The following is a 285,859-nucleotide window of genomic DNA, read 5'->3' on the forward strand; positions in this document are numbered from 1 at the left end:
CAACCCCTTGTGTTAACAAATGCACTTGCTATTCTTAGTGTTAAGCAAAGCCCCTTGGTTGAACTAAGCATTCAGTTGGCACTCTCGTGCCTTAGTTTCCTCACACACTCTTTTTGGATGAAGGAAGATATTAAGTTGCAAGAGGACACAAGTGCTTAAACTTGTTTCTTGTATTGAACTTTTAACTTGGAATGTACAAATGAGCCTTGGAGTCTATTTATAGAACTCCATCCTACTTGTAACGTTTCTCAAGATTCTTCCTAACCTCTTCAAATGGAGAATTCTAGACTATAGCTGTCTAAAGTGTTCCCACATCCAAAGGAACATATGTAATGAAGGTTTATACACACATCCTCCCTAAAATGTACAATAGAGCCCTAAAACACTATACAATATAATAACACATATGTACATACATAGAACTTCACAGAGACATTCTACCATGTACAAGACTTCCCTTGAATATTCCAAAGTCATTCTCTCTAGAAAATTCTTACAAAAGAACCTCACAGAGTTGTCCAAAACCTTCTAGAAGCACCCCACGTTTTTCGGACTCCTTGTTGTTATAACTTGTATTCCGATACCTCTTTTAGGAAAGCCGACACTTTCATGACGTTCCTTCACCGAAAATACAATTATTCCTAAATTTGGGCTCAAATGACCCATTATTGTGTTGTTCTCAAGTGAATGTTCACTTACGAGACAAATACAGAATAAAGTACTATATGGGGAAAGCGTGCTGCCAAGCACCAAGGGCAAGCCCCCTAACCACGATTATGCCTTGTTTGCTTAGTGACGGCCCCGTGACGCCCATCCTTGCTTCCTTGGTGTGGGAGATGAGCCGTGACATTGGGCTCAACACAACTTTGTATCATCTACTAATTCTACTTTACTCAGCCATCAACCATTTATGAACAGTCAAGCCCAATATACCTACCATCGACGAAGGCCTTGTTTGGTAAAGAGTTTTTTGGAAAGCTTTTAGCTTATTGATCACTATTAGAGGTTTGACTATTTTAAAAAGCTAATTTGGGTGTTTGGTAAGTAGCTTATTAAAAAAGCTTTTGGGTCCAAAAAGCTCTTTTTTGAAAAAGCTCATTTTAAGAGCTTTTTGCAAATAGCTTATTGAAAAATTAGCTTTTTGGGTAGTTAATAAACTGAATCAGCTAATAATAAACAGCTATTTACCAAACACTTTTATATAATCAGTTATTTACAACTAGCTAGTCAAATAAGCTAATATAAAGAGCTAGTCAAACAAGCTAATACCAATCAGCTATATCAATCAGCTAAAAGCTAATTACCAAACAGGGCCGAAATCTCCCTCGATTTCCCCAAATTTTTAATTTTTGCTTGGGCTACAATCTCCTTGACTTGATCTGCAACAAGGTCGTTGCTATCAGCAGTTTTTTCACCAAATTTCTCCCCAAATTCGAAGGATTCTCAATTTCTTCAATAACAATGAAGTTGCAACTTTAGCTCAATTTTACTTGTAATTTTGAAGGGAAAAAAAAATGTCGAAACCCCAACAAAGAATCATCAAAACTCTTCTCAAATTAAACTTCAATGTAATTCACAATCAAACCCAGATTTCTTCTTCAATCACAAAACCCTCAATTCATCATAATGTACGTAGGTTTTCAACTAATTTATCAAATGGGTTTGCAAATTCAGCTGCTAAATCTTCCAAAACCCTCCTAAATCCTGGTTTTCCATCTTCAATTTCAAGACCCATTTCTTCAAATGGTGTTTTATGCCCAAAAATTGGTTATTTCAAGTCATTTTTGGGAGTTTATTGTAGGAATTACTCAGCTGCAAATGCAAAATTGAATGGAATTTCTGCAAAAACATTGGGTTTTCAGAAATTGGTGTTTAACCCACTTAATATTAGGCAGTTTTCTACTAAGATTTCAGGTTTTGGGAGTAAGCTTAATGCTGGTAAATTGAACAAAAATGCTGCTAAAAAAGTGGTTGAGAAGCCTTTATCAGCTATTAGCTCGACGTTTTCGCGGTATAAGAGTGTGATTGGGCTGCAAATTGAGGGGTTTTGGAAGAGGAATTTCTTGTTCATGATGGGGGCAGGAGGTGTATTTGTTTGCATTGTGCTGTGGAGGATTATGTTTGGGATTGCCAATACTTTTGTTGGGTTGTCTGAGGGGATGGCTAAGTATGGATTCCTTGCTCTTTCCAGTGCCATGGTTGCTTTTGCTGTAAGCCCTTTGCATATTCTGCAGTTAAATTTGAACATTATATTTCTTGTCTCGGTTTCGTATGATTAGTTTGCCTTTTTCTATGCTGTTTTAGTGTTGGATTGCTTGTAGCACCTATTATAGTAATGTGTTTTGAACTTGGTTATGCAGAATTTTGCTCCATTTTGTGTGGTACCCTTTTGTGCATTATGTTCACTTTGCTCATTCCCAATGCTTTTGTTTTGCTGGATTTATTGTTCTCTTGATCTCTTCATAGTTGTATCGAATTATTCCATGTATACTAGTATGTGTCTGTGATTAGCAAACAGTTCTTACTGAGGGGCTTGACTTGCTTTTAGTTATTGCTTGTTTCCGGTTTCTATTTCATCTGATTGATTATAAAGATAAGGATCTAGCAGAAATATTAGCCTATTTTGTGGGCTTCGCAAAGGCGAGTACTCAGATTAGGGAGCTGCTAGAAAATTTTATACAGTGATTTGCCTTGTTTAACTATAATCTTTTCTTGAGAGCATTTGGCAAATTATTTGCAGTTAGAAATGACAATCATTTTATTTGATCGATTTGCATTTCTGGAAGGTGTTTTGTATTTTACAGTAGTTAATTACTGTTGCCTCCGTCATGTTACTTTGTTACACTTGTATTGTATTTTAGGAGTATACCTGTGATTTTCCGTTGAGTCTCTTGAGGGTGACTCAGACTTCATCTCAATAAGATGCAGTTGCTGGTGATTGTTTGTTTATATCTTTATCAGAAGTTTGTATTCTAACAGTGAATTTATTGACTCTTGCTTGAGTATTTATTGTCCTGGGTCCAGAATTCTTTAAAGCCAGGGTGGTTTGGATTCTGAACAATGCACTTTATGAGCTCGCAGATACCTCAATACAATTAACAATTGCACTTGAAGTTTTTAGCTTCTTTGATCAATATCCCTACTCATGGATCGTGAAAGTCACGTGACTCGTGACAAGCTACTAGAGAGGGGGCAGGGGGCTGCTAGGCTATGTACATCTAGACCTCCCAAAACCTTGCAGCTGTAGGATTGCATCGGGGTTTTTGTATTAACTCAGAACATGATTGGGAGCAGCAAGCTGATAGGATTTTTTTACATTTAAGTGGTGTCAAAACTAAAAATATGTTGTGCTGTCAGGTTGTCTGTATGATGAATAGAAAAAAGATAGTGGTTTGAAGATTTGATTCTAATTGTGCGTTTATCATATTTTGTTGATCAAACTTTCTTTTTGCTTGGAAAGAACATGGCATAAAGGTTAGATATTAGTTTATGGGTTTACCATAAATAGTTGGTCACTCTTGAAAATGGTTTTGCTGTTCAACTAGCTTCCCTTTTCATACAGTATGTTCATATTGGGTCTTAGATCTTCACATTACTGGTTTGTTGTTATGATGCCATTCATGTTACTGTAAAATTCTTTCCACCTATCTTCTTTTTGTCAGAAAATAGATAACAGAATATATATATATATATATATATATATATATATATATATATATATATATATATATATATATATATATATATATATATATATATACGTGTACTTCAGATACTTTAGGGCTCCATCTCCCTTGTTTAATTCTTATCTGAAGAAGTGGTACGAAGATATTCAGACCACACGATTTCTGACTAACTAGCTGTCAATTGCTAACCAAAAACTGCTAAAAAGCCTACTCCTTGTCCTAATTCTTCAACTGATAGTATTCAAGATTTTCTCACTATAAAAATCCTTAATTTTTCAAATGGGTTTTCTTCCTCCCTAGTATTCTACTATGGGGATAACAGTTGTAATTTGGATGAAGCTTGATATAAATGGGAAGTTTTTGAATGTGAATAAGACAAGTTGAAGCTCCTGACCTTGTGAATTTCAAACCAGTCTCTCATTTTTATGGGAGAGGGGGTAGGGCGTTCTAAATGATGATTTTTTTGTTAAAAAGCTTTTCTCTAAAATAAGCTCTATTTGTCTCTGGAATGTGTTAGACATGAGAAAGTACTTAGTTTCTTCAGGTTCAGAATTCTGCTGTTCGTGTCCAATTTTTTGTTGTTTCCTTCTTATAACAATATGTGATGAGCTGAAACTTATAGTATATAGGCCGTAAACCATGTAAACCTAGTTTGAGCCTTTTCAAGTAGATTTTATATGCTATATGATGGAAGGAATCTATGGGACAGATTCTACCTAGTGGCTTGCTTAAGGTGTGGTTTGTCTTGATTTTGGAATCCATTGAAAGCAAAAGAAGTCAATTGATGGATTGAGCGTTCAACTTCAGAATTCAGATTGTTATTCTGTAGATATAAACGAGTCCAAGGTTAATGTAAGCTTAATTTAAAGTAGAGACATGTTGTCAAACTCTCAAATGGTTAATAAGGCTAGATTTTAATAGTTGTCTTCAGGTTGATTGCATCATAGGTTTGTGCTGTGGTTGGCCAGTTTTTCAGTTCAATATCTCATTTATCATGAGGTATGCTCTATAATCAATATCATGCCTTCATTTTTTAGCTTTGGTGTAAAATTAGTTTATAGGGTTCCTGTTCAGCTTAATTTTGCCTCCTGGCTACTTATATAGAAGAGTTGGTTGTAGTGGTCTTTGTAAGGACGTTATGTTATGTATAGATCCCTTTGTTTATGACGTAAATCTCTACTCAGTTCTTGAGCATTTCTATTGGTTTGCTTTATGGGATATATTGTGGCTAAGAACAGGTTGAGCCTGGTTTAGGAATTCCAACCTAGCTCCTTTTTTAACATAAGAGTGGAACTATGAACCTTAAAATTTAGAGACTTTAGGTTCTGCTGAATGCTTCTTGTATTGTTACATTTTTAGTTATTTTGTCAGTGTACACTGATTTATACTTAGTATGCAATTAAATTTGGCTATCTTATCCTAAATTAATTGACTTTTATCTATCTATATTGGTGTCTGTTTGTATAACACCTTGATAGGGAAACTAAAGGAGAAGAGTAGTACTTCCTATTGCTACTTATCTTCATCGTCAATGAGTGGTTTGGTGAGGTTATACTGACCAGTAATCACCTTATCCTAAGAGCTAACTTCTAAAAACTGTATAACAACTTCCTATCTATGTTGACTCTTACTATAGTATTTATTAGTGGCTATGTTGTTGGACTGTGCTAACAGTTTTAAAACCCATCCAATATATAGATTTTTCCAGTTGAATACTTTGGACTAGATAGTTTCTTTGGTACCGTTTGTCAGCTCTTAAGAGTATGTTCTGCTATTTAATCCTTGTAAAACACCTCTGTTTCGAACATGGTACACCAAAAAGGATAATATGGGAATGGGGAAATATGGTTTGGCCGGGTCACTTATTTTATGGAATGCAGAGCCGTAATTCTAATAATTTTGTAATTAATTATTTATCCAAAAATAAACTTCACTCTTTCCCTTATTTTTTTAATAAAACTTCATACTTCTTTTTGTTTGATCTTCTCTATCTTATCAATCATTTTTTCTTTCTTTTCCAACACCTTCTAGCGTTTTGTTTTCTCTCTTTACCCACTTTAAATATCTTTATTCTATGTTCACTTTTTTTATTCTCCTTGTTGAACCCAAATGTAAAGATCATTTTGGGATGGAGCATTAACCAGTTAAGCTCATATTACTGTTTAGGAAAATTGTTTATCTTACCTGACAGTAGAGTATAAGCAAGGTTATTGAAACTTGTTATAAAATTATTGAACATTTATCCCTTGTCTTCTCATGAAACTATTGAGATGGTTTGTAAGCTATAAAATTTGCAGTATTTGCTCTTGCTCCTGATTAGGATTGTGTTTTAATAATCTGATTGATGATTCAATCTGGAATTCACTCACTGATAACTGAGTTCTGACAACCTTCTTTTTTTTCCTTCCGTATACCACAGTTAGATCTTGCATCTGTATTTTCCTCATTTTTGTCTTCTTTAAAAGTATTTGCTGATTATTGAACATAAGCAGTCTTCTCTCCTACTTGGCTTTGTTTGCTGGCATTATCATTTCAATTTTGTGGGTGGGAGGGTTGGTGGAGAATTATATTCTTAGATCAGTAGATTGTCACTTGTGTTAATTTAGTAACCTCCCAAGATATCAAAGGTGTTGTTAACATGTGTTGTGTAGCTAAAGCTAAATTGCCTAAACTGATTAATTTTTTACCCCTAATTTATTTTCGGCATTAGATCGTAAGGGATGGAAGAGGAAGATTTTTGTGGATGACTATACAGAATAACCATTTTTGCTTCATGTAGCCAACCCCACTTATGAGATTGATTGATTGATTGAATTTATCTTCGTTTTATTTCCTTTAGGGCCTTTATCTCCGTTCAAGGTATAATATCAACCCAGATAAAGTTTATAGGATGGCCATGAAGGAGCTCAATACATCTGCCAGCATTCTTGAAGTTTTGGGTGCCCCTCTTGCTGGAACTGACTTGAGAGCATATGTGATGTCAGGAGGTGGGCTTACAATGTCCAAACTCAAACCCAGGCTGAGGAGCAAGCGTTGTTTTCTTATCTTCCCTATACGGGGTTCTGAAAGGAAAGGGTTAGTGAGTGTTCAGGTCAAGAAGAAAGAAGGCAAGGTATGTTTCTATTATCTATGCTAGCTATCTACTCATCCCTTAATTCTAGAGGTTAGAAATATGCTTATCATAGTTGCTTGTTCATTCAGTTACGCTTAGTCATTGTCATACACAAACAGAATGGGGATCTAAAGACGTTAGTACATAACAAACTCTGGTTTGTCAGTGTTCCCTGCTAGATGATTATGAAACTAGGTCATTTTCATGTATTGCATGCATAGTATGTGTACTACAAACTGGCTGCTCTGGGATTTTTGTTAACGTGTGTATTTTTCTTGATGACTGCCTGCTTCAAGTTCCTGAAGCTGGTAGCCTGCCTTTGTGTCTTGAAGATTTGAGTATTTATCAGTGTTTTTTGTATGGTTTGAGTTTGGAACAATTTAGTTTCCTCTTTTAGGTATGTGAAGTCTTCATTGCAACTTCTTATTAGCTGCATTTTGCTGCGAGGAAGATAATTTGCAAACTTTTTCCTTAGATTACTTATATTTTCTTCTAATAACTTGGTTTTTTATTCTACGAAGTATATATTTGTATGAGGTATGGGTTTTAGCAAATTGAGGTTGAGGAGTGTTGAGCGAGTAAATCAATATGCAGTCTTGTGGAGATATGGAAGTCATAACCTCTTGAAGAAAATATTTTATTTTGGAAGTATTCATGCTGCTTGATGCATATAAGCAAATTACAGCGATGGAGAGAACCATCCCTGTGGATTTGCAGGGTTCAATCGATATAAAATCAATCTATTTTGCGATGTTTTTAGTGGAAAATTTTCTTGTATTCTCTTAATCAACACCTTTGATCAATGTTTCTAAGCTCGTTCTTCTATTATTTTCGTCCATGATTGACCCAGTCAGCTGTGATTCAAATATACTATTTCGGTTGGTATGAGCCAAAAGATATTTACTTGTTAAGACAAGAACATTTTGGTGGAATCTAAGCTGATGACTAAAAAGTGGGAGTTTATTCATTTGGCAGTATGATGTGAAATTACTAGCTGTGGATATTCCAATGGCATCAGGACCCGATCAACGCTTATTCTTGATAGGGGATGAAGAAGAGTACAGAATTGGCGGAGGACTGATCGGAGAGCTAAGAGATCCTGTAGTTAGAGCAATGGCTGCATCCAAAGAGTTGGAAGAGAGAGACGACATTGAGGCAGAAGAAGATGAAGAAAGAGAACTACAGGAGGCAGAGAGGAAGCACCAGGAACAGGTTGAGAAGCTTGAAAGAGATAGAACCCGGTGAATGTCAGTCAATCATACTATAGTTCTTCACTCCTATATTCAAAGGTTTCCTTTGCGTTTTTCGCTTTTTTAGGAAGATTCCCAAGCTGTTCAACATGGGTGTCCCTTGCACTTGTGCATAACTGAGTTGGGGAATGATTTCATGGCTTTTTTGGTTTGTAAGGAAGACCATTTTCTAGCAGCCATAAAACTCAGGTGTATACAACTGAGACAAAAGAGAGGTGGGGTTGAAGTGTAGCTTTTCACCTACTTGTTTGAATGGAGCACATAAATTTGGATTTTTTGATATGCTCCTTCATTGAAGATAAGAAATAAACAATTGTTTATATTTTGTTCAATATCTCACAAAAATATGATGTGGTTTTTTCCCATAAAATCCATCGCGATAATTGTATCAATACCTCTTCTTCTTGTTCAAGCAAAGTGGGTTACGATAACTATAAAATATTAAGGGCTTGTTTGGCACTGTTTTTTGTTTTTAGTTTTCTGTTTTTTTGAAAACCAAAAACCAAAAACAGGAAACAAGAAAGCTGTTTTCACTTTTTTGTTGTCAGTTTTCAAAATTATAATGATTTTGATAAGTTGACTAATTTTTAAATCATTGTATAACATATATCATACGGAGTATGATTTTGAAAAACAAAAAACCAAAAAACAGACAACCATAAGCAATGCCAAACGAACCCTAATATTTTCATTTTTTGTTGTAATAAAAGATCAATTCGGATAACACACGTTCAAAGTTGGGATTACCCCCAAACTTATTCAACATGTTCTTGGTAGTATACAAATCATTTACAACTTTCTTTCAAAAAAAAAAAAAAATCATTTACAACTTATCATTACTTTCTTATTAATTAACAAACACGTGAAAGTACGTAGTACAAATACATTATTTCATTATTTCAACATTTCTCATACATTATGAAAACTTACACAAATACGTAGTACAAATGACAATCGTATAATATCAGAAATATGTACTAATAATTTTGAAAGGATTCTAAGACAATAAACTAATCATTGTTGTGTTATTGTAATTAATCAAGATATATCATAAATGTGTTTTAAAAAAAAAATACTGGATTTTGAATTTTTGATATTGTTCTTTTGGAAGCAAGGGCTTTTGATATTGTTATTTCAACAATTTTCACACATTATAAAATTTTACTTACCAAAAAAAAGAGAAAAAAAAAAGAAAAAAAGAAAAAAAAAGGGTATATCAAAACTATTTAAGCACGAGCTCACGAGTAAGGGTCTGTTCTTTTCAGATTATTTTCAGTTCAATTCAATTCCAATAAGTTCAGTTCAGTTCTTTATTTCCTTCTCTCATATTCAGTTCATCTTCAATAAATTCAATTCAGTTCATTACAGCTCAATTTAGTCAATCAGAACAGGCTCCTAATTTTTTTTTTTTATTACGGAGGATTATTATAAATTCGTTTAAAATAATACTCCATAATAAGTGTGTCGATTATTACGAAACGGAGGGAGTAATTTAACATCGGCTGCGGGTTTAAAAGCAAAACGGAAAAGTAAAAAAGGAGTTAAAAGATTAGCCGCTTCGCGAAGGGTCCTTTTCTGCAACATTAACAACAACAACTCACTCTCCCATTTATAACTTCCCACATTCCCCATTTTTTCCCCCACTCACTTTCAGTTTTCATCTTCTTCTTCTTCCTCCATTTTCTCTCTCCTTAAACCTTCATCTTCCTTCATCAATGGCGGCCGTCGAACCCCCACCACCCCCAACCCCAACACCCGAACCCAACATGAACCTTCGAGAAGACCACCTCAACCCCACTCCTCTCTACACCCGCATCCGTCTCGCCACCCCTTCCGACGTCCCTTTCATCCACAAACTCATCCATCAAATGGCAATCTTCGAGAAACTCACCCATCTTTTCCAAGCCACTGAATCTTCTCTCTCTTCCACCCTCTTCAACTCCCCTCCTTTCCAATCCTTCACCGTCTTCCTTCTCGAAGTTTCCTCCACCCCTCTCTCTCTTCACCACTCTCCTACTCTCTCTCTCTTCCAACCCATTCACAAAACCCTTCAAATCCCACCTTCTAACTCCATCTCCGACCCCGAAGAGCTTCTGTTTCGCACCGATGAAGGCGCTACCATTGCTGGGTTCGTCCTCTTCTTCCCCAACTACTCGACTTTTCTCGCCAAACCCGGGTTTTACATCGAGGATGTGTTCGTCAGAGAGTGTTACAGAAGAAGGGGTTTGGGTGGGTTTTTGATGAGGGCGGTTGCGAATCAGGCGGTCAAATTGGGGTATGGAAGAGTTGAGTGGTGTGTGCTTGATTGGAATGTTAATGCGATTAACTTTTACAAGAAGATTGGTGCTGATGTTATGCAGGAATGGCGGATTTGTCGACTTACTGGCGACTCTCTACTTTCTTATGGTCAGCCTAATTACTGATTCTAATGATGATTATAATAACGATTTAATCTTATGCTATGTTATGGAAGTATATGCTAATCAAAGTTCAATGTTGATCGGATTTCATAACTGCAAACTTTTGTTTTGATTTGGGTTGTAATTTGATGTATCTGTTCTAACTCAATCAGGTTGGAAAAGTTGTAGTTATGTGAGATTGAATTGAATTGAATTGAATGTTCTTAATTCTGGGATTTTGCTGAAAGATTTTGCATGTATTGCTTGCTAGTATTTAGATGTGTTACATATCAATTGTGATTTGATATTTGTTTCATGGTGTATTTATTTTTGTTCGATTGAATTCGATTGTGGCGGTTGATTAGGTTTTGTTGTTCTTATATGGCTAATATAGTATGATACTATGATAGAACTACAGGATTTTTTTGAAGAGGTTATGGTTTTGTACCTAGGATTATACCGTGCTCGAGTAGGGTTTTGTTTTTTGTATCTAGGGTGTAATGCAGATGTTTGTGTGAAGTATTTACGATGAGTGAAGTATTAAGAGTCGCGACTAGGGATGAAAGCATAAAACGCCTCCGAGTGGTTGTTTTTGGTAGTGTGAGAGTAATTAGCTCAAGCATTTGTGTGAGGGAGCAAGATCCCTTTGATTCAATTTTGTTGTTCCCTTTGTCTTTGGTAAAATGTGAGGCGACTATGTTATGTCTGTGGCGTGTGCAACATTGTTTGAACTTTGAAGGGTGGGTTGGATTTGAGGTTTATGAGGAGTGAACTATGCTAGCAGGGATTTGCTGTGATGATATGTATTAGTAGGTGAGGATGTCGCAGCTTAAGATTTCCGGCAAATCTATTATCAATCTTTCTAAATGAAGTAGTAGATGTGAATTTCACTGTGTTACACAAACTCATCATCAGATTCAGGTCCGGGTATATATTCTGATGCCAGGTTTGGTTAGTTTTAGGAAAACTTTGTATGTCTTTTGGCTTGGAAAAGTGCATTCTAAGTCCATATCTACATTGGACTTTTGAATGCCTTACTCGGGAAATTAGGTGAGTTATATTGTTGTAAAAGAGTCTTGAGTAACATGATTTTCTGCCTAGAGAGTGACTGAGCCCTTCAGTCATGTGAATGCAGGGCCTTGTGCTTGGCACTAATCTTCAGTGAGACAAACATTGTTACTTTTAGTTCTGACTCCAGAAAGATTCGAAGAATAGATTATTCCAGACTTTGGTTTTTATTAGAGGCATCGTGTATTGTAGGCATGCTTATTGCATTTATTAGATTGTTCATTGTTGATGAGAATAGCTCTGATATCTGATCAGTATCCTATATATTTAATCATTAAGTAATAGTTGATGTCTGGTTGAATCATTAAGTAATAGTTGATGTCTGGTTGAGAGGTTGGCTTGATGATCTTGAATCTTGTCACAACCATTTTGTCGTGAATGAATTACACCATGAGTGGGGGATGTTATACACCAGTATAGCGTGGATCTCTGTATGTAGTTGCCTCTTAGAATAATTCACCTCCTAGTGGATATACTTGAATGAAACTGGTTAAAGTATTTGTCTATGATCTCATTCATTCAATCAATATCTTTGTGCTCTCTTCGGGAAATTTTAGGGAAGCTTGGGTGTGTGCTTCAATTATTGTGTTGTTAAGAGCTTATATAGAATTTGAGGCATTTAAAGAGTAGGTTGTGTAGAGTGTTGACAATGACAGGGCTTTAATGTGATTTGGTACTTGGTAGTTTTAGTCTTATAGATGAAGTTAAAGCAGCTTAAGATAAGATGATTAGTTGGATACTACTCCGTATTGAAGATACGCATTGGGCATGGGTTTCATATTCAAGTGTAAATACATGGTTCATTTATGAAATTTTGCATGATTTCATCCGGATCGGAGTGTTCTGAGCTCATACTGGCGGTGGAGTAGTGAAGATCTGACTCAGGGACTTGGCTGGATTCAAGAGTCAAAGTATGGAGTAGGATACATACATCAATGATTCAATACTATTATCTGCTTAGAGTGTTACTCACCCTTCATTTTATTTGTTTATGTTGGGGGCAGGTGATTGTTAGTTAAAGCTGAGTAAGTTTTTAAATCATAGAACTTTGCAAGGATAATGGGAATTTGTATGTGAAGTAACTGTGAAGCAAAGGCTTAAAGCAGCTTATTGATTATCGTGATTGAATCCGTCTAAAACCTTTTTCTTAGTCTGAGCATAGGGTGTTTTGTTTTTGTTCATTTTTATAATGTATCTTTAAGAAATTACTTATTCGACTGAACAGCGAGTGATAGGGCCTTTACCCCAACCCATGGTGCATAGGACTCGACACCTTAATTTTCTATGTATTGGGTAGCCCTCCATTTCATTCATTCATTCATTTCCTAGGCATTGTTTGGGTGCATGGGGTGGAAGAAGTAGCTGCGATAATTTGTTGCTTTCTATGTTGTGCATAGTTGAGCATCTACTATTCGGAATTGTTAAGCGATTCTATTGACTGAAAGTAAGGGTGCCCAAAGTTCGTAGTGAGCTTCAATGGAAGCTCCTCCATTTTCATTAGTACGATTGTATCAAAAAGTAAAAATGGCTTACCAATTAGCAGTATCTGTTGGTGAAGTAAAACATTTTAATTAGCCATATCTGTTGGCTTACCAATCATTATTTCGTAACTTGCTCTTGATTAATTGATTTTACTTTTTAGGCCATGGGATTAAGAAAGTTAATAAGTTGAAGAAGTTTGGGCTTCATTTGATAAGTTGAAGAAGTTTGGGCTTCATTTGGGTTAGTAGGTCCATGATGCAGAGCAAAGTAGCCTCAACATTTAAGCAAAATTCAAATGGATTAAGGTCCATCAAGCAGAGGCAAAGTCTGCTTGCTAGACCTCATGAGGATCTTGTTTTTTTTTTTTTTTTTTTTTTTTTTTTCCTCCAGAAATTAGTCTTGATGTTGAGGGTCTGTTCTCTTCAACTTAAGTTCAATTCAATTCTCAATTTCCTCCTTTTTAAAATTTTCAGTTTAATTCAACTCAAATTAGTTTAGTTCAGCTCAGTACAGTAAATCAGAATAGGCCCTGAATATCGTCATTTGATAACATCAATAAATGAGATTGTTGAAGTTAGGATTATATAATATCTTAAAGATTAGTTTGGCTGAAGAAATTGTAATTCATCTTTGAGATGAGGCTATCGTGGGTTAAACCAAAACCTTTGCATATTGGATATAAAGCTAAAATTGTATCACTTAAAGGTGCTTTTGAGCTACTAAATCTATGATTATATGAGCATTTCTCATACTAAGAACGAAATTTGGTTTTTCTCGAGTCCTACTTAAACTTTGTCTTGTACAAATTTGGAGGAATAAAGCTCAAAACAACAAGGAACGTCCAAACTCATCCAATAATGCATTTATGCTGAAATAGATTGTGATAAAATGTTGTCCTATTAATGTTGTTTTATCAAGGATGGTGACACTAGACATTTTAGGAAGCTAGCATGCACGACTTAGTTGGATTGTGTGGAGAAAAGGAAGTAGCATGCGACAGGGAGGTTTTCTAGTCCCTTTCAATAGTAGCATTGTCAACTTAAGTATCCACAATCAAGGTTTGTGTTATCGACTTATAATGTCACATTGTCATGATTTACGAAACTTTCTCGTCTATACGTTTAAAAATACGTACAATAAAGATAAATTGCTTCAATTCCTTCCTTGCCACATTGTGACTAGGGGTCCTTATTTTGGTGATTTCTAGCTATCAATACAACCTCAATGTTAGCCGCCTCAAATCCTCAATATAGGGCTTAATGTAATCTAGTTAAATTATAGTCAAACCTGATACTTGCTTAGCCCATGAGCTATATATTGTAGTTCATAGAAGGAAATAAATGGATCTTGTGGTGTTTTCAGAGTTTCACACACTCGCATACAATAGTAATCATTGTGGTTCTTATCTGTTAGTTACGCTTGGTATCTTTTTATGAGAGAAAAATGATCAAAGCGTAACCAACAAAAAGGAACAAATGGAGTGTTATGTAAGAAAATTGAGAAGTTGGGTTATAAGATCCATCGAAGTGGGTAGCCTTAACCGGATGTGTAACAGGAAAGCCCGAAGGCGATTCCCGTCCCTGTCAGGGGAGATGCCAACCATCTCTCCTTTCTACTCAAAAGGAAGTATAACAAGATTTACGTGATTGTACTAATATTTTAACAAGAGTATATGTATAAAACATACACTGCTTGAAAATTGAAACCCTTTTAGCGTTTAAAACCAAGCTCAATATTTTGTTGACTTGTTGCCAAATTGCCATGATGTTCAATTCAATCCACATGGTCACCAAAACCAACAATTCAATAATCATAGTGATGATAGTCAGACAGAAATTCAAATCCATCATAATTACATCTTTTAATATCTTTTTTCTTATCAATTCATCTAAATCAAAAGGCCAGGTAAGGTTTAATAATCATACTAGTGCTAAAAGATTCAAAGTTGTGATCATTTTAGCCATAGAATCTAGGATTTTCTAATCTGTAAGCTGTAACCATTTTTTTGTGTATGACAATTGCCCGTAAACAATTACTCACTCCGTTTTTAAACACTTGCTCCATTTCTCCATGCGCGGAATTTTATGAGAAGTTGGAGAAAGTAATAAAAATATGGAGGTAGTGGGGTTGGTGGAAGAATAAAAATAATGTAAAAAATAAAAGTAGTGGAGAGAATTAGAGGAGAGAGAGTATATGTTGGGTCCACTAGGTGAGAGAAAGGAATTAAATATTGTAAAAGCTTTCCAAATAAGGAAATGGAGCAAGTATTTAAAAACAGCCGGAAAAGGAAAATGAAGCAAGTATTTAAAAACGGAGGGAGTAGCTGCTAGTAAGCTTTAAATTTTATTTTGACTATAACAAAATTGTTTTTATTTGATACAAGGTATATATAGATTAGGAACGTCTTCCTCTCACAAGATCGTACCCTAATTTAGTTATAGTTACAAGAAGGTAGATTACACTTCAATTGCGTGAAAGTCATTTTGAAACACTTAACGAATATAACTTATACTCCGTATTAGTGTGTTTTGTTGTGTTTGGCCAAGCTATATCGTGCCTTATCGTACACTTGTTTTCCAAAATAAAAGTAACTTAAGTGCAATCCATTGTGCCTATCTTCTGCTTGTGTCATGTTAATATGTTATGCATCTTTTATACTAAATTGGGTCATGTTATGGGCCAACCCGACTTAATGTCATTTTAGGTGTATTGACAAACACATACATGACGAGTAAAGTTGCAAAATTAGCAATAATTGAGATAAACAAAATTAAGGATTTGTAAGAATTTGAACCGTATTTGCTACAGCCCAAAATCAATTCCAAGATATCCTGAAATCGAGGATAAAACTCTAACCACTTGAGATATTCCTCATTCTCTTGTTATTGATTATAGTGGTTAATAATTTAATATCCCAATAACATTCGAATTCCAGACAATGAAGAAGTATTTAATTAATGTATGGAATTGGAAGCTGAGATCATGTTCTGCTAGTGAACCCTGACTAGTGACGTTAGATGGAGTACTGTGAAAATGTGAGTCAGTCCATTCCACAGTCAAGTATTAGTCAAAGGAAGGGACAATTGATAGCGTAACCTCAACGGCAAATTATCCTTATTACGCTTCCTTGAGTTTTTACTACTGGACTACCTCCAAGAAATATTCTTTACTAAGGTTTTATTTTAATGGTTAGATCCTATTATACTGGATTTCAATAGTTTATTAAGAATAATTAAGGTATTTTTCTAAAGCTCTACTTATATTGGTCGTATGTAAATGTCATTCTATTTGACCAAGTAACATCTTTGTATTCCACATGATTAAGGGCCTGTTCATATTTACTAAACTGAGCTGAACTGAACTGATTGAAGCTGAACTGAACTGAACTGATTGGAACTGAACTGAACTGAATTGAGCTGAAATGAATATTTTATGTGAGAGGGAAATTAAGAGCTGAACTGAACTGAACTGATTGGAACTGAACTGAACTGAACTGATTGGAGCTGAACTGAACTGAACTGAACTGAAATTAAGTAAATGTGAACAGGCCCTAAGTGGAATCTAGGTCTATTTTTGTCTATTGTATAGACACAATAATTTAATATGACTCAACTTTGAAATAGACTTAGTCCGATCCAATCACACCGAAAGCGATCTAATCACTCGAATTGATACCTTTAATAGTGAATACAATTACGAATTTAAAATAGAGTAAAGTAGTGAATTGGATATGTACTTTTAATATGTTACTCGTACTTGGTATATTATTTGATTAATTGTACTTCAATTTTTCTCAAACTCTTTTAATTTGTTTTTATAAAAGGACATTCTTAAAATCTTGATGAGTAATAAAATAACCGTTAATAAAACAAGTACACCTCCGTAAAAGAAGATTCCTTGAAGCAAATAACGGTTAATAGCATCTCGAGGTTAGTCCATAAAAAAACAAGTAAAACCCACAAAGTGAACAAACATCGCAACAAAACCGCAATTGTTTCCCCATTTCTGCACTAACACATGACACAACACTCCATTTCTCCTCTCCTCACCACTTTGCTCATCCCTATACCTCCCTAACTTCACTACCACTATACTCGTAGTTCTTTATCCCTCTCGGGCTAACTTCACTACCACTATACTCGTAGTTCTTTATCCCTCTCGGGTTTTTTTTAAGTGCATCACTTTTCTAAATCGACCGTATCTTATAATAAAGCGAGTCCAGTCCTATACAAAACTTCACTCTACTGAACTGTATCACACTCACTATTTCCTTTTTTTTTTTTTTTTTTCTCTCTCTCTTCTTTTTTCTACCAAAAACTTTTGTTCTGGGTCCATCACAAAATTCCCTCTTTTTCTTGCTTTTTCTATCTCTATTAATCACTCAATTTCAGTAACTCATTTTTTGTAGTTGAGGGTCTTCAAATAGAAGCTCTCACTTAATGCCAAATATCCTCTTATTACATACAAATTACAAAAGCGTCGTAAAAATTGGGTTTACCAACGCTTTTTTCCGTCGTTTTCTTCTGAAATGAGTGGATTTCAAAATTGCTAAGAAAATCTCACTCATTTCACTGTAATTTCATCTGGGTTTTCTTCTACATTGGTGGATTTCTCTGCATTTTTGGCTCCCCTGTTTTTTCCTCGAGGTTTTTTTCTCTCTTTTCTTAATTTTTTTTGTTCATTTTTACTATTTTTAGTAATTTTGGTTTCTGGGTTTTGCTTATTTTACAGTTACATGAATGTCATTTATTTATTTTTGCATAATTTTGAAAATTTGTGGGCTTAGTTGGGGATTAGATGGAGAACGAAACAAATCACATTGCAAAATTGGTTGATTTTATGTTATGTGTTGTATGCTTGAAATTATGAATAATGGACAATTTCTGCATATTTTCGTTTTTTAAAAAGAATTTTTTTTTTTTTAACTTGCATTTATTGTTCTCAAAAAAAAAAAAAAAAAAACACTAACGGCTAGTCTTGTTACGGTTAGATCACACGATAATTTGCTCATATACCGTGTACTATGATTAATGTTTGATTTGATATAAATTAGCTATGTAGGTGTTTAAATTAATTGTTTTAAGTGTTACTAGTGAAATGTTATATTAGCAGTTGTATAATTTTTATTTATTTTTTTATTTATTTATTTTTATTTTTTTTAACTTTTTTTGGAAAGCTAGCAGTTGTATAAAATAGTTGTTGTATATTACCTCCGTTCCAAAATACAAGTAGACAAGTATTGTTAGTATATCGAAATTAAAACTAGACCCGAGCATTCGACCATTAATGTTGTATATTATCGATGCAAAATCTTGTATGAGGCGGACTTTGTAAGTGGAGTGGCTAATTTTGCCTTTAAGGGTAACTCATTACTATTTCAAGAATAGTTGATAAAAGAAGTTATTATAAGTCCGTCTCACCTAAAACTTGTTATAAATCGAATAGTAGGCCAAATAATGGAAAATGAGGCAACTTTCTTTTTCTTTCTTTTATTTGTATCTTTATTCCTCTTTCTTGTCGCATTATAGTCCAAAGTTGTTTCTGCATTCTATATTTTTTTGTCGGAGGATGCCAAATGACAGTTGGAGCATTAAGCTTCTGTGGTAAAATAATTAAATAACCGAACCGAACCGAACTGAATTTCAACGTAAGAGAACAGGCCCTTAGCTTAGTGAACTTGATAGGTAATTAGGGAGTAATAACTGGATAAAGGAGCTTAGTGGATGTCTTTTCCAATCCATTATTTGCGCTACGTGTTCAACTAAGAAAAAGGAGCAAGTATTACTTTTAGAATATGCCTTGAATTGGTTTGCCCCATAAGAATGACCCAACGAGTTGGGGTTTGGGGTGCAATGTGCCCTATGGTGTTGCCCTGAAGTTGGTGATATTTGTTATATTGAGCTATGGCTTATAGTTGAGCTTAATTTCAGGGCCTATTACGTTTCTAATTTGGGATAGTATTTAAACAATCGTAATTTAGTAATCTAATATATATTTTTTGTGGACATTGCTAACACATTGTTAGTGAAACACACAAATTTCTTTATTCTTTTATTGTTGTTCCTTGCTAATCTTAATCTTTATCGCATTTTTTTACAACAGTTAGGAACATGTACTTTAAACTTTTGGTCAATAGCACTCCATTAGTAGTTAAGTATTCCCTTTGTCCAAATTTGATAGTCACATTGACCATTTAATAACTAAATAATTAAGGGTTTGTTATGATTTTGCTAAAATCTTCTTAATGTCGCCGAGTTTTAAAGTAAAACGCCGTATTTGCATCCTCTATTCATTATTTGATTTAAGCAAGGGGTATGCATAGGGTTTAACGCATAATCTTTTTTTTTTTATTTTTTATGTTTTTTTTTTTTAAGAATTGTAAGTTTGTAACACATGTTTTTTAACGTTCCAAAATAGTATAAATGACTATTGATTTCAGGTGGATGGAGAGAGTAATGACTTTAAAGAAAGATTGAACATCAATTATCAAGGGTAGTGTTTGGAGCTTGTCTAGAGAAGATGTGTCTTTTTTGAGGAAAAGCATATCAAACTTTTTAATTTTAAATTTTTTTTGCATGGCAAAGTATGGTTTTTACTTTTGCTTTTTTGCTTATAATGGGCATTGGATTCTTTCTAATCTTTCTTTTCTTTAGAGGACTGCTTTTAAACTTTACAGTATATTATAAATTTAGGATCTTTCAATATATAGATAATAGTAGTATATATTCCTGAAATGCAGTTTTTTAACCTTTAAATCTTAAAATGTTATATAATTCCCTCTAAGTTATCTGAATATGATACTTTTTGTGTGTGTTTGCTTGAAAAGAGGGTACAAAGGTTGGATAAAAATTGACCCTTGACCTCTCACTCTGAAGCAATACTCTAAAGAATAGGAGCATACTTTGATTCTTGTTTATTTGAAATTATGAAGAAGTTATGATTGTAGCTAAGACTACTAACGTACAATGTATTAATTTTTATTGCAAGATGTTGATTTTCATAACGTGAAAAGTAGGTAGCCCTTCTAAATTGATTACTTAATTAATAAGTATATATTCCTTTTTTGCATGATAGAATCATTGAGAGGACATTAGCACCTAAAATAATAAAGGAAAAGCTAGAAGAGATTAAAAGAATTGGTGGTCCTCATTGTGGAATCATCGAAAGTACGAAATATTGTAGACTAAAAAATTGCAAATCATTTTTAATGTCCTTTGACCTCTTTTCATTTAAGTTTGTATGTATGTATGTATTTGCTTACTGTATTCATTGTTGTCGGTGCCTTGATCATCATTACAGGAAATCTCATTCTATAGCAAAATGTAAAAATTGTATGGGTTGATTAGATTCATACTATTAGTAAAGATGGTAAACAATACGAGCAATGCAGAATTTCTATATATAGTTTTATTAGATACTCAGACTCCCAGTGAAGTGCATTTTGTGTTGAGTTAATCCCCCTTTTTTTTTTATCACCTCGATAAATTAATTGGTGATCAGAATAGGAAGCGAGATATATGAAGTGAGCAATGGGAATGGTTATGTTCTCTCAGATGGTGAATATATATAACCGATGTCATGAAAAATAGTATTAGTGAAGATAACTGTCAGTAGTCAAAACTGTATCCTGGTTTTTATGTAATGCATATGCATATTGATTGAGTTTTATATCTTTATTGCTTATGATGTTCATATTCTAATAATTTGTTTTTGCATTTGATGATGCAGTGTTCCTGTCAACCTCTCCCTTCAGATGCAATATCAGTCATAAAGGTTTTTCTTATTGAGACAGAATATTGAAACCACAGCACCGCCTCATGGTTTTATTCTGCATCTAGCATCTTAATATAGCTTCAACAGAAAATCCACCATGAAGCGTCAATCCTCCTTGCTAGAACTTTCTGTCATTCTTATCCAAGTTGCTATCCTTCCTCTCATTTGTGCTGACTTAAATTCAGACAGGAAAGCTCTTCTTAACTTTATTGCTAATGTACCACATGGCCGAAAGCTTAACTGGGATTTTGCTTCCCCAATATGCACCACTTGGGCTGGTATTACTTGCAATACTGAAGGAACCCGTGTAGTTGCTGTTCATCTCCCAGGAATTGGCCTTGTTGGCTCTATACCATCCGGCACCATTGGGAAACTAGACGCGCTTGAAATCCTAAGTCTAAGATCAAACAGCCTAAATGGAAAAATTCCTACTGATGTTGCTTCTTTACCAGCACTGCAATCTTTATTCCTCCAATCAAATAATTTCTCTGGTAGCATTCCCGAAACACTTTCTCCTAGACTTATGTTGGTGGATTTAAGTTTTAATTCCTTAACAGGAAAAATTCCACCAACTATCAATAATTTGACTAGGCTTATGGTGTTAGATCTCCAAGATAATATGCTTTCAGGTCCTATCCCTGATATTAAACCTCCGAGGCTCAAGGTTTTAAACATAAGCTACAACAAGTTAAATGGTGAAATCCCAAATTCACTTAAGAAGTTCCCTAGTTCATCATTTTTGGGGAACTCCTTATGTGGGCCGCCTCTGGACAATTGCTCCTCTAGTAGCCCATCACCTGCTCCAGCTTCCTTGGCATCTCCGTCAACACTCCCTATGAAAAGCAAAACTGGCAATCGCAGGAAATTGAGTATAGGTGCCATCATTGCTATAGTAATAAGCAGCACTTTTGTGTTGTTTCTTGCCATAGTGATTTGCTTATTATGCTGTTTGAAGAGAAGAAGTGTAGAAGATAGTGCAATTGACAAAGGAAAAGAAGCGAACGCCAAGAAGGGTAAAAACCAGTTGCCAAAGGAAGACTTTGGGAGTGGTGTGCAAATAGCCGAGAAGAACAAATTGGTCTTCTTTGAAGGCTGCTCGTATAACTTTGATCTTGAGGACTTGCTTAGGGCTTCAGCGGAGGTTCTTGGGAAAGGGAGCTATGGGACAGCATACAAAGCAATTTTGGATGAGGGAATTGTGGTGGTGGTGAAACGGCTGAAGGAGGTGGGAATTGGAAAGAGGGAATTTGAGCAACAAATGGAAATGGTTAGCAAGATTGGTCAACATCCAAATCTTGTGCCTCTTCGGGCTTACTATTTCTCCAAGGATGAAAAACTTCTAGTGTACGATTACATGCCCGGTGGTAGCTTAAGTGCCGTCTTGCATGGTATGCATACCTTAACCCTTTATTCTCACTGTTTTACATGCATCTATATCCCTTAGCTAAAGTTTTCTCAAAAAAAAAAAAATGTCCCTTAGCTAAAGTAGTAACTAAATGTTTTTCATGCTATTTTACATGTATACTGTGAAAATTTTGAAACTGCTTCAAATTTGCTAATTTTCTGAAATTATGTTGCTAGCATTTTCTTGATGCATCCTTCTGCTGACTTTTCAGGCTATGGTTACAATGGAAAGACTCCCCTAGATTGGAACTCTAGAATTTCAATTGCACTAGGAGCTGCACGAGGAATACTCCACGTCCACTCTGAAGCCGGTGGAAAATTCATCCACGGAAACATCAAGTCCTCTAATGTCCTCCTTACACAAGACCATGAAGGCTGCATCTCTGATTTTGGGTTACCTCTATTGATGAACTTCCAAGGCATCACCTCGAGGAGCATAGGGTACCATGCACCAGAAGTGGTTGAAGCAAGAAAAGCCAACCAAAAATCAGATGTTTACAGCTTTGGAGTACTTCTTTTAGAGATGCTCACCGGGAAAGCCCCTCTAAAGACTAGTCACGGACAGTGTGATGTGATTGATCTCCCTCGATGGGTGCAGTCTGTAGTAAGAGAAGAATGGACTTCTGAGGTGTTTGATGTAGAGCTGCTTAGGTGTCCAAACGCGGAAGAGGAAATGGTGCAGATGTTGCAGATAGCACTGGCTTGTGTTGCAAGAGTTCCTGATATGAGGCCTAGAATGGAAGATGTTGTTAGGATGATCGAGGAAATTAGACCATCCGAGTCAGAAGAGAGACCATCTTCAGACGAGAACAAGTCTAAGGACTCTAACGCGGGTACTCCAACCCCCTAACTCTTCTCAATCCCTTCGCATTGGAGCTAAGTTCTCTGATTGGTCATCGGAGAATGATCTGTGATACTCTGATAGCCATATCGTAAAGGTGATAATGCTTATTCCTAATTTATGCATTTTTTTTTTCTAGGCTTGTGCAACTGTTTGTTGAGCAGATAAAACTTCTAGACTGGAGTAATGTCAAAAAGCACCTTTGTAAAAAAAAATACGTTTGATTATAAGCAATGCATGAATTGTGCTTTGGTCTTTGGGAACATCTTCTGTCGCTATATTTTTGTTGTTGTTGTGATCATCGAGTTAATTAAAATCTATAACCATCATCATCCAACTCGGACACGAACATCTAGGACATGCCTCCAACTTTGACAAGATTGTTCCATTTGCTAGTGGTTTCCCATCTTCACATAGACAAATAAAATTTGAGAGTGAGCGATAGTTCGAATGGTTAGAGCTTCCCTCCTGGTTTCAGGAGATCATGGGATTAATTTTCACCCCGTAAAAAAAACATAGTCATAAATTTGCTAAAACAAATAATTACTGGCAAATTAAAAGAAGATACAAAACAACAGTAAATTTACTGGGAGGGAAAAAACAAAGAGTGTACATGCCTATATTATTGTCTTTTATATTTATCCCCACACACATACACACACAAAAAGGCCTTTTAACAGGCTTGGTGTTATTGGCCTAGATGCACAGCCTGGTAGGTGAGCCTTAATTTCAAACACTTTGTAGATTTAAAAACACAACATATGAATGCTCTCATGCTCCATTGAGCCAGTGTATCAAATATTGAGCTGTAGAGGAACACTCCGCAACGCAAGAGCCTCAACGGTGGTGAGTCCTGGACCAAATCCAACCACTACACACCATTCACATCCAAAACGGGTTGTCGTCTTTCCTTCTAGAATTGACCTCTTTCTCATTTCATGATTTCATCCATCATAAAACAACACACCAACGCTAGTCATGTTACCATACTCCCTTAGGACATGCCATGAGGCCTTGAGCTTTTCTACATCAAGCTTGAGCTCGATTGAATGCCATTTAACAAGATCTCACATGACTACTTTATCTTAAAATAAAATCATAAAAATGAAATCAAAGCAAGTTATGTGAATAGTGCACAAAGTCAAACTATGACATTTAATTCAAAACGGAGGAAGTACATGACAATTCTATGTACCGAGGGGTCAAGTTTGAGAGCCTAAGCAAGCTCATAGTCCTCCCCTTGCATAATTAAGTGGGTGATCTTTGGAGAAATTACATAAAATCACATTAGCTTTTTATTATTTAGAAGTTTAAGCAATTGAAAATTACTTTTACACCATAATATAATGCTCACGAAACACACACTACACACACACACACACACAACAATGGTACACAAACCATCCATAATAAGCAAGCTTAATTATTACTTAAGTGGTCATTAATTAACCCCCTATTTTCAGATTAGAAGAAGGATGAAGAGTCGGAATAACAAGCAAGTGATTTTTCCTCTTCATTGTCAATCCAAAGGACTCATCCATGTCTAGATCTTGTGGTCGCATTCCATCTGGTAACTTCCAATCGAAATGATAGAGCAACATAGCTAGTGGTAGCTCAACCATTGCTACACCTAATGCCATGCCCGGGCACCCTCTCCTACCCGCGCCAAAGGGAAGCAACTCGTAGTTGCTTCCCTTGTAATCTATCAATGAATCTTCAAACCTTTCAGGATAAAACTTCTCAGGCTCAGGCCAATACTCGGGATCCCTTCCAATAGCCCATACATTAATAATGACACGTGTTTTTGCTGAAATGTCATACGGATATATTTGGCATCTCTCCATCGATTCTCTTGGAGCTAAAAGAGGAACCGGAGGATGTAGTCGTAAGGACTCTTTGATTACATGTTTTAAGTACGTAAGTTGGTTTAACCTCGACTCATCAACAGCCCCTTGTATGTCTTTGTATACTCGTCGTACCTCAGCTTGTGCCTTCTCCAAAGTTGTTGGGTTTCTTAGGAGTTCCGACATTGTCCACTCAATCATTGACGATGAATTTTCAGTTCCTCCCCCAAGTAGCTCCTATAAATTAAACATGCGAATAAACGTTATGAATTTCGACGTGAAGTTAAATCCAATCAATTAAGGTAATAAACATGAAATTAATGAACTTATTGGCTTGTATATATACACACTATAACACTAACCTCTAGTTGTTTAGAATAAATAATACAGTCAAACTTTGTATATATACATTATACATGTAACATGTCGATGCAATATTTTAACTTTATTTTTATATAATTAAATGTTAATGAAAATTAATAATAATAAAAAAAAGTTTTATTATGAAGCTTTATATCAATATGTGTCTAACTTAGAATAAATAATACAAAACTTTATACACATGCTATATATGCAATATTTTGACTTTAATTTTATATAATTACTAGGTTAAATCCCGTGCCATGCACGGTAATTTTTAATACTTAATACTTATCATAAGTTTAACACTATTATTTAATAAATAAAATATTATTCTACCTAATTGCAAAATACGATGAAAGTTCTTACAAAAAAATTTAAAAAAATTTATCACACTAAAAAAAACAGAGTGAATAATATATGCACGACTAATAAAAATAACTATGAATTACATTACAAAGTTAAAGATAGAAAACTATTATTGCATAATATTGTATAAAAAGAATAATATCTTTGCTTGAATGTGTACAAATGGAATATACTTATTAAATTAGAAGTGAAATATTATTGTATAGTTTGTATTAAAAACTTCTCTAAGAAGCTTTGGCCAAAAAAATAAAAATAAAAATAAAATAAATAAAAAAAACTTTTGGAGGGAAAATTTTTAACCATGAGATGATATGTGTCATTCCTGGTTTCGCCTTTAGTATAAAGTTATAGATATATTAATGGAAATTATATGTATACAAAAAGGTTATTATGAAGTTTATATCAAAATTTGTGTAACAACATATTTTTTGTCCGAAAAAAAAAACCCAACATATTTTATGATAGAACATGTTTTTATATGATATTAGGGCCTGTTCTCTTCAAATTATTTTCAGTTCAGTTTAGCTCCAATAAGTTAAGTTCAGTCCAGCTCATTGAAGTTCCTAATTTCCTTCTCTCATAAAATATTCAGTTCATTTCAATTCAGTTCAATTCAGTTCATCTCAACTCAGTTTAGGGATGGAGGGAGTAACATTTTGTCTTTCACAATTGTTTTGTATATTTACAATTTTGTACGTTTATTATCTCCCCTTTTATTTACAAATTTGAATGTGATTATCTCCACTTAATTATTTGAAAAGAACAATGTATAATAATGGGTTGATATTCTATATAAAATACATTAATTAGTTAGATGAATAAAATAATTTTTTTTTTCAAAAAAAAAAAAAAAAAAAACGAATAAATTACGATCGATGAACAAAGAAAATTAACGATTAGTTGTACTTACCATTATAACTCCTTTTATATTATCAGTAGTCATAGAAAAATGATCGGGATTATTGATATTATCAACATGATGTCTTAAAAGAACATCAACCAAATCTTCATCCTTTGGATCTAATGTTTTATTAGATTTATGTTCCTCAATAATAGGATCAAATATCCTATTTGTTTCTTGAGTAATTATTTGAAATTTTCTTTTCATTCCACTGATTCTGTGAAGAAATGGTATTGACGGATAAAGGTCTGCAATACAGAAACCCGTACAATGCTCCGTAACGCTTGATAATAATTTTCTGAATGGCATTTGCTCGTTGCCTTTCGTTCTGAAAGCTGACCTATGATATATGAATTGAAATAAATGATTAGTTGAGTTATTGTATATGATAGATATTATATTTAGGATAATATTTGTCGCAGATTAGGATATAATAAATGTATATTTTTGTATGTTTATCGTATCTAGGATTCCTAATGTAATTAGGCCTAGCGTTGTAAACTCTATATATTTGATCAATGGTACACACTCCAGATTGAGGAGTTTTCCCGAAATCTAACATGGTATCACAGCCAAGGTTTTAGATCTCAATTTTTTATTTTTATTTTTTTCTCCAACTTTATTGGTTTTTTTTTTTTTTTTTATTGGGACCTAGCCTTCGTCACACTTCCGCAATTCTTCCAGATTTCTCACCTATTTTACTTTAGCAATTAATTTGAAGCTTTCATGGCCAAGGAAGATGAAACCCCCCACCACCGCCACCTCCTCCATCTAATGAGTTCCATCCGGCACTCACCGTCTCTAACATCAAAAACTCGATCCCTTTGACTCTCGACTACGAGAAGGTTCAATACTCTAATTGGGTAGAATTGTTTGAAAATCACGTTTGTGCATACAACGTCCTTGATCACATCGATTCAACCGTATCTCGTCCTACAGATATTTCGGATGCCTTATGGGTTCGTTTAGATGCCATTGTCAAGCAATGGATATACGGCACAATTTCGGTTGACCTCCTACAAACAATCCTCAAACCAAAGTCCACTGCAAGGCAGACTTGGGATCGACTTCGGGAAATATTTCAAGATAACAAAACCACGAGGGCAGTGTATCTTGAAACCCAGTTGAATGAGCTTCATCTTGACAGCTTCCCGAACGTCACAGCATACTGTCAACAAATTAAGAATCTTGCTGATCAACTTGCCAATGTCGATCAACCGATCTCCGATCAAAAGCTTGTTCTCCGACTTGTTGCGGGTCTAAACAAAACGGACTTTGACACCGTCGCAACTATGATTGCACAGACCAATCCTTTACCGTCCTTCCATACGGCTCGTTCTCGTCTTTTACTTGAAGAAACTCGCCGCAACAGTGCTTCCGGAAAGACTTCGTCATCGTTTGTTGCACAAGCTCCACAATCCGACCCCTCACCTCAACAACCACCAGCCGGCGGCAGGGGAACAGGCGGAAATAGCGGCCGTGGCCGAGGCGGCAACAAACAGAGGCGCGGAAAGGGACGCGGCCGGGGAGGACAAGGTCGTGGCGCCAACCAGCCATCACAACCAAACCCGCAACAACAACAGCAGACTTGGCAACAACAACCCGCCTCTAATGGGCAAAATTGGGCCCAGCAGCCTCCTTGGCCCAATCCAATTCAGCAATTCTGGCAGCCTCAAGGTTGGGCCGTCCCACCAGCACCTTTCCCCACTAATGGGGCCTATCAGGCTCGGCCCAATGCTGGTCCAGGACGTGGCTTGTACTCTCAGCAGGCCTACACTATCGGACAACCCCAATACGGCCCACCTATGACACCCACGGAGCTCGGGAGTGCATATTCTTCAATGGGTCTTTCAAGTCCGGATAATGGATGGTACATGGACTCGGGTGCTACATCTCACATGACCAATAATGCCGGTACACTTCTTCCCCTTTTTAATTTAAGCACTAATAATCATATTTTAGTAGGCAATGGTCATCGCATTCCAATTACTGGTTATGGTCACACCACCCTCCCAAATAATTCACTAACCCTTAAAAATGTTCTACTTGCACCACAAATTATTAAGAATCTTATTTCTGTTCGTAAATTTACTTCTGATAATTCGGTGTCTATAGAATTTGACCCTAATGGTTTTACTGTGAAGGATCTTCGCACGGGGAGGGTAGTAACGAGATGCAATAGTACCGGGGAGCTTTATCCAGTTACCTCCAATTCACCGAGCACTTGCCTAGCCACTACTCTCACTGCAGCTACCCCATGGCATGATCGTCTAGGACATCCCGGGCCTTCATCTTTGAGTTTTCTTAGGAGCAACGATTTTATTTCTTGTAATAAAGAGCATGACTCTAATTTTTGCAATTCATGTCAAATAGGGAAACATGTTAGACTTCCTTTTTATGATTCAAATAATATTACTTTTTCTGCTTTTGATATTATTCATGCCGATTTATGGACATCTCCTATTAGAAGTATTAATGGTCATAAATACTATTTAGTGCTCTTGATGATTTTACTCATTATGTGTGGGCCATTCCTCTAGCCTCTAAATCTCAAGCCTACCAATCTTTCCTTCACTTTAGACAATATGTGCAAACACAATTTGAACGTCCTATCAAATCTTTCCAAAGCGACCACGGTCGTGAGTTTGACAATGACCCATTCAAAAAGTTTTGCCTTGACAATGGTATGGTCTTTAGATTTTCATGTCCCCACACGTCCTCACAAAACGGCAAAGCCGAACGCATGATTCGAACCTTAAATAATATCAAACGCACTCTCTTATTTCATGCCTCATTGCCCCCCTCATATTGGTCACATGCTCTAGAGACAGCTACATATCTTCTTAATATCTTGCCCACTAAATCTCTTAAGAACATGACCCCGGCTCAGGCTTTGTTTCATAAAAATCCTTCCTATGACCACTTACGGGTTTTCGGTTGTCTTTGTTTCCCTAATTTGTCTGCTACAGCTCCTCACAAGCTTGCTCCTAGATCCACTCCTTGTGTTTTTTTGGGATACCCTTCTAATCACCGTGGTTATAAGTGTCTTGACTTAGCAACCCGCAAAGTCATAATCTCTCGCCACGTCACCTTTGATGAGTTAACATTCCCTTTTAAAAGCTTGGAACAATACACCTTAAAGGAGTATGACTTTTTGGGTTTTGATGAGAGTTCCCCTCTTCTGACTCATCAATTTATGCGCCTTCAATCTTCTCAAGCCCAAGTGCAACCAAGCCCAATCCCAAATGGCCATCAAGCCCACACGCCACCTACCTCACCTATTCACAATTACGCCCAACAGCATACTCCGCAAGGTGGCACCTCTTCTCCACCCACCTTGCGGACCCCACTGTCCCAGTCAGCCCGGCCCAGTCAGACCGGTCCAGTCAGCCCGATCCAGTCATCCACCACATACACTCCGCCACCTATGCGTGGCATACCACCTCTACAGCCTACCCGTCCACCTCCCCCATCCCCCCCATTACTAGAAGCCAAAGAGGCATTTTCAAGCCTAACCCGAAATATAACCAAACCGCTATGGTAACCTCGGGTCCTCCTCTTCACAAATCACCTCTTCCAAAATCATATAAACAAGCTTTAAATGACCAAAATTGGAATGCGGCGATGAATGATGAGTATAGTGCTTTAATTAAAACAGGGACATGGGAGTTGGTGCCTAGGCCTACGGGGGTGAATATTGTTAATTGTATGTGGCTATTTAAGCATAAATACAAGTCTAATGGTGACCTTGAGAGGCACAAAGCTCGTCTTGTATGTGATGGCAGGTCGCAGGAAATTGGTGTGGATTGTGATGAGACTTTCAGTCCGGTAGTTAAACCGGCCACTATTCGTACTGTTCTCAGTTTAGCTTTGGCTAAAAAGTGGTCGATACATCAACTAGATGTCAAAAATGCCTTTTTACATGGTGATTTGCAGGAAAATGTTTATATGCATCAACCTCCGGGTTTTGTTGATCGGAGGGCTCCTACTCATGTTTGTCGGCTCCGCAGGGCTCTCTATGGTTTGAAACAAGCTCCCAGAGCTTGGTACCAACGCTTTGCAAATTTTCTTGTCAAATTGGGTTTTGTCATTTCCAAGAGTGACAACTCTCTTTTTACTTTCCGGCAGGGTGATGATATGGCATATTTGCTCTTATATGTTGATGATATTATTTTAGCTACCTCATCTGACAGGTTGCGTACAGGAATTATTTGTCAATTGCAAACTGAGTTCCCTATGACTGACTTGGGTTCTTTGAGTTATTTTTTGGGGATTGCGGTGACCCGCAAACCCTCTTATATGCTACTTTCACAGGAAAAGTATGCATAGGAGATTTTAGAGCGTGCAGGTATGGCCTCTTGTAAGCCTGCAGCTACTCCAGTTGACACTAAGTCCAAACTTAGTGCTGATGCAGGACCACCTTTTCGGGATCCTACTCTGTATCGCAGTTTAGCAGGTGCTCTTCAGTATCTCACATTCACCAGGCCAGATATTTCCTATGCGGTACAACAGGTGTGTCTATTTATGCATGATCCCCGGGAACCTCATTATGAGGCATTGAAACGCATTCTGCGTTATGTTCAGGGTACCATTGATCACGGCTTACATTTATATCCTATTGTTTCTCATCGATTGATTACGTACACCGACGCTGACTGGGGAGGCTGTCCCGATACCCGGCGTTCTACTTCGGGCTATTGTTGTTTCCTTGGGGACAACCTCGTGTCTTGGTCATCTAAGCGTCAACATACTTTGTCTAAGTCAAGTGCAGAAGCAGAATATCGAGGCGTCGCAAATGTTGTCTCTGAGGCGTGTTGGCTTCGTAATTTATTACTCGAGTTATATTGTCCTCTACGGCAGGCTACTATAGTTTATTGTGATAATGTCAGTGCTATCTACCTTTCTGGCAACCCGATACAACACCAACGCACCAAACATGTGGAGATGGATATTCATTTTGTTCGAGAAAAGGTTGCTTTGGGGGAAGTACGGGTTCTACATGTTCCTACTAGATATCAGTTTGCGGACATTTTCACTAAAGGCCTACCACGAGAATTATTTTTGGAATTTAGGTCCAGTCTTAGCGTACGACCTCCTCCCGCTACGACTGCGGGGGTGTGATAGATATTATATTTAGGATAATATTTGTCGCAGATTAGGATATAATAAATGTATATTTTTGTATGTTTATCGTATCTAGGATTCCTAATGTAATTAGGCCTAGCGTTGTAAACTCTATATATTTGATCAATGGTACACACTCCAGATTGAGGAGTTTTCCCGAAATCTAACAGTATACTCATATTCGGATATATGAATTGAAATAACGGATTAGCTGTATTATTGTATACTCGTATTTGGATATGTGCAGTATGCATGGACCCTCCTCATAACCATCTATCCCTAAAAAATAAAAATAAATAAATAATAAAAACAGAAATATATACTACCTCTGTTTTATATTTTGTGACTCCTAGACAAAATATGTTTGTGAGTGTTGAAAGGAGAGAAAAAGCTAATGATTTTTTTTTTTTTTTAATGATGCATGTGATGAGGGTGGTAATATAGATAAATGACTACTTAAAAAGGAAAGAAAATATTTGTTGCACATAATATTATGTAACAATCATTTTTAGTAAATGTTGCATATAATATAAAATAGAGGTTTGTTCTATTTTAGTTGACCTGTTTCATACAAAACTTTATTTATCAATAGTTTATTGTAATAATTTAACAAGATATATTATATAAATATGTAATTTACAAAATAGAGTAATGAGGTGATGGATCCCTCCATCTTCCCCCAAGTGATGGGGGTTCGATTCCTTACAATAGTCTTTTATTCCTGTGTACATGGTGAGGGGTCCCTCGGTCCTCCCTGTACGTAATTTATCGTTTAAAGAAAATGTAATTACAAAAGACAGTCAAATGAGGAGTAGTAAATATATATTGTAAAAGTCAAAGCGAATCAAGTAATAAAAATAAAATAACAGAGGAAGAATATGTACACAAACCTTGTTAATGTATCACAAGAAAGTATAAATGCTTTCCTGGTGAGATTAACAACACGGCCTTGTTCAGAGGCTAAGGAGTTGATGAAATTAGTAACCTCTTCGACTCGAATGGGCTGAAACGACTGAACTCGCTTGGAGGTAAAGAGCTCGAGCACGGAGATCTTACGTACGTTCCGCCAGTACTCACCGTAGGGAGCCAACCCGATATCGGTACAATCGTAAAACACTTCTTTGGCAATCATAATAACAGGACGATTACAGAACACAGAGTCATGAGTTTTCATAACTTCCTTAGCCATATCGGCGGAAGACACAATGATGGTCGGCACTTGGCCTAGTTGAAGCTGCATCACCCTCCCGTATCGCTTCGCTAGCTCGGCAAAGCGGCGATGCGGGAGTGTGTGTTTGGATGCAACTTGGTGGAGGTTGCCTAGCAAGGGGAGCTTTGGAGGGGATGGAGGTGATTTTGGTGATGTTTTTGTCATGGATTTTATCATATGATACATGAATATTATTATTGCTATTAATATAACAAACATTTGATTCTCCATGTTTATAATTAATAAGAGATTGTTTTTCAAATTTTTTTTTAGGAAATTGATTGCTGAAAATAGCTATGTTGTGTGATCTATTAATGGAATTTCCTGTCTTGTTTTATAGCTGAATTGGAGCAAGTGGGTCACATAATCGCATTAGTCTAAGTGAAGTGGGTGTAATGGGGTTTACTGTTTAGTACAAAAGTATACAATTATTGTTATTTTTTTAATTATTATTCTTTATAAATTATTACTACGAGCTATATTTTATTTTTATTTTTCTTTATAACTTTATTTCCAGCTGTATTTTTAGTATTTTTATTATGTCACGTATTCACATGAATCACATCATGTATAGAAATGGTAACGGATTGGATTCAGGTCGGATGTGACTAAATCCAAATCCGATTCGTTTAATAAACAGACCCTAGACTCGGATTTGAATCTGAGTCCGAAAAGTCTGAATCCGAGTCCAAATCCGACTCCTAATTTTCGGTTCCGAATCCAATATAATCCGTTTATTCGGACCTCCGAATTGATCCGAATTTTTTTTTTAAATGTATGATATTCCTATAATTGTTTGTATAGTCATACCGAGTAAAGTATAAACATAACATATTTAATTTATGAACTAAGTTACATAATAAATTTTTGCTATAAAATAAACAAGCAATTGTCCCAAGTTATTATAAAGCATATACTCATGCTCTTGGAATCAGAGTTGAATCTAACTCAATCGAACTTTGCATAGGATCCAGTCCGTCCGCCTCCCATTCAAATTCGGATCTAATTAATCATAATCGGATTCGGACTAATTTTAAACGGATTTGGATCGAATTTTTTTTTTTCTTCGAATTATTAGATCTAATTCAAATCAAACTCGGATTGAATTGCCATCCCTATCCCTAATCATGCATAGGTGCATTTATGGTTTTTCAATTTATATTTTAATAAATGAGAAGTTCACATGTTTTTTTTTTTGTTAAAAAAAATAAGGTTACACGGTTACGCATGCACATAACTTTATGTAAATATATAGAGTATATTTTGTAAACTAGATGAAGCCCGTGCGATGCACGGTTTGTTTGAAAAATTTTAAATAGTTTTTTTAATATATTAGATTTATATATTTGTATATATATATTAGATTTTTTTTTTGAAGGCATTTGTAAATATTATACTCTATTTGTCTATTTGAAAAAGAGAAGGAGACATGCATACACCTAAGTGACTCAATAATGTGTAGATACTCTATATAAAATAAAATAAAATAAAAAAATACTACATCCGTTTCATATTTTTTTGCAACTTGGATTATTATTCGTGTGTGATATAAAATATTCTTAAGTTGCAAAAATATAAAACGGGATAATAAATAGTTTTTTTTAATTTTTTGAAACACTCTCCATTCACCCCCCAAAAAAAAATCTTAAATAATTGAAGACATGAAAAAATCCATAGAAGTGAGTTTATGACGATGGTTAGGGTGGATTTGACGAGATCGTGTGTCGGGTATAATTCTACAATTATTTGATTAGAAATTACATGGGGTATTTCGTATTTCTAAGTTTAGATTTAACAAGGAAAATTTGCAAATTACAGCCATTTAAGGTTCGTATTTTGCAATTTGCAGCCATTTAAAAAAAAATGCAAATTACAGCCCAAAAGTTCGTATAAATTGTAATTTGCAGCCCGATTCAACTTTTTAATCGGTTTACATGTCGAAAATCTTTGGTTAAGGTTATAAGGGTCATTTTAGTCTTTAGGGTTTTGAATTGAGCTTGAAATTAGCAAAAAAAAAAAAAAAAAAAAAAAAGGTTAGTGCGTGGCTCATTTTCCATAACAAAAATGTATCAATTTGTTATTTATTATTATTATTTTTTTTCTAATTCATCCCTCACCAAAAAGTTTGACATATGTTTAAAAAAAAAAAAAATTTGACATAAATAAGAAATAAGGTGCACTGTCTCCTCCTTAATTTACCATCAATTTCACGAGGGATTTGTAGTTAACACAAATATATTGAAATAATTTTCTCCTATCAATCAATCCTTCCAAAATGCGTCGGATTTTCTTATGATACCCATAAATTTTTTTTTTATGATCTGGATTTTGTTGACGGCCATTCCTTGGTGAACAAATCCTTCAAGGTATCCTGTTATTTTATATTTTTATTTTTTATTTCACTAATTTACCATTCATTTGGTTTATGATTGTCATCAATTTGAAATTGAAATGAATGAATATGGTTAAAAATTTTGGTGGCACCTATTTTATCATCAATCAAAACTCTTGTTGCATAAAAATTGAAGGTGTTAAGCTTACAAAGATTTAATTTTTAGCTTTAAAATAAGTGATTAAATTTTAATTAAGATGAGAAGGAAAGAAGGAATTTTGGGGCCGAAATGTTGGGTTTTTTTTTTTTTTTTTTTTGGGTGCAAAAATTGATTTTATTTTCACTTTATAGGTTGTTTGATAGAGGCCAAGTCAAATAATCATGTAAATAATTAAGAAAACTTGACACTTTCAACATTTCAAGGAGCTCTTCAGTCTAAGCCTAAGATATCATTGGCACATAAGGAGTATAGAGTTTGATCCCTAATTCCTCTTGAAGTGCAAAATGGGATTTATTGGGTGTGTATGTGTTTGCACACGCGCTTATTTATTTAAGGTTTAGCGTTATATATACTTGTATACTCCTTTTGTCTCTTAAAGATTACCCTTAGGAATAAATTTATTTTTAAGAGCAAGACGATAATGCTATAGCATTTGGATATGTGAGAGACAAAATTAGTGAGACCTCCAATTAGTTAAGTTTGTGGTCCTCTATACCCATTTATGGTATGGGTCAAATTCTACAAGACATTAAAAAATGGGAATCGGAGCACAACCTTTGAGGTACAGAGGGAGTATTTCGTAAATTCAAACACTAAAAGCATTTACAAGGAGCTCTTTCGCCTTGTGTTAGATAAAGATAGCTTAGACATTTGAAGTCTTGAGATTAGTCATATACTCATATATTTGGACATCCTTGTGCATATGGAAGCTTGAATAATTGAACCAATTCATTAGTTTGATAGATTTATATATCCTTTTTGGTATCCATCGCGAACACCTCCAATTCTTTGTGCTGTGGAATATTTAGGAGTCAAACAATAGCATTAGAACCTAATGTTATTGTACGTCTATGATGTTGCAATGTCGCTTGATAACTGAGATGCACCCGTACACGGTCTAAAATAGCCAAATAGGGCTTATGTATTGAATACGAGGTGTTAGTGGATACTGAGGAGATGATTTGTTATTCAGGAGTTAGATTAGGATGGCTCTATGGTGCTGCATTGTGTATTAATTAACTAAGTATATGAAGTTATTATTCTACTAGCATGTACAACTCCTTTGAACCCGAACAGAAAGCATTCACATCTATTAGATTTAGTTTCCAAAATGACTGAAGTTTTGTTTCTAGCTGTATAATTAAGGAATGCCTTGAGGAGTGTTTTTGAGACTATTAATTTCGTAGCAAATTAGACTAGCTTCCTTACTCAAGAATGGATTATTGTGTGCAAAAGTAAATGAGGCGTTAAGGACTTAAGGGGCGAGGCTCATGGAGAGTGCTCTGATGCTTCTTTAGTGTAAAAGCCACACCTCTGCCTTAGAGAGCTTATCTAACTGAATGACTGATAAAGTTTCTTAGTTACAGTAATGGAAATTGTGAACATTTGTGTTTATGTGTGTGTGTGCGCGTGCACCTTAATATTATGTTGCTTGATACTGCATCTGAATATTGAACTCTGTACTGAATATTTGGTGAGTTGGTCTCATATACACTTCTTGTCTCCATCATACATTTTTCTCCTGTTCAGTGTTTGACTTCGCCTTCATTCCTTTCTTACAGGGGATTGCTTTAATTGTAAGAAGGCTGGCTTCCCACACTTAATGGGACAGTGCTGGTCCTGCTGTAGCAGGGTAAATTTCTTATTATGGATTCTTCATTGTATTGCTGATTAGTCTTCCCAGCATAATAATTGTGATTACTAGCTACATTATTGCCTTCTAATTTTTTTTCTTTGTGATATCTCTTCTGTAATCATGTCTTCTTATAGTAAAATATATAACTCGTAGTATAATGTAACTTATTGTTGTTTTTTTGGCATGAACATTAAGTAGTGACTCTGGCTATATATTATCGATTCACAAACGTTAAGGATTGCAAAGGGTCTTTTTTTTTTTTTATTCTCCTTTATTCGCCTTCCTTAAATTAGAACACGTATGCAAAAGGGAAATGAAACTTGTAATTTTTATCTTTAGCAGATTTTATCATGTCTTGTATGTTTATAAATGGAATTTATTTGCAAGTTCCTGAGTCATTTTTTCTTGTTTAACTTGTCCTTCGTGCATTGTGAACTCTAGCTGTAGAACCAGGCCCGGTTATGGCCCTGTGCAAAGAGACCAACAGCACAGGGCCCCCAAACTCAAAGGGCCCAATTTTCGGTTGCAGCCAGTTTTTTACTTTGTTTGTAGCATAATGTAGGCTATAGGATGTTACTCTTGTGTCGTATACTCACTTCTTGGGTGTAGTAAAATCTACTACAGTAATTATTTTGTCCTATTCATACTTTTCAATTTCCACATGTTCTTCAGTAATGCACTAATGCCTAGGAACTAGGAAGTAGGAAATTCAAGAGTTTCCAAATTTTTCTATGTTGTCATATTTCATTTACTTTCTTTTTATTTTAATTTTTTCTTTTTATGGGACATTTCCTAACTCTCTTGTTTTACCCAATTATAATTATCTATTTATCTTATCAATTTACCATCCTCTTACCTCTTTTAATTTTCAGCTAACATATATTGTGATGTGTCAATAATATTCATTGTAAATAATATTTTCACAATCCTTCAATAATCTTCAATATAATAGCACTTTTAAGATTTCATACTTAACAATTACATCTCTTGATTTCCGGCTATCATCAAATTCACTTCTTATAAATTTTTAATCAATTTAATTGTTTTTATCAACATCTAACTACTCAAAACGATTTAAAGTTAAACTATACATGGTATAATTTTCAGTATACATTCTCGTTTATTGTAGGTGAAATTTTGAATTTCAATTTAAATATATATTGTAGTAGGAGCCAATTTTATTTATTTATCTATTTCTTTTTTTTTTTGTTGAGGGCCCTTTTTAACGATTAGAACAGGGCCCCGTAATGGAATGGGACGGCCCTGTGTAGAACATACTTTGTATAATATTAAGTAGTTCATTTCATTGTGATTAAGGCAAAAGTTCCTGAAATTGTACATACAATGGCTTTGTTTCTGTTTAGCAGTTCTTGTTCTTTTTTATTATGCATCAACTCATTAACTATGGATTATAAATGTATACCTTTTCATGAAAAATACTTAATTTTGATAGTTATGCAATTGCAAAGGAAATCATAAACTACGCCAAACTGGTGGAAAGGTTCAACATATAACCGAAGAAGAGAGTTGGGAAGAAAAAATAGCAGAGGCAAGGCGAAATGATAAAATTGTAAGTTAATTACTTTTCATCCTTCTTTTAGTTTTTAAATCATCCTTGGAAAGCAATAAATAAGTTTGCTCACTAGACTTGCTGCTATCTATCTTCTACAAATTTGGCGCTGTTGGATAACCTTTTCCAATTCGCACTCAAACATTTTGTAGCAGTCTCTTCCTTGAGCTCTTCACATTACTCTTAACTACAATACTCTTGGCTTTACTCAATGTGCTCTTACTGCTTTATTTACCTTTGTGGAACCTGTCACTTTCTATTTCAGTAATGTCATTAGCCGATTGAGTGAAAATATAAAGAAGCGTGATGACATATAGTTATGTAACTTATGTTCACCTTATGATATGAGTACTAGCATCTTACAAAGAGAAAACTCTTCTGAACTTTTCTTTGTATTGAGTTCCTAAGAAGTGTGGTATATATATGTGTGTTAATCACTATTATTGCCGTCAATGTGAGAAGTTGAATAACATAAAATGAATGCAACTCTTGCCTAGCCTTCAATAGTTTAAATTTGTGGCTAAGTTGTTTCTCTTCCTCACTTATCTAGTATATATACATAACTTAATACACCCTTAATTTCCTTTTTCTACAGGTTGTGGTTAAATTTTCTGCAACTTGGTGCAAGAACTGTAAAGAGATAGCATCAACCTATCGCGATCTAGCTGACAAGTATCCTTCTTTAGTTTATCTCTCTGTAGATGTTGATGAGATGACAGTAAGTATGCCTTTCATCTTATTTTCTCGAACCTTAAAGATATACTATAAAAAAAAAAAAAAAAAAAAAAAAAACCCCTTGTCATCATACAACTATTTGGTTACTACTGTTATTTTCTTGCATATAACTGAGTTGTTAATTCAGTAAAAATTGCTACTGTGTTTTTCATGCAGGAATTTTGTACATCTTTTGATATTAAAGCCACCCCAACCTTCTATTTCCTTAGATCAGGTCAGCCAATGGATAAATTAGTAGGAGCCAACAAAGTTGAACTTCGAAGGAAGCTTGCTACCATTGCTGAATTATCAGCGAGGATGTGAATTTCAGACTCCCTTCAGAAGTTTTCCTGTAAACGATGACTTGTAATTGCATAAGTTATGGTTTGGCTTGCTTTCTTGTGCTATAGAAGTCGTCTTTCCTATAATGGTGGGAATGTGGCTTGCTTTCTTGTTGCTATAAAATTGAAGTCGTTCCTGTAATTTTAAAAGCTCTTGTACATGCTTATTTTTATCAATCAGCAGAGAAGTAAAGCTCGACGGACTTAACAGAAATTGATCTGATATCAATATATGTCTACTTTGTCAATAATAATATGAATGTAATAGGTGTTGATCTTTAGAGCATTCAAAATGATGAATGATAGAACTTTGAAAACTAGACAAATAATTATTTGTTTTGTAGTAGTTTGAACAAAATCAATGGTAAAATTTTATTGTATACATACTACTTATATACGGAAAAGTAATAATTTTGGCCATGTTTGGTAAATGGCATTTGAGTAGTTTTTTGGTTGGCTTTTGACTTTCTTATGTAGTCTAACAACCAAAAAGTATGTTTGGTTAATGACTATTAATTGTGAAAGTGAATTTTAAGAGAGATTTGAGATAAGGAAAGAACAAGAGGATTCAATTAGTGAAAGGAATTTTCTTCAAAAAAAAAAAAAAAAAATTAGTGAAAGGAACTCAACATTGTTAGTTTCTAATTTTCCATCATTAATTTGAACATACTGGGTAAATAACTCAAACCTTGAGGTACTTCAAGGAGTTCAAGCTTTTTCAAAAAACACAAGGGTATTTTGAAATTTTTTTCAAATGCGACGATGTGAGGGGTCCGTTAAAATAATTCCCTTAATAATAATAATAATAATTAATATAGCTCACTGTTTAACCAATCGTTGGCTTTGCCAAACGCATTTCTAAATAGCCAATAGTCAAATAGCTAGCACATATAGCCAATACAAACATTCAGTCAATTCAGTTAAGTTAAACAACTAACAACCAATTGTCAAACAAGACCTTTATATTAATCAACTCAATTTCTACCAATAAAACAAAGCTTTATAGTATTTTCATTTATTTATTTTCTAGGATCCTCTCCTATATCATTGAAGTCCAAAAAGCAGCAAGTGGTCATTAGTGATTTAGTTCAACAAGATAACAAGTAAACATAATCTAAGCGATATAAAGTACTATAGCCTTGTTTATATGGACTAAAGTAATGATGGCACTGGGCCGACCCATCATGGAAAGAAGCACGACATGGCACGACACGGTATGATGTGTGAGGGTCGTAGCCTCGTAGGCTGCCTTTATTTGGGAGAAGCACAATAAGGCACGATACGGCCAGTCTCGACACGACAAAGCATGCTAAAATCAATGCAATTTTGTTTAGGCACGCAAGCCCGATACAATGGCACGTGGACCTGAGCCATGCACGGGCCAACCAAAAAAAGGCCTAAGTCCACGATGATCTAAACCAAAACCTAAAGCCCATTACAAACATTAGCGTTCATCCTTAAATTCCGAATTAAAACCCTACAACTTCATCTTTCGAACAAATTTTTTCGATTTCGTAAACAGTTCTATACAAAAAAGAAAAAGAACTTAGAAATTGAATTAAATCTATTTGTCGAAAATTTGTAAGTTTTTATTTTTTGTTTTTAGATATTCAATCATTCAATGTGTTATCACTATTGCTATTGTTATTTCGAATAATAAAATTCTGCATTGAAGTTTCGTTAAAAAAAACAAATTGTAATGAAATTTGTGTCAATGTCAAAATTTATTGACCATTTTGTTTATTTTCAGGCATTCGATTGTTTTAATTAATTTACCTTTTTCTTGTTTCGCAGCTAAAATGGCGTCAGAAGACACTAACATTGATATTCCTGAGGTTTGTGTTCTTGTTCTTATTTAACCCTTAATTTTCTTTTTTATGAATTAAAGTTTAGTAGTATTGAATTATTGATATGCGATTATTAATGTTTAAACAATCAAAATGTTACAATTTTTTTGGTAGAAAGAACTGACATTGATTTAAACAATTTTGTAATTTTTTTAAATTTTTTTTTATTTTATTGCTGCAAATTTGTTCGAGTTTTGGGGTGTGCGGAACAATATCATTATGCTTATCAAAGCTCCCAAATTGTAAAAAGTTGTATAAATGGGTGTATCATGCAATATGTTAACTTTTATGTGATTTGAAGTGACTACGCTTATATGAAGATTTGTTTTCTTACGAAATAAGAAAATACTAATTAATATTGTGTAATAAGTTAACTTTTTGTGTGATTTGAATTGACTAAGCTTATTGATACGCTCTAAATTAATATTTTGTATCTTGCGATATGTTAACTTTTGTGTGATTTGAAGTGACTGAGTTTATTGATACGCTCTTTGACATACTCCTTTTTACGGGTACATGAGTATCCATATAAAGATTTGTGTTATTACCTTTTGAACGAAAGGAAAAAAAAAATTATATTGTGTGAAAACCTAATTTCGATTTGAGATGGCTCACATGGAATCGGTTTTCATATATGCTACTTAGTGTTTATAGCTAGGCTTTGTTTCACTGTAGTTCAGTTAAGTAGTTGTATTTTTCTTAGATTCGTTGTGGTGTAAATTTTTTTTTTTTTTTTTTAATTTTTTTTTTTATATATTTTTTCAGTTAGCTTCATTTGATCCAACAAAGAAAAAGAAGAAGAAGAAAGTTACCAATGAAAATGTGGAACCCTTGGCTGATACAATGGAGAACATGACAGGTATAACCTGAATTACATTTGATTCATGTGTCCCATGTATTCTTGAATATTTTCTTGGGTTTCCAATTTGGGATTGCTGAAAATTGTGTTTATTTTCTTAAAAGACATACAATTAAATGACATACAATTAGAGTTGTCAGTTTCTGACCCGAACCGTTAAACCCAACTATTTCGAACCGATCCGAAAAGGAACTGAACTGCTTAAAACCCGTTTTTTGGAAACCGAAAACTGACCCGACCCAATTTTTTCCAACCCGAAACTGAACTAAATCGAATTTGTGCGAATCGTTACTAACCCGACCCGGTATCAAGCCAAACCGTTACAACCCGAAACTGAAAGCAACCCAAACCGATTACGCCTAAACCCGATAGTAACCCGACCCATTTTAAACCGAAAACCGTTAAAACCCGATAAAAATCCGATAAACCTGAATCGTTTCAACCCATAACCCGTTGTGACCGAACTGGTTATAATCCGTAACCCGTTGTGACCGAACCGTTTACGACCTGTAACCCGTTGAGACCAAACCGTTTAAAACCTGTAACCCGTTATTACAACCTGTTACGCAATACGTTTATGATCTAATCCGTTTCAACCCACTACTCGATAAACCCAACTTATTTATGACTTGACTTGATTATAACATGACCCGTTCCTACCCGTTATCTGACTAATTCGACTCGATAATCATCCGACTCAATTTTAACCCGATATGATTTGATTAGAAACCCGCATCAAATTGGGTAAACTCGTTTTCAAACCAACCAAGTTCAATCTAAACCGATTATAACCTGAAACGATAATGATTGGACCCAATTTTACCCGATCTGTTTTGAACCGAAACCCATTTTCGAACCGACCCAGTTTAACCCAAACTGATTATGACCCGAACCAATTACGACCCATCCTGATTAAGACCCGAACTGTTTTTAACCGATACCCAAATTAAACGGGCTAAACCCGTTTTCAAACCGACCCGATTCAACCCAAATTGATTATGACCCGAACCGACTAGAACCCGACCCGATAAGGACCCGATCCGAATAGAAACTGCAATTACAAAAACCAAACCGAACTGACTCGATAATTTTCAAAACCGACCCAAAACCGACCCGCTAATTATTTCAACCCGTTATAAACCGACCCGTTATAACCCGAAACTGATAAACCCAACCCAAACCCGAACTGTTTACCCGAATTGACACCCCTACATACAATGTAAGAAAATGAGCATGATTAGTGTTAAATAACAGTTTTCAGCATGTTAAATGATGCGGGTCCAGCAATACTGACTTTTACATTGTGCAGTTTCTGATGGAGCTGATACATCATTTGCTGGTTTGAAGAAGAAAAAAAAGAAGCCGGTAAGTTGCTCTCTAGGTTCTTGTTATCATTCATGATCCTCTGATCTATTGTATTTTTTTGAGCTGCAAAAGTTTTTTAGCTTGTAGTTGTTATTTTCAGGTTGACCCAAATTTGTTTGATGATGATGTTGGTGAAGGAGGAGAAGTGAATGATGGTAAGTGCATTTTTCCTGTTGGTCTCAACTTGCCTTAAACTAGTCCGTATACATTCGTTCAGATTCTTATTGAATGTTGTTCTATAATTTAGGAGACATTGGAGAAGATGGACATGGTGATGAATGTGATGAGGTGCAACTACCTGAGTTTCTTTGGAAGGGGACTGACAGAAATTATGTTTACGAGGAAGTAAGTTTCATGACTTACTATTACTGAGCTTCAGAGTAGTTAATATGCCACTGCTAATCCATAGTATAGTCTATCTGATAGCCTAGGATGCAGTGTCTATTGTAGTCTAGCCCCTTTAGCTGCAAAGAGGTTGCTTAGTGAAACCCTTGGTTGTTGGTCCAAGAGGTTGCTAACCAGTCCATAATAAAGAAAGACAATTTCAAATTTGGTTAAGGCGATGTTCTTCTCACCTTATATTTCATTTATTACAAGTCTAATGAGTTTAGATAAGTTCTTATAATTATAATATAAGGTTAGGGTTAATATGTTTAATAAGATAACTTTAGTATTACAAATACAATATATGTAAGTTGAGGAATCATATTTAACAAGAGTTTTGAAAAGCCAAGTTTAGGGCTAAATAAGTATAGTTTTCTATTCTTCACACATTCTTTTCACTAATTTTAGATCTAATAAGTTTGAAATAATACTATTTTTGGGTCGGTAAGTTTAGGGGTGATATCTTCAAATGAGATAAGTGAAATATTTTAGTGAAGAGTACCACCTTGATATGTTATAGTCCATAATTGTCCCTAACTCCTCATACAGGCTCTTTTTCATATTTGTTGACAATGGATAATGACCTGTATCTTATTTCATATTTGTTGCGGTGTAATATTAGTTTCATTTTATATCAATTGCCTATTATTTTTGAAGTCCCCTTATATTAATTATTATTTTGGCCCTTAATACCATTTACTTTTGCTCTCATATTGGGATATTGCAGCTTCTAGGAAGGGTGTTCAACATTCTCCGTGAAAATAATCCTGAATTAGCTGGAGACAGGCGCAGGACAGTCATGAGGCCCCCACAAGTCATGCGGGAAGGAACCAAAAAGACTGTTTTTTCGAATTTTACAGACCTTTGTAAGATGTGAGTTTCTTGGATTTTTCTGTATGCAATTGCTTCATTTTTTCCTTTATTATTCTTAGCAGATTATATTCCTTCCAGTGATTCACCGTATATTGTCAAATTATTATCATCACTCTTCTAAGAAAACCAAGAATATGAAATCTACTTTACACTTGCTGCTTTTTTGGGCATAAGTTACTTTTCTTTAATAAACAGTCCCATTGAATATTTTTGGTATCTATAATTATGATTTTTGTACAGGTTGGTTGATGAATGTTGTGCTAGCTAATAGCTTATTCTTTGTTCTTTGTTATTGTCTCCCTTCACTCTGCTGAACCAGTGATATTCTTTAGTGCGTTCATATAATTTACTCTATTCATTTTTTCTTTTGTGATCATGCTATCTGTCACATGTGTCTTGTCTTGTTGTAATTTTTTTGATTCCATGGAGTATCATGTTCTAACTTCAACCCCTTTCCAGGATGCATAGGCAACCAGATCATGTGATGAGCTTTTTCCTATCGGAGTTGTCAACAACTGGTTCCTTAGATGGACAACAACGTTTGGTGGTAAAGGTAAGATTTGCCCCAAAGAATTTTGAAAGGATATTAAGAAGTTATGCCAGTAAGTACTGTTTATTTACTTCTTAATAAACACTATACATATGTTTGGCTGAATGGGTATATAATTACGTTAACTTTGGTAGTTGGTTTTTTTGTATACGAATATTATTTCGTACACAAAGCATCTTCAAATCTTCTTAATTTCCTGCAGAAATTTTCTAATTCTGAAAAAAACTATTCTTTAGAAAGATTACCCTGAAAAGGCATTTACCTTGCTGCATTATGAGTCATATAGGAGTATATTGTTATAATTATCTGTTTCCTTATAATTAAACTCCACACTGTCTAGAGGCTTTTATCTGTTTGTTGGCTTTACTATTGCAATTCCCTACTGTTAATTTTTTTTTTCTTTCTCCTGTAGATGAATATGTTATTTGTATGGGCTGCAAGAGTTCGGATACCATTCTTTGCAAGGAAAACCGTCTATGCTTCCTTAGATGTGAACAGGTAAATTTTTGTTAATTTATGCTTTTATTCTTCTTTGTATTATAATAGTTTGTTTTTCCATAGTTGCTTTTTATGTTATAATTTATTTAGTTTGTGCTTTCTTGTTTTCCACTCTAACTATTGAGTATGGTTTTATTTCCAAGTCAATATCTGACTAGTCTTCTCTACTTATATTCTTTGATTTAACAAACTTGTGAAAATTCTGTGTCATTTAAGCCATTCTACTCAGCTGCAAATATATTTTCTTTTACCCAGTGTACTTTTGCAGTCTAGGAAGCCATCGACAACTTGAGATTATTATTTGTTTATAATTATGATATGATTACATTGATGCCAGTGATTATCTGGATAAATGGTGACCTAAACCATATGAATATATCATGATAAATTGACTTTGTTCAACGCCTTGTTATCTATGCTGCACAAATCAATAATTAATCTGTGTTTTTGAGGTTTGGATCAATTACTGTTCTGTTAGAGATATTTTATTGGGACTGTTGGTTAAAATGAAACTCATTTAGATGATCTTTCCAAGAGAAGGGGCCTGTGATGATCATTCAAAATTTGCCTACATTGTCTGATATAACAATGATAAAGCTACATTTGTGTCTGAGGCCTTAATTTGTCACATTTATTGGTTTGCCTTCTTTCTATCTGCTATTTCTTTTACATGTTACACCCTTCTCAGTAGAAAATAACTAGGAATAGAGGATTTTGTATGTAGATGAAATTTTTTTATTTGCTAAAACCGCATTTGAATAGTTATCAAATACTGCTTGCATCTTAAATTAAAAAAGTATCCATTTATATCATGAGCCTCAACTGGAGACTAAACTTTACCGCACTTATGAAATTAAGGCTTTGATTGATTGATATCATGAGCCTCAATTCTCATGGTGGGCAAACTATAGGGTAGATGAAGTATTTTAAAGGCCTGTGATGATATTTAAATAATTGCCTACATTGTATGATTTTACAATGATAAAGAAATTTCTGGGTCTGAGGCCTTGCCATGACATTTATCTTGATGTCAACATGTTTAATCAGATATGAAAGTCATTTTGGTGAGAGCATGAATTTGACAAGTCCTTAGGTTGTCTTGTAATTTTAAGTTATTGGAATATGTCGGGGTACTGGTGTTAACCTTTTTGAACAATTTTCTCGTTTTCTATTCTACCTACCCCATCTGCTTTTAAAAAACAAAAATTCAAAAGAATCAGAAAAAGAATAAAAGATTGTGCATGCAAGGAATGTCTTTAAATGGTTTAGTATACTGTTAAAACTTAAATTACTGGGGTGGTTACAAGTGAAAGTTTGATGTTTGTCTAAGAAAGGGGCCTGTGAAGATCTTTCAAAATTTTTGCCTACATTGTCTGATGATACAATGATTAAACTATTTGTGTGTCTGAGGCCCTAATCTATTGCTTATCTTGGCTCACCTTAATTCGAGTTCATATTATTATACTTCGTAATTTTGTTGAAGACAAATGTCATTTTTTTTTTCAAAAAACTTAATTAATGCGCTGATTGGTGTCTCCAATTTCTCTCTTCAGTTTACAACTTGAGTTTTTAGAATCTAATAAATTCTTCTTTTCGATGCCCAAGTTCAGTCAAATCTTTATGAAATTTAAAGAAAGAATGCTGGACTTGAGTGTCAACATGAAGATTTAGATGGACTCGTCTAATTTAAAAATTCAAAAATCAAAGATAGTTTGGGGACTCCAATTGGCGCTTTAATCAAGTTTTTTGATTGAAAGAATACGATTGTCTGATGATACGATGAGTCGACGATAAAGATATATTTTTGAGTTTCATGCCTTAATTTATCACTTATCTTGTCGCACCTTCTTTCTCCTCACTAACTCCCCAATAAAGCCATAAGGTCAATATTTGCAGCGATCATGACAAAAACGTGGATTTAGGATTTTGATGATTATTGCTTTATAGATCTTGATCAATTGCAGCAGCTATCACTTTTGAATTTTATTAAATTCTGCTTGCGTCCCTAGAAAGGCCAAAAACTGTCAGTTAATGTTTATCAAATATCTTGGTCCGCCATCTCTTTCATAACCAAGGACATTCTACTTGCATCCCTAATATAGTGTCGTTGAAATTTAGTCTCAAGGCTGACAAGCTTTCTTTTACTGAGAATTTTAGTTAAGAGTACTACATTACTACAATGGCCTTTTTAACAATTTGCCTACATTGCTGTGTCTTTTTACTTTTTAATCCCTCAATCCTTGATTAATCTTTTATAATTTAACGAGTATAATAAGATAAATAGAATAAGTTCTAGTTAATTCCCACACTTTAAATTTATATGACTATATTTGAAATATATGGCTACTTGTAATTTATTTTTTGAACTTAGTACCTTAAATGCTGTCACATTGTAGATGAGGCCTGTGATGATCTTTCCAAATATGTCTACATTGTTTGATTTCTCAGTGATTAGAAATATGAAGTCTGAGGCCTTGGTAATTTGGTATACATGGTTGTGTAATTTCAGTTGAGAGGGACTGTGATGACCTTACAAATAATTTGCTTATATTGAGTTGGACTGAAGACGTGAATGTTGCTTGAAGAGTCTTTGTTTTTATGGTTATATTCGTTTTAACTCCCCTGATCCCAATAATATTTCCTATTTTAAGAAGATAAAAATAAAAAAATCAATAGAGTAAGTTTTAGTTAAATATTTGGCACCCACTTGAATCCATCCAAATATATGAGTTATATGCTTTCATTGTATTTATGCTTTTTTTTTTCCACAAATACCCTTGAGTTTCAACTTTACTCATCAAAAACCCATAAAAATTTTCAATTTCATCATAAACCATTTAATTTCTTGAAAATGTTACATGTCCTTAATGACTAACACCCTCAACTTTGTTATTCATTAAGGTTAGTTGTGCCATGTGTTAGCTTCTGATAGGTTTTAAATTATTTTTAAATTGATTAAGAACCAATTAGAGCCTGACATATGGCACTATTAACCCTTAATGACTATCAAAATTACGGAAAAAGGCATGTACTGACATTTTTGTGAAACTTATGCATATATATAGTGAATTTGAAAATTTTGATGGGTATATGGTTAATGAAGTTAAATTCAAAGGTATTTCGCGAAAAAGTTGTTTTTATTTATTTATTTTTAAGTTATGGTTAATTGGCTACTTTGAAATTTGTGATTTCATTGTTATGTCACATTGTTGATGAGGCCTGTGATGATCTTCTGAAATATGTCTACATTGTTTGACTTAACAGTGATAAGAAAATATAGTCTGAGGCCTTCTTGTTATATACTTCATTGTTCATTCTTTTTTTATTTGAAATAGTTTGATTTTTGAGCTACTCACAATCATCTGCTTTGAATGTCTTTTGTGATTTTTATGTAAGAAAAAACAAATAGTCATGTGAGATCTTGTTAATTATCTGATTGAGAATTTAAGTTATTGATGGTTAAGTTTTGGTAAAAATCAATCTGTAGTAACTGCATGACATATTTTTCTTTTGATGCAGTGTGGCTCTGCACGGTCTGTAGCTCCTTTTAATCGTGGGTTTGTTGCTCGTGTTGGTCGCCGTAGTGCTCAGTGATGGAGGATGGTATTATTCTCTGTATAGTTTATAAAGTGCTCGTTTTGGTCTTCTGGGTTTCACTTCAAATAAATTTTTGGCAATAGTAGTGTGGTGGTGGTGGTTTGTTGGTCAGTTGGTCGGTACAACGTAATAGATAGATTACTCACAAAATTAGAATATCTTGTAATTACCAGTACAAGATCATAAGTGGATTACTTTTGATTTGATACCATGTATATACATTTGAAATCACAGGTATTCAGTATAAAATTAGCTTCTAATTTGCATATTTTCATTTTATTTGTTTTATTGTCTGAAAATCGCTGCAATTGACAGCAATTGAACCAACCGCCCTTTCATCGATTCTAAGCATACTTTTCCCGTCCACCTTGAGCTCAATTGAGAACTCTCACAGTGCAAAATTCCTGATCTGATAACGAAAAGTGTAAATGTTATGATCTGTTTCAAACCAGACATAAGATCAAGTATTTGTGCAACAAAACTTGAAAGGATATGGTGAATAGCTTTATTTTATTTATCCGAAATTTTGGGTCACAGATTTCAAATTCAACATTTATTTACACTTCTCAATTCTCTCTATGAGAGCTTCATGAAGTGATCTCAAAGAAAGTCACCAAATTCTTTGAAGAGATTTTCATTCTCCTCCTTCGACCTTGGACTAGTAGCCGGCGAATCAACCAAAGACATTTTGGTCCATTCCTCTGCAATATTGAGAACACACTCTTTCCCACCAACAACTGGTTTAAAGCTTGGTTGAATTTGTTTGTTTTCTAACTTCTTCCAATTGATGCACTTGAACCATTTATGGCTTCTTATCTCATCTTCCCCTTGAGGTCCACTTCCCAGCCGCTTGCTCGGTTCTTTTGTTAGCAGCTGCATCACATAGAACTTGAAATGAGAACTTTTGAAATGCATTATAAACTGAAGTTTTTACTGAAGTCGTTACAAAATCTTACCCCTTTTATTAGAGAATGTGCTTCACTTGATAAAAAAGTAGGTAACTTGATCTTGTCTTTGATTATTTTCTGCTGTAATTTGAATCTGTTTCCACCACTGAAGGGTAGCTGTTACAGCGGAAAAACACGAAACGATTAGCTGAATGCTTCAGTGAACTGATAAGTACATATGATTAAGTGAATAAGGGTGGAAAATATGGTAAACCTTTCCAATGAGCATCTCATATAAGAGAATCCCTACGCTCCACCAATCCGCAGCCTTATTATGCCCTTTGCCAAGTATAATTTCAGGAGCCATGTACTCAGTTGTTCCGCACAAAGAATTTGATCTTGTTGTGTCGTCGAATTGTTTTGCTAGACCAAAGTCAGTCAACATTATCTGATCAAGGATGGAAATGAAAGAAATTAGTGCCTACACTTTCTTGTTTGAATGGAAATGTAAAGGGGTTATAATTTAAGAAAAGGACATACATGGCCATCCGCGCCTAATAGAATGTTCTCTGGCTTAAGATCCCTATGCATGATGCCATTATCATGTAAGTATGCAACTGCAGAGACTATCTCAGCTGCATAAACTCGAGCCAAATCCTCCCTGAAATACAAAAGTATAAACACATCAAGCTAACAAGCATTACATGTTCTCCAAACTCTGTACATGCATTAACCTTCCCTAAAGTTTCAGCATATGAAAAATCTTGTTACACTTTTTAAAAAAGTACGATTAATAACTGTGATTACTAACATGTTTCGACTAAAATAAAAGTGACTAGGACACGATAGAAATAACTAAAGCTAAGGGTGCTGTTGTAAAATTATGTCATATCCTTAAGTAAGGTTCTGAATTATATATTTCATTTTCTTATCTTAGACAAAAAGGTTATTATATACAATCATGTTTGTATAAGACCACTATACAAAGTACAAGTATTGTATATTCCTAAAGACTAAGCACTAGCCAAAGTGACAAACTGCATTATTTCATACACTAGTGGAAATTTTGCACTCTGAGTCACATAAAATTACCTGAATAAGCCATGTTGAAGGAGCTGAAAGAACAGCTGACCGCCATTGACAAAATCTAGCACAAAATACAGCCTATATTTCGTCTACATAACATAATGAAAGAAAATCAGTAGTTAGAGATATATGTAATGTTGTGATTAACAAGTCGCGTTACATAATGAAAAAGTCCTAATCCTGTACCTGAAATGTGTAGTTCAGCTTAACAATAAAAGGATGATCAATCTTCATTAGTATCTCCCTCTCAGATTTGATGTATTCAACATGATTCTTTTCGATTATCTTGTCCTTTGCAATCACCTTCATCGCGTAAATCTCATCAGATGATCTCTTCCTAACTTGATAAACTTTCCCAAAAGAGCCCTTGCCCACAACTCTAAGCACTTCAAAATCCTTAACCCCAACAACACATACTGATTTTTTGTCAAGATCCAAAGACGAAAGCTCATATATTCCATTATCTATTTGAGGGTAATTCGAGTCCTTGGAATCGCGAAAATAAGGATCAATTGAGGGTTGCACTGATATTGGACCAAAAACATCAGCAAAGTTCTGAATCCCAACACAATCTGATGCTAATACCACCATTTTTTTGGGTTAAAAATTGTGAAACAAGGGCTTTGATGGGTTGTTTAGTGTTTACAGTCTTGTTTCGAGTTCGAGTTAAGGGAAGTTAAGGAATGGAATGAGAGTGCCTGAGAAACTTGGAAGTGAACAAACAACCAAAACCCAGAAAAAGCAACTGTTCTTGTTTCCCTGTTTGTGGGAAACAATTGATCTTGAACCACTTCTTGAATTCATCAACTTTACTATGAATATTTGATCAAATCTGTAATCATTCGAAACAATTATATTGAAATCATCAATATATAATTATAAAAACAATTTTATGACATAAAAAAACAAAAACAATTAAATCCCTTTTAAACAGAATTCATAATTGAAACATATACAAGTATAAAAATCAACCGTCCAACAATTACTTCCAAATTTAAAAAGATCAAAACTTTCAATCATTCAAAAATAATATTTTAAAAAATTAAGTAAAACGAAGTAAATTCCCGGAAAAATCAATCAAGAATTTAAAATTGTGAATATACCCGCCCAATTAATAATTATAAGGAAATCTATGACTATTTTATAGAAATAAATCAATGGAACTTTAATTGGTACGAGTAGCAGAAATAAAATTCAATTAATAATTGAAAAAAAATTTAGCAAAAAATAGTTGATCAAAGACAAAAAAATACACACGCAACTATAAAAAAGAAAAATTCAAGTTGAAGATGATCAATCATATGAAAACAAACAATTAATCCAATATAATTCGAATTATGATTCGGGTTGTTTGCTTGGTTTTCTTTCCTAAACCAAAATTCGCCGTGATCGGGCGAATTCGATAAATTCGTAAAGTAACAAATTAATAAAATTCAGAGTGACGAATAAAAAAAAAAATCATACCTTTGATAATGGCGCGGCGAAGTGGGGATGTTTGGAATTGGGATGAGAGTAAATAAAAACAGAGAGGATGCGTAAGCGTTACGCTGCTTAAGAAAAAGGGCACGTAACTGAATTAACGGAATTTATTGCCCACGTGTTGGGTTATGATTGGTTGTTTTTTTTTTGTAGGTACTTCCTCCGTTCTTTATTACTTGACCTATATTCCTTTTTGGGAAGTTTCTTTTTACTTGACCTGTTTCCTTTTATGGCAAATACAAAATTATACTTTTACTTATTTACCCTCATGACCATTTCAACCATAATAGAACACTTTACTTTTTAACCTTTTATATCTTCCTCTCTTACCTCAGTCAACACTCCCCCCTCATTCCTCCTCCACCACCATCACATCCTCCCTCTTTTCTCTACTGTATCCATGGCAGCCACCACAAACCACCAACTCACTTTTTTTTTTTGAAACACCACCACAAGTCCACAACATTTATAGCCTATGAAACAGAACCGAGTTCGGGCACAATTTCTCGGTCCGATTCGCTGCCGCCTTTTCGAAATCGATTCTTATCCTCCCAAAGCTTCTTTCTCAAATGAAATGCAGTAATTGCAGATTTATGCAACCCAAATTCTTCCGCAAAGTTTACCAAGAGCCCAAAACCGAGGCTAAGATGGTTGAATTTGGCCGCCAATTCTAGATCTAAAACAAAAACAACCAAATTCAACCTTCATAGCCTTAATTTTGGATCTCAATTTCTTAAATGTTGTTCGGATGACGGTGATCGGATTATGGGTATTTTCTTTCTCTTTCTCTTTTGTTGCCTTTATTTCGGTGGTGGTATGTACAAAGGGTACGATCTATAACCACCACAACCAAATCGAGTTTCAATCTTTCAATTTCTTTAAACTTACTCATGTATGTGATGGTGGGGTACTGGGGTATGGTGGTGGCGGCCTGAACGGGGGTGGTGAAGGGTAGTGTTTGTGGTAAAGTGGTGGTTGTGGTGTGGTGTAGGCGGTTTTGGTGGTGAAGGGAGCTTTGTGGTGACTGTTGAGATGTACTCCGTAGTACTGTATGTGTGGGTGGAGGGGAAGGGTGGGATTGGAGGGGTAATTTGGTCCTTTAACCTTTATTCTTACTCTGCCTTAAAACTTGTGCCTATTTACAATAGGTCAAGTAATAAAAAACAGAGGAAGTAGTTTTTATCTTTTTATTTGGAAGGTGGGTTGCTACAAAGGGATTGTTATTAATATTTTTTTTTGGTACAAGTAAAAGGGATTATTATTTAGAATATTTTTGTTCGTTTAAATAAACATATTTTTTATAAAAAATTATATTTTGGTTTTTATTTTAATTTATCTTTAATTTGGGGATTGGGGGTGGATTTGTTGGGATGATAAGATTTGATGAAATGATTAGCTGTCTTGGTTTGAAGAAATGAAAGTAGCAAGTGTTTTCATGTAGGTTGCCTACTCATCTTCCTGCCAAACCCTTAAAGGGAAGGGAAGGTCAACTTGTAGTATCTTATGGAAGATGGAACAATACAACTATACAAGTATACTACTAGGAATATAATCAATGATAATAGGCCAAATTTATAAACATTTTTATAATATAGGTATCAAAAAATATGGTCATATGAGATTTAGTGTTCTTGTTGCATCCGTATCAATGTGTAGGTCATCGTGAGTGCTGAAAGAATGATTTCCCTTAATTTAGTGCCAATTACTCTAAGTCCAGATTGGGGAAACTTGTGTTTAGGATAAGTCGTTGATTTTAGTTTGATATCTAAGATCGCATAATTAATTGCACTTCAGCTACTCTCGGAGGTTGCTCGAGATAATTTTTGCTTATTGTAAATTAAGTGAAGGTCTATATATGTTTCATATATGTTGCTTCGGGTGTAAAACAATAATCTTTGATAATATGATGAAGATGGGCCGATGGGGGTTCAGATAACTTTGTTGTGATTGTGTTTGAATTAAATGGCTATACAATTAACATGTAAGCTAGCCTCGGGAGTTTATCCAAGAAACCCCTATAATGCTAGTTAGCGTGTGAACAAGGTCGTGACACAGGTCCAATCTTATAGTGTAACTGTGCAAGTGCTAGAGTGTCAAGTGAAGGGATATTTGTGTGTTAGCTAGCCACACACAAAACCTGCTGGAATTGATCGCGAATACCTTGGGATCTCCAAGTGACGCCTATGCTATTTATAATCATCTACTTGTATTAGATTAAGGCATTAAGCAACTGGGTTTTACCTGCGTTGGGCCTTGGATGAGAAATGGAAATAAGAATAAGATGCTTTTTTCATCCTAGATTGGGCTTTAGTAGTTTTAGGCCCGAATTGAGTGTCATTTTAGTGCCCTGTAAAAAAAATACTTAAGTGCTTTCAAAATAATTGTTTTATACCTTTATAACTCATTTTTACAATTTTTACTTATGAAAAATTAAAGATCTTAATGGTAAAGTTATGCATGGACAAATATGGTAAATTTTTTTTTTTTTTTTTTGACAGAGGACAAATATGGTAAATATAACAATAGATCAACCTAGAAGATGGTAAAATATTTGATTTTGGTTCAAAAAAATGCTTGTTTAGTACTCATACTGTGAGAAGCTAAGACTTCATTCCCTTATACTTTCTCCGTTTCTTTAGTCACATAAAATATAAACCGTTGATATTTTGAAAATATATATCGTAAAGCTAAGTATCTAATATATCCCTCATGACTTTATTTTTCATTATGTATAAAACACAAAACACGGTCAAAGAGAAATGTGTGAATAATGCTAATATTCACAAAGTTTTATATATGGATGACCATATCGTGTGGTCTGGGTTACTTATTTAGGGGTTATTTGGTCAGACCACACTCACAGTAAACGTGCTAAAAGTCAAAACGAGTCCGTAAAAAAAGGTATGACCGGTAAATTAAAGTAACCTACCGTCCTCATGCTAGCTTAGGATTCTTCTTCGATAGACTAATCAATTATATATGACGTAGCATCAACTTAGCAGCTTTTCTTTTTTTGACAAGAACTTACAAGTCAAATTTGCATAATTGCAGTTCCAGCACATTAGCTAATCTTGACATGATTACTTAATTTAGTATTTATACTTTGTATATATTTCCTGTTCTACTTATACAATTTCGACTCTTCTCTTATTTCTTTAATCGTCATATGCTATTCATGATGCATGTGAACTTCCTTTTTGATCGATATAGTATTTGTAACTAATTTTCAAATAGATAATATAATCATAGTTGCTATTTTCGTAATCAAATATTTTTTATTTATTATACATGTACTTATATAACAGGTTAAATAATTGTACTACAAGTTTTAACATTGCGAAGTTTTGAGCATTTCTTCATCACTAATCTTTCCTTAATCGGTATCCTAGCTTGTACAACCTCCGTTTTTTTAGTTAACACGTATTCCTTTTTAAAAAGTTTCATTTTAGTTGACACATTTCTATTTTAGGTAAGGTTTGTATTGTTAAATAACAATTTTTCTCACACCCTTTTTTCTCCCAAAAAAGACCCCACTCTCTTTTCTCTCTCCTCTAGAATAAAATTAGCACACCTTCCGTCTCTCCTCTAGATTATTTCACTAGTTCAAATTTTTTTTCTTTTCCAAAATTATCAAACACCATTATCAATTGATGAACTGCTAGAGCTAGTCATTTTTTAGTACTAGATTGATTGTTGTTCTGCCTTATCATGAATCACAATGTTTAGGAGTGCACTAGAAAACAATTTCTTATGCAAGACTAGATTCACTTTTAAGGACCTCACTCAGATCGTAGAAGAATGAGGTTCAGATTGTATGTGGTATAAGATAATTTGAACCGACAATATTATGAGGTGCAGTGGGTCAAGGATCCCATTACCTCTTTCTCCCACACTTTCGAGTACATACCTGACCCTGACCAAAAAAATCGTAAGGGTTAGCTTTAATCAGGGTTTTTATATGTGCTTTATAAAGACTCTTAAAGGTAATAATTACCTGAAATGTATGTTCATAATATTGAGGATTTGAGGATGAAATTGCTCATATGAACCCCCAGCAGGGACATACAAGCCTTTTGATGATGACAACAAGAACACGATCCCCTTGATCGATTTCAAGGGGATCGAGGACAAAGATGGAGGTGGACGTGAGGAGGTAATAGAGCAAGTGAAAATAACATGTGAAAATTATGGCTTCTTTCAAGTCGTCAACCACGGTACTCCTCTTGAAGTACTAGATGAGATGCTAAAGGGCATACGTAAGTTTCATGAACAAGAATGTTGAAGCTAAGAAAGAGTATTATTCGAGGGATTATGACACCAATCATTTTTTGTACAATAGTAATTTTAATTTACTCCAAGTCAAGGTGGCTGCTAGGAGAGATACCATGACTTTTATTCGTGGATCTACTCCTCCCAATCCTCAACAATTACCCCTACTGTGCAGGTAAAATATATAATAATACTTTCTTTATTACTACTTCCTCCGTCCCCAAAAGTTCGACCCTTTTGGCCTAATTTAGTCCTAAAATAATTGACCCATTTGCATTAAAATAACAACCAATTTACAACTATGTTTGTGCAAAATTAGCTTTTCATATAAAATTTTGTTTTTTCATGTATTTTTATAGCTTTCTTTCTACTTGTTTACAAACCCTATATAAATTCATCTTTTCAATATACTTTTACTTCTTTTTATTATTTAACTTTCTTAATACTTGTGAAATCAATCTAAAAGGATCGTTCTTTCGGGGACGGAGGGAGTAATATACTAGTATATATAGTTGATCAAAATCTACCCGGCCCGCTAACCCGAACAAATTTGGGCGGGTTCGGACAGATTTTTCTAGCCCAATTTTTTGAATATTTGACAGATTTGGAATGTCTTTTTATGCAAGTTTAGTTAATTTTTTTTGGCCTGCCCTAAAAACCCCACACAACCTGGCCATTTTGGACGGGTTTGAGAACGTGCTTTTCGGATCAAAGCTTGGCTTGACCCGAAAAACGAGCTGGTTTTTTGGACTCTGGCTAATGACCACCTCTTTAAATATAACTTCATATATATTTATCACAAATGCAGGGATATATTGATCCATTACATTAATGAGGTGATGCAATTAGGTGAGACAATCTATGAGCTACTATCTCAAGCTCTTGGACTTGAATCAAGTTATCTTAAGAACATAGGGTGCAACGATGGCATATTTGCTCCATGCAATTACTAATTTACTACCCTGCTTGGCCCGAGCCAGAATTGACCATTGGCTCGGCTACTCATGCCGATAGTGGCTTCATAACTATACTCCTCGCTAACCACATCCCTGGCTTACAAGTTCTCTATCAAGGTCATCCAGTGGCGGATCTAGCCTTGGTCCTGCTAGGTCACTTTTTTTTTTTTTTAAATGGCACCTATTGGAAAATAAGATATAACCATTATTTTTGGTTATAAGTTAGCAATACAATCTTGTAGCTTAGTGGTTGGAGGGATTGGGACAAAGCCCAATTAGCAAGGCCCTAGCCACACAAGTCTTGAGTTCGAGCCTTATTACTTGTAATTTTTGTATTCCTTTTGTTTTTTTGTTTTTGTTTTTTTTTTTTTTTGGAATTCCTTTTATCTTTTTGTTTTTATGTTTTTTTTTTTTTTCCTTCCTATGTTATGGTTATGTGATTTATTGATTTTCATGTGATTATTTCAATTTTTTCCTTCTTTTTTTATTTAATTCATTGTAGTAGCATTAGCTAGAAATAGAATTTTTTTTTTTTTTTTTGGTTTTCCTTTTGAAATGATAATGAACTTATGATATATGATTATCATGTGATTAATTTGATTATCCTTCAATGTTGTTATGTTTTGTGTTGTTGAGACATTACATTAAGTGGTTTTTCTAATTTGTGTTGTATATATTATGTTTGTATAATTAAATTGGGTATTGTGACTTAATTGGCTATAATATTCTAAAACCACTTGGGTAGAATAGATAAGTTGCAAAAAGATTGAATTAATCTATTTTTGACAATATTGGATTTTGTAATTAAATTGAAATTGTGACTTAATTTTCATAAAAAACATATGATATAACAAATTTCTTTAGTCCCAAGCATCCTCCTCCACAAACTCATCGTCTATCACAAAATTCATCCACCTCCGGTATGCGGTCGATGAGTGATGATCGATATAGGTGACAGTGACCCAGCACCTTAAAAATCCTGGATCCGCCACTGAGGTCATCAGTGGCTCGACATCGTCCCTATTCCTGGTTCACTAGTCGTCCCTATTGATCCATTTGTTTTCTAATTCATTTTCATTCAATTTACCAAGTTTTTCAAGTGTTCTACATGATTGAAGGAAAAAAAAAAAAAAAAAAAAACCAACTCTACTAAAAAGTTTAGCTGAAATGTGGATGAGATTTTAAATTTATGTTATAAACGTCTTGTCACGTTGACTTTTAAAGCCATGTTAAATGACTAAATCAACCAAAAGCATTGAATCCTAAAATCAACTTCATTACATTCAAAACAGCAGCAGAAGTCTTAGTTTCCGAAAGAAAGATAATGTCAATGTTACACCACTTTCATTTACAACTTTGAATTCATTACATTGTCTCTTACTTTCGATACAGTAGCGATATACTAGCATTATGGCATATGAACATCAACAATTTTACACGTATAAAATCAACTAAAATATGACCAACTGACAGTTTTTTTTTTTTTTTTTCTTTTTTCTTTTTTTTTCTTCTTCCGTTGTACACACTTTTAGAGGTGTTAGTTGAAAATGAGATATTTAGATGTTTATATTAATATTAAAACTATAAAATATGTGCAATTTAAATATTGCTTCCGTTTCATATTATTTGTAACAATTTGTCATAAAGTAGAGAAAAAAATGTCTAATCGTTTCAAATAATATGAAATGCCACTACAAGAAATAAGATCAAAGAGGGCAACTTTAATCACCCTCTTAGAGCCAAATTTCGCCTTCTTAGGCAAAGAGGGCGACTTTTAAATCGCCCTAAAGTTGCCCTCTTAGCATCGTTGTATTAGCTTCGGAGGGCAATTTAGATGTTTCGCCCTCTTTGTATGAGATTAAAGAGGGCAAAAAATTTCGCCCTCTTTGAATGAGATCAGAGAGGGCAAAATTTTTTGCCCTCTTTAACTCCGTAGTGTTTAGATTAGATTAAATCCATATGGAGGTAGTATTTTCCTTTGGGTGATTAGATTAAATATAATATATCATATCGGTATTAGAATATTATGATTATCTTATTAGATTCCATAAGATGTCAGGTTTGTAAGTTTGTAACTTTATAAATAGCGTCAAAAATCATCATATGAACAAGTGTTACTGTACAATGTATTTCTCTTAAAACTTAACAAAAGCTAACAGTTTATGCATGTAACTTGCGGTTGATTACCAACAACAAATTTGTGAGTGCATTGCGCAGGGTAGTAGCAAGCAATTAAGGGCCAAGGGTTTCAAAGGCATGCATTTTTAGAACTCACTTTTATCCACAGAATTCCGCACGACTTTATAAACCAATCGAGGAGCTTTTATTTCCAGAAAATCCTCCAATTTATCGTGCTGTAACTGTTAAGGAAATCATCTCAAACAAACATTCAACTAATCCTGGAAGGATTGGCAATGCTCTTGACAAATTTAAGCTTTGATATTGGTCATCGTCATTTACTTTACTCGATCATATATGAATCGGAGATGATGTTCTTAATTTGAATCAGAGGGGAAAACCATATAACCCCTTAAGTATGGGGTACTCATTTAGACACTTTCATAACCTAATCGTGTGGGATCTTATTTTAAAATCAAAAATTCATATTGTGAAAGTGATATAAACAATTTAATCCTGGTAATTTAATCTCCTACCTTGTATTTTTGCCAAATGTATATATGAACGGGTAGTAAGCCTGTTCTAAGGATTAAAAACTATAGTTATAATTAGTATCGTATGATAAATACATAAATTAATCATGAGGTTCAACCATAAGCTTTGATTGAATTGATCCTTTGATGTGGTATCAGAGCTAATGTAATAAGAAAATGACAAGTTCAAAATAGATAAAGATCATCGAAAAGGTATGTTATGATAATATAAATGCTTTAATATCAATTTTGATCAATTCAATTCTCATCCCATCTATAAACTTGCAATCATTATTGTATTCGAGACACATACTACTCATATAAAACTTATCGATATCTTCTTTTACATGTGTTGTAATCAAAACCCTTAAAAGTTAATGGTAAAGTTAATGACTTTCAAACTTAGTAGCAACCTTAAGAAGTAAGCCAAAGAGATGATAGGGATTAGAGAACATTGGACAATGATCACTATCAATTTCATAAACATCAGACGGTGGCCATCTCTTGATCATCACATCTTGTTGCTCACGTGAGAACACTTTGTCATGCAATGTCTTGATGTAAACACGTGGCACCTTATCAGAGCCCTTATCTTCGGGAAACATGGCCCCACTAAGAGCTTTGATTGGGCATGGTCTCAATAGTATTTTTGCCAATGTACAATCCTGTGAAATATTTACACCACAATTTTAACCCTCTAATATAGTAATGAATGTGTTGCTGTTGGTTGATTAAGATAAAATTATGTAAGTTTACCTCTAGAGGACTCATTTGGTACAATATCTCACGATGAACTTCCTTTTTGAAAGTGGCACTACTTGGATGGTTGTTTGATCCCTGTCCATGGGTATAGTCAAATACTTCCATAGTTTTAGATACATCAGGCGATCCCTACAAGATCACAATTCACAATACAAAATTATACTTATTAAATATGATTGAGCTAAAAAACAACTTGATCAATTGCCAATCATTTGTAATAAATCAGTGTTTTTTTTCATTAAATTTTCGTTAAATAACATTTTAAGACAGGCCTAGGTGTCATGCAACACTTTTCTTGGTGTTTTATTCTAACTATCCACATAAAATTAAAATGTAACAACAACCCTTTGCACAAGATTTGACCAAAATGTAACGACTAATTTGCTTTAATTAGCCTTTTTGCTTTCTAGTTTACAAACAACATTTAACGACAAAGTATGTTTTGCTAACACATTAACAAGCTAGAAGCCTATCTACGTAAATTCATCAATTATGAAAAAACCAACAAGTAACTAACCCAACTTAAGCCTACTTTTAAGAAAAAACAATTAATACACTAGTTAATTACTAAAACCAATAAAAACGGATTTTAATTACTACCTCTGTTTTATATTTTTTGCAACTTTAGAATAATTTATAGCTCACAAACAACACCTCAAGGTTGCAAAAAACATGAAACGGAGGTAGTAATATTTTCTCAAGTACTTCTATAAAAATAATCTTGCAAAGTTAAGTTTTTAAAATATTCAAATGCATAAGAAAGGAAGAAAAAAAAGAACTTACATAATTTCTATCTTCTTCGGTTTGAAACCCATTTGGGAGCATAACAGCACCAACAAATACCCCGACTTGGATTTGCTCTGGAAAGTTTTGTATGGCCTTTGTAACACTCAATCCTCCCGCACTATGCCCTACCAATATCACCTTATTCCACAAAATTGATACAAATTAATTAAGTTCCGATCCTCTATAATATAGTACAATTCGATCTTAAGATGAAAATGTATAATGAGTTGTATTGATAGATTATATAAACTAATTCTGACATCATATTCTTTGTGTTCATTTTTATTCTTATTTGGAATGAGTTGTACAACAAAAAGGAAAGGCGAGGGAGTATAGCTATACAAAAGTACACAAAAAAAATGTGCAAACACATCCAAATTGCAAGTTCATGATTATTAATGTGTATTGCATGATTTGAATCGTATTTACATATGTAGTAGGAGTACAAATTAAAACATTTGGGACTATACTTTTAAATCTCGCTATCTTTCCTTTACCCCGTATTACTTTCTCAATTCTACTAGCGTCATTGATATAATAATATACTTTGTATTATTTTTTAACAAATTACTGGTATTTAAAAAAAAAATTAATTTTATGAGATTATGCGTTCAATATACTCAAATATAATTCTTTTGTTTTGTAATTGCACTATTTGAACTATTATATTATTTACAACCATATTTTGTATTTTATACGAAATTAATTTGATCTAGTTAAGATTCGTCTCAATATCTACTTTCCAAATATCAACTTTTTATAATTATCACTAAAATATAATTAAAGATATTATTGGTCAAAATAATGTAGGGTGAAGTCACAATGGCGTAATTAAAAAAAAAAAAAAAAACAAATAATCTATATTATAATTGTAGAGTCACTTTTCACCAGAAGCCTCCAAAACCCAAATGCTTGCCTGACATTCACTCCCGCTCAAATACACTAATCCCTCCAAAAAAAACTTACTTTCAAATTTAAAATTCTAAAAACAATTTAACTTATTAAAAAAAAAAAACTACCCACTACAAAGTACAAACTACCCACTAAAAAAAACTGAAGGCAAGTTTATTTAACAATTACACATTTAAAATAAATCCACTAAACAAATTCTTCTCTATTTCATAATATCAAGTAGTTCTTAAATCTCAATGCAATACTCCCAAATTAATTCATTTTGAAGGAAAGAACAAAAAATAAAAATATAAAAAAAAAAAATAAACACCTGAACCCAATAATGGGTAACACACAACAGCACAAGTTGAATGAGAATCTTAGTGGCTAGAGGATATAGAACACCATAGCTAACCCGAATCAGTTATCAGTGAAGAAGAAAGCCAAGAACACGAAGGAGAAGGTCGAGAAATCGGAGGAGGCAATTGACGGATTGAGTAAGCGACTTTCAGAATTGGGATTAAAGATCTTTCTTATTAGGGGATTCTGTTTTGTTAGACAGTGTTTGTTGCAGTTGAGTTACTTAGAATGGCAGTTGAAATTGTATGTATGACAATTGAATCTTCGTAAAGTAGATTTTTTTTTAGATCAATAACTTCCATTTAGATAAAAAATAAATAAATAAATAAATAAATCACTTTCAGTTTCACTTTCACTTTTACTACTGTATTTTACTACAATACAGTATATATCTCCATATATAATTGCACATTTTTTAAACAACATTCAACTACAAGCATATTTATACTTCATAATAAAAATAAATGCTCCAATTTCTTCATTATTGTAAGAGAAATAATTTCAGATAAGTTCAAATTCGAGCTAATTAGTTCAAATAAGTTTTGATAAGATATACGTAATAAGTTCATAAAAAAATAATAAAAAAAAATAAACAGAATCAACATAACTATATAGCTATATACTTTGATCAATATTAACAATGTGGTCTACATTGAATTTAAGTTGATTTGAAATTAGATCAGGTCAATAACATGTTAGGTTTAGTTCGAAATGGGTTAAGAACAATACGGGTTGAATTTGGTTCGATCAGATCAATAACAGGTCGTGTTGATTTAGGATCGGGTTAGTAACAGATCGGGTTGGGATAGTAATAGGCCGTGTAAAATTCGAGTCGGGTTAATAACAAATCGGTTTAAATTCGGGTCGGTTTAGTAATGGGTTACATTCGGGTTTGACGGGTTAAACAGGGTCAATTTCGATTCAGGTCGGGTTTGGTTCAGGTCAATAATTCACTGGTTATATTCAGCTCGTGTCATCTCCAGGTGAATTGATGTTCGGTTCGGGTCTCAAATTCTCGGATTCACTAGGGTCTAGAGTTGGTTTCGGGTTGGGTCATATCAGGTTCGGGTCACCATTTTTTTGGGTTAAAATGGATCGCTTAATGACTGGGTTCGGGTCGAGTCAGCTTTGATAGGTCTAGATACATCAATAATTTTATTAACATGTAGCATATTTATGGAATTTTGTTCTCTTCTTACATTATCCATGGAAATCACTCTTTAGTAACTAATAACTTGGTAATCACTTCTATATAAATATTGGAGTACTACTAACCAATTTTTTTTTTTTAATTTTTTTTTTTTGTTGTTGTTACTATTTTATGTTTTATTAAAGACTATCTGCATCTGTATATTGTATTTTATAATCCTATCTTTATGTTTTATGAGTTGTTTTTACAACTTTTGATGACAAGCCTCCAAACTCTAAATCCTTAAATCTTATTAACTTCTAGATTTTAAATTTTCTTTTTTTTTTTAAAAAAAAAAAAAGAAAAAAACTCCAAGTAACTACCACACGTCCAAATCAACAAATCCATAACTTTTATTTTTTAGAAAGAAAATATTAACTTTAACTTAACTATTTTTCTCCTAAATATACATATATCCTGTGCATTCGCACGGATCACAGCACTCCAAATTCCCATCCTTGCAATTCTAGCCCTTTTATTTTTTTTTTATTTTTTTTTGGAAAAAAAAAAACAATAACCACCTTTTTTACTCATAACTACCCGTATCAAAATCTAGCCCTCCATTTAAAAATAATAATAAAAAAAAAAATAAACACACAATAACCACCCATATCACTTTTACTAGTTTTGTTTCTCTTAAATATATATACTACATATATCCCGTGCATGAGCACGGGTACACTCTAGTAAATAATAAAGGAGGAGTTATATTTCTCAAACAATCACAATTAATATTTTCTCAAGCTCATCTGTTTATAATCTTAGTTATATTTCTCTCAATCACAATTAAATGATAAGAAAGATGAAGATCCTAGAATTATCTCCACTAATTAAAATGTCAATTAATGAACGGTGATCTTAATTAGTGGAGTAGTTGTTGAAATAACATTCTAGATTTATATCACTAATTTTCTCTTCACCTTAAAAAAATATATTCAGTAAAAATAAGTTCAGTTCAGTAAAAGTAAGTTCAGCTCAGTAAAAATAAGTTCAGTTAAGTAAAATTTAGGGTTCGTTTGACATTGCTGTGCTTTTCTGTTTTTTGGTTTTTTGTTGTATAAAAGTATATGATATATGTCATATAATAAATCAAAAATTATTTAAACTTATTAAAATCATAATAATTTTGAAAACTGACAACAAAAAAGTGAAAACACCTTTTTCTTGTTTCTTGTTTTTGGTTTTTAGTTTTCAAAAAAACTGGAAATTGAAAACAAAAAATGATGCCAAACAACCCCTTAGTTTTCTTAGAGAAGATTTATAATAAAAAAAAATCAGTAAAAATGATTTCAGTTCAGCAAAAATAATTTCAGTTCAGTATAATTAATTTAAGTTCAGTAAAAAATAATTAAGTTCAACAAATATAATTTTGTTTCAATAAAAATAATTTCAGTTAAGCAAAAATAAGGTGAAGAGAACGGGACTTTAGATTGAAAATCTTAATATCTTTCCACATCTTTGGAGAAATTTACTCACATAGTCACTTTCATAAACTAATCATGTGGGATCTTATTTTAAAATAAAAAATTCATATTGTGAAAGTAATATATAAACAATTAATTCCTGGTAATTTAATCTCATGCCTTGTTGTTTTTTTTTTTTTTAAAAAAAAAAAAAAAAAAAAAAAAAAAAAAAGAACCTCATGCCTTGTATTTTTGCCAAATGTATATATGAACGGTTAGTAAGTCCGGTCTAAGGATTATAAACTATAGTCATAAGGCCTTGTTTACTTCATCTTTAAAAAAATACGAAGTAATATTCAATAAAAATAATTTCAGTTCAGTAAAAATAAGTTAAGTTCAGCAAAAATAACTTTAATTCAGTAAAAAAATAATTTCAGTTCAATAAAAATCAGTTAATGTGAAGGAGATATATAATAGAGATTCAGAAAAAATAATTTTAGTTCAGCGAAAATAATTTTAATTTAGTAAAATTAATTTTAGTCCGGTAAAAATAATTTCAGCTCAGCAAAAATTATTTTAGTTCAGTAAAAATAATTTCAGTTCAGCAAAAATAAGGTGAAGTGAACGGAGTCTAACTAGTACCGTATGATAAAATATATAAATTAATCATGAGATTCAACCATCAGCTTAATTTTTTAATTGAATTGATCCTTTGACGCGGTATCAGAGCTAACGTGATAAGGAAATGACAAGTTCAAAATAGAGATCATAAAAAAGGTATATTATGATAATATAAATATTTTAATATCAATTCTGATCAATTTAATTTTCATTCCATCTATAAACTTGCAATCATTATTGTATAGGAGACACATACATACTCATATAAAACTTATATATATCTTCTTTTACATAAGTTGTAATCAAAACCCTTAAAGGTTAATGGTAAAGCTAATGACTTTCAAACTTAGTAGCAACCTTAAGAAGTAAGCCAAAGAGATGAGAGGGATTAGAGAACATAGGACAATGATCACTATCAATTTCATAAACATCAGACGGCGGCCATCTCTTGATCATCACATCTTGTTGCTCAAGTGAGTACACTTTGTCATGCAGTGTCTTGATATAAACACGTGGCACCTTATCAGAGTCCTTATTTTCGGGAAACATGGCCCCACTAAGAGCTTTGATTGGGCATGGTCTCAAAAGCATTTTTGCCAATGTACAATCCTGTGGAATATTTACACCACAATTTTAACCCTCTAATATTGTAATTAACGTGTTGTTGTAACTTGTAAGTTGATTAAATAAAATTATGTTTGTTACCTCTAAAGGACTCATTTGGTACAATATCTCACGATGAACTTCCTTTTTGAAAGTGGCACTACTTGGAGGATTATTTGATCCCTGTTCATAGGTTTTATAGTCAAATACTTCCATAATTTTAGATATATCAGGCGAACCCTACAATATCACAATTCACAATATAAATTTATACTTCGTAAAAATACTTATTAAATGTAATTCACTGTACAAGTATATTTTTTGAAAAACAATTGTTTCAAAGTTTCAATTAAGCCAACTCTTAAGAAAAACAATTGTTACAAATTTTCAATTAATATTTTCTCAAGCTCATCTGTTTATAATCTTACAAATTTTCAAATATTCAAATGCAAAATTAAGGAAGAAAAGAACTTACTAGTACACAATTTCTATCTTCTTCAGTTTGGAACCCATTTTGGAGCATAACAGCCCCAACAAATACTCCAACTTGGATTTTCTCTGGAAAGTTTTGTATGGCCTCTGTAACACTCAGTCCTCCTGCACTGTGCCCTACCAATATTACCTAATTCAACAAAATTTAACCAAATTTATAAAATTCCGATCCTCTATATAGTTCGATATGAAGATGAAAATCTTTAACGAGTTGTACATATGTAATTAAATATACTAATGGTCAAAGTAATGTACAAATGTACTGACAAGTAGGGGTGAATATGGTTTGGTTTGGTGCGGTTTGAGTCCAAACCAAACCAAACCGCAAAATACGGTTTGGTAGATTTTTCAAACCAAACCAGACCATATTAGTATTGAAACCAAACCAAATTAAACCATACCGTAATAATACGGTTTGGTGCGGTTTGGTTTGCGGTTTATGATGAGATGATGTTTTTTTTCCAAAATTTGTCAAATATTCTTCATTTTTTTTGTAATAAAGTTTAAATAAGTAGCCCAAACGGATTAAATTGTACTACAAAGTTACAATAAAAATATCAAGTGCTAACACATAATAAAAATAATACATAACAATAAAAAATATTCAATATGAGTACTACATTATAGTCATTAATTATAGAGTATAGACCATATAATTTTTATCTATTTTTCATGGTTTTTTATTTATTCTTTAATTTTTTATATATATAATAAAAAAAAATTATTTAAAAATTATATAAATATTAAAATACGGTTTTTTGGTTTACGGTTTGGTTTGGTTTTGCACCATACCAAACCATAAACCATATTTACAAAAAAATCGAGACCAAACCGTAATTTTACAAACCGTAAACCAAACCGCTAAAATGCGGTTTGGTCTGATTTGGTTATGGTCTAGACCAAACTGTGTACAGCCCTACTGACAAGTGTAAAATCACATTGGTGTAAACTAAAAGATGCCTTAGTGCTAGACGCGGGTGAACCAGCGAGGAATTATTATAACAATCACAATTAAATATGTTAATTTAAAAAAAATAGGTATAATAATTATAGTAAATATGTTAATTTAAAAAAAATAGGTGTAATAATTATAGTAAAAAGAAGAACAAGTATATATAAGCTTATTGCAAACCTTTTCACCTTCTGGTAGGCTTGCCAAAAGATCATCGAGGGGCTTATTAAACTCTTCAAAAGTAGAGATAGTTTTTGCATCAATGGGGTTAACCCCAGCGCTACTAAGGTCCGGGCAACTAACTTTTTGCCCGATACTTTTAAGTAGACATCGGATTTTGTACCAACACCAACCTCCATGGCTCGCGCCATGGACTAGGACAAAGTGCGCGGAAAAGGGTAAATTAGCCATTTTATATACTACCTCTGTTAATTGTTATGTGCAACTTTGGGGTATTATTTGTGAGATATAAAATATTCCAAAGTTGCACATAATATTTAACGGAGGTAGTATGTTCTTGTGTGTGAAGTTACTAGGATTATGAAGATGGGTGATCAAGCTATTTATAGAAGCTCAAGTGAATGTTTTTCAATTAAAGTGAAACGCAATTTGCTAAATAAATCAAATAAAAATGACAATATTTGAGACCCATATGTACTAATGTACTATGAACACATGATGGGAAAACTTGATGAAAATGATAAGAAAGATAAGAAATCTAGCAATTAAGACTAGAATTATTTCCACTAATTAAAATGCCAATTAATGAACGGTGATCTTAATTACGATTAGTAGTTGTTTGAGTAACATTCTAAAATTATGAGTATCATTATCTTTGATTGAAAACCTTTATCTACCTTTCCAGTTTCCACGTCTTTGGAGAAATTTCTTTGGTTGTATTATTTCCTTGATGTTTTAGTGTTTTACAACTTTACATGCACATGTTTGGTGTTGTGTGCTGTCCAGTTGTCCTATGTCATAAACTGTAGATATACACGAGTAACACGCACGACTATGGGGCTGTTCATATTTACTTAATTTCAGTTCAGTTCAGTTCAGTTCAGCTCCAATCAGTTCAGTTCAGTTCAGCTTTTAATTTCCCTCTCACATAAAATATTCATTTCAGCTCAATTCAGTTCAGTTCAGTTCCAATCAGTTCAGTTCACTTCAATTCAGTATATGTGAACAGGCCCTATATTAAATAATGAGCAATCTATATATTAGTCCAAATTTGAAATGTACTAGTAACTTTTACGTGTCGATATAAAACAAAAAAGTACATTCTGCTTTGTACTACCTCCGTTACAGACTTACAGGTTATGTACTTATGTGCAACATTTTCCAAAAAAAAATGCTACACATTATTTGCAACAAATAAAACTTTCCTCTTCTAGTACTACCTCCGTCCCAAAAAGAATGACCCATTTGGCCAAAACTTTGTTCCAAAAAGAATGACCCATTTTCATTAAAACACCCACCAATTTGCAACAATATTTGTGCAAAATTAGCTTCCCCATATGAAAATTTGATTTTCCATGTTATTTTATTAATTTCTCTCTCTATTTTTTTACAAACCCCATGTAAATTTATCTTTCCAATATACTTTTACTTCTTTTTACTTAACTTCCTTAATACCCGCGTAATCAACCCAAGTGGGTCGTTCTTTTTGGGACGGAGGGAGTAAATTTTTTTATTTGAAATTACCAACCTACCCTTATTTAACTTTGGTAAACTTATCAAATCATATGTTATTAACAAATTAATCAAAATTAATTCATCACTTATTAAACTTCTAATTCACATTCTCTCTCCTTACTCCCAATTCACAACCACATTCACCACCAACAGTCCAGCGCCACCATTTATCTCTCCTCCCTCTCAACCACCACCACTTTTCTCTCTCTTCTCTTTTCTATCTTCTCTAACAACCACCGCACCACCACCACCTTCCAGATCAGTCGCCGCCCCTCATCGTCTGAGTCGTCGCACTTTCTCCTCCCCCTCGTTACCGCTGTCGCCGCCTTCTGATCTTCACATGTTAAAGTTGTCACCATAAATTGAAGCCCTAGAAAATCAAATTTGAGATTAAGCTTGAAAACTCAGATCCAAAGTAAAAATGGTGGAAGATGGGATGATTCCAGAGAAGGAGCGGAGGTGGTTTGTAATCCCCCGTATTTTTAAATATTTTATAAATGAAAATTTATTTTATTTATAATATTTATTTGTTATTTTTCATAATTTAATTTCAAAAGTTTCAAATTATTAATCTGGGTCGAAAATTATTTGAACAAATTATTTTATGCACCTTTATTCTACAATTTATGTCCAATCATACAAGCCTAGCCCATTTGTTTACTTAATCGACCCATTATTTTTATGAGGCCCAATCTTTCTTTTTACCCTACAATAATTCTCTCCTATAAATATCCCATGAATCTCCAAAAATTTTCCACACAAAAAGGTTAGTCTTATTTTCATCCTCCTTTGTTTCATTATTTTGCTTAATGTTAATTTAATTGTTTTGGGTTTTGATTTTAGTATAAAGATTATATTTTTAGTATCAAATTATATTTTAATGGTATAAAGATTATAAATTTCAGATTATATTTATGTTATAAATTTCATATTTTATGAATTATAAACCTAGGGTTTCAATTTATTGAAAATCATGATTTTAGGGTTTTTATGAACAATTGATAAAGGGCTTTTATAGTAATGATGTTTTGAAATTTTGGTGATTATAACTACTGATTAGTTTAACTTAATTCTAGATTATTTTGAACACATAGATTCGTGTTTTAATTTTTAGATTTTCGTTCGTTAAAATTAATCCCGTTTTAATCCCGATCAGGCTCTAAACTCATCCTATTTTGACAAAAAAGTAGTGTTTTCCATGTGGAAACCACGTTTTAAGAAAGACTCACTACCTTTGGTAGTGAGCACCACCCTCTCGAGGCCAAATTAAGCCTCTAAATATGATTTTCGGGCAGTTTTTGATTTTAACGAAGTTTTTTTTCATACTTAAAATATTATCCTTGAGTTTGATTAATAAAATTAATTATGTTTAAAGTTAGTTAAGCATAAATATATGTTTTTATTGAAGTTTCAAGTGTTGGAAATAGTTTCTAAGTACTACTTTTGATGTTTTATAAAGAGGGTTTAATCACCCATTAAAAAGAGAGATTTTAGGGGTTTTTATATAATTTTCAGATTTTTGTTAGACTTTGAACTTGCTGTAATTTCATGTATAAGAGTGTATTTTAAGGTTTTTAAAAAGAAAAATTTAAAGAACTATATGTAAGCCTTTAATTTTAACAAAAGGGAAGGTTTTAAAGTGTTGTTTGATTTGGATTTTGAAGGTTTTAAAGTAAGTTAGTATTGCTGTAAATTTAATTGATTGGGTATTGATTGAGATGTTATTATTTGGCTTAGGAGAGGAGTTTATTGAAGGTGATTTCTAGTTAGTAAAGTGGCATACCAATTCGTTTGCTCAAGGTACGTACAAGTTACAAAACCTTGCTTTTAGGTGCATGTTTAAGGACGGATCGAGAACTTAGTATCATGTCTAGGGATGACTGGGTTAAATTGTTTGGTTATACATTGTGAATTTCCTTTGACGTGCACTATTCCTTATTGTAATTATTGGTTATGTTCTAATTATGCAAGGTGCGCTTAGAGTCAAAGGTATGTGATTGGTGAAATGACTTAATTATTACTCATTCATGATTTAATGAAATAGGATGAGTAAAGGAATGGTTCATGTCTTATAAGACAAGGTTAAGAGTTTGGGGTGCCTTATGCACTCAAGGTGTTTATACACCGAGGTAGTAAAGGAATAAATAATAAATGTTGCTTGCCACTAATAAATCAAGAATTGAAATTGGAAAGTTGCTTTACTTGATTGAATTATATTGGATTGATTGTATTGTTATACATATGAGTCATCACCAAGTCTAAACCTGTAAATCACGTAAAGTGCAAGATGGATGAGCAATAAAACTCTGGATTGGTGCACTTCTGGAGTAATGACAATCAGGGGTTGGGGTACATGGGGTATTAGCCGTGTACTTTTCTCGAGGCCGTCTGATCTACGAGTCTCTTATTTCAAATATTTTTCAAAACTAGGAGTTAGGTGAGATCTCATACTAACTACGGTCACGGAGTCGCGCCCGTGGTCGTTGGATGTTTATTGATGTTTCCGAAAGGAGGCATGGGGTTTTTCTTTTATTGATGTTCCAAATGGAGCATGGGTTGGACAACCTTGTCTATTGCGTAATCCAATGAATAAAAATAATGATTTACCTATTATTAATTAATGGAGTCTTAGTAATATAAATAGTTGAGTCGTGTGTTGAGTCTATAATTTAATGATGCATGATGATTGATTATTAGTAGCATGTTATGGAATTCTTAATTTATTTTGCAGCTTGTATGTACTCAGCTTTGCTGATTGCGTGCTTTGTGTGTCTTTCTTTGGTCATGGCCTTCGCCTTTCAATGACCCTGTGACGATCCAATTTTTACACTTGTAATATTGGGGAGCAGAATTACCACAGGTTCTTACACATGTAGCATTCATCAGGGTTGTGGGATCTTGAGTAGAGAGTTGGTTGTTTCATTCTATTTCTTTTGCAAGTTTGAATTTATTTTAATTCGATTTTATTCGACACTATTTCTTTTGGGTTTGAATTTATTTGAACACTGAATTTAATCACTTACTACTTTTATTGGGTTTTGAATAAGGGCATTAATGGTTCCAAGTTGTATGACTTAATTTGGTTTCATTCGTTGGTTTTGAAACTTATTTATAACTGATTTAGTTTTTCCGCTGCTATTTTCTGATAAAGCCTTAACGTTTGAACACGTGGCGGTAGCACGCCAGTAATTCTCTTGAATATTGTTCAGGGTCCTTAGAGGTTTAAAGAGAGAATTATTGGGGTGTTACATGGTTACGAGGTGAGTGTGGGTTTGGATTTCGGATCTTGGTGGTGGTGATAAGGTGGTTATGGCCGATTACGAGTAGATAAGAGGTGGGTTTTTGAATCTTGGTGGTAGTGGGGTGGGTTGGTATGGTGGTTTCGCTGGTTGATATGGTGATTAGGTGGGTTGGTGTGGTGGTTTCGCTGGTTGGTATGGTGATTTCGGTGGTTTTCGCTAGTTGGTATGGTGATTTCGATGGTTTGGTGGTTGGTACGATGGTTTTTTGTGGTGGCTGTTGCTGATGGTTGTCGTGGATGTTGCACGTAGGTGGTGGTGGTGGTAGTGTAGTGGGTGTTGTTCGTAGGTGGTGGTGGTGCAATGGGTGATAGTGATGGTGGGGGTGGAGCTTCTTAATTCTTCCTCCGTTACATATTACTCGCAACAAAATAATATTTTATATCTCACAAATAATACCCCTTTGTTGCGAGTAATTCGTAACGGAGGAAGTAAATTAATTATTCCATAATCACATAGGACACATACCCATGCTTTTTTTTTTCTTGGGAAGTGTGTAACCTCCTTAGTTGCACTTAACATGTAACAAAGGTAGTACTCCCTCCGTTCCCATTTGTTTTTTACGTTTCCATTTAGGGTGTTCCTTTTTATTCTTTACATTTAGGATATTTCCTTTTTAAGCCAATGATTTTAGACAAAATTACCCTTGCTTTACAATTTAAATACTCAATTGCCCTTTACTTTTCATGTGCAAATGTACTTTTTATAATATTTTAATGAGTTTTCAATACTCATTATTACTTTCTCTCTCATCTCTCTTCTACTTTTTGCCAACTTTTATTACTTTATCTCTCCCCTCTCCTTAACTTTCTTCACCCCACATACACTACATTGTTTTTTTCAATAAAATTGTACTTTCAATCATTGAAATATTCCAATATACCTCTACTTTACACAATTTCTTAATAACCGCGCATAATTCCAAACGTAAAAAACATTAGAAACGGAGGGAGTATATAATTTCTGATATTGATAAATAAAGGAAAAATATACATTTAGCCAATAAAGCCATTTTTTTTTAAAAGGGAAACCAATAAGCCAATATTGAGTTAGAAGTAGCAATTAAATATTGACTTAGTTTATTAGCAAATAAAGAGGGCATGATAGGTTACAACTGTAACCGTATAACGTAACCCTTTGATAGAGGATGTTTAAATCAATCATAGACTATCATTCATTAGTTTTGATTTTTTTGCTGAGTTGATCCTTTACAATGGTACCAGAGTCAATATAACAGTAAGGTCAGGTGTTCAAATTAAAGCTATAATATTTGGTTAAAGAAAATAAATGAATGATATATATAAACCAAGGGGATTTTTAGTTTTATAGGAAACAAACCGAGGAGAGAAGGTTTATAGTGGTAACATCATTATCAGGAGTGTTACATAGGCCTCACAACTGGATTTGGACCGGAATCAAGGTAAACGGTGGTGAAATATTTTTTTTTTTTTTTGAAAGGGAACGGTGGTGAAATATAATACTTCTATTATGGGTGCGTGGTATTTTAAAATTAAATTTAGGGAAATTATCAATGGTACACCCAAGATTCAGGCTTTTATCAATGGTACATCAACTTAGTTTTTGTTTATTAGCGGTACACCCTACTTTTCACACGATTATCAACTATACACTTAACGTTAAACAAACGTTAAGTAAAGGTTAAGTTAGGGTTTAATTCGATTTTTTTAACTTAATAAATTCCCTCCCTTTTATCCCCTCTTCATTTTTCCTCCTTTATGTACTCTACCCCACCCACCCCCTCTTCACTTTGACCACCAACTGAAACAAAGTCAGCACATTCATTTGTTCTCTGCATGAACTCATTAAATTCTCTTCTCAGAAGTTGAACACTTGTAGCTTCAGCTGTACTAGCCACTCTACTTGTTGTGTCGCTAACCATCTGATCCTCCTTCACCCACATGAAAAATTCACATAATCTGCACTTGTAATAGGGTCTTCTTGGGTTTGAAACAGAGCTTGAGAATATGATGTTAGCATATCTTGAGGGGTGACAATTGCAATTAATTGATTTGTACCATTGATAATTTCCCTTAAATTTAAAAGATCAAAAGTGGCATTTTGAGGTGGTAAAATGCAATTAAACATGATAATACATGATTAGTAATGCGAAATCTTATAAGATTAAATTTCATAATATTAATTTTTTATTGTATAATTTTAACCTATCAATAACTAATATTACCTCTGTTTTAATTTAGTTGACATCATTGATCATTCTCTTATCACGCTTGCCAATGCACTATTTTGATAATTTATATCACTAATTCTCGATATTGTAAAATTAAAAAAAGTGAATATTAATAAAATATACATTGAGACGATTCAAAGAAGATCCTACTTGACTATGTTTTTTTTTTTTTTTTGAAAGCTTAATTATGTTTTATCGTATCTATAAGTCACAAAAACTAGTCAAAGTATACTTTATGCATAGTGTAAAAGTCGAATGGTGTCGGTTAAAAAAACGGAGGAAGTAATAATTATAATTGAAATAATTTATTGACAACCATAAGATGAGAAAAGTGTTGCAATTTTTGTAAAAGGAAGAAAGTATAATACTTCGTATTTGTTAATTATCATTTTTTTACTTTCTCATTATTCGCATGGGTGTGACATAATCACAATAATAAATAGTTAAAACAAATATTTTTATGCATGTATCACGTACATATAAAGCTAGTTATATGTTATTGAAAAGCTGATATGGCATGGGAAGAAAGACTTAAATTAAAACAAGATTACGCTAATCTTAAGAGATCAAGGTTGAACCAGATAAACTGTAATCAATAAACAATGGCAAGATCATATCAGCCGCGTCTTCTCTAATGCATTGGTTAAACATGTTTTATCTCACCTAATGCCACTTAGTTGCAACCTTAACAAGTAACCCAAATAATTGATCAGGGTTGGAAATCATGGCACAATGATCACTATCAATATCATAAACTTCAGACGGTGGCCATATCTTGATAAACTCTTCATGTCTCTCAAGTGACATGAGATTGTCTTGCAACGTCCTTATGTAAACACGTGGCACCTTATCGGAGCCCTTACCGTCGGGAAATGCAGCGTTGCCGATAGCTCTGATCGGACTTGGTCTTAGAAGCATTCCTGCTAGTGTGCAATCCTGTACCATAAAACATTTTCTAATCTTATGTACAATATAAACGATACATGGTATGTATCATAGATTTTTAGCCAATCTAAATCTAAATCACATAAAAATTTTCGTTTATGAAGAAAGCTTTTAAGTGATTTTAAAGTTATTAAACATTTAAACCTATATATTGTACTCCGTAGAGTACAACATGCCTATTGCCTATACACGAAGTATACCTTTCGGTTTTCTTTTTTTATTTTTTAAGTGCAACAAGTTGACTTCACAAAATATTAAGAGTTTGAGTTATTTTGTTAAAATAATCGAGGGTTTTGAGAAATTATATTAACTATAGAAAACAAAAGGTGGGTAAGTAGTAAGCCATATGAGAGAAAGGAATTTTGGCCTGTTCTCTTAAGCTTAATTTTATTTCAATCAATTCAACTCCAATCAGCTCAGTTTATCAGTTCCTAATTTCCTTCTTTCATAAACAATTCATTTTAGCTTTATTCAGTTTAGTTCAGTTCAGCTCCAATTATTTCAGTTTAGTTCAGTTGCTTTCAGTAAATCAGATGAAGCCCTTAACCGATAAAAATTAAAAAAATTAAAAAATTTAGAAGTTTTTCATTTTTAGAATTTTTACATTTAAAAATAGAAAGGTCAATTATGAAAAGTGTGAAGCTTTGAAAAAATGGATGAAGTATACAAATATTTTGCCAATAACTGTACAAAAAAAAAAAAGTACCTCTAAAGGACTCATATTGTATAAATACTGACGCTGATATTTTTTCTTGAAAATGGCACTTGTAGGAGGTTTGTCAGGTCCTTCGCCATAAGTAATGTCAAATACTTCTTTCCCAGGCAAATTAAGCATCACCTACAAAATTATAACCACAAAACTATACAATTAAATTTAGAAATTGATATATCTGAGTACAATCTTTGTAAAAATGCTACTCGTATATCATAAGGATTTTGGCATCAATCAATAATAAACGTTTAATCTTAAGAGTATGCCAAGTAGGCAAGTACAGTGATTATTGATCCATTAAATAAGACTGAAATTAAACGTACCGTTAATCCATATTAATACGTACCTGATGGATACTCCGTTCGTAGTTAAATTCAATTTTAACCACCCTAGCTAGTATCGTAAAATATTATTCATATATGAAATGTGAGATTATAAATGGTTAATTATTAAGGGGGAAGGATGATAGATATGTAAACTTAGATAAAATGGCATGATCAAGATACAAGTATGCAGTATTTAAATATCAACAATACTAGATAAAAATTATAGGAAACTATTTAAGGATCAACTCAACCAAATTAAAACATTATTATACCTAGTATAAAGAAGTAGTGGAATCAAAGTAACTCAAATTAATAGGTCCAAAATTGAACAATGTTTATGTATGGTAGACAACTGATAGTGAATAAAGAGACTTTCGTGTGGGGTAAGGTCCATTCAAGTTCTGCTCACATCCTCCATCTGAAAATATCATTGGTCCCAATATGACATGGTCGAGTATGGGCCTGTTTTAATTTACTGAACTGAACTGAAATGAAATGTTTATGAGAAAAGGAAATTAGGAACTAAAATAAACTGAACTGAAATGAAGCTGAAGAGGAACACACATACGTTCAAGTCGGTAAATCAATATTAGGCCGAGATATATTTATACTTCCTCCGTTTTAAGTTAAGTGTAACATGCTTTTTTAATATGGAATTTGAGAATAAAAATTAAACGATGTAAATAAACAAATTAATAAAAATAATTTATACACGTAGTATCTAATCCTACTCTAATTTTGGTGTATAAAGCCGCTTGTTTACCTAGTCTTATAAACTCCTAAAAAAATGTGTCTATTGCATTTAAAAGAAAAATGAGAAAGTACTTTGTGTCATCTTATTAAACAAACATCTGAATATCGAATCATTTTGTATTTTATAAGATTTGAGTTGGGTTAAACCAAAAGAGTAATTAAGGCTCCGTTTGGTTTTATATAAAACATTTTCAATGAAAAATTAGTTTTCATAAAATTAAAGATTTTTTTTAAGGAAAACATCTATTACAAATTAGTTTTTCTTTGTTTAATTATTCTTTTTTTTTCTTATTATTATTCTTTTTTTTTTTGAAGGGTTCTTTGTTTGGTTACTTACAAAAAAAGTTATAGAAAAATAAAAGAGGTGAAAATGTCAGGAAGAATTAGACTTTAGAGGATAGTAAAAAGAAAATATAAGAAAGGAAAATGTGGCTTCCCTTATTTTGTAAATGAAAATATTAGCTACCATTATTTTTTTGAACGGGTATTTTCCACCATTATAAATGCATTGTTTCTACCATTAGAAAACTGATTTAAATCCGTAACACAAACCAAACAAAGGAAACAAAGAAAATTTATTTTACCGTTAAAAAAGTTATTTTTACCCCCGTCACAAACCAAACTAAAAAAATACTAGTAGAATAAAAATAAGAAAATTGTTTTCCGTTAACAGAAAAATTAATTTACATCCAATCAAACAGAGCCTAAATAAATCAAGTGGAAAAAAAAAAAAACAAAAAAACAAAAAAAAAAAAAAGCTTAGGAACGTACATATCTTCTATCTTGTTCAGTCTGGTATCCGTTAGGAAGCATTGCAGCCGCAACATATACCGCAGCTCGGATTTTATGAGGATAGCTTTGGAGAACCTCTGTTATATTGTTTCCTCCTATACTATGCCCCACCAAAATTACCTACAATAAAAAATAAAAATCGTTACTTGGTTAAAAATATGGAATAGTTAACAGACTTAACACACATGTCAATCTAACTCGGGTTTAACACGTGAACATGTAATCAAAATTTCAAGTATACTGTTTTTTTTATTATTTGTAACAATAAGTATATGTGACACAAAGAAAACTCATTTGTTGTAAATAATAAGATTCGGAGGTACGTAGTAGTAAATAGTACACTAACCTTTTCACCTTGTGGTAGATTGGCTATCATATCATGAAGGGGTTTGTTATATTCTTCAAAGGTAAATATAGTATTAGCATCCGCTGGATCAATCCCGGAGCTAGTTAGGTCCGGGCAGCTAACCTTATGTCCGATGCTTTCGAGTAAGCATCGGACTTTGTACCAACACCACCCTCCATGACTAGCACCATGGACTAGCACAAAGTGTGCGGGCGAGACTACGTTAACCAACACAAATTCTTCTTCCATTTTAATAGATCAGATTTGAAAATGAATGATGATAACTTGATAAGCCTACAAAGTACTACGAGTAAGTACTAACACCACTAAAGTTTATATTATTGAAAGGTTGGAGGCAGAGATAATAAATTCAAAAATATGTGTGGTCTTCCTTTGTTGTAGTGTCCAGGCCAAGATAAATTCAGTGCACCGCCTACACAAATTTTGCAAAAAATAACTTTTTTTTTTTCCGTATTATTTGCAACGAGTAGATATTTTTCCTATTTATTTTATGTCAAATTGTTGCAAATAATATAAAATGGAGGTAGTAGTTGACACATTTTAACTTTAACATTATATACTCACACACTTTCCTTTAATCGTGTTTTATGATTTATACATAATGGAAAATATAGTTTTAGGGCCTGTTCTTTTCACCTTAAAAAAATAATATTAAGTAAAAATAATTTCAGTTCAGTAAAAATAAATTCAGTTCAGTAAAATTAATTTCAGTTCAGTAAAAATAAGTTCAGTTCAGTAAAATTCAGTTTTCTTAAAGAAGAATTATAATAAAAAATCAGTAAAAATAATTTCAGTTCAGCAAAAATAATTTAATCAGTAAAAATAGTTTCAGTTCAGTAAAATTAAGTTAAGTTCAGTAAAAATAAATTAAACTAGTTAGCATTATAAACTAGATGGATCATCAAATGGATAATTTATTAAACGTAGATGATGGCCCAGAGTCAAGGCCCATACTTTAGAACGTGGTATCTATCCCATAAGTATTATTTGGAAAAGAGAAGTAATGACACCAAACCATTGGTTGGTTAAAAACGCATTCTCAAGGAAACAATAAGCAAGTATTCTCAAGGAATTTGTCTATAACTATAAACAAGCGAAACTTCACATAAAAAGACATAATCGATATAGATTAGATTTAGTTAGTATGATCAAAAGATTGTTCAATCATTCCAATTGTATGAACATGGAGGTAATCTTCTCCTCTAATATACCATTATAATCCTGACTTTGTCCTTTGTTAAATGAAAGACATTTGCATCCTTAACCTATATTTGTGTGTTTATTTCTTTAGTTGATTAAACTCTTGCTTAACTTCTTCAAGCGGTGAAATTTTATTCTTTTGTTGTAATTAAGTTAGCGAGGTTATCAGAGTATAATCCATAACACAAGGGGCAATCCCTCAATATCCTAGAACAACAATATAGGATACATGACTTGTTCGTAAGACACAATATTAACCTTAACAGTATCTTTAAAAATTTAGTAATCGAGTCAAGACTAAATTTGTGAATAATGGAACAGAATTATTGGTACATAACAATTAAAAAATATATAAACAATTGATAGACCATAAATGAATCTGAAAGATGAAAATATATATATATATATATATATATATATATATATATATATATATATATATATATATATATATATATATATATATATATATATATATATATATATATATATGAGGTCGAGTTTAATAAACTCTTAAATTATTACATAGTATATGTTCGTTATTAGAAAGCCGACGTGGCATAGGAAGAAAAAGTTAATACAAGACTGAAAAAAATCAAAGACATCTCCCCTTATTTATGCATTGGATAAACGCGTTTTATCTCATCTAATGCCACTTAGTTGCAACCTTAACAAGTAACCCAAATAATTGAGTAGGGTTGGAAAGCATGGCAGAATGATCACTAGCAATGTCATAAACTTCGGATGGTGGCCAGTTCTTGATCAAAGCTTCATGTTGCTCAAGTGAAAGGAGATTGTCATGCAATGTCCTGATGTAAACACGTGGGACCTTATCGGAGCCCTCGCCGTCAGAAAATGCGGCGTCCGCGATAGCTCTGACCGGACATGGTCTCAGAAGCATTCCCGCTAGTGTGTAATCCTGTACCATAAAAAATTTTCTAATCTTACACGCAATAGATTTAACTTATTAGCTAATTTAAATCACAAATAATACCCTTTGTTGCAAATAATAAAAAACGCAAGTAGTTAAAATCATTATTTATGAAAAAAGATTTTTTTAAAGTTATTAAACCTATTGTAAAATAAAACAGGGCTATTGCCTGATATACTCAAATGACTTTTTATATATCTTCAACTACTTGTTTCATATAGTACTTATTAATTATTTTTAATAAAATTACATTAGGTCACATCATATTAGTACTTTTGATTATCATTTACTTATTGCTAAATATCGTTAATTAATTATTATATAAATTATGAAAATTACATATTTGAAAAATACATGCTAATACAAAGCTATCAAGATTCAATTTGATAATGTTTTTCTTTAAAAATTAGTACTTCAAAATGAGGTCAAAGTTTAGTCAAATTAATAAGTCGGATTAGACCAAACTTGATAATAAAAATTTAGATCAAACCTTAAGAAAATCAGACAAGATATCCTTACTTCACAAAAAATTAGAAGTGTCACGAAATAAATTCCGTAAGAAGTTTGAGCAAATTTGTCCAAAATAATTGAGGTTTTGAAGAATTTACAATTATAGAAAACAAAATGTGTGTGAATAGTCTATTTAAAGTACGGAGTAAGTGATACTTTCTTTTAATGTTTAAAGAGCCACAAAGGCAGTAAAGAAACTCTAACAACTTAAGCTATCCGCCTATCCCTTACTCTCACGAAGTAAGTAATACTCTGTATGAAAGAAAGGATTTAACACTATTGGTACATGGATGAAGTATACAAATAATTTACCAATAACTGTAAAAGAGTACCTCTAAAGTACACATCGAGTACAAGGACGGACGCCGAACTTCTATCTTGTAAATGCCACTAGTAGGAGGTTTCCCCGGTCCTTCACCAAAAATATAGTCAAATACATCTGGCGCAGGCATATAAGGCATCACCTACAAGATTATAAACTCAAAAATTATATAAGTAAATTTAGAGACTACAATCTTTTTAAAACGTTACTCGTATTTATAAGGGAGGAACATGAAATGGAGGAAAGTTATGCATTTGTAAATGCATAACATTGATTAAAATATTTTAAAAACACATGGTAGAGAGAGAAAAGAGGAGCGAGATAGGAAGAGAGAGACTTGTAGGTGGGCCCCACCTATTTTTTGGTCGGATTGTATCACGTGATGGGGGACCACATGCTGATTGTTCCACTGAAAGTTTATATTGTACCATTGAATCCTCAGTATGGTACTATTTACGCATAAATTTAGTACAACTGAATGCATATATAATACCATTATGTGCATATATAGTATCACTGTATATTCAGTGGTACCATTTGATCATCCAATGATACCAGAATATTTATTCGTTTGTACATATGCATAATTACATGAATACCCCTTGTTATGCATTTCTAAATGCCTAACATTCCTCCCTTTAAAATTCCTCTTTATAAGGATTATTGCATCATCCAATAAAGTACTTTGTATATAATCTTAGAGTATGTCAAATACAAAAACTGATCCATTAAATAAGACCGAAATTAAATTATTAATCCATATTAATGTAGCTAATAATTGATAATAATAATAATGTCCAATCAGGTTCAATATATATCAATATGTTCAATCAGATCTAATAAGTTTCAATAAGCTCTAACACGTTTAATAAGGTGTAATAAGTTTAGATAAGTTCAGGTCTAATAAGGTGAAGAGAATACATGTCTAATTGTTGCAAGTATTAAAAACGGAGGTAATAAGAAGGAACGTACGGATTGCCTGTGTGTGTCAGTCCGGATTCCATGAGGAAGCATTGCAGCCGCAACATATATCGCAGCTTGAATTTTATGAGGATAGCTTTGGAGAACATCTGTTATATTGTTTCCTCCAATACTGTGTCCCACCAAAATTACCTTAATTATACAAAATCATTACATTAATTAGTTAAAAATACGAAATAAACATGTCACATGTGTATATGTAACCAAATGTTCAAGCACAAGTAATAATGTAATATAATTTGTGCACTAACCTTTTCACCTGGTGGTAGGTTGGCTATCATATCATGAAGGGGTTTGTTATACTCTTTAAAGGTAAATATAGTATTAGCATCCGCTGGATCAATCCCGGAGCTAGTTAGGTCCGGGCAGCTAACCTTATGTCCGATGCTTTCGAGTAAGCATCGGACTTTGTACCAACACCACCCTCCATGACTAGCACCATGGACTAGCACAAAGTGTGCGGGTGAGACTACATTCATCAATTCAAGTTTATCTTCCATTTTAGTTGTTAAAAATGAATGGAATGGTAAGATAAGTGACAAATGAATATGAGCCTACTAACAAAACTCAAGTTTGTATTTGTAGAGAAATGAATTCATAAATGTGTGGTCTTCTTGCACTGTAGTGCCCAAGATAAGATAAATTCATTGAGCGCACGTTTTACATAACATAACAAACAAATATATCAGGTTCGGTAGGCTAAAGGCTAAGATAACTTGACAATTCTAATTTGATTTTTTTTTATTTGGTCCAATTTTATGACATTTTTCATATTTTGATCGTTTTAGTTTGTCGAGGACACATAGGGCTTTTAATTGAAGGAAATTTTGTCAGGTTAAACCATTTATAACAACCTTTTTGTTGGAAAAAATCTTATAAAAATTTTTTGGCATGGAGAACCACATTGTAAAATATTTTTATTGAAGACAACCAAAAATTCTAATTACCCTTATTATACTCTAATTTTCCCTAATTAGCCTTTAACTTTCAATTAAATAATTATGTTAAGTAAAAAAAAAAACATAAAACACCCTACCTCACCTCAGCCACCCCCTCCCCTGCAGCAGCTGCGGCGGCCAGAAGCAGCGCCGCCCCTACCACCTGCCATCTACCTCCTCCTTCCCTACCCTGTGCCGGCGCCGATGCCGATGCCGCCCCTACCCCGAGTCGTTGGGAAGTTCCACCTTCCAAAAGAAATCGCAAATTTCGCTGGCAAGTTATCAAAACAAATCACACAAACTTCGGACCCTTTAAATCTCAATTTCGGAAGAGTTAAGCAATTCTAATGAATGCCAAGAATCCTAGATGACGAAGCCCCATTCCTGAAATGGGTCGTTGTTGATTGTGGCGGTGATGGTGGCCACTCATCTATTGGGTGAAATTTTTAGGTTAGGGTTTAGGAGGGTAGTCGCGACGAGGGTAAAGGGGAAAGGGAGGGGGTCAGTTCGGCGGTGGAGGTTGATCTGCGGGGGTGGGGGGTTCTACGCGGAGGCTAGGGATGGGAGAGGGGGTTGCTGCAATGGGAAGGGGAGAAGGAGAGTGGTGCCCGGTGATGGTGAGGAGTGGTTTTTGTTTTTTTTTTTAATTTATAAATTAATTTAATTATCAAATTGATTAGTGAGAATTATGGATAATTTGAAGAATTAAGGGGAAATTAGAGGTTAATTGAGTGATTAGAGATCACAGGTTGTCTTTTACACAATTATTTTACAATCTGGTTTCTCCATGTCAAAAAATTAAGGTTTTTTCCAACAAAAAAGTTGTATAAATGGTTTTTTCTGACAACATTATCTTATTTGAACGGTTGAATTGTTGTTTGGAGCTTTGGCTTAAATTATCTGGCATTGTATCTGAATAGGGACCTACGTTTTAGTGACTTCTACACCTTATTTCTCTCAATTGTTCTTGTTGTAGTTGGCCATGGTGGGGTTATATAAACCTTTCCTTTGGGTTTGTTTTACCCTTAATTATCAATAAGAGAAGTTTAGGGTGTACTCATCTACGGTCCTATGGCTATTACTCTTTATTATAGCGAAGGGGTTTTCCACGTATAAAAATCGTGTTAAATTGTTTGATATACTTTTCCGGCAGAATCTCCAATCTCCGGTGGCATTTATGACAATTTTTGCACCGAACTTAATACTTTGTGTTATAGAGAGTACACCCGGTAAAGGTTGTGTTATTCTTTGCATCCAACCTATGGTTGGTGTTATTGAGGCCAATTTTGCCAAATCAAGGAAAATTTATTAGTAAAAAGTATAAATAAGGAAATCTTAAGGGAAAAAAAGAGCACATAATTCTATTTGCTAGACTAAAAAGGTCAAAAAAAAACCGAGAAAGGATTTGATCTTATTCTTTGGGTATCAACCCTTAAAAACTTTAACAAACCAGATATATCATCCACAATGTGCTAGTAATGATGATTGTTGAAACGTTACAATATTTAATTTTATACCGAGTACTATAAATTGAATGAGGGCCCTATTTATTTTTAATCATATCGGGCCTCCAAATACTTTGGGACGACCCTGCTTGTACCAATTTCTTATTAGGAAATATGAGATCGAGCGGTATAAAACTATAAATTTATGAATTTATGACAAAGTAACATGTCGTTATAATTAATACTTGTAATTCTTACTTATAGAAATTCATTCAGTCACTAAGGGTCTGTTCACATTTACTGAACTGAACTGATTGGAACTGAACTGATCTGAACTGAGCTGAACTGAATACTTTATGAGAGAAGGAAATTAGGAGCTCAACTGAGCTGAACTGAACTAAACTGATTGATGGAGCTGAACTGAACTGAACTGAACTGAAATTAAGTATATGTGAACAGGTCCTAACTCACTATAGATTGTCTAACAAAGAGTCAAAGTACGTAGAAAAAACATTTAGAGATGGATGTAGTTATACCGTTAGTTCGAATAATACTTCCTCTGTTTTTATTTAGTTGGCACCTTTATATTTTCACGTTTGCAAACGCATGTTTTTAACGATTAATATCTCTAATTATCAACATTGTAAAATTATAAAAAGTGAATATTAATAAAATATACATTGAATTGATTCAAACAAGATCCCACATGAATATGTTTTATCGTATCTATAAACCACAAAAGCGAGTCAAAGCGTGTTGTGTGAATAGTGTAAAAGTCAAACAGTGTCAACTAAAAAAAATAGAGGAAGTATAAGCTAGTAGGATGGGCATGTTCTCATTGACTGAACTCGGCTGAACTGAACTGAACTGAACTGAACTGAACCGAACTCTGCTGAACTGAACTGAACTGAACTCAGCTGAACTGAACTGAAATGAATATTTTATAAGAGAAGGAAATTAGGAGCTGAACTGAACTGCACTGAACTAAACTGAACTGAACTCAGCTGAACTGAACTAAACTAAACTAAACTAAACTGAACTCAGCTGAACTGAACTGAACTGAACTGAATTTCAACGTAAGAGAACAGGCCCATAGTTTGTATAGTTGGGAAGATATACATACATTGGGGACAACCGGACAAGTATATCTTATGAGCGTATCCCTTGGATTGCTCCCCAAGGATACCAATATATGGCCATGAATGATGAATGGAGATATGAGTTTTGTTTGATTTAAAACAATTTTAAGGTTTATTGCCAATTAAAAGTGATTAAACATATAAATGAAGGTGAAATGATATATTTATTTAGCAACAAATATTTATAATGAGATGAGACTTTAATTTTATTTGGAGACGGATCAAATATCTATGTGTGAGCGAGTCATGTGACGTATATAAGTCTGTTCAAGACTTTCAAGTACATAAGTACTATTTATATACATATACGATAAACTATTATGATTGAAAGAACACGAAAATAGATTAAACCTTCGTTATCTTGACTAAGTAATAACATGTAACATATACAAGTATATACTTCCTATAAGATTGATTCGAAATTAAGAACAGCAATAGTTCCATAAATTATAAATTATACTAGTACATGATAAAGTGTTACAAGTGGAGAAAAAAAAAATAGTATTTAAATGTAAAAGTGAGGTAAATAGGTCTATAGAGAAGATGGTATGTATGAGATACATTGATATTTAAAGAAGTAAAGCAATCGATCAGAAATGATTAAGACAAATTATGTTTGTGCAGCGGTTATTACGAAACGAAGGTAGTACGTAAACACTTAATTACATTAACATGTTTCCCGTTAATGACGGTCTTAAAATAGATCATCACCACTATTCGCAGCAACTTTAAGAAGTAAGCCAAAGAGACGAGAAGGGTTGGAGAACATAGGACAATGATCACTATCAATTTCATAAACATTAGATGGTGGCCATCTCTTGATCATCACATCTTGCTGCTCACGTGATAGCACATTGTCATGCAACGTTTTGATGTAAACACGTGGCACCTTATCAGAGCCCTTACCTTCGGGAAACACGGCCCCACTAAGAGCTCTAACTGGGCATAGTCTTAGAAGCATTGCTGCTAATGTACAATCCTATAATAAAATTTTCCTCACGTTATATCTAGACTTTTATGTAATTTGAAGTGATTAAACTTACAAAATATATATATATATATATATATATATATATATATATATATATATATATATATATATATATATATATATATATATATATATATATATATATATATATATATATATATTTAGTTTCGCAATATTTGCATATAATAACTTAAAAAATTTACCTCTAGAGGGCTCATTTGATATAATATCTCACGTTGAAACTCTTTCTTGAAGATGACACTAGTTGGAGGATTGTCATGTCCTTGACCATATTCAGAGTCGTATATTTCCCCATATCTAGACAAGTCAGGTGCTCCCTACAACATCATACAAAAAATCAATAAATTACTTGAATCAAATTCAAATGTTTTAGGTTCAACATAATTTAAGCAATGCCTTATTCAACAAAGGTACATTTAATTAATGTTTAAAGCACGCCAAAACCCATGATTAAACATTTAAACGGAAATAGGAGTATATAAACTAATACTTCGTAGATAGAGTATATAAAACCAATCATAAGCTTAAACCATTAATTTAAATTTTCCGTTAAATTACATCAATTCTATCTTGTTCAGTTTGGAATCCGTTACGGAGCATTGTTGCGCCAACAAATACTGCTGCTTGAATTTTATCAGGATGATTTTGGACAGCCTCTGTTACGCTGTGTCCTCCTGCACTGTGCCCCACCAAAATCACCTAATTTAACAAAATCATACAAGTACATAGTTAAACTAATAAGTATTGTAAAATAAATTTTAAGAAAAAAAAAAGTGCTTGACCATAGTTTGTGATTGTTTATTTCAATGAGTACCAATGATATATATAATTATAATAATGATACGGACTTGAAAAAAAAAAAAAAAAAAACAAACAAACAAACACCACCCTATACCCGATAATCTTAAATAACAAACCTCACTTTCAAGTTCCAGCTATCACACAACAAAAAAGAAAAAATGAATTCAAATATGTTGTCTAATAACATACTCATCATAACCAAACTAAGTTTGATCCAGTGGGAAATATTGCACCTTTCAATCTTGAAGTTGGAGGTTCAATTCCCACGAAAAACATTTTCCTTTAATCTCACAACCCAAAAAATACCGGATAAAAAAACCATGATGGTTGTACGGAGCTACATTTAAGGCCGAATATAAACATTACTAACCTTTTCACCTGGTGGTAAGCTTGCTAAAATATCATCAACAGGCTTATTATAGTCTTGGAAAGTGAAAATAGTATTAGCATCCGATGGATCAATCCCGGAGCTACTAAGGTCCGGGCAGCTAACTTTCTGCCCGGCGCATTCAAGTAGACATCGGATTTTGTACCAGCTCCACCCGCCGTGGCACGCACCGTGAACTAGCACGAAGTGTGCATTCGATGGCACTCTAACCTTCTCACATCCATCTCCCATTTTTGTAACGTTTTTTGTAGGTGTATAACAAATTATAACTTTGATTAATACAAAGTATGCCGACTACCGAGTACATATAAATTATACGCATACATGATACAAAGAATATATTAAATTCTTAAAATTAAACGGAAATGATGGATCAAGCTAAAGGGTGACAGCACAATAACAGCGAGTTATTAGGTGTACTTCTCCTTTGTTTTATTTTGCCGCAATTACATTGTGGAAGTTTACGAAAGCTAAGGATGTTCTGTAATTTGCATAAACAATTAACGAGAATACAAGATAATGTAATTTGAGATTATTATATTAGATGACTTTTAACTAAGCTCTAAACATTTGAAAATAGTATAGTACATCCGGGTGCACCATGCGAACATTAGGTATATTTTAAAGAACATGGGGAAAAAAAAGAACATACTAGCATTGGAAAAAGAACATGCATTCTAGTGTTTGAAAAAGAACATCTTGTGTTTGGCAAAAGAATATGTTTGTGTTTGACAAACATACATACGTAGTATATATGTTTGATAACATGTTTTTTAACAATACAAAATATGTTCTTTTTGATTCGTATGTTCTTTGAATTTGGCTCGTATTTTTTATTATTATTATTTTTTATTTTTTATTTTTTTTGTTAAAAGGTGGCTCTTATGTTCTTTAAGGTAATGAGTTCTTTAACGTATGTTCTTTATCGTATATTCTTTAACTTATGTTCTTTAACTTATGTTCTTTAACGTATGTTCTTTAAATTAACTTATGTTTTTTTATGTTATTTTAAATTTTGAAATTTGAAATTTAATTTTTAAATGAAATCTTGAATTATTTTTAGTTGAAAATAATTTAGAGAGGGAAAAATAAAATTATTATGGAAAGTTAAATTTTTGGAGAGAGAAAAAACTATTTTTGGGAAACTGAAATCTTTGGTAGAGAATTTTTACGTTAATGTGTTATTTTTCATGAAATTTAATAAAGTTTTTATCATGTTCTTTGTGTAATGTCTTTATGTTCTTTAGTAATGCATGTTCTTTGTTAAAAACAAACATGTTCTTTTTCAAGAAACTAAATGTTCTTTTTCGTACACCTAATGTTCTTTCCGCCTTTTTTTTTAACCGGGTGCACCTTGCGCATGGTACACCCGGGTGCACCAACCATACATTACTAAACATTATACTTCCTCTATTCTTTTTTTACTTGATCTGTTTCTTTTATCACGCTTGCCAATGCAAAACTTTAATGATCAATAACTTTAATTCTCCATAAGTAAAAAATTGTAATATTTGTATATTATGATAGTACTTATTGAGGCGAATTCAAAAAAATTTACATGAATATTTTTACAACATATTATTCACAAAACACGGTCAAAGAAGGGGTGGTGAATAGTGTAAAAGTCAAAGCCAGTCAAGTAAAAAAGGACGGAGGAAGTAATATTTTAGCAATCAGAGATGGGTGTAGTTAGGGACTTCAATAGTTGTAGTTAGGGACTTATTTGCAATATTACATAATCTCTATCTACTAGCTTAACCATTGAAGCTAGAAAGTGTAATTTGCTTGAAAAAAAAACTTGCTAGAATAAAACAAATTAGAATAACTAAAATAAAATTTATCAACGGAAAGGTGTGGTCCATTTAAATAGTAAGATATTAGCTAACCATTAGAGCTAAAATAATAATTAACTTAGGGCCTGTTCACATTTACTTTATTTCACTTCCAATCAGTTCAGATTAGTTCCAATCAGTTCAGTTCAGTTTAGCTTCAATCAGTTCAGTTCAGTTCAGCTCCTAATTTTCCTCTCTCATAAATATTCACTTCAGCTCAGTTTTGTTTAGTTCATCAGTTCAATTTAGCTCCAATCAGTTCAGTTTAGCTCCAATCAGTTCAGTTCAGCTCAGCTCCGATCAATTCAGTAAATGTGAATAGATCCTTAAAAGCTTATGTGGCACAACAAGTTAATTTGACAATTAGCTTGTCATAGGAGTTGCTCTTATACCGCATGTAATAACCCCATTCTTATACGTGCAATTTTATGGAAAGTACTATTTCCACTCATCCAATTTTATCTTGACAACTATACAAATAATCTCTAGCTTTTTGTATACAAGACGGTCCAATCCACGGTGGAAAAGCTAGGGCCGGGAAATAAGTTTTTCAAAATCCTTTCAAGTGTGAAAAATTATTAGGTGGCTACTGGCCCATTTTAATTGTCACAACGTTTTAAAGGATCTAACTTAAATCTTCAATGAAAGATGCATAAAATTTTTGAATTTGGACTAGAGTGAACCACTAAGAAAGTGGTAATGGAAGACAATATTTTGATGGTTTCTCTAGTTTCTAGATAAGAGTTGACTCTATATATGATGATGGGTGTTATTGCATATTAACAGTAATAGCACATCCAAGATTATTGGTATTAGGTCATTTTTGGGTGCCTTCTCTTTACTTGGATCAACTATGTAATGTCTAATGAATTACTCCGATTATCATAATGATGTGACATATGATGATGAAGAATTAAGAAAATCGAGCTAGGGTGGTTGTTAGTGTAATTTCCTCTCGCTTATATTTCTATCCCGTTATTAAAGAGTTGATTATTATTGGCCTGTTTGATTAGCATACTAAAAAATTGTAAAATTGACAATTATATATCATGCTTTGAAGTGTCATGTTAGTTTGAATAGTCCAAAATACATTTTTTAGGCCAAAGCTTGGCTGCTTGGCATGGCCTTATAAGCCCACAATTCACTGCCCTATTTTAGAAACTTTAGAAATGTTTTTTTTTTTTCCTCATAAGCAGGCTAGACTCAGTCCCTTGGCACATATTAACCCACCTTCAAGCCAAAATCTGACACGATTTACTCTCTGATCACATTTATTCTCGAACACTTCAAGTACATCATTATTTTATATATGCATAAAGTTACTCTGATGTATGTATAATAATAGTCCGTAACTTAGGGCATGTTCTCTTCAACTTAATTTCACTTCAGTTCGTAATTTTCTTCTCTCATAAACAGTTCAGTTTAGTATAGCTCAGTGAATGAGAAATTGAGAACAGACTCTTAACTCAATTTTAGAATTGGTTATGTTGGTTTATTATTTCTAACTCCCTTCATTTCCAATTGTTTGCTCCATTTTTCTTTTGTAGTTGTCCCTAAAAGATTGTCCCATACTATTTTTGGCATCTTCCACTTGCACTCTCTCTATCTCTCTCGTCATTAATATTTGTGTCAACCCATGTGTACCATTTTTTCCCCAAAACCTTAATAAAGTGATTTTTTTGGTTGGGGCAAATAATTAGGGACTGAGGGAGTATGTAGTAATACGAATAGGGTTCAGTATTCTATTATTTTCTGGATATAGATTAAAAGACAATTTATTGTACAATGCAAATTTAATTATTACCCAATATATATTACAAATACATGATTATTATTTAAACTTACATGATCCAAAATAGACTTATTACATTTAAGTATATATATAGCTAGAGAGAGATTATTTAAACAATTACCAAAAAACAACCCATGTGAGAATTATGCTAAAGTAAAGTCCAATATATATAAGTCATTTACATAGGTAGATAGAGGTAGTACTCCTAAAAAGTAATTTTAGTAGTAGTAGTAGTAGCAACTTTAAGGAGCAAGCCAGCGAGCACAAGTGGGTTAGAGAAAAAAGGGCAATGGTCACTTTCAATCCCATAAACTTGTGTTGGTGGCCATCTCTTTATCATTGCATCTTGTTGCTCTGCCTTTATCACTCTATCCTCCAATGTCTTGATGTATATACGAGCTACTCTTTCTGAGTCTTTCCCTTCCTCCGATTGTGCTTTTGTTATGGCTAATGGGAATGGTCGTAAGAGCATCCCCGCTAGTGCACGATCCTATAATGTTTGTGTAACAAATGGTTACAAAAAACGTGTATACATAATGGGTGTACGTATTGAATATATGTAACGAACACTTGATCATGTCACATCAAATCACATATATTATAAGTTGTCTTGATAAATAATTGACTTATATGTGACCTGGTTGTACGTTTTGGATGATTAAGCTTCCTAAAACAACTTTACCCTTGTCTTCTCCTCAAGAAGATATGAAATTATTTCAATTGTCAATCATATCTTAAACTTCAATAATTTCTATAGTGTTTTTGGTGTCAACAAGGAGTTTCTTGTACGTCATTTACGCATTACACAAAAGTAAGAATTATTGACTTTGATGGAATTAAGTATGTTTGATGGTGCAATTCTTAGGATTATGTGGATCCCAACATGTGATGCACCTATATACTTGTATATCATAATATCAAAGGGACATGCTATGTTCACATTTTAAAAGAAAATAATGTGAATAAAATATTAAATACCTCAATAGTAGTCATTTGATACAAAATTTTCCGTTGCAATTCCTTTTTAATAATGGCACTTGTTGGAGGTTGATCCATTCCTAATCCAAAACTGAGATCATATGCTTCGCCATATTCTGACAAATCTGGAGCTCCCTATTATTAGTCAACCGGCAAAAATGTCATGCAATATACTTTTGAAGAGGTTATATTATTTCAAGAAAAAATAAATATATCAAAGAAATTATTGCTTCTTGTCCAAAGATCAACTCAGTCAAAACCTTTGTCGAAAAAAACAAAACAAAACCAGTCAAAACCAATTATGACTCTAAAGAGTAATGGTTAGTAGAATTTGAATATTGGTTTTATATTCTATCACGTCTCCTCCAATGAAACCATTTAGCCTTAGGATAAAGTGCGGTCCTTCTTATAACCAATGCCTAAATATTCAATAGAAAGGTGTGAATGAGACTTGATTTTGTAACTTATTTTTCTTGTCATGTTTGTTCTCATACCATGTCAAATAATTAACTTAATCAAAAGTGTTTGCCTCAATCAAGATTGGTTTTCTGTTTTATCACTTCTTAATGAACCATAGTATAAGAATTGATTGAATTTGTAAGTCAAGGTGATTTATTGACCACCATATTCAATTTACACAAGAGCTAGCTACTATATTCAAAGTTTAGACAAAAATAATAGTATTAAAAGACTAACATTGACAATATAAAGTATAAAAAGAATGGCTTTTACATTTTATTACCATAATTTGTAATTTTATATAAGAATATCTTTAGATAGGATAGTGTACATAATCAATGAAATATAAAAAGAATGACTTTTACACTTTTACTACCGTACATTTCTAATTAAGCTATTAATTTAGTCTAAGGAGACATATTAGTATATTACATTAACCCCTTGAACATTCTTATTATGAATACGTATAAAATTCTATTTAAAAGCAAAAATTAAAATGAAATTAAAGTTTTCACACTTTTGATAGTGTAGATAAAATCATGTCCATTTATAAAGGAAAAAAAGTAAAAGAGCATGAAATTAATTAATAGGTCAATTCGAACAAAGTGCTTTTTTCTCAAGTGAATAAAAAGGCAGAGATGCTTCTTTTTACAGTGATTGTACCTTCACTTCCAGCTAATCATTGGGGCTTGATTAGATTACGAAAATCTAGGCTATAGATTTTATACTTTTAACTCGAAAATTTTACAAAATCTTTGAACTCAATTTTTTTATTTTTGCAAGTAGTACTACTTGGTAATTTTTTTTGAGTAATTAAGACAGAATTAAGTCAATGAACCACCAATTTTACAGCTAGTCTTCTCTGTCTATGGAAAATTAAGCAAATTACCTAATTTCTGACATAATTTTGACTATTTTAATTAAACATAAGGAATTTAGGGTCTAAAATTATTATATTATAATGAAAATGAAATAATGACTTTTGGGGTAGATTTTTTAGGTTTGTTAGGATATGGTGTGGTCCACATCTAGTCCCACGATTGTGCATATATTTGTGCTTATATAATTGTATAGAATAAATGTTACATATTGTATTTTGTCATGTAATGAGATCTTGTACAAAACCTGTTTATTATCCATTATTACTTTATTAGTACTAATTTGTCACTATTTGTCTTTGTTTGAGTAGTTTATCTTTTAATTAAGGTTTGACCCCATGTGTACGAGGCTATAAACGGCAACTCAAAAGTAAAATTACTTTTTCGTACGTATATACTAATATAATCTGTATAAAATAAGAAAATAAGAGTCATTATATAGTAGTAAAAGACTCGATTATCCAAAACATTAACTAAGAATATTATGTATCAATGTATCATACCCTTTTAGCTAGGTTAGATCCATGCTCAGTTCAAACAAATATATTTGATATGTGTTGTTTATATTCGAATTCCAATTAGAATTATCGTGTACTTCATAAAATCCATAACCTTACATTACCGAACTATAAAAGTAAAAATATATCTAATCATAAAAGAAATATCATCACTCTTACTTTCTAATTAATCATCATAAGCTCCAGGTCAATTATGGAAACTCATTTATCATTTTTTTTTAAAGCGAAACTCATTTATCATTATTATACGATTAATAGTTATGAAATTATATCGTATTCATCAAAGCATAATATACTTCCTATAATGTTTTGCATATTAATTTAGTAATTTATAGCATGCAAATCAAAATTATTAATGTTTGAGGGATGCTAATTGTCCCAATATTTACTTTAACTTGAGCTTCAAAGCTCCTAAACGAGCCCTTTACATGCATCTCTTGTAGGGAAACAAATTAAATGGTACTGTATACAACTAATAGTCTAATACGGGAGAAAATCATCTGTCCCATATTTTGTGTCCCACTGGTGTTCCACTAAATATGATTGATTGGTTCTTAAAATATTTATTTGCCTTTTAAAATTTGAGAAGTGGGACCTTGTAATTATTACAACCAATAATATTAAGTGGAACACAAATGGAACATGAAAAATGGGACAGAGGATTTAAACTCGTCTAATACATATAATGATACTTGTACTCCGTATTTCATTACTCCGCTCCGCCGTATCAATTACGGAGTACTTAACTAACCTATTAAGTTAATAATTTTTCTGAATAGTATTAAGCTAATAATTAATGATAATATATAACACAAAGCATAATTAGGAACTCACATCTTTAACATCTTGATCAGAGTGAAAACCCAACTTAAGCATGGTAGCTCCAACATAAACAGCAGCTTCTATTTTTTCTGGAAACTTGTGTATGGCCTCTGTCACGCTAATTCCCCCCGCACTATGCCCTACCAATATCACCTGCAAAATTCATCCTTAACATATATTAAAATAATACCGCGTAATAATAATCCAATCCTTCGACTTAATTAATTAAAGATATTGATGTTTAAAAATACAATAGGTTGTAAATTAAAGAATATATAGACGCCTGAAAATTACTCGTCCTTTTAATTGTTATAGACGGATTACCTTTTTCTTTTTTCTTTTTTTTTTTTGAAACCTATGAACGGATTACCTTAAAACATACCATAAGTAAAATAAGAAATTAAGACAAAATTCAGCCCTGTTCTTTTGAGCTTCCGAGCATAGCAGAGTAGGTGTTGGCAGATTATTAATACTTAGCAGAGCAGAGCAGTCCACAACAACTCAGAAGAACAAGACCTTAGACATCATTCCATGTTATTAATGTTTAGTACTCTAAATTTTACTCTGTAGCTAGTATTAGTAGTAATGTTCATGAATCATGACTATTACGACTATAGTATTTTTCTTAATCAAGTAATTAATAATAAATATATTAATCAACTTAATTATTGTGGTTCCATTTATAGTAACAACTATAGATCAGATGCACTAGACCTTACCTATTAATTGAGCCACGAAAATGACTAGGAAACCAAAAAAAAAATGAAAATATAGTAAAAAGACTAATCTAACCTTTTCATGATTAGGGAGTGAAGTCAAGAGATCAACCAAAGGCTGGTTGTAGTCATGGAAGGAAACCACAAAGTTGGGGTCGGATGGTTCGATACCGGAACCTTTAAGGTCGATACACGTGACCGAGCAACCGGAACTCTCTAGGAGGGCTCGAACCTTGTACCAACACCAAGCACCATGGCTAACACCATGGACTAAGATAAAGTGTGGTGATAGTGATGATGTTGAGGAGGAGGATAATTTTGACATATTATTATCGAACACTTCTTCACCCATGGTTGGAAATAAAATGGAAATTACATTATATAAAATAATAAAGTTGATTTAATTTGGTTTGGTAAATAAGGAAAGACTGCTGAATGAGAAATGCTAGTTTGGGGTGGCTTTTACTGGTTATAAAAGTTGTGTATTTATAGGTAGGTGGCTACAAAACAAAAGGGTTTTATTTATATAGTGGAATCATTGAAAATAAATTATTAATTAAATAGATAGATTGGGGAGCAATTTACAATAAAATAAAATAAATAAATAAAATCGAAATATAAAAAGTTAATTGCCAGGCAGCCACAATTTTTTAAAAATACTGTCTGCCACCAATAAATTAGCTAGGCTACATTTGAAGATGCGATTGTACATTATTTACCTATTTGAGGAATTTTTTAAGGAGTTTTCACAAATTCTCAATAAGATTAGATCAAAATAATTACTCCGTAATAATAATGGGATAATAATACTCCGTATTATAGAAATGGGAAATGATAGTATGTAGGATTGTACTCCATATCATTTTAGGGTTATGGTCCTTATAGATTGATCCGTACAATTTACTTCATTTAATTTTGTTAGTGCACACAAAAATATTTAAAAAGAAAATACGGGTCGGAGTATGATTTTGTTATAAAATACAAATTATCAAATAAGAAATGGTTCGCATCAAAAAAATCAAATAAGAAATGGTTATTGTCCTAGGTATAATGGGGTTGGGCCATTGGGCTAATTAATTGGGTTTGAACTTGCATTGTTCTAACATGGAACATTATGCATAATTTTATTCTTCTTATCTACTTGGGTTTTTTTTTTTTTTTTAAATTTTTTATTTTTATTTGGTGATTTATCCTGTCCCATTTGTATTATTGCGGAATAAATTTAGTTTGGCTCAAATTTAATCATCAATGGTATATATGGATCTTATGGTGCCTTTACTTACCTTTTTATTGACTTATTAAATTTTTTTCTTCCCTTTTATTTTGTTTGATTCAACTTGGCTTATGTCTTGATATTTGATGAAATGACTCAACTCAAATGTCTTAATTCATCTTATTTGAGTATATTCCTCTTCATATGGAGGTAGGTTTAGGGAGATTTTTACCATATCTTAAAGTCAACTGAGAATCATTGCCCAAAGGGTCATTATATATTTATATGATATCATAGGTTATACCTTATACCTAATTCATCCAATACAAGTAACCATGAAATTTACATAGGTTATACCTTATACCTAATTCATTTAATACAAGTAACCATGAAGTTTTCTTGGAGGGGTGTAAAGTCAAAAGTCAACATGTAAAGTGTTAAATGGAAAATTGCCAAATTTTTGGGGTAAAAGAGATTCAAAATGAAGTTCCTGAATCCATCTTAGAGCAAAGAGCTTATATAATTATATTGATCTACAATACAATTATAAGTTTTTATTTAATTTAAATCATACGATAATTCACAACACAATATTGCTTCAAAAACAACTCCGAGTAACAAATTAAAAGCTTAATTCGATTTTCTCTATAGCTCATGACTTGGCCTGGTATCCCTAGGCCTAGGGAATTTGAGATGGGGGAGCGATGTCACTACTCCTCCAGTCCACCACCTCAATCTCGTATAAAACTATAAAATGAGCATTTCGTATTTGACTAAAACTCGTACCAAGTACGAAGCATACAAAAGCCCTTATTTACAGGAGAACTGCCATAGAATTTAGAGTCATGGAGATAGCTTGCTTAAAGAAATGATAGTGCTTAGGTATGTCTGTCGATTGTCGACGATACTTGAATTTTCAAGCATTGACATTGCAAGATTACAACTGTCCATTCTTTTTTACCAAATTAATTAATGGATTAAATTAACAATTTTCAAATCAGATTTTTGGGATTTTTTTGTTTGTATGTTTGTGACAGCAGGCTGATTAGCCCGACCATATTTCCAATTTTTAATAGCTGTTCTCAGCCATCTTTCTATACAATTTCTAGTGTTCTCCGGCTAATGTACAATGTATATTTTGGGAAGTCAATTTTATTAATGTAATATTTTCAATTGAATTGACGTTGATATTGTTGATAAATGGTAGATTATACGGTGTATTATGTTTTTTATATTTGAATTAATCTTATTTGAACTTATTAGAGTTGAATCGGCATGTTTATTTGACTTGTAGGATTAGTTGGTGTACAATTGTTTGTAAATTGTATGTTAGTTGAGACGAACTCTACAAGAGGGGGGGTGAATTGTAGATGAGTTTCTAGTGACTATTTTTCGAAATATAAAACATAACAAAACAGAATAAAACAGGAACTTGTAAAGCACACAGTATTTTACGAGGAAACCTTCTAGTGCCCAACTAGAAGTAAAACCTCGACCCTACCTTAGGGATTTCAAACACGAAATACTTCACTATAATAGGGCAAACACCAAGTTACAACCTACTATAATAAAGACTCTACTTTCAAGTTCCTAAAAGAACTCACTACAGAACAGCACTCTGTTCTACCCAGTCTAAGTACCACACTTAGACTCACTCGTACTCCCCAAGTACAAATCTTTCTCTTCTCACCAGAAGCTAACACAATAAACAAAGTTAATAAAATACTTTCTACCCAAATAACCCAAACCAAATACAAATAATAAACACCTAGTATATGATAGGTAAGCTATGCATGAAACCCGAAACTAATATGACAAGTTTATAAGCTTGGCAAACTTACACAATTTAAGCTCTGTAATTCTTCACGCATAAAACTCACAAAAAACTAAACTCAATTCGACCTCTACTATTTATACAAGTAAGACTCGTATAGAAAGTAGGTTTTGAAAAAGATAAATAAGTTAAACTTAACTTATCTTAGAATACGGTTTTAAGTAAATCTTTGTGAAGAAAATCTTTTCAGAAAATAAGATAGAAATATTTAGCATAATATCTTTTTAACATCGGATTTTAGAAAATAAGCTTTTAAGTTAAAAATCTTTTTCGAATTCTATCTTTTATATTTTCCGGAAATAATTAATTTGCCAAGCTATCTTGTCACGATTCTAATAAATTCCATGCATATCCTACTTAACATATTTGACAATAAATCTAGAAGATAAAATCTTAACTAAACTATTGCTGCACTGTGCTTTTGATCTGGTAGAATTACTTGGGCTTCACGTATTACTAAGTTCCTCCAAAGAACTTAGTCCTTCATCTTCAGGTTCCTGTTAGGGAACTTAGTTCCTGTGAGAGAACTCTTCTTCTTATTGAATAACTTTCTGAATAAAGAGCTTCTTCGAGGCTTCTTAGCATCAGCTACTTCTTTCATCTCCAAGATCAATTTCACCTAAGCTAAACAAACACTTGAGAAACCTTTATTAGATGAGTTTGCTTCAGTTTAAGTTCCTCATCATCAAAACCTTTATACATCAACATTGTACAAATTACTCCATAATTAATATTAGTAAGTTGATAACATTTGCTATACATGCAAGTATGAGTTTAGTATACTGGTATGGTGAGCCCATTTTCACTCATGGCTAGCAAATTCCCAATTTATATCTACAATTTTTCATTTTATTAGTGTACTACAGTAAATTAATACTAGTAGATGATTGTAACACAAAGTTATCTACTAGTATTAATACTACATAAATTAATACTTTTCCTTAAAAAAAAAATAATAAATAAATAAATAAATAGTACTCCGTAGATAATTTTGGATATTGATTTTAGCACGCCCCTTATTGATATTGGCACAACGTGTGAGGAGCATAAAAAACTGTGCTCTTACATAAGGTGTGCCAAAAACAACTAATGGCGTGTCAAAATCATTTCCCGATAACTTTGAGTTACAATCATGTTATTAGCTCGTAGCCCACTTGAATGAAATAGCTATATGACTATATCAATCAAATTGAATTTGTGTGTATATATTTGGACTTGTCTACAACGTTAGCTTAAACAATCAAATGGACTATGCTAAGACTTCCAAGTCACAAAATGGGGCCAAGCCCAGTAGCCCACACCAATCAAGTCCAAATAGAAGATTTCTTTTCTATAAACATGTTTCTTATAATCTAATCCTCCAATTGATGGATCGCAAATTATTACTCCCAAAAATTCATAAATTCTACACTGAGCCAATAAAATTTTCAAGTATCACTCAAACATATTGGAATGATATTTAAGTTTCACAAGCCCTCATTTAGGTATACTCAAATAGGTTAATATCAACAAACATCACTTTATAATTAAGGTTAAATCGAGGTAACATACACAGCGTTTTAAGTTGCAAATCATAAACAAATGACCTAGTTTATTTTGAAAACTATGGAGTATCAATTGTTTCATCCAGATAATATACTCCAATCTTTCAAATTATGATACACATTCATTTATATATACAATAGAATAGATAAAAATAGAAAGAACGAGATCCCCAAAAACAAAAAAAGGAAAAAGGAGAGAGATGTCCCGTCCTTTCTTTATGTGGAAGGGAAATAAAACGATAGAAGAAAACTTGTAACAATAATTATCGAATCCGAGGATCAAATTGAATCCATCCACTCCACTACAATCTCAATAATGAGGATTAATTTTTATTCTTTGATCAAATGCAAAAAGTAGATTGATCATAAACATAAACCCTATAATAGTAACCCCTGTTGGTCCAATTGACACCCCATTTTAAACTTTAATTTGCATTATTTTTCCCGCCTGACACAAAGAAAGCAACAAACCCATCATTTTCATGCAAAATGCTGGACTCATAATTACAAAAATACCCTTTGGAACTTAGCATTTGAATTTTGAAATGAAGGGTAAATTGGTCAATTTAATTGACATAAAAGGCGGCAAAACATGTGCCCTTAAAAACTGGGGCCCTCCCCCACACCTCTAAAACTCTCTTATTATTCACCTTTTTCTTGTTGTTCTTCACTTTACACCCTTTCTTTCACTTCTCTTTCTCTCTCCTCACAAATTCATTTCTCTCATTCTACCCAAAAAATATTGTTGGAAAGAAAAGGTAATCAACTTTTTTTTTTTTTGTTGAAATGAATTTTAATTTCTGTTCTTTAATTTGGGTTGTGGGTTCAAAATTGTAGTGGAAATTTTGATTTCTGTTCTTTAATCGGTTTTTTCTAGTCGATACGACTTAATAACCCCAAATCACATAAAAGTCTAGTTACAAAGTTAAATTATAGGATTGAAATTTTATATTTTTAGTTATTTAGTTTGGTTTTTTGGGTTCAATTCGTTCTGGTAGATGTTTGTGTTTAAATTATTTTGTTCACGAAACAATTAGTCACTCTAAATTAGCGAGTTACCTCAAATTATATAAAAGTCGCATCTTTGCTAAGCTATTGGAATATGTAGGAATTTTAACTCAAAATTTAGCCAAATCTTGCATTGTACAGAGTATTTTTGGGAATTAGAGGTTGAGAATTATTTTTGAATTTATTTATTTGAATTCAGGGAACAGTGTGCTACAAGTTCCGAAAAGATCATTGGGTTTTCCAATTCTAAAATGGGTTTTTGAATCTTATCCGATTGATTTCTTAGATCTTGAAATTTGTTGCTATTTAAAATTTTAAAGCAATTTATTTGAATTTGATTTTGGGTATATCCTTGCAACTCAAAATAACACCACATAATTTGGTGGGTATAAGTGATTTCATTTTGTAAGAAATATAAGCTCTTTCTCCTATAATTCTAGTTTCATGTTTGTATCATTTATGTCTGTAAATTTGTTACTTTGTAAGAAATTGTTGAATTAGTGCTTGCCTTAGTTGCCTGTGTACCGGTGTTCGGATAACTTGAAGATGAACTCCTTTAAGAATCATCATTCTGTAATTATGTTGTGAATTTGTGATTTTGTTATTTATGTCATTCATATGTATTGTTTTTGTTTAATCTCAATTAGTCATTCTTGTTTGTCAATATTGTCTTACACGGTTACACCCGTTTTATTGTGTCCTGTTTTGGCATCTTTGGAGGCTGGTTGTTCACTTATTTTCGAATTTGGAGCAACAGCTTTCTAGAAATTAGAATTTTGAATCCTCGGCATGTATTTGATAAGTATAATGTGCGCGATTTGCTGTCTGCAAGAGCAGCACTCAGTACATAACTTTACAATTACTAGTAGCATTAACATAGTACTTTCTACTTTGTATGATTGTATCACATAAGTAGTACAGCATTAACTTGCTTGAAAGCAGAAATTTTCGTGCCATGATACCATACGATTCACTGATTATATTGTAACTTTGAGTTGATGGCGTTCCTTTTCATTTATCTTGCTTGTAATTGATGTGTTATACAATGCTAAAGCTAAGGTATATTGATGAATGTTTTTAAAGTTCATTTGAGTTTGAAACTAAGTGATCTGAACTTCTGTTATTCATTGCAGTTGTGCTGTACAAAGGGATTAAACCACAGAATTGTTTGCGATGGCGGAAAATCAGTCTCCCAACTTGCAGTTGGATGGCCTTTCACCAGAAGATAACGGCCTTGCTAAAGTTGACAGTAAGCTACTTATTGCATCTCCTTCTGTCATAGTTAAAAACTGTATTCTTGTTATCATGGTTATAGCTCTCCTCCTGCTCGGTTTAGTCTATCATATACGAGTACTTTGTGATGAGTCTGCTACTATATCTGGCTTCATCCTATTGCAGACAAACCAGCAGAAGTGACTTCTGACATGCTTGGGTCTGATGTAGATAAAGAGTCCGCTTTCCAAACTCCGGAACAAAAGCCTGGTTCACAGAAATACAACACCCCTAATTACACTTCAGAGACATTTCTAAGCTCAGTTAGTGGAAGTTCTGACGTCTATACAAAAGAAAGTTCTGAAACAGCGTCTTCCCCATCATCATCGGATGCTGAATCTGCTACATATGACTTGCCTAAAAAGAACTATTTAGTCCAGCATGCCAATGGCGATGAGGCCCTTCAGCCTAAGGTTATTGATTTGGAGTTTGACACTAATGGTGTGGAAGAAAATCACCACATAGACATGGAAGAAGGCAAAGAAGGTATGCTCGAAGAGAAAGAAGTGCTCTACCAAGAATTGCTTGAAAAAGTGGCTAATTATGAGGTTGAGCTCAAGCTCACAAAGAAAAAGCTTGAATCTTCACAAGAAGAGATTTCTAAGTTGAAGTTTGAGAATTCGACTTTGGTTGAAGAGCTAGGAGGGGCTATAGAAAAGATTCGGGTTTCTGAGGTGAAAACAGAAGAAATGGAGAAAACACTCAGAATTGAACATGAAGAACATAGGAAACAGTTTCAAGTTCAGCTTGATTTGGCCAACAAAAGCATTGATCTCTTACAGACTGAGCTGGTTTCGGAGAGAAGGCTGGTTTCTGAATTGCAAGAGACAATTGAAAAGACCGCGAATGAATTAGAAATTTATGTTTGTGAAGTTGAGGAGCTCAAATTGGCCTTAAATGATGCCCAAGCAGATTTCTCCAAGGAGAGGTCAAAGCTCCAATACAGCATTACTTGTTTGAATGAGCAAAAGGATGCCTTAGAATCGAGAAACAAATCGTTGGAGGAGCAGATAAAGCAATACGAGGCTGAAAAGATTGAAGCAGGAAAGTTACAGGAAGCACGAGAATCAGATTTGTTGATTGAAATCAAACAGTTGAAAGAATCCCTTGATGCTAGTAAACTCAAGTATGACATGCTAATGGTAGACAAGGATGAAGCATTGGCTAAAGTGCAGAATCTAGTTGCTGAATTGAATGCTCGAGACACTAGTATGCTACAAATGGAGGACCGGATCAGCAAATTAACTGCAGAACATTCGAAACTGATTGATGAATCAGAGAAGACACAAGGGCTACTGGAGGAATTCAGGTTGAAAATAACAGATCAGGAAAAAGAGCTAGAGAAGCAAAGAGAGGTTATCAATGATAGAGCTGAGGAAAAACGAGAGGCAATACGACAGCTTTGTTTCTCATTGGAGTATTACAGGAATGGATATCAGGAACTCTGCCAAGCTTTTAAGTACAAGCGGCCTGCTGTATTGGCCGCGTAAGGAGAGTATTAAAACATGTTCGTTCTAGTATTATAACTGATTGATTTTGTTAGTGTTGCTTATTTTGTTCAATCTGTAATGTTGTTGTGTAAGGAATGTTGTTGTGATTCAGTCATAGGATAGGTAAAATTTCATTCATCATGTCTACCTTCTTGATTGTCATTCATGTATTACTATTCTTATATTATTGTGTTTGTTCTACAATAGCAAAAGGCGGTATCACAATGTTGTAACTCTTGTAAATACCTACTTCTTGAAGCCATTGTTAAGATTTCGTTGTCCTCTTTCTTTATGGTTTCCTCAACCGGAGCCTGTGATAAAGAGAGTGCTAAATGCAAGGACTTTTGATTAAGACTGTACTGTATAAGGTATGGTATCATTGAACTAAGATGAATTTGGCCCTCCTTACTCAAAGTGTTGCACTTCCTCTCTATTATTAGGTGTGTCACTTTCTATACATGGAAGTTTCAATTTAGATGATCACTTTTCCGTTTAGTCAATAAATTTTCTCTATATGTCTCATGTCACATGGGCCTTCATTATTTGTTTTTTTTATCTTTCTCACTCTACTCCAAAAATCGCCTAGGAATCAGTAATTTCAAAAGTAATGCATCTAATAAAAAAAACGGAGGAAGTAATTAATTAGAAATGGATGAAAAATGCAAATGTTGTGATTAATCTAAAATGGAAGAAGTAAATAGCTAAATACTGATTGAAGTAAAGTAAAATGTTTAACTTAAAATAAAAAATAAAAAAAAAAAGAAAAAAAAAAGAAAAAGAAAAAGAAAAAGAAGAGTAAAGTAAAATAAGTTGAATGTAACAAAATAGGAGTCTAGTGAAGCAAAATTGCAAAACTTAATCAAAATCAAATTAAATTCATCAAGTTTAGGTTAACAATGGATTGACATGAAAAATCTCAATTTTTAATACATTGTTACTTTTATAGCTTTAAGGCCTATTCTCATACGATTATTTTCAGTTCAGTTCAGTTCTTATCTTAATTTCCTTCTCTCAGAAAATTTTCAGTTCAGTTCAGCTCTAATAAGTTCAGTTTAGTTTAGTTCAGTTCAGTCGATGAGAACAGGCCCATAGACTAGTTTATCAACTTATTTTAGAGGGTATTCATGAATCATGATGTGTAAGTGTTGCATATAGACATATAGTGCTTTTGCTATCATGCAGGAAAATTCAATGTTCTCCCGTCGAAATCTTTATAATAAACCCAGCCTTTATATTTGATTTAATTTGATTATAAAGGTTCGATAACTATTACGCAAAATACCTTTGTTTTCACGTAAGATAATGGGAATGGAATTAATGGATTTCAAGGACGGTATCTTAGGCAATCTCTAATGTGTTGTTGTAGTACCTACAATTCACTTCGTTGCTTAGAAAAGTATTGATTTTATAATTAATACTTTGTACTTTTCATGTTCTTGATATGTATATATCACTATCTTATTCAATATGGTTCATGGTTTCAAGATTAGAGAGGTAAGGCAAATATGCGGAGTGCTTTTTTTTTTTAAATTTTTTTGTTAATCAATGAATCATATATTATCCATAATTACTCTTGTGCGTGTGTTTTGATGTCAAATTTTATCGGACCAGTTTGTTAGGTCCGATTCTCATCCTAGCATAACATGAAAATGGCGAGCGTATGAGTGTGAATTCATAATTGAACAAAATTCAAAAAACCTAAATAACTTTTGTAATCAATCATAATCAAACCTCTAATCATATAATCCTAAAAACTAAGCCCTATTTATAACTCTTAGGTGAACAAATATACAAAAAGTGAACCATTATGTCATGAATACGGCACCAATTTCGTCATCTAAGATTATGTAACCTTTTAATTTCTTCTTATCATTTCACTAATGGTCTTTGCTTACCCTTTAAACAAGGCAGGCGAGAAAATACGCAGGTCAAGTAATGGGCTTTGGGCCCACTTTTTACTTACCCCTGGGGCCCACTAATCTGGACCATAATCTCAGCAGTCAATTTTATTGGGGCCCACAATCCTATGGCTTGGACAATTTTCAAACAGTTGGCGCCACGTGGCATATGCTTTGTGGTTAAGGTGAGATTTAAATTCAACGACTATATTTTGTTGTTCTCACGTGGCAGTATTTTAATGGGGTTGACTTGATTAAAAATTTACACCCAACAAAGGGTTAAAAGACTCGTAAGAGTCAAGGTTTTAACTCTTTTATTTAAGTTCTTTCATACGACATGTCTTGTATTGTCAAATGATGTACTTCCTCCGTTTCTTTTTAGTGACACGTTTCTTTAGTCACGTTTGCCAATGCACTTATTCAATCATTAATATCTTTTATATAGATAAGCAAAAATTATGAAAAGTTGATACTTTGAAAGTATATAATGTGACGAATATAACAAGATCCCACATTACTATATTTTTCATTACATATAGAGCACAAAATACGGTCAAAGGGAGGTGGATGAATAGTGCTAAATTCAAAACGTGTCAACTAATAAGAAACGGAGGTAATATCATATCTATTCAAAAAAAATTAAAATAAATAAATAAATAAATGATACTAGTATATCATATGGTGTTTGCATGTCTTGCTTGATTTCATTATTCTAGAACAACGTTTGGTGAAGCCTATGTGGCAATGTTTAGGATAAGATATCATTTTTTTTTTTTTGACAAAGGATACAAACTACTACTCCCTCCGTCCCTAAATTACATTCCTCTTTCGCTCTATTATGTGAGGAATAAATGCTAGAAAGAGGAATGTAATTTAGGGACGGAGGGAGTACATATTAATACTAAAGCAAATAGAGTGAATCGCCGCTTCTCCTGCAATTTGATGAACTATGTGGACGCACTGACGGTCCGCCTTATGAATACTACAAACCTGGAAGAGCTTGCCAAGCTGAGAAATTCGCCGAATAAGCCATTTATAAGCGACGTTACTTTGTCCCGGCCTCCCCACGAAGCAAGGTAACAAGATTGTAAGAATCAGTAAAAACCGTTAGAGACGGAAACCCTCGATCAAGAGCCCATTGAAGCCCATACAAGCATGCCAACGCCTCTACGTGGATAAGATATATATCATTTTGATGCAAATTAAGTTAAATTCTACAGAATTTTTTATTTAGCTGACTTCACTTAAGTAAAAAATTAGTTTTAATAATTTTAATAAATATTACCAAATAAAGTTACTACATATTTTATTATAATTGGTTGAAGCAAATGATCATATGATTTAGTTTTATCACTTGCATTAATCGACTTGTTTTAAAGTTGACAATGTTCAATTTGAAATGTAGACTCGCCAATAAATATACACGTAAATGTGTGTATGTATATCTTCAATTGTAGCTGTATTGATAATTTTTGATTTTTTTTTTCTTTCTAATAAAAAGATGTATTATCAAACTTGACCTAATGGTAAAATGTTTGGGAATTTAGATCTCTTCAGTGTTTGAAAGTGTCGAATAACTATTATTATTTAATGAAATCACCCTTCCCTATTCCATTAAAAAAAAAAGTATTTGATTGATCACATTACAGTTTGAAGGTGATATTATTTTGTGATTGAATTTCACGTGGGGTTTAGGGATGATGATTCACTTATTTTATCTCTTTAATGTTAACGAATCTGACTTACAAAGTTAATTGCATTGACAATTCTCCTAGCTTTCAATGAGTCTAACAAACAAAGTTGGATTTCACTGATGTGAAAAAGATGCCAATTCAGTTTATGGAGTATTTGTAGTAGTCAATGTTACACTAAATCTATTGCAATACCTAATTTGGTTGACTTTGTTTGTTTCAATATTTCTATTAGAAAAGATAATGATTATTAGAAAATTACTACTAGTAGTTGTATAAACATATGCAAATTTGTTGTTGTCTCACTTCTTACAATCTGACATAGTCAGACAAGACCATATATTTTCTTATTTTGATAAAAAATTTAATTACAACAAATACTAGTACGGAGTACTGTATATTTTAGGAATGGAAGCTTCTATTATTTTCATCTCCCACGACATAATTTTTAAACGGTTCAGGATATTCCAGTATTTGCTTAGAATATTGCTGGTAGGCAACTAGGCATGATGAATTGATTTCCTCCAAAAAAAAAAAAAAAAAAGGCATGATGAATGGATAATTAATTAAAGGGTAAATTAGTACGTTACTATATGTCTATATTACCTTGGGAGTGAAGTTTGTGGAAGCATTGACTTTGAAATGTGTGTAATATGCACCAAATTGAATTATAAATTGATGATTTCTCCTAGTTGGTAGATTTTATCTAAGGTTATTAGTAAGGAATCTTATGATATACAAGTATTGAGTTCGACAAATTAATGGTATCCAATTGATAATTATTTTTTAATCAATACTTTGTGTTGTCATTTTGAAAATTCAGTGTTAACATGGTGCGTTTCTGTAGCTACTTATAAAAGAACAAAGTAACATCTAAAACACTGACCGAGTAATGCCTGTAATATTGACTAAGTAATCATGTAACATTAACGAAGTAGCCCCTATAATACTAACCAAGCAACCCTTATAACACTAACGAAAATCCCCGTGATGGTCGGGCATACGACATGACTAACCACATATAACAATTTGTGATTCTAATAAATGAAGTATTTCCACTTTCCAGCCATTCAAGGGGTGGGGTGGGGCCTAGCATCTTAATCCCTATATCTATCAAGATATATAAGAGAGAGGGCTTTTGGAGGCCTTATTCCATCTATTTATGTAGTATAACTAAATGCATCACTAATCACCTTAGTTTGAAAAAAAGATTTTCCTAACTTTATTTACTCTTTTTGGTGTGTCCTCTCTACTTTATTAGACTTGAACTTTTTTAAATCGAACTTATTTGAATTGAACCATCTAAACCTTAATCTATTAACTTTTTTTATTTTTTGGACACAACCTTAATCTATTAACCTAGCTTTTACTTAGGCCCTGTTCTTTTGAGCTTCTGGGTAGAGAAGAGCAGATTTCAGCAGAGCAGAGCAGATTTCAGCAGAGCAGAGCAGATTGAAGCAGAGCAGAGCAGAGCAAAGCAGAGCCGAGCAGAGCAGAGCAGATTTCATTAATATTAATATTATTATTATTACTAATATTATTATAATTACTAATATTATTATTACTATTATTATTATTATTATTATTATTATTATTATTATTATTACTATTATTATTATTATTATTTTTACTATTATTATTATTATTATTACTATTATTATTATTATTATTATTATTATTATTATTATTATTATTACTACAATTATTATTATTACTACTGCTGCTGCTACTACTACTACTACTACTACTACTACTACTACTACTACTATAATCATTAAATTTTATTATTAAATATTAATTATAATTAATAATATTTATATTATTAAATATTAATTATATTATTATTAATATTATTATTATTATCAAATATTAATCATGTTATTATTATTATTATTAAATATTAATTATATTATTATTAATATTATTATTATTTAATATTAATTATTATTATTATTATTATTAAATATTAATATTTAATTATATTATTATTATTAAATATTATATATTATTATTAAATATTAATTATATATTATTATTATTAAATATTAATTATATATTATTATTATTAAATATTTATTATTATTATTAAATATTATTTATATATTATTATTATTAAATATTAATTATATATTATTATTATTAAATATTTATTATTATTATTAAATATTATTTATATATTATTATTAAATATTAATTGTATATTATTATTAAATATTTATTATTATTATTAAATATTATTTATTTATTATTATTATTAAATATTAATTATTATTATCATTAAGTATTAATTATTTATTATTATTATTATTATAATAATTCAATATTAAGTATTAATTTTAAGCAGAGCAGAGCAGATTGAAGCAGAGCAGAGCAGATTTCAGCAGAGCAGAGCAGAGCAGAGCAAAGTAGAGCAAAGCAGAGCAGATCAGCTCTAAAGAACGGGGCCTTATTTGAACTTTTATTAAGGATCTGTTCTCTTCAACTTAATTTCAGTACAGTTAAGTTCATTTTCTAATTTCCCTCTCTCATAAACAATTTATTTCAGCTCTAATCAGTTCAGTTCAGTTCAGTTCAATTTAACTCCAATCAGTTTAGTTCAGTTCAACTCAATTCAGAAGACCCTAACTTATAATTAAAGCTTACTCGTATTTTACTCATAGTTGTAAATTTGTAATCGAACTCAAATAACCCTTATCAAAACTTTATTTTTCATGAACCGAAACGGTACAAGTAAAAAGTACTCCGAAGTCGACTCCGTATTGACACACTCCACCCTCCACGGGAACCCACAGACACGTCAGTGCTTCACAACGTCCCACTCCCCATTTATTTCTCCCTCACTTTCTCTCTCTTCAAGCCGCCAACTTTCAACGCTCTCTCTCTCTCTCTCTTTCTCTCTCCTCCTCTGTTTCTTCGACTCTTCTGCTGGTGTGAAACCAGAAAATTATTAAACACAAAAATTAAAAGATGGGTTTTACATTACAACAACAATTAAAAATTCCCAGGTGATTTTTTCATAATTTCCCACGAAAAATTTTCATTTAAAGAGTGGGTCAAAATTAAATAATAACCAGAAAAACCCTCAAATAAATATGGTTTATTTGGAATTTTAGAGGAAGCAGAAGAAAATTCTCTTGACTCTTTCAGCTTAATTTCCAGGAATTTTCATGTAAGTTTGTTTCTTCTTTTTTCTTCTAATTTCAAAGTTACAAAATAATGTGTTGATTTTTTAATCATATTTCCCCTGTTTTTCTTTATTTGAGCTGAAATTATAATTTCTTGACTGGGTTAATTCATCTTCTTCATTCAATCTTCAAGCTTGTTTTTGATGCGTAGTAAATGCGCCTACTACAGTATTACTGATAGGTATAGAGTATTTCATAATCGTAATGATAATAATATGCGTCGATCAGTGTTATTAATGTTTATTTGATTTCGAGTATTTCTACCGAATTTCTATTTTTATATTGAATTAAATTGCCTACTCGATCTGGGTTTATCCTTTATTTAATGCACACTGCTGAGTTGTTAGCATTACTATCTTGGAATTTGTGCAAATTCTTTTTCTTTTATCTTCGGCTGTTTTTTACTTTTGATTGATGTTGGTACAATCATTTTGAATTTTTTTGTACATTACCCTATTAATTTCAGTTAAAATTTTAGTTGAATTACTGTACATTCCATGAAACGGATGAAAACGGAAAGTGAATGATTATCGAGTAGGGTTTAATTGAAAAAAGTGAAATTAGCAAGGTTAGAAGCTAAAATGGAGGGACCAAAAAAATTGAAACTTGTTAAGTAGATATTTTTGCTTTTGCTTTAAAAAGGCTGTGAAATTACAACCCTTCTCCAACAACTCCCCAAAAAAGAAGGGATAACAAAAAGGGAAAGTCGGATTTATGTGGTATAGTACAAATAAAAGTTGGCTTTAATTCAAATATGCTGATTCTATATTACCTAATTTACAAATTTCTCTTGATTAACATTATTTGGTTTTGTGAGTTTGGAACTTATCCATAAAAAGTTGTGGATACTTCATTTTTGTGAATCATTATTGTGTCTCTCCTCCTATTGTGCTTCTATATGTACGCGTGTCAGAGTGTCATTACGGGTTTATATGAACATTTCCGATATTTTATAGGGGTAAGAATGCATACATTTGATCGTTTTGTATTGTTGTATCTAATCTATGTGCATGTTTTAGGATTTTTATTACAAAGTAGGATTTCCTAGTAAAATTGAAATTAATGTAGCTAATCTTTGATTAATTTTCCAATGCCTAGATTTTACAATTAATAATTTGCTTACATCATGAACCCCACTATTTGATGCATTTGAGCAATCATACTAATGAAAAGCAGCACCGAAATCTAGGGAGTATTTGCTGTCTTTTCTACCCTCTTTTGACTAAAAGAGATTATGAGCTACTTTTTCTATATGAGTAATTGCAAATGCTTAAGTTAAGCTATTCTTCTTTGAAATTTCTTAAACTTTGTACTGTATGAAATGTTAATCCTAGCTATTAGAGATTCTATGCTTGATGAAATGGAAGAACTTGTCCCTGATCATGTATGCTCATAACACGCTACGAATTAATCGAAGATTGAGCCTGAAATTTCATCACCATTTGCATCTTTCAGAAATCATGAACTGTGCTTTATATACATGTTACTGTCACCTGAGCTATTGAATGTGTCTTGCTCAGCGATGATGTTACAAGGCGGTTTTTCTTTTAATGGTGGCTCATATTTGAGATTGATTTGAATATGGAAAGTTGGGTGTTAAATTCAGCTCTTTTTCTTTGGTGCCAGATAGATCAGGAAAAGCATGACTAACAAACAGCAGTCCAAACTTCGATTAGTTAAATGTCCAAGATGTGCAAAGATCCTTCCTGAACCAGAACATGTTCCTTTATATGCATGTGGTGGATGTGGTACAACTCTCCAAGGTAATACATTTTGTTGACAATTCGGTTAGTTTTTGTTGTTTCTCTTAGGATGCTTAGTGATTACAATTCATACTCTCCGATTTTCCTTCCATGCCTCCTTTTGTTAATTTTGGGATTAAAGAGACAGAAAAAACCACCATGATTTGCCGAGTTTCCATTTTCACTTCATTTTAGCCCTGCATAAATGTTGTATCAATTTATTAGGGAACACCATCACATTCAGTGATTGTAATTTAAAAGAAATGCAAAGTTGTTATAATGCTTCAGAATTCATTAATTGAAGTAGTAAATCTCTTCTTGGAAGGTATCATTAGTTACAGATTTGTTTCTTCATTGTGTTGTTTTGTGTATTGTGATGGACCTAGCAAACCAAATGAAATTTTGTGGGCATAACTTTGTTCTTCTGTTTATTCCTAAAGCTTATAAAATTTCATAATTCAATGCAGCTAAAAACTACAGAGATTCCCGTAAAAACACAGCATTGAGTTCGCATGAACAAAATTTCAAAAAGAGTAATGGAATCATCCAAGATCATAATGGTGGAGAATCCAGCAGCTCAAGTCGAAGATCAAGTTCTGCTAGTGAACAATTATCAGTTCAAGAAAAAGGCAGGGATCAGGATACTGTTGAAAATTTAGGTGATTCTGAGCAGAATGGAGCTGCAGATTCCTCTGAGCATACATTATTGTCTAAAGAGTCTAGTTCTCTCAAGAAAAATGGACAAGCAGACAGCAAAATGGACCAATTTGTTTTAAAGGATCATAACGAAAGAAGGGATCGGGAAGCTGTTCAAAGTTCTGAGCAGAATGGAGCTGCTGCAAGTTCTGTCAATCATGTTGCAATCTCACAAGAGTCTAGTCTCATTGAGGATAAGGAAAATGGAGAAATAGACAGCAAGCTGGACGAAGTTGTTTTGAAAGATCAAAACGAAGGAAAGTATCAGGATTCTTTCAAAAGGTTCAGTAAATCTGAGCAAAATGGAACTGCAAACGCTGCACATCATTCAGCATTGTCAGAAGAGTCTCATTTCATGGAGAAGAAGAAAATGGGCCTATTGGATTCGAAGGATCAGGTTGCTAATAATTATCCTACTGTCCTCAAGAACAAAGAGCTGGAGCAACTTAACACGGGAAACTCAGCGTTAGAAGATGACAATGGTCAAGATGGACGGGGTGATGGCATTGTTGTTGAGAATCACCATGAGAAACAGATAGGAGACGTGTATCATGACAGAGACACATTTACACCAGAAGATTCTCAAGTCCTAGGAAACAAAGATGGTAAAAAAATAGCTGTGGTAAGAGATTCAATGGAAGATGAGAATGATCAACTTGATCAGAAGCAGGTTGGATATGTGAACTCTGCTAAAGACACTTCTAGCCTGATTGAGTCTCCAGCCATCCAGAATCCAGCAAAATACCAAGTTTCTGATCAGCAAATGTCTGAAGAAACCAGAAAGATGCACCTTGTAGGGAAATATTCTCACCAAGACCAACATAAGGAAAAGCTGATTGGATATGAGATCTCTGCCAAAGACACTTCTCCATTGAACGAGTCTCCAACAATCAAGAATCTGGAAGAACATGATGCTTCTGAATGCAAAGTGTCGAAAGACACCAGAACGATGCATGTTGCAGATGAAGATCTTCATGAAGATCAACATAAACTAAAGCAGGTTGGATATGTGAGCTCTGCCCAGGACACTTCTTCAATAACCGAGTCTTCAGCCCTCAAGAAGCCTATACAGTTAAATTCTGAAAACTCGGCAGATTATGATGGTTTTGATCGTGAACTGTCCAAAGAATTCCAAAAGGTTCACAATGTTGGGAAACTCTCTCATCAAGATGTAGCGGAAAATGAGATTACATGCCTTGAGGCAGAAAATTCTGAGGTACAAAAATCAGGCAAGGAATATGGAAATGGGACTGGTCCTAATGATTTTGTAGAGTGCATAGCAGAGCGACTTGAAATTGTAAAGCTTTCAAGTACACCTACACTTTCAGCTGAGATTAATCAGGGAGGAAATGCTGATTCGGTATCTGGGACTGAAGATGGCTTAGAAGCCTGTGGAAGTCATAGTGTTTATGTTCCTTCAAATGTTACAGATCAGAAAATTTCTCATGAGAAGAGTACTACCAAGGTTTCAAGAGATATTCATCACGAGAAAAAATCATTAGACAATACCAAAGGAATTTCAAAGAAGAAAATTAAGAACTTCAAGGATAGTGATGCTTATTCAGATGGTGAAATTGGGAGTTTGCTGAAAGAAATTCCAAGATCTCCCACCAAAAGGTCCCCTGCTTATGATGGTAGTGTCTCTTCCTTTGACGGAAATGATGATAAAGTCCCAGGACAACCTGTACTAATGGGTGAGCGAACATTGCCCACATTTAATGATGGTGCTAAAGATAGTCCTGAACGGGAAAACATTCTTTCAGAGAGAAAGATATACAGGAATTCAAGAGTACAAACTGAAGCGAGAAGTTCTTCAATGATGCTATCAGATCAAAAGTTGAAAAGCAGCATGGTAGAGGAAGATGGACCATCAGAAGAATTTGGAATTCCTCCAAGAAACAACTTTAGGCCTGATAGAGACAGCTTCCTGCCTAGGGTTCCTTACAGCAGGAGAAGTTGTGAATTGGTCATTGAAACGGGCAGCTCTTCCAGTTATGCACTACGTGATGAACCCCTAAGCCATCAAATGCATCATCATCCTTACAGAAGAAGAGTTCCTGAAGTGCCTGTTTATAGGGAAAAGGAGTTTACTCCCAAGTACTATAACTATGAAACATCAGGAGAAATTTATGACAGACCGAAGTATCAGCATGCTTATATTGACAGAAGAAGGCGATCTGAAAGTTGGTCTCAGAGCGGGACCCTCCCACGAATGCCATATTCTGGAGAGATCTTTGATGGAAGGTACCCTTACATGCATCGGTACCCAGATGATCAAAGATGGTCTGCACAATTACCCCCACCTGCTGTCTGTTGCCACCAAGGGGTATGCATGGGTCCCACATGGGAAAATAGGTGGGACCCATATGATTCATACCCATCAAGTCCACAGCGATTTGTGGAGTCAGAATCATCCTGTGGTTGGGGTCATGAGACTATGTATATGCCTGATGATCATAGGCAGAAAGATCAGATCATGAGGAGATTGTACTTGAGGGAGAAACGACAAGCAGTAAAAAGACGGTATCATCCAGTAGCAGGTGGAGCTCCATTCCTGACATGCTACTTCTGCCTCAATGTTCTACAACTTCCTGAAGGTTTTCTCCATTCCAGAAGAAGAAGAGGAAAGATAAATCACAAGCTGCAGTGTGGTGCTTGCTCTAGAATACTAGAAGTTTCCCTCGAAAATGAAGGTTGTATTGCTCCTTCTGAAGCTTATGTTGACAAAAATGTTAATCTAGCTGCACCTTCACATGTGAATCATTCTCGTCGGAGCAACTTAAATTCTGAAGATGGTAGAGATTTGCTTTCACGTGATACCTTTGGAGCTTCTGGTCGAGAAAAAAGAAAGGTTATTCCTGGAAGCTCGAGGAATGGAGAAAGAATGGAAGATTTAGACGATGCTGCACCTCGTGCTACTCGAGGAAGAGAGTCAAAGGTAACCTGGAAAATGCCTGCTAGGAGTAAGTCACCACTTCATAGGCTCATGGGCTACTCTTCACCCCAGGACTTATTAACTGGGCATGAAGATGAAGATGATGTAGAGTGATAGTCCGAGTTTGGAAAGTTAAACAATGAAAACCGTTCAATAGTCATAGAATTAGCAAGCTACGGATTGTAACAGATTCACTTTTCCTGATGCACTCTGGAGGTTGATAAGGTATCGTGACACATCTAATTATTAGTAATGATAGTAGATGGTTGAGGCCAGAATATATTTTCTTTAAAGTTGATATGCCTTGTTGTATACATAGAGTTGCCTAGTAACATATTTGATCTGTATAAATTATCTTGACTTGATTGTTTGAAAAATGTTCTCAGATATATAGAAAATTTCAAATTTTTTGAATCTGTCTTCTGTGTAATTATCTTGTAAACTCAATTTACCATTTCAGGCCGTGGTCAGATCATTGGAATACTGGGATCTTGCTAATTCTAAGCTTTACTGCACAGAAAATGCAAATGTTCCAAAACTTGTAAATTTTAATCCTTCACTACACAAGAATGGAAAACCTTCTAAATCTTAGTACACCATTCCAGCCTTCAATCCGTATTGTCCGTCATGCCCCATCAGTCCACCACTTTCAAGTTTCAACAACCATCACCCACCGACTCTCCACCAAACCACCATCCATGTCCACAAATCCTCATGCCGACTTGTCCTCCCATCCTCATGAATGTAGACAAGATTTAATTTATTTATGCTAGACCGAGTTCACATAGAATAGTTTGCAAAATTTATCCCCTTATTTAACACTAGAGAATGGTAACAAAGTGTATCCTACACTTGGGAGCATCATGCATTGAGCGCAACTGCGCATGTATGCCCCCTTTTCATAATCAAAATGATTGATTTGGACAAAACAACTATTAAGTACATGATACTTTATAAATTTATCATGGACAAGGATCATGTTCATGTTAATTAAAGTACAGATTGATTTTGAAGGTATCATACATTCATACGCATGGTGCTCCTGAGAGCATACCATATAATTATGTATATTCTTAGCTATGCTTCAGTATTGAGGAATTCTTGTTAATAACTATCTAGTTCTTTTGCCATTCTCCAACACCATCATAAACAACTCCATCTTCTATCCGACGACATTATCAGAGAATCAGTTGGCTTTTACATTGCTATGGTGATCTCAAGACATATGAAGCACAAAACTAACATTAATGAAGATTGTGAATTTCCTATAATCTTTACTGAGCTGAAGAAATTGAAATGATTGAAAAACAAAAGAGAATTCTTATCTTGCAAGAAAAGTATGTTTTAACACCTGCTCAAAAGGTTTGCAAATAAGTGATTAAAATTCATCAGCCAATTAAAGCAAAAAAGAAAATGTGGCAAGATGATGAAACTTTGTACAAAAGTCTTGTTGGCTTCTTGCTATATGTGACACAAAGAAGGCGATATTGTGATTACCTATAATGTTTAGGTTCATGAGGGCATAAGCTAAGTGAGGTTGTCATCTTGGTAGCAATTGGGTTGGTTTATCATTTAAGTTGTAGTTTGGTTGGATATGAGAATTAATATTTAGGGCCTGTTCTCATACGTTTATTTTCAGTTCAGTTCAGCTCCTAATTTCTTTCTCTTATAAAATATTCAGCTCAGTTCAGTTCAATCAACGAGAACAGGCCCTTAGAAGAAGTTTTTCCCATGTAGTTCCTAAACACTGTCATCTAGATATGTTTAACGTTGTTTGGTTGATCATAAGAAATTAGACGATCATAAGAAATTAGACCTGCTAAAGGAAAATCAGTTACTAATGGAGGCTAGGTAACACTTTCTATGAAGTTGTCAACTAAACAACTCACTATATTTCACTTTCCTCTTTAATCGTTTTATTTATTTATTAATTATTTTTTTTATTTTACTTATTTGTTATCCTTTTAAATGTCAATCAGACAAGCAATATACACTCATTTAAAATTCAAGAGGCATTTAGGCAAATAAAGGGACTTTAAAAAATGAAGAATTATTTCAGAGAACAAAATTTGTGGATTAAAGTGAATATTACATGCACAGTCAGATACTTTTCAACAGAAAGTCTGTATTTGCTTATTTTTTGAGGTAAGGTCTATGTTTGTTTATACATTGAATTTTAAAAATATTTTGTATAGTACAAAATTATACAAAAATTCTACTGAGAATTTTACAAGTCTACAACACAGCTATTCAAATATGTATGTTGCTATTCATGCATGCAACCCTTTCGTTTATATTTACATTTTAACAAAGAATTTCTCATTCAGATTATTACAGATCATATCATTGCTTCCCAGGACATATGCTTTTTCATCAAATCACCCGAACAAAAGCAGCTCGAGTGTGAGCTCAGAATCATATTGGGAGCCATAAGACGATATCCAAGTATATGAGAAATATAAGGATAGTGCACACTTCCTATTAGAATCTACCTCTATTGCTGCTAGCTCTTCGATTTGAGACAACAGTGACTCGCTGGTCTTGTAGCATGTTCATATTGGGAGCCAGCAAACGAGTGTATCGATCAAAGTACAGAAGTTGCTTCAACAGAAGGGCGAATTCCCGAGGGAATTTTAGTCCATACGACTCACTCACCCGTACCTGCAAATAACATTTAAACTTGCTAGTTATTATCCACTAATGCCAGAAAACCTAGTTTTCCAGTGAAAGAACTTAAAGTGCCAATAATTTGCACAAAATTATCTAGGAGTTCTTTTAGGCATTTCAAATCATAATAACACTAGATTAAAGGGCAAAATGTGTCCAGGTGATAAAAGCAAATTAATACGAAGTATATAAGGTGGTTATGTTACTTATATACCCTGAAACATGAAACATACTTTGTATATACTTCCAATTATAGTGATATATACCTGTTGTGTCGTGATTGAAATATTCAATGGTTACCCAAGTTCTTTTTGAAATTCAATAAAGTGAATAAGTAGAAAAACAGTTAGATTAAATGAGAGAAATATCAAAATATTCCAAAACACTTTATCAGAAATGGCCAGCAATGAAGTCGAACACTCATTAATAGCAAAATCAACAAAATTTAAGCAATAAAACACTTGGATTGAACAGCATAAAGATAAAATCCCCCACAAAGGAGAGAATATAAGTTTTGTAGAATAAAAGAAACCAACTTAACTGGCACAAATACTAAACCCATTAATGGCTAAAGCAAATGGCACAATACTAAAAATTTCATTACTCCTAAAAACCATTGGTCATCACTCAACTTTAGCAACCCAAACCAGCACTTGATCCCTCAAGATCACAATAAATCTCGTCCTAGAGCAAAACCTTAAAAAAAAAAAAAAAGGACTTACAAGATCAAGAAATAGTGCATTCATCTGCCTCTCGTCAACCACCACATTAGCAGCAACAGCAGTTGCATTTGTACTTGGCCCTCTTGCTGTTGCAACGACAATTTCTGTATCTAAATCCTGCAATTAGGAAATGGACAATAAATCATGTTTCTACACTGCAGCATGAATCTGATGAAGTTAGCATGGCTGCTGAACTATCCAAGACCATAGCCACAGACTTGCAGCAGGTAGCTAAACCCACTCAATTTATATTTTACAGCTCTACAAGTCTCAGTTATGTACATCTGTGCCCGTTGTAATTAGAATTTTTCCCTAAAGCACAAGTACACATGCATAACTCCCAATTAAAAGCAAAAGAAAGAAGAAGAATTGGATACACAATGATACCAAAAAAATTAGCCAAAAGCTAGACAAGGACATTGAATAGGCTTAAATATGTTGTCGAAGACTGGAAGTTGTTTGTGTAATAAACAAGCATTTTATAAAAGGAAATTTTTTGTACCACACTACCTTTTAGTTGTCAACTTCTGTGAAAAGCCACCTTTAAAGTTCATTTTTGTAAACAACCAACTTTAGTACCAGGACAAATTGAGGAAATCCGTCAAAAAGCTCTGATTTTGGAGCCCAAATTTCCCCTTCCCTCCATGTTCTCCATGCAAAATGACAAATCTATACTTATATATTAAAAAGCGTTCCTAAAAACGTTTATGTGACACATGTGCCACGTCACTACTTAATATCCTATGGCATCACGCCATATCACCACGCAATAATTCATGGAAATGTTAATTAAAAACGCATATAAAGAGGTTTGAACTCCTTACCTCATGGAGAAAACACCACATGTCTTACCATCTTAACTACCAATTATTTATGTTCTATTCTTCCACATAAATGTATTTAAATGCAGAATACAAAATTGCATCGATCCAAATTCAAAAACAAAGAGACACACATTATTCTTTGTATTCTCTTCAATATTCAATATTGCATTCCAAATTAGTTTATTTCAAACACTTTATTAGAAAAACGAAAAGAAATTACTCAAAGTAACATCCCGGGCAACGCCCGGGTGACACACTAGTTTATCTTAATTTAAAAGAAGGATTAGTACACCTGAATTGAAGACCCTTATGGAGAATTCAACATTTTCCCCAATTATAAGTAATTTACCTTGGGAAGTTTTTCTTAATTTTTATTTGCCTAAACCACAATCAAGAGATTATCAGGCATGATACAATTCATGTTGATAATTTAATTTGATGCATTGTAAGTTTGTAACCCCTTATTTATGACCTCGTGCAAGGAGTTGAACATTCCCCCAAAGTTAATAAGCCCTTAATTGAATTTTGAACCCAACAATTCATAGACCTAACGATCGAATTACTACGGATTTTTGCGAATTTTACATTTGATTCTTACAAAAGGCACAATATCAATTCTTTGCAGATCAATTGTCATTGTTGTGTTTTTATAACAGGGATGATGGTTGGATTGGTTGGTAAAACATAAAAAGAAATGCAGGGGGGAGTATAAAGTAGGCTCCACAAATGGAATCGTGTAACAGTTACCATCAAATGGTAGCCTGATAGGGGTACTCATCAATGTCACAATGTGCACATTTCCACTTTAAACAATTCAAGAAATGCAACAGTTAATGTCGGAAGCCAACAAAGTCCACCGGAAACTGAGGACATATTAGTATTACCAACCTGTATTGAGGAAAATATCTTTTCAAGATCTCTTGCAAAGGCATTAGTATCCACATTTTGGTTAGTCGCACCCATTTCAATCAAAGCTGATGCCATTGATTCATATTCTTCTGTTGCAATAGATTGAAGAAACACTTCCATGGCAGTCCATGTCTTTGGAGATATACGACCTACAATCCCTGCAAACAAACACATATGACATACGGAAGCATTTTGCATCAACAGAAAGGAGGCAGAATGCATGACACAGTAATTGATGTAATTGGAGAGGAAAGGCTTGCATATAAACAATATACATAAATAAATTCAAATTACACTAAAACATCTACACACTTCCAAACTGCCATTAAGGAGATACTAGCACAGTGTACCTTAGTCATTGGTGATAACTGAATGTTAACAAAACAGGTATTTTCACAGCATCTGATAGAAGGTAAATTATAACATTTAGTCACATAAATAAAGATTCTACAAGCATAATCAAAGGAGTAGCAGTTGGAACTTGGAAGTAATTTCTTTGTGGATTAATGGATCGTTGGATCATATATCTAAGACTATAAGAGTATTAGTTGATGCTTTTGTAAGTGGGTCTTAGGATTCCAAATTATTAAAGTCATACCATTATTGTTATCTAATCCCTCCTATCCTTTTTGCTCTGCCAGTTTCTTGATTAGGATTTCAGGAAGGTTCAAAAAGTTCTTCCCGAAATTTTCCATGTACTGTGAAAAATTCCCTTCAATTTTCCTTTATTTATTTGGAAAATGTGCCATAATTTCCTTATTCTGTTTTGATGTTTTCTATACAAATTTTTTTTTTTTTTTACACATTTTCCACTAATTGAATTTCCCAATATCAGATTTCAATTTTTATCATCATTTTCTCTCCCCAAACACCACATTAATACTTTTTTTTTTTTTTTTTCTTTTTCATTAATTTTTGGTGTGTTTTAAAAAGTGGCACTATTTAGTATAAAGTTATAATGTTCATTACATGTTATTGTTTCTCACTCATCAAGATTTATTTTTCTTAATTTACTCCCCAATTCCAAATAGGAGGAACAAAAAGGGTCGGAAGTAGTAATTGAGAACATGAAAATACAGAGTAGGGAATGTACCCTGCTTCCTAGTTGCTTATCTTTAACTTTTTAGTTTATGGACTAACTATCTGTCTTTGTGGTAGTACATTTACAAAATAAGATGAATTGACAGTATAAGTAGTCTTTTTTTTGTTATCTCTGCTATTTCACTTTATCCTTTTCTTTCACATTTTCCGAATCTAGCAGCAACAACTTTATTAATACATGATTGAGATGCCAAAGCTTCCAACAAAATGACAGTTGAAAAATCAAAATTATTTCCATACCAACCATCAATTTACTCCCAACTGAAGGAGAATGATAGACAAAATTATTTTGTTCAATATGAATAGCAACAAAATGTAGATGTTAACTTGGTAACTCCAGAAAAGATGCATACCAAAATCAAGAAATCCAATACGGCCATCACGTAACAGCCACAGATTACCAGCATGCACATCTGCATGAAAAGATTCGCATGAAAGCAAACTGCCAAACCTGCAAAAACATGAACAAAGTGAGTCTCAGAAATAGTCTTAGATCCTAAATGCAGAAAGTGGGGCTCACTCAAATTGTTAGAAATCTCACCAGACATTAAGAGCAGTTATTAGACTTGTCTCAGGACTAGAAACAAGGGAATTAATGGAGTCTAGGTCAGTAAGAGGAACTCCATAAAGCCTCTCCATTGTCAAAACTCGCTTGGTGCTACAGTGGTAGTATACTCTTGGAGCTGTAGCCTGCCTAGTGAGTCCCATAGTGTCCAGGTACCTTCTAAAGGCCTCTATATTTGCAGCCTCCTTACTGAAGTCAACTTCTTCAAGCATTGATTCTCTAATATCTTTAACTATACCAACCTAAGATAGGAGAGAAATGTACACAGTAAGCTCAGTCTACAGAAAGAAGAATTGCATGATATATAACGAAATTTTTTGATGAAGCATGGAGTTACTACTAATATTACATATCATAACATAGTCTAGTTACTAGTGCCTTTGATGCTTTGAGAGATGTTTCAACTATAACTATAAATATGTCATGGTAACATAAACTCGGTTAAGTAGTCCACAACGTGAACATTTGTAGATTATGCATACATATTTTCCACAAGTGACCAGGAATATGAGAAGAGAGCATACAAAGACAAGGAGCATGAGAAGTTGAGACGTGGTATACGAAAGGTAACAGCCAGATATTTCCATGCAGTCATTTGACAAAGGTCTAATATAGTCGTTATGGTTACCAAAAAAATTAGATCAAGTCAAAGAATCATAAAATATTTTCAGACACCTATTAACCACACCTTGTTATGCTTCACAAGTGTTTAGTTGTCTTTTTTTCTTTTTTTACATTAAATCATATTCTCTCTTAAATATTAGACTATTAGCAAAAAAAAACTACTGAAAGAGCAACCATTTAAAGCACCTCCAACTTAAATATGAGAACATAAGGAGAATTATGATGCTTTTACCAGGATCAACCTACATTTAGCCAAAGCCTCATATCATTAGGAGTTAGGACAACTTCAAAGAATTCTACTCTTTCATGATCAAATTGAGTTCATGGACTTTGTGGTGATGATATCGCAAGTAATAGTTTAGCTGTATTAATATATAGGATTATTTTCTCAATCATGTTCCAAGTAAGTGTAAGTCAAAAGCTGAAAAGTTACATAAATTTTGGAATTGAATAGAATCGTATAATTTTCAAAAAGTTGGATCTTTCTCGGCGTGATTTTCCATTGGATTCATTCATAGATTCAACAATGATACTCAGCAAAGTACAAATACTAGAATTGAAAGCTGCAAATGGTAGAAAACTGCTCTATGTATTACCAGTGAAGTGCGGCTGAATTCAGGGTTTAAAAACTCAAAAATGCGAGCCACAACGTAGACAAAATTCAGATCGGCTACTAATATATCTTCTATCCCAGGTTTCAAAACTTTTATGACCACGTCTTCTTGAGAGCCTTTTAGCCTGGCACCATGAACCTGGGGACATAATTCTGTACTTTTGTTACTTGTCTTTAGTCACATTAGCCTAGCAGAAGAAGAAGAGAAGAATAGAACCTGTGCAATTGAGGCTGATGCAAGGGGTGTTGGATCAATATATTCATAGACACTATCAATCGGCCTCTTTAGTTCTTCATTCAATATTGCTTTGATTTCTTCAAAAGGAATTGCAGGAGCTCGATCAAAACATTTTTGAAACTCCTCAACATACTCTGGAGGGAACAGTGTAGGTGCAGACGCTATGAACTAAACAATGACAAACTAAGCAAGATGAATATCATAGCTAGGGAAAAGGGCTAACTCACAGCACGGAGAAAAAAAGAGGTGCATTAAATAATCCTAATGAGCAGATAGAGAGTGACATGACGTATGAGAGAATATCCAGTAATATTCAGACCTACAGATGTAATATCCTTGCCATACCTGACCCAATTTGATATAGGTTGCCCCTAAGCGTTCAAACAATTTTCTCAGATAGAAGGGAGAAACCAATCCCAGCTGTAATTCGGCAGGTAAACCACCTGTATTTGTCCACTGCATTAAGTGAAATAGCATTAGTTTCCTGGATTATTGACAAGAATAATTCATAAAGACCAAGTGTAGTTTACAATAAACTTCAAAAAAAAAAATTAAATAAATAAAGGATGAACACAGCACACAGTAACAGTACCTTTGAGACATCTGCTAGCCACTCACCACCCACCCCAACAACTGCTTGGACTCCTTGAGCTAGTCTTAAGGCTCCACGAGGACCGGTATTTATGGATGTCTGGACTATATCCTCGACAAGTTTCGGCAGGTTTTGGATACGTTCTATAGAGAAATGGAAAACATGAAAACATAATAAAATCTAGGATAACATAATAAAATCTAGGATAACATAACAATTTGCAATTTTGCAATCAAGTACACAACTCTTCATGTGAGGGATAAACACCACATGCAACACTAACATTCTTACCTTACCCTGGCATCATATGTCAAACTCATATCTGGGTGCTAACAAAATTTACTTCTAATATTTGACAAATATCTCTAAGACTTCTTCCCAAAACTTTAAAACCTTCGTGCAAAGCAATGAAATATCTCTAAAAGCTATTACCAAATATCTCTAAGACTTCTTCACAAAACTTTACAAAGGTTTTAAAGTTTTGGGAAAAAGTCTTAGAGATATTTGGTAAGAGTCATAGAAACCCCAGATGGGAATTAATCCCCTTATACACTATGCCATATTTAATTTTTAAAAAAATTTTGAGACTATGGCTTTGTTGTTGTTGTTGTTGTTGTTGTATCTGCATAACCATATTCCTGCCTGCCTTTACCATCACCTCATTGTTTTCCACCACTCTCCCGCAGTTCTAGCCAAATGGAAACCATTTCTACCTACTAATAATAGAAACTTAAGAAAAAGAATATGATGAAACAGACCTCAATCCCCTGACCCCTTTAACCTTCCAGCTCTGCTAGCACTTCCATAGTTAATTATGCTACTTCCTGCAAATATCTGTCTTATTACACACAACAACCACAAAATCTATGCTTCTCCAATGCAGATATATCTTCTGCTTTAATTGTTTCCCCCACCCCTCCGGCCCTCCCCTCTTTGAGTTGGTCTTTATTGAAATGCTCCTTCTTACTCAGTGCCCGTTTTAACTCCGGGGTTGGAATATGACACATCTCCAAAAAAAAATCAATCTATTCTCCCTGTAATCTGATAATTTCATTTATTCGTTTTTAATCCTAGGCCTGGACAATGTCCTTAGCCAGAATTCAAAAGGCTCTATCAAAATTAAGGAGAATTATAATGTCTATCAAACAGTATTACAATGTGGGCATCAAAGTTTGACAGTAAGCATAACAGCACGTCAAAACAACTACAAGTTTATGGTGAATAACATTCACAAAAAGTGACAGGTTGTAAAACTAAGCAAAAGTGGATAACATGTTAGATATAGAGAAGGAAAGGTACCCTGAAGACGTGATGTAAAAAGATCTTGTGTCTGTGAATACTGTGAAAAAACTATCATGCGACGGGGGTGATAGGGGAGCTTTTTGGACCATGTGGAGACACATGTAGTAGTCAACTGCAGCCAAGATAGAGAATCAGAAAGTGGAATTTGATTGCAAAACAGGATAACAAATAACAGAAAGACAACCCATATAGCTTCAAGAAATCATTCTGATCACAAGTCTTCTATCAAAACGGCTATCCAAGTCAAGTTTATCTAAATTTATAATCTTTTTTCCTAAACTGCATACTTATTGGAAACAGAGGAAATCAAAACACAATGAGTTTAAGAACTTTTAATAATGTTATCCATGCTTAGGGTGACTATGAATGCATTGTTGATAAACCTAACCCAAAATTAATAAATCCAACAATTCACATACAATCCATGAACCTACATAGAATCATCAATTGGATAGACCGGTAGGATTTCAACATTTTAGGTCAATGTTCAGTTTATGATTGCTAATAGATATATGAAAGTTTTGAAACTCATTAGATTTACATATAAAATACTAGTATAATGACATTTAACATTATATAATCAAATAAGATGCTCTTATACTCTGCATAGTATCTTTACAAGTACTTGAAAACCATTTACAACCACAATTTTCTTCCTCTATTTTCTTTAGTTGCAATGCTTCTCATTTCATGTTTGCCAATGCGTAATTTCAATCACTTATATTTTTAATAATCAATATGTAAAAATATTTTAAAAACTAATTATGAAATTATAAATTGAGACGAATCTTACTAACATATAATAGATTCAAAGCACAAATTTCCCGAAGACTAATTGAAGTGTTGTAAACTCATATGACTTTTATAAATTCTCTTCAAAGGTTGACCCGAGCAAACTTTTATCAGCATACACTCAATGAATGTTGACCCGAGCAAATATTACTTGTATCTTATCTTAACGTCACAAATGAGTAATTCATGACAAATGTGGATTTCACAATCATATCTTTGAGTAGTTTGCAAGATCATACAATTTGATCCTAGGAGCACTTTACATTCGAAGCTAGTATCTCGATCACAAAGATAACAGATACATGTATATAAATTTAATAAGTTTCCACTCAAATGAACAAACAAGGAGGAACTTACAAGTACATTATCAATTCGATAGACAAGTATTGCACTCAACTCAACTTGATGTCAGCTTGCTATGGTGCAAATTCATAGTAATGTTAGTACATCCTACAGTAATTATGTCAATGATCCTAAACCCATACCCCTCGCCATTTCGCCAAAACTCATGCATCCTATAAAGCTTAAACTGAAAATTACATAATTCTATAATACAGTTCCAAAATTAACACATCATATAGCTCATTTCTGCACAAAACCACAATTTTAGCTTTCACACAATGATACAATCCATACAATTACCAGAAAAATTCTTCCTTGCTCTAAAATCCAATAATAAACCGACATCAACCAACCCCAAATCCCAATTTGATTTTTCTCATCAACCTAACACAAATCCCAATACTTAATTTTCATAATCCTAGTTACTACCTCAAATTACCCAGAAAGAATTTTTGAATTCAAGCACATACCCACAATACAAAGAAACAAGAAATGTATAATGTAAGTCTTGAATGTAAATAACATCAAAAACCCCATAAAATTAAGCTCACTAAAAACCCAAAATCATAGTACTTTGCATAGAAGTGAAGAAACCAATTATGAAAATAGAGAAGGAGAAACCTGAGGAGGAGAGAGAAAGAAAGGTAAGCGGCCATAAGAGCAGTAGGTTGATGTCTTGAAAGCCATAATCGCCATTAATTTAGCTGCAAATTCTTGCTGAAAGTTGGAAACTTTGAAGTTTGAAAATAAGGGTAAATAATTGTAGAGTGAAAGAGAAAGAATTTAGAAAATGGGTGGAATTTGTGGGGGAGAAGCTGAGATGATGATTGCAAAATTGACCTGATTACGCCATTTTTGTTTGGTTTTAAAAGAAATCTGTGTTTTCTGGTTCAAACTTGTAACACGAAGCTCAACCAGACAATCATACAGCCATACTACGAAGTACTTCTAAAGAATTACTCATAGTCCGTACTAATTAATCACTCAATTAACTAACTTCAATAACTTTATAACTCAATTAACTTGGTAAGCATTTCATAAATGATACTCGCAAATCCGCTAATAGCTCTTTAGGTTAATTATTTAGAAAAATTGATACTTTGTAATATTAATCTCAACTTTAGACCATTTACTTTTATTAATCTCAACTATAATCGTAATATTAGGGGCGTTTTCATCTATTAGGCCATAACCGATCAACAAAAGTCAACAACCTTTATAACAGGTTACTTGACACATGTCAACCCTGATTAGTCTAAAAATTTATATAAAATGAAAAAAAAAAAAAAACACCAGCCCCTACCCTCCTCCCCTTCCCCCGCCAGAATCAACTCCCATCGAAAACACCCCTCCCTTCTCCTCACCAAAACAACTCCCACTAGAAACACCCCTCCCCTTCCCCGCCTGCCGGAACCCAACCCCACCCTTCCTCGCCTATTGGAACCTGAAAAAATACCTGCTAATATGTCATATTAACAATCTTTGTTAATATAGGGGTACAGTGGTCTTTTTGATCTGTTTAGCAAGGCTAGTGGAGTAAATTCACTACCAAGAACAATACTACCTGATTGAACTAGATTGCATTGTTAACTCCGTCGGCCTATATCACCATATCCATGCACTTCTTTTTCACTCAAAATTAAACCATTAATGGAGAAATTAGCGGCTGCAATGGAAATCAAAGGTGATGGCAAATTTTTATCCTTTGAGGTTAATCATGCCCTTTGTTTCACTTTTTATCCTTAAGGTTTTCGTTTTAGTGGTGGCGGTGGATATGCTTGAGCATATTTAATGGTGGATGAAAGCTTGGGCATCTTCAATGGAGGATGAAAGCTTGAACTAGGCATTTCAATGGAGGATGAAAGCTTGAACTGGGCATTTCAATGGAAAATGAAAGCTTGAATTAGATAACGTCAATTAACTCCCACGTGACCAGCATAATAGAAAACTAATAAAATAATTGATTCCACTCCTCATATTTGCAAAATTACCACCATATCAACCTGCTTTGTTAATATGACATATTAACCGGCTCTTCTCTTGGAACCCCACCCCACCCTTGCCTTGTCCCCGCAAATCGCCAACTGGCATTCCCCCACCCTCGAACATGGAGAGTGAGCCCCACTAACGGAATTTTTAACGGCAAAATTACCATATGGAAACAAAAAGTATATTGGGGTTACAGGGTAGAAAGTCATATATGTTGGGGCACAACGTAAAAAATTAAAAAATAAAAACAGGGTTATATAAAAAACCCCTTTTTTTTATTTTCATGGTAACTAACAAACAAAATCATCAATTTACACAAAATCCCCGAGATAATTTTTCTCTGCTCCCCTGACTCATTCTTAACTCCCTCTGTTCAAGTATCACTCTAATTTACACAACCCATATCAAAGATCAATACTTTCTTTCAATTCCCATATTTCTGGGTTTCTACACTCAATTCATTCATCAAATTTCTGCAATGTTTGCTTGTTTTGATTGAATTTGGCAATTTATCAGATGGGTAGGGTTAAAAAGAAACCCCGGCGTTCTGTGAAATTTTTTGAGAATGGAAGCACAAGCAATTATGGTAAAAATTCAGCAAACCCAGGTGCTAATTTAGCTAATGACCTCAAAGTTGATGATTTTGGTAATATTCAAAACCCCCCTTTATTTTTTGATGTTGATAAAAGTAGTTGGGATTCATTACAACATAGAGATTTATCTGAAATTGTACTCCATAATTTAGAATTTAGTCCTGAATTTATTGGGTTTGAATTGAATGAGGAAATTTGTTTAAGGGTTAGGTTATGTGATGTGAATGAGCGTGTTGTTAGAATTAAATCAGGGTATTGGCCTGTGTTTTCGTCTGAAAACATATATTTGGAGTTTGTTAGTAGGAGGGTAGTTAACGGTATCGAAGCTCGTGCTGTGGTTGTAAGTGGGCAGTTTGATGGGAGTGATGATGGAATTACCGGGTTAGTTCAATTAGTTAGTATGAAGTTCTTGACATTGAGGCCGGTTTTCGGGGTTAGGTTATGTGAGGATGTATGTTCACTTAGGATTAGGGTGGAGATACTTCAAGATGCATTTAGTGCTTGTACATCACTTCTAGATAACACTAGGCTAGCATGGAAAAAGAGCATGATGAGTGTAATGGCTTGGCTTCGGCCCGAGTTGACAACTTATGAGGCTCGGTATGGGGTCCACTTATCGAGTAAAGTTGAAGAAGATTTGAATTTGGATGTGGATAATGGAAGCTTCAAAGATTCAAATTTTGATGTTGGTGGATTTTATGAAGCCATAAAACGATCAAAGTGAGTGTTTTATATGGAATTGTTGAAAGCTTGGAATACACGTGCTTCATTAGATGATTTACTTAACCATTTATGCTTACTGTATTTTGTAGAGATTGTCCCATGCTGGATGCTGAGTTGCCTGATTTACTACCTGAGCTTAGACCATATCAACGTCGGGCTGCTTGTTGGATGGTACAAAGGGAGAGGGGTGCTTTGCAGGATTCGGTTGTATGGGAAAATAATTTTTATTGTTCTCCTATGTGTGTGGTTGTGGATTTTTTGGAGTCTCCGTCAAAAATGTTCTACAACCCATTTAGGTATGTCTTTGTAGTTCTTCGTTTTTTGGTTACATATTCTTTGCAAATGTCGTTTCTCCCACAATAAAACAGCTCATTTACTTCAGAGGATGAAGTGAAAATCCCTATGGTTTGAGGTTAAATAATGAGAAGAAATTGGTTTCATAAACTAGGTTTTTGGGATGGTCAATATGTATGCATCTGTGTCCTATAATTACTTGAGCAGTTGTTTCTAACTAGCTCTTTGTGATCAACATTTTCTGAAATGTTATTAAGGAGGGGTTCGGCAATAGCAATAGAGTCATATTGAAACATTTTTTTTCTCACTTAGAGCGGAATTTTCCTCATTTCATTCTTTCCATTAGTCTAGACTTTTCTCTTATCCCTTTCCTTCTTTTTCCCCTCTTTTGCTAGTGGGAACGTTTCTTTGTGTCAAGAGGTCGCCCCTTCATATGTCTTTGGCGGTATTCTTGCTGGTAAGAGTCTTTGATTAATTTTATAATCTCTTCTGTATTTTGGTGTGTGTGCGTGTGTGTGTGTGTGTGTTTTTTTTTTTTTGTTCGGTAAATGTAGCTATCATCTTGTTAAGTGTAAATTGTTTATATAGGTAATACTTAAGAATTCGCAACTTGGGAAAATGAATCATGTTTTAATTCCTTTTCAAAAAACCATGTACTTGTTTGGGTCCATGTTGATATAGTGATTTTTAAAAGATTATTTTGTGCGAATTAAAATTTTAAATAGTGACTTTATAACGAATATTGATTAATAAATAATTTGGGTAAGATGTGCTCCCGTTATGCTAAGTTTTATTTTTTTCTTTCTTGTGCTTGGCTGTTCTTTCACATCTCAGAGTTGACTCGAGTATTAGGTAACTTTTTACTTACAACAACAACAACAAAGCCTTAGTCCCAAAATGATTTGGGGTCGGCTAACATGAATCATCATAAGGAAATGTTCGTAAAAGAAAAAGAGCATAGCAAGATAATCAATTTAATAAAAGTTTGGAAAAAAAAGGTGTGTAAAGTGAGAAACAAAATAGAGAATATGAACAAAAATTTAATAGAATATTAAAAGATTGGTAAGGAGATAAAAAAGTGGAAAAACATGCAAGTAAAACACATAAAGGTTGCAAATGAAATAAGTTAAGTTTGCAAAAACATGAGCTGATTAAATAATTAAAGTAAATACTAAAATCTTGACACGTCCTCGACATGAATATTCTCCCTCCTCTCCGCCTATCAACACCATATTTTCCTTAATCCTCATAGTATTCATATCACTCTCAACCACCCTCTTCCAAGTTTTCTTAGGTCTTTCCTACCCCTCGCGATCCCAACACTCTGCCACTCTTTAACCCTCCTTGCTGAAGCCTCTCTTGGTCTCCCGTTTATATGGCCAAATCACCTTAAGCGTTTCTCCCTTGTCTTGTATTCAATGGATGTAACCCCATACTTTTTTTTTTTTTTTTTTTTTTTTAAAATCATCTCCATGTTAAGCACACGACAATGCTTCACAGCCAAAATCACCTTAAGTTTATATGGCCAAATCACCTCAAGTTTATATAAGCTCAACAGTTTTTCCCATGCTCAACTGTTGAGTTTATATGGCCAAATCACCTTAAATTTATATGGCCAAATCACCTTAAGTTGAATAGTTTATGTATGTGTTTATTTTCTGCCCATTACTATTCACATATGCAATATCCTTTTGTTGTATGTTTATGCTAGTTTTATCTATTTTTATTGCAGATGAGATGGGCATGGGAAAAACTGTTGAGCTTCTTGCATGTATATTAGCTCATCGCAAGTCATCATCTGAACAAGGCTGTTGTTCAGGAGGTATGTCGGATATTACTGAGAAGGAGAAAACCAGAATTAATAGACTGAAAAGAGAACGTGTTGAATGTGTATGTGGTGCACTTAGTGAAAGTTACAAGTATGAAGGATTGTGGGTTCAGTGTGATGTCTGTGATGCATGGCAGCATGCAGACTGTGTTGGTTATTCACCCTCAGAAGGAATACAAAGAACTAAGGAAATCTCTAAAAGAAAATGCAACAATAACAGAAGGAAGAAGAATGTTGCTGATATCGTCATAATGAATAATGAGTATGTGTGCCAAATTTGCTTGCAGTTGATGCAAGCTACTAGCTCTCCGATCGAGTCTGCAGCTACCCTTATTATTTGTCCTTCTTCCATACTGCCTCAGTGGCATGCTGAAATACTTCGGTACTACCTAATGTACCTATGTCTCTGTTCTTTAATTCATTTTTCCCCCTTGTATATGCATTCATGGAATTGAGTGGAAATTTGAGTCCATCCCGGTAGAGGGGCAGAGGAAGAGAGGGGATGAGTGAGGAGAAAATGTAGACTATATATATGTTCTAAGTCATGGGGTTGAGTAATGTAAGCTCTGCAACATTCTCTTAGTCTTGTGGTCCATGCAAAGGAAGAAATTTGTGGCTGTAGAGTTGCAGATGTTTGGTGTTATGACTTGCTTTGCATTCATTGGAGTGTAAATTGACAAAATTGAATAGGATTGACTTTACGATTGTAAATTTACATGTCAAAGGGGTCGGATTCTGGTTGGAAATGGATGTTTATAAACTAGATTGTTTAGCTGCACATAGACCCAATGGGCTATACACCATTATAATTATTATAAATGGTTATAATTTTTAACCTAAATTATACTTTCTATAATATTTATATTCTACCAAAGTACCACATAGGATTTGATGTTTAGCAATGCAACTTTGACAGTTAATATCTTTTAGTAAAATTTTTTAAAAAATTGATACTTTTTAGTACTTAAAGATTACAACAAATGGTCTAAGGGGAGTTTGTGAATAGCCTTAGTCTAAATGGCGCTATTTAGTAAATTTAATTATCACCTAAAATTTTACAAATGTATTACCATATAGAGAAATAGTAAAAAATTGAGATAAGAATGTAGTCATGCATGTATTAGAGTTGTAACTAATGTTGGGGAGTATATATATACAAGAATAGGGAGACTTAATTTGTGGCAGTCTTATAACAAATTACTATAAGAGATATGATATATGAAGTATTTTATCTAATGGTTTTAAACATTTATAGGTAATAGGTGAACAATATAAAAGTCTAATCTTATATTATATGTCAATTCAATTGTAGCAATATGTGTAATGGTTTCAATTATGGATTATGTCATTCTATAATGGATGTTGTTAGACCTTGTGGAATGACAATTTCAATCATCTTTACAGAACAGCCTTTTCAAAAATCCTTTACAGAATGTCCTCTAAGCCCCTCTATGTAGTTAAACAAGGTTGTTTCTATTATTTTAATTTGATTGGCCCGTGTTCCTATATGGATCCTCAATAATTCTTTTGATAATGCACCAAAGTACACAAGCACAAAGTGATCAAGAAAATTTTGTAATGCTATTTTTGTTGCTCACTTTATAATTGCATTGGAATGCTTATGATACTTGATTTTGCTTGACATGTAACTGTGATTGCTTTTGTTCTTAGCTTCTTATTGATTGCTTATCCATCTCTTAGTCATACAAATCCAGGCTCCATGAGAATTTATGTCTACGAAGGTGTGAAAGAAAAGTCATTATCAAATTCCACTGCATTGGATATCAATGAATTAGTCTCAGCTGATATTGTGCTGACGACGTATGATGTTCTGAGAGATGATCTATCACATGATTCAGAGAGGCATGAAGGGGATCGTCGCTTAATGAGATATGGAAAAAGGTTTCTTCTACACTACTCTCTCTCTCTCTCTCTCTCTCTCTCTCTTTCTCTCTGTCTCTGTCTCTGTCTCTCTCTCTCTCTCTCTCTCTCTCTTCCCAGTCATTCTGCTTAGTTGAAAGCCGTTCTTAATGTTTTACTTATAATATAATATCTTAGGAGGATGGTATAAGCTTCACAATTTTCTCCAGTTCTCTGTACTTGTTGTGATAGGATCCTAATAAACTGTGCCCAAGGTTATTCCTGATTTAAGAGTTTATCAGTTTGTCCATTCTATTCTATGCAGTCTCTCCTGATTTAAGAGTTGTTGTTTTTGTTGTTGTAAAGGATCCAAAATTTTTATATCTCTTTTGTTTTTTTTGTTTGTTTGAGGGGGGGGAAGGGGGTTGGTCTTAGAAATTTCTTCATGTTTACACATGCCTGTCCGAGTGATGTCTTTTCTACCTTTGTGTTTGTCATGATTCAGTGTAAAATTTCGCTTGGAAAGACATTGGATATCCTGTAACTGAAGCTGTAAGCTGGGATACTTTAGTGATTTGTAATGAGCAAGTTACAGAATTCTCCAGTATATTTTGTTACAGGTATCCTGTGATTCCAACCCTTCTGACCAGGGTGTTATGGTGGAGAATTTGCTTAGATGAAGCTCAAATGGTCGAGAGTAGTGTTGTTGCTGCAGCAGAGATGGCATTGCGTCTACATGCAAGACATCGCTGGTGTATTACTGGAACACCTATCCAAAGGAAACTAGATGATTTATATGGTCTTCTCAAATTCCTTAAAGCAAGTCCATTTGATGTGTCTAGGTGGTGGGCTGAAGTTATACGAGAACCGTATGAGGTATGTGATTTTTTCTTTATTAAATGTTTTAATTATCTTAATTATCTAGTGTTTTATATTTGTGTCCATACTCTGGGAGATATTATTGTGGTTATTTTATTATGAGCGATCATGTCCTTTGTTACATCACAAGATGAATTCTTTTTTTCTAAGAAAAAAGCAGAAAAAGACAAAAAGTAGAGTTCTGACATACTTGGTTGTGCATCCTTCTTTGTGCTTCTGAATTTCTCTTATAGGACACCATCATCCTAATGCTGCTAAGGAGGCTTTTGCCTAGGCCATGATCCTAAAACTATGCAGTCTTATCTGTAGTCTGTACAGTTGTGAATAGGCTATTTTAAACTTATGACTTGCCTGTTTCAGTCCTTATGGCTTACCCTATTGCAAGATGATGTTTACAAAAGATCTTTGATACCAAAAGCATCTGATTACTTAATTCTTCCATAGAATTAAGAATTAAAGGATAATCTTCAAACTGAGTTATGAATTTTGTTGTCTCACAACCAACTTGCGAATTCATACTACCTCCGTTTCACATTATGTGCAACTATTGAATATATTTTTATCTCAAAAATACCCACTTGTTGCATATAATATGGAACAGAGGTAGTATAAGGGCCTGGAGGAGCTGTCTGAAGAGTTACCTTTTCCATTTAGAAGTCTGTTGTTTTTTCTGATCGTGAACCTTACTTTTGTAGCGAAATAATGTAGCAGCTATGGCATTCACACATCAAATATTCAGACAGTTGATGTGGCGCTCCTCAAAGGCACACGTTGCAGATGAGCTTGAGCTTCCTCCGCAGGAAGAACAGGTCTCTTGGCTTTCTTTCTCTGCAGTTGAAGAGCACTTCTACCAGCGGCAACATGAAACTTGTGTGGATTTTGCTCGTGAAGTTCTTGAAAGGTTCAAAAGTCAGAGTTTGTCTAGACATTGCTCAGGTTTACAAAATATTTATAACCTTCACTATGAAGTGGAATACTCAATCATCCATTCTTGTTTAGACTAGGAGAAAAAGCGGAAAATAGTAGAGATTAACTAATATCCGATGTTTCTTTCAGCCTCCTCGTCGTCTGTACCTGATCCCTTTGTTACCCATTTGGAGGCCACAAAGCTGCTAAACTCACTTCTGAAGCTTCGTCAAGCTTGCTGCCACCCTCAAGTGGGAGGATCTGGACTACGTTCTCTCCAACTATCTCCCATGACCATGGATGAAATATTATCTGTGCGTTGTTAGATCATTCATCTTACCTGCTGGAATTTGACTCATCTGTACTAATTACTAATAGAGTTTTTTTTTTTGTAATGTTATAGGTCCTTATTAGTAAAACTAAGGTAGAGGGAGAGGATGCATTAAGGAAAGTAGTTTCTTCATTGAATGGGCTTGCTGGTATAGCGATCATCCAAGGCGAACTATCTAATGCAGCATCTTTTTACAAAGAAGCATTAGATTTAGCAGAAGAACATTCTGAAGATTTCCGTGTGGACCCTTTGTTAAATATCCACATACATCAAAATCTCACTGAGGTTCTCAAATCAGCTTCAAACACTTTGCAACTAGTATCATTTTGTGGGGCGCAGCTAACTGGAAAAATTGAAGAGGTGCCTTCTCAAATTAGTGGTGGCATCATTGCATGTATTGACCATATAAAGAAGACTCAAAATGTTACAGAAGACATTATGGGTAGGGCTAGGGATACTTCTGAATTGAACTGCAGTTCATCAACAAATGGCTCAGAAGGTGTTAAAAATTCTAGTATTGAAAGCTTGATTATCATATGTGAGGGTCTAAAACAGAAATATTTATCTGGATTTTACTCGAGGTTGTTACAAGCTCAACAAGAGTTCCAGAAGTCATATATGCAGGTATATATTCTCTTGACTTTTTGGCTGTCTTCATTTTGACTAATTTCTATTATGCATCGTGTGTCATTGCATGTTCAGAATCCTCAAATGTAATATGGCATTTGTATGTTAAAGATAATATAGGACAAAATTTTGCAAATCTTCTAGCATAGTTTATGACACATAACTTGTGTTTCTATGCTTTCTACTTGTTTGTTGTGTTGCATTGTGATGCGCAAGCTAGTATGTCCTTTTTTTTTTTTCCTGGCATTACCAATTCGGATGATCATTCATCATAGTATAATGATACTACACATCTTGATGTTGGATAATAAAGGTGGCACCTACCACCCTCACTACCAAGTGTGTCAATATGAGGGTGAAGAAACAGATAACAATTCTACGATACCTTGTTACATCCCATTCCAAGCATATCTACGATACCTTAAGACAACAGAATATGGGATCACTTGGTATCTTCTTCGAGGCATAGTTGAAAACATTATTGTGCTTGATGTGATTATGTTTCATATATTAATAATTCCGATTTACTTGTAAATTACAAGTGGTGCAGTTTGCTTCATAGCACACAGCCTCGTTCGCTTCCATGAATTCTTAGTTAAATGCTGTGTGTAGCTTTCTTCCGTTTTCATGTGGCTACCTTTCTGCTGTGGGGTTTTTGTTATGCCGGTTTGGTTGGCATGAAGGACTTTTGCTGTTTTGTTGATACCATGAGAGATGATTTTCTATTTTTTTAGCTTCTGTACCCTGCTTCCTAAAATGCATGTAAGTTTAATATCTGGTACATACTATCAGGGAGCTGTTCATGTATGGGTGAGGCATGTGGTCCATCAACTACCTCAAAGCCCGCTTAACAAATTGAAAATATTCTTGTTTAGCAAACAAATTTAAGATAAAATATGTAGTTCCCCTGATGGAGCTAAGTTGTTGTAGAATACCATTGCTCTCCAGGATAATTTTGTTTAACTAAATCATGTTATCCTCTTGTATGTTCTTTTTTATTTTCACTAGTTATGTACTTGGTGGTTGAATCTTGCCTTTTGTTTGTTCTGAGTGCCTAAAAACTATTAATGTATTGCTTTTTGAAGGTTGATGACTCTATAAACAACAGAGAAAACAAGAACAGAGTCTGGTGGTTGGAAGCCCTCCAACAAATTGAACAAAACAGAGATTCAGCTAATGAGTTGTCAAGGAGGATTGAAAATGCTATTTTAGACAGCCAGAACATTACAAAATCAGCAAGAATTGACTCCCGGTTGGTTCTAAATCTTTAGTCTTTTCTTCAAACTGTTGTGAGTTGAAGCTTGTATGCTATACATTTTGTATTCTTAGAGATCTGAAATTCTCTGTAATTTGTTTTTATTCTGAATGACAAGCCAATGGACAAACTCTAGGATGATCCTTATTTTGTGAAATAAGTTGCCAGCTCTTATATAGCTCACATTGACTGATTCTAAGCTATGAGAATGATGTCCCTTATGATAAATAAGAACCTGCTGATACTATTGAATATTCTTGACCCAATAAGAAGTTTGGCTGCTGTCTTTGCTGAATCGTTGCCATGTTATGGTGAATAGCTATGCTTATTGACAACCAATTTGTCTTTCTGCTCTATGAATTCTCAACTGATTTATCAATTGAATGAATTGTAATCTAACTGAAACACTCTATCCATGTATAAACATTCAAATATCATTTGGCACTAAACTCTGAAGTTGTTAAATATTGAATCAAAAAATTGATAGTAGTAGCACAAAAGAGTTGGTTTGACATAGACAAAAATTGGTTGTAAGCTGGACAGTAAATGGAAGGATTACATTGAGACTTCTTAAAATGGGTAGTCATCTTATGTTTTGACATTTTTATTTTCTTTTTTGAATCTCCTTTCAGTTTCCGGAGTATAGCTGCACTTAAATACTCTATTCAAAGTGGCTTAGACTCACTGGAAGCTGCTCGGAAAAGGTTATTAGACCAACTGTTGGAAATTGATCAGACGATGGAAAAACCAAGAGATGAAGATGTTGACCGTATACGGTACTGTCCAAATTGTTATATGAATGTGGAAGGTCCTTTGTGTGCTCATTGTGAATTGGATGAGTTATTCCAGGTATGTCTTGAGTAGGTAAATTTATTATGAGACTCAATGAGGTTACTGCTTGTGGCATATTTCTAAGTTTCTATCTACCATGTCTTAGGCTTATGAGGCTAGGCTCTTTCTTAGAAAAGAGGACAATGGAGGATTTATCTCGTCTGCTGAAGCAGTAGATCTAAAGAAGAAAAGATTGGAGAGGAATCGTTTTTATTGGAATTTGGAGCAAAAGTCAAACACTGATGCATCATCAGGGCCAAATAATATAGGCAGAAGTAAAAGGGATTCTGCAAAAATGTTTATGGTGAGCTTCTCTTAATCTCATTCCTTACTCCCCCAGCGTGGTGGATTTACCTGGTAAAATCAGTGTCATGGTGCTTCCACTTAAATGATGAGTTGGAACTTTGTGGTCCCTTATCTTCTAACTTCAAAAATAAGACATAGAGCATGTTGTTAGAGCTGTGCTACATGTGTTATGTGTGAGCTGTTATCCAGGAGTTTGGGATGATGGAATCAATATGATGTTTTGATTCAAACGTTCTAATTCAGTTTTATTGTCATGATACTGTGTTTTGTAGGATTCAAAACTTCCCTCTGAATTAGAAATTATCCTTGGTGTTATAAGGACTTATTTCAGGGCACACTTGGGGAGAGAAGGTATATCAGCGGCCAGCAGACACCTGGTACTTCTTGAGGTATGCCATGCCAAGTTCCTTGCATTTAAGTTGTTGCTAATTATGTCCCTTTCTGAAGTCTTATGAATTTGTTTTATGAGAATTATGACATAGTTTGGTGATATTTTTGGTGTTTTTTGTTTAGCTTCTCGCTGATGCTGATTTTATAATGGGTTGTGCAGTTGTTTAGTGTGATGCTTGTACTGCTCTAATCTTTTACCTTCTTCATATCAGGAAATGAAGAAGGAGTATGCTCATGCAAGATCATTGGCTACTGCTCAAGCTCAGGTTCTTCGTGCATATGATGAAATTAAGATGGCAACTTCAAGATTACGCTTAAAAGAAAACGGTGATGACGCTAACTCTATAGATGCGCTAAGCCTAGAAGAACTTGAAGTTGCTAACGTGGAGAATTCGAGTGAAAAATTTGTGTCATTGGCAACATTATCACGAATACGGGGAAAACTTCGGTATTTGCAGGTACTAGCTTATTATTTATAGCATCATTTATGGCTTCCAATGATTTATTTCATGTACTCTGGTGGTTATGTTACATGGATGACTTTTCTAGTATACATTTGCTCAGTCTTTAGCTGACAAAGTGCTTTAATTTTTTAAATAATTTTATTAAAAAAATTGTTTTAGTTCATGACAATTTGGTTAAAAAAATGATCTGGTGAAAATTTGGTATTAAAAAAAAAAAAAAGAAATATGGAGACAAATTGGTATTAAAAGTATGAAGGGTTTAGGGAAGAAGCATTGGAGGCCTGATTGTAGTTTAGCAATTACAATTTATTGTCAGTGTTAAAAGAATCCTACATAAAGATACAACTTTATGTTTGAAGAGAAAACTTTGGATCCGTATTTCCTGATTTCAATTATTGGTATATAACTATAGATTACCTGCATTTTTATCATTAAAACATGTGACCTTCGTTGCATTTCTGTTCAAAGTGGCTTACGGTCTGTTTGTTCAAACATGTGTTTTTTTATATTGTTGGGAACTATGTGGCTTTCGTTGGGAACTGAACCTCCTATGTACTTTTTTTTTTTACTGTAATAAATGAGTCTTTTTCTTCCAGGGACTAGTAGTTTCTAAACAGAAAGAAGAATCAGATAATGAGGTAGCTGCTTTAATGAATACTCCTTCCCCAGAGAGCGCAAAGAGTACCAGATTGGTCGAGGAAATGTGTCCTGTATGTCAGGAAATTCTGCAAAATCAAAAAATGGTGTTTCAGTGTGGACATCTAACATGCTGTAAATGTAAGTCCTATCTAATAACGCTGGATAATCATGATGTTGGTCAGCAAGCCAACATCTATATATATTATTGTGAAGAGTATGGTTTGTGCAGTCTCCCCCCTCCTCTCCTCCTGCACGGAAAGTTTCTTTGCAAATACGAGAGTTTTTAATTCATTATTACTTCAAAATATCTGACCTTTGTAATTCATGGAGTAATTTTTTTTGGCTGTCAGAAGAGACTTATTCTATGACTTTCAAATTTGGCTTCAGCGCTTGAAATTTATGTGTTTACTTACATTACAGAAGTTACTTTTGTAGGTTTCTGTACAATAACTGAGCGAAAGAGGGTTTCCTACAGCAAGATGGATGATAGTTGGGTGCTTTGCCCTACTTGTCGACAACCTTCAGATTTTGAGAGTATTGCCTTGGCTGATGATGGCCAGAGTAAATCATCTGCTGGGAAAAGTGAAAATCTGGAGGCTTCTGTATCTGTCCAGGGATCATACAGTACAAAGGTACTCATATCCATAACTATCAGGGTGTTACTTTCATAATAGCTGTTAACATTGTTATCTGTTAATAGTTTAATACTGAGGCTCATGTTATTTTTTACTTTTGGAAGATTGAAGCAATTACAAGGAAAATTCTGTGGATCAAGTCGAGCGATCCAGTGGCTAAAGTTCTTGTTTTCTCCAGTTGGAATGACGTCCTTGATGTGTTAGAGCATGCTTTTGCTTCTAATGAGATTAGTTATGTTCGTATGAAAGGGGGAAGGTAATGGGGCCTCTTCAGACTTTACTGAATTATTTGTATGAATGTTTTGTTTGTTGGGAGATATTATCTTTTGATCTGTTGTGTCAATAATTTCGAAAGTGTCTAGTTGTCTGGATGTCTCACGTATAAAATCCATGGTAGAGCTTTTCTGGATGTCTGAATTTCCTTGTAAAACCTATTTAACACATTTAGCTTTAGAACAATATGAATCATATAACATATTGCTACTGCTTACCTCCCTTTGCTTGAATTGCAACATGCCCTTTCATTTTGCAATTGTTCGCATATTCCATCCCCACCATGATTTTTTTTTATTGTTTCATTTTTTTGGGAAGGCCTCTGTTATGGTGACTCTAATCTTGTTGTAGATCCTTCAACACTGTTGAATGACACTCCAAAAGTCCAAATCTATCAGACATATTCTGATACTTCTTGATCTTCTGTTTGTTACAAAGTTGTGTGTCTATTGCTGATATCCTGCTTAGAACTCTTGAAAAAGGTTTTAGCTTACATCGGGAGCTCTTTAGTCCAAGCAACCTACAGGTTTTTAATTGGGTGGATTGATGATGGATGGACAACTAAATGATTTTATTTTGTAATGACAGAAAACAATCACAAGCTGCTTTAAGCATTTTCAAAGGAGAAAAGATGACAGAAAAGGGTTGTGTCAAGAACAGTGATCAACGGAAGCCAGATTCTAAGTTTATCCAAGTGTTACTCCTCTTAATTCAGCATGGAGCAAATGGGCTTAACCTCCTAGAAGCACAGCATGTCATTCTTGTTGAGCCCCTACTTAATCCAGCAGCTGAAGCGCAAGCAATCAGCAGAGTGCACCGCATTGGGCAGACTAGAAAAACCACTGTTCATCGATTTCTAGTATGTATTTTCCACTTTTGGAACTATATTCTATATTTATTATTGCAGTATCATGGTTATTGATTTTTTATAGTGTTTTTTACTTATTTTCTTGTTTTTGTTTGCATTATCAGATTCATTACTTATAGAACTATTTTGTGAAGAAAGCTTGGGATTTATTTTTAAATAAACAATTATTTTTACATTTATTTTCTTTGCTTAATTCACAATTGATGTTTCTATACAAATTTCAATCTGCTCAGAGTCTTAAACTTCGCTTCTTTATCCTTTTTTATTCCATTGGCTGAACAGATTAAGGATACAGTTGAAGAAAGCATTTACAAGTTGAACAGAAGTAGAAATTCCAGTTCTTTTATTAGTGGGAATAAGAAGAATCAAGATCAGCCTATTTTAACATTGAAAGATGTCGAGTCCTTGTTTGCAGTAGCACCTCCTGCAGCACCGGATAAAAGTAACGAGCATAGTAGTAGTAGTAGTCTAATGCATTTACCACCATCTGTTGCTGCTGCCATCGCCGCTGAGAAAAGGCTTGGCCAATCTACAATGTGATTATACGTTCTGTGTAGATTATTAGTGCTGGGTATCTCAGTTTCTTACTTTGTATATTCTATCTATTTGCTAGGATTATTTAGGTAGGTGTACATATAATTCTTTTATTTTATTTTTTTTAAAAAGCGGAGTTCGTAGTAATTTTTAGGGCTTCAGCTTTAAGCTGAATTTATGTATATTAAGCAGCAGAGATCTTATGGCTGTATTTGATATTAAAGCCTAACTTCAGTTTCTCTATTTCTCCAATTGTTTCTAATTATTATACTAGTATTTAAATTAACAGTTGTTTATGGAATATAAATTATGGTTATTTCATTATACTTTGTAATAATTTGATTTGAAAAGGCTAAAATTAAAATAGAACTCAAAAAGGAAAAAATATAAAGGGGTTCCTAATGGAGTCCTATGTATTATTATAGAGGTTGCAAAAAGGTCTTTGGTTAGCTATTAGTTGTAAATCCTTTTCGGATTTGTTCAAGTTATGTACTCGTGCTCAAAACTTCAAATGACACCTAGTTTAATTCAAGTTGTAATTAGCAAGGGTTATATGTCAATTTTTTGTTAGGTTTACATTTATATGTTTAAATTTGAGTATAAAATTTTAGTCATCAATGTCTCACGTTATTCTATTTTGTTTAATGCACCTATTTGTTTTTACCCATTTTTTAATGCATATCTTTGAGAATCAATAAGTTTAGTTTGTATTATAAAATATTGATTATAAAAATTACCCTGACAATAAGATCTTATATAATTACTAGTACATTTTTTTGCATATAAATGTGACATTATGGTCAAATGTTGAACTCATACTAAGGGTCTGTTCACATTTACTGAACAGAACTGAACTAAACAGAACTGAAATGAATATTTTATGAGAGAAGAAAATTAGAAGCTGAACTGAAATGAAATTAAGTAAATATGAACAGGCCCTAAAACATTTCAAATAGGTACATTGATAAAACACAAAAAAAAAAAAAAAAAAAAAAAAAAAAAAAGTAAATATATTGCGAAAAAAACTTAATCTATCCACTATTAATAAAGAGTAGAGATAGTGAAATCCAACCCAGCATGATTAATGATATTTAAAATTTTTAATACTACCTTCGTTAATTATTATGTGCAATTTTGGGGTATTATTTGTGAGATATAAAATATTTCAAAGTTGCACATAATAATTAACGGAGGTAGTACATCGTATTGTGTACCCAATGAATGGATGTAAACTTTTGTTTAATCACGAGAAGATAAAAGAAAAAATAGAGGAAGTATCAAAATTCAAGTACAATATCATCCTCAATCACGTAATTCCAATTAGATAAGATAATCGAATATCAATTAGTTTCACGCAAGAATAGTTTCCAACCTAAGTTGGAAACTTGTATATTCCATCTTTGACACTTACTTCACTACTTGCGTCATGCACTCATGCATTACTATGTTATTATCATGTTTAAATCTCTACCTTATACAAAGTATAAGATTACTCTTACAAATAGTGTTATTATAATTATACCCTTTAAAATGTGTATTTATATATATACCCTCATTAATATGTACAAGTTTTTTTAATGAATAGTGTTTGGATAAGTATACCATTTAAAATATTTATTTACTTATTTACTCTCATTATGATTATTACCTCTTCATTTTTAACTCTTAAGAATAATGTGTGGACATTAATACCCCTAAATATATTAATTTATATATTTTATTTCATTATGTTGCGAATTATTAAATTTGTGAGATAAGGTTAAACCGAAAGAGATTCCGGATATGATTAGCTATGGCGCGCGCATCGCGTCTACCTAGTTGATTAAAAGTTGGATTAATTTGCAAATTTGTATTATTGCATGAATTTTGAGAACCGTGCCTCTTTCGTAATTTACCAAAATAAAAAATTCTTTCAATCCGATATGAATAATTCCGATATTAACCGTGCCTCGGGTCTCTGTCTTACATGACCAAACCAACGCAGGCGATATTACCCGTCATCACAATATGTCAAACTTTTATGTTATATAATTAATCCATTTACATTGATCGAAATCAATAAGAAATTCTTCAAATTAGCGGTATGCCAATTGAGCTATCCCTCGGTTGTTATTCTTTGAAAAACACAGCACTACACAATCTTGGAAGAAAACAATGCAAATTTATTAAAAATATAAATTCCTATATTTTTTATAATTGGGTAAATTTTCAAAAAATACTACATGTTTCGATTGATTCAATTAACAAATGGTAGACTAGGTATTCCTATCATCACATAATTATAGTTTGATAAATATTGATATGAGACAAAAATTCGACATACGTCACGAAATGTAGATATTTATTCATATATATAAATTTAAAATTTTGAAAATGAAAATCCCTAATCCATATATAAGCAGAGATATAGGGTTAATGTGTAGGAAGGCTTATACTATATGGCTTCTTATGTGAATACTTGATTGTATGAGCAACATCAATTATATATAGATAGATAGGGATGGTGACCAAATGGTATGCTTAGAAGATGGTAGAACTTCAATTTTTCATCAATTTTGTGGCTATAATGTTCTCTAAAGTTCATGACCCATTGCTCCTATTTGCTTCCAACTTCATGTATTCTCTAGAATGTTCAGGGAATTTGCATGATATGCATAATGCATCCATATTAATTGACACAGTTTAACCTTTATCACTATCTATGCTAACTTTGACCATAATTTTTATTAATTTATCAAAGAATTCATCATCATGTTTTGGAATAGGTATTAATATAAAAATAAATTAATATCGAATTCTCAATCCTGAAAGCATTCAGCAGAACTAAATTAGAAAATGTACAGCGAGTGATATGCCAGGATAATATACATGAAAATCAATCTCCAATAGAAATCAGAAGTGCTTATTGTAAGCATGAAATAAAACATCAAACAACAGTAATCATCTAAATTCGATTTCATAGTCAATTGCCAAAGGCCCAAAACTCATGACAAAAAAGCCTCGATATCTTAACGAAAAAACAAAAGGTATTTATTAGATTCAAGGCTGAGTTCAATATATTCTGAAGACTGGATTTTGCAGGCTAAAACATATTTTAATTCTGCTCTTCTTGCTTTTCAATAAAAGTCCTCTTGATCCAACCCCAGGGCTGCGAAAAAGAACGGAAATGGTTAGATAAGAGAAAAATGGCATGTACAGCTAATGACTGATAACCAATTTTATGCATATGAATTTAAGATCAAAAGGAACATCTGTTATGTTACATATGAATTTTTTTTTTACTACGACCACCAAATCTGAGACGACACTTTTTTTTTTTTTAACAATGATCACCAAATTACGAGACTGACAAGTACTTTGGTCAGCACATCTAAAGAATCTTATGCATGTGTATCTTACCGATTCCAAATGAACTCTTTCCATCCGAAACAAACAGCTGCACAAACTAATTTAGGATGTTCAGAAAAAGGTTGTCAGAATTCCTCCCATGAGTAATGATGCATCATTGGTTTGTCATTAGTTTCCCTAAGCCCCATTCTAAAACTGAGTAATGGCGAGTGTCACAATATATCCTTCATTATGAGGGATAAGACATGGTGTTTCCATAGGTTTTTGTGAATAGATTATCTATCCTTATTCCTTATTAAAGTGGTGAGGGAGTGACAATAATCAAATCTTATACAAAAGGTCCATTGATAAATTTGAGTCACATCCTTCATGAGGGCTTATATATGGTCTTTCCATAGGTTCATTGGTAACACTAGTACAAGCATGTCACGCAACTGAGAAACACAAACAAGCAAGCACTCAAAAATATCAAAGCCGCTGGATTATGTTATACACCTCTTGTCAAAAGTCCTACTCAAATCCATAGCCAAATTTCCATGCTCAGTTAGATCAAAAGTCTTTTGTACACCTCTTGACACAAAAGTCAAATTCATTACTGATAAAAACCCCTCATCAATAATCATATCCAAACTTTTAAAAGTACATACCAACTACCGAGGGCAAGTGCCCTCACAGCATAAGATTGAGACACTAAAAGTTATACAGCAGAGCCTGGTAGGATAAGTGCTAGTGAGATGTTTTAAAAGGTTGCAAATGGGGCTAGTTTTGAGCCATGTCTTCCAATTTCCAAACCAGTAATAGAACTAGACAACTAGTGTCACTTGAGATGGATAAGGGGGTTCGTACAACTCCAATTTAGATCCAAAACATCATAGAACCCAAGTCCCCACTAATTTATCTCTTCGATGTAAATTTAAACTAAACAAAACTCCAAGAATGCATAAACATATGCATCAGAATAGGAATTCAACAACACCACCAATCTGGATATCCTATCTGGATTTGCAGCCAAAGCATATCCTTGACATAACTTTAAATACAAAAGTTCAACTCAAACTTATAGCTTAAATAAGCCACTCATCTACTTCACGCAATCACGCCATCCATGCTTTAAACATAAATAAAACAAACACCATAACCCATAAACCTTTTTACAGCTTAGTCTACTCCAATCTCTCAAGTAATTTTATAAGAATCCAAAACCTCAGCAAGAAATGCCAGTCTCAAAGATATTTCAGGTGGCAACTTGCTTCAAAATTTCCAAGGAAAATGTGCTCCTTTATTATCCTCATGAGACTTTCAGCAAAAGAGTGTTAATGTTTTCTCAACAATCTCATACATGTATGATTGATCTAACAACAAGAAATTCAAAATGTTTTGCTTCAAAGCATAATCAAAGTGGAAATAAATGCTGCCCCTAATAAATACTTCTTTTCTTTATAATAGCACCATTTAGGGTTTTCCTGTTTACTAATGCATATCTTTGATGGTAAATATGTATTTAAGAGATAGAATCAGAAATGAGGTTGTTCGGAAGAAAGTAGGAGTGGCAGGCATTGCAGATAAACTAAGGTAATATCGCCTGCGTTGGTTTGGTCATGTAAGACGGAGACCCGAGGGTGCACCTGTGCGAAAAGTGGAAGAGTGGGACCATGGAGAGATTAAACGAGGGAGAGGTAGACCAAAAATGACTTGGTTGGAAGGAGTTAGGAAGATATGAAATGCATGGATTTACATGAGGATGAAGTTTTGGATCGTAAGGGATGGAGGAGAAAGATTTATGTCGATGACTACACGGAATAATCATATTTGGTTCATGTTAGCCGACCCCACTTTTGGGATTAAGGCTTTGATTGATAAAAATTAGAAAAAAGTTGATAATTTAAAAGTATAAATTGAGATGAATTAGATAAGATTCCAAATGACTACACACTACTTGCATATAAATCACAAAAAAAGTATGTTAATAGTGTAAAAGTCTAAATTCGTACAAGTTATACAGAATGGAGGAAGTACTATGTGTATAACAATGATATTTAGAAAGTGATTTTCCCTATAAAAGCATATTGCAGAGGTGAGTAAAAACCTAGTCCCTTAGAGGTTCATTTATGATTTACAATCAAATCCACAAGTCATTACATGTCTGTATACATCACCGCTTCATATTTCACTGATCCTGCCCCATAAAAGCAGCTAATACAGCAAATTTAGCAGCTCAAGTGTTTGCCAATGCTAACTTCAGATGGAGGCAACAATTCACAAGGACAACACATGGGGATAACCTCTTCAAGGAACGAGTCAAATGGGAAATAGCGAATCACAAATCCTCTCAAACCAATGACTTAGAATGAAAAAACAACCATTTGCTTCAACCGAAAAGATCAACTTGAAAGCTAAAGTTTTGAGCTACATATTTTGATCGAAGAGGACAATGTTTCTTTTGAATCATCCAAATTGACCCAAATTACCAAATCGCACACACTACTCCATAAATGAACATAAATTAAAAATCCGTAGTTAATAACACAATAAATCACATCCAAGTATCAGACTCAACAATCAAATAACAAAGTTCCATCTTCTGAAGTGTTAAAGTATCCATAAGATGTCAAGGATTCAACACGAGTATGGAATACATAAACACAAATTGAAGAGTCCAATCAAACACAATCGTAAATTAGAAGAACCCTATTACATAATTCATGCAATTCATGATGCAAACCAGAATCAACATTTAATCATCAACTAATCCCAAAGATTTAAACCCAAAAAGTTCTTCAACAATTCTGCTATTAATTACTTTAACATAGTCAACCTTTACTTTCTACCCACCTTTATAGATGTAAATCAACCCAAAACAAACCAAAAATGCGAAAAAATCATACACATAATTGCATCAAACCAATTCACACCCATCAGATCTAATCCCAACTGCTATCAAATCAAAATCAAAAGGATTTCAGCACCCCACAAACAAATCCCACTCAATCAAAAAACCCAGATGAAATATCACGCAAAAAATTCAAATTTCAATCAAATTAACAAAAAAATCAACAAAAAAAGGGAGGAGAGAGAAAAACCTGAACAAGATAAAGGCCAGCAGTGGCGGCAGCAACACCCCAACCAACGGCAGCTTTGATATCAGTAGGTTGAGGTCTCATAGATGGCTTCAAAAACTTGAACATTCCAGTTGATGATGCTCCAACCATTTTCAGAAAAATCCCCTTTTTTTTTCAAACTTTTTGGAATTTGGTAAGAACCCTAAAATTGAAGGAGATGAATTTGTGATTTCAGATGTTAAATTGGGTCAGATTTCAATGTTTGATTTTGTATTTGAGTATTCCGAGGAACAAGAGGACCTTTTTAGGCCCATTATCATGAATTTTACGGGTATATAATTAAAAGAGAGATAAAGTAACAAGAACGGGCATTTGGTCTAGTGGTATGATTCTCGCTTAGGGTGCGAGAGGTCCCGAGTTCAATTCTCGGAATGCCCCTTTTTTAAAAATTTGAAAGTGATAATCATTATTGTTAGTTAAATAGTACTCATATAATTTAAACTATACATGATATTTTTGCAACACCTATATGCAAATATCAAACTAGCTTACTAAATAAATAAATAAACTTCAATCTCATTCACCTAATTTAATGCGTAAAAAGTCAATATTAATTCAATAAATTGAAAAAGGAACCTTTAAAATCATAGCAACGTATTCGCCAAAAAAAAAAAAAATCATAGCAACGTATAGGAAAAACCTAAAAAGTAGCATGTTCTCGTGACCTCACGAGTTGTCTTCAACACCATCAAAAGCATCCAGAGTCGTTAAGCAAATAAGCGGGACCTAGTTTTGTGTACCCATGGACTACCAAGGCACCACCTTCATTCCTCTATAGAAGATTTTTTTTTTAATTTTTTGAAACATGAAGAAGATTATTTTTTAATTAAAAGGCTAAAGATTTTCATTGAACACACATTGACAATAATACAATGCTGCGTCGTTTGATGGGTTAAACAAGTTCCAAATGAACTAGGATTTGGGGTTCCTCTAAATTTTGCCCCACTAAAGATAATGGTTGAAATATATTTCTGCCAAAAGTACACTTGGTGAATAAGAATAATGTAATTTGCAATGCTTTTCATCAAAAAGTTATTAAGTGCTTTGAGTATTCTTGTGTAGAAGAATCTAGAACTATATGATTTTCTTTGGAGTTGGAATCATTCTAGAGGATTGAAATTGAAAGGATAATGTCATACAATACTAGTTATCAACTAATTATGTAGTATGTGTGTGTTTCATTTAACTCTTACCACTTCATTTGTTTGGTTACACCATTGAAAGGAATCACTTAAATTTAAACAAAATAAACACCCTTTTTCTTCTTTGGTAAAATAGTTGTTCTACCACAATAGGTGAAAATAAACAATTACCCCTAGGTAATGGTAATTGTAATTGTTAACCAAACCTTCCAGTCAAACACTTATAATAATAATGGTTAAATTGAATATGTTTCAATCAATAAAAAACCCTTACCAAACATGAGATCAAATTTCTTCCAAACCTTCATTACCAATCTTATCTAATTGATTAACCCCAAAAGTACAATCAAACTAATCTCCGTATAATTTAGTATCATCACAACACATTTCAATATGAATATAAAATATCATCATAACACAAATCAACAGGAATAGAAAATATAATAAATAAAAAACCAAAATGTAACAAATTTATTTCTTATCACGATGAACTAGTATGATTCCTAACAAAGGGAACTTACTCTTATTTAATTAATTCTTCTAATAACTAATTAAATAGTCAACTATGAATTGTACAATTACCATCAGATTTTAACGATGTAATCTATGAATTGAAATTGAGTGGACCATACTTAGGTTGTTGATCAGGAGTAAAGAGTCCAAAATGATGTTCACTTGGAGCTCCTGGTTTATTATCTTCATCAAACATAGCAAACAAATATGTCTCAATTCCTTGCTCTGGTTTCAGGGGGGTCCCATGCTTCACATGCCCGATGACATTCCGATAATAAGTCCTTGCATTTTCAACCGTAGCATCATCTCCACCTTCTGACGGCCACCCAGTTTCTGACACCACAATCACTACATTAGGTGCACCCGCCTTCCCTAACGCCGCGTACACACCATCCACGATTGCATCGAATAAGTTCTGATAGTCCCTTCCACCGTCAGAAATCACAGGATCAGATGCGGTAAATAATGCATAGTCAAGCCTTATATTTTGACTATCACTAATACGAGCGAAATAAGGGTAAACATTAACCAACAAAGGTGAACCATTGCTAGTTAGAAAGTTGATTATCGGGGAAATGTAACCTGCATCACCAAATTCACTTGCTGATGGTGGGTAAGTATTTGTTAGTAAGCTCGTATCAATGGCCGTCGAAACCAAAATCTGTCCACCTAAGTTGTTTGCAACGAGTGCATTCTGAATGTTTTGCATTGCTGGTAACACTGCCGGGGCTTCCTGATAATCAGGATGGATTTCATTACCGACAGCAATGTACTTGATCACACTTGCAAAAGGGACGACATTGGTTTGCACCCATTGGGCGGCAACTGATGGGTCTGAGGCTATAGACGGAAGGTCTCCGTTAGCGATACCGACAATGGTTTTAATGCCGGAGCCTTGTAGGGCTTGGAGAGCTGCTACATTGGGATTAAAGAGCCTCATAGTTCCTATTGCATTGGATTTATAAAGGTTTATAACATCCTGCTCGGATGGCAAGTTGTCTGCAACATTACCGTAGCATACTCCAATTTGTCCCACTGCATAATATAATGTAAGGTTTAAATTATGTTGTATCCTTTATGTAAAAAATAACAAAGAGCAAGAAAAGAAAAGACTAGCTACTTAAATAAAGTGATCCAAAATGTGTTCCCTTCAACTTATTTCAATCATTTTAAAGCATAAACTAGAATTTTTATTAGTTTATGTATTTATAAATTCTTCGAAAACTACAAATCATAAATTGAATTTTACTTGATTTATTATTGTAAAAATAACTTCAAATTTTAATCATAATTGAACATCATATATTACAGCAAGCCAAATTAAACCAAGTCAGATCAAAATAATTCAAAATAAAATAAAATTAGTCCAACTAGACTGAAACTAGTAAAACTTAATACTTGTAATTACAATTAGATTATGTACCTGTTTGGTGTACATTAAGGAATAAGTATACCATAACAAGCAATAGCATCGCAGAAGCAGCCATTATAAAACAAATAGGTTTATTGATCGATGAATGTATGTATTCAATATTTTAAGAGAAATAACAAACTCTAGTTGGTCGTTTGAAATTCATTAGATGCATGCATATATTTATACTATTTGTAATTTTATTATGGTAATAACGAGAATTCAAGAGGATCGGAATATCATGAAATATTAAATTAGGGAATTCGTCAATATATACTTGCAATATCTTTTCCTTCGTGTCAATGGACATATATTTACCTTAATAGAACACAATTATTTTTGGACATAAATCAATAAATTTTGGACATTAGTAAAATTGTCTTCAACATTCATTTTCTTTCTATATGTAAAGATTTTCACATTGTATTTTTACGTAAATTTTACTCCCTGTCATATTTGCAATGATGGAGTATAATATTGTCTACATACAATGTATATGAATACAATATATTTTTCCTATCAATTAAAAAAAAAATTATAGAAGATATTTTCTTTACATATTAATTTACATTTAATTATTTAGCTTAAAACTACTATAAAGATTAAAGATGATCGTATCTTTGTAAGACACTAAGACCGCATACATGATACAATGATACATGTCTAGTAACTAAAACACAAAAGAGCACAATTAACAGTAAAATGATGGAGTACTAATAATAACTAACCAAAACTTTAACGTTGCATTCAAAGAAGTGTGAGGCAAATAAAGAAGACTTTTTCATTTTAGTTTAAATTTAAATTTAATTTAATATTTTTCATAAATAAATAATTAATAGAGTGATATCATAACTAAGACCATGCTTATTTCACCTTAAAAAAAAAATTCACTTAATATAATTACAGTTCAGTATAAGTGATTTTAGTAACTTAAATATAATAGAAAACCATTTTTAAAAAATTCAGTTTAGAAAAATTAATTTCAATTCTGTAATGAATTAATAAAAAATTTAAGTTCAATAAACATAAGGTGGAGTGAACATGACCTAATTAATAACTAGCTATTCACTTGTTTTATTTATATTTTGATTTTTGTTTGATTGTTTTGTGTCAATACACAAATTTGACTCTTCACTTCGCTAAGTCAATAAATTAAATTGTTAAATAGCTATTAATGTCTCAAAACTATACATTAAGACAAATCTAACAGTATTTTATGTGACTATATCTTTATTTATACGTGTATAATAAGATTAATAACCAATAAGGCAATGATGGTCGAAGTTGGTTATAGGTCACTTCTGATACAAACAATTTCTCATCCCTTTTGTGCTTGTTAAGTTGTTATGCTAAACAAGGAATGGTTTGATGTTAACTTAGGCAATACAAGTATCTCTAAGCTTAGCTAGACATGCATAGCTTATTAGTGTACCTATTTGGGCTGCGGCCTCATAGAGTCACTTGTTTTTGGGCCTCTTTATATTAACAACACTTACTACAACCCAATAAAAAAAAAATAATTAAAAGCTCAAAAATAAAGCGAAAAGGATTTTTTTTTTTTTTTTTTTTTCCTTTCCTTTTTTCATAGGTAATTTTTTTTTTTTTTTAAAAAAAAAACCCTTTTAAAACACCATTTTACGAAAAAAAACCCTTAAAAAAAACTACTGCGTTTAATTTTTTTTGCGAGAGGGTACCTATTTCTCTAATTACCCTCTAATTACCTTAATTAGACTCTAACTTCTTCTAACTAACCACTTACCTACCAAATTACTAAGGGCTTGTTTGACATTGTTGTTTTGTTTTCAGTTTTCAGTTTTTTTTTTTTTTTATTTTTATTTTTTTTTATTTTATTTTTTTTTTTTAAAAAAAAAACCAAAAACAGAAAACAAGAAAAAGGTGTTTCTACTTTTTTTGTTGTCAGTTTTCAAAATTATCATGATTTTAATAAGTTTTACTAATTTTTGATTTATTATAATAAGTTTGACTAATTTTTGCTACATTATATAACACATATCATATGATTTTTAAAAACAAAAACATTGTGACGCCAAACGAACATTAAATAATTAGATTTAATTAAGATATATAAAAAACCACCACCCCCGTCCCTTTCCTCCTCCCTTTCCCCCCTCCCCTTCCTCCTCATTCCTCCTCCCATGGCATCAACCCCCTCCCCCACCTGTAACACTCTAGAAATTCCTTTCCTTTAAAATACACTTTACTCTTTTTAAAATACGATTTAGGAATATCTAAGACATTATCGCCACCGTGAAAATGGCTAAGGCAATTATCAAAGACACACAGCGGAAGACTTAACTCAAAACCATTCAAAAACGAGTCAACTTAAAAGTCAACCAAACGAAAGTAAAGATTAAAACCAAAGTCAAACGAAGTCAAATAAAATCAACCTACAACTTGGAACCATTGAAGGCCCTTATCAAAACCAATTAAATTATGAAAACCTTTGCGTTAGTCTCATAAGCATAACATAATATAATATAATATTTGAATGCAATAAACCACATCTCAACTAATAGAAACTAGCATGATTCGCTCTTCACTCATGCCCCGTCATGAATATGTTTCAACACCTGAAAAGATTATCTCCACTTGCCCCCACTACTCTCCATTAAAATGGATCATCGTAGGGCAAAGATAAAGACATAGCCAGACACAAACAACACACACAATCAGCAAAGCTGAGTACATAAGCATATTTAAACACACTAACATGCAACTCCTAGCATCACACATACTTACCTCATTGCACCTGTTTACAAGCACACACAACCAACAACAAGACTCTTTAACTGGACACTAAATAATTCATTTAGCGTTGATTACGCATCGAACGGGTTTCCAACTAAACCTACCTCAATAAATTGAGGCCCACTGACACGGGAGCTAACCGTGCCAGCATCACCTATGCCACACATTGGTGGCGGAATTCCAGCGCATAATAATAAAAGGGAATATACAGCGTCCTGTACTCCATTAGAAGTTATGATCAAATATAAAGTCACATAACTCCCCCCATATGTTCATACTCAAGGTATATACGTTCCAAGAGTTTTGGTGCGTAATCTCTTTCACTTTACGTTATTTACATGTTATTGGACTTGGTGATGACTCTCAAAGCATAATAAATCAATCAACAATAATTATTCAATCAAACAAACATACCAATTTAATTCTTGAATAATTAGTGACCACATATAATTTAATGTTGAACCCTTTTTAAAACTACCTCAGTGTCAAAGACACCTTAAACGCATAAAGCGCCAACAATCCTATCCCTTGGTGTTAAAAACACCTTAAGTGCACAAAGGCACCAACATACTATTTATTCCTTGTGTACATAGACACTTATATAGCTCCTTCCTCATGCTTAATGCATCAATAAAAATTATATGGACTATAATAAAATTCCTTTTCAATATTCTAAACATAATTAAACAATTAGTTTAATTAAACATGCTCTCTAACATGCCATAAATAAATATGTAGTCCATATACTCATGCCAAAAATATAATTTCCAATCCATAAATCATCACAAATAAATTCATGCTTCATAATTCAATCACCAATACTAATAATTCACAATTTAATACATAAACCTTAGCATGATGCTACTTGTAATTGATTGAAACCAAACCTAGCATGATTCTACATCATCAAATATGCTAAGTACGCGAACGTACCTCAATTAAGCCCATAAAGTGGCCGAAAACACTACAACAATTCCCGAATCAAGTCTCCTACATAAAGGGACAATAATACTAAATTAATTACTCTTGTATACACAATTTCCAGCAACTTAAACTCACTTTAAACTATTTAGAATAATCTGAAAATTATTTAAAAACCCCTAATTAAACTCCTTTTTAATAGGTTATCACACCCTTTTATTAAAATCACAATTATACTACTTTAAATAAAATTCCAGCATTTTAAACTAATCAAAAACCTCTTTAAAACTTCATCAAAATGTATTTTCATACTTAAATTATCCATAGAAAAATTAAATTATCTCTTACCCTTTAAACTCAAGGATAAAATTTTAAAAAAACTTCGTTAAAAATCAAAAACTGCCCGAAAATCATACTTAGAGGCTGAATTTGGCCACGAGAGGGTGGTGCTCACTGCCAAAGGGAGTGAGTCGTTCTTAAAACGTTGTTTTCACATGGAAAACACTACTTTTTTGTCAAAATCGGATGAGTTTAGAACCTAATCGGGATTAAAACGAGATTAATATTAACGAACGGGAATCTATAAATTAAAACACGAATTTATGTGTTCAAAATAATATGGAATTAAGTTAAACTAATTAGTAGTTATAATCACCAAAATTTCCAAAATATCATTACTATAAAAGCCCTAAATCAATTGTTCATAAAAACCCTAAAAATCAAGTCTTTAATAATTTTAAAACCCTAACTTATAATTTTATGAAATCTGAAAATAAAACACTTTATTATTTAAAATTTACAATCTTTAATCATCAAAACATAATTATGATACTAATCAAACATACTTTGAATAATTAAAACCAAAACCCATAAATAAAATCATCAAAATAGCTAGAATGAAAAGAGGAGAGAAAAGGGAAGAAAATAAGACTAACCTTTTTGTGTGGGAAATTTTGGGGATCTAGTAGATATTTATAGTGTAGGGTAATTAGTGTAGGTTTGGGCTTCATAAAAATAATAAACTTAGATGATAAAAGAGTTGGCCCAAATATAAAAATAGGATGGTTGGGTTTATAATGAAGATGGGCTACATTTTGATTAAATACTTATTGGCCTAAATATAAATACTTGCTTTAGCTATAATCCAATAATTAAAATAGTTTGACCCAAAATATATTTTATAATTAAATAAATAATTTATAAAATACATTAAAAATACGGGGTATTACACCACCGAACTTGCTATCTAGATCCCCCACCTCCGGCGACCTCCTCCACCGCTAGATGACCCTTCCTTTCCCTCTAATCACTGCCCGACAACGAACCACCTCCTTGATTTTGAAAACCCTAGAAAATCGATTTGGGGTTTTTTTTTTTTTAATTTTGTGCATCTTGCTTGCAATTGATGCTTGTTTTGGCTTTGACCATGCATGCATGTATGTATGTATGTATGTATGTATGTATGTATGTATGTATGTATGTATGTATGTATGTATGCATGTGATGCTAGGTGATTTAGAAGCAAATTGCAATTGATTTGGACTTGATTTGAGCATGTTTGAGTAAATAAGAGCAAAAAATTCGAAGGGAGGTGGTGGTCGCCAACGGGAATAAGGGTAAAAAGGAAGGGTGAACCGGCGGTGGAGGTAGGTTGCCGGAGGTGGGGGGCATCTGGGCGGCAGGTTCGGTGGGTGAGGGTGTTGCTTCCAAGGGAGGAAGAAGGGGAAGGAGTGGTTGGTTGGTGGTGGTTTTTTTTTAATGTATAAATTAAACCTAATTATTAAGTAACTGGGTGGGTTAGAGGTTAACTATAATAAATAGGAGGAAATTAGAAGATAATTAAGGAAATGGGTTTCCTCTTGCAAAAAAAATGAACGTATTGGTTTTTTTTTTAACCAAAAAACTTTTAACAGTTTTTTTTTCCGCAAAATGGTGCTTTTAAAATGTTTTCTTTCTTTTTTTTTTTTTTGACAATTTTCCTTTTTTTATACATAAAATGACTAGCTAGGAAAAAGCACGTGAGGAGAAAGCATTATATTGTTTTATGACATTACAAATTTACAATATCATACTCTGGTAATACGTATGAGTACGAAACTTATATCATGCACAACTTGTTTTATGGATGGATCTGGGTGGTTTTAGGGTTAGGTGGTCTAGGTCGTCGGTTTTAAGGTTAGGTGGTCCGTTTGTTGTTTTAGGGTTGTGGTAGGTGGATTTGGGTCGATCTTAATTAGGGTAAGGTGGGTGGGTCGTGGCGGGTTTAGGTTGGTTTTAAGTAAGCCTAATTAATGGGCAGGATGAGGTGTAAAAGTTTTTCCCATTTCTTGGGTTAGACCGGGCCTAGCTTTAGGCAAAAAATTTCATGCCCAAACCGCCCAAAATGGTCGGGCCATACGGGCTTTTTCGGGCCAAAATCGATCCGGGCCAAAAAACATGAACTAAAATAGCTTGAAAACACATTCCCAAGACCGCCAAAAAAATAAAAATAAAAACGGATCGAGTCGGGCATTACCCGATTTTGGGCCGAAAAATGCTGCCCAAAATCCGCCCAAATTCGGGCCGGGCCAACTTTGATCAGCTCTAGTTTTGAGGTTAGGTGGGTGGGTCAATTTTAGGTTAGGTGGGTAAGGTGGGTGGGTCGGTGTTCAAGGAAGTAGTGGGTGATTTTAGGGTTAGGTGGGTGGGTCGGTTAGGGTTAATGGGTGGGTTAGGGTTAGAAGTGGATGGTGGTAGCTAGTGGGTCAATGACTGTTAGGAGGTCGGTGGTGGTTGTGGGGAATAACTTGAGGGTTTTTTTTTTTTTTTTTTTTTTTTTTTTTTTTTTTTTTTTTTTTTAATTTTGTATGTTATTATTATTTTTTATAGTGGTGGTGGCGGTATTGGTGGTGGTGTGTCTTTTTTATTTTATTTTTTCGGCAGGTTTTCTGACAAAAATTTTGTCGGATATTTCCAAAGAAATACAGTCCGTCGGAAAATTCCTAGCCGGAGAATCTCATATGACGCCCCAATATCTGTTGGAAATTCCGTCGAAAAAGGTCGTATTTCCTACAAATACGTTTCCGATGACCATTTCTGACGGAATTCTGTTTTCTAGACGGAATTTTTCCGTCGAAAATGACTTGTTTTCTAGTACTGTCTTTCGATGACATTTCTTGCAGAAGTATGCCTCATGTTCAACAATTCCTCTTTTTTTTTGTTGTAGGCTGCATGCCTGGGTTAATCATTCTTGTAAATGGTATGTTTAATCTCTATAGGCGAGAGTACGAGAAAATGCCAATTAGAGAGTTGATTATCGTGGTCATATATCATGCATCACCAAATTCACTAGCAGATGGTTGGTAAGTATTTTGTGAGTATGCTTGTATCAATGACAATCGAAACAAGAATTTGTTCACCAGAGTGGCTAAGTTGTTTGCAACGAGATCAAGTGCATTATTGAGAATTTTCTACATTGATGGTAAGACTCGTGGTTTTTAGATAAGCAGAATGGATCTCATTACTGGCTGCAATGTACTCAATCACGGTTGCAAAAGGTACAATGTTGGTTTTCACCCATCGGGAAGCAATTGCTAGGTAGGAGGCTAGACCATGAAGATCTTCATTAGCGACACCGAGAATGGTTTTGATGCCGAGGCTATCCTTGTAGGGCATATATCTTACCTTTAATTTTTATTTGTTTGGTTAAACCATTGAAAGAAATCACTTGAACATAATAACGAATTAAGTTTGATAGAGGTAACAAATAGGTGAAAATTAACTTTTACTCATAAGTAATGATAATTGTTATCCAAACCTTTCACTTAAACATTTGATAATAATGTGGTTGAATTGAATTCGTTTACGATCAATATACACCCTTACCAAACATGAGAATTGTAGTTGCATGTTATATAATCATCACACAAAACATATACGGAGTATTAAAAGCCCAAAATATAACAATTTTATTTTTTATCATGCATGATCAAACTAGTATTAGTAACAAAAGGAAGTTACTCTAATTAAATTAATACTACTCCTAAAAACTATATAGTAAATTAAACTATATAAATTATTTGAATAATACAATTGTCATCAGAATATATATCCCTTAAATTCCTTTTTGATAAAATGTAATCTATGGATTAAAATTGAGTGGACCATACTTAGACTGTTGATTAGGAGTAAAGAGTCCAAAATGTTGCTCACTTGGAGCTCCTGGTTTATTATCTTCATCAAACATTGCAACACAAGTAAGTCTCAATTCCTTGCCCTGGTTTCAACGGAGTCCCCTGCTTCACATGACCGATCACGTTCCGATAATAATTCCCTGCATTTTCAACCAACCGTAGCATCATCTCCACCTTCCGACAGCCATCCAGTTTTCGACACCACGATCCTTACATTAGGCGCACCCGCCTTCCCTAGAGGTGCGTACACGCCATCCACGATTGCGTCGAATAAGTTCTGATAGTCCCTTCCACCGTCAGAAAACAAAGGACCAGGTATAGTAAATAATGCACAGTCAAGCCTTGTAGGGCTTAGCTTGCAGGGCTGCTATATTGGGATTAAAGAGCCTCATGGTTCCTATTTCGTTGGATTTGTAAAGGTTAATGACATCTTGCTCGGAAGGTAAGTTGTCTGGAACGATTCTATGGCATACTCCGACTTGTCCCACTGCATATGTTCAATCATAATGAAAGGTTAAAAATTATGCTAATACATGTTTTTAAATTTCATAGCATACTCCAACAAATCCAAAATTTCTTTCCAAATTATATGAAATACTATTTTTGTACATATATTGTACATGTATCGTAATATTCAATTATTGACCCATATAAGTTTTTGTAATTTAAATTTTGTAAATCAAACTTGTTAAATTTTTTATTCGTGTAAATTGTTACCCATATATTTATACTATTTGTAATTCTTATTATGGTGATAATGAGAGTACAAAAGGAATATCATGAAAAATTAGTTGGACAATTTGTAAATACTAGCAATATTTTTTTTCTCCGTATATTAAGGCAATGAACATATATTTACCTTAATATTACACATAAAATCAATAATTTTTGAACGAAACCGTCTTCAACATGCATTTTTTTTTCTTTATATAAAGATTTTCACATAGAATTTAGTTTTTACAAAAATTTTACTCCGTGTCACATTTTAGCAAGTATGGAGACATGTAGTACTAATTAAGTATATTATATTGTCTAAATACAATGTATTTAAAAAAGTTAGGAACTACATTTCTTCATATAATGTTGTCGAAATACGATGTAATCGTATCTAAATACAATATAATTTCTAGTCAATAATAAAAAAGAATTATAGAAGATATTTTCTTTACACATTAATTTAAACTTAAAACCACTATAAGATATTTATCGTAGCTTTGATGAAGGAACCCTTTATTTGATTTAAATTTATATATTTGTTAATTTAGATTTCATTTGTAAATGCCGAATATCTTTTTATTAATGAATTGATTTTGTTTTAAAAAAATAAATTAATTTAAATATAAAACCACTTGAAGTTATCATGGTTAATTTTGATAAATTTTAATTTGTTTACTTTTTGTGAAGTATTTTTAAGGTTTTATATAGAAAATCAAATAAATGATAGATACTATATTTCTATCTTTTTGTTAAAGGGGTATACTTTTGCCTAGAGTAGTTATAACTGCAAATTGTAATAATTGTCCAATAAAGGGGTTTTTTGTACAAGCATACACGACAATACGACATAAAGGGAACGTGTGACCTAAATTAATAATTCATGATCACGCATATACATTTAAGTAAATTGCAACATATAAAATCACAGCTGAATTCCAACATACATACTCTAATGTAGTGTTTGAGGTATTCCATATTAATTTTAATTTGTATAGTCTATAACACTTGTCAAATCAACTTTTTACATGTGTGCACGATTCACTAATCCATACATAAATTGTGTGTCCATGTGTACGTGGTTTGTTTTGTGTACGGATATTCAACCATAAGCTTATGCTTTTAATTGAACTATCGATCTAGTTCATCTACAAGGCAAAAGATCCACATTGAAAGTTGTTTCCTTCACACCATGCAACTTGATCCATGGCATAACCAATTTCACCACCATACACTCCGGCACCCGGTAAAATCGTTGTCGAGGCAGGGTAGTCCTCAAAGCCATAGTTAATACTTAACATGTTGAACAACGAGGCATCCAAGTCATAATCATTAGTACCATCAATTATCTCTTGTGTTGGAGGAATCACTTGGGTTGTTTGCATTGGTTGTTCAAAGTTCTCCAAGCTTGTTGTATTGCTCCAAATCGAGTTTTCATCCAAGTTATAACCACATAGATTATTAACATCATTAGAAATAGGATCAGATTTGTTCATAGCTAAGAATTCATTGCTCGAAAAATCCGAGGTTGGTGCAATAGTATGCATATGTGTATAACTAAAGCTAGCAGAGTTGTTGCACTCAAAGTTGATAGTGTTATTTTGTAACTCTGTCTCATTATCTGTTTTTGGAAAGCAAGTTTGGGGTTCATGATCATCTGAGAAGACTAACGAGCTCGAATTCGATGGAAACCGATGATGATTAGCAGTTTTAGAAGGATTAGTCTTAGATTTGGACTTCTTTTGAAGGAGATTATGAGTGTTGGGATCAAAGCCTTGAGCAAGAAGTTTTTTCTTGATGCAAGAATTCCAAAAATTCTTTACCTCATTATCTGTTCTTCCTGGAAGATGTTTGGCAATTTGGGCCCACCTATTGCCAAGAATTCTATGTACTTCAATTATAGTTCTTTCTTCTTCTTCTGTGAATGAACCCCTCTTTAGATCTGGCCTTAAGTAGTTTATCCACCTTAATCTGCAGCTCTTTCCACACCTTTGAAGTCCTGCAATTACCAATTTTGAGTGGTGAAAGTAAATGTTTTAACATAAAACAACTTTTTGAACGATATATATAGATGTGACCTATTGCGAGATAAAAATTTTTAAGTTAAGCTCATGTTATATTCTAAATAATATTAGTTAGTTATGACAGCGTAACAATCATTTACAGGGGAAACAGGTAATAGTTTATACAACAATTATAATGTTCAAAATTAACAGTCAAGATTCAACCTTTAATAACGATACGAGTAATTCAAAAGAGAGTAAATCACTTAAACACTAAGATGCAAGTGTGGGACAAACATTACTCAAATAAGACCAATTGAGTTTGTAGTAATATTCTAGGTTTAAGGAGGGTAGGAGCGAACAAGTAAGTCTATTTGTCTAACTAGTCAGGAAACTAATCAGGGGCGAAATGTCCTATATACCCTTAATGAAAAAACAGGAGTTAAGACGCACAATAACAAGGACACATAGTCACATACGTACGTACCTGCTAATTTGGGGACAGAGCTCCAAGAGCCATGACCATGATTAATAATATGAGTGGCAAGTCTATCATCTTCTTCCGGAGACCATAACCCTCTCTTAACCTTTTGTTTGCTACAGCAGTGATGACCCATTTTCGACCCCGTTTCTCGTACCACAAAACACATACAAAGGAGAGACTGAAGTGAGCACAGGCAGCTCAATCAACTTTCAGCTGTCCCTTATATGTACTTGGCAGTCTCTTCTAATCATATGGGAAAACTACTTAACTATATAGTATTAATAACATGGTTAGTTGTGATATTCTTATTAAATTGTTATACTTAAATCATACTCTAATATAAAAGTTAGCAATAATATTATAATATCCATTGCATGAAAATGATTGATAAATGGATGAAGTGTATTGTAGAAACAACTTATGGAATGTACGTAAATTAAACTTGCTAAGAAGAGATTATGAGAGGAGAGTATGAGCTGGAAATATTAAACTTAGGGTGCACTCATTGCAAGACTATGTATACATGTAATATGTAGCTTGCTAAATAGCTTGTTCTTTTTTGGTTGCTTCTAGATTAAGCTTATTTTTTACCAAAACCCTAAACTCTAAAATCATCTTTGACAAGATTTTGCTCTTAATTTTGTGAAACATATCCAACTGAACCGACACAATTAAACTAGAAATTTGGTGCAATTAGATGTAATGAGAAAATCCTATGATTATGTTATAATTAATGACTAGGTATGTTATCTCGAAACCAAATCGACTCAATCGAAACTTGATCACACATAATGATCTACTAATGTTATTCGACCTGTTTGACAATAAGCTAGCTAGACAAGAATTTATAGAGGCGAAAAAGCAAGAGTACCAGAAAGAAGAAGAAAAAAAAAAATAGTCGATCAGATCAATTTTACAAAGCTAATTGAATTAAGTGAAAGTAAATATACATTTAACAAAGCTAATTGAATCAAACTGCAACTACAAATTATTTTCACTCCATATTAAGTTCCGACCAACATTATCAATACACTATTGCTTGTTGATTGGAAATATGAACATAATATTAGTGGACAGTTTTAGGGGTAAATTTCTTTGAAGTATTTGGGTCTAAAATGCTGACACAAAATACAAGTATTTTTCTTTGTACTTAGCAAAATAAGTTAAATAACATTCAAAGTCCAAAATGCAATACAAATTGACTAAGTCAAGATGTTAATAGCCTCCCAAAAAAGATGTATAACCGTCAAACACCCTTCCTTTTGGAGAAAATCTGTGCTCTTAGCTTAATTGTTACACTTAGTCTTTACTTGTCTACTTCAATAAGCAGACAAACATTTGCTTACTATTCCAAGTAGGCTTAAAAAGCTTAGTACTAGTATTACAAAATTGAAAGATGGAAGAATGAGAAACCAAAGAGGTACTAGAACCTACACGTCTCCTTCACTCCATATTTCCGGATAACCTATACTGATTTTGACATCTGAGGGCTACTATCACTTTGTGGCTCGCTTATACTTTGTGTTGGTCGACGACCCTTGTCAGGACCACCGATGACACCCCAAACCTCAAATTGTCTTTGCCGAGCTCGTGCTCTCTCTTTTTCTTCCTCTGATTTTGTGGAGAAACAATATGGACAAGAAACACCATACTCGTATTTAGGGGACTCCATATCAGCATCACTGACAGGTTGCTTGCAGCCATAACAGAGTTTGAAAGTGCCCTGGGCCAAACCATGATCCACTGAGACCCGCTTGTCAAAGACAAAGCATTCTCCTTCCCATAGACTCTCGGATTGTGGAACTTCCTCCAAATACTTTAGTATCCCCCCTCTCAAATGATAAACCTGGCAAATCGTCAAATGTCTTAATGACCAAGTCAAAGAAACCTTGAGGAAGCAAGAATGGCATTGATAAAATCGGCATTAACAGCTATGAAGTGATAGCTTGTTCAAAAATTTTGCAAAACCACCTATGTGAAGCAACCAAGATTTTTTCTTTTCCCTTTAGTCTATTCCTGGGAGTAAACGCATGCATCTTGAAAACTCTACAATACTCATTTGGTTCACTAATGCATTGCACAAGAAAAGAGCTCCACTGATGACACCCAAGCGACATCTGTTTTCCTCATCAGAAAATTCACCATACCCCAAATTCCCAATGATCTAAATGCATTCCCATTATCTATATATATAATAGGCCACACTTCTAATCTAGACCATCACCTTCTAAATTAAGCAAATTACACTTTATACTTCTCATATTACCCTTGACGATATCCTAAACTAAGAATTCCAAAGAAATTCAATATTTGGGGTGACGAAACTTTTTAAAATTGAATCAGTAAGAAATAATTATGGTATTATAACCCAATTTCCTAAACATGACTCCAGAAGGATAAAGGGATGTGTTTCACAAGAAAGTAGAGGATCGAGATCTTTAACACACACAACATAAGACATGCAAGCTTAAGCAAGATGGAAAAGTTCATTCAAGTTTATTTTAATCTACAATTTTTATAAGATCAGAAAATGTGAGCAATTTGCAAAAAAGTCTTTACCTCTTTGAAACCTTTACTTAAGAGATAGCTAGAAGCTTTCTCACATCGTATCCCACCAGTGCAGTACATGGCAACACGAGGCGGAGACTTACACCCTTCAGTATCCTCTTGGCTTTTACTTATCTTGTTGTCTGGCACCTCCTGGGATGGAAGACTGTCTGTACCAGCCAGTTGAAAATTATCTTCCACCCAAGTAGGAAATTCTCTGAAGGCTGTTGTACAAGGATCAACTGCTCCTTTAAATTTTCCAATTCTGGTTTCATAGATGTTGCGCACATCGATGACCACCTAAGATTAAATGAAAGATGAGTTTATAATGAATGTCTGTAACTGTACTTCAAGCAAAACTAAGTTGCAATTTGAACCACAAAGAGGTTGTCCATATGCTTTCTTCAAAATATCTAGCTATAAAAAGGCTAGAGAGCTTTGGCAGTGCCTAAGAGACGATTATGAAATCCAAGGATGTTACCATTTTCCCAACCAAAGTCTCTAAGTGCCTGTTAATATAAGGCCTAATAGGGCTCAGACAGTAGTATATTTAGCTGGATCGTCCATCGCTTCTGCTGATTTAAGTATGGATTGAAATTTAATTTACATGAACAAGGAAATTTCAAGGTGATCTTTATTTCATTAATCCTTATGAAGAAAAGACGCAAACCCTCGGGGTTGGTTAATTAGTGTAATTTGAATATAAAACCTAACTACTGAAGAAAACTGATCTCAGAATCTCTAAAGAATTAAAACATATGTGATAAACCAAAAAGATTGCAACGTATTCTAACAACAAAGTTTTAAGCAAATCAAGAGGATGAAATTTGCTTTCTATATTTAGTTTTCATTGGATTTTGACACTGCAGCAGCTAATTTCAGTAGATGCAGAGGATGGTAGTAAGTTTAACAAGTATGTGATTTTCAAAATCCTGATCACAAAATTTGACCAATTTCAGCAGATGCAGAGGATGGTAGTAAGTTTCTGAACATGGAATAGCTAAAATGGACAATATCAATCCTTTATATGGTAAAGGAAAATCTAAAGCACATCATCCATAAGCTTGACAACAAAAGTTACTGAAATATCTTTCTTACCGTGTTTGGGTCGCTAATCAATTCATTCCACTCTTTAGGGCTAATGTAGGTTCCAACCTTCTCTGTAGGAGAAACACTAGGCATTCCAAGGGAGACTATCTGCTAATACATGCAAATAGATCACAGATGTAAAAAACAAAGCATAGTAATACTGGAGTAGTAACAACTAACAACTACTTAAGAAACAATTCACTGAATATACATTTAAAAGATTACCTCTTTCTTTAGCTTGACCCTAACATGATCCCATCGGAAGGGTGCGTCTTCTCCAGCTCCAACAGGAGATTTGCTTGTATGTCCATGGTGTATTGCTTCATCTTCAGGAGTCACAGGTGATTCAATCTGCCTTAGGCCCTTCAGACGTTCATCAGATTGAATAAATTCAAGAACACGTTCTACAGCTTCACGGGTACCGCATATGCTCCCATTTATTCCTTCTGGCGCAAGAATGATACCACCTGAAACACGCTGAACAATATCAGACAGGTAAGGGCATGGATACTCTGAATTTATGTTCTTAGGACATTAGACTAAAATGAAATAAAGCAGTGAAAAAAGGCACTTGGACATCCACCAATAATGCATCACACAGCAACTTGATAATCACAAGATTTAAAAATGATATATGTTTGATTGGCCCACAAGATTTATATGAGCAACACAGCCAACTAGCCCTAACTTTTGAATGAAAATTAAACTCATTTGGCAACTAATTCGAGAATAAGAATGTCAGAAACTGAAATAGTAACGACGACAAGATTGTAGTTAATTAGCACAAGCAAGCCTTATAAAGAAGTCAAATTATATATATAAAGCTAACGTAAAATATAAAACTTAGTAGTGATTTTATAAGGATTATTATCACCTGAGAGGCTGAGACCTCCTTTTTTTTTTTTTTTTTTTTTATCTTATTATTTTTTGGAAAAAGGTTGGGGTGTGATCAACAGGCCACTATGGCTCCCCAAATTTAGATCAAGTAAATCATAAATTAGGATGTATTACACCCCCAACCCAAGTGGTGAGGCCGTCAAATTTTACATGCATTTGCTATGCCGCCATGGTTCATACCAAAATGGTCAAAGTGTTCTTACTCGATTGCTAGAAAGCCTATTTAAAAGGATAAGGCAAAAACAAATTATAGTTCCATCATGTTCTTTCTCGTATCTTCTCTTGCGCATCACGAACAATATCAATAATATGCATGTACACCAAATGTTCTAAATATAAAAATCTACTGTTCTTCATGATTCAGGAATAACACTCACTTATGCTGGCCAGATTTATGGGAATTGCATTAGCTAAAAAATATCTAGTCAATCCTCAAATGAGACCAAAACTTTCTGTATAAATTTCCAATCCATTATCTTGTTCTACGTCAAAGCATTAAAAACCAAACGTATCACTATGCCAGCTGTTGCTTCTTATATATGTAATATATTGGTCACTTAGTCCAATGACTCCAATTAAGGGTTCAATATACAAAGTATAAAATAACCTTTCTACCCTGTAGGGTTTTGAAGTCCGCATACATCTTTAAGTCTTCATATACCAATACAAAAGCCCTTAAATGACAAACCATTGTAGTCTCTTTGTCCTTAATCTGTAAAACTAATACATCATGATAACTATCAATTTTAAAAATTCAAACATAGCATTCACATGGGAGAAATGTGTCCCCTTCTCTGATTGAACATTGAGGCGTCATTTTACTGAGTAACCTGACTAGAGTCTGGAATAAGATGTACATATCCCTCCATTGCTCATTGATAATAAACCTAAAACCATGGTTAAATACTTTGCAGCAACACTATGTACTAAATGTTGTTAATTAGGGAAACTGCATAACCCTCATCTCACTCACCACTGCTCCTCTCTCTTTCATTACCTCCACTAAAGAGGCAAAGGCAACCAAATTTCGCTTTCAAAGAACAAATATACCCTAATGGTGTGTTAGGAGTCATCTGATTTGAGGTAAATAACCTGTTTGGGAATCTATATGACTTGAAATCGGGTTGATTCTATGCACTCACTATAGAAAAGCTTGTCTCCAAGAGTTTCCAAATTCTCTTCAAATAGTGGTCATCTCTAAAACCAATACCATCATTCTTCCCCCATTCCTTTCTCTCAATTGATCACTCTAGAACTTTACCCTTAACTTCTCTCTCCTCCATCCCTCCACAACACCAATGACCATGAATAGTTTTTACTTTCGCCGCCAACTGCTCAGAACTTCATCACTTTCTCTCATTGATTTATTCACCAATCTACTCAATCTCTTAAGTTCTCATAATCCACCATTAATGGATCCTTTTTTTCTACACTGCTTTTGTCATCCCATCATCACTGCCAATTTTGCATCTTTCTCATTGATTACAATACCCAACTCATTAATCAGAGGAAAATACTCAAGAACTCAAATTCTAATCTTTCCCACACAAAAAATTGGGGGAAACAAATATCAAAATTTCAATTTCAGAAATTGAAATCAAGCAACTGAATTGAAATATGAATTCCCCAATACAACCTAAATGTAATACAAGCCTAAAATTGAACACAGAACACACATCAGTCCAATACACTAATACCAACATCATGCCCCAATTTTTCACAACAATATAAACAACAAATTCAAACTACACGAATCATATCTGCAGAAAACATGAAAAGCTGTAATTTTTACATACAAAAAATAAAAAATAACCAAATTAAGATGAGAATTACCAATTCTTCACAAAGGCGTTTAATGGGGTTGCGAAAATCAGCATGATCAGGGAAATCAGCGAATTTGTAAAAGGAGACAACAACAAGCAATGAACTGGGTTCGATCGAATCAGAAGCAGCGACTTCCGAGAAGCAATTAGGTGGGGTTGCAGAGGAGAGAGAGAAGGTGAGATTGGAGACGACGGAAGAGGGTTGTTGAGCAGTGGTGAAGGTGGGTTTCATGGCGGAAGAAGAAGAAGAAGAAGAAAAGGGGGTGGTTGAAATGGTGGGTTTGAGAGTGTTGAAGGGGAGAAGTGCAGCTGCTGCGGCTATTGCTGCACTTCTAGTGGTGTAGTGCCTTAGCATAGGATTGGATTGCATTGATGCTCTTTTGCTCTCTACTTGCTTTCTCTCTAAAGGAGAGAGCAAATTGGAGAGTATAATAATTGGGAATGGTAACATTATTATTGTCAAGTTGTTTTACATACCATTAATATTGGGTAAAGAACTAAAAATGGCTCTGGTTGTATTGTATCGTGTCGTGTTATGTCATGGCTCGTGTCAAGTTAATGTACTTTCGAGTTGGCTAGACCCATAATATGACAATATATGATATGTAGCTTGTGCGTGTTAGTAACTCCAAAAGGATGGTCTAGACACTACTTGAATATACGTGTCATTGTGTCTTGAGGCAAGAGCCATCAACCCCTATGTACAGCACTGGTGGAGCAAAGAGGGGAAAAGGGGGAAAAAAAGGTAACTTAAGCTGTCATATTTGGCCGGAAAATTTTAGTCAAAGCCAGAGTTTGGTCAACGGACCCTCCCTACAACCCAAGTGAGATATAAGGACCTTTTGTGCCACCTTTTTTTTTTTTTTTTATAATTTTTTTTAAAGGGCCTTATTCACAAGGTCGACCACTTAAAAGGACTTTTTTCACAAATTTTTCATAATTAAATGAACAAAACTTGGATTAGAAGAATTAAGGAAGCATATATATATCTAACATAAAGTTACAACTCTACATGATTTTCCAATAAAAGTAAGTAAATTACATTAGGAAACTCTACTCATAATGAAAATACAACATTGTAGGTTAATGACACGAACACCAAAGAATATAAATAATACAAAGTGTATGTATATGTAATTCTATTTGTTAACTAATATTAAAGGTCCAAAATTAATCTTAATTAAGTATAAAATAAACCATTATTTATGTAATTAATCTTTTCTATCCTTGTTGTCTCATTTATCATCAGTAGGAGCAAAGATAACTTCCATACTATTACTACTACTACTCCTTGAATTAAACATCTCACTCCAACAATCAACCATTTGTTGATTATTAAGCAAATCAACGGCTTGATCTCCTCCATGATGAGATCGAACGGTGGAGGGTTCACCATCTACACTACTTGCACGATAAAATTGCTCGTGTTGTTGTTGTTGGGGATCGAACATGGTACATGCACCCTCGTTAGAAAGTCTAGGTAGGTCTATTGGTAGCCAATGATGAAATGGGGGTGCAACGGTTGTGATGGGTTGGTGGTGTGGAAGGAATAAGTCGTGGACGGTTGGCGATTGTGGTGGTGGGACCGATGATGGGGCGGTGTTGGACATGTGGCAAGTATGCTCCTCCCGGTAGAGGATGTCAAAGGTGTAAGGGTCGTCGTCAAGTCGTTGGACTTGCTTCTTGGCTTTGCAATTGTATAGCTTTTGATGTGTACATCTATAGTAACTCCTATAGTTAAAAACAAGCATAATTTTGTCAAAAAATTGAAATAAATTAAAATGTATCAATTATGAGAAATAAAAATATTACAAAGTAATTGGACGTCATTAAAGAGAAAGAAATATACTTTTAGCTTAATCTTATACGTGCAATAATAGTTCTCTAGTGTATAGCTAGCACAAAAAAGTTATAAACAAGATTTGATAATGAAGGACTAAGGTCATATACAGGAAAAAAAAATACTAGTATTTGATTTTACCCTAATCAATAATAACTCTATGTCATCGTATTAGAGCAACTGTCCATTCAAGATCATGTACAAATTGAGTAGCGTAATAAAGGAATAATGAAAATTATATACTTGTGATTTTTGTAAATATATATTCCCTACGTACATAATAATAAAGGTCAATTTATCTAATAATCCTAATAATTCTCTTTATTTTTTTTTAAAACTAATAATTCTCTTTAATTTAACACCAAATATTGGTTACTTCTTACCACACACCCTCGAATGAAGGTGTTACCAAAAGCCAAACAAGCCTAGCAAGGAAACAAAAGGTTTTGTGTGAGACCGAGCTCAATAACAAAAGTACAATAAAAAGGCGCGGGCTAACTAAACCCGATCGCGAGGCCCGCAACACCAAAAACATGATAGTGGACTCACGTGAGTCCGTCTCACCCAAAACTTTACCGCAAGGAAAATAGTCTAACAAAGAATCTCCAAGATATACTTGTCCATGCAAGTCAATCTAATCGTTGTCATGTTGATGAGTTTGGTAAAATGATTATTACCAAATTAGCAATCAAATTTTGCGATATTATGTCATTGTTTATAGTGATGTTGACAATATATTGACATGTCTAAAATAAGGTGACAAAAAGAAAATGAGACTATGTCAATTGTGAAATGGTAGATTGATTAGTCTAATTATCTAGAAATAGAGTTCAACTATTTTTTTTTTTTTTTTTTTTTGAAAGGGAGAAATAGAGTTCAACTTAACTCAACTTAAATGTGCATAATAATTATTCTAGAAGCTCAATGAGAACGAATTGAGTAATAAAATCAAGAAAGATAATAAAATTGACTAATGTGATTTTGTTGTAATGTTGTATTATAAGTAGAAGTAATTAATTACCTAGGATACTTAGCATTAAGAATCTCTTTCTGACCATATTTTCTCCAAGTGAAACCATCTTCTGGTGGCATCTCTGTATTCCCTATCCTTGGAGCTGCCATCCTCACCCTTCTATTACTTCCTTGATCATCATTTCTGTTTTAAATTACAAATTTAGCAAAAAAGCTAAGTACATACAACAAAATTCAATTGATATATATACGCTACAATGTTTTTTTTAGGTCTTTAGAGAGCCACAAGGGCGGGGGTGAGAATCGATCCCAGGATTCTAGAACTGGGAGGAAAGTTCTAACCACTTGAGCTATTCCTTACTCTCATATACTCTACAATGTTAATAATACATGTTACAATGTTCTTTCCACTAGTTGTAGATCTACATATCAAGGGAAGTGAATATATAAACGATTAAACGGTACTTGTGATTACTTTTTGAAATTAAAACAAATTAAACATGCATGAGATGCACCATATTAATTATTTAATTGATCTATGCTGCCAATTCAGAAGAAAATTGCTACTCGTACTGTACATACAAATACACAACTATTAAAAAAAAATTGCCCTAATAAATCACATGAAATTATCATTGATCTCAATCTCTTATACATGACTATCAGTGTCAAATCTAATGAAGGTTAGCTACTAGCTAGTCAAGATGAGGATCCCAACCATGAATGAATTAAGAAGATTAATCTCTTAATTATTTATTATTATTTTTTTTTCCCCTATGCCTTTCAAAATAATTAAGTTCTTTTCTGAAATGACTCGCAACTGGATTGAAGTATGAACAAAGAAAATACTTAGAAGCTAGGTAATGAGAATGACTTTATGTGTTTACTTTTGACATATATATAAACTCCATCCTCGATCATAGAGTATCATTGTAACGACATTGCTGATGTAGTGCAAGCATTACATGTGTAATACGAATTAGGTTTTTTCAACCTATGAATATTATTCTTTACCTTTTCATATTGATTCTATTTAATATTGGAAATTTCTGTCCTCCCAAACTTTTGTAGATTTGTAAGAGACAACATAAACAATTTAGTAATGTAATGGTGTACCATAGGCAGGAAAACACTTGAGAAATTGAAACGAAAGTACCTACTCATCCACACATTGATTTTTCTAATAATAGAATTCACTCCTAAATGTATGTATTTTCTATACAATTTCCAATACTACACTTACTCATTATCATATCTATAAATAAAAATCTTTTCTTTTTTGGTGTTTAGAGAGCCACAAGGACGAGTGATGAGAATCGATTCCAAGATCACCTGGAATCGGGAGAGGAGCTCTAACCACTTGAGCTACCCCTCACTTTCATTAAAAAAAAAACAGACAATAAGCATGCCAATCTAAACTTATTAAAATCTTAAATTCTTAATCTATCCATTTTAAAAGCTACATACTTATACTTACTCATATTTTTTTGCACAAATGCAGAAATCTCAAATAAAGAATTAAATAAATACCTTAATGTAGAAATACTAGCTTTTATATATAAGAAACAAAGTAGCCTAGCAGATCAGATTATGCTATTAATAATTATTAGTATCTACTTTCACTCTTATTGTATTTAATTTTTTTGCTGCAACCATATTATTAATACTTGTGTATTAGGGTTTTCGATCAAAAACATTATTATAGCTAATATCTCGGTGTGAAGCCCTTGCAATGCACAACCATTATGATAGAGCTAGCATACAAAGTATGTTGATGAACAACTAACATTAGGAGTTACCCTCATGACTTTGTTACTTTGTGAGTAGGGTTTCATCATAATGCTTAATGTTTTTCAGTATCTTGATTACTACCTCCATTAACTTTTAGTTGCAATTTTGGGATATTATTTGTGAGACATAAAATTTTCCAAAGTTGCAACTAAATTAAAAATTAACAGAGGTAGTAAATATAACAAATATGATAAACAGCTGATCATGCATTATTTATTCAAATGTAAGCATACAACAATGGCATATTTATTCTTTTCATACCTTGATGATGACCTCCTAGAAGAGCTCCTCATCAACACCGAGCTCGAGCTCCTCAACATCGAGCTCGAGCTCCCACCAACCTCCACCATAGTTCCATACCCATGTTGCATTTCTTGGTCACCACCACTTTCGGCTTTCATGGTGACTCCTACAGCGTCTCCATCAACCTCCTTGCCTTTCCCTTTCGCCAACTGGCGCTGCACGTACCCGAAAACCGCCTCCATATCCGGCTGATAAAGATGCTGATGATGATCAAATGTTGTTAAAGGTTGCAACGCAGAAGAACTAAGCTGCTGCTTTGCCTTACTAAAAACCCCTATAATATCATCACATTTTTGTGAGAGAATTAATGGATCATTAGCCAATATATTAGAAAGATCTAATTCCATTTTTTTGGCTAATTCAATACCTTGGAGTATTAACCTTAATATAGAAGCATTATTATTATTGTTGTTATTATTATTATTGCTACCCCCCTCCATATGTAGTAGAAGAAAAAAAATAATAAATAAAACTAAGCTATATATATATACTTTTAATAATGTATTAGCTATAATCTAAATAATTTGCTATTTTTATTGGTGGTTGGTTCACTAATGTCAATTAGTATATGTAATTAAGAGTTTAAGGTAAGAAATTTGGTAAGCCTTTTCTACTAGTTTTTGATTTGATTGGAGAAGATGATATGAAGAATGAGTTGATTGGTTATAAAAAGAAAGAGAAAAAGTAAGGAATTTTCAAAGTAAGAACACTTTAATTTACACGGTAATTAAGTGTTGAAAGGGAGGAGTATAGGAAGGGTGTGACTAAGTCATCATATTTATATATGAATGCATGCAAATAATCCAAATTAATTATATTATATTTTATTTATTTCCTAGTATTTGAATTGAAAGTCTACAAGAAGATGCATGTTGTTCCCATTGACTTCATACAAAGGAATTTTCTTGCTTATTGGTGTATTTTTCTTTTCTTTTTGAAGGAGATCAAGACTTTGATTTCATGAAGTTGAATGGAAGATTTTGTTCAAGTGTAATATAACCCAATTTGTGGTTCTAATGAAGGTTCTTATGCATACAATAGGACTTATAATTTGTATTCACCTGATAATTGAAACTAATAAGTTAACTGAAATTGAATAAGATAACATCTTAATTGATTTTGAATAAGTTCTTAGTAGATAAATTGTTTAAGATCGAGGTATTTTAAATAATAATTAATTAAATAAATAAATAAAAATAAATAGAGTTATATGAAAGTTTGAGGTCCTTAAATTGAGATTGTACTCACAAGCTAAAATTTCAATTCAATTGAAGTTTGTTTCATCACTTTTCAATTTTATCTTAATTGAGTTGCTTGCCAAACTACTATACTCTACTTTATTTAATCTTAAATGTATCGTCTTATTTCATCTGATCTTTTTTGTTTTTTTAGATTTGAAATCTTGACATTATTTATAAGTTGAGAGAATATTTTATATTAACATAGTCTAGTTTGAAGTTGAATCATACTGCATTAAAATACCCATATTAGTCAAAAATTAAATCGGGTTATGTTTTCGGGTCAGGTCAGGTGATTTTTATGACACCTCCACATGTATTCGCGAGGGCACTAGTGCACAATAATCATCACAATAAACCTAAAGCTTTAGTTTTTAATACTCCATTTGTCCCATGATATAGTTCGCGCGTGTTTTTCGATCTTTTTATTAGGTGTCCAAAATATTTTTCGGGTTTTTATTTTTCCCCCCTTTTTTAGACACTATGAAATTAAATATATATCTAAAATATCCTTATTATTTTTTGTCTTTATTTATAGCACTACCTAAAATACTATACCCTCACAGGCTTATATTTCTTCTTATTATTTGTGCCCTCACCTACTTTCATGTACTTAATATTTGTACCCCACTCACATGTACTTTTCTTTAGTTTTCGTGTATTCCATGTGTTTTATTCTCTCAAAAATACACTTTAATAATCCCAACTATTGAAGATTTACGTAGAAAAATCCCAACTAAGGATTATTTTCTAACGGTACCAACTATGCCTCTTATTTTCTTCTAATAAACCCAACCGGTCAACTACGGGTCAATAACCTGTTGTAACAAGTCATATGCCACGTGTCAACACACGATTGGTCCAAAATAAAAAAAACAAAAATAATTAGAAATTTTAAAAAAAAACATAAAACAATTATTAAAAATTAGAAAATAAAAAAAACAGAAAATTAAAAAAAATCAAAAAATAATAAAAAAAACCATAAAATAACAAAAAAAAATCAGGCACTTAGAAAAATTTCAAAAAATTAATAAAAAATCAAATAAATTAGAAAAAAAAAATCATAAATCATAAAGAATTTTTTTTTTTAATTTTTTGATTTTTTTTAATTTTTTGTTTTTTTATTATCCTTTTCTGATTTTTTTTTAATGAATTTTCTAATTGTATTTTTATTTTCTGATTTTTTTTGTTTTTTATTTTTTTTCCTAATTTTCTAATTTTTTTTTCATTTTCTGTTTTTTTTTAAAAAAAATTTTATTTTTTATTAATTTTTATTTTTTTGATTTTCTGTTTTTTTTTTAATTTTCTGATTTTATTTATTTTCTGATTTTAAATTCTAACTAATCACTTGTTGACACGTGTCATTTATTAAAAAAAATTAAAAAAAATTACCTTTTCAGCAGGTTACCGGTCATTGGGACCGCTGGAAGAAATTAAGAGGCAAAGTTCGTACCTTTAGAAAATAATCCTTAGTTTGGATTATTCTAGGTAAATTGCCAATAATTGGGATTATTAAAGTGTATTTTTCCTTTCTTAATTAATTACATTAAATTTTTATAAACGAGAACTATATTATGGAATTACGAAGGAAGTATATGTCTTTCATCTAGCTATATAACTAGAAAAAACTGGCTAATAAAAAATTCCAAGTGGTGTATGTTCAAGTACACAATTTAGACCAAGTGGGTCAAGGTAATAGTCTATATTTTGAGACCCTTTGGAGTCTAGGTCTTATCCTCTAGATTGTAACTATACATGCTTATATTGACAAATTTAAATTAAATAAGCTATGGTCTTGTTTGGTAAAGAGATGATTAATGAGATTTTAATTAGGTTTTTAGAAGTAATTAAGTATTAGAGGATGTGACCACAACATCAACTATTTTCGGAGTTTTAAAAATATATGATTTATAGAGGTTAATGGCGGTTAATAAGTCAATTTGAAAACATTGCTTGACCAATCTTTATATTTGACCAATTCTTACGATAACGATTTAAAAAGTTAGTCAAAACATCTAATGCAACTAGCTACTCATCGTAGTAGGTACGTAGCTAAGTTATGATTTGAAACAATTAACTATGTGTCTATGTGTTTATGTTTGATTTAATTAATTACAAATTAGGGCTAAATTTATAAGCTATTGTGTTAGTTTATTTTTAGGTGTAAGGATGTAATTTAATTATATGGAATGAATTACATTGATGAATTAGAGTTACTTACATTATTGAGAATTTAGAAAGTTAAATTTATAAGCTATTGTGTTAGTTTAAGTAAATCTTATGATAAATCAAATTTAATATGACTTATCATGGGATTTTGAATGGGAAACTATATATATTTATTACTTTTCAAAGATATAGCTCTACAATTATTTGAATGTTAAACCCTTCAAAGAGAGGTTGAATAAGAATGAAAGACCTTCTACTCATCTAGTATTCTTATGGATTCGAGGACTTAAGACCTTCTACTCTTCTAGTATTCTGATGGAACTTTAAAGCTAAGAATTCCAAACTTCTTACTATTTTTATCCCTCAACATACTATAATAAGATCTAATTCCATACCATACTAATAAAATAAATAAATAAATAAACAAATAAATAATTAAAAAAATATACATGTATTACGTTGTACAATAACTTGTACTCCTCTCTATCAAATCCAAACCTTGTTCATCACCAATTACATATCATTTTCATGTTCCTAGTTAAATAAAAAAATTATTTGCATTTTATTTGAGCTTATTATTATACTTTATTTTACAGTAACTCTTATTATAACTTATTTTCCAAAAAAAAAGTGACAATAGATAAAATAGATCATCATTTCATGGTCTTATATCTACCTCTAGTTACATTGCATACCTTAGTCTTTTGTGTCACCATCCAAATGGTGTGGCCACATTTGTTTATAAAAATAATCCTTATTATTTGTCAATATGAGTGGGTAACCATAATTTGTCTATAGAGTAATAACCTTAAATATTCATGTGGGTAAACCTTAATTTGCCTATATAGTAACTTTAATTTGCTTATAAAGTAACCTCAATTATTCATGTGGATAACCTTATTAGTTTGCCTATAGAATAACCTCAATATATTATACAAGTAATATCATTTAAATATAAATAATATAGTTAACCTCATTTGTTTTTCGATTGACCCCTCTTCTTTAATTTTGACTATTAAAAGATTTACTCCACTTATTTATAAGAGTAACTTCATTTTCCCATTACGTACAGTGACCACTTATGTGTCTAGGCAACTCCTTTGATCATCGTTCTTATAATGCACCCTAACCGTAGCATAATGGTACTTAGTCCAAAGTTTTAGACATGCATATAATCTGATCAAGATTTCAACAATCAACATAGAGCAGCTTATAAATATGTAATCATCTAATTAAGAAACGAAACTGAAAAACGCTTCAAATACAAAGTATGAGTAGTTTCTTCATCTTATCTTGACTTTGAAAATTAGAGGTAAATCAGTCAACTCATGCTATAGTAAACTCGGTTCCCACCTGGCTGTGACATTTTTTGCCGCAATTTATTGGAAAATTACGAGTAGCAACTACAACTATTATCTACGACTCTAGGGACCATATTACTTTTGGATCTATTTTTCTTATGCCACGTGGAAATGGAAATGAAATTTCAAAGATTAAATTGTCCTTTTTTAAAAAAAAATATATATAATTTGTTAATTATATATTGTAGCTTATGATGTTTATCAAAAAAAAAATAATAAAAAAAATAAATAAAATAAATAAATAAAAAATATTGTAGCTTATGATTAAATAATTAATTAATTAATCAATGAGACCTTGGAAAGGATCAGCTTTATCATCATGCGCAATCAAATTCCTAATCTGTTTTTTTTTTTAGTGTTTCACCTGGTTCATATATAATATATATGTTAATATTCGTGATATATGGAGGAAAGGATCAACTTTGATGCCAAGATATATATAGTTTTGACTATTAATATTCGAGAGTATGTGTTGGTAATAGTTATGAAAATATATACCGAGACTAATCCAATAACATCTTTATTTATTTTATTTTTTTACTATATATTAGTGTTAAATCTAGTCAAATTTTGTAGCCAGTATATAAATCATTCTGTTACATTTAACAGAGAGCAGTGTGATAATAGTAATACTACAAACAAAATAAGGACAATGTTTGTCAATGTTTTAATTTAATTAGTACTTGAAATGTCACTCTGGTACTAATAAGGATCCTTTTATGACTTGGGATTTATTTTTTGAAAAAAATTTGAAAAAAAGAAAAGTAACGAAGTCATTGAGGGAAATATAGGAGAAGTCAATTACAATTTACAAATACAAATACAAATATTGCCTTTTGGCATTAATTGGACACTATTAGTGGAGGCCTGGTGGGGGTAAGGAGGACGAGTTTGTCTTAGACTCTAAGATCAATTACGTCCCAAAAAAAAAAAAAAAAAAAAGGTTCATGATAGATCAAGTTTTGGGATGATTTGTAAAAGATGAGTAAAACTTGGATTATTGATCAGCAACTTTTGTGTGTGGCCAGCTAATACACGAGTAATCCCTAACTGAGCAACTTCTGATCAAGTAATTAATTCATGACTTCTCCTTCCATTCTTAAATGCAGGCAGCAACGGGAGCTTCTCCCTGAAGTTATTGTCAACTACGAAGAGCAGGGAAGTAACAAGGTGGCTAACATCCTTGCTAAGCATGCCAGAGGAGACAAGTTTTTAACGTCCCAAATTTATTATGATTTAGATACTTCTCCTAATATCTGTATTAATAGTCCAGCAAATGACCTAGCTTCTTTTGAATAACAACTAGTATTTGGGCCCGGGCGATGCTTCGGGTCATTACTTTTCTTTTTTGTAATTAAGTTTGCTATACATATTAAATATTTTATATCAAAAAATAACATGAATATCACATAGCTTGGTGGTAAGATGCTTAGTTTTAGAATAAGAGGTTCCAAGTTCAAATCTTGTTGAGACTTGTTTTTTTATTATTAGTTATAAGTGCATGACATTCAATGAGAAACACATAGAAGGGAGATCCACGTGGCGTTGAATGGGTGATGACATGGCGTAATAAGACGTTGATTCGATGATGTGCCGCGATGAAGGGATACTCGTGACACATAAACTTTCTTAGTAACACCTTTTAATATATAGTATAGACTAGTAGCCATGCTAGCATTTTTGGCTCGCCTGTGAGCATTCAACTTCAGTCTGTAAACTATTTTAACTTTGCATAATCTATTTTCCCCGTTTCTTCAAAAAAAAAAAAAAAAAAAAAAAAACCCAAATGCTAAATTATATTCGTGTTATATAGGATATACAACGGTTAATTCCTAGGTTCAAGGTTGCCTTTGCCCATGAATGTGATCATATTCAAAGCTACTCTAATCGTTATGGGGTGGCTAGCTTAGCAAGTGTCGCTCATTCTAGTTTTACTCTTTGGCTGATTTTGGGTCTTCATCCAATTATTAATCATTGTTTGGGCTAAGATCAATCTTGTGCTACTTTATTTGATGTGCTAGCCATTTTACATCAATATTATTTGGATGTTGGGCTTTATAACGTTAACTGTCTTTTTCCTTTTTTTTTTTAAACCATAACTGTCTTTTTCCTATACATTGATAACTTGTAAAAGTCTTGGGGCTTACCATTTCTTTCAAAAAAATAAAAAAAAAAGACTTGTATAAGTCAGCAATTTAATAATTAGCATTAACGACTCGATTACTTGACCAAGAGTTGCTTTCAATTGGCTTCCTTGTATTATATCCACCTTTTCTTTATTCTAAACTCTTTTTTCGGAAACTTGTTCTAAATTATTAAGCGTATAAAGTGAGAGTGGATTTGAATGGAAACTTCTTGATTTAGGGCATGTTCACATTTACTGAACTGAGCTGAACTAAACTGAACTGAACTGATTGGAGCTAAACTGAACTGATTGGAGCTGAACTGAACTGAACTGAATTGAGCTGAAATGAATATTTTATGAGAGAAGGAAATTAGGAGCTGAACTGAACTGAACTGAACTGAATTGAGCTGAAATGAATATTTTATGAAAGAAGGAAATTAGGAGCTGAACTGAACTGAACTTAACTTAACTTAACTTATTGGAGCTGAACTGAACTGAACTGAATTGATTAGAGCTGAACTGAACTGAATTGAAATTAAGTAAATATGAACATGCCCTTAGTAGATGCTATTTTATATCAATCTTAATTTATTACAAAGTATTTATATAAGGTTTAAAATACGCTAATTGACTTGAAATATAGCCCAATTTGCTATTATAGATCTAATTTTGTTCGTAAAATAAAGTACACATTATCTTTGGCCGCCGCTAAACAATAATTGCAGTAACATGAAATCAAATTTAGTATCTATAAGGACTATAACCAACTACGATCATCAAAATTGGTGATCAAATTCATGTCATTACGTGTCATTAGTGAGTAGTTAGTCATAATTCTTATATCGATCGAAATAGATTATAACTAGTCCTAATTCTAATATCGATGGTTAAATTTAAAGATTTCATTATAATTCTTATCAACGAGTGTTAACAAATTTAAAGATTTCATTAACTCATTAAGCACAAAATGCAATAAAAAATTCTACCAATTTATGAAGTAAAAAAGTAGTTTCATATTTTCCTTTTTTTAAATTGGTCGTTAATGATTTTAGTGCACCACATCAAAGTTTCAACATTGGCATACACTACATCTTGGGTCATCAGTTGACTTCATTTCGTTTTAAATGACAATTAATTGCTAAAGTTTATGAATTTTCTCCGGTAAATAATTGATGTTTTTGAAAGTTCTAGTGTTCTAGATAGTAAATGGAAGTAAGCAAAGAAGGTTGAATTGAAGTCAACGCTTCAGCGAGCTCACCTTTCTTGCTTAGTGAAAACAATATGTTTCTAATTGATGAACAATGCTACCGTATAATTAAGTTTGCGCATAATGCTGCGAAATAATCAAGAGGTTTTACTCTTTTCTGTCGATTTTTTTTCTTTTAAATTTTTCATATTAGGTTTTTTTTTCTTCCTTTCCGTTAAAAGGAACTCAATTAAAACACCATAATAATAAGTTTTACAAGACAGGCCTCAGGCCCACATCAAATAATAGTCCTACCCATGACTAATGGGGATCGAAAGTGAGATCAGCCAAGATAGACTGTCTAAAGTTAGTGCCAAAAGACCAAGAGTTATCAGAAGCTACATAGTTTAGCATTACAAAATGATTCAACACATCTGCTTTAATTAGATTCCAGGCCAATGAACTGATGCTAAAGATCCTTGACAGCTCTCCTTGCCAGAGTATCTGCTAGCTTTAGTCCTTGTCTCCTTAAGTGCTGGAGCCTTCCCCTTTGCAAGACATGTAATGGAGTGACATCTCATCAAGTTTGGCCTGGTTGTCATTTATCCCTAGAACAACTCTTTCACAGTCAGAAAACATAGAAGTGTCCTCCCACTACTTCTCAACAATCCATTGTATTGCAGCCATAATTGCAATAATTTATGCCATTATAGCTGAGGTAGTGCTGGTGTACGTGGCAGACAATACCTCCAAGCCAAGTAACTTGTTGATTTTTGCAGATACACACAATACATGTAGAAAAATTTTCTTTGTGGAAGGATACATCCACTATAATACTAAATCTAGATAGGCTTGGTAGCAAATGCAGAGGCAAACACCCACTGGTTAAAGGTATCTCTCCAAGATAAACCCAATGAAGCATGATGAGAAGTAATTTTGAGGTTGGAAGCCAACTAATTCAAGCCATTTGACTGGTAGAAGTTAGGGTTAGGATTGGTGAGATTCCAAACTTCAGTAGCTCTAGAACAATCCCTAAGAACATGAAAGATAGTTTCAGGAACACCAGGGAAAAAGGCGCAATAGCTAGAAGGGATGATTTATCTATGGCAGAGGTGACTAGCAATTAGAAGTCTATCCCATAAACAGAGCAGCATGAAGAATTTGTTAGTAGGAGCAACTTGGAGATCCCCAGCAAGGGGTCCTGGAATGGAGGGTATGAACACTACTACAAAACTTGGAAAAACATACTTTCCTTTTACACAGGCATCACAAATTAATTCTAATGGTTTAGTGGTACTGACCATTCTTTTAGATCTAAAGGAACTTCGGACATACTTTCCTTTTACACAGGCATCACAAATTTTATTATTCAGGAACTTGATAGAGGGTAATCCTACAACCAAGTCCTTTGACCTGAGTTTCTCAATTAAAGAATAGCTAGCATGTCCAAAGCGTTTGTGCCAAAGTAGAGAGTCATCTTCAATAACACTCAAGCATGTGAGGCTACTCTTTGAAATTGAGTCAAGGTCAACCACATAGGTGTTTCCTCTTCTCTTTCCTTTTAGAATAACCTTACCTGAACTGTTATTGAAGATATGGCATTCATCAGAAGTAAAGCTTACCGAATTTCCTTTATCACAAAATTGTGATATGCTGAGTAGATTGTGCATCAAGCCCTCGACCAGGAACACATTTTCAATTGCATGGGAGGATGACTTTCCTATCTTACCTTTAGCAATGATTTCTCCTTTCTTGTTATCTCCGAAAGTCACAGTTCCCCCTGGATAGGTCTCTAGTGAAAGAAATTTTGATTTGTCTCCAGTCATATGCTTTGAACAACCACTATCGAGGTACCATAGGTTGTTCCCTCTCACTAGGACCTGCAAGAAAGCTTAGGCATTAGTTTCAGGAACCCCGGGATCCTTGGGTTCCTTTGACGTTGACGCAATATCAGTTTTCTTTACCCATACTTGCTTAACATTTCTTTTATCATGTTCCATTTTCTTTCTACAGTCAGGATGTAGGTGTCCTGTCTTTCCACAAAAAGTACACACTTTGCTACTTGGAAGGTCTACATAATTTTTGTGTTTTCCTTTCCGTTTGAACTCATACCCAAGTCCCTCAGTTCTTTTGACTTGAGCATCCTTGATCCATTTTGGAGTAGCATTTGGATCAATGCTTCTATTCTTTCTACCTTGTAGTTCTCTTTCCAGTTTATCTTTGTCAGTTTTTAAATTCTCAAGATCTAGCTTGAGTTTTTCAAAATCAGCATTGAATTTCATCATGGAATCATTAGAGGAACTACTGGAATTAATATCAGCATTAACAAGTTTGTACTGTGAAAGCTCGACATTTAACATGACATTTTCCTTCTTAACATTTTCAAGCATTTCAGACATTAAGAGGTATTTGTCATGTAATTCTCCAAATCTGGTTTGGATATCATTTCTTGCTGTTTCCAGCCAGGTACTATGATCTTTCCAGATTTGAAGAACCTTTTGACACTCCTTCCTTTGCATGCACTCATCATTTAGATTTATTTCCATTTCAATGATAAGGTCAATTAAAGCATCTTTAGACAAGGACCTAAGTTTTGCATTATCAAAATTACTTTCACTTACCTCCTTTTCAAGTTCCTTGAGATATGCTCGCCTGTCATCCGAGTTTACCATCAAGCAGAGGTTGGCAGTTTCCTCTTTAGGTTGATCTTCATCTTCCTCACTTTCAGAGTCTCCCCAAGCAGCAATCATGGCTTTCTTGACATCGGTTTTTGAGAAAGGAGTCTTGTATTTCTCTTTTCCTTGTTCTTTGAATTTCCCTTTTCCTTTCTCAATATCCCATTGAGGACAATCTCTGATGAAGTGGTCAGTTGATCCACACTTGTGACATCCGTAGTCTGGTTTGGAGTTAGACGATTTCTTTTGAAAGTTCCTGGAGTTCGTTCCGTTCCTGTTGAACATTCTCTTGAATCTCCTGACTAACATAGCTGCTTCTTCTTCGTCTACTTCAGATTCCTCCTGATCAGCTTTCAGAGCCAGCCCTTTGTTCTTGATTCCTTCACTGTTACTGGTTCCTAGATGGAGCTCATGTGTCATGAGAGAACCAGCAAGTTGTTCAATGTTGAACGTTGTGAAGTCCTTTGTTTCCTGTAGGGCTGTCACCTTAGCTCTCCAGCGCTCGTCTTGGGGAAGACTTCTCAACACTTTCCTAACCTGCTCATCAGTAGGAATTTTTCTACCAAGAGAAACTAGTTCATTAATAATGTTAGTGAATCTAGTAAGCATTTCTTGGATAGATTCTTTGGGTTGCATTTCAAAACGTTCATACTTAGACATGAGTAAATCAATTTTGGAACGTTTCACTTCATTAGTTCCTTCATGAGTAACTTGAAGAAGATCCCAAATTTCCTTTGCGTTCTTGCACCCCATAACACGATCGTGTTCATGTGGTCCAAGTCCACAGTGAAGCAGTTTTACAGCCATTGCATTGATTTCCATTTTATCAAAGTCTTCTTTCTCATACTCAGACATAGGTTTAGGAATTACCTCATTTTGAGCGTTGGTTTTAGTTACCTCGAAGTCTCCTACTTCGATAACTCTCCAGACTTGGTAGTTCTCTGCTTTGATGAAGATCTCCATTCTGTTTTTCCAATAGGTGTAGAATTTCCCATTGAACATAGGAGGTCGTTGCGTAGAGTACCCTTCTTCCAGCTTTTCGTGAGTATTCATCTTGCCAAGATTCTCCTCTTCAGGGTGTCCTGATTTCGAGAGGATTAGGCTCTGATACCAATTGTTACTTTAGAAGAATACTACAAGAGGGGGGGTGAATTGTAGTTTGAGAGAATTGAGCTACTTTTTGCGGAATTGAAAACTAATCAAGCTAAAGGAACTTAAAGTGAACACAGAGAGATTTTACGTGGAAAACCTCTTGGCCCTAACAAGAGGAAAAACCACGACCACTTGGGATTTTAGGAAAGATTCTTCACTATAATAGGGCAAACAACCTATTACAAGCTAAAGAATCAACCTTCAAGTTCCTCTATGAACTCGAAGTTCCCAGCAACAAGTCCCACTACTTGTTACTCTTCTCTTCTCTATTCTCTTCTCTCTCTTTCTCTACAAACTTCTCTAAGAGTTCACTCAAACTCCCAATTCCCAAATTACAACTCAATGACAAACTCTAATGAAAGTAATTAAGAAAAACACTTAGTGGAATGCGACACTTGACTCTTTGAAAAGATGGATAAAAGTATTTGAGCAAGGGTGAAATTATTCTGAAAATAACTTCAATATTTATAGAAGAATGTTGCTTGGAGAAAACGCCATAATCTCCACCACTTGCACCACCTTCGTTTCATATCCACTCCACTACGCAATACCACTTCTAGAGTTCTAAATCGTGTCCTACAAACCAGGGCACGTTTATTACCTAAGGAAGCAATATCTTTGTTAGTGGGGAGGACTTAATCAAACACCCAGTAGCGCAAGTTTAGAGAATCAGTTTTGCAAAAATATTAGCGCAAGTTTAGGAAATTAGTTTTGCAAAATATTATTTTCCAGAAAATACCTTAGCGTTTAAGAGATAAAACAATGAAAGATTATCTCAAACAAATTCTCCTATTTTTTAGCAAGTCAATATTTATCTTTTTCAAACGCATTCCACTAGGCATTAATCCTAATTAATTTTCACTTACATAAAATCTAAAATAGAAAAATACTTCAGACTTTATGCTTCTCTTGGAAGTCTCTTCTCCGAGTCTTCTTTCCTTAGCTTCTACTCCGAAGCTCCAGTTCCTTTTCAGGAACTCTTCAGCTGACCTCTTGGACTTTTAGCTCTTTGTTTCCCTTGGCATCTTTAGCTCTTTGTTTCCCTTGGCATCAGTGAATCCTGTGACTTATATACAAACTGCAAGACTCACACCCTTTATCAAATTCCTTGTTTGACTTGTGTTATCATCAAAACATTAAGGGCAACAATATTCCCCCTTTTTGATGATGACAAACAAGGCAAACACATTAGAGCAAAAATAAACCAAGAGATAAGAGAAACTACTGTAAATTTCCTAAAAGAAAAAAAAAACTTAAAAGAAGACAAGTTTTATACCTTACTGAGATATCCAGATAGACACAAAACTTTGAAGCAGAGATGGATGATAAGTGTGTAAGTAGTTTGTCTGTATACTTTCCCCCTTTTGGCATTATCAAAAACATAATGTATATAGCAAATTATCTCAACACAGCACCATAGCATGGTCTAATGATAAGGCAGAGATCATATAAGCAATTCAAAGCAGAGATTGTGCACAAAAATATATAGATAAGCTATCATCCAAGACCAATGAAAACATCGGCCAAAAGTGCATCAAATCCACAAGTTAAAAAAAATATAATCCCTGTTTTAAGTTACAGACCCAAAATAAAAAGAAATTGTTCAGGCATAACAAAAGAAACACAGTAGCATTATCATCATAAGGACTAGGCAAAGAACAGGATCAGACTTCTTCAGCAGTCAGATCATCAAGCTTGAGAGCAATCTTCTCCACAACCTGCTTAATGGCTTCATCTCTGGCTTGAGCAACCTGGAGAAGAAGTGACTTAGCATCACCAGCACAGCTTGAAACAGCTCTCTCTAGAGTCTCCACCTTCTCAGAATGTGCCTTTACTTCTGAGACAACATCCTTTAGCATCTTCCACTACTAAAATTCGGCCAAATTGCGACCGTCTCTGACAGTCGCAGATTATAGTAAAAACGGTCGCAATTAGTAATTGCGACCGTCAACGGTCGTAAGGTGGTGGTCGTTATTCACGTGGTCGCAAAAAATCATTATTGCGACCGTTTGGCGGTCGCAGATTTTTTGCGACCGTTTTTATTAATTTCAACGACCGGTTAGACAACGATCGCAAATTTTACAAATTGTGACCGGTTACAAAAGCAGTCGCAAATATGGATTTAGCGACGGTCCTAGGCGGTCGCAAAAAAAATTAAAAAAACAAAAAAAAAAAAACACAGCCACCTCCTTAACTTCGCAGCCTACCCCACCACCACTTCCCACCCAAACCCTCTTTACCCACCACCACTGGCCACCCTAAAACACCACCGCCCAGCCTCAACCACCTTTAACCACCACCCATATTCAACCCAAAAATTGTATAAATTTATAAAAAAAATTCAACCCAAAAAAATAAAACCCACAAAATTTCGAACAAAATTACACAAATCAAACCGAAAATGTAACAAAAGTTAAATCAAAATTCGAACAAAATATAACCCACAAAAACTAATTAAAATTTGAACAAAAATAAAAAAAAATTAAGCCCAGCAAAATTGAAACCCACAACGAACAGAAATCACAAAAAATTACGAACAAAACTCGAAAAACAAATCAACAAAATTTGAAAAAAACTTCGAACCAACATTCAAACAAAAATTCGAACAAAAACTGAAATAAAACAACAAAAATCGAAAATAAAACAAAATTATTTTAAAAAAAATCAGAAAATCAACATACCTTTCCTAATATTTCTTCCTCATAGGGTTTATATGGTCAAATTCGACCATGAAAACTCCAGATCTGGAGTTTTCATGGTCGAATTTGACCATGAAAACCGAAATTCTTGAAAAGGATGGTGACGGCGCGTCGATCTCGTTCATTCGTTGCTTGCTGTGACTGTGGGGCTTGATCTGATGTGATTTAATGAAGAAAGGAGATGAAGAGAAAGAAAGAAAGAGGAGATGAGAAAGAAAGAAAGAGGAGAAGAGAAAGAGGAGATGAAGAGAAAGGAGGGCGTGAGAAGGGAGAAGGAAGGAGAAGATGGAGAAAATGAGGAGAGAGAAAATGATGAGAAAAACGGTTGCTTCCACAAAAATTAGGGTTAGGGTGGGTTGGCAGCACTTTTATACTGCATTTTATTAAAAAAAATCATTATTTTATTACGACCGCCCTTAGCGGTCGCAATTGGTCGCAAATTGCGACCGTTTCTATCACGGTCGTAATTGTTGCAATTTGCGACTGGTTTTGGCGGTCGCAAATGGTCGCAAATTGCGACCGTTTATGTAACGGTCGTAAATGTTGCAATTTGCGACCGTTTTTGACAGTCGCAATAAAATTGTTTAAATTTAGAATTATTTTTAACGTTTATATTATTTTAAAAAAAATTTTAAATACTTTTGCGACCGTTAAATAGCCTAAAAACGGTCGCAAATCTGCGACCGCCGTAAAAACGGTCGCAAATCTGCGACCGCCTTAAAAACGGTCGCAATTATTATATTTTGCGACCGTTTTAATGACGGTCGTAAAAAAACGGTCGTAATTTGACCGAATTTTAGTAGTGTTCTTAATCTCTTGAAGTTCAAGAGTGACAGCTTCATTCAGCATTGCTGGGGAACTCATCTCAGGGAATCCAGTTCCCTTAGGTTCTGATTTAGGTGACTCTGTAGGAGTAGGAACTGCTGGCTCTTTCACAAAGTCCTGTTCCCCTAGATCGAGGATAATAGGTTCTATTTCCTTAGGAGCCTGCTTCTTTGACAGCCTTAAACTCTTTCTCTTCCTTCCCCCTGTTTCCAAGCCCTCTTCTTCTTGCACACTTGATTTTTGTCCCTTCTCCCTCTCTCTCTTTTTCTTTTCTCCTCCTCTTTGTTTACTTTCCTCTACCTCCACTTCCCCCTCAACTTTAGCCTCTTCTTCTCCTTCAGAGACTGCAGGCAGAACTTCTAAACATCCATACACCACATGCATACCCCTATTGTAAAGAAATGTGCTTTGAATGTACTGGTTGTTCTGTAGGTGCAAAGGTTCACAGTTAGTGAGGTCTATTTTGAAGCTTTCAAAAACAGTGGTGAGGAGGTTACCATACCCAATTTTCCAGTTTCTGGGTACGCAATGGGCTAGGTGCTGGATCATGATTGAAGGAAAGTTTATGGGGATTTTGTGTTCAAGACAGTACATGAAGATACAGTCAAGCTTGTTGGCTGAATCTCTTTTCTGGGTTCTGGGAACAATGTCATTGTGTACAATTTCAAACAGCAATTTTTGGAGAAGGGAGAAATTATTGTGATTGACATAGGTGGTTTTAGGGTTTACATGGAAGTGCTCAACAATTGACTCAATTGATATGTTAGGAAGCGGTTTCTGCACAGATCCTTTAAAATACAGCTCATACCCAGCATTCGGAACTTCAAACAACTCCCCTAAATACTCAGAATCAAACGAAATAGACTTCCCTAACACAGTGCATGTTATTTTTCCTTTATCACACGAAAATGATCCATGAAAATCTTTCAAAGCATCAGCATACAAAGGCTTATTAAAGCATTCACTTAACAGAAAAGTCCAATTCTGAAATTCAATTAACTCAAGAAATTCATTGAACTTACTAGCTTTACACCAGGGTAGGTTCAAGCTCAGACCTGATATGAAGTGAGTCGCATTATCCTCAAGACGCTTGATCGCTGCTGTCTTGTTTTTGTAGGAAACCCCCAATTCTTCGATCACTTCCTCTTTAGTCTGCTCAATTTGTTCCTCTTCCATTTTTGTAGTTTCTGGTGACGGAGGATATTCGAGAAGAAGTTGGTGAAGGGTTTCTGAGGTTTTATCTGTGGTAATTTCTTGGATTTTGACAGCAGAGGATTTTTCTGGGGTTAGGGTTTGGTCTTTTGGTGAGATGTCCATGGGTGAGTATGAGTGAGGTTCTTTGAAAGGGAGTAGTATGACTGATTTAAGCGGTGTAAATTTTTCTGAGTCTCCCATCACCTTTATACTGGAGTAATTGTGAGGTGTCGTTTCAGGCTATAGGGTAGGTGAAGTGAATTATGATGAAACGCCACTTGCATTTATAGCCTTGGGTAAATAAAAGATAACTCTAGAAGATGAAGTATATTTTGCATGTAAAGGGATTATTTCAACAGAAGAGGATGAATATTAATTGAATTCATCAGATAAACCGTGTTTGATAAATAAAGATAAAGATTGAAGGAAATTATCAAAACGATAAAATTTGTTGAAAGGATAAACTTGTGAATATACAAATTAATGCACGGAACAAGTCAACATAGCTCATGCCATCAGTCAAGGATTTCAAGAAATATCATACTCTTATGCACAACTTTGAACATACATGCTTAATTCATCTGCCATATCTATGTAATAAAACATATCCAATTTGTGTGAGATAAAATGTACACCAGTTTGGAGATTTTTACCTGAGGGAACATCAAGGCTTTTTCCTTAACACAACTTAATCATTCCAAGCTCCATCCTCATCATCTCATGTCTTTCTCTGTTTAAAGGCTTAGTCAAAATATCAGCAATTTGATTAGAGGTATCACAAAATTCTAATTTAATTAAGCCTTTCTCAGCATTATCCTTTAAGAAGTGATGTCTAATATGAATATGCTTAACACGAGAGTGATGTACTGGATCTTTGGAGATACAGATTGCACTTGTGTTATCACAGAAAATTGGAATGCAATCGAATTTAATACCAAAATCTCTGAGCTGTTGTTTTATCCACAACACTTGAGAGCAGCAAGCAGCAGCAGCTACATATTCTGCTTCAGCAGTAGACAAAGCTACAGTGTTTTGTTTCTTAGAGCCCCATGAGACTAAGCATGGCCCTAGGAACTGGACCATTCCTGATGTACTCTTTCGATTGACTAAGTCTCCTGCATAATCTGCATCTGCAAAACCTTTTAGCTCAAAAGAATCACTTCTAGGATAAAAGATACATAACTCGTCAGTTCCTTTCAAATATCTCAGAATCCTTTTTACAGCAGTGAGGTGAGATTCCTTAGGATTCGATTGAAACCTGGCACATAATCCAACACTAAAAGCTATGTCAGGTCTACTAGCAGTTAAATATAGCAAGGAACCTATCATACCTCTGTACATCTTTTGATCCACACTAGTTCCTGATGGATCATCATCCAATCTTGTGCCTGTTCCCATGGGTGTGTGATTTGTTTTTGCTTGATCAAGGTTGTACCTTTTCAGGAGTTCCTTGATATACTTTTGTTGATGAATTGAGATTCCTTTCTCTGTCTGCTTGATTTGTAGACCAAGGAAGAAGTTCAATTCTCCCATCATGCTCATTTCAAATTCACCATTCATAAGATCAGCGAAGTACTTGCACAAGACATTGTTAGTTGCACCAAAAATAATATCATCCACATATATTTGTACAACTAAAAGATCAGTCCCTTTTGATTTCAAAAACAAAGTTTTATCAATTTTTCCTCGTTTAAAATCATTTTGTAGAAGGAACTTGGAGAGCCTCTCATACCAGGCTCTTGGAGCTTGCTTAAGACCATAAAGGGCTTTGTCAAGCTTAAACACATGATTTGGAAATTTTGGATTTTCAAAACCAGGAGGTTGTTCTACATATACTTCCTCCATCAGGTAACCATTAAGAAAAGCACATTTCACATCCATTTGGTAAAGTTTGAAACCCATGTAAGAAGCAAAAGCAATTAGAATTCTAATAGCTTCTAACCTAGCCACAGGAGCAAAGGTTTCTTCGAAATCAATACCTTCCTGTTGATTGTAGCCTTTTACTACCAAACGAGCTTTGTTCCTCACGAAAGTTCCATACTCATCTAGCTTGTTCCTAAATACCCATTTGAGACCAATTACTTTCTTCTCTTTGGGCTTGACTTCAAGATGCCAGACTTTGTTACTTTCAAACTCGTTTAGTTCCTCCTGCATTGCTACAATCCAATCAGCATCTTCTAGGACTTCCAGATGATTTCGAGGTTCCAAAATGGAGAGAAATGCATTGAATGCACAGAAGTTCCTCATTTGAGATCTGGTTTGAGTTCCTCTGCCTATATCACTGATTATCAAATCAGTGGGATGAGATCCTTGATATTTGAAGGGTTTAGGATGGAATTCTCTTGCTGGAACTCCGATTTGAGGAGTTTCTTGATTTGCATTTCCATCTTCTTCTTCTGCTTCATGTCCTTCAGGAATATGTTCTTCATTGTTCTGCTCTCCAGCCTGAGCTTCTTGATCTTCTTCCCGAGGATCTTCAGCATTTCCTTCATTTGGATCTCTTTGCTCTTCTCTGGTTTCCTTGTAGACTTCTTCATCTTCATCCCTGTTCCTGACCAATCCAATTTCAAAATCATCGTTTTCATGTTCCTGCACATTCATAAGAGAGTCAGTTTCATCAAATATGATATGAATGCTTTCTTCAACACACAAGGAGTTCTTGTTATAAACTCTGTAAGCTTTGCTGTTTGAGGCATAGCCAAGGAATATAGCCTCTTCACTTCTCTCATCAAACTTTCCCAAGTTTCTTTTTCCATTGTTGTGTACGAAACACTTGCATCCAAAAGGCCTGAGATGAGAGATATTTGGCTTCCTCCCTTTGAATAATTCATAAGGAGTCTTGTTAGTTATGGCTCTGATGGTTACTCTGTTGATTATGTAGCATGCGGTGTTGACAGCTTCAGCCCAGAAGTTCCTTGGCAGGGAGCTTGCTATCAACATTGTTCTTGCCATATCTTCCAGCGTTCGATTCTTTCTTTCAACTACTCCATTCTGTTGAGGAGTCCTAGGGGCAGAGAAATTATGGTTCATCCCTTGTTCCCTGCAGAACTCATCAAACTTTGAATTTTCGAACTCTGTACCATGGTCAGATCTTAGATGGATTATGGAGAATCCACTTGTTTTCTGCACATGTTTGGCAAATGCTACAAATTCATCAAAGGTCTCATCTTTACTTGTTAGAAAAATCACCCAAGTAAATCTAGAGTAATCATCAACTATAACTAACACATATTTCTTGCCACTTCTACTTGGACTCTCATGGGACCACACAAATCCATATGAATTAATTCTAATGGTTTAGTGGTACTGACCATTCTTTTAGATCTAAAGGAACTTCGGACATACTTTCCTTTTACACAGGCATCACAAATTTTATTATTCAGGAACTTGATAGAGGGTAATCCTACAACCAAGTCCTTTGACCTGAGTTTCTCAATTAAAGAATAGCTAGCATGTCCAAAGCGTTTGTGCCAAAGTAGAGAGTCATCTTCAATAACACTCAAGCATGTGAGGCTACTCTTTGAAATTGAGTCAAGGTCAACCACATAGGTGTTTCCTCTTCTCTTTCCTTTTAGAATAACCTTACCTGAACTGTTATTGAAGATATGGCATTCATCAGAAGTAAAGCTTACCGAATTTCCTTTATCACAAAATTGTGATATGCTGAGTAGATTGTGCATCAAGCCCTCGACCAGGAACACATTTTCAATTGCATGGGAGGATGACTTTCCTATCTTACCTTTAGCAATGATTTCTCCTTTCTTGTTATCTCCGAAAGTCACAGTTCCCCCTGGATAGGTCTCTAGTGAAAGAAATTTTGATTTGTCTCCAGTCATATGCTTTGAACAACCACTATCGAGGTACCATAGGTTGTTCCCTCTCACTAGGACCTGCAAGAAAGCTTAGGCATTAGTTTCAGGAACCCCGGGATCCTTGGGTTCCTTTGACGTTGACGCAATATCAGTTTTCTTTACCCATACTTGCTTAACATTTCTTTTATCATGTTCCATTTTCTTTCTACAGTCAGGATGTAGGTGTCCTGTCTTTCCACAAAAAGTACACACTTTGCTACTTGGAAGGTCTACATAATTTTTGTGTTTTCCTTTCCGTTTGAACTCATACCCAAGTCCCTCAGTTCTTTTGACTTGAGCATCCTTGATCCATTTTGGAGTAGCATTTGGATCAATGCTTCTATTCTTTCTACCTTGTAGTTCTCTTTCCAGTTTATCTTTGTCAGTTTTTAAATTCTCAAGATCTAGCTTGAGTTTTTCAAAATCAGCATTGAATTTCATCATGGAATCATTAGAGGAACTACTGGAATTAATATCAGCATTAACAAGTTTGTACTGTGAAAGCTCGACATTTAACATGACATTTTCCTTCTTAACATTTTCAAGCATTTCAGACATTAAGAGGTATTTGTCATGTAATTCTCCAAATCTGGTTTGGATATCATTTCTTGCTGTTTCCAGCCAGGTACTATGATCTTTCCAGATTTGAAGAACCTTTTGACACTCCTTCCTTTGCATGCACTCATCATTTAGATTTATTTCCATTTCAATGATAAGGTCAATTAAAGCATCTTTAGACAAGGACCTAAGTTTTGCATTATCAAAATTACTTTCACTTACCTCCTTTTCAAGTTCCTTGAGATATGCTCGCCTGTCATCCGAGTTTACCATCAAGCAGAGGTTGGCAGTTTCCTCTTCAGGTTGATCTTCATCTTCCTCACTTTCAGAGTCTCCCCAAGCAGCAATCATGGCTTTCTTGACATCGGTTTTTGAGAAAGGAGTCTTGTATTTCTCTTTTCCTTGTTCTTTGAATTTCCCTTTTCCTTTCTCAATATCCCATTGAGGACAATCTCTGATGAAGTGGTCAGTTGATCCACACTTGTGACATCCGTAGTCTGGTTTGGAGTTAGACGATTTCTTTTGAAAGTTCCTGGAGTTCGTTCCGTTCCTGTTGAACATTCTCTTGAATCTCCTGACTAACATAGCTGCTTCTTCTTCGTCTACTTCAGATTCCTCCTGATCAGCTTTCAGAGCCAGCCCTTTGTTCTTGATTCCTTCACTGTTACTGGTTCCTAGATGGAGCTCATGTGTCATGAGAGAACCAGCAAGTTGTTCAATGTTGAACGTTGTGAAGTCCTTTGTTTCCTGTAGGGCTGTCACCTTAGCTCTCCAGCGCTCGTCTTGGGGAAGACTTCTCAACACTTTCCTAACCTGCTCATCAGTAGGAATTTTTCTACCAAGAGAAACTAGTTCATTAATAATGTTAGTGAATCTAGTAAGCATTTCTTGGATAGATTCTTTGGGTTGCATTTCAAAACGTTCATACTTAGACATGAGTAAATCAATTTTGGAACGTTTCACTTCATTAGTTCCTTCATGAGTAACTTGAAGAAGATCCCAAATTTCCTTTGCGTTCTTGCACCCCATAACACGATCGTGTTCATGTGGTCCAAGTCCACAGTGAAGCAGTTTTACAGCCATTGCATTGATTTCCATTTTATCAAAGTCTTCTTTCTCATACTCAGACATAGGTTTAGGAATTACCTCATTTTGAGCGTTGGTTTTAGTTACCTCGAAGTCTCCTACTTCGATAACTCTCCAGACTTGGTAGTTCTCTGCTTTGATGAAGATCTCCATTCTGTTTTTCCAATAGGTGTAGAATTTCCCATTGAACATAGGAGGTCGTTGCGTAGAGTACCCTTCTTCCAGCTTTTCGTGAGTATTCATCTTGCCAAGATTCTCCTCTTCAGGGTGTCCTGATTTCGAGAGGATTAGGCTCTGATACCAATTGTTACTTTAGAAGAATACTACAAGAGGGGGGGTGAATTGTAGTTTGAGAGAATTGAGCTACTTTTTGCGGAATTGAAAACTAATCAAGCTAAAGGAACTTAAAGTGAACACAGAGAGATTTTACGTGGAAAACCTCTTGGCCCTAACAAGAGGAAAAACCACGACCACTTGGGATTTTAGGAAAGATTCTTCACTATAATAGGGCAAACAACCTATTACAAGCTAAAGAATCAACCTTCAAGTTCCTCTATGAACTCGAAGTTCCCAGCAACAAGTCCCACTACTTGTTACTCTTCTCTTCTCTATTCTCTTCTCTCTCTTTCTCTACAAACTTCTCTAAGAGTTCACTCAAACTCCCAATTCCCAAATTACAACTCAATGACAAACTCTAATGAAAGTAATTAAGAAAAACACTTAGTGGAATGCGACACTTGACTCTTTGAAAAGATGGATAAAAGTATTTGAGCAAGGGTGAAATTATTCTGAAAATAACTTCAATATTTATAGAAGAATGTTGCTTGGAGAAAACGCCATAATCTCCACCACTTGCACCACCTTCGTTTCATATCCACTCCACTACGCAATACCACTTCTAGAGTTCTAAATCGTGTCCTACAAACCAGGGCACGTTTATTACCTAAGGAAGCAATATCTTTGTTAGTGGGGAGGACTTAATCAAACACCCAGTAGCGCAAGTTTAGAGAATCAGTTTTGCAAAAATATTAGCGCAAGTTTAGGAAATTAGTTTTGCAAAATATTATTTTCCAGAAAATACCTTAGCGTTTAAGAGATAAAACAATGAAAGATTATCTCAAACAAATTCTCCTATTTTTTAGCAAGTCAATATTTATCTTTTTCAAACGCATTCCACTAGGCATTAATCCTAATTAATTTTCACTTACATAAAATCTAAAATAGAAAAATACTTCAGACTTTATGCTTCTCTTGGAAGTCTCTTCTCCGAGTCTTCTTTCCTTAGCTTCTACTCCGAAGCTCCAGTTCCTTTTCAGGAACTCTTCAGCTGACCTCTTGGACTTTTAGCTCTTTGTTTCCCTTGGCATCTTTAGCTCTTTGTTTCCCTTGGCATCAGTGAATCCTGTGACTTATATACAAACTGCAAGACTCACACCCTTTATCAAATTCCTTGTTTGACTTGTGTTATCATCAAAACATTAAGGGCAACACGTTATTTAACCAACGGGTCTGTTAGATGTAAAAGATTCAATTTTAATTATAACGGGTCTCTTATATGTATGAGAAAAAATAAAATAAAAATATGAGACCAGTTATCAAAGTTAACGGGTCTCTTCATTTTACTAGGTCCCACATCTCTAATGAGAAAAGAAAAATAAGGGGTCTGTTTCTTTTTTGATGGGTCTCTTAACTTTATTTGCTCCTTATTTATCATTATATTTCCCTACAAACCAGTTCACCTACTAATCTACTATCTCTCTCTTCAAAGCCTCCGTCCAAGCCCAACCCCAACCCCTAATAATTAAAACCCTCATTTTCTCTCTGGGAAGCCGCCGTCACTTCTTCATCCCTTCTCCATTGAATCAAACCAGTGCTCCTTCATCCCTTCTCGCTACATTTACTTTAAGAATGGTAAAAAGGGGATCTTTTCGATTACTCTACATTTATATATCTTTGGAAAATTTGACAATTACCACCTTCTGTTATGTCCATTTTAGCAATTACCACCTTCTATTTTTTTTTTGAAAATTACCACCTTCTATTTTCAAAAACATCAAAAGTTACCACCTTCTTGTCCCTCTACTACCACGTGACATCATTTTGGGCTCATTCTTTCCCTTTCCTCCTTATTTTCCTCACATTTCTCATTCCTAACTCGATTCTCATCCCCCCTTTCACTTCTTTTCCCCTAAACAATCAAAAACACTTCAATTCACTCCTCCAAATCAAAATTGACGAACAATTATTGGTAGTTTGGGGGAAAAAAAAGTGAAAGGGGAGATGAGAATCCAAATAGGAATGAGAAATGTGAGGGAAATAGGGAAGAAAGGGAAAGAATTGGCCCAAAATGACGTCACGTGGTAGTTCGGGGGCAAGAAGGTGGTAACTTTTGATGTTTTTGAAAATAGAAGGTGATAATTTTCAAAAAAAAAAAATAGAAGGTGGTAATTGCTAAAATAGACATAACAGAAGGTGGTAATTGTCAAAATTTCCTATATCTTTTTGAAGTTCGAGTATTTCGTTAAGGTCCGATTATAGTTCGATAATAGATCTAAAAATTATGAAGAATTGTTGTTTAATAGATCTAAAAATTATGAATTATTGTATTTAATATAAAGTTTACAACTGCTTCAATCTTCATTCTAGTTGTATTTTTGGATCTCTCCTTCGGGGTCATTTCTTTGCATAATGGAGGTTTCTTGGAGATTAATGTTGTTGTAATTCCTGGGAGTTATTTTTTGGTATTAGTTAAATTTTAAGTAAATCATGCAAACCCAAAGTGCTTACTGAAATTGGAGTTCTAATATATACCAATGCTCCGATTTAATCAGCTTTTCCACAGAGAATTTATATAGTTGGAAATTAAATCCCTCCTTTGAATGAGCAATCGTTCGGTTTCTTCCAGCTTGCGCTTTTTCCAGCTGTAGCATATCATTTTCTTAATGAATGATTGTTACATATAATTAATTAGCTTTTTTATTTATCTTATTTTAATTTTGTTGTATCACCAATTTGAGTGTCAGAATTTTTATACTCTTATCAATTTCATTAACATTAATTTGTCTTATATTTTTGTTTTGGCAGATTTGCGTGATTTCGTCCCACTAAATCCTCAAACAAAGGACTAAAGGAGATAGAAAATGGAGTATTCAAGTCTTGTTGGTGTAATTATAATTGTAAAATTCAAGAAAATCATATACGAAGTATATTTTATATTGCAATTTTATGTTGGACGATTTTTTTTCTTTTTTGTATTACATTAATTTTAATTTAATCCATTGTTATTTTTTGTGGATCATTTGGACGAATGATCCGCCAATTTTTATGAACAGGGTTCAATTTCAAAATTCATATGAAAACCTTTCAAATAATACCAAAAATAAAAAGCAAAAATTTTTTTTTAATTTTTTTTTTATTTTTTTTTATAAAAATAAGAGAACAAAGAGACCTGTCGTTTGACATGATAGGTCTGTTTGATATCACAAAACAGACCCCCTACCTCAAATAACGGGTCTCTTCTTTTTCTAAATTATTAAATTCATAACCTACATAACAGACCCGCTATCACCTACACCAGGTCTCTTTGTCTTCATAAACAGACCCCCCAATGAACGGGTCTCTTTATCAAACAGACCCCTGAGATAGAGACCCGTTGTGAGGCGGTCTCTCAGGCATATTTTAACGGATCTCTTTGCCAATTTTTGTAGTAGTGGAAGGGCAAATTTATCTTTCCAAAGCTTAAGATAAACCTGGCCAAAGTCAAAATAATTCCTTTGAGCTAGGGAATTGAACAGGTAACCCTCTCCACTGGTGGGAAGAATGAAGGTAGAAACGTAGGAGAGAGTTTGAGGGGGAAGGAGGTGAGATAAAGAAGAGATGTCCAATCTGTTATGAGAAATAATGGATTGATGAAGTTTCATCTCAAGATCCTCTTTGAGCAAAGGACGATCTGAGGGGGCCCAGATTTGACTAGTTGTCATGCCACAGAGAGATAGTATTCCTTCCCCTATCCCAGCATGAGAAGGAGGTGAAAGTATCCCAGACTTTCCCTACATTTTTCATATTAGTTGATCCCTTCATTTCGTTGAAATTGTCTCATTTGATCGATCTTGAGTACTTTCCCGCATATGTAGCACTGTCAAAACGGTTTGACAGTTCGGTTTCGGTTCGGTTTGAAATCGGTTCGGTAGTTAATCGGGTCGGTTTGGAATCGGTTTAATTGTCTTGCGGGTCGGTTTTGGTTCGGTTTAAATAGTTATCGGTTCGATTCGGTTTCGGTTTATTCTTAAGCGGTTTTAATTCGGTTCGGGTTGTAAACAGTCCGGGTAGTAAACGGTTCGGTGCAGGCGGGTTGCGGTTTGTTAACGGTGCGGCGTAAACGGTTTTTATCCCGGTTCAAACAGTTTCGGGTTGGAAACGGTTTCGAGTTAGAAACAGTTCGGTTCTTTTTTGGTTCAATTTATAACTGGTTCGGATCTTTTTCGATTCAGTTTTTAACTAGTTCGGTTTTTTTTTGGTTCAATTTATAACTGGTTCGGTTCTTCGATGGTTTAACCACTTTAACGTTATTCATATCGGTTCCATTTCAAGTTTACTAAATTACGGTTCGGGTCGGTTTTCGGTTTCAAAAAATAAATTGTTTATCGAGTTGTTTGGATTCGGGCAGTTAAATGGCTTTGGTTTGAAATTTGATAGTACTTGCTAATCTTTTGCGTTCACAAATTTTATATAAAGTCGGCAAGTCGCGAATCATTTCATATTTATGCAACATATTATAAACAAATTCTCATTGATTTTATAAATACATATTATGTTCTGTTTCAAGTTTAGTCATACTGATTTTACTAGTTTATTACGAAGTAGATTATAAGAGTTAGTGTATTAATTTATTATTGTTATACAATTAGGTTATTATATGCTTCTTATTTAATCATTTATATACTACGCCAATCATAATCATGATTTGATGAGTTCTTGACTTCTTGTGAAATGGAAATTTGCAGTTTGGTTCATAAACGGTTCGGTTTATAACCAGTTCGGTTTACAATCAGTTCGGTTTTTAAATGGTTCGGTGCAAACGGGTAGCAGTTTGCTAACGGTTCGGTGTAAGTGGTTTTTTTGCCAGTTTAAACGGTTTCGGGTTGGAACCGGTTTCGGTTTAGATACGGTTCGGTTCTTTTTCGGTTCGGTTTTCATTCAGTTCGGTTTATATTCGGTTCGGTTTGTTAACGGGTTCGGTTCTTAAACGGTTTACCATTACTCGGGTCGATTCGGTTTCGGGTTTACTAAAATACGGTTCGGGTCGGTTTTCGGTTTCAAAAAATTCGGTTTTTAATTGGTTCGGTTCTCATTTGGGTCGGTCAGTTTCGGGCAGTTAAACGGTTTCGGTTTGAAATTTGACAGCACTAAGCATATGAGATAATCATAAGGGAGTATCAATGTATCATAAACGTTTCAATCGTAAATATCATTAATTATCAAGAAGTTAAAATTATATTCAATATTTTGAAAATACAAATAGAGAGGGCTAACAAGATCCTAGTGACTAGCTATATTTTTTCTTATCTATAAATCACATTATTTAGTCAAAGTAGAATTTGTGAATACTGTTACAAATCAAAACGTGTCAACTAAATTGAAATGGATGAGGCATGTGCGTAGTAAGATAAAATCAAAAATAAAAAAAATAAACATATTGGACATTTAAGTCATTATTCTCATTGAAATACTTGATAACATTACAATGATTACATATATGTATGCCACATTACATGCTAGACAACATGATTATACATATGTTTGTAATACATCGTCCAAATTCCAAACTACAATTTATTATCGAATACCAAATCCCAAACATAATAAAAACACTTAGGAAAATCGATCACTTAGGAAAGATTAATATTGTTGATTGAGCTATAGTGTACTTAATCGAGCAATGGAACACTCCTTAGAGCAAGGGCTTCAATGGTGAGTCCGGGACCAAACCCAAACATAACACCCCATTCACACCCTAACCCGGTCGTCGATTTCCCATCTTCGAGTGACTTCTTCCTCATTTCATCCATCATAAACAACACACCAACACTAGACATGTTACCATACTCACTTAGTACATGCCTTGTGACCTTGAGCTTTTCCTCATCGAGTTTGAGCTCGGACTCAATGCTATTAAGGACGGCTGGACCACCATTGTGCGCGATCCAAAAAATCGAGTTCCAATCATTGATCCCAATAGGCTTAAAAATATTGACAAGACTTTCCTCAATGTAGTCCGAGATCAAACAAGGGAGGTCCTTACGTAGATGGAACGTTTGTCCCATGTTAATGATCTCCGAGTAGGCCGCACCATTAGTGTTAGGTATAGTCCTTTGAGTGCCCGAAATGAGTTGAAAACACGGCTTTTCGATAGAGTAATCTGGCTCGGCTCCTACAATGATAGCAGCTGCGCCATCACCAAAAAGTGCTTGCCCTACTAAAGAGTCAATTTGGGTTTCAGAAGGACCATGAAAATTAACAGATGTGGTCTCAGCACACACTATGAGTATACGGGCCCCTTTATTGTTCTCCGCTATGTCCTTGGCATGGCGGAGGATATGGGGCCCTGCATGACAACCTACAAGGTACATGACGGTCCTATGTACCGAGGGGTCTAGTTCGAGGGCCTTGGCTAGCTCATAGTCGGCCCCGGGCATGGATAGAGCCAACGTGTTGTACACGATAAGGTGGGTGATCTTGGACTTGGGTTGCCCCCATTCTTTGATGGCCTTAAGCGCGGCCTCCTTACCGAGTTTCGGAAGGTAGTCGATGGTCATTTCACGACGAGCATCGTGCGATACTTCTCCATAAGTTAACATGCTTGGATTCTCCTTCAAAATCTCCTCAGTCAAGAAAAAGTGACGTTTCCTTATCATGGATTTTTCACCTGAAAATTCACGTTCAGAATCACGCATGTTAATTAGAATTTTTAGGACCAAATATCATTACCCTACTAATTAGCCTTATTGATAAAGAAAAATTAATTACTAAGCTAAGTAGTTTGTGGTGATTAATATGAGTAATAATATCTAATGATCTATACTATGTCACGTCATATGATACTCTACTTATACATGTTTACTGAAAAGTACTCCTTCCGTCCCTTAATACAAAGCCTATTTCTCTTTGTTATGTGAATAATAAATGATATAAAGAGGCATTGTATTAAGGGACGGAGGGAGTAATTAATTAGACCCATACTTAAGCATATAATTAATAATAATGGTTATGTAATAAAAATAATGAATAAAATAAAGGAATTCGCAATAAATAGCGGTTATGATATATACAGTTTTAAGGATTGTAAATATATTGTATGATGATATGAGCTGATTAGTGAAAGTAATTGCACGACACCGATCGATGTACGTAATATTTTCACTTTAAAATCCTATTAAGTAGCTTATGCTTATGAGTTCATTACCTATAATACTTTTTTTTTTAATTATTATTATGCAAACAAAAAATCGAGGAGCGTGCTCCAATATCTTAACCAAGTTTATGGTAAGAATTACTCCTATATAAGTAGTACGTTACTTCTATGTACGTACTACAAGAATTACTTTAATTTTATGCACAAAAAGAAACTACGGATATGTAGAAAACTTACATATGCGCTTGAACTTATCTTTAATATGAACCATATGTTCACTATTGGTGACACGAAAGTAATAATCAGGGTACTCGGATTGAAGTACAAAATTAGGTGGGTTAGCCCTCCCAATTGCTAGGATGCTAGCCGCACCCTCAGCTCTCTGACCATTCCTAATTTCATTAACCTTTTCCATTTTCCTAATCCTAACCAAAAATGATCTTAGCTTTTTTTTGTCTTTTTTCTCACTTAGCTTGTTGCACTAGAGTAGTAGTGTTAAGTGAGGTTTGATCGTGCAAAATGAATCTTGAATCCTGCGCAATTTATAGGCAGTGTAACGTACTAACGTGGCACTATTGGGTGCTCGCATTTCTTGAGTAAAACTAAGAGTCAAAAACTATGGAAATACTATAAGCACAAAAGATTTGACCAATCAAATTTAGGTTATTTTCCAACTCACAGAATTAGACCCTTTGCTTTGTTTTGCCATAAGCACATGCAATTGACTAGTTTTATTCATTTATTTATTTATTTTTATTTTTTAGTTTATAATTATATGTACATATTTTTGCTTTTATTTTTATGTTTTTATTAATCGTAATTGGCCGGGATTTTTGAAGATGGAATTTTTTACAAGGCTAATTATGACTTATGAGTTAAGAGATGAGATTTTGAGGAGCTCTTTTTACTGTTAAAGCCATTTTTAGTCGACAAAGTTATGTATGAGTCTAGGCTCATCATGGTGATGAGACGATTATAAGTTATTAGACATATTACATTAACTCATTAAGTGTTTGTATATCTCAACTTTTGAAATTTATATTTAAATTTTTGGACAATTCATATAAGTACTTAGTTTTACAAAAAATTTATGTGGCTAGCCACACCACGTAGCCAACTATAATAATGGGGGTTACCCAGTTAGTGTTACATGGGTTACTTCATCAGTGTTATAAGAAGTACTCGGGTCAATCATCAATATTATAGGGGTTTCGTTTTTCTTTTACAACCGGCCACACAGTATGGCCAGTCGCACACAAGATGGGCTGTTAATTATTTTTATATACAACTTTTTAATTTGGACACATTAGTTTTTAAAATTTTATGCATTGGATAAAGAGGCTCATTGTAAAATGAACTCACCCAATACTAAGCTAGCCTAGATGTCTACTTTGTATTCATGTTAATGCACCCAAGGGATGCATGCATAAAAATGATTATTGGAGTTTATGGCCAAATGGGAAGTTAGTTATTATAAAAAAAAAAAAAAAAAAAAAAAAAAAAAAAAAAAAAAAAAAAAAAATCTTTGATGCATGTGTGCTAAGTGAAATGTATGGACAATATCATTGTAAGCTGAGATAGATTTTGTTAATTTGAGGTTTTGGTGAGTTGCGATTAAAAGTTATACAACTAACTCGTAAAGAACAACAATAATAAGAAATTAATGAAAATTTGGATGTTTTAGAAAGGAAAAAGCTAATGATCAACGTCTCCAAGGCATTAGATAAGAAAAATTAAAAGTGGAAATATTAAAGTAAAATAAATTACACTAATTAACGCATGCATTCTAAACTTAGTACTGTTATATATGAAGTATTAATAAGTTATTTAACACTTCGGAAAGTTCGTTAGCATGATCCAAAAGTAAAATTTGGGTATATAGTAGCAACTTTTTTTTCCAAACTTTCCTAATCATTAAACTTAGGAAAATTTGACTCCTACTACCACTAAAAAGCATCACTTTGACTTTTGTTACCTATCTAAAATTTTATTTTATTTTACTACCACCAAAAACACAAAAACAAAAATAGATTTTGCTAACATTTAACGATTTTAGTTAGGATTTCGTTAGGGATCAACCATTAAATTTATTTTTCTCGATTTGTGTGTTGAAAAATGTTCCGTTAAGGTTTAGGGGGTCATTCATTTTGGTTCTATAGGGTCCAAATTGAACTTAGAATTGACAAAAAAAAAATATTTATATAATATAAATGCCTCATTTTGCGTACCAAAAAATATCAATTTGCGTGCAGCTAATACTTTTACCACGAAAATTTCTCAAGTAATGTTTTATGAATCATTTTAGACTTTAAGAGTTCAATTTGAGCTCGAAATTGACAAAAATAACGTAATTATATAATTTTACATGTCCAATCATGTAAATCGCGAGCTCAATATAATGTCGATTTAAACACATAAAACGCAGTATTTACGTTAATTTTTTGCCAATTCTGAACTCAATTTGGACCCTTCAATAACTAAAATGACCCATAAAATCTTACCTTTGAGCGAAAATTTTGTGGCAAGAAAAATAGTTGCACGCAAATCAATACATTTTTATACGCAAAACGAGATACTTACATTAATTTTTTTGTCAATTCCTAGCTCAATTTGGAGTCTTAAGAGTCAAAATGACCTTCTAAAACCTTGTTTGAACATTTTTCGGCAAGCTAATTGAGAAAAAAAAAAAAAAACAATAGCTGACCACTAATGGAACCCTAACTGAAACCGTTTAGTGGTAGCAAAATCTAACCTTTTTTTGTGATAGTAAAATTAAATAAAATATTACTCCCTCCGTCCCTGAAAGGATGACCTATTTGGCCTAATTTTAATCCCAAAAAGAATGACCCATTTGCATTAAAAACACCCACCAATTTGCAACAATGTTTGTGCAAAATTAGCTTTCCCATGTAAAATTTTGATTTTTCATGTAATTTTATTACTTTCTCTCTCTATTTTTTTTACAAACCCCATGTAAATTTATCTTCCCAACATACTTTCACTTCTTTTTATTTAACTTTCTTAATACCCGCGTAATCAACCCAAATGGGTCGTTCTTTCGGGGACGGAGGGAGTAAAAGAGTAGCAAAAGTCAAAGTGATGCTTTTTAAAGCATATTCACTTCAGTTCAGTTCATCTCCAATCAGTTCAGTTTAGCTCAGTTCAATTCATCAGTTCAGCTCCTAATTTCCTTCTCTCATAAAATATTCATTTCACCTCTATTCAGTTCACTTCAGTTCAGCTCAGCTCCAATCAGTTCGGTTCAGTTTAACTCGGTTCCAATCAGTTCAGTTCAGCTTAGTCCAGTAAATGTGAACAGGCCCTATGTGGTAGTAAAACTCAAATTAACCTTAAATTTAAAAATATTAAGACATTAGATATATTATTTAAAAGGATTGAATTGGGGTTAAATATTTGGTTATGTGTATAAATTCACTTTCATCTTCCCAAAAGTTCTTATTTTGAATCTAGACAACATTTACACGTAAAGTTTTTTTCCAATATATATTAGAAAAAACATGCATGATAATGTAGCTTTTTATTCCATTCATCATCTCAAATAATCCTTGTAAGAATATCAAGTTTTTATATACTTTTATTCCATTTATGTCAAAAGATATTATTTAGTGAATATATTTTTAGCATTTTTAATTGTGGTTATATATCTATTAAAAAGATTTTTTTTTTTTTTTTTCTGAAACCTTATCTTATAATCTTAGGTAAACACAAATACTTAGAATAATAATAAAGACATGCTATTAACTCTTCCCCTAAATTTGTCAAATTACAAGGTTCAAACATGGATGGCCGGAACCTATCTTCGTTACAATATCTTTTTTTTTTTTTTTTTTTTGACAATAGCAAAACCAAAAACAACTAAACTATGGATGATCCGCGTTACAATATCTTCAGGGAGACGTCCCATAATTTTAATTTTAATTTTAATTTTAATTAATTTATTTTTTTTATTTTTTATTTTTTATTTTTTTCACGTCCCATACTGTAATTGTAATATGGTACATTGTACATTAGTACTAATAATACACATAAAATAAAAAAATAATTAATTTATCTTTTAAAAAACCTTGTTTTGACTCTTCCGTAAAACATCAATATCCCATTATTATCAATATCCCATTATTATAATTAAATCTTTTAAAAGAAGGATTAACTATTAGCCTCATTCAGAGCAAGGAGAAAATTCACCGACCATCAACATCTAACAATGCAAACGAATTTGAATCATATTTTGTGTATATGTGTATTTTTCTTTTTTGATGAGTTTATGTGTTTTTTTCTTTTGTTATGTATATATATTTTCTCCGTCTTATAATTTTATTTGTTTTATTTGGTTATTTGGTCCAATAAAATTCTTGTTAAAAATAGTTAAAAGACAAATAAAATGAGGTTAAGGGCAGCGTATTGTTTTTTTCTTTGCTTGGATATTGTTAACGAACGACATCGGGGCTTTAGATTAGCATTTTAAATATTTTATAAAATAGTACTCGTATTACTTTAGTAATGCATGCCAAAATCACGCGTCAATCGGTATAACTAATGTTCATTTTAATTAAATATTTCTACTTTTTAATATTTTATCCAACTCCCTCGGAGCGTTCGTTAGCTTTTGCCTTTATAAATTAGCTAACACATGTTGACATTTTCCCTTATTCATCTATACACTATGTTTTGCTAACTGGTGTGTTTTATTAGTAATAAAAGTTATAGTAATGTGGGGTTTTGTTAAGTTATCTAAATGTATTTTTAAAAAATGAACTTTTTATAATTGTTACTTTTTTTTAAAAGTTAAAAGAACTTCCTCACTAGCATGAATTGAACTTAATAAAAGAAACATGTCAACTTAAAAAAAAATAGAGGAACAAAGTAATTTTAACTTACAAAAATAAAATACTTCGTATTATCATGTGAGAATTACTTCCTAGGAATCAAAAAACCTAATTAGTTATAATTTGTTATTGAATGTGTATTTAAAGTTCTAATTATCCTTTTGCAAAGCAAAATTGAGATATAATCCTTCAAAAAAAAAAAAAAAAAAACACAAAATTGAGATATGACTAGTAGCCTTTCCTATTAAAAATACCCACTTCCTCTGTTATTTAATAATTGCAAGTTTGCAACATATACTTCATATAACATATCTAGCATATACTCCGTATTTAATAAGAAGGTGATTAGAAGAGGTAAATGACCAAATTAGCTACTGTAATACTTCATATAATTTGAACACCAATAAGATAGACATGTGTTATGACTGCTATCAGCATGTTGTGCAACACTGCAACTTGTGTTTAGGTATGTACAGAGTGTGGTTTAGAACTTTAGACCGCACCAAACCGTAAATCAAACCGCAATTTTGTAGTTTGGTGCGGTCTGAAAATTGTGGTGCGGTTTTTGAAAGTTGTCAAACCGCAGTTTGCGGTTTGGTGCGGTTTCCAAAAATATTTAGACCAAACCGCACTTTAATTTAGTTCAAGGTTTTTATACTACATTTTATTAAAAATATATACTACCTCCGTTTCATAAAATGTGCAACAAACTTGGTTGCACATTTTCCAAGGCAAAATTTCTTAAGCAAAGATTAGTAAAAAAAAAAGGGCATGTAATTAATTGGATGAGAGAGAAAGAGAACACCACCACTCCACCAGCACCCACCTTGTAACCCACCCTCTCACCACCAGATCTGAAACCCCACCACCAGCCCACCACCCAAAACCCGGCTAACCAACTCGCACCATCACCTTCAGCTCGCACCACCACCCATAACCCACCCCACCAACTCGCACCACCACCCAAACACACCCAACCAGCTCGACCAGCCACCAACCAACTCGACCAGACGACCAGCCACCGATCAACTCGCACCACCACCCAACGAACACGACCAACCGACCACCAACGAACCCTCCAACAAACCGAAACAACCACCTTACCACCTCCAAACAATCGAATCCCCAACATTCCAACAAGCCACCATTAATTTAGATCCAAAACCCCAACAAATTAAACCACCACTAATTTAAATCTGAAACCACAACTTACCACCATCCAATTTCGATTTTGAAAAAGTGAAAAGAGGCAGCAACGACAGCATTGAAAAGAGGAAAAGAGGGGCGGCGACGGCGGCGAAATTGCGAGGGGAAATGGTCGAAGACTTGATCTGAATGGTGGTGGTGGTGCGGTGGTTGTGAGAGAAGAGAGGATTGGGCTACTGGTGGTGGTGGTTGAGAGGGAGGAGAGAGAAAATTGGTGATGTTGGTGGTGGATGTGGTTGAGAGGGAAGAGAGAGAAAAATTGATGGTGGTGGTGGAGGAGGATGTGGTTGATTGGTTGTAGGGAGGAGAGAGAATGTGGCTTAGAGTTCTAATTAAAGATTAATTAAAAATGGGTTAAAAGGTTAATATGTTGTTTGTTGAAGTTAAGTAAAATTTAATAAGGGTATAACTGTAAATTTACACTAAAAAATTTACTATATCAAGAAAGATTTTTTTGTTGCACATAATGTGTAGTTTCCGTTTTGAGAAATTGTTGCAGATTTTATGAAACAAAGGTAGTAAAAGAATTAAAATATACTTCGTATGAGCTAATCTTTGACTATTAGTTAATTAATGGTTAAAAAAAAGTGTTTAATATTTGAATTATAGACTAATAATTATAAAATAAAATAAAAATTTTATTTAAAAAAAATAATTATAATTTTAATAAAGCGGTTAAACCGCACCACACCAAACCGTATTTTACGGTGTGGTTTGGTGCGATTTGAAAAAATTACAAACTGCACCGCGAACACCCCTACTTGTGTTATCTAATCTCTATCTCAAAAAATATATACATCAATCGGATTAGAAACGTCACATTATAATGATTATATTATAAATTTCAAAAATTCAAATTTAAAAGTTATAACCAATGCATATTTAATGATATTTGAGGATATCTCCGGCCTCAAAAAAAAAAAAAAAAAAAAAAAATATTTGAGGATAAAGAACTTCCTCAAGGAAAAGCTCAAAAAAAAAAAAAAAAATTCCTCAAGGATTTTTATAAAAAAAAAAAATTAAAATGGTGTAATTATTTAGTGACATAAGAAGTAAATAATAAGTCAAAATAAGAATTAGAGATCATGATAAATAAAAAAAAAAAAAAAAAAGCAATCGGAACAAGGGAAAAAAGAGAGTACTCCTTAAAGCATTGGAAAAGTTTGTCGTGCGTATGATTTAATTTGGTTTAGTTTATTAATAATCATGGGAAATGAAGACCAACCAATTCATGAAATAATCTGGTCACAGTTTAATTAAATTTACTGACACTTTCTTCTTCTTTTGACGGAGGAAATCGATCCCAATTTATCTTTTTAATTGAAGAGATTAACGCATGCGCTCTCAAAGAAAGAATTTCTTAAGGGAAGAAAACATTAATTGGGAGTCAACAAAACAACAATTAGAGAAGTAAACGATCGTTTGCTTCGTATTATCATATTCGAGTGTAAATCTTTGCTTGTGTTCATCAAGTCAATTAGAGTTGCTTTCAAAATTGGCTTTATTATGAAATCCTTTGTTATATGGACTCTTCATTTCATCTTAAGTTTCGAACCATCGACAATCGGATATGAATATGACACTTGAACACTGGAGTGTTTTCACAAAATAGCCTAGTCGAACGCTTGGTCGTCACAAACCTATGTCGGGCATGGGTACGTGAGTTCATCATGTAACCTAGATGAAAACAAATCAATATCTTTCATTTCGAAACAAGTGATGACACTGCACACTTCTTTCTTTCCCAACCCTCATATGCTCCATCCTTATTTCACAATATAATTAAAATGAATTCACAAACTTTGCTTTTATATAATATTATTACTTTGTATCTAAAATCTTGGTCGTTTAGGCCGAAATTAGACTATTTTCGGCCATTTTTCCTTAATTTTCTTTAGTTTTGCATTTTAGGTTTCAATAAAATCTACACTAGTGTAGTTTTTCATCCGTCTCCCTATGGTGGATTGTTAGTTTTCATTAGTTCAGTTGTTTGTTTACGTTTAGGGTTTGTTTGTCAGTTTGTGTGTTAGGGTTTATCAAAAAGGTAGTCATCTTTTGCCCTATTGTCAGTTCGTTGGTAAAGATTTATTTGGAATCGCAACGGTTGTCAAGTTTTCGAATGCGTTCAAGCGAATCAGATGAAAATCATCCTTACGGCTACAACAAATCGTTAAACCGTCTCTTCGAAAAGACTGTATGCCCCAGCGATGTGTGCGAGAGATGTATCATAGTGCAAGATCTTTTTAACGATCGTAGCTTTGATGAAGCTAAGGAAACCCTAGTTTGATTTAACTTAATGTTTTTGTTAATTTAGATTTCATTTGAAGATGCCAAATGACTTTTTATTAATGAATTGATTTGTTTAATATATATATATATATATATGAAAATTTGTCTTGAAGGGTTTTTATATCTTCACTCTTTTGTTTGAAAGGACCTTATATGTTCAAAGTGGTCTAAAAGGACCTTATAAGTATGTTTTGTTGTCTAGGGACATTGACGCCGGATTCTGGTGTTTGACTTTTTTACTCCGGTGCTGACTAGTCACGTGACTTAAAAAATTCACCCTCCCTCTTATTTTTCCCCTTTTCCCTCCAAATTACATTCTCTCTCTTCTGTTCCCCAAATTTTTCCCCAAATTGTTTTTCTTTCCTAACGAAACAAGCTGACTAAATCAAATCAATCAGATTTCCTTAATTTTTGAAGAAATTCAAGCAAGGAGCATTCGATTAAGTCCTTTTCGCATCAGTTGAGAACAATTCATACAGTATTTTTCCCCAATCCCATTGTTTTAAGCCTAAGTTTAGTTGTTTGGAAAATTAGGATTTATAACTTAATTGGTTCCGAAATCATTTTTTTTGGTTGTTTAAGGATGTTTTCGACTAAAAGGAAGTTATCAAAGTGCAGTTGTATGGAAAATGAGAAGATAAGGTTGATTGATGAACATGAGAGCTTGAAGAACAAGATGATGAGGAGCAAGGAAGGTGTTCATAAAACTGTGATCAGGACTGAAAATTGGGGATTGATGTTGATTTGTGTGATTTTGTCTATTCTTTGTAGTTTGATTGTGGTGAAATTATGTGTTTCGTGAGGAGAGAAACAATTTGGGGGAAAATTCCGAGCTATAATGTGAATTGGAGGGAAAAGGTGAAAAAAAAAGAGGGAGGGTGATTTTCTTAAGTCATGTGATAGTCACATGACTGGTCAACACCGGAGTAAAATAGTCAAACATCGGAATATGACGTCAAGGTCCCTCTAGACAACAAAACATATTTTTAAGGTCTTTTTAGACCACTTTGAACATATAAGGTCCTTCTAGACAAAAGAGTGAAGATATAAGTCCCTTCCAGACAAATTTTTCCATACATATATAATATACTGAAATTAGTGAACTAAAAGTCTAAATTAAAAAAAAAAAAAAAAAAAAAAAAAAAAAAAAAAAAAAAAAAACTGTTTGCTTGGTTTAATGTTTTTTACTTCAAACAGATACGACCGTCGACCAAACACCTAAGTAGTTGTATAAACTATATTATTATCGCCCACTAAAATTATAGGAACAGACCACGTTAATTAGTCGATCTTGTTCCATACTTTGTCTTCTTACTGCTTTGAATTTGTAGTTTAAAAGGACTTCAACTTTTGAAACCTCAAACATCAGACAATGACTTCGTTAGACATCGCATATGACACGTAATTGGGTAATACAAAGTATATCCTGTATTCCTGGACAAGGCATTCGATGTTGATTTTTTTTTTTTCTTTTTTTTTTTAGGCAAGATGTTGATAGGTTAAACTACCTTCATTTCTTATTATTTGCAACAAAGAAATTTTTTATGTCTCATAAATAACAGAAATACTTACGTGGACCTGGTTCACAATAATATTATTGTGGACCCGAGATTTATACACACGCAACTGACATTATATTGAACATAGTGACCTTTATTTTTAACATAATAACCTTATTTTTTAAACATAGTAACCTTTATTAAAAGTTTTATAACGTTTAATACTATTGTGAACTTGAAGTACGACGTTATGACCCTAATTTTAACATAGTGACCTTTATTATTAATATTGACCTTATAAAATAATTCATTAAAACAATTAACCTCTTATAGCCTATATATTACCAAAATGACTTTTATTTTCAACATAGTAACCTTCATTTTATCATAGTGATTTTTTTTTTATTAATAAAACAACCATAGTTTCTCTAATGTTAGTGGTCCACAATAAATTAGTGTGAACCAGGTTCATTTAAGAATTTGTACATAAATAATACCTTTTTAGTTTTATTGCAATTAATAAGAAATTAAGGTAGTATTTCTATTAGTACAACATATTTTTCATCAAAATTTGCATTTTTTTTGCGATAGTCTATGGAGAATAGAGATAAGCCTTAAATGATGAAATCCATGCATACCAAAAGAGTTTAGTGTTAATTAGGAATCTTTTACCAAAATGGCTAATTTTACAAAAGTATTTACCAAAACGGCTAATAATAAATTTTAATTTCTAAACTAGCTAATTTATTAACTAGGAAGAAATTTATCTATTTCTTATATTCCGTTGAACCGGTTTGGTTCACATTATGGGTTTTTCCTTTATTTTTTTATTTTATTTTAAAAAAATTATTGAAGCTTTTTTAAAAAATTTTGGATTTTTGTTTTTCTTTTGGGAAATTCTAATGCCATAGTTATTTCGAGTATATTCAAGTCTTGATTATACTTCGTAAGTAACTAGAGTCATACATAGAATCATTTTAATATGCTCCGAAAAAGATGAACAATACTTTATTTCCCTTATTGTTGTATAATTTGCGTAAGTCGAATAGAAAAATACTACTTGAAATTCTAAATTTTTGTGATTGATCATTAGGGCTTTTTTCTGGGATCGAAATTAGGGTTCTGCCACTGTTTACATACTCTGTATTTTTGTATATTGCTTAAATTTTCCAACTTAAAAAATCTATAAGAAAATTAAAATAAAACCAAATTTTTTTTTTGAAAAAATCAATAAAGTGAACCAAACCGGTTTAAAGAAAAATAAGAAATAGATAAATTCCTTTCAAGTTAATAAATTAGCTAGTTTGGGAATTAAATTTTATAATTAGCCGTTTTATTGGTAAATACTTTTGTCAAATTAGCCGTTTTGGTAAAAGATCCGTGTTAATTAGTTTGTCAAATTACTCTTACGCATGCTTAGTTTTTTTTTATTATTTTTTTTTGGAGGAGGGGGGAGGGAGATTTTTCTGTGTGTCTGGCCACACCGTGTGGTCGGGGTTGCTCGATCAGGGGTTACTCGAATTACTCCTGACCGAGTAACCCCTAAAGTAACCCCGGCCGGATAACCCCTAACCCCTGACCGACTTACCCCTCGAGTAACCCCGGCCTAATTGAATAACCCCTGACCGAGTAACCCCTCAAGTAACCCTTGACTGAGTAACCCTTCAAGTAACCCCTGATCGAGAACTTGAGTAACCCCGGTCACATGGTGTGACCAACCACATATAAAATTTTGTATTTTTTTCCAAGGTGTTGTTTGTAATAACTTTCAAGGTTAGAATAAGTCTTTATCATGAAATCGAGTTGTTGATTATAGTGGTATTGATGGAGTGCATGATAGCAATCGTACACCTGCTTACACTGTATAATTCCTTGGAGGTTATATAAACGGAGGGTTGAGAGAGATTTAGAAGTGTCTCACCGGGGTAGGTTGGTCATTTCATGCGGGATTTAAATTTTGCCATTTTAGATTCAGGGGTACAAAATACACTCTCAGTGGTACAAAATATAAATTCAATGGTATTTAAAAAAAGGTTCAAATGTCTCATTAGGCTGTCAAATAATACCATTAGAGCTCAATGGTACAAAATACACTCCCAGTGGTACTTATATAAATCCTCAGTGCCCTTTTTTCACACTCTTCCTTTCTCCCTCTTCCTAGTACATTTGCAATATTATTTTATGTTGTGAAACATTTTATTTTGTCTCACAAGTCACAACACTACAAATATACTTCCTCAATTCCTTGTAACAAAATTAGTTTTATTCTAATTGAGTCAACATTATTTATCCTAGCTGGCAGATAGTTGGAAGCTATGTTATAAATACTCTTCTTTCCCTATAATAATGATGACTATTCATAAAATAATGGAAACTAATAATCCCACCTTTGCCAATTCTGCTCAAAACAATCCTATCTTTTCGAACTTCCAAAACAATTCCACCTTTAACCTCCATCTTCTCAACATGAGCCTTTTAACCCACAACTTGTTTAACGGTTAACTTTTTTTTTTTAATTTTTTTTTTCAATCTCTCATCTCCCACCTCAGCTATCCACCATAACCACCACCACCCTTAACCACCACATCACCACCTAACTGTAATACCCCGTATTTTTATGTATTTTTATAAAGTATTTAAGTATTATTAAAATGTATTGTTAAGGGCTCAAGTATTTTAATTAAATATTTTAAGGGTTAAACTATTTTAAATATATGGTTTTATAAAAGTAATATATATTTTGGGCCAAACGTTTATTAATTATTGGGCAATGTAAATTATTCCTACATACTCTTATTAGAATAACCCATTCCAAAACCCATAACTTAAGCACTATCCCATAACTTAAGCCCACATTTTTATAAGCCCAAATTTAACCCTACACTCTCGACTCTATAAATACCCAATGAATCCCCAAAATTTTCCACACAAAAGGTTAGTCTTATTTTCTTTCTCCTTTGTTTTATTAATTTGTGTACTTATAATTATTGATTTATGGGTTTTGATTTTATTTTTTGAAATTAATTTAATTAGTATCAAATTGTATTTTTGATGATTAAACTAGATTTTGTAAATTTTATAACCTAGGGTTTTTAATTATTGAAAATCATGATTTTAGGGTTTTTATGAACAATTGATTTAGGGCTTTTATAGTAATGATGTTTTGAAATTTTGGTGATTATAACTACCGATTAGTTTAACTTAATTCCAAATTATTTTGAACACGTAATTTGTGTTTTAATTTTTAGATTCCATTCGTTAATATTAATCCCATTTTAATCCCGACCAGGTTCTGAACTCATCCAATTTTGATAAAAAATAGTGTTTTCCATTTGGAAACAACGTTTTAAGAAAGACTCTTTACCTGTGGTAGTGAACACCACCCTCTCGTGGCCAAATTCAGCCTCTAAATATGATTTTCGGGCAGTTTTTGATTTTTAACGAAGTTTTTTTTATGCTTTAAATTTTATCCTTGAGTTTAAAGGGTAAGAGATAATTTAATGTTTCTATGGATAATTTAAGTATACATATGTATTTTGATGAAGTTTTAAAGGGTCTTTGATTAGTTTAAAATGCTGGAATTTTATTTAAAGTAGTATAATTGTGATTTTAATAAAAGGGTGTGATTACCTGTTTAAAAGGAGTTTAATTAGGGGTTTTAAATAATTTTCAGATTATTTTAAGTAGTTTAAAGAGTTTAAGTTGCTGGAAATTGTGTATACAAGGGTAATTAATTTAGTATTATTGTCCCTTTATGTAGGAGACTTGGTTCGGGAATTGTTGTAGAGTACTCGGTTATTTTAATGGCTTAATTGAGGTACGTTCGCGTACTTAGCATATTTTGGTGATGTAGTATCATGCTAGGCTTGATTTAAATCAATTACTAGTAGTATCATGCTAAGGTCTATGTTTGGAATTGTGGATTATTTATGTTGGTGATTGAATTGTGAAGCATGATTTATTTGTGATGGTATATGGATTGGAAAATTATACTTTTAGCATGATTATATGGACTACACTTTTATTTATGGCATGTTAGAATGCATGTTTAATTAAACTACATGTTTAATTTGGCTTGGTATATTGAAAAGGAATTTTATTATGGTTCATATAATTTTTATTGATGGTATAAGTATGGGAAAGGAGCTATATAAGTGTCTATGTGCACGAGGAATAAATTGTATTTTGGTGCCTTCATGCACTTAAGGTGTTTTTAACACCGAGGGATAGGATTTGTGGCGCTTTATGCGTTTAAGGTGTCTTTGACACTGAGGTAGATTTAAAAAGGGTTCAACATTAAATATTATGTGGTCATTAATTATTCAAGAATTAAATTGGTGTGTTCGTTTAATTGAATAATTATTGTTGATTGAATTATTATGCTTTGAGAGTCATCACCAAGTCTAATAATATATAAATAACGTAAAGTGAAAGAGATTACGCACCAAAACTCTTGGAACATATATACCTTGCGTATGAACATATGGGGGGAGTTATGTGACTTTATATTTGATCATAACTTCTAATGGAGTACAGGACGCTGTACATTCCTTTTTATTATTATTATGCGCTGGAATTCCGCCACCTATGTGTGGTTTTTTGCTGGCACGGTTAGCTCCCGTGACAGTTAACCTCAATTTATTTGGGGGAGGTAGAGTTGGAAACCCGTTCGATGCGTGATAAATGCTAAATAAATTAATTAGTGTCTAGTTGAGAAGTTTTGTTGAATATTGTGCGTGCTTGTATACAGGTGCATTGAGGTAAGTGTGTGTTGATTAGGTGAAAGCATGTTAGTGTGTTTAATTACGCTTATGTACTCAGCTTTGTTGATTGTGTGTGTTTGTGTGTTTTGGTCATGTCTTTACCTTGGCCCTATAGTGACCCATTTTTAATGAAGAGTAGTGGAAACAAGTAGAGATAAGCTTTTCAGGTTTTGAAGCATATTCATGACGGGACATGAGTGAAGAGCGAATCATGCTAGTTTTTATTAGTTTATGATGTGTTTATTTTATATTATGGTTACTCATGAGACTAACGCAAAGGTTTTACGTATTTAATTGGTTTTATTAAGGGCCTATAATGGTTCCAAGTTTTAGGTTGATTTTATTTGACTTTCGTTGACTTTACTTTTGTTTGGTTGACTTCTTAAGTTGACTTGATTTGAATGGTTTTGAAATTAGTCTTCCGCTGTGTGTCTTTGATAATTGCCTTAAGTGTATTCATGGTGGCGGTAATGCCTTAGAATTTCCTTTTCGTATTTTAAAAGGGGTAAAACAAGTATTCTAAAGGAAAGGAATTTCTAGGGTGTTACATAACCCCAGCCAACCCACGAACCTCAGCCAACCCACGAACCCCAGCCACCACGAAACCCACCAACCCACGAACCCCAGCCAACCCACACGAACCCCTACCACCACGAACCCCACCAACCCACGAATTCCAGCCAACCCACGAACCCCAGCTAACACGAACTCCAGCCAACCCACGAAACCCACCAACCCACAAAACCCACCACGAACCCCAGCCAACCCACGAACTCCAGCCAACCCACGAAACTCACCCCCTACTCAAAAAAGTTGCATTTGCAGTAGTGGTAGCCGCTTGGAAGCTGAGGCCCTATTTTGACTGCCGTCAAATAGTGGTTTTAACTGATCAACCGCTGAAAAAAGTCCCCGGCAAAGTTGAAAAATCTGGTAGGCTGGCCAAATGGGCTTTCGAGCTCACTGAGTTCAGCATCAGCTACCAGCCGAGAGCAGCCATCAAGGCTCAGGCTCTAGCGGACTTCCTGGCCGAATGCTCGTACCAGGAGACGGTGGACGAGGAAAAGAAAGTCTGGACCGTTTTTACGGATGGATCTTCCACCGTAAATGGTTCGGGGGCAGGGGTAGTGATAACCTCTCCCGAAGGCAAATCCGATCCTTTGAGTATGCACTCAAATTTTCTTTCAAAGCTTCAAACAACGAAGCCGAATATGAGGCAGCAGTTGCTGGCCTAGAATTGTGCATCTCTTTAGAAGCCGAACATGTTTGTCTGAAAACAGACTCTCAGCTAGTTGCGTATCAGATCAGGGGCGACTATGAGGCCAAAGAGCCCTCAATGATAGCTTATCTCGCCAAGATCAAAACAATCATCACAAAGTTGAGAACTTTTGAAGTTCAGCTGATCCCAAGGGGTCAGAATGCTCAAGCCGACGCACTCTCCAAACTTGCTAGTTCTACTCTCACTGAGCTGAACCGATATGTATATGTGGAAGTGCGCCAAGAAAGAAGTGTCGACGAAGCACCTGAGGTGTGCAGCGTTGACCACGAACCAAGCTGGATGGACCCCATCCTTGCTTTCAAGCTTCGGAGAGGAATTCCCGAAGACAAAATCCTAGCCTCCAAGCTGAAGCGAACCAGCTCAAGGTTCATTATCTTCAGAGGGGATCTTCTAAAAAAATCTTTCTCAGCCCCATTGTTGAAATGCGTGGGTCCAACACATGCTGATTACATCCTTCGGGAAATTCACCTCGGCATCTGCGGGAACCATATTGGGGGAAGAATTTTTTGCCCATAAAGCATTGAGGGCAAGGTATACTATTGGCCCACCATGATCTCAGATGTTAAGGAACTGGTCAGAAAGTGTGAAAAATGCCAGAAATTCGCACTAGTTATCCATCAGCCAGCCAGAGATCTTCAGCCGATCCTAAATCCGCTTCCATTTGCCCAATGAGGATTGGATATCTTGGGTCCCTTTCCAGATGTTCCATAGAAAAAAAGATGGTTGATAGTCGGCATAGACTATTTCAGCAAATGGATTGAGGCCGAAGCAACTTCGAATATCACAAAGAAGACTATCAGAAAGTTCATCTGGAAGAATATTATCACTCGCTTCGGTATTCCGAAGGTCTTTGTCTTTGATCATGGGAGGCAATTTGACAATCTGCCGCTGAGTCGTTACACTGACCAGTTTCGTATCAAGTTGGCATACTCAGCAGTGTGCCACCCGCAAAGCAATGGTCAAGCCGAAGCTGCAAATAAGCAGATCCTCAATGCTTTGAAGAAGAGGATTGAAGATCAAAAGTCCAAGTGGATAGAGGAACTCCCCGAAACTCTCTGGTCACTTCGGACAACTGAAAAAGAGGCAACGAGCCACTCACCTTTTGAGCTGGTGTATGGTGCCGAAGCCGTCCTTCCGGTGGAAATTGGATCTGAAAGTCTGCGAGTGCACCACTTCTCGGCTAAGAATGAGCAACTTATGAAGGAATCCCTCGATTTCCTTGACGAAGTAAGAGACTCGGCTCGAGACAGAATGGCTGCATACAAGCAAAGAATCAGCAAATTTTACAACCGAAGGGTTCATGCGAGGCCTCTCAAAATTGGAGAACTCGTCCTCCGGAACGCTGCTGTAAATCAGAAAAGCCGAATTCATGGGAAACTCTCAGCTACTTGGGAGGGAGCTTACGAGATCTATGATGAGATTCAGCTTGGAACATACCGACTTCGGCAGTTGGATGGAACTGAGCTGAAAAATCACTGGAATGCCGATGTACTTAAGAAATATCATGTGTAAACACTTCGGGGCAGAACAATCTGTGTAAGTACGTTTTCAATTATTAATGAAAGACCTCAGAGCCACAATTTCCATAAATATTTGCAATTTTTATTCTTTCAATTTTCTTTATTCTATCCACTCTTTAAGGGTTTCCTTCAGCACTCTCTGAAGCCTTCGCCTTTAAGGCACCAGGTTTCAGATTGCCGATAAACTTGCCTAAAAAAGAACATCAGTCTTTCAGCCGAAGCAAACGCTTCGGTAAGACTTGTTCTCCGAGGCAATGAGTCCATGGACGAATCTGGGATATTGCCTTAACAGAGCCCTGTATCCTAGAAGGTTATTGTCTAAGGCATTCCTTAAGTTGGCCTTGTGTCTCAGATATCCATCCTTTCAGATAGACAGAAAACCAAGAATAATAGCATAACTGTTAGAAATTTTTTGAAGTATTAAAAGCTTCATCTAAAACCAAAAGAGACAGGCAGTCATCTCAAAAATCCGAATACAGAATCTTCAGATTTCTAGGGGGCAATAAACTCTACAAGTGCAAGCTGGAAACTTCCAGAGCCGAAAGTCTTTTTACTTAGCAAATTTTTTGCCAAAATTTCAAAGAATCAGATAAGCAAATGCACAAGTTTAAAGTAAGAGCAATGGAAGAAAAAGACATCAGATTAATGAGAAATATGCTCGGATTACGAGCTAAAAGTTAGAATGTTTCATAACATAATAAAGCATCGGCAGCCGCCCATAAGCGAAAAATTACAGCTGCTGAAATTCTTACAAGACAAAAATTAAAGTTTTTGTACACTAAGGCAAGCTGAAGCAAAAACAAAGGCAAAAAAATTCAGAAGCGGCAAGTCAGAAATTAAGCACAAGTAGATCCGCAAGATTCTGAAGACGACTGCCCGAGTCCCTAGGCTTCAGCTGAAGGATTGGGCTGATTAGCAGCGCTAGAGTCTTTGGTAGCCTCGGCACCAGCTGCTGAGGAAGTAGGCTGTGCATTTGCCTGAGCTTCCCTCTCTCTTCTCTCAGCCTCTTCTTCAGCAGCTTCGGCCTCCAAAATGACCATCTCAGCTGGGCTAGCAAACTCCATGTGCGGATCCTCGGGATCCTCAGCCCAAGCAGCGCACTGGTCCCAATTCAGCTCAGGGGCAGTATGAAGGGCTAACCTTCGGGCCACTCTAAACCCATTCTTATAGCCTAGCTGATATTCCTCTTGGGTATAGATCTTGACCGAAAGCTGCGCCTCAGCATCAGCCAGTTTCTTCTTGACCTCCTCCAAGTTTTTCAGGGAGGTAACCTGCTGCTCCTTCAACTTATCCTTGGCCTCATCCAGCTGCAGCTGAACCCTGTTGGCTTCTTCGTTCTGGTTGTGTAGCTGGCTCCTGACCAGCCTAATGGTGGTCTTAGCCTAGGACAGGTCATTCTCTTTGGCCTTTAGCTGGTCAGAAAGCTTTTGCAGCCTCTAACTTTGGGCCTCAATAGTAGTCTTGGCCTGGGAGATCTGAGCATCTCTAGCCTTCAACGCCTCATCTGCAGTTTTTGTCTGGGCCTCCAGCACTTCAATTCTCTGCCGGAGCTCCTGAGTTTGGCTGGCCACCCTTGCGTTGACCTCCTCCTCTATTTGGCGCTCGATACCAGCTCTGAAGCTGGGGATGTCTACGGCCCCGTACTCATTAATGAGTTTCTTGCATTCAAGAACAGTGGGGAGGACCTCATTTTGCATGGCAGTGCAGAAGGTCTGGAGAGCCTCAGCAGCCTGCTTCTCATATTTCTCGGCCTCAGCCTGCTTCTCTTCGGCTACCTTGGCCTTCAGCTCGGCCAACTTTGCCTCAACTTGGGCAAGCTCTAGCTTGTGCTGGAGCGAATCTATCAGCTTTACAGTGAGAGTCTGATTGTGCACGACCTGATAACCGGGACACAAGTCAGTAAAAAAATTAAAAAATTAAAAATAAAATAAAATAAAATAAAAACACAACTGAAGAGCTGAAGTTACAAAAAACTAAAGAGTACCTGCATCAGCACTCGTTGGTTGTCTACGGCAGGGTCAGGGACCCTTCGGCTAGGTTCAACTGAAGGAGTTATGTCTTCGTTGTGTGCAATTACTAGATATATAATTGGATCAAATTATGGAGATAATTAAGTCCGGACATTTGGGTCGTCGTTTTGCCATAGCTAGAGGTACTTACGATCTTGGACTAGTAAAATAGGCCAAAGCCCAATTGGACGGATCCTATAAGGTCACAGAAAGGGGCTAGATCGAGCATTAGAGGACGAGGCCCATCATGGGCCTCATCACTCTAGGTAGCCGGCCACATGGATTGGATTAGAGGGCTTTGGGCTTCGTGCCCTAGTCTTTGGGCATCGTGCCCTAGTCTAATTATAATGAGATTATAAATAGACCAGGTGCCTAGGTTTGCAAGTAAGCAGTTTACTGATTTTTTGATCAATCCTGAATTAGCAAACACGAAACCCAACCCCTCTCAAAGTCCTCTCTCTCACGGCTCTCTCCTCCTCATTGGCGCCAGTGGTGTCTTGTGGTGGTGGTGGTTCGTGCGGTGGTCGGTTGTCCGAAAAAGTGGTGATCGCGGTTTTTCTCAATCACTTGACCAATCTAGTATTGGTGGACGGCTTGTTCGAATCTCGTGGACTAAGTAGAGGATCAACACTTGGGGCTCTATTCTCACCCTGATTTGCCTGTCGAATAACTACGTGGAATTCACGCTTCAAAGGTATGATTATGTGTCTTGTGTGTTATGCATGTGATTCTTGGGATTAGGTGCTTAATTGAATATGATTCATATTATTTCCGCTGCATAGTACCTATAAACTCTTACATCAACCGTCCTAGCAGTGGCCTTAAGTGACCACTCTCGTGCCCGATCCACCTCGGACATGCCTGAGAAATCTCCGAAGACAACCGCAGCCTCCTCCCGATGTTTTCCCTAGATAGTCTCTCTGACACTGGAGGGGACGGGAATGAAGGGGGCATGGAACCCCATCTCTTCATACCTAAAATTCTGGAAGGTAGTGATGACGAAGGGGCTTCGGTATTTTGACCCTTCGGCTCTTCAGCAATTTCATCGAGGTTGATTGTCTCAGCCTCCTCTTCCTTCGGCTGCTCCAGAAGAACGTCAGCTTCACGCTGAATCTCAGCAGCAAATCCTTCATCTGTTGCAACTTCAGCCGTCTTAACAACTGCAACAGATTCATCAGCTACCCAGTGGTAGCAGCGTCCTCAGCCGAGAGCTTATTAGCAGCGCTCTCCTGGTTCAGCTCTTCGTCATGGACCCCTCCCTTCGGATCGGGAGTTCTTTGGTCCACCTCCATTTCTCGGGTCTCGGGAGGTGGTGGAGGGGTCTATGGCGGCAGTTGTATTGGGGGTGGAGGAACCCTCGGCGAGGCTATACCATCAGTAGGCTCTCTAATGTTGATGCCCCAGTTGGCATCGGTCTCGTCCCAAACTGATTAGGGCCCGGCATTGCCATTCTTCTTCTCCTCTTGATGAGGGGTTGTTCGTCCATTTCCGAGTCTTAAGTCTCAGATCTGGAGAGATCTTCAGAAGTGGCAAGTGCCTTCCCTTCTCTTCTTTTTCTGCCTTCCTCGTTAGTCAACAGAAAACGGGGGGCAGGAAAAGGGTAAAAAAACGCTAAATAAACCTTGAAGAACTTACCGAGGTATGCAGACGAGCTTCGTTTGTCGCTGCTTCTGCTTCGGCAGCTCTGGAGGTCCCTTCACCTCCTTCAAGGGCTTCAGCTACCCTAGCTACCTCTTTAGCGATTCTGGCAGCCTCCTCTTCTTCAGGGGACAAGCGCCTCAGAGGATCCCGCTTAGCCCACCAGGGTTTTCGCTTCAGATAGTCTGCAGCAGGCTCAATCTGAAACAGAGTAGAATGCAGGTGTAACGGGCACTTCTTGGGGTTAGTAATTGTAGGGGCGCAGTCCAGCACAACCCTTTCAGCGTTTACCCCCAAACGCTCGTAGTCAATCCTAGAGTTGCTCTCGTTCAGCTTTGAAAAACAAAGACAAACGAATCAGTTTAATGGAACAGACACTGAAAAGCGCTGAAGTAATTACAAAATAAAAAAGGAAATGCAAGTACTCGGCCCCAGCCGAAGATGCTTACTGTCTCGGTACTTTCGGCTGAGGCCGACAACAGCTAGTATGTTCTCTTGGAACGCATAGTAGGAGTCTGGAAGCCAGTTCTCCGGAATATGCTTCAGTCGACCAGTCCCTCCGAGATTATCCTTCTTCCCGAAGAGAGTCAGTTGCTGATAGCTAGGATGGCTAGCAGCATCAGGTTCTTCGGGACCCAAGTCCTACATACTTGGGTCAAGAGGTTCAGAGAGGTAGCGGGGAGCGCCGAAGAAGTAAGGGTGATCAGGATTCGAAGGGGCCCTGACCCAGATCCATTGGCCTCTCCAGTCTTTATCTGAAGAGTTATTCGGCCACATCGTTTAAAAGGGCGGATGGCTCTCAATCCACTGCCAGCCAGAGCCATGGTGATCGTACCTGCTCTGGGTGTTCGGCACAAGCTTGTGCAGCTTTTTGAAAAAATGCAGATTCGGTTCAAGACTAAAGAACCGGCACACCCAAAGATACGTCATCACCCTTCGGATGCTGACGGGCGCTAATTGGCACAAAGAGATCCTGTACTTTATCAGCAAGTCCCTGACGAAGGGATTCAGGGGGAATTGGAGCCCGTATTGTAACTGCCGAGTGTACACCCCTACATATCCTGGGGGTGGACGATGAATTCTTTCTGTCGCAGTGGGCATTCGGCACCAATACCCATCCTGCTAAAAAATGCCATAGTACAGCTCAATCTGTTAGGCAAAATGGTAGGTTTCAGCGTTCCTAACCCCCCTAGGGTAAGGGGCATACCCCATCATGGCCGAGATGGCCTCGGCGTTCTTCCATTCAGTAGCCCCGGGAAGCAACTCTCAGGGCGCGGCGGCCAGAGTTTCCTCCTGCCCAGAAACGCTCTCCTCCCCCGCCCCTTGGGGAGGCGCCGAAGCAATTGAGACCGCCCGAAGTCCTGTTTCGGGGTCGGGTCTGACAGCTTCCCCATTCCAACTGTTTATTTGGTCCCTTGGATGCGGAGTTTGTCGCGGTTGCCGGCATTGTCTAGTTCTTCCTCTAGCCATGTCGGATTTTCGAAAGAAAAGTCGAAGAAAAGAGGGGGAGAAAAATCGAAGGAAAATCAAAGAAAATTACCCTAATCAGAAGCGGAATTTGCCGATCTACGAGTTAGGAGCAACAAATTTCAATTTCAAAGCTTTATTTTCGGGGATTCAGTGAAGTTTCAATGCGAAATCAAGGGTATTTTGCGAGTTTGGAGTATGAATTTGTGAAGAAGTGAGGAGAGAGAGTGCTGAAACCGGCTTATATTTCTAGAAATGGAAATTTTGGGAGTCCGCACCCTTAATTTCTCTTAAATACCTCATTAAGTAACCGTTAAATACACTCCCTCCAAATTAACTACCCATTATCCGTCCAACTTCCTCCATTATCCACCCAAACAGCCGTTATTTCATTAATTGCGGTTTAAATTCAAATTTTTGGATTAATTAAATCATTTACTTCCCTCCTTTTTTGATTAATTAAAACCCGACCCATCATTCTTCCAAATCGGGTCTGGGGGGCAAGTTGTTTGGGTCCAATTTACCTGATTGGGTCTGGTCTATAAATGATTCAATTTAAAGCCCAAGGTCAAATGTTCAACTCTCCAATCCATGCCAAGTCAAGGTCCAAGTCAACATGGCAAGCCCATTTGGCTTTAGGCCCATTCCTCCAATTATGCAAAGGTATAAAAGCCATCAATTGTATCGTTTTACATTCATTCACAGATAGTCTCAAGCAATTAATTCTCTTGCATAGCTTTCTCTCTCTAAACACTGTCTGACTTCGGCATCGGAGGGGCCTTCCTCGGCACAAACCCCGAGGCCAGTTTACGTATGTTTGCTGTGCAGGAAATCCTCGACCCAACATCACTTGGAACGAGCTAGTCTTCATCCACCTCACAGGACCTTCGGCAAGGTCCCATCGTTTTCATCCAAACACGATATAACGAATGTATCACAAATACTAGTACAAGTTAGACCTGGAAATCCTGACCCGACCCTAATGACCCGACCCGTAACCTAAAGTTGACCCAAAAGCATTGAACCGAAAATGACCCAAACTCGAACTAACCCGACCTGACCTGAACCCGACCCGAAATGGAGTTGACCCGAACATGACCCGATGACCTGAAGTGACCCGACTCGAATGACCTGACCCGAAATTGACCCGAAACCCGAACTTGACCCGACTCGAAATGACCCGAAACCCGAAGTGACCCGACCCAATTTTAACCCGAATTGATTGACCCGAATCAACCCGACCCGAATTGACCCAAATAATAAGAGAATAGGATGAAATGGTGAACTACTTGTTTTAAGGCTTCTTTATTTTCTAAGTAATAGGTACTCACGATTTTTTTTTTTTTTTTAACGATTTTACTTTATTTTTCCAACTATTTTTTTTAAGTGAATTTATTTTGGTGACTTTTTTTTTAACGATTTTATTTTATTTTTCCAACTATTTTTTTTAAGTGAATTTATTTTGGTGACCCAACACAAACTTGACCCGAATAGACCCGACCCGAGTTGACCCGACTCGAAATTGACCCGAAAATTGATCCTAAATATTGACCCGACCCAAACTTGACCCGAAGTGCTGACCTGAATTTGACCCGAAACCCGAGTCGACCCGAACCCGACCCGAACATTTGCTGACCCGAACTTGACCCGACCTGAATTGACTCGACCCGAATCCGACCCGAATGACATGTTTGCCAGGTCTAGTACAAGTCAACGTTAGAAATCAACGGTAAAGCGCAATAAATTTGATCAACCGACTTAAATTAAAACTACAAACTTAACTTTTGTCAAAGTAATAAGCTCACTTTTCCTTTTCAAATTTATGTATGTTCCCATTATTTGAAGTCTAACATTCTAGATTTCTAGTAAACTAATAAGAAGTCCACTCTTAACATTTAATAATTAATATATTATATATACCAATAATAATAATAATAATTCAATTCACAACCAAATTAACTAACTTCTTTTCTCAAAAAAAAAAAAAAAAAAAAAAAAAAAAAAAAAAAACTAACTTCTAAAATTATGAGCATGTCTTCATACAAAGTTATTACCAAGGATGCACAACAAGTAACACTAGAACAACCTTCCATGCCTATTGTAGATATCCTAGAAACCGCCGGCGGCGAAGATGTGCTGGAAATGTTTACTAGGGAATCCGGTAACCAAAGCCTCGCAGCCGATCCCTCGGCTCTTCCTTGGATGGACTGCCCTGTCATTGACATGTCTCTCCTGTCGTCGTCCTCCGAGGTGGAGGCTGCGGAGGAGCTGAGAAAACTTCATTCTGCTCTTGTTTCATGGGGCTCCTTTCAGGTTCACTTCTCTTATTATATATATATTTTTTTTAATTAAAGTTAGTTAATTATTTATTTATGTTTATTTATAGTGGTGTGGGTAGCCAAATTCGTCTTTACCACTTTAAATAAAGGCCATGTTCTAATATTAAAAAGTAGGCCCCTTATAATAAAAAAGGTATTTTAATATTTATAATTTATTTATAAAAAAAAAAAAAAAAAAATCAAAACCGTATTAAAATTACTACGTACTTCGTATAATCGTATATTAGTATCTACTCAATAAAAAATCATTTATAAGCATATACTAGTATCATGGTAGATTAAATACTGTGTAAACAATATATTAAAGGTTAGATATTGAATTAATTGTAATGTTCAGTTAAAAGAATATCGGTCAATAAATGTACTTTTAGGTCCTAAAGTATCCGTAAAAAAAAAAAAAAAAAAAAAAAAAAAAAAAAAAAAAAAGGTCCTAAAGTATTATTTTTTTTGTAAAAGTCATTTTTAATAAAGTAGTTACTCCGTAACATAAAATGTTATTTGTGACAAATATTTCAAAACTTTATTTAGTTGAAACTCGACTATTTGTTTTTCTTTATTATCTTAAATATAATTTTCATGACATTGCAGCTCATAAATCACGGAATAACAGAGTCATTGTTGGATAAAATACGTGGTAATAGCAAAGAATTCTTTGTACTTCCTGTCGAGGAAAGGATGAAGTATTTAAGGGCACCCAATAACCCTGAAGGCTATGGAAACGACACCGTATTGTCAACAAATGTACCTCATAATTGGAATGATCGTTTGTATCTTAATGTCTACCCTGAAGATCAACGAAGGCTAGTTTTTTGGCCTCAAAATCCTTCTGATTTTAGGTTAGAAACCCTTTTTTTTCCTCATCAATTAATTTCTATATTATAATTTATTTGATTATATTGGTTTTGACTTTTGATTTTGCTTAGATTTAATTTACATGGTAAGAATTATGTGTGTTTTTTGAAATGTTATATATAAGGCGGATTTACGTTAATTTTATTGTAAGACGGTCAATTTAAGGATAACTTTAACAATTTTAGTGGTAACTTTAATCCTTTTAAAGGTAACTTTTAAGTAATAATGAGTTTGATTGTATTTTAATGTGTAATTTCCTAATGGATACATGCTATGATGCCAATGATGGTTAATATGATTAATATGTTACATTAGTGTTTTCTAAGAGTAAATTTATGTTCAAAAAATGGTACGAGTAACTTCTGTATTGTATAAGGGTAACTTTATATACTTTTAGGATAACGTGACTTTAACCCGTCTTACAATAACTTAATAAAAGTCCGCCTTAATCAAGAATTTGTTTTTTTATTTTTTTATTTTATTTTATTTGATGGTATGTGTGTGCTTTTGGGAAATTGCATTTTTTCTAATAGCAATAAATTTCAGGGGAACTTTGCATGAATTCACCATGAAAGTTAAAGAAGTGAATGAAACAATAGTTAAAGCAATGGCGCGATGCTTAGGTTTAGAAGATAATAGCTTCCTTGAGGAATATGGTGAAAGCGTGACAATGCAAGCTAGAATAAACTATTACCCTAAGTGTCCATTTCCTGAACTAGTTCGCGCCTCAAGAACACATTCGGATGCATCCGCCATGACAATCCTCTTGCAAGATAAACAAGTTGAAGGCCTTCAAGTTCTCAAAGATGATAGCTGGTTTAAAGTCCCCATTATCCCTAATGCTCTCTTTGTTAATGTTGGTGATCAAATGGAGGTACCTTTTTGTTTAAAGATATACATATATATACTAACCGATTTAAACTTAAAACTAATCTCATAATTAGCTAGTCATGATCATTTTGAAATTTCAAAATCATATTTTAATAATAATATGTAGACGTGCAAAAAATAATCATAAATAGTAATGGGTAAGACCAAAGTATGTAATGTACAATTTTATTGTTACATATATAAATAGTGCAACGTAGTAGTAAGTCTAGTAACAAAGGTCAAAGGTTAGTTGTATAAAATTTAATTAACTTATAATTAAGTAGTTTTTTTTAATACATTTTGTAATTATATATATTTGTAGATAATGAGTAATGGGATATTCAAGAGTGCAGTACATAGAGTGGTTGCAAACTCAGAGAAAGAAAGGCTATCAATAGCAATGTTCTGTTCTCCATGTTCAGAGATGGAAATTGGACCGTTAAAGAAATTGGTGAATGAAAATCAACCTCCTTTGTACAAGAATATTAAAGGATATGGGTATATATTCTTTCAGTACCACCCCAAAGGTGAAAGACCAATTACATCCATGAAGATCTAACTAGAATTATACTCCCTATATACAATTCGGCATCCTAATAATAATCTATCGTGGTTATTTTGAATACTAGTTAAGGCTTAAGGGTATGTACGTACGTGTGTTGTATGTATCTATTCACTTCATAAATGAAACCTTTCGTGTACTGTTGTTTAATACTTTGAAAATCGTGTATCATAATGATATAGTATTATTTTTTGTAATTTATATTGGTAAACAAAAGTACTTGTATCATATTTATTGGTAAACAAAAGAACCAAAGGAGCCTCACAAGGTCAGAATGTTCGATCAAATGTTGAATTTGGTTGGAGATGTGAAGGATGTAATATAGTGTACTATATATAATTTTTTAGCCAAGGGAAGATGTAGAGGAGCAAGTTCGTTTTCAATTGGATACATCCACCCTACGAGAGTTTGGCTGCATATTAAGCGCCTAGCATAAAATTTAAAACTAATTGGCGCGATTGTTAAGAGCATCTCCAATGGAAAGTTACAATTTGTTGTAGCCTACCTTGTGACATCAATAATTTAAGCTCCTATATTTTCAAGCTACAATATACTACAATGGTTAGCAGCATTCACTTGTAGCTCGCTAGGAAAAAAAAAATAAAAAAGAATAAATAATATTATCCATGTGTCCTGATCTAAGTGGAAGATGCTTAAATGTAGAAAAATAAGCAGTACTGCTTGTTTGAGCAGGGCTGCTCATATAAGCTACATTCAACAATTCAATCCAATGGTAAGCTACATGTTTATAATTTTAATTAACTAGGTTAGTTCCCGTGCCATGCACGGTACTTTTCAATAATTGATTTTAAAAACATGACAAAATCAAAAAATGATAAAAAATATTATTTGTTGATTTAATATTCACATTTTATTATTTAAGCCCGTAGCTTCTATTACATGGTTAAAAAATTAAGAAATTAATATATAATTTTTTTTTTTGGTAATAAACGTATATAATTTATTATATGTCTTTCATTCCTTAAATATATAAATTGTCCACATTCACATGTCACAAATTACTTGTATGTTAAGAATATTATTTTTAATTTATTTGCTTAACTTATTAGTTGTCAATATTTTTTTTGGAAAGCTAAATCAAATCTTCTACTGTTGTATATTTCATATGTAATTATTACTTATATGTAGAAAGATTTTTTCCTTATATAACTTTTTTTTTCAAAAAAAATAAATAAATAAAATAAAAATAAAATAAAAAGATAAGGAACACACCAGGAAATGACACGTGTCATTGCTGGTGTGTCTTTTAGTATGTAGTATTGATTGATGATTTGCAAGCAAGTCCTTTCTCCATACCATTGGAGATGCTCTAAACTAGCTTACCATTCTTATATGTTTGTCAATCTTTCTCTCCATCTCCTTTTTAAATTAGGGACTAGTAGTCACAACTACGGAGTAATATATGTGGGTCATTTTTTTAACAATTGATCAATTTTCTATAGTCTTTAGCGCTTGTTCACATTTACTGAACTGATTGGAGCTGAACTGAACTGAACTGAAATGAAATGAATATTTTATGAGAGAAGGAAATTAGAAACTGGACTGGACTGATTGGAGCTGAACTAAACTGAACTGAACAGAAATTAAGCTGAACTGAACAGGCCCTAAGCTAAAGACCTACTCCGTAATACTTACATGAAGTTTGGCCATATCGACATAGTCAAAGAATTCCCCCTTGACAAAAACAAGTCATAATTAAGTGAATTAGTAGCGTACAATGATAAACATAATCACTTCTTAAATTAGCTATATTATGTCCTCCATAATACGGAGTACTTATATTAGTACCCTTCAAGCTCTTCCATTGACTAATACAGCTAACAGATTGCCTTGATTAGACAAACTCTAAATGTAGAATGATCAAAGCTATGCAATATAAAGTTTTAATTTAGGTGATCTAATGTCAAAACAACGTATCTTTATATGCGACTATATTTGATGGGTTGTGGATGTTCTCACTATTGTTAATATAAAGTGTTATTTTTTTTTTTTATTTATTTATTTTTTTGATAATTTTGGTCATCAAGTACCATGTAAATTTAGAATAATCAAAAAAATTTTGGTGTCATCAAGTACCATTGAAATTTGAGGAACTTTCTTCCTAAATAAATAAAAATAAAAATAAAACCATTGAAATTTAAGGAACCTTCTTTTTTTTTTTTTTTTTTTTTTTTTTTGGAGATCAAGTACGACCATCTAAATTTAGGGATTTTGTGTTTATATATATAATCCACTTTTTATCTTTTTTTATAATTTTAAGAAGTTTGCATAAAATAAAAATTTGTAAGAAGTTATTACAAACATTTCAACCCCTTAGACAGGTAATTCTAACAAAGAACTTTACTAATCTATATAGGTCGTATTAACTATCTTATCAATTTCAATACCTTATTAATTAGCTTCATCTACTATCTTTTCAATTTCATTTAGCTTGTAGGTTTAATCTCTTCATCAATCTGTATTGCCAAACCTTACAGTCACATTGTAAATAAATGTATAAAATCGGATTACCCCCTTCCCTTCCCCCCACAACCCTATCACGAGAATGAGTAGGGATGAGGAATCGAACCCCATCACTTGGGTCATCCTTCCATCTCCTAGATCCTGAATACTAGTTACATACACATGCCAATAACAACTAGTTTAAAGGGACAGGTGATCTTGAAACATACAAGTATTATAGCTCTTCGATTAACGTATCACTTTTGCATGATCAATATCGTTGCTAGTATTATGTTTTTAGTTTTATGTATGATTTTACATTCATTTGATGTGATATTTGTATGTTATCTTAAAATTAGTACTCGTAATATATATATACTAATTAATTGATTTTAATTTTCCTAACTAATGTATTGCAAAGGATTATTATTTTCACTTTTTCATTATCCGGGAAAAGAAGAAAACAATAAGCAACAAAAATTAAATTGAAATAACAAACCGGCTAATTTTCCCCTTTTATTCAACAAAGACTAGGTTAAAACATGTGCGATGCACGGTTTATATAAAACCTATTTTTAATTTGTATATTTATAATAAATCACTATTATACATGAATATAAATAAGAATTATGTACATTTTGTATTCTAAAATCTTTTATATTCATCAACTTTATGATATAATATCTATTCGATGTCATTTAATTCATAGTTCAATGTAGGAGGTGATTTATAAGTGTGCTATTTAAAATTTTCTAAATGTCGTACGATAAATTGATAGGTTTTAGTTGTAAGGAAGAAGCTTCCAATATTTAAATTTCAAAAATGTTAAATAGGATAGCTCTACATTAAAAAAAAATTAAAAAAAAATTAAAAAAAAATAAAATAAATAATAATAATAGTAATAATAATAATAATAATAATAATAATAATAATAATAATAATAATAATAAAAGCATCATCATTGCATTTAGGCGGAAAAAATTTTATTTAGAGAGTGACAAGTGGGCAGTGGTGACGTCAACATCTTCTGTTTTAGTAATAGTTAATAGATTAGCTTTTTTAATTTTTTTTTTAAATTTTTTATGTCACATAATTTCTATGTGTTTCTAGACCTTCCTTTGACCAAGAGAACTCTAATTTGTTAGGCTGTTACTTGACTTCTAATTTAGTTGAAAAAACAGAATGAAGAAAACTTTAAGAACATAGAATTTGACAAAAAATAATCAAAACAAACGAAGGAAAAGAAAATTGAGAAGATGAAAATTATCATAATGAAATTTGTATATATTAGGCCAGGTGATCATATCACAACTATACATTCAAGGCAGCTAATTAATACTACTAGTCAAATACTAAGCTAGCTTAGTTAACAAGCAAAAATCTTCTTAGATTTTGCAGCACCAAAAATCTACATAGTTGTAACAATGGCTGCTGATCTTCCATATATGGAAAACCATGTTATCGATTTCGCTCTCCTCTCATCTCCGTCTCCTGATGTGGTGGCCGACGAATTGAAGAAACTCCATGCTGCTCTCAGCTCATGGGGTTGCTTCCAGGTGAGCTCATCGTAAATTTTCTTTCTTTGAATTAGGGCATATTTACATAGTATTTGCCTTTATTTGTAGGGTTTTTCTTAGTGCAATAATCTAATTTTAAACATGGTTTAGCCACTCTGATATATAATTACGTCTATAAATTTATTTCTAATAAGAGGGTTTTGAAAGGCTATTTTACGTAAATTTTGTTACAAAACATTATTATAATGGTAACGTACTATTTATTATAAATAAAATAGACAAATTAAAGGCATTCTGATCTAACAAGCTAAGTTTAATTATTTGAGGAATTGTACGTACTAATAATGATAATTATGATCTTATCTATGTTGTTCGTTCTTAGCTTGTAAATCATGGCATGTCTGTGGAATACTTGGACAAAGTTAGAAATGTTGGGTTCGAATTCAATCGATTGCCTCAAGAGGAGAAAGAAAAATATTTAAGGACATCAACAGAACCTCAAGGTTATGGCAATGACTCAATCACGTCAAACAATGTGCCTCTCATATGGCAGTCTCGCTTATGGCTCACAACCTACCCTTTTGAGGAACGCAAACTTGATCGTTGGCCTCAAAATCCTCAGTCTTTTAGGTATACTTGTATACTTCGTATATTATATGTTATGGAACAATAATATATACATCATAATAAAGTTTAATTATTTTATACTGTAGTAAGGTTTGGTCTAAATTTTTTTGGTCTGATTTGATCATGTATACATATATACTCCGTCCTAGTTAGACCACCTTAAAAGTTTAAATTACATCATTTTATAAAGTAAACTTGTTAAATAATAATTTTGTTCTTTTAATTAGTCCATGTTATCTATAATTCTATACTCATTTTAAATATTAGTCCATTATATATGAACAAATCAAATTGATTGATTGCAGGGAAGTTTTGGAAGAGTATAGTATGAACGTGAAAACATTGCATGACAAAATGATCCAATATATGGCACGATGTTTGAACTTGGAAGAGAATAGTTTTGTGGAGGAATATGGAGGAACATTAGAAGTGACATCGAGATTTAATTATTACATACCATGTTCTTATGTTGAACAAATTCGAACCTCGAGCAAACATTCAGACTCGACCGCCATGACTTTTTTGTTGCAAGATAAAGAACTTGAAGGCCTTGAGTTTGAGAAAGATAACAAGTGGTTTAAAGCTCCTGTTCTTCCTAATGCTATCTTTGTCAATGTTGGTGACCAAATGGAGGTATATACGAGTATTTTTTATTTATAGCAGTAGTCATTTTAAAGATAAATACTGTAAAATTTTCACGAATTATTATTATTTTGTTATCTATAGAGAGCCCTAAATAGCAGTATATATAGGGTTTTTATCTAGTTAATTAGTCGATAGTCAAACTCTAGCGAGTTGAGCCTAATTTTTGAAATTCATACATGATTTTAACTTGCTTATGTAGATAATGAGCAATGGCATCTTCAAAAGCGCGGTACATAGAGTGGTGCCAAACCCGGAAAAGGAAAGGATCTCTCTACCATTGTTCTGCGGCCCTGCTCAACATAAAGAAATCGGACCTCTGAAAGCTTTGATAACCGAAGATCAACCAGCTATTTACAAAAGAGTCAATAACTACAAAGAAATCTTTTTTCGCTACCATCCCACGGGCATTAGACCCATCACAACTGTTAAGATGGTCTAAGCTAAGCTAATTGAAAGAATTTAAAACCAACCATGCATTGATGATTGGTTTGATATTCCATCACTATTATACAATACTTTGTTACAATCAAATAAATGTTATACAAATATAAAAGTATAGGTAGTTTTCATGTAATACGAAGCCAGCTAGCTAGCTAGCTACGTAGTGTACCAAATAATAAACGAATAATGTTGTTGTTTGATTATGAACAACGTTAAATAACATCGTGTTTGGGTTATATTTGTGTTCTCAAAAACTTTTGTATACACCCGGTTTTCAGTAATTTACTGTACATCGGGCACATTTTTGTCAGATTTAGTGTCACTTTTGTCAATTTAGTGCCACTTTTGTCAAATTTATCAATGAAGTATAAATAACTCATATATATCAGGGTAACTTTTGCGTATTTTATTATCACTTTATAACGGATGTTCATACTGAACATCCGTTTTATTTAAAAGTTTGTGTTCTAACAATTGATCAGTTTTCTACTAATAGTATGTGTACAGATCTAAATACCGATATAGTAAAAGAATAATCCCCGGCCCCCTTGATAATCGTATAAGTTGTGTGCAATGATATACATAATCACATTTTAAATTAAATAGCTATATTATGTCCTCCATAATATAATATAAATACCCTTCTAGCTCTTCCATTGACTAATACAGCTAAGAGATTGCCTTGGTTATTAGCCAAACTCTAAATGTAGAATGATCAAAGTCATACAATATAAAGTTTTAATTTCTTCTTTATTTTATTTTTTTTTGTTTAATTTATTAGGTGATCTAATGTCAAAACAACTTATTATTATATGCGACTATAATTTGATGGGTTGTGGATTTTCTCACTATTGTTGACATAGATTATTATTTTTTTTTTTTTTAATTTGAAAATGTTGGTGATCAAGTACCATGTAAATTTAGAATATTCCATCTTTATAAATAAAAAAATTGGTGATCAAGTAGCATTGATATTATTTAAGAAACTTTTTTTTTTTTAGTGATCAAGTTCCATCTAAATTTACGGATTAATAGTATATTAATCTACTAATTTTTTTTACTTTTTTTATATAATTTTAAAAAGTTTGCACAAAAAAATTTGGTAAAAAGTTATTTAAAACATTATGGAAATTTTGACAATTACCACCTACTATTTTTTCCATTTTAGCAATTACCACACCTACTTTTCTAAAACACCACCTAATTGTTTCCCAACCACTTTATGACGTCATGTGGGCCCCACTTATTACCTTCCCTCCTTTTTCCTTCCATTTCTTATTTCTCACTCGGTTTTCATCTCCCTTGACTTAGTTTTTTATGTCACATAATTTGTATGTCTTCTAGATCTTCCTTTGACCAACAGTTCTTATGTGAGGCTGTTATTACCTGACTTCTAATTGTAAGAGTTGAAAAAATAGAATAAAGAAAACTTTAAGAACATAGAATTTGAAAAATTAATCACACATTCACACAAACGAAGGAAAAGAATATTGAGAAGACAAAAATTATCATATAATGAAATTAATTAGTATATATTAGGTGATCATATCACTAGTTTACGTTCAAGGCAGCTAATAACTACTTCTAGCTAGTCTAATACTAAGCTAGCTTAATTAACAAGCAAAAATCTTCTTAAATTTTGCAACACCAAAAATCAACAACAATGGCTGCTTATCTTCCATATATGGAAAACCATGTTATCGATTTCGCTCTCCTCTCATCTCCGTCTCCTGATGTGGTGGCCGACGAATTGAAGAAACTTCATGCTGCTCTCAGCTCATGGGGTTGCTTCCAGGTGAGCTGATCATGAATTTTCTTTCTTTAGTTTAGGGCATATTTACATAGTATTTGCCTTTATTTGTAGGGTTTTTCTTAGTGCAATCTAATTTTAAACATGATTGAGCCACTCTGATAATTAAGTTTATAATATAATTTCTAATTAGAGGGTTTTGTAAAGTTATTTACGTAAATTTTGTTACAAAATATCGTGATTGTAACTTTTTTTTATTATGAAGTAGACAGAATCACTCCGATCTCACAAGTTTAATTATTTGAGGTATATATTGTACTTATGTACAAATGATAATGATGGTCTTTTCTATGTGTTTTTTAGCTTGTAAATCATGGCATGTCTGAGGAATACTTGGACAAAGTTCGAAATATTGGGTTCGAATTCAATCGATTGCCTCAAGAGGAGAAAGAAAAATATGCAAGGACAGCAACAGAACCACAAGGTTATGGCAATGACTCAATCACTTCAGATAATGTACCTCTCTTATGGCAGTCTCGCTTACGGCTCACAACCTACCCTTTAGAGGAACGCAAACTTGATCGTTGGCCTCAAACTCAGTCTTTTAGGTATACTTAGCTTATACTTCGTATTATGTTTTGGAATAAGCTCTTTAAATAAGCTTCCCACCAAACACCTTAAATTAGCTTATTTAATAGTTAATAAGCTAATGTTGGTCAAATAAGCTAATGTTGGTCAAATAAACTGTTTACCAAACACAGCCTAAACCTTTTAATAAAACAACATATATACAAAGCACATTATTGTATGTTTTAAACTTATTAAATTATTTTGTTCCTTTAATTTGTTCATATAATTTATACTCAACATGACTATTAGTCCATTATATATATTTAATCGATTATACGAACAAATCAAATTGTTTGCAGGGAAGTTTTGGAAGAGTACAGTATGAATGTGAAAACGTTGCATGACAAATTGATCCAATATATGGCACGATGTTTGAACTTGGAAGAGAATAGTTTTGTGGAAGAATATGGAGGAACATTACAAGTGATAGCGAGATTTAATTTTTACATACCATGTTCATATATTGACCAAATTCGAACCTCTAGCAAACATGCAGACTCGACTGCCGTGACTTTTTTGTTGCAAGATAAACAACTTGAAGGCCTTGAATTTGAGAAAGATAACAAGTGGTTTAAAGCACCCGTTCTTCCTCATGCTATCTTTGTCAATGTTGGCGACCAAATGGAGGTACGTTTTTTTTTTCTGGTTACGTTATTGTTATGTTATTCATAGAGAGAGCCACAAAGAACAGTGTGAAAATAATACAAAGTTTGATCTAGTTGATTAGTTGGCGGTCAACTCTAGCGAGCTGGGCCTAAATCTTGAAATTCATGATTTTAATATGCTTGTGTAGATAATGAGTAATGGCATTTTTAAAAGCGCGATACATAGAGTGGTGTCAAACCCGGAAAAGGAAAGGATCTCTCTACCATTGTTCTGCGGCCCTGCGCAGCATAAGGAAATCGGACCTCTGAAAGCTTTGATAACGGAAGATCAGCCAGTTGTTTATAAAAGGGTGAAAAATTACAATGAGATATTTTTTCGCTACCATCCCACGGGCATTAGACCCATCACAACTGTTAAGATGACCTAAGCTAATTGAATGAATACAAAACCAGCCATTGATTGGCTGGTTTTATATTCCATCACTGTTATACAATGTACTTTGATACAATGATCCAAATAAACATTATACAAATATACTTGAATTGATAGATTTCATGTAATACGTAGCTACCTTTTGTAGTTTTGTACGTGTAGCCCTTGCATTTGTTACGTAGTTGTGTACCAAATAAATTATATATGTCATCGTTTAATTAATTATAGACGTTGAATAATACCCTGTAACAATAATACTATACTTTACTGTAATTTGTTATAGTAATAAGTTTACATGTTGTATTGAAAAAGAAAATACACCTTATAAAGAGAGTGGATTGGAGTCATCAGAAAAATCTCAAATAGTTTGGCATGTATAGACTATTAGACCATCATGCATAGTCGATTGGCTTGACATTGAATTGTAATGGTGATATAATTAGTACATTGTAACGCCTATATAGTTACCAAGCATGACCTAAATTAAATTTTAATCACATGATAATTAATTATGTATGGATTATACATCGTTTACATGTTACATCTAAGGTAGAATCTCCTTAACTAGCTTAGATCGATGAGTAAATGCATATAGAATTATTGATTGCTCTTGGATGGGTAGTTAGAGTTATTAGTAAACATATGCCCTACTGCTATGAGGTTTTGGTGAGAATCGCCCTTAGGTGAAAACTTTTTATGATGCAGATTTTAAGATCGATGACGGTCACGATATAAAGAGTTTCATTAATGGTAGTTTTCGTAATACTTCGTATTAAAGAACTTTTAACCAAAACTTAATAACCTTAATAAAGCTTTATATCAAAGAGAACACGATCTAACTTGGTCTAATTAATTAAAATTCTCTAATACAGAGTATATAAATAAATTGGTGTTTTTTCTATATGGCTGGCCACTGCACACCATATGGCCGTTGGGGTTACTTATTTAGGAGTTACTTCGTCGGTCAAGGGTTCACTTATTCTGGGATTACGTAGTCTATTAGCACGTTTTCTCCTGACCGACCAAGTAACTCCTATATAAGTAACTATTAACTGACCGAGTAACCCCTAAATAACTAACCACAAAATAAGTAACGCAGACTACACGGTGTAGCCACTATGATTCTAAAAAACCTCAGTGCTGCATTGCTGCTTATACTCCAACCGCGGTCGTGCTCACCTCCATTGGCAGTTGCCACCCTTTTCTCTGCTCCTTTCGAATTTATCAATTTTCTCCCTTCTAAATGCTCTGATCCTTCGCGATTACTGGTTAGTTTATCATTTTTGTTCTTTGATTCTACTTTTTTTCAGTGATAATGATTCTGTTTTCTGCTTCTTGTATGCATGTGTGTTTTTTTTTTTTTTTTTTTCCCAAGTTTTTCCTGTTTTCATGTGAATGTTAGAGCCCTTATTCTTGTAATTCATTGCGATAGATTCATGATCTTGTATTTATTTACATATTTTAATTTTAATTTTTGGGTGGAGGACTCGATTTTTAATTGCCCAAAGTGGTTGAATTGCATCCCTTGTTTTTTAAAATTTCAAATTAAACTACTGTTTTCAAGATTATAATTTTGGGAATTATGAGATGATTGAAATTCGAACATTTTCCCATTTTTTTTGTTAGAAAAAACCCATTTTGAAAAGAAGGGAAGGAATTCAACATTTGAGAGGAATTTTTGTTTAGTTAACTAATTAGAATTTATTTAAGTAACATTGTAAGTGGTTTTAGTGTTTAAACTCTACACCACATGAATTGAATTGAACTGAAATGTTGGTGATTTCATCCAATATTACTCAGCTACAAGCTGACTGCAGTCGTAGTATTCTTGTTGTTTATTCACAAACATTAAAGGGTGTAGTAATTGGTGAGAATCGATCAATAGTGTGGAATAAGGAATTAATTTTATGCGTCTCTGCATTGATATAGACGGAATTTGATAACAAGTCTTATATATTGCCTCGGAAGACTTTACCAACTAAAATAGCCATCACAACTAGGAATAAGGATTGTTGATTGGATAAAAATGTGTTTTTGTTAACCAAAGATGATCTCCAATGGATTGGAGATGCTCGATTGAGGAAATATTATGGTTGGAGGGATTACAAACACCTTGTGACAAATGCATCTTTGGATTTTTAGATTCTTTTACTTTGTTGAAGATGTAGTTTCTTTTTTGGGTCTTTGGTCTAGACTAGTTTGGAGGAAGATTGTTTGCATTTGGTATTTTGGTCCTCTTTTCAACTATCCAATGGCATGTTACATTGTTCGTGTATGATAGATATTTTTGAGCTATTTATTAAACCGTGTTTGAGGTTTCTTTTCTATGATGTATGGTCATTCTTTGTATATGATACTTGGTCTTGTTTCAACTTTTTGGTTAATATTAGATATGTTTAAAATCCTCTTACATTTATGTATAATAATTTTCTTTCTTTCATTTCTTTCTTATGTTACAACAAAGAAGAGTTCATTGAGGGGCAATGTCGGTTGGTTCATTATTCAATCTATCACACTGCTACGGCTCTGCATTAAATGAGACCAACTTGAACAGGCATGGGACTTGCAATTTTGTGCTTGAATGTAAGGCTATAGGTTTTTCTCAAACCAAAGATGCTCTAAGAGTCACAAATTTGACCTTGTCAAATCGATATACTGATGTATTCCTTGTGAAAAGCTATAATGACAAATCTACAAAAACATTGTCTGATTTAGAGGACAATGGGGATGTAGAGGATTCTGGAAACGGTAATGGGAATTTCCCACCAGAAAATGGAGGTAATGGCAGCAGTGGCGGTGGTGGTGGTGGCAAAGGCGAAGGGGACGATGAGGATGAAAAGGAATTTGGTCCACTTTTAAAATTTGAGGATGTGATGCAAGAAACTGAGAAACATGGGGTAACTCTTCCCTCGGATATACTGGAAGCTGCTAAAACTACGGGGATAAGAGAGCTTATACTGATGCGATACTTAGAGTTGCAGGTATAGTTTTTTCAATTTTTAATTTGGAATTGATTTCCTTTGGCAAAGTGGGGCTGTGAAAGTATGAAAATTATTACTTTTATTTATGTTAAAATGTGTCGCTTTTTATAAATTTGGTTTTATTTTTTTCAATTCCACGAAAGATGAATTTATGCAATGAAGGAAAATGTGTTGCACAGATGCTAATAATATTACTTGAAACCGGATATATTGATGTAAAAAATGTCTATTTTTGACAAACGTTTTGGTTTCATGCTCTTGTCAAATTAGATATTATTTTCTAATTGGTTCCAGTATTGATACTCAGGGATCATTTTGGCCACTTGGCTTTCTGATGAGACATTGTTCAATGCTCCGCAATAGAATGATAGCAGATCCTGCATTCTTATTCAAAGTTGGGACCGAGGTACGTTGACAATATATATTTTTTTTGAGCCAAGAAGCACCGAGGCTTTTATGAATTGGGTAGTGGTCTATTAACCTGAATTTCACTTATGTTATATTATGGACTTATTTTTTAAAAAAAAAAAATTAAAAAAAAAAAAATTATGAACTTATTTTATTTGAACTAATTAGTCTTTAAATTATCTTATCTGAACTTATCAACCATGAAGTTATTAACCCTAGTATTATATTACATGCACTTTTTAGCCCATATTTTATCTTTAATGAACTTATCAGAGCTTAAATAAGTGAAAATAAGGTGAACGGAACTGAGCCTTAGCATGCTCATTTGGAATATATACAGTATAATTGTCTTGGATAGTGGCTTATTTGTGCCCATCGTATTAATCTTTTGGGATGGGGACACTAATTGCTTTTTAAATTGCTGTGAACACTGAACAGACTTGTAATCATTGTCACTAACTCACTATCATGTCTGTACATTGTGTTTAATTTCATAAGTAAAATGTTAGAGATATATGTGCTTCAAAGTTCAAAACAATTGTTTGCATAGCCTTGTGTAATCTTGAGGCTATATTTTCCTTTGCTGTGTAAAATGGTGATTTGTGAATTCATTTACGAACCCCCATCTGGAATGCTCTGAGTATTTTATTGGTTGTGTTGAATGATGCAGATAGTTATAGATTCGTGTTGTGCAACATTTGCTGAAGTTCAAAAAAGGGGGAAGGATTTTTGGAATGAGTTTGAGTTGTACGCTGCAGATCTTCTAGTTGGTGTGGTTGTCGACATAGCCTTGGTTGGTATGTTAGCACCATATGTTCGTATTGGGCAACAGACAGTATCAAGAGGTATACTGGGTCGTTTCCAGCTTGCTTGTCGTAACCTACCTAGCAGGTAATTGGAACTAAAAATGGTGTGATCAATCTTCTCTGACATACTAGACATTTCTTTGCTGTTTTGATGCTCCATGTGTGCTTGGACCAAAATCCATTTTCAGTGAAAAAGTATGTGTGTAGGCTATAACACTTTGTTTGGATTGTAAGGAAGTGAGGAGGGAGAGGGCATTTCACCACTCACTTCCCTTAGTAGAACTTCAATTTTAAAATGAAGGTGTTAAAGTAATTTTGAAAATTCTCCCCCTTGCCTTCTCATTAGCACTCTTTGGAAATATCTTTCCTGTAGTTGCCTTATCCCTCCCCTAATCTACTTACCAGCATTCAGAATATTAGTTGCACTTCCTTGGGCTGTACGAAGTGATTTATTGGGCTACGGCTGTGTTTTATTTCTTTGGTTTGCATGTAGCACTGTTTTTAGAAACTAAACATGTACATGTTGGAATTGCAGCGTCTTTGAAGCTGAAAGACCAGGATGCAGATTTTCAGTAAAGCAAAGAATTGCATCATACTTCTACAAGGTATGACTTGGTTTGTATTAGTTTTTTAAGAAAAAGCTAGTGTATAACACATAACTTAGTAGCTTGCATGTCCTTACGTTACAGAGCAACTTTACCTTAGGGATGTTAGTTGGTCCCTGTATCCATTACAAATCTACTATTACACTGCCTGTCCTCATTCCATATATCTACTCCAAACCTTTTATTGAAATTTATCTAAATGCTTATTTTTATCTTAATGCATGTAGTTTATGTGCCCCTTTGTGACATGTTGTATTAGGCGTAAATTTTTTTGAGATAAACATGTCAAATAACAGATGTAAAATAAACATATCAACTTTTAACGTTTTATTCAGTGCTCCCATTCCTTGGGTACAAATGATCCTTGCCTTTCCCATCATCCAAGCTCCCTCAGGTTGCATGATGGTCTTGTAAGAAAATTCTGAGCCAAAAGACTCTTCAAACCTCCCAACAAACCAACAAGAGTTACATACATCTTTCCATGCATTAATTAAGAAAATGGTCTAGATAGTGTAGGATTTGATCAATAAGTATAATGTTAAGGTGAATGATGATTGGTTGAAGTTTCATCAAGAAAATAGTCAACTGTAAAATCACATTTGATAGAAATTACATTATTGATAAATTAATGTAAATTTACAATTTTGATATGCAGGGTGTATTATATGGGGCTGTTGGATTTGGATGTGGTATTGTTGGACAGGGCATTGCGAATATGATCATGACTGCTAAACGGTAATATTCTAAGAATCTGGCATTACAATTTGCTTGTCATCTCATATCATGTTATGAAGTAATGTATCATTCAGCCCTGAATTCTTTGTACTTGCTCTAATTTCAATCAAAATAAGTATAAATGGTCAATTAGCACATGGCTGCATAGCAACAAGTTTCTATATCTGTTGATAACAGCTTCGGTAAATTCAATATAAAAAATAATTCCTATTGTTAGATGAATATAGAATGAGTTTATGTGGTTTAGTAAACAATGGATGAACTAGTCTTTAACTCTACTTTCTTTTGTTTTCAACAAATCTTACCAATTATTTTTTCTAAAAGCTCTGTACATTATTCCTAATTTCTGGGAGAGTTAGCCCTTGGGGAACCATAGAATATGTTGCAATTGACAATGCTTTTGTAAACTAAGTAGCTAATTAGTTTGGACCATTGACTGGATGTATAAGAAGTTAGATTTAAAGCATTTGTGGAAGACTTAAAAGTACTTGGGAAGCAATGGCGAAAGACATCTAGTGCTTCTAAAGTTTGAATAAAATTTGAGTTGGAGATACTGCTTAATGTTCAGATAAGCCAGTATGTAGCTTTTTTTTTTTTTTTTTTTTTTTTTTTTTTTTTTTTTTTTTTTTTGTTAAGTTAGCTGTACTTGATAGAAACTTCCTGGCTGTCTGATGGCATACTCATTCTGGATTATCAGACAAAGCTTGTTCATAGTCTCCACCCCCCCCCCCCCCCCAAAAAACACCCACACACACACACACCCCCGACATGCTTCTGGGGTTTTCTGACTATCAATTGCGCTGCTTAATATCTTTTTTTTCTTAAACTTTGACAGGAACATTAGGAAGTCTGATGATGATGTACCTGTTCCCCCACTTGTAAAAAGTGCTGCACTATGGGGTACGTTTGAATATGCTTTGAACTTTACTGCTGTGATTATGTGAAGTGTGAGGAACTGTCTTCTTATGATAGACCTTTATTTCTCCCTTTTATACTTATTATTTCTGATCAATATTTTGACATTAAATTAGTATCTCATGCTTATCTGTTTTCTGTTTTGTTTGGCTTTGATCATGCAACTGTTTTGGTAAACCTATTTGCTCAAAAGTCATTATCTAGTGTGATGGTGCTTGCTTACAATATTTTGCGTAAGCTTTGGCTTTAAGTTCAATTCACTGTTCAGTTTGAGGCCAAAGATGGTGCAATAAGTGGCTTGCCAAGACTAGTTCCACACTTCCTCCATTATTAAACGCAAGACAATTCATTGATAATTGATGGGATTACTAGAAATAAATTTTGAAACTTGAAGAAGACAATAGAGCCTTGGCCTATCTTTATTGGTTGCGAGATCATGGTATTCATTTAGTTTGAGAAACTGCTACAAATAGAGAATTTTATCAAGCTTCTAAGATTTGATGGATTAATTTTAGTGGGAAAAAATGGGAACTTAGAATATATAGCAACAGAAATTGTGAGAAAGATGTCTCCATATATATGAAAAGTCCATTGCCATCAAGGACATGCTGGGAGATCAAGTGGTTTCTAACTTTCTACGTATTAGGAAAGTCTAGCTCTATCAAGGACATGTAGTGGCAAGTTTCAGGATTTTAACGAAATTTTGCAAAAAAACCACCTTATAATTTTTTTTTTGCAATGACACACCTAAAGCAAAATTTTTTTGCAAATCAATACCTTTTTGCCGGAAAATGAGGTTTGACCCCATTTTCCGGCGTCGACTACCCCAATCCACCCACAAAACCACCTCCCTCCCCAACTCCACCTATAAAACCACCCTATCACGGCTTTGACCACCCTAAACACTCCCCTTTAACGGCGTTGACCACCATAAACCCTCCTCTATAGCCCTAACCACCCTTTTCCCCTCCACCGTCAACGCCGGCACCCCTAGCCGCACTCCCCCAACCCTAAATTAACACTCGAACCACCCTAAATCCAGATTTCGCGAGGTGGTGGAAAGAAGGGAGTTTGTTTCGTTGGTGGGGATGAGGAGGGGAGGCCGTTTCATGGGTGGAGCGAAGGAGGGGGTTATTTCGTGAATTCGGCTGGGGAGGGGGAGGTTTCGTGGGTGGGGTTGGGTTAGTCAACGCCGGAAAATAGGGTTTGACCCCATTTTCCGGCATAAAGGTATGGTTCTGCAAAAAAAAAAAAAAAAAAAAAAAAAAAAAAAAAAAAAAAAAATTATAAGGTGGTTTATTGCAAAAATTTGCTTTTAAAAAGTGGTTGTTTGCAAAATTTCCGTATTTTAATTCAAATCTCCTCAGATCATTGGGTTCTTGTCCTTCTCAGCCTACAACGCTGCCCCATGACCAGTACTGGAGTTAACTGAGTGGGCTACTTTTTTTCATCTAAAGGAAGAAAGGATTTTTTAGTACTGGAGAAACTGGTAAATTTCAGGCTGTACCAATTGATAATTCTTTTCTCATCTATGACCTTTCTGGTAAATCTTGCCTTTCTTGGTTTATCACATCTTTTTCCCATTTTCATGCACCAAGACTTGAACTTGAAATTTTATCCTGTTTGAAATATCTCAGAAGATGTTGAGTGTTAGTTGGCAATGTGATTGATTTTTTATATTCTCAAGTAGGACATGCTTTAGCAACCAGTGCATGTCCTGATTCGTCATAATAGTTTTCTTCTTTATGTCAAGAATATTTCACTTGCAATGTTTATGTTGTGCTTTATTAGAAGTCTTAACTGTTTGATATAATTATTAAAAAAATTTGTGCCTTCATGACAATATGTCAATATATTGTGTCCTTTCTACTGTAATGTTGCTTTTGCTTTTGGAAACAGGTGTTTTTCTGGCAATCTCCTCCAATACACGTTACCAGATTGTAAATGGATTGGAGCGTGTAGTTGAAACATCACCATTGGCGAAGCAAGTTCCGCCTGTTGCAATGGCTTTCACAGTTGGTGTGCGATTTGCCAACAATATCTATGGTGGTATGCAGTTTGTGGATTGGGCTAAATTGAGCGGTGTGCAATAGCTTGATTCTCAGTCCTGTAGCCAAATCTTCACTCGCACCCCCATGTCCTTTCATAGAACAACAATGCTGCAGTATGAACATCAAAGAGGCCCTGGCCGACTTTGGTTACATTTTCCCTAACTGTTCATGCACCACATATACAGCCTTTGGTGGTGACAGGAAGCAATTCAAAGATTTTCGTTCTATTGTGTGCTGTAACAAGAAGCAGCAGCCAGCAGGGCAGGTTTTCTAGTCCTTCATGTTATGTTTCTGTTCCATATTCAATAAAGGAAGAGGATGAACTCCTGACAATTTGGAGTTAGGTTACTATAAAAACTGATTTTTTTTTTTTTCAAAGTTTCGGCTTAGCAAAAGGTGTTGCCTGATATAATGTGGAAACGATGTAGATTACTTGATTCTGGTTATATGTTATTGGTGGATCATTTGACAATTACAGGAGATCTAAGTGCGCAGCAAGTGTTGATCAGAAACAGCAACTTTGCTTCTTTTTCGTTTTCTATTTTTTGAACTCTCCTGTGTTCTTAGTCTTCTTACGTCTAATTTAAAATATGAAGTATAAAGATAAATGTGGGGCTCTCTCGGTTTTCTGACAGAGTGGAGTCTGGAAAGGTTATCACTCTGTTCAATGCTCCAGACTATGCGCAGCCAGGTAATTTCCATTCCTTACATGTCCTGCCTTTCCTATATTTGTCTTCATGTAATGTATGTTTTGAATTCTGTTAGTTAGAATTTAGGATACATATGCCATCTGCTCCTGCTCGATGTTCCTTTTTTAGGAAGTTTGTCAAGGTTACTGAATACAGTTTTTGTATGTACGCTCGTGTTTTTCTTCTCATGGAGAACATTCCTCATTTCTTCCATGTGCTATCTCCTCTATCATGGGCTATCAACATAACTCAATGCCATGCTTTTTTTTATATTTTAAGGCAACCTGTGTTGCACTTGTGCTCTTTAACTATTATAGGTATTCATTCTGTATCCTTGTTAAAAATATCAGCATTAGCTTGCATCTTATTACACCTGAATGCAACTAAGTTTTTGAAGGGATTTCTTTTCGTTCATTTTTATACAAAAATGATGTTTCTCGAAGTATATATCCTTGAGATCCTCCTGGTTTGTACTGCATATGGCTTAAGTTGTCTAATTAATATTGAAGAAACAATGTAATTCTTTCTGATTGGAGTAAGGGCAGAATTTATAGATTTTTGCTTTCTTATAAGTTAAAATCCTGTAACTTAAGACTTAAGTGATATGCTCCTTCTGTATCAAACCAGCAACCCCCACAAACTCATAATAACCCAAAAACAGCAGCAGAAATACAATACACCCCAAAAACCCAGTAAAAACTTATGATATCACCAACATTCAACGAATAAGCCTTTACAAAATTACACCAGTTTTCACCATTAAGTCGAAACCTTTGATGATTCCTACACCAACTTTGGTAGAGTTGGAAACTCCAGTATCCCTGAAAGTCGCTTTGATACACGTTAAATATAGCGCCATTGTTAAGGATGTTTGTAAAATGGTCGTTGACGATTTCCGTTACAGGCATACTAAGGCTCTTATCAATATCATGATAGTTGAGGGTTTTTAGGAATATCATAACGGGATGAATTTGATCGAACAAGATTTGTTGGATTGGTGAGTTGTTTTTGTTAGGTATGGCCCAAATTCTCTAGGCCCATCATTTTGGTGGAGTACTGTGCATATTCTAGAGGCTTCCGGAATGATCAAGTAAGATCATTACTTGCTCAAGATTTCTCTACAAAAAAAACATACTTGAATGTTCTAGAGCATTATATATACATTGGAAGAAATTAGAATATAATACATAGTTCGTGAATTTTCTAGAACATTATGGATACAAGAATGATGGAGGAATTTCTGGAATATTCCAGCTATTTCTTCCAAGCTCCATCTACACCTATAAATATGGGTCACGTGCATTCAATCATTCAACACACAACAAAACAAACACACAACACAACCCAAAGAGCCACACTTAAAATACATAAACCCTCCGAGAATTACTTGTAATTGTACGCCAAATTTATATTCTTACAAATCCACTATACTTTTGTACTCCCTCCGTGTTTTTTTAAGTGTTACACTTCTTATTTTCGGCCGTGTTTTTTAAGTGTTATACTTTCTTTTTTGGCAAAAAGCTACATTAAAATATTATATCTCTCTCCTCTCATGGTCCCCACCCAAGCCCACTATTACATTTTTATAATGTCTTTCCTCTCCCATTCATTACTTTTCAATAAACTATTAACCCCACTATCACTTACCTCTTATTTTATTTAAGTCAATTAAAATGCCTAAAATTATGTGCCGGTCAAACTAAAACACTTAAAAAAACACAAAAAAGTATTACAGAGACAGTCATATTGTAATATAATCCCTTAAAGGGATACTTGTACTCTCCTATTTACAAATAGTGGAATAAAAGTGCTCTTCGTTACATAAAATCGTGTGTTAATTTATGTTAATTATCTTGCCAATTACCAATTTCATTCATATCTCTCAATTAATAAACCCATCTTCACTTCCACTGCGCATCCAGCATTTCCTAACAGTTTTGTCGGGAATGAGAGAGAATCAAGAGACGAGAAGTCTTGAAACTTGAATATAGGAATAAGAGAGAAAGGAACGATGGAATCCTAAAGTATTTATAAGAACGAGGGAATGAGAAAGAGTTAACGGCAATAGGGTAGTAATTATAAGATAAGATAGTATAAGACTACAACCTTATCATCTTGACGTAATCTTGAAATTCAAAAAAAAAAAAAAAAAAAAAAAAAAAAGAATCTTGTTAAGATAAAAAAAAAAAAAAAAATTGTTAAAAAAAAATGAATCTTGACATATAATTTAACACGCTTATCCTAATCTTGAAATATAAACTTGAAATCTTCCAATGAAAAATCCAAATCCAATCAATTGCGATTCAGTTAAAAAAATACCCAGAATTACATAATCAAATTAAATTCGAGAAGAACACAGAATGTAGTTGACTATGATAAAGTAAACAATAATTTAAAATAAAAAATGGTATATAAAAAAATGAACAAAAATATAAAAAGGGTTAAGAAAGAAAGGATATTATTTAGTGTGGACTGAAAAGGAGAATTCACTTATAGACAGCAAAAGCAGGAAAAAAGGAAGATCACTTAATGCTTCCCAATTCCCTCTCTCCCTTCATCACCCCTGTATCACCCTCCACCCCCTCTCTCCCCTTCCCCTGTAAGACAACAAATCAGACTTAAAATCAAGGGTAAGACAACAATATATCAGACACACCATCTCAACACACGTTTACAAAAGGGCTTGAGAAAGTTTGAACAAGAACTAACAAACAAGTGAGCTTGAAATGTGAAACAGTTGCATACATAAACACTAATGGTCTAATGTACTGAATCCTAAGCATTCATTCATCAATGATCATCCCACAAAATTATTTCTCGGCGAAGTATATTCCTCCCTGATTGCTTTCCACGTCTCTTGTCACCCATCATAGAGGATACTAAATTAAAATGAAATTGATTTTACAAATCAGTAGACTATAAGTAGAGTGGAATGTGAAATTTAGAAATGGTACGACAAAAATTAAGCAGAAATAATATACCCGGGAACCCATGTTTGGAATTCATGAACCAAATTAGGTAGAACAGCCCTCGGTGCTAACGCCTTTTACCTCCAATAGGTATGCAATTAAAGCAATGGTTTGAATGGTTTTGCCTAATCCCATCTCATCTGCTACTATTCCATTCAGAATTCAGATTGTTGTTGAACAATGAAAGCATTCATTGGAGACCCTCTAACTGATATGGTCAAAGCTCTTCACCTTGAAGCAATAATTTCAGGAAAACGTATTCACGTTGTGTCTTATGGACAAGGTAAAAGCTAATACGATTACAGAGAATTCTGCAAGGGAAGCTCAGGCAGCAATGAGTTTGCAGCCATACTGTCAAAGGGAGAAATATCAGCTAAGGTCTCAAGTTTATATGATTCTAGACTTCATATCAGTGGCCAAGAATGGCGGGCCAATTTCTACAATTCCTCCTTCAAAAGAATTGTACACCTTGACAATTTCGAGTTAGGTTACTATAGAAACTGAAGACATTTTTTCCAAAAATTTCAGCTTAGCAAAAGGTTTTGCCTATTATTATGTCACAACATTGTTGATTGCTTGTATCTGGTAATATGTAATTGATGATTCATTTGACAGCTAGTTCTTGTAACTAAAATTCCAAAAAGACAGAATACAAATACGAGTAAAATCATGAGATTAAATCTCATGTACATCATTGTCATTTGTAACATACAAAATAATAAAATACATGCTATACACTTATCGGCAATGAAAACTGACAAATAGTTTAATATTAAGGGAGTGTTTGGTTAGGAGCTTTTTGTAGTTAAATGAACAATTTTTTCTCAAAGAACTATTGTGGATGATAGCATTGTTCACAATAGTACAGTAATAACATCAGGAAAAAACACATACTAACCAGTTTGCAGTAAACTAATCCAAAAGATTGATTATTGCATTGCAACTATTATTTTTTTTTTGAAACCATTGCAACTATTATTTAATAATCTCTTATTTTAAATGATACATAAATGGAGTATACAATTGGATAGTTCAACACTATAAAACTCTGCAATGTCTTCTACTTTAAATTTGATGTATACATCGCCGTAGGTTCCTGAGTTTCTCTCTAATTAAGCTGGTAACTGTATCAATATGTTCACTGCACTTACGAATAAAATTCTGGAGCAAGGAGCAGAACTACAATGGAATCACAAAGCTCTTCCGCCCGAGGAAGAAAATAGGCTTTAACAAAAAATTCAGCTCACGGGCTTCATACTTCCTCGACCTGCAATCAACTCAGTAATTAAAGACAACTGACAATGAAGATAAACTGCAATCACTAAAACAAGCCCAAGTAGATCATAATTGTTGCGATTTTTGGTGCACAATCCATAGATGATGGAAAGTGAGGAGACAGGTTAAAATGTTTTCAAAACCAATTCGAGAGACTCACTGGCATTCTGGCAAGTTCAAATGAGAAGCGTTGCAAGCAATGAACAAGGTGTCATGTTGTTCCAAGACTCCCAACCCCTCAATATTATGATCATAATTTCACAAAAGGACCCAATATAATTATTGTGTTGAGTCTAATTTTTCTGTCGCTTGAATTGAAGTAGTGGCATAAACCATTACTAAAAACGGAAAATCTGACTATACATAACGGACAACTCAAAAATCTAAAATAGTATGTGTATTAGTTCTGAACGAAGGGAGTACAATTTAGGGTAACCGGTTATTTAGATGATTTTATGAGCATGGTACTGCTAAAACCTTTACTAATTCTCACTGAATGATTTCTATGAGAGGCAATATACACAAAACTTGCTCTTCACCAACACCACGCCCTCGAGAATAATAAATAAATAAGGCTCACTTTTTAGTCTACATACGATGAAGTCGATGTTTATCCAACAGATGATTGTACTTGTAAGCACTTGTTTATCTAGATGCGTGAAGACTTATTTATCAAAATCTCTTCCCCATATTCAACCCCTTCTACACCCCCCCCCCCCTCCCTTCTTCTCTCTGGCACTTCGTTGACAATCTCTCATTGTTCAATCTTCAAAGAAAACTTTAGCCAGTGGAACGAATGGACAGTATAAGCATGAGTCCTTTCACTTTGGCAGCACCGAAGCATTCAGCTTTCAACATCTAATTCATAAACACCCTTAAGCAAAGTGCAAATGAGTATCCCACAAATCCTTCCAGAGTTATAGTATTTGATAGAGCCACAACAGAATCTAGTAACAGTCCTGTCCTTAGGATCTTGCATTACTGTCTTCTCCCAATCCCAAAAGTCAAAGAGAGGATAGTGATGTATGAATAAAAGATGAGTAGTATGAAGGAGGTCTAAGGACATCTCCTAAGTCCTAAAATTTGGGATTACATACTAGTGATGTTGCACATCTCCAGCTAGGGTAGGTTCCTCTAAAAAGAGACTATTAATCCTGAATGATGATGAAGCCCTCCCAGAAAAAGGTCGCCTAAACAATGAAATCACATTTCCTCCATCAAATTACAATGAAACCGAAGCCCGATCCAATTTGACTTCCAAAGGTGTCCCCCTAGACTTTGCATCTATCAATATTACCAAGTCAAGCATCAGAATCATAAATGATTTTTTTTTTTTCAAAAATTTGGATTTTTACTGATCAACTTTGGTGGCTGATTTACATTTCATTAATGCTTTCCTAGTTTCCCATTTTGGAACTTGTATTCCAGAGAAATAACGTAGAGGGAGCAGGTTCGCAACAAACAAAATAAGGGCTGACAAAAGGGAGAAAAGAGATCTGTGAATATTATGAACAAAGTATTATATAGAACAATGAGTGGTAAAGTTTCTGGCTTGTATATAAACAAAACAGTTCATGCGCATAGGCAGAATCAAAATTAACCAAAAATGTTAATAGCCTAAGTGTGCAGAGGGAGAAGTGACATCCAAACAAATGATAATATTGATAAAATGTTCAATTACCTGAGGTAGGTTCATCAGTTCAAGAACAGCTGCTTGAGGAGTCAACTCATTATCGATTATTCTGGCTACTGCTGTCAAAACTGGCATCTTAACTTTATACTTTTGGGCTAAAGCAATGACAGCTCCAGCTGTAGCAACACCTTCAGCAACCTGCATAATGAAAGATTCTTCAAGGATGAGAATCAGAAAGCACAAGATTCTGAAAATACGTAGCGGAAGATGGCAGTTTCTTACCTGATTCATTGAGCTCAGTATATCTTCAAGTCTCTCCCCTGAGCCAAGACGAACTCCAACTGTCCTATTTCTTGAAAGATTAACAAAGCATGTAAGCATAATGTCTCCAGTTCCTGATAGCCCTGTAAGTGTTGCAGACTTGGCGCCCATCTACATTGCAGAAGATGAAAGGAGCGTAAGTTGAAGATTGGATGCATTGCCCTGTCAAGCCACATCATCCAAGAAAAGAGAGAACCAAAGCAGTGTCAGGGCATGAGGAAGTATCAAAACTAATTTTTGCCAGGAGCATATGCCACAATTCCATGCACTTTATACAAATTCATAGCTACAAGTGCTTGAAAATGCCATCTGTTTTTGGTTTACAAACTACCATAAAGTAAGGATTTCCTCTCCATCCAAGTTATCCGAGATGGAGAAAAGGCCAATGGAGGCAGGATATGAGGAACAAAACATAACTTTTTAACGAGCAACTGGCACACTTTGTGAGTGAAGGAAAACTTGCTTTCTGTTTTCATAGCAACTATTGCCAAAACTTGCTACAATCATTTTGATCTTACAACTACCATATTTCCATGGAGAAACATGGACATATTAAATATAAAATGGCTAATGAAAAGAACTCATCGACTCAATACCTTTTTAGCTAACCAACGAATTTCTGAGCAACCTTGAGCAACAAGAGCAGCCATGGAATTATTGCCCAAATCCATCCCCTCCACAATTCCAGCTGCTATGGCTAGAACATTTTTTAGTGCACCAGCAATTTCAACCCCTGTAACATCACTGAATCATCAGAGCTTATGAGTTGAGTTAAGCAAACTGAGAATACAGAAATTACAAATATCTATAATTACAGATCTATAAAAGGCCAAGATCCATTTCACCATTACTTTTGCAACTTCATCATACTTTCCCAGTCCCAAATATTTGCCCTCTGGAATATGTGACTTGCCACAATATGAATAATTGCAAAAAGAGCAATATATATATATGGGATGAGAAGCTTCATTGAAGTAAGCAAACACTAAATTATAAATACAGCATAAGAAATGATAAAACATAGTCGCTTTTGCTTAAGGCCTTGCTAATCATGAAAATCTACAAAGACTACAATAGTATGCTACATACTACATTTGAACTTGATCTTAATAAAATGAGGTGTGTTGGGGGGGGGCAGGTGAACTTAATACTTCCTCCGTTTCACAAAAATTGCAACACTTTGCCCTTTCTTTTTTTTTTTTTTTTTTTTTTTTTTTTTTTTTTTTTTTTTTGTCTAAGTTTTTGCAATTTTAGTGAAACGGAGAAGTATTAGATTCCAGATTGGCCTCTTATTGCAGATTTCTTACAAAAGGGTGAGATTTACCTAGAAGTGTTGATTCTTAGCCTTTCAGATGCTAGAAGCTGCTGAACTTGATTCGCCAATTTCTTGTCCCTTGAAGCAACTACCAGGGCTGTAAGATTTAAATTAAGCATAAGTGGAAAAGTATGGAGAAAAAATGACATGATTGGAGCAACTTGATATGCTAACACTTTTAGTCAGAAACACAAGGGACCTGTTGGTAGTTTGCTCATCAATTCCAATGCAAATGAAGGCCCTGATAGCGCAACAAAAGGTTGGCGAGGATTTTTCAATGCCTGTGGAATGATTTGAGACATCATCCGTAGTGTGTTAAGCTCCAAACCTTTGCTAAGTGAAATGAATGGCAAGCCGGGATCAACATAATCTACAATGCTTTCAAGAAAAGCAGCAGTAAACTGCAAAAGATTGAAATACAAAAGCTGATTAGGCTACATGTACACAGCAGATATAGAACCATGCATTCTCACTCTTCAATCGAACACAAATGAACACAGCATATAAGTTTAATGAGAAAAAGAGGCCATAACAAACTAATGGATAAAAGATTGGAAACCTGCACTGGCACAGCATGGAGGCAGAAATCAGCACCTTGCAGAGCAGACTTGGCATCAGTTGTGGCGATAAGATTTTCTGGTAGCTTATGATTTGGAAAGTATTTACTGCAATGAAACCATGAAAAGGCTGAATACAAAATACTCCTGTGGAGAGCCAAGTCTTTGAGCGAATCAAGTCAAGGCTTTACCAATTGAGATGGTTTTGATTAATAGATTGACAAACATGAGGATCACGTACGAGCATACTGACTTCCATTTCTGCTTTTCTATTTGCAACATGAGCTGCCATAGCTGTACCAAATGAGCCACCTCCAAGCACCACTACCTATAAATAAGGCAATACTAAATTATAAGTTAAAAACTATTCAAAAAAAATATATTATAAGTTTAAAAGGAATTACAGCATAAATTGCAGGTGAGACCAAACAAAAGAACGTAGTTGACAAGAATCAACCACATATGTATAGTATAATCTTTGACATTACCAACATGCAAAATAAACAAACCCCAACTGATTAGCACTTTAAATACAAGTCAGACTACAAGGAAAAAAACCAATGATTTAGAGTAACTGAGGAGAAGATAATATCAATTGTTGCCACGACGAAAATTTTCTTTATACACAATAATCAAGTTAATTGAACTCATCCAAGCTTCCATTTACATAATAATGGTTTCAGAAATAATCATCGGGTGTTGAATAACCATGAGATGTGTCCAAATTAACATAGTAGTATTATTTTAAAGCAAGATGCCAAATAACCATGTAGAAACAAAATACCTGGTCTTATGAATTAAAATATTTTCCATAGGATAATTTACTTTACAAAAAACTAAGAAATCTGGTATTCAGCAATACTGATGACACTTTAAGTAAATATATAAAACCATCTCCAATAACTACTCGAGAAAACTAGGTAACTATACCACTACTCTTATGAACCTTATTGAAGGAAACAACTGAAATTCTGACTCAGTTGGTTAAAGTATTTGAGCTGGTACAACCCATACTAACACCTCGGATTAATCTCGTCTACATCATTGTCCTTTGCGACTCCTTATACACCCAAAATCAAAAATCACCATAAACTCAACCAAGATTACAAAACAGCACAGAACTTCCCCACAAAAATCATCAACTACAGTAATCTTTGCTACCTCTAATATAAACCTTCAACCCCAATTCAAAAACTGAACATTACCAATGCAAATATAATACATCAATTAATAAAATACAACAAATTAACCCTAAAAAAATTATAAAAAGAAAAGAAAGAGACCTTTTTAGTGCGTTGAAGAACATCAGGTTTAGACTTAGAACGCAAAGAACGAGACCAACGAACAAGCTTCTCCCAAGCAATTCTGACTGCCTTTCTTCGATCTTTCTTCTCTTCAGCAGCAACAGCAGCAGCAGTAGAAGCAGTTTCTTCATCTGGGTTTTGTTCAGAATCATCAGAAGGTGGGAAATCCACAACTTCTGCAACCAAACATGGCCGCCATTGTTGGGTTCTTGAAGCAAGATTTGAGCTTCTGAAAAATGGGGTTTTTGAGTGGGAATTTTCAGTTTGGAATTTGAGGGTGTAAGGAAAATTACAATACTGAGTTTGAATGTTTGAATTGATGAAGATTGGTGAGAAAATTTTGATTTCTGAAATTGCTGCCATTTTTTTCTTTTTTGTTGTCTAAATTGTTCTTGTTTTTTTTGAAGGATTATTAATTGTTCTTGTTTTGAAGTTTTGTGTGTATATATTTGTAATTTTGTAACAATGGAAGTTTATTGGAGAATTGAATTCGTTGTTCTTCCCTCACACACAAAGAGGAGTGTGGTTTTGCTCACGTTTAGTTCAGTTTTGTGGAGGTTCATTCACCAATCAAAATCAAATGACTGAAAATGAGGAAGGTTATTTTGGTGATTACCTCTCTATATGGCGGTGTGTTTTCGCCAAATGGATTCTTCGATTTAAACTTGGGGCATGTTCTGATTGCCTGAGCTGAACTGAATTTATTGGAGCTGAAGTGAATATTTTATGAGAAGAGAAATTAAAAACTGAACTGAATTTATTAGAGCTGAGCTGAGCTGAAATAAACTGAACTGAAAATAAGCTAAAGAGATTAGGCTCTTATTCAATTAAGCTTGTATGATTAACCATTTAACTAAACTATTACCTTCGTTACCTATTATGTAACACAATACAATTTAGAGTTGTTTTCTCGTTTCTTTTTTTTTTTTTTTTGTATCTTTTGTGAAAGGTTCTTAACAAACTCTTCATGATTAGCCAAACTCAACAAGCCTTTGTCAAAAAAAAATTAAAAAAAACTCAACAAGCCCGCATCCAAACCAACCAAATATATTTTCCATGCAATTGGTCACCTTAGATAGGTGTAACAGCAGCCCAGAAGCCCAATTACACACAACCCAATTAAAAAAGGTCCTAAAATTAAAAAAAACACGGTAACTACAATATACTCACTCACACCCAATATACCCACCCACACCCAATAAATGTAACGTTACTTCCAAACTCAAAACTCTTCTATATGATTTTCTCTCTCCTCTTTTTCACTTTCTCTCTCCTCTATTTCATTTTCTCTTACTAAAAAACTGCAAAAACATCAATGGACATTAACGAAGAGATGCAAAATCAAAAGGATCTTCCCTAAAAAAAAAAAAGCAATTTTATGTAAATTTCACTTAATTTTGTTTGAATTATATGATTATCACTTAGTTTTGTTTGAAATTGTTCGAAACTCTATTGTTCGAAATTTGTTATTGGAATTGTCAAAAAAAAAAAAAAAAGTGAAATCAAACGGATACTTATGTTCACATTTTGAAGTTCATATGTTCATATTTTGAATCCATTTATAAACTTTCTTAAATGCATATATTCACTTTCTGAATCCATATGTTCATATTTTTTATGTATATGTTCACCTTCTGAACTGCTTAATTATGTTCATACGCATTCAAAAATGAACCAATGCATATGTTCATATTTTATTTGAATGCTTATGTAAACATTCTGAAATCCATATATTCATATTTTTTACGTATATGTTCACCTTCTGAAATGCTTATGTTCATGTGCATTCAAAAAATGAACAATAATGCATATGTTCATATTTTGAATACATATATTCATTTTCTAAAATGTGTATATTCATATTTTTAATGCGTGTTCATATTTTTTTTAATACTTATAAAGTGTATCTTTCATAATCATTTTATTTTTTATATCTTCAATTTTCTTATGTTCATAATTAAAGGTCGTAAATTCAATTCATATGAATTACATGTTCACAAACCTAATCGAATTGATCAAAATTCATTACAAAATCACCACATAATAAATCGAACAATTTCAAACAAAATTAAGTGATAATCATATAATTCAAACAAAATTAAGTGAAATTTATATAAAATTGCCTTTTTTTTTTAGGGAAGATCCTTTTGATTTTGCATCTCTTCTTTAATGTCCATTGATATTTTGCAGTTTTTTGTGAGAGAAAATGAAATAGAGGAGAGAGAAAAATCATATAGAAGAGTTTTGAGTTTGGAAGTAACGTTACATTTATTGGGTGTGGGTGGGTGTATTGGGTGTGAGTGAGTATATTAGCCGCACTGAAGTCAATGTCAGTAAAGAACATTCGATAGATTGATCACAATTACCGTTCATTTTAATATATCTCAATAAATCGCGGTAGCAATTTCCCCTAAATATACGGTTTAACTTTTCTCCTAGAGACTTCGACTCTCAAGCTCTAGTTCTTCCTTCAAGGAACTTGACCTCGTTATATGCTCTATCCTCCTCTGGATCATCATTACGTACAACTTAACTCACTGTCACTCGGACAAATCAATAGAAAGTTAAGTCTTATGAGATTGCTTAAGTTGCATTAGTCATCATCAAAACTTTAGGGTCAACAATTATCCTCAATATTATAATTAATAAACAAGATTTCATAATCTCATCAATGAGAGGTGAAATTGAGTCAATTGGTTCAAGTAAGAAGCAATTGGCCCATAATAAACCATTTAATATAAGTTTAATTAAGGTTGGGTCAGTTATAATCTATTGTCAATTACCGGAAAAAAAAATCAATATAATCCATATATATCTTTCGGACGAGTCGGGAAAGATTGATTCCATTTCGTGATTTTAAATTATCCAATTTTATATAACAAAATGGCCATAATTGAGTCACTAATTAAAGTCGACCAACTTTGTAAGGTCCACATACGATGGACGCTAGGAGGCCAGCTTGGTTTCACATGCTTACTATTCGACCTAGTCATGCACTTTCTCCTTGGCACTACTCCTCACAACCCCTTGTGTTAACAAATGCACTTGCTATCCTTAGTGTTAAGCAAAGCCCCTTGGTAGAACTAAGCATTCAGTTGGCACTCTCGTGCTTTAGTTTCCTCACACACTCTTTTTGGATAAAGGAAGATATTAAGTTGCAAGAGGACACGATTGCTTAAAATTGTTTCTTGTACTGAACTTTTAACTTGGAATGTACAAATGAGCCTTGGAGTCTATTTATAGAACTCCATACTACTTGTAAGGTTTCTCAAGATTCATCCTAACCTCTTCAAATGGAGAATTCTAGACTATAGCTGTCTAGAGTGTTCCCACCTCTAAAGGAACATATGTACATGAAGGTCTATACACACATCCTCCCTAGAATGTACAAGAGAGCCCTAGAACACTATACAATGTAATAACACATATGTACATACATAAAACTTCTCAAAGACATTTTACCATGTACAAGACTTCCATTGAATATTCCAGAGTCATTCTCTTTAGAAAACTCTTACAAAAGAACCTCATAGAGTTGTCCGAAACCTTCTAGAAGCACCTTGCATTTTTCGGACTCCTTTTTGTTAAAACTTGATTTCGAGACCTCTTTTTGGAAAGCCGATACTTCCATGACGTTCCTTCACCAAATATACGATAAAATTCCAAATTTGGGCCCAAATGATCCATTACTGTATTGTTATCAAGTGGATGTTCCCTTACAACACATATTCTTAGGTGCACACTCATGCACCTAGAAATAGGTGCAACAACAGCACAATATGAATATTAGCTTTTCAGAAAGTGAGCATAGGCATAATATAATAAATATGAACATTAGATTTTTAGAAAGTGAACATAGGCATAAAAATGTGTGATTTTTGATTTCTTATGTGGTGACTTTGTGATTAACTTTGATTGACCACGTATATGATTTTCTTAATTCTAATGAATTGAATTTTATCTGATTTTCTACATTTTTTATCAGTGAACATAATCATGCAAAATATGAACATATGCATATGTTCTCTTAAATGTGAACATTAGCTTTTCAGAAAGTGAATATAGGCATATAAAATATGAACTTATGCATTTCAGAAAGTGAACATAACATTTCAAAATATGAACGTAAGCATTGGTTTTCTTAAAGTGAATATAAGCATTTATAAGGTGAACATTTATGTAAATAAAAATATGAACATAAACATTTAAGAAAGACAACATATGCATAAACAGATTTAATTAATATTTCATGAACAACACATATTTACATTATGAATATTTGAAATTATATATGAACATATAAAATATTATTATGAATATAATGCATAATTATGAATATAAAATTTGAAGAAATAAAAAATAATATGATTATGAAACATATGCATTATAAGTATTAAATGTTCATTTTTTTGCGTGTTCATTTTTTATAATTAAATGTTCATTTTTTTTTCATGTTCATATTTTTATACTAAATGTTCATTTTGTAGAGCGTAGTGTTGATTTTTTTTACGTTGTTACACTATTTCTTTATTTGGTATATAAATTATGACAAAGAGTCTATACTGTCCCTTTAATTTTTCTTTCATGTCCCTACTCTCACCTTTATCCTTACCCTTTAAAAGAAGGTTAGTATTGTCTTTTAACATTCCAAACGCTCAGGGGCGCTATTGGTGCAAGTTAAATCTTCTTTCTTTTTTCTAAAATCATGTCATTTAAGAGTGATGGGAATGGGCCACAAGGACAATACAAATTACAAATAGAGGTGAGATTTGAACATGTAACCTATTGTACACAGTCTCTCAGTTTTAACCACTAGGCTAAAACCTCATCTGTATGGTGCAATTATAATAAAATCCTTTAATGACCCAACTCTCACCTCTATCGTTACCTTTAGAAAAAGGTTAGTTAGTATTGTCTTTTAACATTCCTAACGTTTAGGGGTGCTTTCCTTTTTCTTAAACTACATGTCATTAGAAAATTGTGTGAATGAGCCATAAGGACAATACAAATTATAAACGAAGGTGAGAGATTTTAATACGTGACCTATTGTACACAATCTCTCAATCTTAGGCCTTGTTTGGTTGACATTGTAAAATGAGGGAATTGGAAATTCATGGGAATTGAGAAAATGAGTAGTTGTTTGGTTGACATAAAAAAACAAAAATAAGGTTAGTGGGAATTCATGGGAATTTCAACTTCTCACAAAACATGGAAAGTAAATTACCTAGCCCTCCCCCCCCCCCCCCCCCCCCAGGTAAACCAAAATTCATGGGAATTCTAATTTCCCTTATTGCCAACCAAACACATTTAAAAAATTCATAGGAATTTCATTAAGAAATTAACTTTCCATGAAGTATAAATTCCTATGGGAATTAAATTCCTACATCAACCAAACAACACCTTAATCAGCTTTAATTTGGAGGTAGTAGAAGTAGCTTCCAAAGGGTCTATATTATTTTCAAACATGTGCTATAATTCTTAAATGATTCTAGCCAAAATTTTGCGGCCCGAGCTTTCAAAATGGGCCATTACTCTTCACAAAGTGTCAAAAGTTGTTGGTCTTACACGATATGGAATCTTGTAACTTCGTAAGCTCAAGAAATTGCCAAATTGGTGATTAAATGGCCTTAAAAGATGATAACCAAGTGGTTATATTTTTATTTTTCCTGAGGAAAACCAAGTGGTTATATCAACATCTTACCTTGTTGGATCATTTTCAATGTTTGTGGTGATTTCACTTATCACGTGTGTAAGTGTGTTATTCAAAACAATAAAAGCATACTGATTAGAATTTCGGCTTTATGACTGAACGTTTTTAAATTTGCGTATGTAGTGAAAGATATTGTTGCTATAAGCTCCCAAAATTAAACCTCAAAAACATTTTAAATATTGTCCTTTGAAAAACTGAAAAGTCTCGCGATAATGGCCAAAATTATTAAAAAATAACTACACCTACAAGAGAAAACGTAACAAAAATGGGTTAAGGGAAGTGATAGCATAGTAATTCCAAGTATTCAAATTGTCATTTTCAAAAGCAAAAGTTAGACGATCCCCAAAACAAAATTTTCAACACGGGTAATTAACTTCTTCCTATGTCGTCCATGCTTACTATACCCTTCCTTTTTTTTTCCACCTTTAATATTTTTTCTTAGTATCAAACATAATATCTTGCATTAACTTGGCCATCACATGCTTAGTGTCTTCGCTTCATAACTTGGCACCTCAATTTCTTGATATCCGATAGTTTAAGTGGCTTTAACATGAACATATGTGCACCCTCTTCCAAACACCTAAACAAAATTAACATCGTTACATTATAACAACAACAAATATATTGAACTAATTTCAAAGTAATTAGAAATTGCAAATTTAAATTTAATTACTTGTTAATTCTTGTTGGGACATTCTCAGAGGACATTATCACAACGGGCACTTCCTTCAACTGTGAGGATTCCTGCATAAAGAACATGAAAGTACATACCTTTAGAGCCATGCATTAGTGACTCGAATCCATTTAAAGTACAAGTCCAGTAGCGGAGCCAGATTTATTGGTAAGAGGGTTCATTTTCTTAATTGTTAAAACCATTATTTACTCAGTTTTTCGGGTTTCATGTTAAAAAATTTGTATACAAAACATAAAATTTCCAATCAAGTTCTAATAAAGTCAGATAAGATTTTGCCGAGTATAACAATATATTCATGCGAAAACCCCAGAAAACAAAAAATTGGATGTATACATGTAAACATGGAGTAGATAGGCTAAACACATTACATAAAGGCAAGAATTAAGATGATACCTTAATCTTCTTAAGCAAATCATAGCCAGTCATTCCAGGCATGCAGTAATCTGTGAGTACCAAATTAACTTTGGAAGCCTGTCCAAATTCATATCATTATATTCATTAATCAAACATTACACTATATTAATACTATATTTGTTAATGGTACTAATTAAAATTAATGAACATAATAATAGTAATAATAATAGCTTGCCTTGGAGGTGGAGGTGTTCTGTTGGTCTTCTCCAATTCCTAAGTACTCCAATGCACTCATTGCATTCTCAGCTGTAGTTACTGAAGCAAATTAAGAAATATACCGTGTTATCTTACATTATCTATCTAATTTCTTTATAATTATGAGTAAAAAAAAGTTAGATTATCTTTAGTCCATATAATATAGTTGAAGCTTAACAAGTGTCCTTAATATGATCGGGGATTTTTTAGTTAGCTAAACATAATTACACATCTACACTCACTTTCGCGTTTGTTTACTAATTACCTTTTCATTATTATGTCATCTCTTTATAACACTATAGTTTTTTGAAATGCAGCTAGTATGTTACGGAATACAAAGTAATATGTGATGATACATAGTATCTCCCAATTGACAATTCGACTCGTGAGGGGGAAATCCTAATGTTGTTAGTACGAGTATCTCTCAATTGACAATCCGACTCATAAGGAAATAAAGATCCTAATGTAAGTACAGTTACAAAGTAAGGTGTACTTTGTATTTTTTTTTTTCAAACAGGTAAAAATAAAAAAACATGTGGAAATTGAAAATTTTCCTGTGATTTTATTTACCTTCTGACATATTTATCCGCACTCCTCCCAAGAGGAGGAAGTGGACAATTCAAAGATTCATCCCCATTTTACCATTTACTGAATTTTATTGTCATATTTTTCATTTTAAGTTGTGCCAAATTAATTTCAACACTATCATTTTTTTGGTAATTTTTTCCAAAAGTTAAATTCACGTATTTTTTCTTTGTTTTATACTACTTTCTCTGTATCATAATGATCGCAACACTTTTCTTTTACATTGGTATATATAACTAACAAATACTACATCCACTTAAAAATAGTTGTTGCATTTCTACCAATATTTTTATACTCCATAATATTAACTATAACCCCTATCCTATAACATATAATTAAAAATTATTTATATGAAATGTTTGTTGTTAGAATGGTCTTGCATCAACAAAAATGAAACTTAAAACAATGCAACGATTTCTAAATAAAGGAAGTAGGGCACATAATTAAAATCCTAATAACTATAAAAATTGGTTGTAAAGGTCAATATAGCAAGTATACGCCATAACAGAGACAATTCAACCAAAAAGGTAACGACCTAATAGTAGAAATGATATTAAAAATAGATTAATTTGTCAATAATCAATTTAATTATTCCAATCAAATTCCAAAACATATTATGTGACGGATTGGGTTTTAGAAACACAAAATATGTCCCAAAATTGACAACACATTACTACAATTTTAAAGAAACAAGTTTGATTAAGCAAATAGTATATCCATAACATAATCATTAAAAATAAAACCAAGATTAATTAATTCAAAATTAGTACATGCAACTATCAAGAACATGTAAGACACTTTGCCAAGTGAGAAGAGCATATAAAGGTTTATTCCTTAGTGATCCCTTGCTAAGAAATATTCAATTTCCCAAACATTCTAACAAAATCTTAATCTTCAATTATAAAATTAATAGAATATTAATTAACTTAATGATATAATTTAATTATAATATTAATGAAAGTCAAAATATAACCTACAACAATAAAATTAATGATGGAAACTGTTGAAAAAGTCTTTAAGTCAAAATATAAACAACCAAAACGACGTAGCTTTCATATAAACCTTACATTGAGAAGTCAATTTGCTAGCATATAGGTTGTTTCTTTGCTTTAATCATCGATGCATTCTTATTATCTTATGCATGAACAAACAAATAATTCACTCTAGTTTACCCTAACAAATTAAATTATTAATTACCACGATCGAAAACGTATAAATTGAGGGAGTGTACTAGAGGACAAGGTTAGTATTGTAAATTGCAATTACATACAAAGTATCTTATTTCATGGAGTGTACAAAATAAAACATACTTTAGCTATTTTTGTACTTTTAACTACAACTCTTCTAATTATCGAAAAAGATGAATTATGTCCTTTTCAAATAGATTATACTTTGTTAACTATCTACTTTTCCAAAAATGAAAAGATAAAATAGATTCAACTTAACCGCTCAAGATTGCACAATATTTCTTGGCAAGTCGGATAAATGTTGTGTGTATTAGCACAAGTACATTCAAGTTTATTCGAACCCCAATTTCTACTGAAAATGAGCCATTTTACTCATTTACCCCTAACCCTTCTCATGTTTTTTAAACTTGCTTATTCTCTACTAAATCGTACCTAAGCCTTTTCTTTTTCCAACAATTTCTCTAACAAATTCACCTTATTTATCTTCTAATTTTTATTTTAACAATATGCAAATATTTCACCCCGATTATCTTTCCTCAATATCCGTGCCAAATCCTATCAAGCAGCTAAGATTAATTTAAAAATAGAGCTCACAACAATTTCATTTCCTAGTTTCTCCTTCCACAAATCAAGTAAAATAAAATAAAATAAAATAAAATAATTTACAAAACAATAATAACAATAACAATGCTAAGTGCAAAACAACCTCATTTTCAAGAAAAACAAATTCAAAAAGTAAAGAAAACATTATACAGTCCAATGAAAAAGTTAAACAAAAACAAGAAAGATAAACTTCACAATTTGTATATAGTACTCATATGTACAAAAGTAAATAAAAACGGAGGAAGTATATATAGTATTACCTTTACAAGACGAGGTCTTGAGCAACCTTTCGATAAGTTTACGGTCAATGACATTATCATCCACGGCAAGTACATGAGGTTGATCTTCATAAGATGAACAATAATAAGATGAACAAGAAGAAGTTGAAGAAGATGTCTCTTGATCTTCACTATCCATATTTCTCTCTCTACCCTTTCTCTCTCTAAAAATAACCTTAACAATAACACCCCCAAATAATAAATAAATAAAGAAAAACACTTCTTTTTATGTTATGAGAAAATTAAAAATACGTACCTAAGATAGCAATAAATGTAGTTTTGACAAAAATGAAGATAAAAACAAGAGAAATGAAGAGAGAGAAGAGAAGATACTATGAAAACATGAAAATAGGATAAAATCTCAAGGAGAATTTCAATGATATATTGTGATCATTTTTGGGATAATCCCTTGATTTTATTTGCAGTCTTTTTTTTTTTTAATTTTAAAACTAGTATACATATATATATGAATATATAATCATATAATAATATTTTCTCTCTCTAGGATCTTGTTTCTGCAACTCCAAATCTCTCTATGAGGATTTCTTCCCTCCAAAAAGTTGGTTCACTTCATCTGATTTGTTTTGACACTTTATATCATATCATGTCAATTTTTTTTGGTTTTTTAGTCTTTTTTGTATGTTTCCCAAGAACATAGCAAGTGTACCTATTTAAAGTATAACCATGTCTACGTTTACTTTGAAAAGTACTCCGTAATAATTGTACTTTTTATGTTTCTATACTCCTTCCGATTTCTGGTTTATTGCATTAATGGTCTGTTCATATTTACTTAATTTTAGTTCAATTCAATTTCAATCAGTTCAGTTCAGCTCCTAATTTCCCTCTATCATAAAATATTCATTTCAGTTTAGTTCAGTTCAACTCCAATCAAATTAGTTCAGTTCAGTAGATGTGAACAGACCCTAAGGATATGTGTTTAGTTCATTTGATCCTATGAGTTAAATAGAGCTCAGTTAATTAGAGTTTTCTTTCGATTTTCATTATCGGTCCTTTATGGCTCTTAGTACACCTACAAAAATTTTTATTGTACATGACCTAATTGAAATTTATTACTTCCTCCGTTGTTTTAAGTGTTACATTTACCACATGTATATTAATGTAATAATTCTAGTTATATATTGAAACATAATAACAAGGTAGTAAACCTATAAGAAGAATATTGTATATACATTTTAATTTGTATCTACATTAGATAATCAAAAATTTAAAAATGTATGTTTAAAGGGACAAACCTCATACGTGTAGGTCTAATAAATGGATTCAAATTTCCAAATATTGTCATATTAGGTTATCCTGACATATCATTTGTGTAATTCAAACTAATAATATGATAATTCAGAAGAAAAAAAAAGTAATTTAACATTATTCACAATTATGGTGTAGAATAATCACCACCTCTTTATAATATGATAATTCAGAAAAAAGTAATTTAACATCATTCACAATTATGGTTTAGAATAATCACCACCTCTTTGTAGAAATAATGCTAACACTTTAGCTACAATTGAACTTGAAGATGAAATGAACTTGGCTTAAAAAATGTCACCTTTGAGTTTTCACTTGCAAAATCAAATGAGCAATTAATCTATCAAATTCTAAGAGATCTAAATCTAATCATGAATATGATGACTTCCAATGTTAAATTTGTCTCGTCTATTGTCAAGTGAATCAATTGTTCGATTTCGAGGTGCGTGTTCAACACTTGGCCAGAAGTTTGCACAACCTTTAGTCTTTCTACTTGTACTTGTTTGTTTTGTAACTTGTTGCATTGGCAATAGTCAACAAATAAGACATATAGAGGAATATCAATTTCCAAAATTCATGTTCAATTCTTTTGACAATATTTTCATGTTCAATTCAATTGCTTATGTAATTAATGTATTACACATTTAGACCTATAATATATGAGGTTTATCCCTTTAATCCTTCAAACATACACACTGGTCAAGTATTATACACATAGTCCTATACTCCTTGTTCTTTTCCACCCATAATAATTAATACAATACGGGATAGAATGAAATTAGTACTCCGCCCATAATAATTGATACTCCGTACAACTTAAACATTATTCCCTCTGTTTTTTTAAAATGCATCAGTTTGATCGGCACATTTGCCGAGACGTTACTTTGACCATTAATATCTTTAATTATGAATTACTGTAGTAAAAATTGTACTGTAACAAAATTATATTATCAAACTAGACATAATGACAAATCTAATAATATATTATATAATAATATTTATTTATTTTTTAGAGGTGAAAAAATTAAGTCAACCATGGTATGTGAATAGTGCAATTGTAAAAGTAATGCATATTAAAAAAAAAAAAACGGAGGGAGTAATTTTTTTAGTAAAAGATGAAATTGGTATTATCAATGTTTAAGTTTGGATGTGTTTTGAGGATAAGTTGGCTAAGTTTATTGCCGGTGTTGGAAGCCAATGTGAAAACCAAGTTGACGTTGTTGCACACAAACTTAAAATAGAAGATCTTGTCCATTATTCGAGGATATCTATGTGGGAGCTTTTCAATGAAGATCTTTGGATATTTGTAGCCACCCTGCCTCCATTTGTCTATACCTTGTACGGATCTCCAAATCTCCTTTGCGTGGTACAACTTACAAGTAGTACTACACTACTAGTAGAGTAGTAGTAGGGGGAGTAGTACTATAGCTAGGGTTCTATGATAGATTTTGTTATATACGCTCAGGTGTACCGTGTACTCGGGTTATTTGTTCATTAGATTTTACTCGTTCATAAAACGAGTAAAAATTAATAAACAAATTACCCGGTTGTATCGTACAGAGCAGACTCTTGCTCTTGTTCTATGATGTAGGTGTATTTTATATTCGTATCTATTTCATTTCATATTACTCGTATTATTTTGATTTCCTGCACTATAGAGTATTTACTATATATTGTAACCCACAAGCTTATAGTAATTTTTTTCACTTATAAATTATTTGATGTACATGGGTCAGATCGGCAAGAAAGCCGATTAGGCATGACATGAAATCTTCCGCTCGACATGTGCTTGTCACAAGTCTGACAAGATATGGGACGTACATTTGTGAGCTATTGGTCATATATGGACATCATACAATGTTTAAGATTTGTCACAAATTTGATACCGGCAGTCGAGCACAATAGGTCGACTCGATTTTAGCCTACTATTTATATCAATGTAGGAAAAAAAAATTATTGAGGGGTTCTGCTTGCATATGTCACATGGGCATGGCCGCCATGTATGAGTTCCTATTTTGAAAGATCGACACAAGCCCAACACAATATGATTATTTCTTGACCAATCTAGACACAACTTTCTTCAACATAAATCACACTGCCTACACTATATGACTTATGCTTACCTTTAGTTCCTCTCATCTATCCGATGTGAAATTGTTACTGAAATTGTGCCAACGAAACTAAGAGTTTGTGTTACAGACTTTGTTGCACATAATATGAGACAGATGTGCGGGCAAAGGGAGTATTATACTTCTATAATCTTTCTGGAGACTATATAAACAATGTTTAATTAGTTGATAAACCCATGATTATACTACAAAGTTACCCTTAAGTTGTTGGTTTTACATGGTGTAAAATCGTACATATCTCAGAGTCGTAGTAAGAAGCTACTCCTCTAAAGACTGTCATGTTCTTCGAGGCATGTGTAACACTGCTACCATGGCTCCATACCATGTGGAACTATTGATGTCAACTCATGCAACTCAACACTCAAAAGTCAAAAGTCAGAATTTGAGTCAGAGTTGACCTTTTAGTCTTGTCACTATTAATCTCTTTAAAGAACCCCAAGAGGCACATTAATTGTTTTTTACTCTTAAATTCACAACCAAAAACTTAATCCATATCAAAAGAGATTTCATGTTTTGACTTTCAAATTTCAATCTTACTAAGGCCCTGTCTCATACGATTATTTTCAGTTCAGTTCAGCTTCTAATTTCCTTCTCTTATAAATTATTCATTTAGTTCAGTTTAGTTCAGCTTTAATAAGTTAAGTTCAGTTCAGTTCAGCTCACTTCAGTTCAATCAATGAAAACATGCCCTAATACATCATTTTAATCATTAAATAATTTAATTATATGTGGGAAATAATTATAATTTTTTTATAAATATTTTTGGTAACAAATTGACTCTAACCAACTACATTTTACATACATTGGTTATTTGTACATTGTTGGCAAAGGGAATAAAAATGTCAAAATTAGAATATTGATAATGCAAAATCCTTACACCTTATTTGTCCGTCCAATTAGAGCTTTACTCCCCGTTTTTATATACTTGATTTATTTCTCCATACGCGGAGTTTTAGGAGAAATTGGAGAAAGTTATAAAATATAGAGATAGTGGGGTTAGTGGAAGGTTAATTGAAGAAGGGAGAATGTAAACGACTAAACGTAATGAAATTGGGTCCCACTAGTTGAGAAATATGAATTAAATACTATAAAAGCTTTTCAAATAAGAAAATAGAGCAAGTATTTAAAAGCGGCCGGAAAATTAAAAAAAAAAAAAAAAAAAAAAAAAAAAAAAAAAAAAAAAAAAAAAAAAGTAAAAGTGGAGCAAGTATTAAAAATGAAGGAAGTAATACTCAATTATGGTATGAGAGATGAGGCAAACTCCAAAAAAAAAAAAAATTAAAAAAAATCTAAAAAAGACAAATAAAAGTGAGACGAGGCAAGTATTTTTCAAAGTAATTTTTTTACAACAATTATCCAAAATGTTTTCATCTATAGGAGACAATGACCTTAGCTAGCTCATAAGCTGAGCTTAACTCGAAGAAAGACTCATAAGTCATAACCACTCTCAAACTACAATTAATATGGAGTACTCGTAGTAAAGATTTGCACAAATACTTGAAACTACATCGAATTCATAGCACATACCCCCTCCGTTTTTGTAAGTGCCTTATTTTTGCACTTGGCACTGTTCTAAATTTGTGTACCACGACTCGAGTACATCAAAGTCAAAATAACAGTGACTCTTCATAAGAGGTCAAATGTGAAAAGATCATGGCAATGAGATTTTCCAAAATTGCAAAAATTTCATGATAACTGGTGTGTTAAAATATGATATGTGAACCTACAACTTCCTCTAAAGATTCGCAAACATGAAAGAACAATTTGACATTAGATTTAGGTATGTAGTTTACACTAATTAACTCACAAAGTCATAACAATTGTTCTCAAGATTATGATCATTTGATGCTTCCTTTCTTGATTGAAGATGTGCACGGACCACCAGAAGTCATAAACGGTATTCCTTTGTATGTGGCAATTCCATTTTCGTCGGTATATAGATGCTGCATCAATTCAAAAGAAGTTAGGAAATTACAAACCGCTAATAGTTAGTAGTTACATACATGAGTACTATTTAAGGATGTCTGAAAATCGTCATCTAATATTCTAACCTAATATAAATAGGCGTTCAACTATTCTCGGATGTCTGAAAAAAGTTGCCTTCTAACCAAATTTAAAAAGGGTGTGACTGCTATTACAGTAAGATATGGAATTGAATCCATGCCATATCCTTCATTATCCACAGTGGTGACAATGTGGAAACTAATTCGAAACAGAGGGCATATAACACAATAAATAGCAGTATTCCATTTATTGCATAAGATTTGGGAAAGCAGCAGTAGAGCAATTAAATTAGGAGTGGCAAAACCAGCAGAACCGATAAAATTTCTGACCCATCTTACCTAGATCATATGCAAATATTATCCTACTGCTACCACAGTCGACTTCAATAACCGAAAGCAATTCAAGTTTTCTTGAAATTATGACTCAGAACATCAAATGAAGGGAAATTGGGAAAAGTTTAGGAAACTAGATGAAAGAAATTACAGAGGTCAAGCCAGGACAATCAGCAGCTCACCACCCTACCACATTTCTACTTCAAAACTAAGACCGTCTCCCAAACTAAAAAGCCACTTATTTTCTTATTATAAACTTTGTATTTCCCCACATTACTTGTATTGATACATATAATTAGCAATTAGCAATGGTTTTCTAACATAATTGTTGGACACTTTAAGGGACAGAAGGAATACATGTTGGGACTTCATAGTAGCAATCAGCTTGCTTACCAACAGCCAGAAAAAAAGGTCAAAAACTACATTAAGCAAATATGTACTTTTCCATGACCCACAAACCATACATAAGATTGACCAAAGTTTAAATACCGGTGTAATCTTGTCCAGTTGTTTTTTCTTTGGGTTAAGAACATCTTCTGGCTTTCCTTCATGCCTGTAAAACCAATGGTTCTATTAATACATAAATAAAAAAAATGAAGGATTATGTTAACAATTAAGGTTTCCTGTGTGCCTGAGTTCTCTGCAAAGAAAATGTCATATTAGCACTCCCTCTAGCCACAATACTGTTTCAAATTGTCCAGGAAAAATATTTTTCAATCATAGTAATAGATAAGTTTTGGATTTACACACATAATCCCACTTAGATAAAAATAAAAATAAAAGGTGGAGAGAGGATGGGAAGGAGACAATTATACAAAAGGTATTCGAGAGATGAGTTAAGATTTTCAGGACAAAGATATGCTTTTCTTCAACGATACATGTTTGTTTTCCGGGTAAGAAAGTGAAACATGACATTCAGACAAAAGTGGCATGCTTACCCTGAAAAGGAAACACGCTCCCCAACTACAGCACCTTCTGGAGGAAGCAAAGGCTCTACAACACTATGGTCTTCACTTGATGCACAAAGAACCTGGAAATAGAGAGAAGTTATAATACACATTATTATACTAGGAGTCACAGACATAGAAAGACCACTTGCCTCATCATACATCATGTTACTTTTTAACCGGACGCTGACCTAAATTCTAATTCAATCCCACAAATGAAAACATGCTTTAATTACAGTTTTGTTCTTTCCACTCTAGCACCCTGTCTAATCATTTTTTTTAACTGTGAGTTGAACTTTGATAGCCCATATATCTAATCTTTCTTTTTCTTGTCTGAACTTACCTTTAGACTTATTTTTCTTTTTGCCCATATATCTATATAACACATTCAGCTTTAGGTTGAAATCCTAGACTAGACAACCTAGTGTCAGTTGACTTGTACACATGCCAGTTTTTCTGTTTCAATCTAGCCATTGCATCTGACTCTTAAATTTAGTTAACCAGACAACCAGTACAACTTACCAAAAGTTGGCAGCTATAACAAGCAAGAAGTTTGTTTTGTCCTCTTTTCACTTTCAGTAACCAAATCAATACAAAGGAGGAGGCAGTTGAGACTGGGGAGAACTGGAAACAAGAGGTAAAGGGTTGTGGCGGCAAAATTCAGATTGGCAATGGGGTCATTCGTTTCAGGTTGGGTCCTATTCAGGTTTTGGTATATTTCCTCCTAATGGATAAAATTCAATCATCATCATTTCAATTTTCAGTTTGGATAAAAATCAGGTCATCCAGTTTCAGGTATAGTTTGGGTCAGTTTCGTGACTCCCGTCGTACAACCGAGCATAGGATAGAGATGGTCAGTGCCAAACTGCAAGACATGGCACTCATATTCTGATTTTTGTAATCATTTTTCACCATTTCACTATAACAGCAAAAAAAAAACGGGGAAGGGTAAAGCTGAACGTTAAAATTGTCTCTCATACATAGAAAACATCATGACCTAGGTAAAACATTGCCATTGAAATTCTACAACAATAAAACTAATGACCTATGAGAAAAGTTAATGAATAAAATGAAGGATAAAAAAGCTTACTAATCCTTCAGATACAACGTCTCTTAATTTTCCAGGTTTTACATTAGTAATTAATGCCACACGCCGATTCTGCACATGCAAAAGATCGTCAATGTTAACTTCCAGCAAAAGACATGTATACATATGACCAAAGAGATTGGGCAAAATATTGTACACCAATCACATACCACCAAATCATCTGGACTGCAAAACTTTGCCAGACCACTGACTACCTGCCGCACTTTGGACTCTCCAACATCAATCTCCTCAACCAGTAAACTAAATAAACAAAAGAAACGAATTACATCAGAGAAACCTCAGAAAAGAAACAGCAAGAATTAAAGTTTTACAGGACAAAGTCAAAGGGAAATTAGAAAATAGTTGAGAGATCTATGCAGAATCTTTTACAGCACCTGTCAGCTGAAGGATGTTTCCATGCTTTGCGAATAAGACCTACTTGTATATTGAGCAAACTGACTGGAACTTCATCTTTAGGGGCTGCCTCTGCTTCTGGTTTTTTCTGCTCCGCAGTCACTTTATCACCCTTAGCTTTTTTCTTCAAGACAGGGAGCATAGCAATGACATGATTGTTAGTTGGAAACATTAATAAAGCAAAAAAAAGAGAGAGGGGGGGGGGGGGGGGAATAATACCCATAAAGATCCTAGAGTCCTTTAAAGGGACATTAATATTAAGTTATGTGATGCCAAAGCACATATATAGATACAAAGCCTCTCTGTGAATCTTAGATTTTAATCATTTTATACTCCAATATGCAGGCAACATTCAAAATTAGCTCCAATAATACGAAAGTAAAACCTCGTAAGCATCACTCTCAAGGCTTTCAGTTTCAAAGGTTGGCACAAAAATGCAGATACCACTAGTGAAGACTAGCAAATCTAGTAAGTCATATATCTGAAGGATTCCTTTTGTTCAACTACAAGTAACAGTCACTGTCTGCTTAGAGGGTCCATTTCACTGACTACTAACATAGTACAATTCACTAATTCAGCACAACCCAAAACTGAGCAAATGCCTTGATATAATGAACCCAGTGTAGCAATAATCCCTGTCAACTCTTGCTCCTCCCATAACTGTTCCTGGTACAAAAAGATACCAGCCTAACAGGTTCAATTATAGTCGATTTGACACTGACACTGTATGACCAGTTGATCACCCATAATTTATTCAACTAGGTATAGAAGATATAGATACTGCTCGGCTGTAAAAGAGCCATACAATCATTTAAAAAACCTCTTTCCCACTCACGGATCCCCTTGCTTATTCTTCCTAATGCATAAACAGCAAGCTGATGGATGTACTTTAATGTCGTACATTAAAAAGGACCTAAACATATTATTCACTTTCCTCACCAAAAAAAACCATTAACGCATTTACCGCATCATCAATATATTGCAACTTTTCTTTGTAGTTGAATATTGTCATAAATTATGCAAAAAACCAAACAAGACAAGTAGAGAAAATACAAAAGACGCAAAGAATAATCAAGCCAGAACTAATCAATGGCTAACCCAGCCTAGTCTGGCTGATCTGGTCCACTAACCACCGAGATTGGATACCTACGGAGTAACAACTAATAAGCTTGTGTAGCTACACTATTACTTCAAAGAAATGAAAACCAAAATTCAGCAAGAAGGTCATGCTAGTAAGTTGCTTGTCTTCTGCTGCTTTATAGTGGGTCTTTTATAAGTTGAGACCTGTAAACATATAGCTTCCCTTACTACTATTTAAGTACTAGTATATTTCTTTGCCTACTTTTGTTTCACATAACCACATATAATCCAATTGTATTTTTTTTTTTTTAGCCTTTTATGATATATAACAATGGCAATCATTAACAAAAGGATTCAAACTTCGGAAATGACACACCAAAAGTTTGTGGACTTCTATCCCTAACATGAGAGAATTTTTTTAATGATTTAATAATAAAAAAATCAAGGACTGCATGCACTAATTGCACAAATTACTATTCAGCTTGCAAATATTGACATAACACAGCACAAAGACATAAATGACCTAATACATTCACGTTGATGCCTTGTATTTCTAGGTTTCTATATTGTCAATATGTGAAAAAATTGTGTCAACAGATGTCTTTGCACATTCACTTCTCCAAGCAAAAACTTAAATGTCAATCCAGTAGTGGTATCATTGACAATTCTTGGACGATATATAAGTGCATATGTGATGAACTGACTTAGGGGAGGGTATTATGGGTAGTTTAGAATGTTAGTAGTTATCAAATGTAGTAGGAGCAATTTGGGAAGTCTAGTATTATTAGGTTAGTACTTTGTAGCCTTAGGATATATAGAGAGAGGGAAGAAAGAAGAAGGTAGGCAGAAATTTGTTAGGGAAACCTAGAGAGAGTCATGGCCTAAAGCCAATTTGGGAGAGTTGTGAGCTAAACTCACTATTGAAGATTGATAGCTTCTAAGCTATTAAACCTATCCTTTGTAAACTTTTTGCGGTATTGCCGATTTCAATCAACATTCAATCTTTAATCTTTATTTACTAGCAACATTAAATCAGAATTATCAACCCAGAAAATAGTTCATCAAGGATAAGTCCCTCCTTTCAAAATAATTTGTTCTAATTTGAGATCAAATTACATACTGGACCCATGTTTTATGTTCCCTCAGAGACTTATTGTCGTTATTGTTTTAACAAAAGAAGCATATCAGATATAAATTTAATTCAAGATGATATGAAATAATAGCCATAAATTTATGCATGCAAAGAACCAAGACAAATTTAATTATAAAGGGGAAAAAAGACCTGAGTAGAATCTTTCTTTGATCCCTTGTTTGCTTCAGAAGCAACAGTGTTTGCCCCTTGAAGAGTAAACTTTTTAAAAATCACATCAGATTTTGTGTCTTTGGCAGCATCTTTTTCACTTGAGTTGACTTCTACCAGAGGCACATTCTTAGATGCCTGCATAATTATTAAACAGTATATATCAGGATCTAATCTTCTTACACAATGTCAAACAAATATTATACAACACTACATTTTTCGGCTAAAGGAATTGTTTTAGCAAACATGGATATAACAACAAGAGCTTCATAGCCCTCTAATTTACAGTCTACAAGCTAGCCAATACTTCCATAGGCACAAAGCAGCATTGATATGATACAATGAATTAAAACGGTTCTTGCAGAATTCACTGATATGAAAACAAAGTTAACAAAACCTAATGACAAGAAATTATTTACAATTCAGCATATGAAGCAATCAAACTCGGTCAACGGCATCAGCCATTGATGAGTAAGGATTTAGTCAGGGTGAAATGGAAGTAGTACTTCATGATCCATATTTTTTTGGATCAAGCAGCCCCAGATGTAATATACTCAGCTAACCATGAATTTCCTTAATGTTAGGCTATGATACAAAATAAATATGGAATGCTTTAAAATTATAAGATTACAGACTAAGGGCCACACGTCAATCTCTACTCAAAAGGTTCCTCTTCTCCTTCAAAACTAAACATCCTATTCCCCATTAAATATAACACATGCACGCATACGCTTACGCAAAAAGAAACATACAAAGACATTTACACAAATATTTAATAAGAGAGTCTAAAAAAAGGTATTGGACAATCAGTTATATTTTCAGAAGTCAAACATTCACCTTAAAAAAGATGTGAATGTAAAGCGAGAGACCGAGAGTTATCAAGACATTCTTAGATCTGTCTAATTAACCATTTGAACATTGTTAACATCTATATCAGTGTACTAGATATCGATAATGACCTTTCTAAAGATTTAAACATGATACATTTCCCATTTCCATATTATTTGATTGATGCATTTTCTGAACATGATTTTAAATCAGAATCTGTATATGTTTGGAAACCCCCATGTATTTCCCTATGAACATATCGCGATAGCAATTTATTTACTTTGACAAACTCAATTTTTAACTATCTCAAATTAAACGTCAACTTCTCCAGTCTTAAATTATAATATAAGCTGATGTTGATAGGATCTAAAATCAATATTATTATAATTTTAGGGACTCAAACCAGTAACCAACATCAACGTTTCTAAGTGGCATAAAGCCAAACAAGGAAAAAGAAGTAGATTCAAAACTCTAGAGACTGCACTTACTGGAGGTTTAAATATGAGCTTGTCAATAGATATATTCTCAAGTATATCTCCGAAATCCTCCTTGTTCTGTGAACATGGAAAGGCAGAAAATTTGACAAGTCTTAGTAATAACATAAGCTGAGCAATCTGAACAAAATTTCTAAGGTAAGATCACATACATAAATGCTACAATAAGCTAAAAAAAACTGATTACTTTCATATTGCTGCTACAGAATGCATCTCACGGAGCCAAACAAAAAAAGCTAGGTCACTCTTTGACATATTATGTGTTAATACCTGAACAAAATCAATCCATCTTAAGACATTTGGGAACTTCTGCCTGTCTGATTTTGACATGTTAACCTGGAAAAAAGATACAAAACACAAACAGGTCTTACGTCAAGCTATTGCAGAGATAATAATTCGGGCTGCAAAACATTTTTATTATTACTATCTTCTATCAGTACAAAACTCCAAACATAGGTTGCAAAAAGAAGAATAGAAAGGGCTTATGGGCAGAATTTATGTAAGTGGTAGAAACACCTTCCTTCAAAGAACTTTAAATCCTAGTCCATGACCATCAGAATAACAAGTAAAACATCATCCCTCATCATTGAAATAATTCGTGAGAGGTTAAGGAAATAACACACAACCATATGTTTGGAAACTAGGGAAACTTTCAAAAGCAAGACGAAAACCAGATTGGAAGACAGGAAGAACAAGAGACTAAGGGTCTGTTCACATTTACTGGATTAAGCTAAATTAAACTGAACTGATTGAAGCTGACTGAGATGAACTGATTGGAGCTGAGTAGAGCTGAACTGAACTAAATATTTTATGAGAGAAGGAAATTAGGAACTAAACTAAACTAAACTGATTGGAGCTAAACTGAACTGAACTAAAATTAAGTTGAAGTGACAGGCCCTAACAAGCGAAGAAGAGTACAGCAAGCATATGCACTTCTTAAAATCGAAGTGGAAAGTTTAACTATCATTGTAATAGAGCAGCGCCCAACCAATTTGGGATGATAACCACTAGAACCATTAATTATAGTTGCATAACAACTATCATGACTACAGTGGAGCTCCACCATTTAGATACAGGTAATATTTATCATCCACACCATCAATACAATAACAAATGAATAAGCATTGAGTTGCCAGTCCAAAACTAGAACATATCAATGAAAACATGCTTTTCTAAAACATACGTACCACACAGGGATGGATCACTGAATACACAATCACGTCAGCTTCAGATAATTTCAAGCCATTGCCTAACAAAACAGACTTCAGAAGCAGCTCATCATTCAGGCCATTGATGGCCCCAATGCAAGCAGCAGAATCCACAGGAAAATTCTCAGCAAATTCTATCCATTTCATTCCCTGCGAAATGTATTTAATTCATTAATCATCCAAAATGTTATCAAACAAGATAAATTGCTGAAGAGTTTACACAGCTCCAAAAAAATTGAAGGCAGCACTCACAGAAGGCAATAGGCTTAAGATGCAATCATACTAAACTAGAAACAAATACATGCACTCCTATCACCCAAGTAATATCAGCTATTCAGCTTGTTACCTTCCTTCAAAGACATGGAAAAGCTTGAATGTCAACAGTATTAACAGCATGATTGGACAGCCCTTTAGCCCCTCTTTCTAACAAGCATTATCAAGAAGGCACGCGCTATCTTGCTAAAACTTTGAGCAAGGGAATTATTTGAGTATTGACCCACATATAGTCATATACAAAGTTTGTTCCAACAACAATAGAAACGGCATACTACTATATTAGCACAATCATCGAGAAATTCCACCTTCCCAACACTGCTTTCAAACAGAACAAGAACAAATAACCTAAATTTGCCTAAAATTAAGGTATAACAATATCATACAACTAGTCTTGAGCCCCCAAAAATGATAATTTTTCATCAAAACTGAGACATCCCCAGTAAAAACTTGATTATACAGCTATAATTTGCACATTATACAACCATGATCATACAAATTAAAATAAACTTATAACATTTTTTACCTCATCATTACTCAGAAGTGAAGACCCATTTGGTGATGACTTCAATACATTAGTGCACAAGCTCTTAACATCACATTTCTCAATATCCCCAGAAAAATCTTTCTGCATTCCAACAAAAAAATCATCCATTAAACCAAAAAAAATCAAAACCCCAGATCATAAAAACTCACAATTCTTCAGAAATTGAAAGTAATAAACTGAATAAATTGATATAATAAAATGGGAAATCTTACAGGATCTAAAGAAAGGCGTTTACAGAGGATTGAAACTAAGATTTGCTTTTTGGGTTCAGCCATTTTTGCCTGAATTTTCTCTCTCTTCAATG

At 33.8% G+C, this 285,859-nt stretch overlaps 28 protein-coding genes, 1 long non-coding RNA gene, 6 other non-coding genes and 3 pseudogenes across 43 annotated transcripts in view; 19 read left to right on the top strand and 19 right to left on the bottom strand.

The window, feature by feature from the left end:
- Positions 1-1,364: 1,364 nt before the first annotated feature.
- Positions 1,365-8,380, top strand: LOC145595620 (uncharacterized). The gene is made up of 3 exons (XM_081652037.1): positions 1,365-2,210; positions 6,526-6,798; positions 7,774-8,380. The coding sequence occupies exons 1-3, from the start codon at positions 1,515-1,517 to the stop codon at positions 8,041-8,043; spliced, it is 1,239 nt and encodes a 412-aa protein (XP_081508163.1). The 5' UTR covers positions 1,365-1,514; the 3' UTR covers positions 8,044-8,380.
- Positions 8,381-9,658: 1,278 nt separating this feature from the next.
- LOC145595621 (GCN5-related N-acetyltransferase 8 pseudogene) lies at positions 9,659-10,675 on the top strand (annotated as a pseudogene).
- A 3,819-nt stretch (positions 10,676-14,494) lies between these two features.
- LOC145596363 (U6atac minor spliceosomal RNA) lies at positions 14,495-14,619 on the bottom strand. Its single transcript, XR_014103206.1, has one exon. It is a non-coding gene; the product is annotated as a U6atac minor spliceosomal RNA (small nuclear RNA).
- Positions 14,620-17,277: 2,658 nt separating this feature from the next.
- Positions 17,278-23,280, top strand: LOC145593698 (putative inactive receptor kinase At5g58300). The gene is made up of 3 exons (XM_081650019.1): positions 17,278-17,643; positions 20,726-22,158; positions 22,387-23,280. The coding sequence occupies exons 2-3, from the start codon at positions 20,868-20,870 to the stop codon at positions 23,022-23,024; spliced, it is 1,929 nt and encodes a 642-aa protein (XP_081506145.1). The 5' UTR covers positions 17,278-17,643; positions 20,726-20,867; the 3' UTR covers positions 23,025-23,280.
- Positions 23,281-24,460: 1,180 nt separating this feature from the next.
- Positions 24,461-33,054, bottom strand: LOC145595622 (cytochrome P450 71D9-like). Its single transcript, XM_081652038.1, has 3 exons — positions 32,504-33,054; positions 26,499-26,829; positions 24,461-25,096 (listed from the first exon to the last, which is right to left on the bottom strand). Exons 1-3 carry the CDS (start codon positions 33,052-33,054, stop codon positions 24,461-24,463), a joined length of 1,518 nt encoding a protein of 505 aa, XP_081508164.1.
- A 1,887-nt stretch (positions 33,055-34,941) lies between these two features.
- LOC145595623 (thioredoxin H4-1-like) lies at positions 34,942-40,030 on the top strand. Its single transcript, XM_081652039.1, has 5 exons — positions 34,942-35,189; positions 36,938-37,008; positions 38,465-38,581; positions 39,177-39,299; positions 39,473-40,030. Exons 2-5 carry the CDS (start codon positions 36,979-36,981, stop codon positions 39,617-39,619), a joined length of 417 nt encoding a protein of 138 aa, XP_081508165.1. The 5' UTR covers positions 34,942-35,189; positions 36,938-36,978; the 3' UTR covers positions 39,620-40,030.
- Positions 40,031-41,117: 1,087 nt separating this feature from the next.
- Positions 41,118-49,857, top strand: LOC145595625 (eukaryotic translation initiation factor 2 subunit beta-like). 2 transcript variants are annotated; one of them, XM_081652041.1, is made up of 10 exons: positions 41,118-41,217; positions 41,431-41,471; positions 42,249-42,342; positions 43,652-43,707; positions 43,808-43,862; positions 43,955-44,052; positions 44,819-44,964; positions 45,424-45,566; positions 45,927-46,012; positions 49,532-49,857. In XM_081652041.1, exons 2-10 carry the CDS (start codon positions 41,436-41,438, stop codon positions 49,604-49,606), a joined length of 789 nt encoding a protein of 262 aa, XP_081508167.1. In that variant the 5' UTR covers positions 41,118-41,217; positions 41,431-41,435; the 3' UTR covers positions 49,607-49,857. The 2 variants fall into 2 exon arrangements, with proteins under 2 accessions (XP_081508167.1, XP_081508168.1); XM_081652042.1 differs by having other exon boundaries at positions 45,424-45,517.
- On the top strand, positions 46,551-46,632 carry LOC145596341 (small nucleolar RNA SNORD34). The gene has a single exon (XR_014103185.1). It is a non-coding gene; the product is annotated as a small nucleolar RNA SNORD34 (small nucleolar RNA).
- LOC145596338 (small nucleolar RNA SNORD34) lies at positions 46,941-47,022 on the top strand. Its single transcript, XR_014103183.1, has one exon. It is a non-coding gene; the product is annotated as a small nucleolar RNA SNORD34 (small nucleolar RNA).
- Positions 47,345-47,428, top strand: LOC145596342 (small nucleolar RNA SNORD34). Its single transcript, XR_014103186.1, has one exon. It is a non-coding gene; the product is annotated as a small nucleolar RNA SNORD34 (small nucleolar RNA).
- Positions 48,410-48,489, top strand: LOC145596340 (small nucleolar RNA SNORD34). The gene has a single exon (XR_014103184.1). It is a non-coding gene; the product is annotated as a small nucleolar RNA SNORD34 (small nucleolar RNA).
- Positions 49,227-49,304, top strand: LOC145596339 (small nucleolar RNA SNORD34; annotated as a pseudogene).
- Positions 49,858-50,099: 242 nt separating the features above from the next.
- LOC145595627 (serine/threonine-protein kinase AtPK2/AtPK19-like) lies at positions 50,100-53,159 on the bottom strand. Its single transcript, XM_081652043.1, has 7 exons — positions 53,047-53,159; positions 51,769-52,414; positions 51,589-51,671; positions 51,037-51,157; positions 50,771-50,944; positions 50,566-50,673; positions 50,100-50,482 (listed from the first exon to the last, which is right to left on the bottom strand). Exons 2-7 carry the CDS (start codon positions 52,171-52,173, stop codon positions 50,210-50,212), a joined length of 1,164 nt encoding a protein of 387 aa, XP_081508169.1. The 5' UTR covers positions 52,174-52,414; positions 53,047-53,159; the 3' UTR covers positions 50,100-50,209.
- A 3,749-nt stretch (positions 53,160-56,908) lies between these two features.
- Positions 56,909-60,726, top strand: LOC145594388 (deacetoxyvindoline 4-hydroxylase-like; annotated as a pseudogene).
- Positions 60,727-61,323: 597 nt separating this feature from the next.
- Positions 61,324-63,015, bottom strand: LOC145594389 (methylesterase 17-like). The gene is made up of 5 exons (XM_081650700.1): positions 62,993-63,015; positions 62,746-62,821; positions 62,483-62,623; positions 61,694-61,828; positions 61,324-61,602 (listed from the first exon to the last, which is right to left on the bottom strand). Exons 1-5 carry the CDS (start codon positions 63,013-63,015, stop codon positions 61,324-61,326), a joined length of 654 nt encoding a protein of 217 aa, XP_081506826.1.
- A 4,264-nt stretch (positions 63,016-67,279) lies between these two features.
- Positions 67,280-75,911, bottom strand: LOC145594390 (methylesterase 17-like). The gene is made up of 5 exons (XM_081650702.1): positions 75,758-75,911; positions 69,177-69,421; positions 68,034-68,174; positions 67,655-67,792; positions 67,280-67,558 (listed from the first exon to the last, which is right to left on the bottom strand). Exons 1-5 carry the CDS (start codon positions 75,909-75,911, stop codon positions 67,280-67,282), a joined length of 957 nt encoding a protein of 318 aa, XP_081506828.1.
- An 801-nt stretch (positions 75,912-76,712) lies between these two features.
- LOC145595628 (methylesterase 17-like) lies at positions 76,713-80,392 on the bottom strand. Its single transcript, XM_081652044.1, has 4 exons — positions 80,074-80,392; positions 79,707-79,847; positions 77,851-77,982; positions 76,713-77,135 (listed from the first exon to the last, which is right to left on the bottom strand). The coding sequence occupies exons 1-4, from the start codon at positions 80,320-80,322 to the stop codon at positions 76,863-76,865; spliced, it is 795 nt and encodes a 264-aa protein (XP_081508170.1). The 5' UTR covers positions 80,323-80,392; the 3' UTR covers positions 76,713-76,862.
- Positions 80,393-81,770: 1,378 nt separating this feature from the next.
- Positions 81,771-84,604, bottom strand: LOC145595629 (methylesterase 17-like). 2 transcript variants are annotated; one of them, XM_081652046.1, is made up of 5 exons: positions 84,290-84,604; positions 84,030-84,170; positions 83,412-83,466; positions 83,068-83,147; positions 81,771-82,213 (listed from the first exon to the last, which is right to left on the bottom strand). In XM_081652046.1, the coding sequence occupies exons 1-5, from the start codon at positions 84,536-84,538 to the stop codon at positions 81,941-81,943; spliced, it is 798 nt and encodes a 265-aa protein (XP_081508172.1). In that variant the 5' UTR covers positions 84,539-84,604; the 3' UTR covers positions 81,771-81,940. The 2 variants fall into 2 exon arrangements, with proteins under 2 accessions (XP_081508172.1, XP_081508173.1); XM_081652047.1 differs by lacking the exon at positions 83,412-83,466 and having other exon boundaries at positions 83,068-83,199; positions 84,290-84,601.
- Positions 84,605-88,253: 3,649 nt separating this feature from the next.
- LOC145594391 (methylesterase 17-like) lies at positions 88,254-89,992 on the bottom strand. The gene is made up of 4 exons (XM_081650703.1): positions 89,744-89,992; positions 89,131-89,271; positions 88,755-88,889; positions 88,254-88,539 (listed from the first exon to the last, which is right to left on the bottom strand). Exons 1-4 carry the CDS (start codon positions 89,990-89,992, stop codon positions 88,255-88,257), a joined length of 810 nt encoding a protein of 269 aa, XP_081506829.1. The 3' UTR covers position 88,254.
- A 3,413-nt stretch (positions 89,993-93,405) lies between these two features.
- Positions 93,406-98,162, bottom strand: LOC145595631 (methylesterase 17-like). The gene is made up of 4 exons (XM_081652049.1): positions 97,833-98,162; positions 97,053-97,193; positions 94,364-94,498; positions 93,406-93,875 (listed from the first exon to the last, which is right to left on the bottom strand). The coding sequence occupies exons 1-4, from the start codon at positions 98,106-98,108 to the stop codon at positions 93,591-93,593; spliced, it is 837 nt and encodes a 278-aa protein (XP_081508175.1). The 5' UTR covers positions 98,109-98,162; the 3' UTR covers positions 93,406-93,590.
- Positions 98,163-102,993: 4,831 nt separating this feature from the next.
- LOC145595635 (protein NETWORKED 4A-like) lies at positions 102,994-106,398 on the top strand. 2 transcript variants are annotated; one of them, XM_081652053.1, is made up of 3 exons: positions 102,994-103,105; positions 104,489-104,604; positions 104,799-106,398. In XM_081652053.1, exons 2-3 carry the CDS (start codon positions 104,529-104,531, stop codon positions 106,115-106,117), a joined length of 1,395 nt encoding a protein of 464 aa, XP_081508179.1. In that variant the 5' UTR covers positions 102,994-103,105; positions 104,489-104,528; the 3' UTR covers positions 106,118-106,398. The 2 variants fall into 2 exon arrangements, with proteins under 2 accessions (XP_081508179.1, XP_081508178.1); XM_081652052.1 differs by having other exon boundaries at positions 104,754-106,395.
- A 6,179-nt stretch (positions 106,399-112,577) lies between these two features.
- Positions 112,578-118,680, top strand: LOC145593699 (uncharacterized). 2 transcript variants are annotated; one of them, XM_081650020.1, is made up of 3 exons: positions 112,578-112,875; positions 114,518-114,654; positions 115,101-118,680. In XM_081650020.1, the coding sequence occupies exons 2-3, from the start codon at positions 114,534-114,536 to the stop codon at positions 118,376-118,378; spliced, it is 3,399 nt and encodes a 1,132-aa protein (XP_081506146.1). In that variant the 5' UTR covers positions 112,578-112,875; positions 114,518-114,533; the 3' UTR covers positions 118,379-118,680. The 2 variants fall into 2 exon arrangements, with proteins under 2 accessions (XP_081506146.1, XP_081506147.1); XM_081650021.1 differs by having other exon boundaries at positions 114,522-114,654.
- A 1,689-nt stretch (positions 118,681-120,369) lies between these two features.
- On the bottom strand, positions 120,370-130,486 carry LOC145593701 (putative aarF domain-containing protein kinase At5g05200, chloroplastic). Its single transcript, XM_081650022.1, has 11 exons — positions 130,177-130,486; positions 128,419-128,533; positions 127,120-127,262; positions 126,873-126,983; positions 126,507-126,695; positions 126,273-126,428; positions 125,029-125,294; positions 124,841-124,938; positions 123,366-123,544; positions 121,654-121,770; positions 120,370-120,925 (listed from the first exon to the last, which is right to left on the bottom strand). The coding sequence occupies exons 1-11, from the start codon at positions 130,249-130,251 to the stop codon at positions 120,746-120,748; spliced, it is 1,629 nt and encodes a 542-aa protein (XP_081506148.1). The 5' UTR covers positions 130,252-130,486; the 3' UTR covers positions 120,370-120,745.
- Positions 130,487-131,865: 1,379 nt separating this feature from the next.
- LOC145593702 (uncharacterized) lies at positions 131,866-146,023 on the top strand. Of its 4 annotated transcripts, none has more exons than XM_081650023.1 (19): positions 131,866-132,857; positions 132,950-133,156; positions 133,550-133,611; positions 134,887-135,364; positions 136,684-136,884; positions 137,463-137,718; positions 138,417-138,657; positions 138,778-138,941; positions 139,031-139,582; positions 140,671-140,837; positions 141,473-141,689; positions 141,778-141,975; positions 142,250-142,366; positions 142,580-142,825; positions 143,428-143,608; positions 143,906-144,102; positions 144,210-144,361; positions 144,967-145,237; positions 145,529-146,023. In XM_081650023.1, exons 1-19 carry the CDS (start codon positions 132,061-132,063, stop codon positions 145,784-145,786), a joined length of 4,962 nt encoding a protein of 1,653 aa, XP_081506149.1. In that variant the 5' UTR covers positions 131,866-132,060; the 3' UTR covers positions 145,787-146,023. The 4 variants fall into 4 exon arrangements, with proteins under 4 accessions (XP_081506149.1, XP_081506150.1, XP_081506151.1 ...); XM_081650025.1 differs by having other exon boundaries at positions 132,070-132,190; XM_081650024.1 differs by lacking the exon at positions 133,550-133,611 and having other exon boundaries at positions 131,868-132,190.
- Positions 146,024-148,645: 2,622 nt separating this feature from the next.
- On the bottom strand, positions 148,646-152,484 carry LOC145595637 (uncharacterized). Its single transcript, XR_014102983.1, has 2 exons — positions 152,209-152,484; positions 148,646-148,928 (listed from the first exon to the last, which is right to left on the bottom strand). It is a non-coding gene; the product is annotated as an uncharacterized LOC145595637 (long non-coding RNA).
- Positions 152,485-152,553: 69 nt separating this feature from the next.
- Positions 152,554-152,625, top strand: TRNAP-AGG (transfer RNA proline (anticodon AGG)). The gene has a single exon. It is a non-coding gene; the product is annotated as a tRNA-Pro (tRNA).
- A 1,368-nt stretch (positions 152,626-153,993) lies between these two features.
- LOC145595640 (glucan endo-1,3-beta-glucosidase-like) lies at positions 153,994-155,389 on the bottom strand. The gene is made up of 2 exons (XM_081652057.1): positions 155,326-155,389; positions 153,994-154,937 (listed from the first exon to the last, which is right to left on the bottom strand). Exons 1-2 carry the CDS (start codon positions 155,387-155,389, stop codon positions 153,994-153,996), a joined length of 1,008 nt encoding a protein of 335 aa, XP_081508183.1.
- A 9,577-nt stretch (positions 155,390-164,966) lies between these two features.
- Positions 164,967-166,509, bottom strand: LOC145595641 (uncharacterized). The gene is made up of 2 exons (XM_081652058.1): positions 166,380-166,509; positions 164,967-165,888 (listed from the first exon to the last, which is right to left on the bottom strand). Exons 1-2 carry the CDS (start codon positions 166,507-166,509, stop codon positions 165,038-165,040), a joined length of 981 nt encoding a protein of 326 aa, XP_081508184.1. The 3' UTR covers positions 164,967-165,037.
- A 1,029-nt stretch (positions 166,510-167,538) lies between these two features.
- LOC145595642 (rhodanese-like domain-containing protein 7) lies at positions 167,539-173,164 on the bottom strand. Its single transcript, XM_081652059.1, has 5 exons — positions 172,743-173,164; positions 170,238-170,489; positions 170,022-170,120; positions 168,936-169,223; positions 167,539-168,222 (listed from the first exon to the last, which is right to left on the bottom strand). The coding sequence occupies exons 1-5, from the start codon at positions 173,100-173,102 to the stop codon at positions 167,842-167,844; spliced, it is 1,380 nt and encodes a 459-aa protein (XP_081508185.1). The 5' UTR covers positions 173,103-173,164; the 3' UTR covers positions 167,539-167,841.
- An 803-nt stretch (positions 173,165-173,967) lies between these two features.
- LOC145594392 (uncharacterized) lies at positions 173,968-177,985 on the bottom strand. Its single transcript, XM_081650704.1, has 3 exons — positions 177,597-177,985; positions 175,594-175,728; positions 173,968-174,463 (listed from the first exon to the last, which is right to left on the bottom strand). The coding sequence occupies exons 1-3, from the start codon at positions 177,983-177,985 to the stop codon at positions 173,968-173,970; spliced, it is 1,020 nt and encodes a 339-aa protein (XP_081506830.1).
- A 27,476-nt stretch (positions 177,986-205,461) lies between these two features.
- Positions 205,462-207,667, bottom strand: LOC145595644 (chalcone synthase 2-like). The gene is made up of 2 exons (XM_081652063.1): positions 207,406-207,667; positions 205,462-206,682 (listed from the first exon to the last, which is right to left on the bottom strand). The coding sequence occupies exons 1-2, from the start codon at positions 207,581-207,583 to the stop codon at positions 205,685-205,687; spliced, it is 1,176 nt and encodes a 391-aa protein (XP_081508189.1). The 5' UTR covers positions 207,584-207,667; the 3' UTR covers positions 205,462-205,684.
- A 23,990-nt stretch (positions 207,668-231,657) lies between these two features.
- On the top strand, positions 231,658-234,465 carry LOC145595648 (jasmonate-induced oxygenase 4-like). Its single transcript, XM_081652065.1, has 4 exons — positions 231,658-231,995; positions 232,610-232,857; positions 233,420-233,747; positions 234,066-234,465. The coding sequence occupies exons 1-4, from the start codon at positions 231,708-231,710 to the stop codon at positions 234,300-234,302; spliced, it is 1,101 nt and encodes a 366-aa protein (XP_081508191.1). The 5' UTR covers positions 231,658-231,707; the 3' UTR covers positions 234,303-234,465.
- Positions 234,466-238,192: 3,727 nt separating this feature from the next.
- Positions 238,193-239,996, top strand: LOC145594393 (protein LATERAL BRANCHING OXIDOREDUCTASE 1-like). Its single transcript, XM_081650705.1, has 4 exons — positions 238,193-238,324; positions 238,668-238,915; positions 239,218-239,545; positions 239,757-239,996. The coding sequence occupies exons 1-4, from the start codon at positions 238,193-238,195 to the stop codon at positions 239,994-239,996; spliced, it is 948 nt and encodes a 315-aa protein (XP_081506831.1).
- Positions 239,997-242,738: 2,742 nt separating this feature from the next.
- On the top strand, positions 242,739-243,411 carry LOC145594394 (protein SRG1-like). The gene is made up of 2 exons (XM_081650706.1): positions 242,739-243,005; positions 243,172-243,411. Exons 1-2 carry the CDS (start codon positions 242,739-242,741, stop codon positions 243,409-243,411), a joined length of 507 nt encoding a protein of 168 aa, XP_081506832.1.
- A 1,117-nt stretch (positions 243,412-244,528) lies between these two features.
- LOC145595649 (protein RETICULATA-RELATED 1, chloroplastic-like) lies at positions 244,529-252,389 on the top strand. Its single transcript, XM_081652066.1, has 8 exons — positions 244,529-244,684; positions 245,884-246,397; positions 246,705-246,803; positions 247,476-247,696; positions 248,147-248,216; positions 248,872-248,951; positions 249,787-249,851; positions 251,766-252,389. The coding sequence occupies exons 2-8, from the start codon at positions 245,900-245,902 to the stop codon at positions 251,957-251,959; spliced, it is 1,227 nt and encodes a 408-aa protein (XP_081508192.1). The 5' UTR covers positions 244,529-244,684; positions 245,884-245,899; the 3' UTR covers positions 251,960-252,389.
- A 4,159-nt stretch (positions 252,390-256,548) lies between these two features.
- Positions 256,549-262,531, bottom strand: LOC145595651 (glycerol-3-phosphate dehydrogenase [NAD(+)] 2, chloroplastic-like). 2 transcript variants are annotated; one of them, XM_081652069.1, is made up of 9 exons: positions 261,960-262,531; positions 260,868-261,004; positions 260,679-260,784; positions 260,319-260,520; positions 260,129-260,216; positions 259,401-259,548; positions 258,766-258,915; positions 258,532-258,681; positions 256,549-256,842 (listed from the first exon to the last, which is right to left on the bottom strand). In XM_081652069.1, exons 1-9 carry the CDS (start codon positions 262,341-262,343, stop codon positions 256,828-256,830), a joined length of 1,380 nt encoding a protein of 459 aa, XP_081508195.1. In that variant the 5' UTR covers positions 262,344-262,531; the 3' UTR covers positions 256,549-256,827. The 2 variants fall into 2 exon arrangements, with proteins under 2 accessions (XP_081508195.1, XP_081508196.1); XM_081652070.1 differs by lacking the exons at positions 256,549-256,842; positions 258,532-258,681 and having other exon boundaries at positions 258,784-258,966.
- Positions 262,532-268,173: 5,642 nt separating this feature from the next.
- On the bottom strand, positions 268,174-271,822 carry LOC145594395 (two-component response regulator ARR17-like). The gene is made up of 5 exons (XM_081650707.1): positions 271,629-271,822; positions 268,974-269,053; positions 268,778-268,855; positions 268,364-268,434; positions 268,174-268,270 (listed from the first exon to the last, which is right to left on the bottom strand). The coding sequence occupies exons 1-5, from the start codon at positions 271,783-271,785 to the stop codon at positions 268,174-268,176; spliced, it is 483 nt and encodes a 160-aa protein (XP_081506833.1). The 5' UTR covers positions 271,786-271,822.
- A 4,920-nt stretch (positions 271,823-276,742) lies between these two features.
- The window catches only part of LOC145595654 (tRNA-aminoacylation cofactor arc1-like), a 9,165-nt gene continuing 48 nt past the window's right edge, over positions 276,743-285,859 (bottom strand). The window contains exons 1-12 of the mRNA XM_081652073.1: positions 285,768-285,859; positions 285,535-285,636; positions 284,715-284,885; positions 283,798-283,863; positions 283,522-283,587; positions 282,188-282,343; positions 279,807-279,949; positions 279,582-279,672; positions 279,415-279,483; positions 278,316-278,407; positions 277,867-277,930; positions 276,743-276,984 (exon numbers count right to left, since the gene is read on the bottom strand). The exon at positions 285,768-285,859 is cut by the window's right edge and continues 48 nt beyond it. Coding sequence (XP_081508199.1) covers positions 276,880-276,984; positions 277,867-277,930; positions 278,316-278,407; positions 279,415-279,483; positions 279,582-279,672; positions 279,807-279,949; positions 282,188-282,343; positions 283,522-283,587; positions 283,798-283,863; positions 284,715-284,885; positions 285,535-285,636; positions 285,768-285,830 — 1,188 coding nt within the window. The 5' untranslated portion in view covers positions 285,831-285,859 and the 3' untranslated portion in view covers positions 276,743-276,879. The remainder of the gene's footprint in view (positions 276,985-277,866; positions 277,931-278,315; positions 278,408-279,414; positions 279,484-279,581; positions 279,673-279,806; positions 279,950-282,187; positions 282,344-283,521; positions 283,588-283,797; positions 283,864-284,714; positions 284,886-285,534; positions 285,637-285,767) is intronic.

The sequence above is a fragment of the Chenopodium album genome, chromosome 19 (assembly GCF_948465745.1).
Source record: "Chenopodium album chromosome 19, dcCheAlbu1.1, whole genome shotgun sequence".
NCBI classification, from domain to species: Eukaryota; Viridiplantae; Streptophyta; class Magnoliopsida; order Caryophyllales; family Amaranthaceae; genus Chenopodium; species Chenopodium album.

Coding starts and splice junctions, on each gene's coding strand:
- LOC145595620 (XM_081652037.1), top strand. CDS start 1,515: ATGTCGAAACCCCAACAAAGAATCATCAAAACTCTTCTCAAATTAAAC. Junction 2,211..6,525: donor GTGCCATGGTTGCTTTTGCT/GTAAGCCCTTTG, acceptor TATTTCCTTTAG/GGCCTTTATCTCCGTTCAAG. Junction 6,799..7,773: donor TCAAGAAGAAAGAAGGCAAG/GTATGTTTCTAT, acceptor TTCATTTGGCAG/TATGATGTGAAATTACTAGC.
- LOC145593698 (XM_081650019.1), top strand. CDS start 20,868: ATGAAGCGTCAATCCTCCTTGCTAGAACTTTCTGTCATTCTTATCCAA. Junction 22,159..22,386: donor CTTAAGTGCCGTCTTGCATG/GTATGCATACCT, acceptor CTGACTTTTCAG/GCTATGGTTACAATGGAAAG.
- LOC145595622 (XM_081652038.1), bottom strand. CDS start 33,054: ATGGAGAATCAAATGTTTGTTATATTAATAGCAATAATAATATTCATG. Junction 26,830..32,503: donor TCTTGTGATACATTAACAAG/GTTTGTGTACAT, acceptor CATATATCATAG/GTCAGCTTTCAGAACGAAAG. Junction 25,097..26,498: donor ATATAAAAGGAGTTATAATG/GTAAGTACAACT, acceptor TTTAATTTATAG/GAGCTACTTGGGGGAGGAAC.
- LOC145595623 (XM_081652039.1), top strand. CDS start 36,979: ATGGGACAGTGCTGGTCCTGCTGTAGCAGG. Junction 37,009..38,464: donor GCTGGTCCTGCTGTAGCAGG/GTAAATTTCTTA, acceptor TAATTTTGATAG/TTATGCAATTGCAAAGGAAA. Junction 39,300..39,472: donor TAGATGTTGATGAGATGACA/GTAAGTATGCCT, acceptor TTTTTCATGCAG/GAATTTTGTACATCTTTTGA.
- LOC145595625 (XM_081652041.1), top strand. CDS start 41,436: ATGGCGTCAGAAGACACTAACATTGATATTCCTGAG. Junction 41,472..42,248: donor CTAACATTGATATTCCTGAG/GTTTGTGTTCTT, acceptor ATATTTTTTCAG/TTAGCTTCATTTGATCCAAC. Junction 43,708..43,807: donor AGAAGAAAAAAAAGAAGCCG/GTAAGTTGCTCT, acceptor TGTTATTTTCAG/GTTGACCCAAATTTGTTTGA.
- LOC145595627 (XM_081652043.1), bottom strand. CDS start 52,173: ATGGTGGTATTAGCATCAGATTGTGTTGGGATTCAGAACTTTGCTGAT. Junction 51,672..51,768: donor AGCTGAACTACACATTTCAG/GTACAGGATTAG, acceptor TATGTTATGTAG/ACGAAATATAGGCTGTATTT. Junction 51,158..51,588: donor CTTCAACATGGCTTATTCAG/GTAATTTTATGT, acceptor TTTGTATTTCAG/GGAGGATTTGGCTCGAGTTT.
- LOC145594389 (XM_081650700.1), bottom strand. CDS start 63,015: ATGACGCTAGTAGAATTGAGAAA. Junction 62,624..62,745: donor ATGAACACAAAGAATATGAT/GTCAGAATTAGT, acceptor TTGTGGAATAAG/GTGATATTGGTAGGGCATAG. Junction 61,829..62,482: donor CCGAAGAAGATAGAAATTAT/GTAAGTTCTTTT, acceptor GTGATCTTGTAG/GGATCGCCTGATGTATCTAA.
- LOC145594390 (XM_081650702.1), bottom strand. CDS start 75,911: ATGTGGGTGAAGGAGGATCAGATGGTTAGCGACACAACAAGTAGAGTG. Junction 67,793..68,033: donor CTGAAGAAGATAGAAATTGT/GTACTAGTAAGT, acceptor GTGATATTGTAG/GGTTCGCCTGATATATCTAA. Junction 67,559..67,654: donor ACCAAATGAGTCCTTTAGAG/GTAACAAACATA, acceptor AATATTCCACAG/GATTGTACATTGGCAAAAAT.
- LOC145595628 (XM_081652044.1), bottom strand. CDS start 80,322: ATGGAAGAAGAATTTGTGTTGGTTAACGTAGTCTCGCCCGCACACTTT. Junction 79,848..80,073: donor ATCTACCACAAGGTGAAAAG/GTTAGTGTACTA, acceptor TTTTTATTGTAG/GTAATTTTGGTGGGGCATAG. Junction 77,136..77,850: donor ACAATATGAGTCCTTTAGAG/GTACTTTTTTTT, acceptor TTTATGGTACAG/GATTGCACACTAGCAGGAAT.
- LOC145595629 (XM_081652046.1), bottom strand. CDS start 84,538: ATGGAAGATAAACTTGAATTGATGAATGTAGTCTCACCCGCACACTTT. Junction 83,467..84,029: donor CTGACACACACAGGCAATCC/GTACGTTCCTTC, acceptor ATAAACTTTCAG/TGGAACAATCAGCATGTGGT. Junction 82,214..83,067: donor ACTCGATGTGTACTTTAGAG/GTACTCTTTTAC, acceptor TTTATGGTACAG/GATTACACACTAGCGGGAAT.
- LOC145594391 (XM_081650703.1), bottom strand. CDS start 89,992: ATGGGAGATGGATGTGAGAAGGTTAGAGTGCCATCGAATGCACACTTC. Junction 89,272..89,743: donor GCTTACCACCAGGTGAAAAG/GTTAGTAATGTT, acceptor TTGTTAAATTAG/GTGATTTTGGTGGGGCACAG. Junction 88,540..88,754: donor ATCAAATGAGCCCTCTAGAG/GTAAATTTTTTA, acceptor ATTTTATTATAG/GATTGTACATTAGCAGCAAT.
- LOC145595631 (XM_081652049.1), bottom strand. CDS start 98,108: ATGGGTGAAGAAGTGTTCGATAATAATATGTCAAAATTATCCTCCTCC. Junction 97,194..97,832: donor CACTCCCTAATCATGAAAAG/GTTAGATTAGTC, acceptor TGAATTTTGCAG/GTGATATTGGTAGGGCATAG. Junction 93,876..94,363: donor ATCAAATGACTACTATTGAG/GTATTTAATATT, acceptor CAAACATTATAG/GATCGTGCACTAGCGGGGAT.
- LOC145595635 (XM_081652052.1), top strand. CDS start 104,529: ATGGCGGAAAATCAGTCTCCCAACTTGCAGTTGGATGGCCTTTCACCA. Junction 104,605..104,753: donor CGGCCTTGCTAAAGTTGACA/GTAAGCTACTTA, acceptor ATCCTATTGCAG/ACAAACCAGCAGAAGTGACT.
- LOC145593699 (XM_081650020.1), top strand. CDS start 114,534: ATGACTAACAAACAGCAGTCCAAACTTCGATTAGTTAAATGTCCAAGA. Junction 114,655..115,100: donor ATGTGGTACAACTCTCCAAG/GTAATACATTTT, acceptor AATTCAATGCAG/CTAAAAACTACAGAGATTCC.
- LOC145593701 (XM_081650022.1), bottom strand. CDS start 130,251: ATGGCGATTATGGCTTTCAAGACATCAACCTACTGCTCTTATGGCCGC. Junction 128,534..130,176: donor TCTTTCTCTCTCCTCCTCAG/GTTTCTCCTTCT, acceptor TCTTGGCTGCAG/TTGACTACTACATGTGTCTC. Junction 126,429..126,506: donor CATCAGCCTCAATTGCACAG/GTTCTATTCTTC, acceptor TTATGTCCCCAG/GTTCATGGTGCCAGGCTAAA.
- LOC145593702 (XM_081650023.1), top strand. CDS start 132,061: ATGGGTAGGGTTAAAAAGAAACCCCGGCGTTCTGTGAAATTTTTTGAG. Junction 133,157..133,549: donor ATGTTCTACAACCCATTTAG/GTATGTCTTTGT, acceptor CTCTTTTGCTAG/TGGGAACGTTTCTTTGTGTC. Junction 144,362..144,966: donor GTTCGTATGAAAGGGGGAAG/GTAATGGGGCCT, acceptor TTGTAATGACAG/AAAACAATCACAAGCTGCTT.
- LOC145595640 (XM_081652057.1), bottom strand. CDS start 155,389: ATGGCTGCTTCTGCGATGCTATTGCTTGTTATGGTATACTTATTCCTT. Junction 154,938..155,325: donor CCTTAATGTACACCAAACAG/GTACATAATCTA, acceptor TATATTATGCAG/TGGGACAAATTGGAGTATGC.
- LOC145595641 (XM_081652058.1), bottom strand. CDS start 166,509: ATGGGTCATCACTGCTGTAGCAAACAAAAGGTTAAGAGAGGGTTATGG. Junction 165,889..166,379: donor CTCTGTCCCCAAATTAGCAG/GTACGTACGTAT, acceptor TGGTAATTGCAG/GACTTCAAAGGTGTGGAAAG.
- LOC145595642 (XM_081652059.1), bottom strand. CDS start 173,102: ATGCAATCCAATCCTATGCTAAGGCACTACACCACTAGAAGTGCAGCA. Junction 170,490..172,742: donor AACGCCTTTGTGAAGAATTG/GTAATTCTCATC, acceptor GATATTGTTCAG/CGTGTTTCAGGTGGTATCAT. Junction 169,224..170,021: donor TGATTAGCGACCCAAACACG/GTAAGAAAGATA, acceptor ATTTAATCTTAG/GTGGTCATCGATGTGCGCAA.
- LOC145594392 (XM_081650704.1), bottom strand. CDS start 177,985: ATGGAATTAGATCTTTCTAATATATTGGCTAATGATCCATTAATTCTC. Junction 175,729..177,596: donor TCTAGGAGGTCATCATCAAG/GTATGAAAAGAA, acceptor AATTTAAAACAG/AAATGATGATCAAGGAAGTA. Junction 174,464..175,593: donor CTTAATGCTAAGTATCCTAG/GTAATTAATTAC, acceptor TTTTAACTATAG/GAGTTACTATAGATGTACAC.
- LOC145595644 (XM_081652063.1), bottom strand. CDS start 207,583: ATGGAAAAGGTTAATGAAATTAGGAATGGTCAGAGAGCTGAGGGTGCG. Junction 206,683..207,405: donor AGATAAGTTCAAGCGCATAT/GTAAGTTTTCTA, acceptor GTGAATTTTCAG/GTGAAAAATCCATGATAAGG.
- LOC145595648 (XM_081652065.1), top strand. CDS start 231,708: ATGAGCATGTCTTCATACAAAGTTATTACCAAGGATGCACAACAAGTA. Junction 231,996..232,609: donor TTTCATGGGGCTCCTTTCAG/GTTCACTTCTCT, acceptor ATGACATTGCAG/CTCATAAATCACGGAATAAC. Junction 232,858..233,419: donor CAAAATCCTTCTGATTTTAG/GTTAGAAACCCT, acceptor AATAAATTTCAG/GGGAACTTTGCATGAATTCA.
- LOC145594393 (XM_081650705.1), top strand. CDS start 238,193: ATGGCTGCTGATCTTCCATATATGGAAAACCATGTTATCGATTTCGCT. Junction 238,325..238,667: donor GCTCATGGGGTTGCTTCCAG/GTGAGCTCATCG, acceptor GTTCGTTCTTAG/CTTGTAAATCATGGCATGTC. Junction 239,546..239,756: donor ATGTTGGTGACCAAATGGAG/GTATATACGAGT, acceptor TTGCTTATGTAG/ATAATGAGCAATGGCATCTT.
- LOC145594394 (XM_081650706.1), top strand. CDS start 242,739: ATGGCACGATGTTTGAACTTGGAAGAGAATAGTTTTGTGGAAGAATAT. Junction 243,006..243,171: donor ATGTTGGCGACCAAATGGAG/GTACGTTTTTTT, acceptor ATGCTTGTGTAG/ATAATGAGTAATGGCATTTT.
- LOC145595649 (XM_081652066.1), top strand. CDS start 245,900: ATGTCGGTTGGTTCATTATTCAATCTATCACACTGCTACGGCTCTGCA. Junction 246,804..247,475: donor TATTCAAAGTTGGGACCGAG/GTACGTTGACAA, acceptor TGAATGATGCAG/ATAGTTATAGATTCGTGTTG. Junction 249,852..251,765: donor AAAAAGTGCTGCACTATGGG/GTACGTTTGAAT, acceptor TTTTGGAAACAG/GTGTTTTTCTGGCAATCTCC.
- LOC145595651 (XM_081652069.1), bottom strand. CDS start 262,343: ATGGCAGCAATTTCAGAAATCAAAATTTTCTCACCAATCTTCATCAAT. Junction 260,785..260,867: donor AATCAAAACCATCTCAATTG/GTAAAGCCTTGA, acceptor GTTTCATTGCAG/TAAATACTTTCCAAATCATA. Junction 258,916..259,400: donor TTCGTTGGTTAGCTAAAAAG/GTATTGAGTCGA, acceptor TCTGCAATGTAG/ATGGGCGCCAAGTCTGCAAC.
- LOC145594395 (XM_081650707.1), bottom strand. CDS start 271,785: ATGGATAGTGAAGATCAAGAGACATCTTCTTCAACTTCTTCTTGTTCA. Junction 269,054..271,628: donor CAAGACCTCGTCTTGTAAAG/GTAATACTATAT, acceptor AATTTGCTTCAG/TAACTACAGCTGAGAATGCA. Junction 268,435..268,777: donor ATTTGCTTAAGAAGATTAAG/GTATCATCTTAA, acceptor TTCTTTATGCAG/GAATCCTCACAGTTGAAGGA.